This window comes from Mugil cephalus, chromosome 1, assembly GCF_022458985.1.
Source record: "Mugil cephalus isolate CIBA_MC_2020 chromosome 1, CIBA_Mcephalus_1.1, whole genome shotgun sequence".
Lineage (NCBI taxonomy): Eukaryota > Metazoa > Chordata > Actinopteri > Mugiliformes > Mugilidae > Mugil > Mugil cephalus.
Genome location: NC_061770.1, coordinates 43,456,473 through 43,696,953, shown reverse-complemented (window position 1 = coordinate 43,696,953; position 240,481 = coordinate 43,456,473). Strand labels below are relative to the sequence as shown.

General features: G+C 42.1%; 15 protein-coding genes and 3 long non-coding RNA genes across 27 annotated transcripts; 8 read left to right on the top strand and 10 right to left on the bottom strand.

Annotated features, from left to right (window-relative positions):
• Positions 1-4,657: 4,657 nt before the first annotated feature.
• Positions 4,658-6,253, bottom strand: LOC125007401. Its single transcript, XM_047584225.1, has 5 exons — positions 6,072-6,253; positions 5,570-5,772; positions 5,199-5,260; positions 4,959-5,107; positions 4,658-4,859 (listed from the first exon to the last, which is right to left on the bottom strand). Exons 1-5 carry the CDS (start codon positions 6,232-6,234, stop codon positions 4,774-4,776), a joined length of 663 nt encoding a protein of 220 aa, XP_047440181.1. The 5' UTR covers positions 6,235-6,253; the 3' UTR covers positions 4,658-4,773.
• Positions 6,254-21,681: 15,428 nt separating this feature from the next.
• Positions 21,682-28,182, bottom strand: LOC125007364 (mucin-5AC-like). The gene is made up of 19 exons (XM_047584164.1): positions 27,865-28,182; positions 27,697-27,761; positions 27,385-27,569; positions 26,957-27,288; positions 26,593-26,654; positions 26,353-26,501; positions 25,965-26,239; positions 25,816-25,880; positions 25,531-25,715; positions 25,029-25,231; positions 24,664-24,725; positions 24,424-24,572; positions 24,036-24,310; positions 23,887-23,951; positions 23,602-23,786; positions 23,100-23,302; positions 22,734-22,795; positions 22,494-22,642; positions 21,682-22,394 (listed from the first exon to the last, which is right to left on the bottom strand). The coding sequence occupies exons 1-19, from the start codon at positions 28,147-28,149 to the stop codon at positions 22,309-22,311; spliced, it is 3,042 nt and encodes a 1,013-aa protein (XP_047440120.1). The 5' UTR covers positions 28,150-28,182; the 3' UTR covers positions 21,682-22,308.
• Positions 28,183-29,143: 961 nt separating this feature from the next.
• LOC125007416 lies at positions 29,144-30,210 on the bottom strand. Its single transcript, XR_007112683.1, has 3 exons — positions 29,743-30,210; positions 29,332-29,396; positions 29,144-29,248 (listed from the first exon to the last, which is right to left on the bottom strand). It is a non-coding gene; the product is annotated as an uncharacterized LOC125007416 (long non-coding RNA).
• Positions 30,211-32,991: 2,781 nt separating this feature from the next.
• Positions 32,992-35,570, bottom strand: LOC125009438 (mucin-5AC-like; the record flags this gene model as incomplete). The annotated part of the gene is made up of 2 exons (XM_047587452.1): positions 32,992-34,625; positions 35,393-35,570. Coding segments are annotated over 2 exons (1,812 nt in total), but the record flags the coding sequence as incomplete, so codon positions are not given.
• Positions 35,571-36,182: 612 nt separating this feature from the next.
• Positions 36,183-38,509, bottom strand: LOC125022807. Its single transcript, XR_007114483.1, has 3 exons — positions 37,636-38,509; positions 36,422-36,476; positions 36,183-36,328 (listed from the first exon to the last, which is right to left on the bottom strand). It is a non-coding gene; the product is annotated as an uncharacterized LOC125022807 (long non-coding RNA).
• Positions 38,510-61,277: 22,768 nt separating this feature from the next.
• On the top strand, positions 61,278-69,040 carry LOC124998411 (E3 ubiquitin-protein ligase ZFP91-like). The gene is made up of 11 exons (XM_047572811.1): positions 61,278-61,912; positions 62,157-62,188; positions 62,280-62,396; positions 62,498-62,534; positions 62,649-62,735; positions 62,830-62,961; positions 63,679-63,723; positions 63,823-63,901; positions 64,931-65,045; positions 65,158-65,257; positions 67,161-69,040. The coding sequence occupies exons 1-11, from the start codon at positions 61,590-61,592 to the stop codon at positions 68,056-68,058; spliced, it is 1,965 nt and encodes a 654-aa protein (XP_047428767.1). The 5' UTR covers positions 61,278-61,589; the 3' UTR covers positions 68,059-69,040.
• A 986-nt stretch (positions 69,041-70,026) lies between these two features.
• On the top strand, positions 70,027-72,956 carry cntf (ciliary neurotrophic factor). Its single transcript, XM_047577211.1, has 3 exons — positions 70,027-70,410; positions 70,873-71,184; positions 71,826-72,956. The coding sequence occupies exons 1-3, from the start codon at positions 70,282-70,284 to the stop codon at positions 71,964-71,966; spliced, it is 582 nt and encodes a 193-aa protein (XP_047433167.1). The 5' UTR covers positions 70,027-70,281; the 3' UTR covers positions 71,967-72,956.
• A 799-nt stretch (positions 72,957-73,755) lies between these two features.
• LOC125000872 lies at positions 73,756-92,564 on the top strand. The gene is made up of 9 exons (XM_047576652.1): positions 73,756-74,027; positions 75,802-75,911; positions 78,315-78,399; positions 78,474-78,669; positions 78,924-80,029; positions 80,138-80,931; positions 81,693-81,899; positions 82,482-82,771; positions 91,784-92,564. Exons 1-8 carry the CDS (start codon positions 73,936-73,938, stop codon positions 82,724-82,726), a joined length of 2,835 nt encoding a protein of 944 aa, XP_047432608.1. The 5' UTR covers positions 73,756-73,935; the 3' UTR covers positions 82,727-82,771; positions 91,784-92,564.
• LOC125001165 (erythroid membrane-associated protein-like) lies at positions 83,625-86,166 on the bottom strand. The gene is made up of 2 exons (XM_047577101.1): positions 85,837-86,166; positions 83,625-85,746 (listed from the first exon to the last, which is right to left on the bottom strand). The coding sequence occupies exon 2, from the start codon at positions 85,706-85,708 to the stop codon at positions 85,040-85,042; it is 669 nt and encodes a 222-aa protein (XP_047433057.1). The 5' UTR covers positions 85,709-85,746; positions 85,837-86,166; the 3' UTR covers positions 83,625-85,039.
• On the bottom strand, positions 86,296-97,188 carry LOC125009370 (butyrophilin subfamily 2 member A2-like). The gene is made up of 14 exons (XM_047587321.1): positions 96,586-97,188; positions 95,977-96,342; positions 95,599-95,892; positions 95,417-95,494; positions 95,266-95,301; positions 94,916-94,942; positions 94,797-94,817; positions 94,005-94,706; positions 87,821-87,898; positions 87,646-87,705; positions 87,035-87,400; positions 86,657-86,950; positions 86,489-86,569; positions 86,296-86,373 (listed from the first exon to the last, which is right to left on the bottom strand). Exons 1-14 carry the CDS (start codon positions 96,668-96,670, stop codon positions 86,318-86,320), a joined length of 2,544 nt encoding a protein of 847 aa, XP_047443277.1. The 5' UTR covers positions 96,671-97,188; the 3' UTR covers positions 86,296-86,317.
• A 4,684-nt stretch (positions 97,189-101,872) lies between these two features.
• Positions 101,873-114,225, bottom strand: LOC125000951 (butyrophilin subfamily 3 member A3-like). 4 transcript variants are annotated; one of them, XM_047576978.1, is made up of 9 exons: positions 113,970-114,225; positions 113,795-113,854; positions 113,126-113,491; positions 112,747-113,040; positions 112,577-112,657; positions 112,426-112,461; positions 112,073-112,099; positions 111,921-111,965; positions 101,873-104,141 (listed from the first exon to the last, which is right to left on the bottom strand). In XM_047576978.1, the coding sequence occupies exons 1-9, from the start codon at positions 113,971-113,973 to the stop codon at positions 103,492-103,494; spliced, it is 1,563 nt and encodes a 520-aa protein (XP_047432934.1). In that variant the 5' UTR covers positions 113,974-114,225; the 3' UTR covers positions 101,873-103,491. The 4 variants fall into 4 exon arrangements, with proteins under 4 accessions (XP_047432934.1, XP_047432905.1, XP_047432831.1 ...); XM_047576875.1 differs by lacking the exon at positions 101,873-104,141 and adding an exon at positions 109,628-111,831 and having other exon boundaries at positions 112,073-112,096; positions 113,970-114,222; XM_047576777.1 differs by lacking the exon at positions 101,873-104,141 and adding an exon at positions 109,628-111,831 and having other exon boundaries at positions 113,970-114,221.
• A 1,170-nt stretch (positions 114,226-115,395) lies between these two features.
• Positions 115,396-119,518, top strand: mfsd8 (major facilitator superfamily domain containing 8). Its single transcript, XM_047573508.1, has 12 exons — positions 115,396-115,821; positions 116,195-116,277; positions 116,497-116,540; positions 116,745-116,985; positions 117,068-117,181; positions 117,293-117,437; positions 117,607-117,665; positions 117,854-117,962; positions 118,041-118,175; positions 118,256-118,359; positions 118,473-118,699; positions 118,782-119,518. Exons 1-12 carry the CDS (start codon positions 115,766-115,768, stop codon positions 118,986-118,988), a joined length of 1,524 nt encoding a protein of 507 aa, XP_047429464.1. The 5' UTR covers positions 115,396-115,765; the 3' UTR covers positions 118,989-119,518.
• A 642-nt stretch (positions 119,519-120,160) lies between these two features.
• LOC124996248 (tetratricopeptide repeat protein 31-like) lies at positions 120,161-127,844 on the top strand. Its single transcript, XM_047569068.1, has 17 exons — positions 120,161-120,340; positions 120,512-120,534; positions 121,971-122,037; positions 122,125-122,276; positions 122,365-122,445; positions 122,523-122,591; positions 122,677-122,862; positions 122,968-123,199; positions 123,282-123,372; positions 123,462-123,603; positions 123,953-124,057; positions 124,148-124,247; positions 124,343-124,595; positions 125,089-125,163; positions 125,252-125,354; positions 125,503-125,618; positions 126,866-127,844. Exons 1-17 carry the CDS (start codon positions 120,316-120,318, stop codon positions 126,957-126,959), a joined length of 1,914 nt encoding a protein of 637 aa, XP_047425024.1. The 5' UTR covers positions 120,161-120,315; the 3' UTR covers positions 126,960-127,844.
• Positions 127,845-132,182: 4,338 nt separating this feature from the next.
• On the bottom strand, positions 132,183-172,802 carry LOC125024465 (zeta-sarcoglycan-like). The gene is made up of 8 exons (XM_047612278.1): positions 172,430-172,802; positions 162,243-162,437; positions 156,005-156,106; positions 145,859-145,946; positions 144,655-144,777; positions 144,323-144,395; positions 134,871-134,994; positions 132,183-132,901 (listed from the first exon to the last, which is right to left on the bottom strand). The coding sequence occupies exons 1-8, from the start codon at positions 172,466-172,468 to the stop codon at positions 132,710-132,712; spliced, it is 936 nt and encodes a 311-aa protein (XP_047468234.1). The 5' UTR covers positions 172,469-172,802; the 3' UTR covers positions 132,183-132,709.
• LOC124995378 lies at positions 153,202-155,987 on the top strand. The gene is made up of 3 exons (XR_007110697.1): positions 153,202-153,431; positions 155,605-155,769; positions 155,853-155,987. It is a non-coding gene; the product is annotated as an uncharacterized LOC124995378 (long non-coding RNA).
• A 1,671-nt stretch (positions 172,803-174,473) lies between the features above and the next one.
• LOC125024472 (dynactin subunit 6-like) lies at positions 174,474-176,640 on the top strand. Its single transcript, XM_047612292.1, has 7 exons — positions 174,474-174,624; positions 174,854-174,918; positions 175,029-175,134; positions 175,225-175,313; positions 175,691-175,738; positions 175,988-176,130; positions 176,257-176,640. The coding sequence occupies exons 1-7, from the start codon at positions 174,590-174,592 to the stop codon at positions 176,353-176,355; spliced, it is 585 nt and encodes a 194-aa protein (XP_047468248.1). The 5' UTR covers positions 174,474-174,589; the 3' UTR covers positions 176,356-176,640.
• An 8,757-nt stretch (positions 176,641-185,397) lies between these two features.
• Positions 185,398-221,868, top strand: LOC125008163 (RNA-binding protein with multiple splicing-like). Of its 7 annotated transcripts, none has more exons than XR_007112848.1 (9): positions 185,405-185,856; positions 199,259-199,336; positions 200,043-200,081; positions 203,059-203,121; positions 206,157-206,307; positions 208,162-208,289; positions 210,199-210,262; positions 218,784-218,907; positions 219,520-221,868. XR_007112848.1 is itself a non-coding variant. In XM_047585277.1 (8 exons), exons 1-7 carry the CDS (start codon positions 185,794-185,796, stop codon positions 210,259-210,261), a joined length of 585 nt encoding a protein of 194 aa, XP_047441233.1. In that variant the 5' UTR covers positions 185,406-185,793; the 3' UTR covers positions 210,262-210,268; positions 218,784-218,913. The 7 variants fall into 7 exon arrangements, 1 of the variants encoding a protein (XP_047441233.1); XR_007112846.1 differs by having other exon boundaries at positions 185,407-185,856; positions 210,199-210,268; XR_007112852.1 differs by lacking the exon at positions 208,162-208,289 and having other exon boundaries at positions 185,398-185,856; positions 219,524-221,868.
• Positions 221,869-228,676: 6,808 nt separating this feature from the next.
• On the bottom strand, positions 228,677-230,676 carry LOC125013452 (fatty acid-binding protein, intestinal-like). The gene is made up of 4 exons (XM_047594153.1): positions 230,506-230,676; positions 230,059-230,231; positions 229,678-229,785; positions 228,677-229,561 (listed from the first exon to the last, which is right to left on the bottom strand). Exons 1-4 carry the CDS (start codon positions 230,570-230,572, stop codon positions 229,511-229,513), a joined length of 399 nt encoding a protein of 132 aa, XP_047450109.1. The 5' UTR covers positions 230,573-230,676; the 3' UTR covers positions 228,677-229,510.
• Positions 230,677-240,481: the final 9,805 nt, after the last annotated feature.

The window sequence follows — 240,481 nt, the reverse complement described above, 5'->3', positions numbered from 1 at the left end:
TTTTGAACCTTAATTACAACGGAACAGGACGTTTTATTCACCAGATATTCCTCAAGGAATGTGAAATACGATACACGATCGTGTATCGTATTTCACATTGGTTAATTATTTAGACTAGATTTGTAATGGTCTTATTTTGGTTTTTAATGTAACGTCAATTTTGCTGCAGGATTCGGCACTTTGACATTCGAAAAAAAAAGAATGGTTATCATATCGGTTTCTTTATACAGGATCGCTAGAAATTTTTGCATTTATTCAATGCCGTCAGATATTATTTTAATAGTGTTTTTATTATTATTATTATTATTATTATTATTATAATTATTATTATTATTATTGTTGTAGAAATGTCATTCCTTAGTCCATGACCCCAGACCTCTGATCCCACCCACCTTCCTCCCTCCCCAGATCCTCCCCAGTCTTTTCTGCCCTTTCTCCGCTGAGCCCTCTCCAAGACAGGTAGGATGTTTCTCTGTCCTGCTAGTGTTTTGAGAGCTAATACTTTACTTTGCTTACATGAAGCACATGGTTTACGTATTAAAGCAATGATTTTGAATGTTTTCAATGATTAAATGCAAGAATATGAAAACGATCTAATTTGTGAATTAAAACTAGCCATGTCTGGTAACTTTCGTGTAGCTAGCTTAAGCCACCTACGGGTAGTCTGTGCTGTGTGCATGATATGCGGTAACATAATGTCTCATTAGGCTGCTTTAAACAAAAAAACGTGATCTGTTTATGTGTTTTCAATCAAGCCTTTCTGCATAAAAAACAAACCCAGCTAGAACACTAAAGATTTGCCTCTGTTCTTCTTGTAGTTGCTGTCAAACCATCTCCTGACCTCTGACCCTGAATCACCTCACCAACCCAAAGGCATTTTTAAGAGCCACATCTCTAGGACCACACTGTGCCACTTTTGTGGCCTGTTTCACGTGTTTCACGTGTTTCATGTCTTTGTGCAATGTGCTCAGAGCATTGATAATCATTCTGATTATGTGTGTTGGTTTAAATGAAAATTAAGTGATCTAAATGCATTCCTTTTGTCTTTACTGTCCAGGCTCTCATTTCATTGTGCCTCATATTTGTTTATAATCTTATATCTACAACACCTCATTTGCTCTAATTTACCTAAAGCTGACAAATAACACCTATGATATTAACATAGTCGTTTATAATGTTGTGCATATGGAGTAAAGATGCCAGACTCAGGACTTAGTTCATTGCACCTAATAATTACTCATAGTAACTTATATTTGTTAATAACAGTGTCATATTCTTGTCACTTTACTTAGAGCTGACAAATAGCACTCATGATATTGCATAGCTGTTTATAAGTGTGTGCTGTAGGGAGATGTATACATTATTATAGCTTTATTACATATACTTATAGCTGCCGATATAAAGGAGTATAGTAGTCAAAACTCATTATGCATCACTATACACATTTAGCAAAGCACAGTAGTTATGATGCATCATAAAACTAACAAGTGACTAGGCAGATATTGACATATTTATAATGCACTATTCAGATTAAAATTATAATCATTCATAACCAGTTGTCATAATGCATCATGAAGTTGGTTATGACGACTTGTGAATATGTATAGATGGTAATAATGACCATTATAATGCTTTATAGACACCTTATAAAATATTATGAGTACATTCATAGGGCATTATAAATACAGCCTTCATAGAAAGTGTTACCAAAACGGGTTTATCGGATGCACATATAGAGACAAACAGACAGCCAGTACACAAACTGATTGACAGACAGACAGTCATATGAGAGTTTGAGAGTCATATGTGTTTGAGTTGCCTGTGTGGTACTCCCTCCTTGCCTGCAGGGGTTGCTGTTCTTCATCTGCTGTTTCATCTGCCTGTGATTGAGTGATTGGACGAGACCTGATGAAGTAGTGTTTGAAAAGGCCTCTGATTATATTGTAATATAAGATAAGATAAAATAATACTTTATTGATCCCCACTGGGGAAATTCTAATGTTACAACCGTACAAGTCAAGAAAACCAGTGACCAGAAAAGAAATTAAATAGGACACAGAGAGCTGGAAGCAAAACGATATTAAATAGGACAAACACAGCAGTCAATAAAAAATGCACTATACAAGAACAAAGTGCGTAAAATGACTAGGCAAATAGGCTACATATCGACTCAGTGAGGTCTGATGGCAGTGAGTACAAAGGAACATCTGAAGCGTTTAGTTCTGCACCGGGGTGGGATGATCCGCTGGCTGAAGGAGCTGCCCATCAGCCACAGCTCGTCGTGCAGAGGTCGAGAGGAATTGTCCAGTATTGAACAGATTTTGTCCTTCACCCTCCTCTCAGCCACTGTTTCCAAGCAGTCCAAGCTAAATCCCACCACCAAACGGGCTTTCCTCACCAGTTTATTGAGTCTATTGACTTCTCCAGTCTTGGCACCGCCCCACCAGCACACCACAGCAGAAAAGAGCTGACGGGTAGAAGGTCTTGAGGAGTCTACTAAGATTAAGATGCCAAACGACCTCAGTCTCCTCAGGAAGAACATCCTGCTCTGTGATTTTCTGTAGAGGGCATATGTATTATGTGACCATTCCAGTTGGTTGTTGATGTTGACCCCAAGGTAGTTGTACAAGTCCACAGTCTCCATCTCCTAAGTCTGGATGGTGACTGGGACAGGTCTCCTCCGATTCCTCCTGTAGTCTACCACCACCTCTTTAGTCTTGCTGATGTTGAGTTGTAGGTGGTTCCGGTTACTCCTCTGAACAAAGCTCTAGATCAGAATGGTTTGAGGACAGTTCCTTGGGGCAATCCTGTGGTGCTCGTCATGACCTCAGATGTGCAGTCATCCACCCTGACATACTGCGGCTGTCCTGTGAGGAAGTCCAAAATCCAGGCAGCAATGTCAGGGTGAAGTTGCAGGAGAACCAGCCTATCAAATGACTTCATGCAATGGGATGTTAATTACACTGGCCTGTAGTCATTGGGAGCACTGGGACATCCCTTCTTTGGTACTTTGAATTTTCATGAACACAGTCCTCCCAAGTAGCTGTGCCACTTCTGTTTTCTTGGCTTCTCCTGTTTTTGGTTAGGGAGCCAGAGAAGGACACCTGTAATTTATTTTGGATTTGTTTAGTACTTCTGTTTGGAATCATGTATTTTATTTGGTTTGTTTGTTGTTTTGGTTATGCTCAGAATGAAGATGTATTTGTGGCAAATAAAGATGGTTGGTGAACTGCAATTTTGTGGAGCACTGGTTCTTTTTGGGAGCAGGGAAAATGGGAAAGTCGACTCTTTTAGATTCAGAGATCTTTACATTTATTTATTCCAACAGAGTAGCTTTACCACATGCACCCCATACACTGTTTATCAATCAAACAAACAATCCAAGGAAACAATAAGTGCATCGGCACATAAAAATCGATCATGTGCTGTGTACTGTTTTCCCCTAGGTCGGTCATAGCAGGGACCTCCAGTTTCTGACTGTGTTGTTGTACTTGTAGTCTGTGGTGATGAATCCACAGTCACAATGCAGTTTAGTTGGTGATCTTGATACACCTGCTGCCTGTATCTTTTTTTCCTTGTGACACTATAAGTAGTAGGGGTTGTACCGATGAGTCGACTTTTTTGCCATGAGGCTTTAAACAAGATGTTGACTTGTCGCCAACAACGTGACTTGACAATAGCAGCGGTTCATCAAGTGCATCAAAAATACTTAACTAAAGATGAAGCCCATTTTACCATTTCATGTAGTCAGTCCTGTAGTCCTGCCATGCTAGTCACTCTTGAAATACAACAAATGTACTACTGCAATGCACACTCATCTGAAAAGGCATATTATTAAATGCTGTTCGACGATGCCGATTTATAGGCTATACAAAGCTACAGTACACGGTATTAATAAGCTCATGTGTTTGTTTTCAGTTCTGTTGTGGGCTATCATTTGATGATGTTGCTGTGGTTGTAGAGCATGTTTTTGTCCTTGATGTCAGTTAATGCACCATGTGAGAGCAGCATGTTATTAGTGTCAGGCTGATATCATTTACGTTGGTACTGTGCCATACTTTCATCAGTACCCCATGGTGTGGGATTCCCTTGCAGCCCCATGTGCACTCATGCTTCACTTACCTTGCAGAAAAGCTGTGTGACGCCATTAACTAGTCAACTTTGACTTGACTTTCACATTGCAGATGTCAGCAGTAATACAGTACATTTAAAAAATACATAAGACCAACATTTAAGTATTTGCGCCTTTAATTGAAGCATTAGTACTTTATGTCATTTAAGTTTTGCATCATGATCACCTTGAAGACAGCATTTACAAATGTCCCTACTGTGGGACAGGATCATCTTATCTCAACATCTTATCTTATACTATCGTTACAAAAATATATGAGTAAATTCACAAAATCCACATATAATATGAAATTGTTTAAATAGGAAAGTTGACCAGATAATCATTAAAGACATTGATCAGACATTGTATGAACTCTGTAGTATTCAGTGAGACTTATTTCAGGTTTCAAGAGGTATTTGTTCTCAGTGCAGTTGTTTTCTTCATTTATGTCATTTTAGGGAGATCAAACTGAATAAAAGAGAAAGGCGTAGCAAAGTGTGTGTACACTAAACTTGAATTGAATGTCTAGATGCTTCTTCTAAGCCATATTATATTTGCTATTCTTCAGAAGCTCTTCATGGATTTTGAAGATGAACGATGTCCCTCCTCATACCAGTAACTGCAGACATTTTCTAATGGGATTCCATGGACTTCAGCAGAGACTATTGCTGACATGACAGTAGCCATGACAGCAGCACCAGACAGGATGCAGTGATGAGACTGGTCTTGTGGCTCACTCCACTTGACGCTGTTGTAAATGTTGGAAAAAGGGAAACAAGGCATTGCGTTAACTAAAATCCCTATTATATTGTAACTTTATAATATGATAGCATTCAAAATGACTTGCCTGCACCATCCACAAAAATAAAGTTGGTGTCGATGTTAAAGGCTGTGATGTTGGAAGATGCATCGATCAAAACTGTGGCAATCTGAGTGTTGTTAGGTACAGATGTGGATCTAAACGTGAGGTCCATGTTGTTGATGATTGATCCGTTACTGCAAAAGGATTGACAGAAACATAGTTTTATTTCTATGGATTTATAATCAATATTCTTAGGATTCTACCAGTATAATGATTGAAAATTACCTGAATGAAATCACAGTCAAGAAGCGGAATGAAGAAAATGCTCTTTGGTAGAAAGGTTCCAGCTGCAGAAACACAAACAATCTTTAAATGCATGTGTTATTTTTAATGGATAATAATTTCTTCACTTTCTAATCTCACAGTGTAATTGTGCTATAACATTTTTTCAAATTTTAGTTCTCTCTATACCTTTGAATTTTAAACTGATGGGAAGTGTGCCGTGTTCAGATGTAGGTGAATATAACAAATTAATATGTTTGCAAAGAAGAGGAATTACATGTGGCACTTTGCAAAATTAATGTAACTTAATAATACACAAGGTGAAAAGGTTCCATGTTATAAGAATGCAAACATTTTCACTTAAAGATACTTACATTTGACTTGAGCAGATTAGCCCGATTGATAAATGCTTGAGATGAGGGATTCAGCAAATCATTTGTAAAGGTCTCTCCAGCTGATCTGAAAGTCAACCGTCTTATTGTAACTGCCTCAACAGTTGTGGTTGTAACTGGGGTTGTAGAGGACTGTGGCTGCGTGGGAGCTGCAGTTGTTGTGTCATTGGTAGTTGTATTTGTATCTGAAAGAAAACCAGACACAAAGTCAAATATGGGGGTGAAAGTGAAGAATTAGATATTGTTACTCAAACGGCATTCTTTGTACTATATGTTTATGAATGGCCAGTTAACTATAGCGACAGAAAAGTTTTCTTTTAAAATGGAAGTTTATTGTTTCTTCATTATTTTCTTAGATGGCAGGAAGATTTATTGATGGTCACTAAAGAATGATCATCTCAAAGTCATGACATAGACTGACATGAATCAACTACATATGGGTATATTTTATTGCTACTTAAGTGTGGCACTACTGTTTACTTACCAACTACTTGGATAGTGTTGGCTTGAATAGTGATGTTGAGCGTAATGTTGGGATTATTCACTGCATCTACTAAGGTTTGTACAACGTCAGAAGCTGGTGGGATTTCTGCAGGCGTGGTATTTCTGTTGAACTCGATCCCCACCTCTGCAACAGTGTTCTCCATTCGTGTTTGGGCCAAAGCTGGTCTGCATAAAAAAAGCATATATTTGAACCATTATTAATAACTAAAATCATGAAAATAAATACAAATGCTTACAACATTCTGTCACGAAATATGTCCTCTCACCTGAATAGTATGATGATTGTGCGGCGGAAAATTCTACCAAATCGAGCAGAGTAGATGTTGTCACACTGCGAAGTAAAAATGTAAAATTAAATTAATAACAATCACTAATTACACTTAATTAAGTGAAAGTATTGAGGCATTGGACTCACCAGTGTTACAACTCTTATCGCAAGGACCCTAAATTGTGGGCTGTTCCTGTCACTGAGTTCCTGGACAAACGGTACTACCAAGGTTGCTTGAATAACCACAACTGGGGGTGGTGCTTCAGTTGTAGTAGTTGTTGTAGTTGATGCAGTGGTGGTTGTTGTAGTAGTTGGTGCAGTGGTGGTTGTTGCGTTGGTGGATACATTTGCAATAGTTGTAGTAGTTGGTGCAGTGGTGGTTGTTGCGTTGGTGGTTCCATTTGCAATAGTTGTAGTAGTTGGTGCAGTGGTGGTTGTTGCGTTGGTGGTTCCATTTGCAATAGTTGTAGTAGTTGGTGCAGTGGTGGTTGTTGTAGTAGTTGGTGCAGTGGTGGTTGTTGCGTTGGTGGTTCCATTTGCAGTAGTTGTAGTTGTTGGTGCGGTGACATTTGTTGTAGTAGTTGGTGCAGTGCTGGTTGTTACTGTTGTTCCTGCAGGAGTTGTTGTAGTTGATGTAGCAGTTGTTGGGGAAACAAGATTCTGTGTTAACTAAAACCCCTATTATATTAAAACTTTATAATATGATAGCATTCAAAATGACTTGCCTGCACCATCCACAAAAATAAAGTTGGTGTCGATGTTAAAGGCTGTGATGTTGGAAGATGCATCCATCAAAACTGTGGCAATCTGAGTGTTGTTAGGAACAGATGTAGATCTAAACGTGAGGTTCATGTTGTTGATGATTGATCCGTTGCTGCAACAGGATTTACAGAAACATAGTTTTATTTCTATGGATTTATAATCAATTTTCTTAGGATTCTACCAGTATGATGATTGAAAATTACCTGAATGAAATCACAGTCAAGAAGCTGAATGAAGAAAATGCTCTTTGGTAGAAAGGTTCCAGCTGCAGAAACACAAACAATCTTTAAATACATGTGTTATGTTTCATGGATGATGATTTCCTCGCGTTCTAATCTCACAGTGTAATTTTAGCTTTAACATTTTTTTTTCAAATTTATTTAGTTCTCTCTATACATTTGAATTTTACACCGATGGGAAGAGTATCGTGTTCAGATTTAGTTAAATATAACAAATTAACATGCTTGCAAAGACGAAAAATGACGTGTGGCACTTACATAATGTAACTTAATAATACACAAGGTGAAAAGTTTCCATGTCATAAAGGTGCAAACATTTTCATTTTAAGATACTTACATTTGACATTAACAGATTAGCTCGATTGATAAATGCTTGAGACGAGGGATTCAGCAAATCATTTGTAAAGGTCTCTCCAGCTGATCTGAAAGTCAACCGCCTTGTTGTAACTGCCTCAACAGTTGTGGTTGTAACTGGGGTTGCAGAGGACTGTGGCTGCGTGGGAGCTGCAGTTGTTGTGTCATTGGTAGTTGTATTTGTATCTGAAAGAAAGGCAGACACAAAGTCATATATGGGGGTGAAAGTGAATAATTAGATATTGTTACTCAAAGGGCATTCTTTGTACTATATGTTTATGAATGGCCAGTTAACTATAGTAACAGAAAAGTTTTCTTTTAAAATGGAAGGTTATTGTTTCTTCAATATTTTCTTAGATGGCAGGAAGATTTATTGATGGTCACTAAAGAACGATCATCTCAAAGTCATGACATAGACTGACATGAATCAACTACATATGGGTATATTTTATTGCTACTTAAGTGTGGCACTACTGTTTACTTACCAACTACTTGGATAGTGTTGGCTTGAATAGTGATGTTGAGCGTAATGTTGGGATTATTCACTGCATCTACTAAGGTTTGTACAACGTCAGAAGCTGGTGGGATTTCTGCAGGCGTGGTATTTCTGTTGAACTCGATCCCCACCTCTGCAACAGTGTTCTCCATTCGTGTTTGGGCCAAAGCTGGTCTGCATAAAAAAAGCATATATTTGAACCATTATTAATAACTAAAATCATGAAAATAAATACAAATGCTTACAACATTCTGTCACGAAATATGTCCTCTCACCTGAATAGTATGATGATTGTGCGGCGGAAAATTCTACCAAATCGAGCAGAGTAGATGTTGTCACACTGCGAAGTAAAAATGTAAAATTAAATTAATAACAATCACTAATTACACTTAATTAAGTGAAAGTATTGAGGCATTGGACTCACCAGTGTTACAACTCTTATCGCAAGGACCCTAAATTGTGGGCTGTTCCTGTCACTGAGTTCCTGGACAAACGGTACTACCAAGGTTGCTTGAATAACCACAACTGGGGGTGGTGCTTCAGTTGTAGTAGTTGTTGTAGTTGGTGCAGTGGTGGTTGTTGTAGTAGTTGATGCAGTGGTGGTTGTTGCGTTGGTGGTTCCATTTGCAATAGTTGTAGTAGTTGGTGCAGTGGTGGTTGTTGCGTTGGTGGTTCCATTTGCAATAGTTGTAATAGTTGGTGCAGTGGTGGTTCCATTTGCAATAGTTGCAGTAGTTGGTGCAGTGGTGGTTGTTGCGTTGGTGGTTCCATTTGCAATAGTTGTAGTAGTTGGTGCAGTGGTGGTTGTTGTAGTAGTTGATGCAGTGGTGGTTGTTGCGTTGGTGGTTCCATTTGCAGTAGTTGTAGTTGTTGGTGCGGTGACGTTTGTTGTAGTAGTTGGTGCAGTGCTGGTTGTTACTGTTGTTCCTGCAGGAGTTGTTGTAGTTGATGTAGCAGTTGTTGGGGAAACAAGATTCTGTGTTAACTAAAACCCCTATTATATTAAAACTTTATAATATGATAGCATTCAAAATGACTTGCCTGCACCATCCACAAAAATAAAGTTGGTGTCGATGTTAAAGGCTGTGATGTTGGAAGATGCATCCATCAAAACTGTGGCAATCTGAGTGTTGTTAGGAACAGATGTAGATCTAAACGTGAGGTTCATGTTGTTGATGATTGATCCGTTGCTGCAACAGGATTTACAGAAACATAGTTTTATTTCTATGGATTTATAATCAATATTCTTAGGATTCTACCAGTATGATGATTGAAAATTACCTGAATGAAATCACAGTCAAGAAGCGAATGAAGAAAATGCTCTTTGGTAGAAAGGTTCCAGCTGCAGAAACACAAACAATCTTTAAATACATGTGTTATGTTTCATGGATGATGATTTCCTCGCGTTCTAATCTCACAGTGTAATTTTAGCTTTAACATTTTTTTTTCAAATTTATTTAGTTCTCTCTATACATTTGAATTTTACACCGATGGGAAGAGTATCGTATTCAGATGTAGTTAAATATAACAAATTAACATGCTTGCAAAGACGAAAAATGACCTGTGGCACTTACATAATGTAACTTAATAATACACAAGGTGAAAAGTTTCCATGTCATAAAGGTGCAAACATTTTCATTTTAAGATACTTACATTTGACATTAACAGATTAGCTCGATTGATAAATGCTTGAGACGAGGGATTCAGCAAATCATTTGTAAAGGTCTCTCCAGCTGATCTGAAAGTCAACCGCCTTGTTGTAACTGCCCCAACAGTTGTGGTTGTAACTGGGGTTGCAGAGGACTGTGGCTGCGTGGGAGCTGCAGTTGTTGTGTCATTGGTAGTTGTATTTGTATCTGAAAGAAAGGCAGACACAAAGTCATATATGGGGGTGAAAGTGAATAATTAGATATTGTTACTCAAAGGGCATTCTTTGTACTATATGTTAATGAATGGCCAGTTAACTATAGTAACAGAAAAGTTTTCTTTTAAAATGGAAGGTTATTGTTTCTTCAATATTTTCTTAGATGGCAGGAAGATTTATTGATGGTCACTAAAGAACGATCAACTCAAAGACATGACATAGACAGACATTAATCAACTGCATATGGGTATATTTCATTGCTACTTAAGTGTGACACCACTGTTTACTTACCAAGTACTTGGATAGTAGTTGGTGGGGTGGTCGTGGTTGGAGTTGGTTGGGTGGTTGTTGTTGTAGTTGGTGCTGTGGTTGTGGTTGTAGTTAGTGGGGTGGTTGTGGTTGGTGGAGTGGTTGTTGTTGGTGTGAGAATTGTTGTTGTTGCTGTAGAAGTTGTTGTTGTTGCTGCAACAGTTATGGTTGTTGCTCCAGCAGTTGTGGTAGTTGCTGCAGGAGTTGTTGTTGTTGCTGCAGTTGTTGTTGTAGTTACTGCAGGAGTTGTTGTGGTTGCTGCAAGTGTTGTTGTAGTTACTGTAGCAGTTGTGGTTGTTGCTGCTGCCGTTGTGGAAATTGCTGCAACAGTTGTTGTACTACCTGCCAGAGTTGTGGTAGTTGCTGCAGCAGTTGTTGTAGTTGCTGTAGGAGTTGTTGTTATTGCTGCAACAGTTGTCGTCGTGTCTCCAGGAGGTGGTGTAGTTTCTGCAGGAGTTGTTGTAGTTGCTGCAGGAGTGGTTGTTGTAGTTGGTCCAGCAGTTGTGGTACTTCCTGCAGGAGTTGTTGTAGTTGCTGCGGGAGTTGTTGTAGTTGCTCCAGCTATTGTTGTAGATCCTGCAGGAGTTGTTGTCGTGTCTCCAGGAGGGGTTGTAGTTTCTGCAGGCGTTGTTGTTGTTGCTGAAGGAGTTGTAGTAGTATCTCCAGGAGGTGGTGTAGTTGCTGCAGGAGTTGTTGTTGTTGCTACAGGAGTGGTTGTTGTAGTGTCTCCAGGAGGTGTTGTAGTTTCTGCAGGAGTGGTTGTTGTTGCTGCAGCAGTTGTTGTAGTGTCTCCAGGAGGTGTTGTAGTTGCTGCAGGAGTGGTTGTTGTTGCTGCAGCAGTTGTTGTAGTATCTCCAGGAGGTGCTGTAGTTGTTGCAGGAGTTGTTGTTGTTGCTACAGGAGTTTAGTGTCTCCAAGTGTTGTAGTTGCTGCAGGATGTTGTTGTTCGCGCAGTGTCGTCGTGTCTCCAGGAGGTGTTGTAGTTTCTGCAGAGTTGTTGGTCTGAAGGAGTGTTGTTGTTGCCACATGGTTTTTGTGCAGCAGTTGTGTCGGCTCCAGAGTGCTAGTTCGCAGGAGTTGTTGTTGTTGCTACAGGAGTGGTTGTTGTAGTGTCTCCAGGAGGTGTTGTAGTTTCTGCAGGAGTGGTTGTTGTTGCTGCAGCAGTTGTCGTCGTGTCTCCATTAGGTGTTGTAGTTTCTGCAGGAGTTGTTGTTGTTGCTACAGGAGTGGTTGTAGTAGTGTCTCCAGGAGGTGTTGTAGTTGCTGCAGGAGTGGTTGTTATTGCTGCAGCAGTTGTCGTTGTGTCTCCAGGAGGTGTTGTAGTTTCTGCAGGAGTTGTTGTAGTTCCTGAAGGAGTTGTTGTAGTATCTCCAGGAGGTGCTGTAGTTGCTGCAGGAGTTGTTGTTGTTGCTACGGAAGTGGTTGTTGTAGTGTCTCCAGGAGGTGTTGAGGTTGCTGCAGGACTGGTTGTTGTTGCTGCAGCAGTTGTTGAAGTGTCTCCAGGAGGTGTTGTAGTTTCTGCAGGCATTGTTGTTGTTGCTGAAGGAGTTGTTGTAGGATCTCCAGGAGGTGGTGTAGTTGCTGCAGGAGTTGTTGTTGTGTCTCCAGGAGGTGTTGTAGTTGCTGCAGGATTGGTTGTTGTTGTTGCTGCAGCAGTTGTTGTAGTGTCTCCAGGAGATGTTGTAGTTTCTGCACGCGTTGTTGTTGTTGCTACAGGAGTGGTTGTAGTTGCTACAGGAGTGGTTGTTGTAGTTGCTGTAGGAGTTGTTGTAGTTGCTGTAGGAGTTGTTGTTGTTAGTGCAGCAGTTGTCGTCGTGTCTCCAGGAGGTGGTGTAGTTTCTGCAGGAGTTGTTGTTGTTGCCGCAGGAGTGGTTGTTGTTGCTCCAGCTATTGTTGTAGTTGCTGCCCCAGTTGTTGTAGTTGCTGAAGGAGTTGTTGTAGTATCTCCAGGAGGTGGTGTAGTTGCTGCAGGAGTGGTTGTTGTTGCTCCAGCTGTTGTTGTAGTTGCTGCAGGAGTGGTTGTTGTTTCTGCAGCAGTTGTTGTAGTGTCTCCAGGAGGTGTTGTAGTTGCTGCAGGAGTTGTTGTTGTTGCTCCAGCTGTTGCTATAGTTTCTGTAGGAGTTGTTGTTGTTGCTGCAGCAGTTGTCGTCGTGTCTCCAGGAGGTGTTGTATTTTCTGCAAGAGTTGTTGCTGTTGCTACAGGAGTGGTTGTTGTAGTTGCTGCAGCAGTTGTTGTAGTTGCTGTAGGAGTTGTTGTTGTTAGTGCAGCAGTTGTCGTCGTGTCTCCAGGAGGTGGTGTAGTTTCTGCAGGAGTTGTTGTTGTTGCCGCAGGAGTGGTTGTTGTTGCTCCAGCTATTGTTGTAGTTGCTGCAGCAGTTGTTGTAGTTGCTGAAGGAGTCGTTGTAGTATCTCCAGGAGGTGCTGTAGTTGCTGCAGGAGTTGTTGTTGTTGCTACAGGAGTTGTTGTAGTAGTGTCTCCAGGAGGTGTTGTTGTTGCTGCAGGAGTTGTTGTTGTTGCTGCAGCCGTTGTCGTCGTGTCTCCAGGAGGTGTTGTAGTTTCTGCAGGAGTTGTTGTAGTTCCTGAAGGAGTTGTTGTAGTATCTCCAGGAGGTGTTGTAGTTGCTGCAGGAGTGGTTGTTGTTACTGCAGCAGTTGTTGTAGTGTCTCCATTAGGTGTTGTAGTTGCTGCAGGAGTGGTTGTTGTTGCTGCAGCAGTTGTTGTAGTATCTCCAGGAGGTGCTGTAGTTGTTGCAGGAGTTGTTGTTGTTGCTACAGGAGTGGTTGTTGTAGTTCCTGAAGGAATTGTTGTTGTTGCTACAGGAGTGGTTGTTGTTGCTGCAGCAGTTGTCGTCGTGTCTCCAGGAGGTGCTGTAGTTGCTGCAGGAGTGATTGTTGTTGCTGCAGCAGTTGTCGTCGTGTCTCCATTAGGTGTTGTAGTTTCTGCAGAAGTTGTTGTTGTTGCTACAGGAGTGGTGGTAGTAGTGTCTCCAGGAGGTGTTGTAGTTGCTGCAGGAGTGGTTGTTGTTGCTGCAGCAGTTGTCGTCGTGTCTCCATTAGGTGTTGTAGTTTCTGCAGGAGTTGTTGTTGTTGCTACAGGAGTGGTTGTAGTAGTGTCCCCAGGAGGTGTTGTAGTTGCTGCAGGAGTGGTTGTTATTGCTGCAGCATTGTTTGTTGTTAGTTTGTCTGCAGGAGTGTTGTTGTTAATTGTATGCCAGTGTTGTTCGTCAGTGTTCTGCGCAGAGGTTGTTGTAGTTTCTGCAGGAGTTTGTGTAGTTCCATGATCTGAAGTGTGAGCTGAGTAGTTGTTGTAGTATCTCCAGGAGGTGCTGTAGTTGCTGCAGGAGTTGTTGTTGTTGCTACAGGAGTGGTTGTTGTAGTGTCTCCAGGAGGTGTTGAGGTTGCTGCAGGAGTGGTTGTTGTTGCTGCAGCAGTTGTTGTAGTGTCTCCAGGAGGTGTTGTAGTTTCTGCAGGCGTTGTTGTTGTTGCTGAAGGAGTTGTTGTAGTATCTCCAGGAGGTGGTGTAGTTGCTGCAGGAGTTGTTGTTGTTGCTGCAGCAGTTGTCGTCGTGTCTCCAGGAGGTGTTGTAGTTGCTGCAGGAGTGGTTGTTGTTGTTGCTGCAGCAGTTGTTGTAGTGTCTCCAGGAGATGTTGTAGTTTCTGCACGCGTTGTTGTTGTTGCTACAGGAGTGGTTGTAGTTGCTACAGGAGTGGTTGTTGTTGTTGCTGCAGGAGTTGTTGTAGTTGCTGTAGGAGTTGTTGTTGTTAGTGCAGCAGTTGTCGTCGTGTCTCCAGGAGGTGGTGTAGTTTCTGCAGGAGTTGTTGTTGTTGCCGCAGGAGTGGTTGTTGTTGCTCCAGCTATTGTTGTAGTTGCTGCCCCAGTTGTTGTAGTTGCTGAAGGAGTTGTTGTAGTATCTCCAGGAGGTGGTGTAGTTGCTGCAGGAGTGGTTGTTGTTGCTCCAGCTGTTGTTGTAGTTGCTGCAGGAGTGGTTGTTGTAGTGTCTCCAGGAGGTGTTGTAGTTGCTGCAGGAGTGGTTGTTGTTGCTCCAGCTGTTGTTGTAGTTGCTGCAGGAGTGGTTGTTGTTTCTGCAGCAGTTGTTGTAGTGTCTCCAGGAGGTGTTGTAGTTTCTGCAGGCGTTGTTGTTGTTGCTACAGGAGTGGTTGTTGTAGTGTCTCCAGGAGGTGTTGTAGTTGCTGCAGGAGTTGTTGTTGTTGCTCCAGCTGTTGCTATAGTTTCTGTAGGAGTTGTTGTTGTTGCTGCAGCAGTTGTCGTCGTGTCTCCAGGAGGTGTTGTATTTTCTGCAAGAGTTGTTGTTGTTGCTACAGGAGTGGTTGTTGTAGTTGCTGCAGCAATTGTTGTAGTTGCTGTAGGAGTTGTTGTTGTTAGTGCAGCAGTTGTCGTCGTGTCTCCAGGAGGTGGTGTAGTTTCTGCAGGAGTTGTTGTTGTTGCCGCAGGAGTGGTTGTTGTTGCTCCAGCTATTGTTGTAGTTGCTGCAGCAGTTGTTGTACTTGCTGAAGGAGTTGTTGTAGTATCTCCAGGAGGTGCTGTAGTTGCTGCAGGAGTTGTTGTTGTTGCTACAGGAGTTGTTGTAGTAGTATCTCCAGGAGGTGCTGTAGTTGCTGCAGGAGTTGTTGTTGTTGCTACAGGAGTTGTTGTAGTAGTGTCTCCAGGAGGTGTTGTAGTTGCTGCAGGAGTTGTTGTTGTTGCTGCAGCCGTTGTCGTCGTGTCTCCAGGAGGTGTTGTAGTTTCTGCAGGAGTTGTTGTAGTTCCTGAAGGAGTTGTTGTAGTGTCTCCAGGAGGTGCTGTAGTTGCTGCAGCAGTTGTCGTCGTGTCTCCAGGAGGTGTTGTATTTTCTGCAAGAGTTGTTGTTGTTGCTACAGGAGTGGTTGTTGTAGTTGCTGCAGCAATTGTTGTAGTTGCTGTAGGAGTTGTTGTTGTTAGTGCAGCAGTTGTCGTCGTGTCTCCAGGAGGTGGTGTAGTTTCTGCAGGAGTTGTTGTTGTTGCCGCAGGAGTGGTTGTTGTTGCTGCAGCAGTTGTCGTCGTGTCTCCAGGAGGTGTTGTATTTTCTGCAAGAGTTGTTGTTGTTGCTACAGGAGTGGTTGTTGTAGTTGCTGCAGCAATTGTTGTAGTTGCTGTAGGAGTTGTTGTTGTTAGTGCAGCAGTTGTCGTCGTGTCTCCAGGAGGTGGTGTAGTTTCTGCAGGAGTTGTTGTTGTTGCCGCAGGAGTGGTTGTTGTTGCTCCAGCTATTGTTGTAGTTGCTGCAGCAGTTGTTGTAGTTGCTGAAGGAGTTGTTGTAGTATCTCCAGGAGGTGCTGTAGTTGCTGCAGGAGTTGTTGTTGTTGCTACAGGAGTTGTTGTAGTAGTGTCTCCAGGAGGTGTTGTAGTTGCTGCAGGAGTTGTTGTTGTTGCTGCGGCCGTTGTCGTCGTGTCTCCAGGAGGTGTTGTCGTTTCTGCAGGAGTTGTTGTAGTTCCTGAAGGAGTTGTTGTAGTATCTCCAGGAGGTGCTGTAGTTGTTGCAGGAGTTGTTGTTGTTGCTACAGGAGTGGTTGTTGTAGTGTTTCCAGGACGTGTTGTAGTTGCTGCAGGAGTGGTTGTTGTTGCTACAGGAGTGGTTGTTGTAGTGTCTCCAGGAGGTGTTGTAGTTTCTGCACGCGTTGTTGTTGTTGCTACAGGAGTGGTTGTTATAGTTGCTGCAGGAGTTGTTGTAGTTGCTGTAGGAGTTGTTGTTGTTAGTGCAGCAGTTGTCGTCGTGTCTCCAGGAGGTGGTGTAGTTGCTGCAGGAGTTGTTGTTGTTGCCGCAGGAGTGGTTGTTGTTGCTCCAGCTATTGTTGTAGTTGCTGCAGCAGTTGTTGTAGTTGCTGAAGGAGTTGTTGTATTATCTCCAGGAGGTGCTGTAGTTGCTGCAGGAGTTGTTGTTGTTGCTACAGGAGTGGTTGTAGTAGTGTCTCCAGGAGGTGTTGTTGTTGCTCCTGCTGTTGTTGTAGTTGCTGCAGGAGTTGTTGTTGTTGTTGCAGGAGTGGTCGTTGTAGTGTCTCCAAGAGGTGTTGTAGTTTCTGCAGGAGTTGTTGTTGTTGCTGCAAGAGTGGTTGTTGTAGTTGCTGCAAGAGTTGTTGTTGTTGCTGAAACAGTTGTTGTAGCTTCCCCAGGAGATGTTGTAGTTGCTGCAGGGCTTGTTGTATCTGCTGCAGCAGTTGTGGTACTTGCTGCAGTAGTTGTTGTCATTGCTGCAGCAGTTGTTGTAGTGTCTCCAGGAAGTGTTGTAGTTGCTGCAGGACTTGTTGTTGTTTCTGCAGGAGTGGTTGTTGTAGTGTCTCCGGGAGGTGTTGTAGTTGCTGCAGGAGTTGTTGTTGTTGCTGCAACGGTTGTTGTACCAGCTTGTCTTGAAGCCAGCTGAATTGCCACTGTTAAATTAATTAATTAATATACCAATTAGATTCATGAAGCCAGAACGTTATGATCCCTTTTACATTTTATTTTAGTCATTATTAACTCACCTGTCAGTATCAGCAAAACTTTTAGGATTTGTCCAGTGCCCATTTTGGCCTGCTCCTGAAGGTATGAATTTAAGAATTGATTTACAAAACCTGCTAAAATCCAACATTATATCATTAAAAATTTGACATTAATCATCAAAGAAACCGTCATTTAAAGAGATTGAATTTTTTCCAGTGGTAAAGAGCAGAAAATAATATAAACTTTTTATAGCGGTTTTGTGAAGTGTGACTCGACAAAGATCATTCTAACAGACCCAAAATAAGTCTGTTTGAATTTGGATTCTAATTCACTAGGCAATCTTAGGAACTGTGTAACTACTGATGTAGTTAAAGTCTACCAGTAACCCATAGGGACACATTATGTATGTCATGTGTACCAGAGCTGTGGAACTGGAAAAATTACTTGAAATCACACACGTATTAATGTTGGCAATTCAAAGAGCCAATTGCTCTGAAGTTCTGTAGCACATAGTTGCACATAATCTGTGCTTCACTGGGGATATTTTTTTAAATTAGTTTGATCTGTCATATGAAGCAAGCATCAAGAAAATACAAAATAAATCTGAACAAATAAAGAATGGCCAAGCAGATGAAACCATGTTAGTGTTTCAAACCCAAAACTGCTTGAAGGTTTGTCACTGCATTTCATCTCAGCTCTGATTTGACAAATGTTTTCTTGTATCAAAATAATACAATGACACAATTCTTGCATGATTACACAAGTCGTATTGTTAAATCTGCATAAAAATAAGTTAAAACTTTAATGGAATAAAGAAGTTGTTTGTCAAGGAACAATTTTTTCCTCATTCCTCCAGATTACAAACTGACCACTGAATTAAATTAAAATATTGAATGTTGAATGCAAGTAAATGCAGGTTACATTTACAGGTTACATCGCAGGGAGCAAAACATGACTAATTTTTGAGACTAATTAAAGCTTTAAGATGGATCAAGTAGAGACACCAGTATGGTCTCCCCAAATGCAAACATGTCATATATGATATGAAAACAAAATATTACAGTGAGACTAAAATTATTCTTCACTTTTTTATATACTATACATGCTATATACATACAAATGAAAGCTACTTACCAGGTAATAGTATAATACAGAAGTTTACTCTTCTCCCCTGCGCCCTAATCCCTTGTGATGCCTTGTGGTGTTTCTTTCAGTCTTATATATTCCTTACCAAAGATTGTGGTGATGTACTGTCGCACGTCAGTGAGACAAGGAAACAAAAAAATAAAAAATAAACAAAAAAAAGTTACCGTGGCAAATGTTATTAGTCATGGTTAATGCATTCCACTAAAGTAAACCAACTGGATCAGATGTACTACAAAACATCAGTCACAAGTTTGTTAAGAGGCATTAATAACCGTACGGTAATAAGACAGATGTCATTTAGTTTCAGGAAGAACATTTAGATAAGAACAGGTATGCTCCCAGTGAAACAATCCCTAATAACAATACACATCAGAGGCCAGGAATGAATTTTGATCTGTCTGTTGGTTGTCGATGGAAATGTTTTATGCATTTCCATTCCCAAAATGTAAAATGTAAAATAGCAGTTTTATCAATTCCAGGAGAGTGGGATTGGTGGCCGTAATTGTTTCTGCAACTTTGCTTTTCACTTGCTGTTTGGGAAAATTTGGAAAGAAAGGCAGAACAGAACATCTATTGTTGTTGCTCGTGGATTAACATTGGAATCAATTTAAAAAGGAAATAAAACAGAGTAGGGAGGGCATTGTGTGTGTGAAAGTGTGTAAGCGCACTGGACATGCTCTATTTGTACGAAAAAGAAGATGCCTATTATAATTTGTCTGTCATCACATGACACGCTGTGTTTGGTAGAGTTGTAAGAGCGGCTGGTTTAAAGAGAATAGTAAAAAGACACTACATCGGCATATCAGTCACTTCATACTACTTGTCAATAGTTGTGGCTGCTTCTGTTTGTTGTTTGCAGGAGTTTGTGTACATTTCATTTGTGTAATATTTGTGTAATATTTATGAGTTGTTAAAGTGCTACACAAAACATTAATCTAATATTTTGGGCAGTTTTGTGTCTGTTTTTGAGCTGGAAAGCATCAGTTGTTTTCGGACCCCCTATGCATTTGTGAAATATTGCATTAAGGATCACTCTTATTCTTCAAGTGCAACTTGTTTTGGTACAGTCACAGACAAAATACTAAACAAATCCTAGAACAACCATTAAAAACTTAAAATTGATTGGTTCCATCATATATTTTATAAGACTTCTGATCCAGTTGGTTTACTTCAGTGGAATGCATTAACCACAGTAGAGAAACTGAAAGCATTTGCCACAGTCATTGGGCCTCATTTACGAACCGTGGGTAAGCACGAATCTGTGCTTGAAGCGTGCTGACGCACAAATCTGGGATTCATCAGTTTCTTCTTACCTAAATTCTTTCCTACTCCGTCAACAAATTTAGAACTGAAAGAAATGTCCTTGGACCTGTTAACACACACCCTTTTAAATAAATACTTACTATATTAAAACTTAATTTAACGGCTTTTGTCATAACTATAATTGAATTTACTAATGTATGAGCCATGTAAATGCCTTGTCATTCTCATAAGTTATTATCAGAATTATCACAATTAAAATCGTCAATCTTTGCAATTCAGCTATAGTTTTTTCATTTTACAATAGAGTAGACCATATGAAAGTGTTCATATTGAAAAGTAACTCTAATGGCCTTTATTAAATAGTTTATTGGCCTAAAATTGATAGCTGAAAAAAAAATCGTAAGAGTGTACTTTTTCTGGCCTCCATCTCTGCCACAATAATCTAAGTTTCTGCTGATGTGAAATTTTTCTTCTTACTTTTTGTAAGTTCTCCGTAAGCTTCTCTGTTAACACCGGTCTCTTCATGCTGCCCTAAACGGATGTCCTTATATCGAGAAATAGAGGCATGTAGTATGCTGATTGCTGCTCGTGGACACGCGCCTGTCATATTAGAATGGTTCTGATTTAGGCACGGTGGTGAGAACAAATTGGCCGGTACGCAGAAGTCATGAATCCGACTGTGATTTTGCGCAAGTACTTTTTTTTTTTTTTTTTGTGGATAGTAGGAACACTTGTTACTTGTTCACATATTAGTAAATGAGTCCCATTGTTTTTTTGTTTTTTGTTTTTTTTGGTTTCCTTGTCTGACGTGTGACAGTCTATCACCACATTCTTTGGTAGGGACTGAAAGAAACATGTGGCATGACAAGGGATTACAGATGAACCAACAGCTTGGGCGTCCTTCAGCAAAAAATGGCCATATCATGATGGCGGCAGTATCGTGGTTTGGGTGGTGAGTGCTGCTGGTGTCGGCTTTCATAGTGTCTCGGAGGAGACCAGGGGAAGTATCAGGTGTTCTGTTGTGTATACCTCCCACATTCCAGCTGCAAACCTCCGTTGTAGGTCTTTCACTAGGCATTGTCTATTACAGAGACAAAAACAACCTGGTTCCAAGACAGCAGACAAGAGAAGGACTGGGGGGGGGGGGGTACAAGCTAACTTGCTAACGTCCGTATGGGGGCAGTGGACGATGCTGGGCCAGTAAAGCACTTGTCTCAAACCTTAAATTGGGAACACCAAAGAAGGTGCCTAATCATAAAGCAAGGAAAGAGAAAAATGCCGCTTGCATGATCCGGACTTTGTCTTGAAAGTTATGAAACTTTATGATGACAGCCTGGGGCCTCTGTTTCACCAACCCCCCTTTAAAGCTGACGTTAAGAAGCTCTGGGAACAGGTTTTACAGAAGAGCCTTCAGGGAGTCCGAGAACCTGAATATTACATCGCCGGCTCCTGTTCTCCATGTTGTCAATCTTGTCCACAGCTGCCGCAACTTCCGATAACTTTGCTCCGCAGGTATCTGTGGCTCCTCTTGTCTTGAAACGCAGCCCTCAGCTTCAGTAACACATGGGTCGAGCGTTGCGTTTTGGTTTGCACAGGCTTGAAGCCAGATCAACACAATCTTTATATCAAAGGAGGCTTCCACACCTTTGAGCACTTGGGCGGAAATGCTCTCCACCGAACTGTCCAGTTGACCCGGTAATGGTGGCATGTCGTCGGTCACATTAACAGGGCTAGTTTGGCTGAGTGCCAGGCATATTCACAGTTTACTATGGAATAACCACTTACTCAAACCACTTGAACTCTACAGATAAAGCTAGGAAAGATGCCGAGCTGCTGAAACACAGACAGAAAGCTGCTACTCCACGATTAGCATCACGTGACCACATGCTGACTTGTTATAAACTTGTATTGATTCGACACTCATGAGGGCTAAAAGGTCACATGAGCAAATACAGACAGTAAATGTAATTTTCCATATGACTGAAACACGCAGTATTGATAAGTTTGTGTATTTACGTTCAGTTCTATTGTAGAGTTTTTTGTCCCTGATGTAAGTTAATGCACCATATGAGATTTTGAGACTGAGAGTCACATATTAGAAATGACAGACTGGCAGTGTTTATGGTGTTGGTGTGGACTACTAATACTATTACGACTACTACCTTGCACTACATTAGTAGTATATCAGTAGTATATCAGAAGTAGATGATCGGAGATGTTCACTGGCCCTCTTAATAAAAACAAACTAGCATTATTAGTTTTGCCAGTTCATTGTCTATAAGGTGTTTTTGACAAAATGTCCATATGAACCTTTTTTGAACTTGGTTGATTGTTTAGCCTTCTGTATACTCTCTGTATCCTGCAGTTTTGAAAACCAAACTGAATCACGGGCTGTAATGTCAGCAGTGATAGTACATTTAAATAACACATAAGACCAACTTTTAAATATTTGCACCTTTAATTGAAGCATCTTTATGTACTTTGTGTTACATTTTCTGAATATAATTTACATTCTAACAGCAAGCCAAAAATGATTTTCTATTAGGCTAACAATATACAAGTGTTTTTTAAATCATTTTGCATCATTATCACCTTGAAAGCAGCATTTACAAATGTCCCTACTGTGGGACAGATCATCTTATCTCATTATCTTATCTTATACTACCGTTACAAAAACATACAAGTAAAGTGACAGAATCCACATATAATATGAAAATGTTTAAATAGGAAAGTTGACCAGATAATCATTAAAGACATTGATCAGACATTGTATGAACTCAGTAGTATTCAGTGAGACGTATTTCAGGTTTCAAGAGGTATTTGTTCTCAGTGCAGTTGTTTTCTTCATTTATGTCATTTTAGGGAGATCAAACTGAATAAAAGAGAAAGGTGTAGCAAAGTGTGTGTACACTAAACTTGAATTGAATGTCTAGATGCTTCTTCTAAGCCATATTATATTTGCTATTCATCAGAAGCTCTTCTTGGATTTTGAAGATGAACGATGTCCCTCCTCATACCAGTAACTGCAGACATTTTCTAATGGGATTCCATGGACTTCAGCAGAGACTATTGCTGACATGACAGTAGCCATGACAGCAGCACCAGACAGGATGCGGTGATGAGACTGGTCTTGTGGCTCACTCCACTTGACGCTGTTGTAAATGTTGAAAAAAGGGAAACAAGGCATTGCATTAACTAAAACCCCTATTATATTAAAACTTTATAATATGATAGCATTGAAGATGACTTGCCTGCACCATCCACAAAAATAAAGTTGGTGTCGATGTTAAAGGCTGTGATGTTGGAAGATGCATCGATCAAAACTGTGGCAATCTGAGTGTTGTTAGGAACAGATGTGGATCTGAACGTGAGGTCCATGTTGTTGATGATTGATCCGTTACTGCAAAAGGATTTACAGAAACATAGTTTTATTTCTATGGATTTATAATCAATATTCTTAGGATTCTACCAGAATAATGATTAAAAATTACCTGAATGAAATCACAGTCAAGAAGCGGAATGAAGAAAATGCTCTTTGGTAGAAAGGTTCCAGCTGCAGTAACACAAACAATCTTTAAATGCATGTGTTATGTTTAATGGATAATAATTTCTTCACTTTCTAATCTCACAGTGTAATTATGCTACAACATTTTTTCATTTTTTTAGTTCTCTCTATACCTTTGAATTTTAAACTGATGGGAAGTGTGCCGTGTTCAGATGTAGGTGAATATAACAAATGAATATGTTTGCAAAGAAGAGGAATTACATGTGTGCAAAAATAATGTAACTTAATAATACACAAGGTGAAATGTTTCCATGTTATAAGAATGTGAACATTTTCACTTAAAGATACTTACATTTGACTTGAGCAGATTAGCCCGATTGATAAATGCTTGAGATGAGGGATTCAGCAAATCATTTGTAAAGGTCTCTCCAGCTGATCTGAAAGTCAACCGCCTTGTTGTAACTGCCTCAACAGTTGTGGTTGTAACTGGGGTTGTAGAGGACTGTGGCTGCGTGGGAGCTGCAGTTGTTGTGGCATTGGTAGTTGCATTTGTATCTGAAAGAAAGGCAGACACAAAGACAAATATGGGGGTGAAAGTGAAAAATTAGATATTGTTACTCAAAGGGCATTCTTTGTACTATATGTTTATGAATGGCCAGTTAAGTATAGCAACAGAAAAGTTTTCTTTTAAAATGGAAGGTAATTGTTTCTTCATTATTTTCTTAGATGGCAGTAAGATTTATTGATGGTCACTAAAGAAAGATCAACTCAAAGTCATGACATAGACTGACATGAATCAACTGCATATGGGTATATTTCATTGCTACTCAAGTGTGTCACTACTGTTTACTTACCAACTAGTTGGATAGTGTTGGCTTGAATAGTGATGTTGAGCGTACTGTTGGGATTATTCACTGCATCTACTAAGGTTTGTACAACATCAGAAGCTGGTGGGATTTCTGCAGTTGTGGTATTTCTGTTGAACTCGATCCCCACCTCTGCAACAGTGTTCTCCATTCGTGTTAGGGCCAAAGCTGGTCTGTATAAAAAAGCAGATATTTGAACCATTATTAATAACTAAAATTATGAAAACAAATACAAATGCTTAGAACATTCTGTCACGAAATATGTCCTCTCACCTGAATACTATGATGAATGTGCGGCGGAAAATTCTACCAAATCGAGCCAAGTAGATAATGTCACACTGTGAAGTAAAAGTGTAAAATTAAATTAATAACAATCACTAATTACACTTAATTAAGTGAAAGTATTGAGGCACTGGACTCACCACTGTTACAACTCTTGTCTCAAGGGCCCTAAATTGTGGGCTGTTCCTGTCACTGAGTTCCTGGACAAACGGTACTACCAAGGTTGCTTGAATAGCCACAACTGGGGGTGGCGCTTCAGTTGTAGTAGTTGTTGTAGTTGATGCAGTGGTGGTTGTTGTAGTAGTTGGTGAAGTTGTGGTTGTTGCGTTGGTGGTTCCATTTGCAGTAGTTGTAGTAGTTGGTGCAGTGGTGGTTGTTGTAGTAGTTGGTGCAGTGGTGGTTGTTACTGTTGTTCCTGCAGGAGTTGTTGTAGTTGATGCAGCAGGTGTTGGGGAAACAAGGCTCCACGTTAACTAAACCCCTATTATATAAAAACTTTATAATATGATAGCATTGAAAATGACTTGCCTGCACCATCCACAAAAATAAAGTTGGTGTCGATGTTAAAGGCTGTGATGTTGGAAGATGCGTCGACCAAAACTGTGGCAATCTGAGTGTTGTTAGGAACAGATGTGGATCTAAACGTGAGGTTCATGTTGTTGATGATTGATCCGTTACTGCAAAAGGATTGACAGAAACATAGTTTTATTTCTATGGATTTATAATCAATATTCTTAGGATTCTACCAGAATAATGATTAAAAATTACCTGAATGAAATCACAGTCAAGAAGCGGAATGAAGAAAATGCTCTTTGGTAGAAAGGTTCCAGCTGCAGTAACACAAACAATCTTTAAATGCATGTGTTATGTTTAATGGATAATAATTTCTTCACTTTCTAATCTCACAGTGTAATTATGCTACAACATTTTTTCAAATTTTAGTTCTCTCTATACCTTTGAATTTTAAACTGATGGGAAGTGTGCCGTGTTCAGATGTAGGTGAATATAACAAATGAATATGTTTGCAAAGAAGAGGAATTACATGTGTGCAAAAATAATGTAACTTAATAATACACAAGGTGAAATGTTTCCATGTTATAAGAATGTGAACATTTTCACTTAAAGATACTTACATTTGACTTGAGCAGATTAGCCCGATTGATAAATGCTTGAGATGAGGGATTCAGCAAATCATTTGTAAAGGTCTCTCCAGCTGATCTGAAAGTCAACCGCCTTGTTGTAACTGCCTCAACAGTTGTGGTTGTAACTGGGGTTGTAGAGGACTGTGGCTGCGTGGGAGCTGCAGTTGTTGTGGCATTGGTAGTTGCATTTGTATCTGAAAGAAAGGCAGACACAAAGACAAATATGGGGGTGAAAGTGAAAAATTAGATATTGTTACTCAAAGGGTATTCTTTGTACTATATGTTTATGAATGGCCAGTTAAGTATAGCAACAGAAACGTTTTCTTTTAAAATGGAAGGTAGTTGTTTCTTCATTATTTTCTTAGATGGCAGTAAGATTTATTGATGGTCACTAAAGAAAGATCAACTCAAAGTCATGACATAGACTGACATGAATCAACTGCATATGGGTATATTTCATTGCTACTCAAGTGTGTCACTACTGTTTACTTACCAACTAGTTGGATAGTGTTGGCTTGAATAGTGATGTTGAGCGTACTGTTGGGATTATTCACTGCATCTACTAAGGTTTGTACAACATCAGAAGCTGGTGGGATTTCTGCAGTTGCGGTATTTCTGTTGAACTCGATCCCCACCTCTGCAACAGTGTTCTCCATTCGTGTTAGGGCCAAAGCTGGTCTGTATAAAAAAGCAGATATTTGAACCATTATTAATAACTAAAATTATGAAAACAAATACAAATGCTTAGAACATTCTGTCACGAAATATGTCCTCTCACCTGAATACTATGATGAATGTGCGGCGGAAAATTCTACCAAATCGAGCCAAGTAGATAATGTCACACTGTGAAGTAAAAGTGTAAAATTAAATTAATAACAATCACTAATTACACTTAATTAAGTGAAAGTATTGAGGCACTGGACTCACCACTGTTACAACTCTTGTCTCAAGGGCCCTAAATTGTGGGCTGTTCCTGTCACTGAGTTCCTGGACAAACGGTTCTACCAAGGTTGCTTGAATAGCCACAACTGGGGGTGGCGCTTCAGTTGTAGTAGTTGTTGTAGTTGATGCAGTGGTGGTTGTTGTAGTAGTTGGTGAAGTTGTGGTTGTTGCGTTGGTGGTTCCATTTGCAGTAGTTGTAGTAGTTGGTGCAGTGGTGGTTGTTGTAGTAGTTGGTGCAGTGGTGGTTGTTACTGTTGTTCCTGCAGGAGTTGTTGTAGTTGATGCAGCAGGTGTTGGGGAAACAAGGCTCCACGTTAACTAAACCCCTATTATATAAAAACTTTATAATATGATAGCATTGAAAATGACTTGCCTGCACCATCCACAAAAATAAAGTTGGTGTCGATGTTAAAGGCTGTGATGTTGGAAGATGCGTCGACCAAAACTGTGGCAATCTGAGTGTTGTTAGGAACAGATGTGGATCTAAACGTGAGGTTCATGTTGTTGATGATTGATCCGTTACTGCAAAAGGATTGACAGAAACATAGTTTTATTTCTATGGATTTACAATCAATATTCTTAGGATTCGACCAGTATAATGATTAAAAATTACCTGAATGAAATCACAGTCAAGGAGCGGAATGAAGAAAATGCTCTTTGGTAGAAAGGTTCCAGCTGCAGAAACACAAACAATCTTTAAATGCAAGTGTTATTTTTCATGGCTGAGTGGTAGGAAGCAACACAATTTTCTTAAAAATAAACAACAAGAAAAAAAAATCATGATTAAAAATGAGCTTGCAGAAAATGTCTTTAGTTCTCTCTGTGCAATTTTATATGGATGGGAAATATATAGTGTTGTGATTTAGATGAATATAACAAATGAATAGTTTTGCAAAGAAGAATGACGTGTGCCACTTCGCAAAACTAAATGTTTCCATGTTATAAGAATGTGAACATTTTCACTTAAAGACACTTACATTCGACTTGAGCAGACTAGCTCGATTGAAAAATGCTTGAGATGAGGGATTCAGCAAATCATTTGTAAAGGTCTCTCCAGCTGATCTGAAAGTCAACCGCCTTGTTGTAACTGCCTCAACAGTTGTGGTGGATGTTGTCGATGTAGTGACAATACTTGTAACTGGGGTTGTAGAGGACTGTGGCTGCGTGGGAGCTGCAGTTGTTGTGGCATTGGTAATTGCATTTGCAGCAGTGGTATTAGCTGCAGTAGTGGGGGCTGCAGTTGTTGTGGCATTGGTAGTTGCATTTGCAGCAGTGGTACTAGCTGTAGTAGTGGGGGCTGCAGTTGTTTCTGTAAAATAAATACATAAAACAATATGACAAATCTCAGAAAAATAATTATTTTGCCCTGAGCATATTGTGAAGTGAGGTACTACTGTTTACTCACGAACTGTCTGGACAGAGTCGGCTTGAATGGTGAGGTTGAGGGCACTGCTAGAATTGGTCACAGCCACTATTAAGGTTTGCACAACATCAGTAGCTGGTGGGATTGCTGCAGCCGGTGTAGTTCTGTTGAACTCAACACCCACTTCTGCATCAGTATTTTCCATTCGTGTACGGCCTCCAGCTGGCCTGCAAAAAAGAAAAGAAAAAATCATCTGTTATTTGTGTTTTTGGCCACAATGAATATTTAAAACTAATTAATATTAACAGAGTGTTTAACCAAACTCATTTGGAGTCTACAAATATAGAATCCTACCTGAACGCTATGACAAAAGTGCGGATGAAAAGTGACCCATATCGATTCCTGTAGATGACGTCATACTGTGTGAATTGGAAAAATATAAAAGATAGTAAAGTTGAATGAAAAACAAGTAGTTATTCAATTAAAATGAATTGCATAAACATATCATGACATTATACTCACCACTGCTACAACTGTTGCTTCCAGTGTCTTAAATTCTTGGCTATTTCTATCAGTAAGTTGTGGTACAAACGGTACTACCAAGACTGCTTGAATAGCAACAACTGGAGGGGGGGCTTCAGTTGTAGTAGTTGTTGTTGTCGTTGGTGCAGTGGTTGTTGTTGTAGTTGATGCTGTGGTTGTGGTTGTAGTTGATGATGTGGACGTGGTTGTAGTTGGTGCTGTGGTTGTGGTTGTAGTTAGTTCAGTCGTCATAGTTGTAGTTTGTGGGGTGGTTGTAGTTTTCATGGGTGGGGTTGTTGTTGTCGTTGGTGGTGGGGTGATTGTGGTTGTAGTTGTGGTTGTCGTAAGTGGGGCGGTCGTGGTTGTAGTTGGTGCCGTAGTTGTGGTTGTCGTTGGTGGGGTGGTCGTGGTTGTAGTTGGTGCTGTAGTTGTGGTTGTAGGTGGGGTGGTCGTGGTTGTAGTAGGTGGGGTGGTTGTTGTTGGTGGAGTGGTTGTTGTTGTCGTTGGTGGGGTGGTTGTTGTAATTGGTGCTGTAGTTGTGGTTGTCGTAGGGGGGGTGGTCGTGGTTGTAGTTGGTGCTGTAGTTGTGGTTGTCGTAGGTGAGGTGGTTGTGGTTGTAGTTGGTGCTGTAGTTGTTGTTGTCGTAGGTGGGGTGGTCGTGAGGTTGTAGGTTTGGGTGGGGGTTGGTTGTTGTTGTCAGTTGGTGTGGTGATGGTGTGGTTGTGTTGTGGGGTGGTTGTGTGGTGGTTGTGGGTTGTGTTGTCTGTGGTGGTTGTTGAGTGTTAGGCGTGGGGGTGGTCGTGGTTGTAGTTGGTGCTGTAGTTGGTTGTCGTGTAGTGGTGTGGTGTAGTTGGTGCTGTAGGTTGTGTGGTGGGGTGTCGTGTTGTAGTGGTGGTGGTTGGTGTGTGGGTGTATGTAGTGTGTTGTGTAGGTGGTGGTCGTGGTTGTATTGCTGTAGGTTGGTAGTGAGGTGGCGTTGGTTGTAAGGGGGCGAGGGTGGGTGTGTTGTTGCGTTGGTGGGTGGCGTTGTTGTAGTTGGTGTGTAGTTGCGTAGCTGGGTGGTATGTTGTAGTCGTGGGGTTGTGGTTGGTGGAGTGTTGTGGGTGGTGGTTGGTATTGTGTTGTATCGTAGGTGGTTTGTTGTTGGGTAGAGTATGGGTTGTAGCGGGAAACAGGCATTAGGTTAAGAAAAAGGTGAGAGTGTTTTAACATCTTGATTCAACTCTAAACAATACTTACATGTGTCGGCAACGTTGATGGAGCTGTCATGTTAAACTGTGTAACGGTCTGAGATGCATTGATCAAAACATTCTGAATGCCAGTGTTGTTAGGAACAGATGCTTGTGCAAATCTTACGTCCATGATATTGATGATTGATCCATTCCTGGTGAAATAACAATGTGTGAAATGTCTGATATAAATCAATGTTTTTGATGTAACAACGATAAGTCAGTATATTCAAATTACCTGAAAGACACAACATCCAAGGAGTTGAAAGAAGAAGAAAACTGATTTCGGAAAAAGGGTTCAAGCTGCAAAAACAACATACAAATATTCTTGAAACAATTATTTGTACTATGTCAACATCTCACTTGGAAAATGAGATGTTTTTTTTTCGTTTATTTTTTAGGTTTTTTAATTTCAGTTTTCTCAGACATTGATTTCATTCACACACTTAGGTCACAAATTGCATCACAAACTCAGGAAAGATAAAACTTTTGTGATGGTGTTCAAGATTTGTGCTACAGAACAATAGTGAATTCATGTTGTGTGATCAACCTTGGGGTTGATTATAATTAAACCTGAGTTTGAAGGTCTAGATCTACTGCCTAAAGATTAACGATGTACCAGAAATATGTTTCCAGTAAGAAGGCTTACCTGTTGCTTTATCAAAGATGCACGATTTCTAAAACCTTGTGATGATGAATTAGCCAAATCCACTGTAAATGTCTCACCAACTGATCTGAAAGTCACAACTCTCGTTGCAAGGGCAACATTCATAGTGGTTGTTGGAGGTGCATTGGTTGTGATTGTAGTTGGTGGTGTGGTTATAACTGGTGCAGTGGTCATTGTAATTGGTGCTGTGGTCGTTGATGTTGGTGCCGTGGTTGTTGTAGTTGGTGCTGTGGTCGTTGTTGTTGGTACTACGGTTGTTGTAGTTGGTGCTGTTGTTGTTGTTGTGGTTGGTGCCGTGGTTGTTGTGGTTGGTGCTGTGGTCGTTGTTGTAGTTGGTGCTGTGGTCGTTGTTGTAGTTGGTGGTGTGGTCGTTGTTGTACTTGGTGCTGTAGTTATTGTCGTTGGTGCTGTGGTCGTTGTAGTTGGTGGTGTGGTCGTTGTGGTTGTTGGTGTCGTGGTTGTTGTTGTTGGTGTCGTGGTCGTTGTAATTGGTGCTGTGGTCGTTGTTGTAGTTGGTGCAGTGGTTGTTGTAGTTGGTGCTGTTGTTGTTGTACTTGGTGCCGTGGTTGTTGTTGTTTGTCCAGTGGTTGTTGTAGTTGGTGCTGTCGTTGTTGTAGTTGGTGCCGTGGTTGTTGTTGTTGTTGCAGTGGTTGTTGTAGTTGGTGGCGTGGTTGTTGTAGTTGGTGGCGTGGTTGTTGTAGTTGGTGCTGTGGTCGTTGTTGTTGTTGGTGCTGTGGTCGTTGTTGTTGTTGGTGCCGTGGTCGTTGTTGTTGTTGGTGCTGTGGTCGTTGTTGTTGTTGGTGCCGTGATTGTTGTAGTTGGTGCCGTGGTTGTTGTAGTTGGTGCTGTGGTCGTTGTTGTTGTAGTTGCTGCAGCTGTTGTGGTACTTGCTTCAGCAGTCGTTGTAGTTGCTGCAGGACTTGTTGTAGTTACCCCAGCAGTTGTTGTTGTTGCTGCAGGAGTTGTAGTTGTTGCTCCCGCTGTTGTTGTAGTTGCTTCAGGAGTTGTTGTTGTTGCTCCAGCAGTTGTTGTAGTTGCTGCAGGAGTTGTTGTCGTTGCTGCAGCTGTTGTTGTAGTTGCTTCAGGAGTCGTTGTTGTTGCTCCAGCAGTTGTTGTAGTTGCTGCAGGAGTTGTTGTCGTTGCTGCAGCTGCTGTGGTACTTGCTTCAGCAGTCGTTGTAGTTGCTGCAGGACTTGTTGTAGTTACCCCAGCAGTTGTTGTTGTTGCTCCTGCTGTTGTTGTAGTTGCTTCAGGAGTTGTTGTTGTTGCTCCAGCAGTTGTTGTAGTTGCTGCAGGAGTTGTTGTTGTTGCAGCGGGAGTAGTGGTAGTTGCTGCAGGACTTGTTGTAGTTGCCCCAGTTGTTGTTGTTGCTCCAGCCGTTGTTGTTGTTGCTCCAGCAGTTGTGGTACTTGCTTCAGCAGTCGTTGTAGTTGCTGCAGGACTTGTTGTAGTTACCCCAGCAGTTGATGTTGTTGCTGCAGGAGTTGTTGTTGTTGCAGCAGTTGTTGTAGTTGCTGCAGCAGTTGTTGTAGTTGCTCCAGCAGTTGTTGTTGTTGCTGCAGGAGTTGTTGTCGTTGCTGCAGCTGTTGTTGTACTTGCTCCAGCTGTTGTTGTTGTTGCTTCAGCAGTTGTTGTTGTTGCTCCACTAGTTGTGGTACTTGCTGCAGCAGTAGTTGTAGTTGCTGCAGGAGTCGTTGTCGTTTCTCCAGCTGTTGTTGTTGCAGCAGTTGTTGTAGTTGCTGCAGCAGTTGTTGTAGTTGCTCCAGCTGTCGTTGTTGTTGCTGCAGGAGTTGTTGTCGTTGCTGCAGCTGTTGTGGTACTTGCTCCAGCAGTTGTTGTAGTTGCTGCAGGAGTTGTTGTCGTTGCTGCAGCTGTTGTTGTAGTTGCTTCAGGAGTCGTTGTTGTTGCTCCAGCAGTTGTTGTAGTTGCTGCAGGAGTTGTTGTCGTTGCTGCAGCTGTTGTGGTATTGCTTCAGCAGTGTTGTAGTTGCTGCAGGACTTGTTGTCGTTATCTCCAGTCTGTTGTTGTTGCAGCAGCTGTTGTAGTTGCTCAGGAGTTGTTGTAGTTGCTCCAGCATGTCGTTGTGTTGCTGCAGGAGTTGTTGTGTTTCTGCGGGAGTGGTGGTAGTTGCTGCAGGACTTGTTGTAGTTGCCCCAGGAGTTGTTGTTGTTGCTCCAGCCGTTGTTGTTGTTGCTCCAGCGTTGTGGTACTTCGCTTCAGCAGTCGTTGTAGTGGCTGCAGGACTTGTTGTAGTTACCCCAGCAGTTGTGTTGTTGCTGCAGGAGTTGTTGTTGTTGCTCCGCATGTTGTTGTAGTTGCTTCAGGCAGTTGTGTTGTAGTTGCTCCAGCAGTTGTTGTATGTTGCTGCAGGAGTTGTTGTCGTTGCTGCAGCTGTTGTTGTAGTTGCTTCAGGATCGTTGTTGTTGCTTCAGCAGTTTTGTTGTGTAGTGTACTTGCTGCAGAGTTAGTTGTAGTTGCTGCAGGTGTTGTGGTACTTTGTTTCAGCAGTCGTTGTAGTTGCTGCAGGATTGTTGTAGTTACCCAGCAGTTGTTGTTGTTGCTGCAGGAGTTTGTTGTGTTGCTGCAGCTGTTGTGGTACTTGCTTCAGCAGTTGTGTTGTGCGAGTTTGCTTGCAGGACTTTGTTGTAGTTCTCCAGCTATGTTGCTTGTTGTTGTTGCTGCAGGAGTTGTTGTTGCTCCAGCAGTTGTTGTAGTTGCTGCAGGAGTTGTTGTGTTGCAGCGGGATGTATGGTAGTTGCTTGCAGGACTTGTTGTTGTTGCCCAGAGTTGTTGTAGTTGCTTGCAGAGTTTGTTGTGTTGCTCCAGCGTGTGGTACTTGCTTCAGTAGTCGTTGTAGTTGCTGCAGGACTTGTGGTAGTTACCCCAGCAGTTGTGCTGTTGTAGTTGCTGCAGGAGTTGTGTTGTTGCTCCACGTTTGTTGTAGTTGCTTGCAGGAGTTGTTGTTGTTGCTGCCAGCAGTATGTGTAGTTGCTCAGGATTGTTGTGTTGCCCAGAGTTGTTGTTGTTGCTGCAGCGAGTTGTTTGTCGTTGCTGCAGCTGTTGTGGTACTTGCTTCAGCAGTCGTTGTAGTTGCTGCAGGACTTGTTGTAGTTACCACAGCAGTTGTTGTTGTTGCTCTTGTGTGTTGCGATTGTTGTAGTTGCTCACAGTGTTGTTTGCCGTTGTTGCTCAGCAGAGTTGTTGTAGTGTTGCTGCAGGTAGTTGTTGTTGTTAGCAGGTGTGCATAGTTGTGGTATTGCTGCAGGACGTGTTGTAGTTGCTCCAGGAGTCGTGTGTTGTTGTTGCTGCCAGCGTTGTTGTTGTTGCTCCAGCAGTTGTGGTATTGCTTCCAGCAGTCGTTGTGTGGCTGCAGGACGTTGTTGTAGTTACTGCTCCAGCAGTTGTTGTTGTTGCTGCAGGAGTTGTTGTTGTTGCTCCCGCTGTTGTAGTTGCTTCAGGAGTCGTTGTTGTTGCTCCAGCAGTTGTTGTAGTTGCTGCAGGAGTTGTTGTCGTTGCTGCAGCTGTTGTGGTATTTGCTTCAGCAGTAGTTGTAGTTGCTGCAGGAGTCGTTGTCGTTTCTCCAGCTGTTGTTGTTGCAGCAGCTGTTGTAGTTGCTGCAGGAGTTGTTGTAGTTGCTCCAGCTGTCGTTGTTGTTGCTGCAGGAGTTGTTGTCGTTTCTGCGGGAGTGGTGGTAGTTGCTGCAGGACTTGTTGTAGTTGCCCCAGGAGTTGTTGTTGTTGCTCCAGCCGTTGTTGTTGTTGCTCCCGCTGTTGTGGTACTTGCTTCAGCAGTCGTTGTAGTGGCTGCAGGACTTGTTGTAGTTACCCCAGCAGTTGTTGTTGTTGCTGCAGGAGTTGTTGTTGTTGCTCCCGCTGTTGTTGTAGTTGCTTCAGGAGTTGTTGTTGTTGCTCCAGCAGTTGTTGTAGTTGCTGCAGGAGTTGTTGTCGTTGCTGCAGCTGTTGTTGTAGTTGCTTCAGGAGTCGTTGTTGTTGCTCCAGCAGTTGTTGTAGTTGCTGCAGGAGTTGTTGTAGTTGCTGCAGCTGTTGTGGTACTTGCTTCAGCAGTCGTTGTAGTTGCTGCAGGACTTGTTGTAGTTACCCCAGCAGTTGTTGTTGTTGCTGCAGGAGTTGTTGTTGTTGCTCCCGCTGTTGTTGTAGTTGCTTCAGGAGTTGTTGTTGCTCCAGCAGTTGTTGTAGTTGCTGCAGGAGTTGTTGTTGTTGCTGCGGGAGTAGTGGTAGTTGCTGCAGGACTTGTTGTAGTTGCCCCAGGAGTTGTTGTTGTTGCTCCAGCCGTTGTTGTTGTTGCTCCAGCAGTTGTGGTACTTGCTTCAGCAGTCGTTGTAGTTGCTGCAGGACTTGTTGTAGTTACCCCAGCAGTTGCTGTTGTTGCTGCAGGAGTTGTAGTTGTTGCTCCCGCTGTTGTTGTAGTTGCTTCAGGAGTTGTTGTTGTTGCTCCAGCAGTTGTTGTAGTTGCTTCAGGAGTTGTTGTTGTTGCTGCGGGAGCAGTTGTTGTAGTTGCTTCAGGAGTTGTTGTTGTTGCTCCAGCAGTTGTTGTAGTTGCTGCAGGAGTTGTTGTTGTTGCAGCGGGAGTAGTGGTAGTTGCTGCAGGACTTGTTGTAGTTGCCCCAGGAGCTGTTGTTGTTGCTCCAGCCGTTGTTGTTGTTGCTCCAGCAGTTGTGGTACTTGCTTCAGCAGTCGTTGTAGTGGCTGCAGGACTTGTTGTAGTTACCCCAGCAGTTGTTGTTGTTGCTGCAGGAGTTGTTGTTGTTGCTCCAGCTGTTGTTGTAGTTGCTTCAGGAGTCGTTGTTGTTGCTCCAGCAGTTGTTGCAGTTGCTGCAGGAGTTGTTGTCGTTGCTGCAGCTGTTGTTGTTGTTGCTTCAGGAGTCGTTGTTGTTGCTCCAGCAGTTGTTGTAGTTGCTGCAGGAGTTGTTGTAGTTGTTGCAGCTGTTGTGGTACTTGCTTCAGCAGTCGTTGTAGTTGCTGCAGGACTTGTTGTAGTTACCCCAGCAGTTGTTGTTGTTGCTGCAGGAGTTGTTGTTGTTGTTCCCGCTGTTGTTGTAGTTGCTGCAGGAGTTGTTGTTGTTGCTCCAGCAGTTGTTGTAGTTGCTGCAGGAGTTGTTGTTGTTGCTGCGGGAGTAGTGGTAGTTGCTGCAGGACTTGTTGTAGTTACCCCAGCAGTTGTTGTTGTTGCTGCAGGAGTTGTTGTTGTTGCCCCGTGTGTTTAGTTGCTCAGGACTTGTTGTAGTACCCCAGCAGTTTTGTTGTTGTGCAGGAGTTGTTGTTGTGCTCCCGCTGTTGTTGTAGTTGCTTCAGGAGTTGTTGTTGTTGCTCCAGCAGTTGTTGTAGTTGCTGCAGGAGTTGTTGTGTTGCTGCAGCTGTGTTGTAGTTGCTTCAGGAGTCGTTGTTGTTGCTCAGCATTGTTGTAGTTGCTGCAGAGTTGTTGTAGTTGTGCAGCTGTTGGTACTTGCTTCAGCATCGTTGTAGTTGCTGCAGGACTTGTTGTAGTTACCAGCAGTGTTGTTGTTGCTGCAGGAGTTGTTGTTGCCGCAGTTGTTGTAGTTGCTGCAGAGTTGTTGTTGTGTGCGGTAGTAGTTGCTGCAGATTTGTATACCAGCAGTTTGTTGTGCTGAGATTTGTTGTTGCTCCCGCTGTTGTGGTACTTGCTTCAGCAGTCGTTGTAGTGGCTACAGGACTTGTTGTAGTTACCCCAGCAGTTGTTGTTGTTGCTGCAGGAGTTGTTGTTGTTGCTCCCGCTGTTGTTGTAGTTGCTTCAGCAGTTGTTGTTGTTGCTGCAGGAGTTGTTGTCGTTGCTCCCGCTGTTGTTGTAGTTGCTGCAGTAGTTGTTGTCGTTACTCCAGCTGTTGTTGTTGTTGCTTCAGGAGTTGTTGTTGTTGCTGCAACAGTTGTTGTAGTTGCTGCAGCAGTTGTTGTAGTTGCTCCAGCTGTCGTTGTTGTTGCTGCAGGAGTTGTTGTCGTTGCTGCAGCTGTTGTGGTACTTGCTGCAGCAGTTGTTGTAGTTGCCCCAGCTGTTGTTGTAGTTGCCCCAGCGGCTGTTGTTGTTGCAGGAGTTGTTGTTGTTGCTCCAGCCGTTGTTGTTGTTGCTTCAGCAGTTGTGGTACTTGCTACAGCTGTTGTTGTTGTTGGTCCAGGAGTTGTTGTTGTTGCCCCAGCAGTTGTTGTAGTTGCTGCAGTACTTGTTGTTGTCGTTTCCACAGCTGTTGTTGTTGTTGCTTCAGGAGTTGTTGTTGTTGCTCCAGCAGTTGTAGTCGCTGCAGGAGTAGTAGTAGTTGCTGCAGGACTTGTTGTAGTTTCCCCAGCAGTTGTTGTTGTTGCTGCAGCTGTTGTTGTTGTTGCTCCCGCTGTTGTTGTAGTTGCTGCAGTAGTTGTTGTCGTTGCTCCAGCTGTTATTGTTGTTGCTTCAGGAGTTGTTGTTGTTGCTCCAGCAGTTGTGGTACTTGCTGCAGCAGTTGTTGTAGTTGCTACTGGAGTTGTTGTAGTTGCTGCAGGAGTTGTTGTAGTTGCTGCAACGGTTGTTGTACTATCTTGTGTTGAATACGGCTGTATTGCCACTGTTAAATTAATTAGTAAATAGACCAATTAGATTCATGAAGTCAGAACATCATTACCTCTTTTATGTTACATTTCAATTATCATTAACTCACCTGTCAGTATCAGCAAAACCTTTAAGAATTGTTCATTGCCCATTTTGGCCTGCTCCTGAAGGTATGAGATGAGATGATCATTAATTTAAACAGTGTGGATGAGCAAGTTATTGCACATCACTCATATTGTTTAACTCACTGACAAAAATATCGCTCATGAGGCTTTAGGGTTAAAACAAAAAACAAAAAAACATTTAAGAAATGATTTACAAAATCTGCTACAATCCAACATCATTTCATTAAAGATTTGACATTAAACATTAAGGGAAACTGAATTTTTGGTCGTGGTGAAAAACAGAAAAAATATTAGTTAACTTTTTAGCAGTTTTTTGAAGTGGATATGTTTGTCCTTAAAGACCCAGTAGGGTAATACATCAAAATGATACCTGAGGGTTAAATAAAGATAGTTCACAAAAATGAATACAATTTTATAATGCACAATGCCTTTAATAAAATTTAACTTTTGTTTTGTATGGCAGGGTTGTCACTGATTTCACTGTGACTGGACAAAGATCACTCTAACAGACCTAAAATAAGCCCTTTTGAATATATTTCCTCCCTGTCCTAGGCGCTATGTAATTAATAATGTTATTGATAGCTCCATCAAAGTCAGCCAGTGACCCATAGGGACACATTATGTATGTCATGTGTACCTGGAACTGGAATAACTACATGAAATCCTGCATTAATGTTGACAATTCAAAAAGTCTCTCACTCTAAAATTCTGTCTCACACATAGTTCATAATTTGTGCATTTCTAGTGAAATTAGTTTGATCTGTCACATTAAGCAAGCATTGAGAAAATACAAAATATGTGTGTGATTTGACGTGATGTTTTCTTGCAGCAAAGCAATTCTTGCATGATTACATAAATCATACTGTCAAAGAATTTTTGTTCATTCCTCTGAATTACAAACTGACCACAAGATAAATAATGTGTAATAATATGTGTGCCTGGTTTATACTCAAAATCAGTGTCTGAATAGAACTTAATTTTACAGTGTAAAAGAATCCAGATTATTTTTTGAGAGTGACTAATCAGGCTAATCAAAGCTTTGAGATTAATAAAATATGAGCCAAGCAACAATATAGTCTCCCCAAAATGTAAAATATATTAGGTATCATATAAAAAAGTAAAATACTACAGTGATATTTAAATTATTAATAACTTATTTAGTGTACATGCTATACACATAAAAATGTAGGCTACTTACCCCAAGTAACAGTATAGGTCAGAAGTTCCTTATTTACTCTCCTGCTTCCTAATATCTGCCACTGATGCCACTTGTTTCTTTCAGTCTTATATATTCCCTACCAAAGAATGTGGTTAAAAAAACTATGACACGTCAGTGATGGAAAAAACAAAACAAAAACAAACAAAAAAAAAAGAGGCAAATCTCTCTATTGTCTTTAATACATTCCATTGAAGTAAACCAACTGGATTTCATTATCTTATCTCCAAAAAAGCAGAGCTGATACTTCCCAAGCTACTTTTCATTTTTTTTTCTTTCTCTTTCTTTTCTTTTTTTTCATACAACAGGATTATTTTACACAAAATGTATTATATGCATAATTTTCATCAAAAGAAAAATGAATGCATATTTAATTAGCTTATTTACAATACAAATGCTTCGCTCTTCCACACTGATGAAGTGTCACTCGGCCTTTGTGTTTTGAAACCATACAAAGACAAGCTACCAACGTCACAGCTTTCTTTAAGCAAGCATGGAATCCACATTTAGCATTCACACACCCTGTGCCCAGATTGACATTCACAGACGACAAGGGTGACAGCGGTGGGAGGAGATTCGTAAAATACACACACATTAAAGGATCCCGCGACGTCTGTGTCTGAACATGTCAACGTTTTGGGATCACAAGCATTTAAAAACATTTGAGTCACAAGTACTTTCAGGGGTATTTATAACCTTACAACAATAGGACAGTTGTTCTCTTCCTTTCCAGATGATTGTAAAAAGGAGATACAACCCCGAGGATATCTCACACAAATCTCTGCAGCTTTGACAGAGGCTTTGACGAAATGCAAGTATTAGACAGTGTTGCCAGATCAGGTGGTGAAAAGAGTTGGGAGGGCGAAAAATTTTTTTTTGATATCACTGGTTTTGGGATCATTTTGGCGTTTTTTATGAATGTGTGTGTGTGTGAACTCATTGCATATGCTCTGATTGTGCAAAAAAGACGATCAGGTCAAGTCAAGTCAACTTTATTGTAATTTCTGAAATGTGCAACACAATACAGTAAGATGCCTATTGTCATTAGTCACATAACAAGCTGTGTTTGTTTTATAAAGAGTAGAAAAGCACTCCATAAGCGTATCAGTGGCTTCATGTTAAAAGTTGTGGCTGCTTCTGTTTGTTATTGTAGGATTTCCATGCTTTGACTGCATCGTTTGTTTCTTGTTTGTTTTGTTTAATTTTTGGATTATGCAAGCATAAGCAATCTAGGTTGTTAAAGTACAACAAAAACTGTCTATCTAATATTTTGTGCCTGCTTTTGAGCTGGAAAGCATCAGCTGTATCTGGCAACACCATTTCTCCATGACAGGACAACATACAATTTAGATATATATATATATATATATATATAGGCAGAAATAAGTATAAAATTCACCTAATATTATCAGATAATTTAAGACAACATATCTAAGATACAAAGAAAACACACACACAGGCAAAAAAAACATAAATGAAAACTGTAAGCATAATATATTATAATTAAATTGGGAATGCAACTCTTAAATAATTAGAATATATATTTATGGTAGTTCTTTGTGACTTAAACTTAGCAAAAAATAATTGTCATTTTAAAAAAATAAACTTTCATCGTGTGTGTTGGCAGGATGTGTTTTGTCACTATTATGTTCAAATATTTTAGTGATGTCTTTTTTGTGCTAGCATACACAAAAACACAATGGGCCAACCACAAACAACACAATCCTTACTATATCCGTCCCACGGCATCGATAGCGGCATGACTGGTTTCTGGCTGCGCTTCTTTTTGTCAGTGACCATTTAAGGTACTTAACAGTTCACTGCAAATAATCAGTGAACAGACAGGATAAGATAAATGACATTCCGTTCAGCGGTGACGGTGACGTCCCAGAGATCAAATGTGCTTCGAGATGGAGACAAGCTGAGGGTGCAGCATGTTTGTTTAGTTTTTGGCAGTTAAATCGAAAGAATTTCCGGGCGAACCCTAGTTCACGACATATTTTCCTCTGCAGCATGTAGTGAATTAGGCTGCGTAGCTGCGCGCTGAACAAGGGCTTATCAGTCACCTGCCTCCGAGGTCTGACTCAGCTTTTACGTTGATCCTTTGGTCTTATCTATAAAGGAGGGAAAAAAAATATATTATGGAAAGTACATGTGTGTGATACAATCAAAAATATGTCAGTCTGGGATTTTGTAATGCCCTATAACTGCAGATGTATTAGACATAAACCCACATATGCAGTTAAAAGGAACACGACGCCTGTGACATCCTCCAAAATTCTTACATTTGCATAGTTTGCTGTCATCTACCTGCTGCAGCTCGCTCGCTCTCACCTGGACGGTGGGAAGGACACTGCGAGGATCATGTTCTTTGTGCTATTAACACCAACAGCCCTTTCTGGCGTGTGACAAGCTGTCGACGGTGGACGTCAGCTCTTCCACCGTCTCTTCAAGTGCTGATTACTTTTCTGACAGGCCCCAGTTTGTGTGGCTGGGGGGGCTCCCTGTCCAATACTATTGTCAGGGGACTGTCTACTCTTTACACCTACTCCTGAACGTGGACAAGACCAAAGAGCTGGTCATTGACTTCAGGAGGAAGAGCCCATCAACATCTAGGGGCTGGAGTTGGAAGTATGTGGGAGTCCACGTGAACAACAGACTGGACTGGAGGTACAACAGTGATGCTGTGTACAAGAAGGACCTGAGTAGACTCTACTTTCTCAGGAAGCTCCGGTTTTTCAGGTCTTAACAGTCAATTCAACGGAACTGACTGGTATGTACAGTACATTATGTACATTACCAGTCAGTTCCATCGAATGGGAAGATGTGTCCAGAATTCTACTGTGTAGTGTATATATGTATTCAAGATATGTAGCTTTGTTTAACAGTTGTTGGTCTGTTTTAAATGATGCTAATGTTGTCACTGATTTGGTTGTTGCAAATGATGCAGTTTCAGTTTTTGATTGTGTCATTGAATTTGGCGTTTCTGTTCCTGCATAAAAGTTTATGTAATAAATAAATAAAAACATCTTTGTTCATTCCTCTGAATTACAAACTGCAAGTGAATGCAGATTATTTTACTAATCAGTTGATTTGAGATGCATAAAATATGAGCCAACCAACAATATAGTCTCCCCAAAATGCAAATAAATGATACATATCATATAAACAAAAATAAAATACTACAGTGAGATTAAAATTATTAATTTATGTAGTGTACATGCTATACACATAAAATGAAAGCTCCGAGTCAGAAGTTCCCTATTTAATCTCATGCTCCCTAATCTCTGATTGCACTTGTTCCTCTCAGTTTTATATATTCCCTACCAAAGAAGGTGAAATACAGAAATACTATGACATGTCAGTGAGGGACAAGAAAACAAAACAAAAAAAAAATGACAAAAAAAAGAGGCAAATCTCTCTATTGTCTTAAATGCATTCCATGGAAGTAAACCAACTGGATTTCATTATCTTATCTCCAAAAAAGCAGAGCTGATATTTCCCAAGCTACTTTTCGTTTTTCTTTTCTTTTCTTTTCTTTTCTTTTCTTTTCTTTTCTTTTCTTTTCTTTTCTTTTTTGGACAACAGAGATGCTGTGTACAAGAAGTACCTGAGTGGGCTCTACTTTCTTTGGAAGCTCAGGCCTTTAAATGTGTACAGTTTTAGCGGAACTGCTAAATATCCGTCCTGTATTAGGCCTTCATAAACACATTCGTCCAAACTGTACAATGCAGTGGTAACAATCTCCATATTCAGAAAAGGGCATACGTGGATTTGCCAAAAATATTGAGCTACTCCTTGAACAGATGTGTTTTTACTTCTGTGTTTGTTGTCATTCTGGAGCATCTGAAGCTTGAAATGTGGCCCTGATCACAACTGGGTAATTAAAGACAAGGGGCTTCACAGCAGCAACCTTGGATTTGTGTTTGTAAAACACTGTACGGCCCAATGAGAAGGTGAAAGAATGATCGTGCTGCTGCTGGGCTGTGTTGGCCTGGGCAGGATCATCCCTTTTGCTTTCAGTCACATTTGTAGTTATCTCAGTCTGAGGTGATTTAGGCTGAACTGAGCGCGTCGTTTCTGTTAATTCTGATGCATTCAGTCCCAATCCGATGTCTGTTGGTGTTGTCCCATTTATTGTTTTTGTGTCTGAATGTTGTTTCACAGTTTTCGGTTGTCCTGTTGTCAGTGATGCTGATGTCATCACTGACTTGATTGTTGCAGGTTATGCAGTTTCATTTTCTGACTGTGTTGTTACAGTTATAATTTGTGTGTTTCCTGCCACAGTTGCTGTGGACAACGTTTCCATTGATCCAGTAGTTTGAGTTGTGACTCCTGTTGCCATAGAGACTGACCCGGTGTTTGTTGGTGTTGTCCAATGAATTGGTGTTGAGTCCGATGGTTGTTCAGCAGTTGTTGGATGTTCTGTTGTCAGTGATGCTGATGTTGTCAATGATTTTGTTGTTTCAGATGAGGCACCTCCACTTTCTGACTGTGTTGTTGTAGTTGTAATTAGTGTTGTTGAATCCTCAGCCAGTGTAGAATGTGTTGATGTTTTTGATGATTCCTTTCCTGTAGTTTGTGCAACTGTTGTAACAGGTGATGTTGTGTGCTCAGAAGTATTTTGTGATCCAACAGATCCAGTAGTTGTGACTCCTGTTGCCATAGATACTGACCCGGTGTTTGTTGGTGTTGTCTTATGAATTGTTGTTGTTTCTTTAACTGTTGTAGGTGTCATGGAAGTAAGAGATTGTGTCAGCGTTGCTGTGGACAACGTTTCCATAGATCCAGTAGTTTGAGTTGTGACTCCTGTTGCCATAGAGACTGACTCAGTGTTTGTTGGTGTTGTCCAATGAATTGGTGTTGAGTCCGATGGTTGTTTTGCAGTTGTCGGTTGTTCTGTTGTCAATGATGCTGATGTTGTCAGTGATTTGGTTGTTGCAGATGAGGCACCTCCACTTTCTGACTGTGTTGTTGTAGTTGCAGTTTGTGTTGTTGAATCCTCAGCCATGTATGTGTTGATGTTTTGATGATTCCTTCTGCATTTGTACAACTGTTGTTACAGGTGATGTTGTGTGCTCAGAGTATTTTGTGATCCGCAGATCCAGTAGTTGTGACTCCTGTTGCCATAGTACTGACCCTGATTTGCGGTTTTCCATGAATTGTTGTTATCAACTTGTTGTGTAGGTTCATGTGAATAAGTTGTTGTCATGATGTTGTTGTGTGACAACTTTCTGAATCCGAAGTTTAGTTTGTGACTCCTGTGCCATAGAACTGACTCAGTATTTGCTGGTGTTGTCTTATGAATGTTTCTTATTGTTGTAGGTGTCATGGAAGTAAGGATTGTGTCAGCGTTGCTGTGGCAAACGTTTCCATAGATCCAGTAGTCTTAGTTGTGACTCCTGTTGCCATAGAGACTGACTCAGTGTTGTGGTGTTTCCAATGAATTGGTGTTGAGTCGAGTTTGTTCAAGTTGTTTGTTCTGTTGTCAATGATGGTGATGTTGTCAATGATTTGTTGTTGTAGATGAGCACCTCCACTTTCTGACTGTGTTGTTGTAGTTGACATTAGTGTTGTTGATCCTCAGCCAGTGTAGTGTTGATGTTTTTTGATGATTCCTTGTTGCATTTGTAAACGTTGTTACAGTGATGTTGTTGCTCAGAAGTATTTTGTGATCCGCAGATCCAGTAGTTGTGACTCCTGTTGCCATAGAATGACCCGGTGTTTGTTGGTGTTGTCATGAATTGTTGTTGTCAATGGTTGTTAGGTGGTTCATGATGAAGTGCAAGATATTGTTTTCTGCGTGCCTTGACGTTTTGTAGTTGTAATTAGTGTTGTTGAATCGTCAGCCATGAGAATGTGTTGGTGTTTTGATGTTCTTTCCGATGTTTCAACGTGTGTGTTCAGGTATGATGTTGTTGCTCAAAGTATTTGGTTGTTGCTGAGTCCATCTGATGTTGTAGTTTGCATTTGTTGCTTGAATCTCAGCCGTGTGTTTGTGTGTGTTTCTGATGATTCTTGGCTGCAGTTTGTACAACTGTTGTTCAGGGTGATGTTGTGTGCTCAGAGTATTTGTGAATTCCACAGATCCATGTAGTTGTGACTCTGTTGCCATTGAGACTGACCCGGTGTGTTTAGGTTGGTTTTCCAATGAATTGGTGTTGAGTCAGAAGCTTTTGTTTCAGTTGTCAGTTGTTCTGTTGTCAATAATGCTGATGTTGTCAATGATTTGGTTGTTGTAGATGAGCCACCTCCACTTTCTGACTGTGTTGTTGTACCTGCAGTTTGTGTTGTTGACTCCTCAGCCAGTGTAGTTTGTGTTGATGTTTTTGATGATTCCTTGGCTGCAGTTTGTGCAACTGTTGTTACAGGTGATGTTGTGTGCTCAGAAGTATTTTGTGATCCAGCAGATCCAGTAGTTGTGACTCCTGTTGCCATAGAGACTGACCCGGTGTGTGTAGGTGTTTTCCAATGAATTGGTGTTGAGTCAGAAGCTTTTGTTTCAGTTGTCGGTTGTTCTGTTGTCAATAATGCTGATGTTGTCAATGATTTGTTGTTGTAGATGAGCCACCTCCACTTTCTGACTGTGTTGTTGTACTTGCAGTTTGTGTTGTTGACTCCTCAGCCTGTGTAGTTTGTGTTGCTGTTTTTGATGATTCCTTGGCTGCAGTTTGGGTAACTGTTGTTACATGTGATGTTGTCTGCTCAGAAGTATTTTGTGATCCAACAGATCCAGTAGTTGTGACTCCTGTTGCCATAGAGACTGACCCGGTGTTTGTTGGTGTTGTCCAATGAATTGGTGTTGAGTCCGATGGTTGTTCAGCAGTTGTTGGATGTTCTGTGTCAGTGATGTGAGTGTCATGATTTGTTGTTGCAGATGAGGCTCTCCACTTTTGACTGTGTTGTTGTTGTTGTAATTGTGTTGTTGAATCTCAGCACTGCAGAATGTGTTGATGTTTTGATGATTCTTTCTGTGTTGTGCATGTTGTAAAGGTAATGTTGTGTGCAGAGTATTTTGTGCTCCAGGATTAGTAGTTGTGATCTGTTGCATAGATTGACCAGTTATTTGCTGTGTTGTCTTATGAATTGTTTCTTTATTGTTGTAGGTGTCATGAAGTAAGAGATTGTGTCAGGTTGTGTGGACAACGTTTCATAGATCCGTAGTTTGAGTTGTGATCCTGTTGCATAGAGACTGACTCGTATTTGTGTGTTGTCTTATGAATTGTTGTTGTTTCTTTAACTGTTGTAGGTGTCATGGAAGTAAGAGATTGTGTCAGCATTGCTGTGGACAAGTTTCCATAGTCAGTAGTTTGAGTTGTGACTCCTGTTGCCATAGAGACTGACTCGTGTGTGTAGGTGTTGTCCAATGAATTGTTGTTGAGTCAGATGGTTGTTTTGCAGTTGTCGGTTGTTCTGTTGTCAATGATTCTGATGTTGTCAATGATTTGGTTGTTGCAGATAAGGCACCTCCACTTTCTGACTGTGTTGTTGTAGTTGTAATTAGTGTTGTTGAATCCTCAGCCAGTGTAGAATGTGATGATGTTTTTGATGATTCCTTTCCTGTACTTTGTCAACGTTTTACAGGTGATGTTGTGTGCTCAGAAGTATTTTGTGATCTGCAGATCCTGTAGTTGTGACTCTGTTGCCTAGAACTGACCGGGTGTGTGTTTGTGTTTTTCAATGTTGGTGTTGAGTAGAATTTTGTTTCAGTTGTCAGTTTGTTCTGTTGCAAATATGCTGTTGTTTGTCAATGATTGGTTGTTGTGATGAGCACCTCTCATTTTGGACTGTGTTTTGTTGTACCCTGAGTTTTGTGTTGTTGGTTTCTCAGCCAGTGTAGTTTGTGTTGATGTTTTTGATGATTCCTTGGCTGCAGTTTGTGTAACTGTTGGTTACAGGTGATGTTGTGTGCTCAGAAGTATTTTGTGATCCAGCAGATCCAGTAGTTGTGACTCCTGTTGCCATAGAGACTGACCCGGTGTGTGTAGGTGTTTTCCAATGAATTGGTGTTGAGTCAGAAGCTTTTGTTTCAGTTGTCGGTTGTTCTGTTGTCGATAATGCTGATGTTGTCAATGATTTGGTTGTTGCAGATGAGGCACCTCCACTTTCTGACTGTGTTGTTGTACTTGCAGTTTGTGTTGTTGAATCCTCAGCCAGTGTAGTTTGTGTTGATGTTTCTGATGATTCCTTGGCTGCAGTTTGTGCAACTGTTGTTACAGGTGATGTTGTGTGCTCAGAAGTATTTTGTGATCCAGCAGATCCAGTAGTTGTGACTCCTGTTGCCATAGAACTGACCGGTTGTTGTGTGTGTTGTTCCCATGAATTGTGTTAGTCAGATCCGTTTTGTTTTAGTTTGTTGTTGTTCTGGTTGTCGATATGCTGATGTTTGTCAATGATTTGGTTGTTGCAGATGAGGCACCTCCACTTTCTGATGTGTTGTTGTAGTTGCAGTTTGTGTTGTTGAATCCTCAGCCAATGTAGTTTGTGTTGATGTTTTGATGATTCCTTGGCCTGAGTTTGTGCAACTGTTGTTACAGGTGATGTTGTGTGCTCAGAAGTTTTTGTGTCCGCAGATCCAGTAGTTGTGACTCTGTTGCCATAGAACTGACCCGGTGTGTGTAGGTGTTTTCCAATGAATGTGGTTTGTAGTCAGAGCTTTGTTTCTGTTGTCGGTGTTTGTTGTCAATATGGTGATGTTGTCAATGATTTGGTTGTTGTAGATGAGCACCTCCACTTTCTGACTGTGTTGTTGTACTTGCAGTTTGTGTTGTTGATCCTCACAGTGTGTAGTTTGTGTTGCTGTTTTTGATGTTCCTTGGCTGCAGTTTGGGTAACTGTTGTTAATGTGATGTTGTCTGTCAGAAGTTTTTGTGATCCACAGATCCAGTAGTTGTGACTCCTGTTGCCATAGAGACTGACCGGTGTTGTGGTGTTGTCCAATGAATTGTGTTGAGTCATGGTTGTTGCAGTTGTTGGTGTTCTGTTGTCAGTGATGTGATGTTGTCATGATTTGTTGTTGCAGATGAGGCCTCCACTTTCTGACTGTGTTGTTGTAGTTGAATTAGTGTTGTTGAATCCTCAGCATGAGAATGTGTTGATGTTTTTGATGATTCCTTCTGTAGTTTGTGCAACTGTTGTTAAGGTGAAGTTTTTTGCTGCGTCAGTGTGTGACTTGTTGTAGTTACTGCTGTGTCAGATTTTTTAATTTGTAGTTCGATGGTGTGTCAGCGTTGCTGTGGACAACGTTTCCATAGATCAGTAGTTTGGTTGTGACTCCTGTTGCCATAGGACTGATCAGTTTGCTGTGTTGTCTTATGAATTGTTGTTGTTTCTTCAACTGTTGTAGGTGTCATGGAAGTAAGAGATTGTGTCAGCGTTGCTGTGGACAACGTTTCCATAGATCCAGTAGTTTGAGTTGTGACTGCTGTTGCCATTGAGACTGACCCGGTGTTTGTTGGTGTTGTCCAATGAATTGTTGTTGAGTCAGATGGTTGTTTTGCAGTTGTCGGTTGTTCTGTTGTCAATGATTCTGATGTTGTCAATGATTTGGTTGTTGCAGATAAGGCACCTCCACTTTCTGACTGTGTTGTTGTACTGGCAGTTTGTGTTGTTGAATCCTCAGCCAATGTAGAATGTGATGATGTTTTTGATGATTCCTTTCCTGTACTTTGTACAACCGTTTTTACAGGTGATGTTGTGTGCTCAGAAGTATTTTGTGATCCTGCAGATCCTGTAGTTGTGACTCCTGTTGCCATAGATACTGACCCGGTGTTTGTTGGTGTTGTCTTATGAATTGTTGTTGTCTCTTTAACTGTTGTAGGTGTCATGGAAGTAAGAGATTGTGTCAGCGTTTGTGAAGTTTCCTAGTCAGTAGTTTGGTTGGATCGTTGCATAGAGACGATCAGTGTTTGTTGGTGTTGTCAATAATTGTGTTGAGTCGTGTTGTTCAGCAGTTGTGGATGTTTGTTGTCTTGAGTGATTGTCAATGATTTTGTGTTCAATGAGGCACTCCACTTTCTGACTGTGTTGTTGTAGTTGAATTGTGTTGTGATCTCAGCCAGTGTAGAATGTGTTGATGTTTTTGATGATTCCTTGGCTGCAGTTTGTGTAACTGTTGTAACAGGTGATGTTGTGTGCTCAGAAGTATTTTGTGCTCCAGCATATCCAGTAGTTGTGACTCGTTTTGCCATAGATACTGACCTGGTGTTTGTTGGTGTTGTCTTATGTTTGTGTTCTTAACTTTGTGTGTATGGAAGTAGAGATTGTGTCAGCGTGTGTGGAAGTTTCCATGGTCAGTAGTTGAGTTGGACTCTGTTGCATGAGACTATCGTTGTAGTGTTGTCATGATGTTGTTGAGTCGTGGTGTTTCGTTTCGGTTGTTCTGTTGTTGATGTGTGTTGTCAATGATTTGTTGTTCAGATGAGGACCTCCACTTTCGGACTGTGTTGTTGTATTGCAGTTTGTGTTGTTGAATCCTCAGCCATGTAGTTTGTGTTGATGTTTTTGATGATTCCTTGGCTGCATTTGTGCAATGTTGTACAGGTGATGTTGTGTGCTCAGAAGTATTTTGTGATCCAGCAGATCCAGTAGTTGTGACTCCTGTTGCCATAGAACTGACCGGTTTTGTGTTTTAGGTGTTTCCATGATGGTGTTTGAGGTCAGAAGCTTTGTTTCGTTGCGGTTGTTTGTGTTGTCGATATGGCAGATTTTTGTTGTCAATGATTTGGTTGTTGCAGATGAGGCACCTCCACTTTCTGACTGTGTTGTTGTAGTTGCAGTTTGTGTTGTTGAATCCTCAGCCAGTGTAGTTTGTGTTGATGTTTCTGATGATTCCTTGGCTGCAGTTTGTACAACTGTTGTTACAGGTGATGTTGTGTGCTCAGAAGTATTTTGTGATCCAGCAGATCCAGTAGTTGTGACTCTGTTGCCATAGAGACTGACCGGTGTGTTAGGTGTTTTCCAATGAATTGGTGTTGAGTCAGAAGCTTTTGTTTCGTTGTCGGTTTTCTGTTGTCATAATGTGATGTTGTCAATGATTTGGTTGTTGTAGATGAGCCACCTCCACTTTCTACTGTTTGTTGACTTGCATTGTGTTGTTGATCTCAGCAGTGTAGTTTGTGTTGATGTTTTTGATGATTCTTGGCTGCGTTTGTGAACTGTTGTTACAGGTGATGTGTTGCTCAGAAGTATTTTGTGATCAGCAGATCCAGTAGTTGTGACTCCTGTTCATAGATACTGACCGGTGTTTGTTGGTGTTGTCTATGAATTGTGTGTTTCTTAATGTTTGTTCAGGAAGTGAGATTGTGTCAGCGTTGCTGTGAACGTTTCATGATCCGTGTTTGAGTTGTGATCGTGCCATTCTGACTGTGTTGTTGTGTTGTATGAATTGGTTGTTGATCCGATGGTTGTTGAGTTTTGGATGTTTTGTTGTCAGTGATGCTGTGTTGTCAATGATTTTTGTTTCGAGGAGCACTCCACTTTTGTTGTTGTTGTAGTTGCAGTTTGTGTGTTGTCTAGAATGTGTTTGTTATGTTTAGTTTTCTGCAAGTGAAGTTGTTCAGGTTGTGTGTGCAAGTTTTTTGATCCAGAGTCAGTGTTGTGACTCCTGTTGCCATAGTACTGACCGGTGTTTGTTGGTGTTGTCTTATGAATTGTTTTGTTTCTAATTGTTGTAGGTGTCATGGAAGTAAGAGATTGTGTCAGCGTTGCTGTGGACAACGTTTCCATAGATCCAGTAGTTTGAGTTGTGACTGCTGTTGCCATTGAGACTGACCCGGTGTTTGTTGGTGTTGTCCAATGAATTGTTGTTGAGTCCGATGGGTTTTCAGCAGTTGTCGGTTGTTCTGTTCTCAATGATGCTGATGTTGTCAGTGATTTGGTTGTTGCAGATGAGGCACCTCCACTTTCTGACTGTGTTGTTGTAGTTGCAGTTTGTGTTGTTGAATCCTCAGCCAGTGTAGTTTGTGTTGAGTTTCTGATGTTCCTTGGCTGCAGTTTGTGAAACTGTTGTTAAGGTGATGTTGTGTGTCAGAGTAAGATTTTGTGCTTCCAAGCAGATCCAGTAGTTGGTGTACTCCTGTTGCCCCCCCCCCCCCCCCCCCCCCCCCCCCCCCCCCCCCCCCCCCCCCCCCCCCCCCCCCCCCCCCCCCCCCCCCCCCCCCCCCCCCCCCCCCCCCCCCCCCCCCCCCCCCCCCCCCCCCCCCCCCCCCCCCCCCCCCCCCCCCCCCCCCCCCCCCCCCCCCCCCCCCCCCCCCCCCCCCCCCCCCCCCCCCCCCCCCCCCCCCCCCCCCCCCCCCCCCCCCCCCCCCCCCCCCCCCCCCCCCCCCCCCCCCCCCCCCCCCCCCCCCCCCCCCCCCCCCCCCCCCCCCCCCCCCCCCCCCCCCCCCCCCCCCCCCCCCCCCCCCCCCCCCCCCCCCCCCCCCCCCCCCCCCCCCCCCCCCCCCCCCCCCCCCCCCCCCCCCCCCCCCCCCCCCCCCCCCCCCCCCCCCCCCCCCCCCCCCCCCCCCCCCCCCCCCCCCCCCCCCCCCCCCCCCCCCCCCCCCCCCCCCCCCCCCCCCCCCCTTTTTTTTTTTTTTTTTTTTTTTTTTTTTTTTTTTTTTTTTTTTTTTTTTTTTTTTTTTTTTTTTTTTTTTTTTTTTTTTTTTTTTTTTTTTTTTTTTTTTTTTTTTTTTTTTTTTTTTTTTTTTTTTTTTTTTTTTTTTTTTTTTTTTTTTTTTTTTTTTTTTTTTTTTTTTTTTTTTTTTTTTTTTTTTTTTTTTTTTTTTTTTTTTTTTTTTTTTTTTTTTTTTTTTTTTTTTTTTTTTTTTTTTTTTTTTTTTTTTTTTTTTTTTTTTTTTTTTTTTTTTTTTTTTTTTTTTTTTTTTTTTTTTTTTTTTTTTTTTTTTTTTTTTTTTTTTTTTTTTTTTTTTTTTTTTTTTTTTTTTTTTTTTTTTTTTTTTTTTTTTTTTTTTTTTTTTTTTTTTTTTTTTTTTTTTTTTTTTTTTTTTTTTTTTTTTTTTTTTTTTTTTTTTTTTTTTTTTTTTTTTTTTTTTTTTTTTTTTTTTTTTTTTTTTTTTTTTTTTTTTTTTTTTTTTTTTTTTTTTTTTTTTTTTTTTTTTTTTTTTTTTTTTTTTTTTTTTTTTTTTTTTTTTTTTTTTTTTTTTTTTTTTTTTTTTTTTTTTTTTTTTTTTTTTTTTTTTTTTTTTTTTTTTTTTTTTTTTTTTTTTTTTTTTTTTTTTTTTTTTTTTTTTTTTTTTTTTTTTTTTTTTTTTTTTTTTTTTTTTTTTTTTTTTTTTTTTTTTTTTTTTTTTTTTTTTTTTTTTTTTTTTTTTTTTTTTTTTTTTTTTTTTTTTTTTTTTTTTTTTTTTTTTTTTTTTTTTTTTTTTTTTTTTTTTTTTTTTTTTTTTTTTTTTTTTTTTTTTTTTTTTTTTTTTTTTTTTTTTTTTTTTTTTTTTTTTTTTTTTTTTTTTTTTTTTTTTTTTTTTTTTTTTTTTTTTTTTTTTTTTTTTTTTTTTTTTTTTTTTTTTTTTTTTTTTTTTTTTTTTTTTTTTTTTTTTTTTTTTTTTTTTTTTTTTTTTTTTTTTTTTTTTTTTTTTTTTTTTTTTTTTTTTTTTTTTTTTTTTTTTTTTTTTTTTTTTTTTTTTTTTTTTTTTTTTTTTTTTTTTTTTTTTTTTTTTTTTTTTTTTTTTTTTTTTTTTTTTTTTTTTTTTTTTTTTTTTTTTTTTTTTTTTTTTTTTTTTTTTTTTTTTTTTTTTTTTTTTTTTTTTTTTTTTTTTTTTTTTTTTTTTTTTTTTTTTTTTTTTTTTTTTTTTTTTTTTTTTTTTTTTTTTTTTTTTTTTTTTTTTTTTTTTTTTTTTTTTTTTTTTTTTTTTTTTTTTTTTTTTTTTTTTTTTTTTTTTTTTTTTTTTTTTTTTTTTTTTTTTTTTTTTTTTTACAGGTGAAAAAAAAAAAAAAAAAAAAAAAAAAAAAAAAAAATGATTTGGTTGTTGTAGATGAGCCACCTCCACTTTCTGACTGTGTTGTTGTACCTGAAGTTTGTGTTGTTGACTTCTCAGCCAGTGTAGTTTGTGTTGATGTTTTTGATGATTCCTTGGCTGCAGTTTGTGTAACTGTTGTTACAGGTGATGTTGTGTGCTCAGAAGTATTTTGTGATCCAGCAGATCCAGTAGTTGTGACTCCTGTTGCCATAGAGACTGACCCGGTGTGTGTAGGTGTTTTCCAATGAATTGGTGTTGAGTCAGAAGCTTTTGTTTCAGTTGTCGGTTGTTCTGTTGTCAATAATGGTGATGTTGTCAATGATTTGGTTGTTGTAGATGAGCCACCTCCACTTTCTGACTGTGTTGTTGTACTTGCAGTTTGTGTTGTTGACTCCTCAGCCTGTGTAGTTTGTGTTGCTGTTTTTGATGATTCCTTGGCTGCAGTTTGGGTAACTGTTGTTACATGTGATGTTGTCTGCTCAGAAGTATTTTGTGATCCAACAGATCCAGTAGTTGTGACTCCTGTTGCCATAGAGACTGACCCGGTGTTTGTTGGTGTTGTCCAATGAATTGGTGTTGAGTCCGATGGTTGTTCAGCAGTTGTTGGATGTTCTGTTGTCAGTGATGCTGATGTTGTCAATGATTTTGTTGTTGCAGATGAGGCTCCTCCACTTTCTGACTGTGTTGTTGTAGTTGTAATTAGTGTTGTTGAATCCTCAGCCACTGCAGAATGTGTTGATGTTTTTGATGATTCCTTTCCTGTAGTTTGTGCAACTGTTGTAACAGGTAATGTTGTGTGCTCAGAAGTATTTTGTGCTCCAGCAGATCCAGTAGTTGTGACTCCTGTTGCCATAGATACTGACCCAGTATTTGCTGGTGTTGTCTTATGAATTGTTTCTTTAATTGTTGTAGGTGTCATGGAAGTAAGAGATTGTGTCAGCGTTGCTGTGGACAACGTTTCCATAGATCCAGTAGTTTGAGTTGTGACTCCTGTTGCCATAGAGACTGACTCAGTATTTGCTAGTGTTGTCTTATGAATTGTTGTTGTTTCTTTAACTGTTGTAGGTGTCATGGAAGTAAGAGATTGTGTCAGCATTGCTGTGGACAACGTTTCCATAGATCCAGTAGTTTGAGTTGTGACTCCTGTTGCCATAGAGACTGACTCAGTGTGTGTAGGTGTTGTCCAATGAATTGTTGTTGAGTCAGATGGTTGTTTTGCAGTTGTCGGTTGTTCTGTTGTCAATGATTCTGATGTTGTCAATGATTTGGTTGTTGCAGATAAGGCACCTCCACTTTCTGACTGTGTTGTTGTACTGGCAGTTTGTGTTGTTGAATCCTCAGCCAATGTAGAATGTGTAGATGTTTTTGATGATTCCTTGGCTGCAGTTTGTGTAACTGTTGTTACAGGTGATGTTGTGTGCTCAGAAGTATTTTGTGATCCAGCAGATCCAGTAGTTGTGACTCCTGTTGCCATAGATACTGACCCGGTGTTTGTTGGTGTTGTCTTATGAATTGTTGTTTCTTTAATTGTTGTAGGTGTCATGGAAGTAAGAGATTGTGTCAGCGTTGCTGTGGACAACTTTTCCATAGATCCAGCAGTTTGAGTTGTGACTCCTGATGCCATAGAGACTGACTCAGTGTGTGTAGGTGTTGTCCAATGAATTGTTGTTGAGTCAGATGGTTGTTTTGCAGTTGTCGGTTGTTCTGTTGTCAATGATGCTGATGTTGTCAATGATTTGGTTGTTGCAGATGAGGCACCTCCACTTTCTGACTGTGTTGTTGTAGTTGCAGTTTGTGTTGTTGAATCCTCAGCCAGTGTAGTTTGTGTTGATGTTTTTGATGATTCCTTGGCTGCAGTTTGTACAACTGTTGTTACAGGTGATGTTGTTTCTTTAACTGTTGTATGTGTCATGGAAGTAAGAGATTGTGTCAGCGCTGCTGTGGACAACGTTTCCATAGATGCAGTAGTTTGAGTTGTGACTCCTGTTGCCATAGAGACTGACCCATTGTGTGTATGTGTTGTCTCATCGATTGTTGTTGCGTTGGAACATTGTTCAGCAGTTGTTGGTTGTTCTCTTGTCAGTGATGCTGATGTTGTTGCTGATTTGGTTGTTGCAAGTGATGTTCTTTCACGTTTTGATTGTGCTGCGGAATTTGGCATTTGTGTTCCTGTCACTGTTGTTTGGTCAGCTTCAGATAGTGTTCTTATAGGTAGAGGAGACACTGTACTCCATGATGATGCCAAACTTGTCTTAGACCCTTGAAATCTAAGTGTAGTTGATTGTGTTGGGGTTGCATCAGAGTCCGTGCCACTGTGTGTAGACTGTGTTTTTTCGTTTTTCTTTGATACTACAGTGTCCGTTAGTGTTTGCTGTATTTCTGTTTTTGTTTCTGTTGTATTTGCTGGCAATTGAATTGTTGTCATTGCTGCTTCTGTCACTGCCAGACTTCTGGCTGGTAGAACTTTGGCTGTGTTTGGTTGAGTTTGCTGCTGCATTTGTGTAGTTTCTTTGGCCGAGGCTGCAGATGTCATATTCCTTTCATCTTCTGTGCTGGATTCTGTTACTATCGGTTCATTCGTCTCAGCTGGTCCTAGGGCTTGATTTGAAACTGTTACATGTCCTGTCGCTTCTTTCAAAATTTCTCTGGTGGATGCAGTCATGTGTGTCATTGCCACTGGTGACACTATTGTTTCAGGTGCAGGAATATGTGTTGTTGAAGTGACTGCGGGTTGCATGGGTGATGTTTGTGTTGTAGATTTGACAGTTGGAGGAGGTGTTGAGGCTGCTGTTGTTACTACAGATGGCAAACTTACAGCGGTAAGTTTGAGTGGGTCTGTGTTTTGTTGTTTTGTTGTTGCTTCTGGTGCTGCAGTTAATGGTGCAGATGTGGCTGTAGAGTTCCTGTTGGATGAAGATTCACTTATTTCTTGTGGTGATGATGATGTACTAGTTGTTCTTTCCACAGATGACTCTGTTTGCACTGTTGTTGCAATTGTCATACTTTGTGTTTCTTTTGACTCTTCGGTTTGTTTCAAGGTTTTGATGGATTCTGCTTCTACAAATGTTGTTTCCTGTTGTGTTACTGTGCTAGGCACAGTTTCTGTTACAGATGTAGTTGGTGCCTCTGTGGAAACATTTGTGGTAAAGGAAATGCTTTGATTTTGTCCTGACGCTGTATTAATTGGAATTATAGTGTTTGCTTTTTCTGAAAGCTGCAAATTGCTGACGTCAATTGGGTTGTAGCTAGATATGTGATGTTTTGAATAACTCTGCGTTGCTGTGGGCCCAGTGGTTCCAGCAGTGACTGATGAAAGTGCTTCATTTTGGAATTTGCCTCGAGTTGTACTTCGGAGGATGGGATGGGCATTTGATAAGAGTGGAATGCTGGTTGGCTCGTTCTGGTCTACGGTACCTGAAGTCTTGGGTGTGGCCCATGCGGCAGTCACATAAATCTTTGTGTCTGGGTCTTCAGGGATTTTAGGCATGGGAGTTTCATGTACGGATGTTTTCTTTACCAGTGTATCATCATCAGTCAACGTCAGTGACTCTGAGGCTGACTGGTTTATCGTCAGATTAGCTGATTGGCTGGTGTGGGTACATACTTGGGGAGTTGTGAGCGGTGTAGCATGGGTTCTTCTTTCGTCTTTAGTGGAAACATTTTGACTTTCCATTCTCCCAGTTGCAGTAGACGTATTTGCTTCTGGGATTAGGGTCGTTGCATTCGGCCATGTTTTTGGTGTACGGTCGACCGTCTGAGATGTTGAAAGCTCACCGACCTCTGACTCTGTAGCAATCAAAGCATGTGCTGATTTAGCTGAGCAGATGGCTGTGTGAGAGATGAAGACAGTAAGGTTTCACATCAAACATTAAGTGACAGTAGCTGTGTTTCCATTACACTTTTTCGCAAAGATGTCACATGACCCCCTGTGTCTTCTGTAGAGACACCAGTGACGGGGAATTGCAAAAAAAAAAAGTGTTACCATTGCACTTTTGCGCTAAATTGTTACGTCAGTACATCTGAGAAACCACCTCACGAGAGCCTTAAAATATTGAGGCGATATTTTGAGAGGTTTTTCGAAATGTATTTCCATTACCAGTTTCTCTATTGTGATATTTGGGCTTTGCGCATTTCTAGGGTTAATGGAAACGCAGCATTTTACGACATACACGTAAAACTTCACTAAATGTATTCATTTAAACGTGTGTAAATTATGAAAATGCCTACAAAATATCAGTTTTATGAGTAATTTAAAATAATAGTAATAATGAAAATAAAATAATGATATATGGTCAAAATCAACAGTTTTCATGTCCATTTAAGCACAAAAAGCACTCAAAATAGTTCATATCAATTCCTTTTCCTGATACAATTATGTCAAATTCTAACTAAAGTTTAATTTCTACCAGCTATCAATTCAAAGTAAGCATATGAATGTTTGTAGATGGATGTCAGTTCATTGTGTAAGAGAGAGTATCATCTGTACTTTCCAGAATCTGACGTCAGATGAGCCCTGGATGTAGTAGTCAAAACATAAAACAACTGATACTTTATTACTAGACTCACCTGTCAGCATACTTAAAAAGAATCCAGTCTTCATGGTGACGAGTGATGGTTATCCATGAGCAGCAGGCAAACCTGATAACAATGCAAAGACAAAGAGAAACATATTTAAATCATTTGCCTTCTGTTATTTATAGCCAAGTTCCGACAACAGCATGTTCTACATTTCTGGCAAGCTCATGCATTCATATTCAGTCTGTTTGGGGGCCGAAGAGACAGGAACTATCAAAATAATCCTCTACCATTCTTTAATCCAGTTTTATATACTTTACAGAGACAGCATATCTGGAGAAATCACTCCAATATTCTCGTTTTTATTAACAACTTGTGGAAAGTTGTTTCTTGAAAGAGAAATGTCTGTTTATTATACCTTATACTACACACACACACACACACACATATATGTGTATATATATATATATATATATACACACATACACATATATATTCATATACATATATATATATACACATATATGAAGTTATATATTTATAAAATAGATTTAACACACCATATATCAAAAGTATTAAACATTTATTGGCGCTTCAAGGGAGTTACATATTTATTCCAAAACCTAGAGTATCTTCCTCTACTTTATCAAAACCTGGCACCTACATTACCCACAATGCACTGTGTCCCCCAGCAACTCAGTTAAGAGGAAGTTTCTTGAGAAATATTACCAACAGCATCTACATGTCTGGCATGTAGAACATGTTGTATTTATCGCAAGGTGCTTCCTGCTCACAGATAGTTTGCACCCAGTGAACACATGACCTGTATTTTTGTATTTATTTTATTATAGACTTTTATTATAGACTGTGAACATTTTGACCTCTGAAAACCTAATATTTAATCTTAATCTTATTACCACACACACACACACACACACACACACACACACACTATATATATATATATATATATATATATACACACACACACAAATTTCTGTTGGCAGAAACTTCTTTTCTTTTGTGACACGGCAAGTCACCTCTTCAACAATTTGGTCATTGACTCTGACAGTTATCATTCTAAGAGCAAACCTGATAATGTGAGGATAACATTAGTCCTTCTTCTTTCATTTCTAGGCACAGAGCACAGTGCATCTATTGTTAGAAAACGGAGATGTGTTGGTGAATAGAGGGCCAATGTGCGGGACATGATTTGGTTATGCCTCTAATTCAGATGAACATCGTTTTATTTGCATTCCACATACATAACCTGCTTATGATGATTCTTATCTGAGCAAATAATCCTCTGGGATGCAAAACAGGCAGGCTATTTATACGATAGTTTCAGGACCTCTAAAAGATAAAAAATGGGAAATATACAGCAGTTTTCCAGTTGACACTCACTTAATAAAACTGTGCACACAGAATATCTTTGATTTTAAGTGGAATGTTTTTCATTTAATCAATGCAGGTGACTGCAGTCACCTCAACCTCAGGTCTTAGAACAGAGGACTGTATTATGGAGTCTCAAGCATGGGCTGGGAGTTCATCTACCTTCTCTGCAGCTGGCTTCAAGGGGAAAAGTGACAATTTATCAGGAAATTACAGAAAAATGCCTGTCAATTTAAAAATCCTAGGATTGAGCGACCGATCAAAACTCTGGAGTACCTTATTGATGACCTTTTTCATGTTATTATTATGGTGGTTTTTTTTTAATGCCAGATTTCACTTAAATACATAAGATGTCAGCATCACTTTATTTCTTGTCTCAATGTTACACACACGTTATTTCTGATTGTACAAATTCACCCAAACACATAATAGCGATCAGTTCATTTTCAGTCAGCCCTGTCATCTAACTTGTCGAAGTTCCCGAACTGACTGATGCAGGGGCAGAGGTGTTCACATGAGCTCAGGCGTGTGAAGACGGTGAGTCATAAAGTCTAAAAGTCACACTCACCTGTTCAAACCCGACCTGGATGAAATCTTCTGACAATCTTTACCGTTCCCTGACGTGTAAACAAAACAAATAGAGAGATATGTTCTGTCGTTTCTTCCAACCAGTTCTTCCTGATTTGATCACACACCTCTCCGTGCCACGCAAAGCAATGATGAGCCACATCAGGTTGACAGATTCAAATGCAGCGACAGCTATGGCTGCGGCAGGAAACTGAATTAGATTTTCCAGTAAGAATGACAATTTTGGAACGTTTAGGTGCACAACAAAACGCCATTCATCAGTAGTCCATTCTGTGTCAGGACAGAATTAATTAGGACACATAATAAAACAAATTTGAAATCTGGCACGACACACTTATGACACAAAGATGTCGCCAGCTCAGGTTGTTGAACACATTTCATATTGTTGGCTTGTGCTTAAGCTACTAAAAGTGCAGATTTTTTTTTTTTCTTCAAGTTTTTTATGTTCGTTTCATCTGCTATAATATGGGGCGTATTTTCCGGGGCTATGATTTAAGAGGAGCAAAGTTACAAAACAGACAAAGCACTTCGTTTTCCTGAAGCATGGCTTTTATTTTGATGTCGAACAAAGTTCTATAGTGTTTTTGACACCTAGCTGTTAAATATAAAAAGTTAAATGTAAATAGCGTTGGCGTTGAGCTGGTGAGAAAATGCATTACGTTCATAATCATTTTCTCTTTTCATTTGTTTGCCAACAAGCAGTTTCCCTGGAAACAAATGCTGCCTTTTCTAGAGATGGCCCCCTCAGGCACATTCACCTGTAAGCGGCCCGGTACAGCCAGGACAGAAACTTTTTGGCACTTGTGTAAATACGAGGCAGCATAAAAAAAATTTATTTAAAAAGAGCAAAAATGGGATCTTGTGACGTGAATTAAATATGAGCTTTATAAACAAAAAAGCATTTGTGGCAGCTTCAAAAAAATAAAAAGTCTGGAGTAGATTAACCTGCAGAATTTCAAACATGCATAGAGCTAAATCCTTTAATCAATGCTCTATTCAAAGGTTACTACAACTGCCCTGAGGACTATGTTGTTATGTAATACGTAACTACAGCTGGGTGAATGACTTAAACACTGAGCACAGGCTTGTGTTTATCCACTGCACGTTTGAGTACCACTGCTGCAGCATTAACAAGGTAGGGCTCCATCTTAAATCAGCGACAGGGGGAATGGGCAGAGACTCTGGTGTAAAATTAAATCTGCACATACTAAGTATAACAGGCATTAACATACATATATATGAAGGTATACTCCATTCTTTATTGGAAAATCAGAATTACTTTATTAATCCCAAGAGGAAATGACTTTTCGTTGCTGCAGCTCCTGCTCAAAGTGTGAATAAGCAGGCAATTAGAATAAGACCTGAGGCGGAGTGACCTCTCGTTTCAGGTCACTCGGCCTTCCTCATGAGTCACTGGTCTGATTGTCTTCCCTGACTGCAAAGTGATTTTTAGTTGTTTTTTTTTTTTGTTTGTTTGTTTGTTTTTGTTTTTTCTGAAAGAACGTGTTTCTGAGGCTGTTTTTTTCAGAGCTGGCTTTATTTTTCCTTGCCTTGAGTTTTTTGTTCCTGGACACGTCTTATTAAAGACTGTTTTCTTGAAACCATTTCTTGCATCTGTGTCCTGTGTCCTTGTCTGGCCTTAAGGATGGAAATTGTCTCTGTAAGATACAGCACACTGGACACATACATAATCACACAAAACTGAAAGGTTTAAAGTATTTGAGTGTATTACAGTTACGATAGGAGACCACTGCACCGCCCCACCACATGAAGTGGCGGGGTAGATCTCAATGGTACAACCGTTCACAAAGAAAGAGTTTGTCACACACGACTGGGAAAAGGTTTCCTTTTATGACGCCATACACCTATCTGCAGAAGGAGATAATAACCTGAACAGAAACTATCTTTATAAATAAAATAATAAAAATAAAATAAATAATATTTTTTTTATAATAATAATAAAATAATACAATAAGGAGGACTAATAGCAAACCATTTTTTGAATTAATGATCAACTAGTAACTTCACTTCCATAGAATACACACATGTAATATATATGTATATATATATATATATATATATATAATAACATTGAATATGGGGTATTGCACAATGGGAAATTATTAAATGTAGTGATTCCAGTAAAGTGTCTTGTGATCCTAATACCAGGTTTCCTGTTTTTTTTGAGCACCTAGGGAGAATATGCTAGAAGGGTTGATGAGTGCAAGAATAACCACTTGCAAGTCTGCATTCTGTCCGTGCAAATCACACATCGAAAACACGCCTGCCATGCAGTAACTGCGTGCCTAAAGTCAAGTTGTTAACACATTTATTGCATCAAGATTTTACGTTCTGCAAAAGGTTGACAAAAGATAGAAAGATTGACATGTCAGATGTGCAGAGAGACAAGTGGAGTACACATATGTTTGCAGCTCTCTCTCTGTTACAAAATCTAATAGAAATAAATGGCAGACATTGTAAGTATAATATAATATATACAGTATACTCGGCGGGTTTCAGATATCTCTAAACTAATGTTAAGCACTGATCTGAATTAATGGTACCTGATTAGGGAAATGCTGGCTAAAACAAGGAAGCTTCGAGATTTGACGCTCTCACTTACTTATCTACCATGATCCACAGCACGTTATTCCTGTCCCTGATAAGTTTGCCATAGTGATTACAACCAGACATTTATGAAATGCGGACTAGAAACCTGCATTACAACAACAGCAACAGCGACCCATGTGCAAGTGTCTCCGATTAAAAATACAAAGGGTAATTATGGTGTTTAACTGACAAGGAAGCTTTTCAGTTTCCCCGGTTCCATTTCACACAAGTATCAGTCAGGAAAATCATGTGGGTGGAGTGCATGACTCATTTAAAAAGGACCTTTGTGAGTGAACATGAGCTAAATTACAAAAGCTAAAAAAATATATTTTATTTATTATATTTATATTATTATATTATTTATCTATTATATTTATATTTATTATTCCAGGGAATATTTATTTTAAGTTATAAAGTAAGATAAATAAGTTGTCGCAAAATGTAGCGATTGTTGGTAGTGGCAATTAGAACGGGCTTAGCGATCAAATTATGACTACATTTCCCATAACTTCCCTTTCTAATTTGTATGGAAGCCCACGAGTCCCAGTTCGTATCATATCCGTCTCTGGATCGGCTCTTAAAGGAGAAGTGTCCCATTCAGGCCTAGTCTCGGTCAAATAATTATCAGGTATGCTATACCTTTAAGAAGGAAATAACGTCGCGTGTTTGTAAAAAATTATAATTCTCATGGAACATAAGTTTTTTTTTGTTAATTAGCTGGTTAATTAAATGATTCTATTATGGCCGAAAACCGAGCTTAGCCTAACTAGCGAAACTTGGTGCGGCCGAGGCCTCCTTCTGCGTTGGAGTTAAATCCTCTATATTCATATCACGCTAGCCCGAGCTAATACCTAAGTCTGCAAGGGTCACAGCGACATGGAGTTTGGGGGAGACGGGGTTTTAGGTGTCCGCCTTGCGACTGAGGGGAATGCAGACTCAACGGCGGCCGCGGAAACATCCCCGGACTCGACTGAACCGACCAGCGGGAGGAGAAGAAGCGAGAGGCGGGTAAAGGCTGCAGTGACCCCCGGGCGCCCAGGCGACTCTCGTGGTCCTAATGCCAGGGCTCCTGTGCGTGTTTTGAGAGCCAGGGGAGCGGATGCTGGCAGGGCTACCGAGTCCAAGATAACATCTGCAAGTCTGCATCCTGCACGCGGCAGACCTGCAAAACCGCGCGTTAAAATCGCACCTGTCATGCAGTAAGTGCGTGCATGTTGTTGACTTTTTATTGCGTCAAGATCTCAGCATCTCATGTGACGAAGGTTGACAAAAGCACTTTAACTGCAAAGAGGCTACATCTGTCGGATGTGTGCTGTATCACTGGGGTTTCTTAAAGCTATAGTTTTCCCTGTTTTTTTCCAAAACCAAACAGGTCGAGTGCACATATTTCCTCAGCTGTCACTTACTCCAGACTCTCACTCTTTCTCTCTCTGCCTCACACAGAAATGCCATAAATAAATCCACAGCAAATAAAGGTAAGACACAGACACAACGAGTAACATATACCTTCAGTTTTTGTAATTTAACAGATTTGTCACTAATCCATGGGCTCACTGACTTTCTCAGCATCCAAGCACACTCTCGGACCAAAGCTGTCCAAAGCTAGGAAGGGAAGGGGGAGACCTACAACCACAGACGCAACGACGTGTAAGCCTGAGACGGAGACCGAAGATTTGTCGTGTGGTAAGATTAAGACCAGTTGAAGTAAGAAGATGTTGAAATAAAACTTAAAAAATATCCCCTCGAACACAGTTAACAAACTCATCGCCTGTGTGTTTTCTCAGGAGAGGACACCGGTGCTGTGAAAGCAAACGCAGACAAGTGAGTGTTATTTTGTCTTACTGCATTTAGATTAAAGCGATGAATGTTGGATTTTCATTCAGTTTGCAAGTGGCCTTTTCAGTGTGGCCAGCATGGTGTTGATGTCCCTATTAGCGTTGCAGATCCAGACGTGGCCCCGGATGAGGACCTTCCATTAGAGGAAGACTCGAAGGACCTCGTCTCCAAGTCTGATGCAAAAAAGTATGTTGATTACGTGTAAAACGCACGCAGTTGTGGCTGTTACTTAAAATGTTTGTCTCAGTTGTACATTCAGATGAATCTCTTCATTTCCAAGGGAGAAACCAAAGCGCCGCGGAACACTTAGAAGAAAGGAGATCAAGAAGGAGGAGGACGAGAATGGCACGAAAAAGGAAGAACCAGCCCCGATTGATGGGCAGAATGAAGATGGTGCGGAGCCAAGTAGGAAGTAAGTTGAAAATGTAATGATTTGAGTTTTGGGCCACAATGTCCAGTGAAAGCCCTCTACAGATTTTGTTTATTTGTTTTTTTTGTTTGTTTTTGTTCGTCGTCTCAGAATTTAAAGAACAATGAACGTTAACACAAAGGAAGGAGATTATAAAAACAGCCTATTGTAGCATCTACAGTCTATAGGGCAGTTCCTGAAACCCAGACGGCAAACACCAAAGCTAAGCCTCCCTTTTAATAGGTAACAAGCTTGGGCAGTTCATTTGGGTAAATCCGTCTGCACGGAAACAAAGGCGAGATATGGATAATTGACTAAAAAGAATGAACAGAGCCTTGATCCGAAGTTCTTACATTCATGGTGCAAACAGTTTCTGTATCGGTGTCAAAACTGTGTCGGTGCCAATTAATGAGGCATTATAAATATGTCAGACAATTATGACTAATGTCCCAGGTAGTGATAACCGGCAGCACTGAATCATTATGCAGAGTCATGGGGCTGAAACATCCCTTCAGGTTAAAGCAGCACTTGTTGCTTATTTATGTTTAAAACTTACTGACCTGCTAACAATAGTTACCTCAGCCTGATTCATCACGTTAATTATATGATGAATTTTATACTTTCAATTTCATTAGCATCAGCATAAGTCATAATTTATATGCAATTTAATCATATCCGTCTGAATTTAATATAAATTTGTCCACCTTGTTTTCTTTTAAGACGAGGTAAACGAGGCGACAAAGGCCCCCGGCAGCCGAAACGAAGGTACAGGATTCAACTGTGCTGTGCTAATTATTTCTGATGATTAATGTTATTTAAATAGGCCGAGTTGATTGTATAGTATTCCCTTTGTTGTCTTTACAGGAAAAAGCCACCGGTGCAGTACGTCCGCTGTGAAATGGAAGGCTGCGACACTGTCTTAGCTCACCCACGGTATCTACAGGTCAGCTGTAACCATGATAAGGCGCTAGTGCAACTAAAATGGATAAATTATAGTGCTGTCAAACGATTAAAAGTTGTAATCAGATCAATCGCAGGGTTGCTGTGGATTAATTTCGATTAATCGCGATTTAATATCGTTAATCGCTTTACAATCATTTTATTTTGCATGAGCAAACAGACTGAAAGAAAAGAAAAGAAAAGAAAGGAATATATGTGCACTTAGCAAGTTTATTAAATGCCTTCAACAAACAAGGTTTTGTTTCTTTTTAAACAAACATTCCTCCACATTGACGTAGCTCTGTTCCTCCTCTTTCAGCAGCTACTAAGACCAACTAACTTGTTGACATTGTTTAAGAGGAGAACTGACTGCTTCTTATTTATAATAGTGACAATGACAACAGTCATTCCTATGGAACAGTAGTGACAGGAGTGGCCAGACATTTGCATACCAGTATTGTCAGCGCGTCTTTATCTTGGTTCGACTTGGTTTGTCTCAAGCTGGGCACCAAATTACCCGAAGTACTAGTAGATTCCCTGACTAACGTGTGCTGTTAATGTGCTATTTTAAGATGGAACTGCTTTGATGAATAGAAAAATCCTTCCTGCAGAGTGTACATAATACTTTATGTATTACTGTTCTGTCTTGTTTTATTTATTTATTTATTTAGTTTTTGTGCTCAAATTTCCACGGGGTGGGCCAACGTGCTGTTTAGCCTCTTCCATCTTTATCAGTCGGTTCTGCTTCCTGTCACTATCCGATCAACTGCACATTTTTGCATGCGCGACGATAACTCTACTTGGACCAACTGCCTAAAATACGCTGCCAGAGACGTTAAGAGGTGTTCTGCGCTGCAGATGCGTCAATTGCGTTAAATACTTTAATCAAATTAATCACGATTAATCCACATTAACCCATTCATTTTGACAACCCTAATATATAAATATTAATCAACCGTTGTTGGTCTGTGAATGAGTTGGAGAATAATTTCATGGCTACATAAAATGACTTTTTCTCATCTCTCAATTTCAGCATCACATAAAATACCAGCACTTGCTAAAAAAGAAGTATGTGTGCGACCACCCTTCATGTGGACGCCTGTTCCGTCTGCAGAAGCAGCTGTTGCGCCACGCAAAACACCACACAGGTGAAAAAAGGACACAGATGATATCAACGGACGGCATGTCCATGTTCAAAATGACCGGTGTTACATAAAAACTCACATAAAAACGCATGTGTTGTCGTCGTCTGCCTTTCAGATCAGAGGGACTACATCTGTGAGTACTGCGCTCGTGCCTTCAAGAGCTCACATAACCTGGCAGTGCACCGGATGATTCACACTGGAGAGAAGCCAATACAGTGAGTTGTCACAACATTTCACATAGATCTGTCACAAAAGACTGAAGAACGAGGAAGTGTTAAATAAATACGAGTCATAGGTATTTGGCCTGCATCCATTGTTACACGTAAGCCGTCGCATAATTTCTCTTCCAATGGAAAACTGAAACTAAAAATTAAGTAGCACAAATGCTTCCGCAGTGTAATAAATGGATAAATGGAGTTTATTACTGATGTAGCTCTTAGGCCACAAACTCTTCTCATCGATTCAGCCGTCAGTTCTGAAGCCCTGAGGGAAATTAGTCTTGACATCTCTGTTCCACTACGGTAGATTTATATGACTTGATACATGAAAATTACTAATGTTATTAGTAGAATACAGTACATGTATACCGATCAGGCATTACATTATGACCTCCTTCCCTTGTGCCTCTAAAACAGCTCTGGTCACATGATGATTTTTACTTCTCCTGTCAGTGGTTTTAATGTTGTGGCTGATTAGTATATAACATAATATTTCAAAAGGCTCACCCTGAACATAGTTCACTACAGTGCTTAAGTGCTCGTAATAATGTAGCAGTAGTGGTAATGATGCCGTGGAATAAATGTTGAGGAAATCGGGTCTGTTGACTGACTGACTGACTGAAACCTCCTTTAAATCCTTCCCATGAACATCATTTTATCAGAGGGTTTTTCCTAGTTTTACTTGAGTTTTATGTTGTTTGTTTGTGTGGTTTAAAGGTTGGTTTTATCATCTTTCTCGCATATGTTTCTAAAACTGTGGATGTCTTTAAGTACTTTCTAATGTTGGTTTGAGAAGTGCTGTAGACAAGGTACCTGCACAAGTATGGAATTTGATTTTATAAATTTCCAGGTCTGGAAAAGTATTGAAAATGAAAACTAGCGCATGGAAACTTTTCAAGACTGTTATCACTGTTTGTTATCACTGCTATCACTATTGTTATCACTACTGTTATCACAGAAAAAGATGAATATCTAAAAAAAAAAAAAAAATTTTAAGGCGCTTGGCAGCACAGCTAAAATGTTTGTGTGAGAGAACACAGTAGGCTCTGCATCCGAAATACTTTTGGGCAGATTGACAAGTTAGATGCCCAGCCCTGATGATTAATGCTCTTATCTTCCTCCTACGCATTTTAAGGACGGCCCAGGTGTCGTCCACTTTCACGGCTGCTTCGACAGATGAGGTGGTGACCACACACTGTAAATTCTCTCAACGACTGGCTCCCTCAAGTTAGAATTTGTTTAATCTTATGATTATTAATTTATTTTTGTATTTCACATAATGTAGTTACCTGGTGAAAAGTATTTGAATACTTAGTTAATGTTTAAAAATGCCAGTGAGGCCAAGTCTATTGTAATCAAAGTTCAGCTGTGAACATGAGCAACTTAAATTAATAAAAAAACATGTGCTGAATTTATCTTTAACTTATCTGTATGAGCTACATACCTACTTATAATCTTCTAGAATTTACTGGGTGATATAACCACATATATATTCAGAATAATGAAATCAAACTATGAATTTCGTGATTTATTTACATGATACACAACTATTTACTCAGATTTTGTTTAACAGACAATTCTAGAAGTTAAGGTGGAAAAAGTATGGAATTTTGAAATAGAAATAGAGGTTGTTATTATTGTTATCCTGATTTTTTTATTATATCGTATAATACATATTATTATATAGTGTGTGTATATATACATATACATATATATTTATTGCTGGTACATGCTTTCTCTTGGTGCCGCGGTAAATATAATGGTGTATATTTTTCTATTTCTGTCTAAGTATTTGAACACTGCTTTCCTGGAATTTGCATAAACTGCAGCAAGGAGGAAGCGTCATAGCGAGACTCGAGTTTCGAATCTTAACTTGCCCTTTGTCTCCATCTTGTGGCAGGTGTGAGATCTGTGGCTTCACCTGCCGACAGAAGGCCTCTTTGAACTGGCACATGAAGAAGCATGATGCGGAAGCCTCCTACCAGTTCTCTTGCTCGATTTGTGGCAAAAAGTTTGAGAAAAAGGACTCGGTTGTCGCCCACAAGGCCAAGAGCCACCCTGAGGTGCTCATAGCCGAAGCTTTAGCAGCTAATGGGGGCTCTGTGATAAGCAGTCCCATCCCGGTCCTCGAGACTGCCCCGGTGGTCAGCCAGCACGAGGAGCCCTCCGTCAGCCGGGAGAGCGTAGATAGTCGGGGGTGTCAGGAATCGGAGGGTGGTTTGCTCACTCCGCTGCAGCAGGTGGTGCTGCCGCTGGCTCCACAGACGCAGATGGATGCGTCTCAAAATCAGTTCCTGCAGCTTCCCACGTGTCACGTGGTGCAGGTGGCACAACAGCAGCAGCAGCAAGCCCCGACCTTGCTGCACCTCACCCCCGCTGCCCCCGTCCACCTCGCCGCCACCGGCCACCCTCAGCTCATCCAGCTCTCCGCCCTTCCTTCCAGCACGTCCGTGGTCTCTGCCGACTCCCTCCTCACGCTGAGCTCCGTCCCCGCGCTGGCGTCCGCAACGTGCCCGGCCCCCCAGCACGCCGCGCAGTGGGGGAGGGGGGTCGATGAGGATGCGCACATACCCGGGGAGGGTGAGCTCTGGGACAGGGTGGTGGTGGGCGAGCGACAGCAGCAGCAGCAGGATGTGGGGGGGATTATTTGGGACGGCAGCCGGGAGAGGAGGAAGGAAAGTGAGGGCATTGTTTGGGACGGGGAGGGACAGAGGCAAATTATGTTACAGTGCGCTGACGTTCATGAAGATAGTTTGATCAAGGTAGAAGGTAGAGCTGAAGGACAGCATTATGAGTAGCAATAAAAAAGGTTTTATACGAGAATACTGAAGGACTTAATAAGCTGATGTTATAAATATTTGAAATGATATAAGTTATCATGTGTTAGTCACATTCAACTAATAGCTACTTTATATCAGGGAGTATGATTTTAATAGAGCACAAACATTTCTTTTACCACTAAATATTTTATAACTTTTGGATTTTGTCATACGTTGATGCATTTTCATGCTTTAGAGACTTGATTGTACATAATATATGAGAAGATTCCCATAATGTCTCCGCTGTGTTTATATGCATCTTGTTGAAGGAGTATTACAGAAATTATTCGGTTAACTAGAAGTTTCAGAGCATTGTCAAAACGTCACGGGTGGAGTGGAAAAGTGAAAGTCACAGCTGAAGGAACGTCAACTACTAAACACTTCACAAACACACCATCCCCACTGTGGAGCATTGTGGTTGCAGCATCATGCTGTGGGGATGCTTCTCAGCAGCAGGCCCTGAACAACTTGTTGAAGTACAGGGTAAAATCGACACCGTAAAACTTATTGTAGTTTAAGTTGCTCATAGAATTGTTTTATAAGCAACGACAGCAACCACATTAAATTACATAATTTTAGTCTGGATCTCAAAACAAGAGTATTTATTTTTTGCCGTCACTAGGGGATTTTAGAAGGAAACGTCCCAGACATCGCTTCTCTTTTAGTTTCTTGTCTTATCAGTGGCAACAGGAAGGACATCAGGTGAAACTGAACTCATGTTACCTTTGTGCTTCTTCCTGCAGTGGCCTGTGTCGGCTTGTAAAGAAAAGATCTAAGTCTGTCCAGGAGTTAGCTTTTTCCTGTACCACTCGATTTCATTTGTTATCCTTGCATTTCTTCCCACGTTTTTAGATCAAATGTACCTCTATACATTCACTGCCACTACTACTGAGCGCATTATCTTAATTTATCAAAAAAAAAAGTGTTTGGAATAACTTTAATAAAAAAATTTTAAAAAAGAGGACTGTTCTCAAGTCTTTGCTGATTTTGTGCTCCCTACCATAAATGTTTTCCCCTTTCATTGGTTTTATGAATGAAATTGTGATCAATATATTTACAAATAACTACAAAAAAGACACACTTTACTGTCAGTTAGTTTAAAACGACCATCATTCCACCTATAAAAGCAATAAAAGACAGAAACAACAAAAGGAGTTCAGTACTTTGTTTTAATAGGTGCTGTACTTTGCTGGTCCCATATACTGTACGGTGAAACTCTTTTTATTAAAAATGATGATATCTGAAGAGAGACAATAAGCCCATGCAGGATATTGCACAAATAGAGTGAAATACTACAAACCAGATGTAACTTGTGACACATACACAAGACAACAAACCTTAATATACACTATTAACTAATGAATCAAGTATAATAATTATTGATACAACATTAAAGATTATTTTGTGGATAAGATTTTTTTCTATGTGTACAATTGTTTATTATTATTACGACATATCATCTGCACTGAAGGCCATATATCTGGTTAATATCAGCAGATATTAATATCAGCACTCCAATAAAATTACGTGAACTGATTCATTTATTTCATCTGAAAACAAAAAAGAAGACATGTTTGGGAAGGAATTTTATTTAGAAAATAAATAACAGCAACACTAAATACATTTTTAATTTTTAATCAATTTAGTTTTATTTAAATAATTTTCAAAAATGTCTCAAAGTAAATTTGCACTATTTTTACTTTTTTCTTTTCGTTTTATTTTAATTATTCTGTTGATAAAAATAAAAATAATAACAATGCATGCAGTTCAGTCAAAGTCAGTCAAATAATAATATTATTATCATTCGAGGGATGGGTGGGCCACATGGTGACGCTTTTTCATTTGCGATGAAGACATGGGAGGACGAGGGGAGAGTGTCCTCCTGTGCGTCCCCCCCCCCCCCAAAAAAACGCCCCCTGGCTTACGGAACCAATTAAATCCCCTCTTGTTGCGCACACGCCAACATGAACACCGACACAAACACGGTCCTCTGACGCTCGCTCCCTGGATCTCCGTGCAAACCGTGGAAGTATCCAAAACAAAAAAACAAAAAAAAAAATCAGTCCGCGCGTCAAATTAAAAAAGAAAAATATATTGTTTCGGTGCTAGCAAGCTGGAAGGGGAGAGGGGGGGACCCTTTCCTGTGCTCGGTCTTCATCCCGCTCCCTTGCTGCTAAGCCACCTTTATTAACATTGCTGCAAATGGCAGAGCAGGAGGAGCAGCGGATCTCCGTCCAGGACGCGCCGGAGCCTGGCAGCTCGCGGACGGGCAGAGCCGTGGGTCTGGCTCGGCTACTGCTCCAAGAATGTACTCATCTGCTCCAGCTATACGTGAGTTATCGGTTTTACTCGCAATGCTGCACTCGGGGAGTCGCTCTCCCGCCCCCTGTTATTATTATTTATAGCTTTAACGCCAGCATGTTTTTGTGCTCGATCGGTTAGCAGTGCCTGGCTCGTTTCAATTGACTTTTACTGTGTGCATTTAACCTTTAACAGTGTGCTCTTCAGTTTTCTTGAATGGGATGCAGTGGTGCAGACTGTAATCATACTAAAAGACTCCCCCCCATCCTCCCCCTCTCTGCCCCTGTGGAGTGCCTAATGGATAGAGTGTATTGGATTCTTTTCCTGCTGTCATGCTTCTGCGCTTCATCTCCCACCTATAAGGCCTTTTAATTGATCAATGCGGTCGGCACTTGGTGTTTCATTTATGACTGATGTGGAAAAGAGCGCCGGGAAGAGGCATGGTGGCACTTGAAGTGGATATATATGTGTTTTGTCGCTTACTTTTTTCAGAAAGAGAGGGAGACCTTCTTGTCGGGCCACACCCCGGGAAGCCAACGCATCGTGTCCCTGTCCCAGGACTCGGAGGAGCCCAGCGCCGAGGAGCAGGTGCAGCTCCTCCACTCGGCCCTGCGCCAGTGCCTGGGCCTGCTCCACTGTGTCATCCTGAAGGAGGAGGAGGAGTGGGGCGAGCTGGAGGGCGACTACGAGACCATGAAGAAGACCGTCAGAGCCCGGCTGGAGCACCTGCTCTCCATGACCAAAGATCTGGGGGAGACGGACGACGTGACACTAGAAGTTACCCCGGATCCCCAGTGTAACGAGGTAAAGTGTTTGGAAGTGGTTTTGGTGACGTTACAAGACCCCGCTATCAGTCATATAAAAAATCATTAAAAAACACCAGTTGCTGCACTTTTTGTATGCTTTCAAATGACACGACAGTGAAAATACTCTAATATGTTTCTCATTATTCCTGGCTTTCCTCAAGAAACTGGTTTAAAATTGAGAATGTTTTGAATGCAGCAGGCCACTCTTCATATATATAAATATATATATACAGCAACATTCAAACTGACAATCAGGACTCCTAATTACCCTACTTATATCAACAACATTCAGTTCTGACACAGACGCAATTAAGTCGTGTGCATTACGCGTGCGACGCAAAAACAACTCCTTTATTATGTCTGGATAACACAGTCATTGACTGATTACTGAAAGCGCCGACAAGAGCGCGACTACACCCTTCATCACATGAGTAATACTTTTACTTGAATGAGACTAATGTCCGGAACAAAGATTCAAATCATTAACCTAATCTCTTAGATAATCCATGAGTTGAATTACGGCGGCACTAAAGCAACACTTTCTCTGACTCTGAGCAGCAGCCGTTCGCTAAGTTGTTTGCCATTATTTCTTTGTGCTGCATGTGTTTTTTTTATGGTAACTTGCTCTCTCCCGTGCAGGAAGTCGACGGTGCCGGGGGCATTTTCGGCCTCAAAATGTGGACATACCGCGTGCTGCTGGAGTTAATCCACTGGGCTAACCACGCAGCGCTGACCCTCCATGTCCTACACACACAGAGAGAAGGGGCAGAGGAGATTTAAATTCCTATGTTTCACAGCCCAGTGAATGAACTTACTCAACACGAACAAAATTCGAATCCACGTATTCCGAAATTTAAACTATAAAGCGGTGCGCGGCGCAATACACTGTGAATGTGAGAGTTTTGAAATTAACTGCTTAACTCAAATCTATGCTCCTTAACAAAGCCAAGCAGACGGCTTTTCCCAGACATCGGTATTTCCACAGCAAGTGCTAAAGTGACCTTTAGTTTGCCCAAGTAGCTTTTTCCTTTGTGAAAAAAAAAAAAAAGTGAGTTCAGACTTGTGTGAAAGATGGTTTGCGTTGTGCAGTGGCAGTGTAAGACTGAAAATGTTATATTTTTTTGTACGTAGCGTGTAATTTATTTTATTTAAGTGGATTTGCCTTTGATGACTAATCCTCTGCTGTTTGTAACACTCCAAAATCTACTAACTGCTAGAATATAGCCAAAAATACACAATTTATTAACTGTGACTCACATGCTGCTGAATGTGTAGCCTTGTAGTATTTTAATAGGTCTATTAGCTTTTGATGTAGCACATTATTAACATATCTAACCTCAGTAATTCCAAATTCCACGTTAAGACTGAATGCTTGTTTGTAGTTTGGCACAACCTGTGATGATTAGGTGTCATGTCTCGCTGCTCTGGTCACCAAGTTTTCTCCTGAAACTATACTTGAATGTGCTGCTACACACTGTTAACCAGTCGGAACCATTAGACCCGGTGGCTCTCGAGCGTTTCCTGTCCCCTCAGAGAACTGTTTGAGAGTCCCTGGATTTGACTGAGATTTCGTACACTTAAGGCCTGTATCCAAAAGTATTAAACACTGCTCGACACCACCTTCACTACCGTTACCGACACTCCCTCAGTTAATGAGCTATGACTTCCATGTGTGTAGGTGTGGTGAGTTTTCCACGTTCCATGCTTTCACTTACCTTTGTGAAGAAGAACTGGATGTGAATTGAACATTAAAATCCCAAACTTAACCCACGTGCTCTGTTGACACTGGCCTTTCTTTCTCTTTTTGTGCAAGGATCTACAGTGGCATGCCTCTGAAAAACAGGAACTGCATAAAATCCGTGCCCTTTGTGAGTCTTTTATTTTAAAGGTTCCCAGTTTCCTAATGACGTCTTGGAAATAGATTAATAATTTAATACCTAAATACAAAACAGTGTTGAAAAGACTCCTATTAGTTACTGGGACAGGACAGAGAAGTGCAGTTTACTTTGCCTTACCTGTCTTATTAAAAGATTTATTTGGATACTAATGTATTGCTGTTGAAGGGGTATTTTCAACCTACACAGATGATTTAAGACCGTGATTTAAAAAGCATAGATTTTAAACGTCACTGTCACAGTGACTCATGGGGGAGCCTTCTGAAATGCTAATGCTGCCCTTTCAGTCTATGAATGAAATAAAAGTTGCTCTGTTGCATCTGACATGCTAATACATCGGTGTCAAACATGCAGCCCGCGGCCCACCAGAGGGTCCAATCTGGAGACTAACTGCGGAAGACTGCAATTTTTCATTGAAAATAACTTCTATCCCTAATTTGTCCACTGTTTAGTAATAGAGATCCAGGACTAAACAGTAGACAGCGCCTAAGTTGCACTTATTTTGCATAAGAACTTTTTTTTTTTTTTTTTTGAAGGATAGTTTATTAAATATAAAGATTTTCCTAATTTACTTGTTCTCCTTTGCCTTAAAACAAACGGGAAAAAATATCTCTTTGAGTTGTCATTATTGTTGTTATTATTCTATTATGTTTCTGGTCCCGCCCGCTTGAGATCAAAGTGGGTTGTATGTGGACCCCGAACCAAAATCAGTTTGACCCCCTGTGCTAATAGGTCTGTGTTTTCGTGGAGGTGGGTGAACCCCATTTTACCAATAGAACCCCAAAGGATGTTGTGCACATGCGCGTTGAGCTAGTATCTACCGGAGCGCGAGAGGTAGGGAAGGCAGAGTCCTAATGGCGGAGACTGTACGGTCGCCTTTTGACTACCGGGAGCCACCGACCCTCGACAGCGACGGGGATGGGAGCAAACCGCCGCCGCCGCGGGGGTGAGTGAGCGCGGCGAGCCTCCGGTTGTGTCGCCACGAGCGCTCGTTTTCATTTTGTGGGCAAAACGCGAGCGCCCCGGACGCACGCGCCGCGAGCGTGCACGCCTGTTGGTTAACGTTAGGAGCCTTTATTCGCGTGCATGATTTCAGGCTTAATTTTTTTTTTTTTTTTTTGCAGAAAACAAGAGGAAGTGATTTTTGTGTGGCGGCGGGCTGCAGCTGTCGTCCCCCAGCGAGGCTGCGTCCTCCCCCGTCCCACAGTCCTCGCGTTTAATCGCGAGCCCTTTTTATTTTTGATGTTTTGACGGGACAGAAGTGCAACGCTAGCCGCTGGAAGCTAACGGGGCTAGCCGTGCTTTAGCATTAATGTTAGCATGCACCCAGCAGGAATCATCTGCTATGTAATCCAGTCGGGTGGTTGTTGTCCCTCTCGTTGAGAGTCCACACCACATTGTCTTATTTCTTAGACTGTTGCTCCCTAAACACACATACGATCCACCAATGTCAATATTAGCGAGCTCTCGACACTTCTTCACCGCTCAGCTGGTGCAGATCAGGACTCGTGGCTCTTGTTTGGGGTTGAGTAAACAAAGTTGCTGACCACCACGACCAAAAAAGCAATCCGAAAACGGTGGACAGTCAACAGGACGCGGTGGTCAGGGCATGCATTGTTGTGCTAATCAGTCTTTTTCGTATATTCATCTACACAGTCTGACGTGATTGAATAAAGGGGTGGGGCCATTTCTAATATTTTGATCACAAAATGTGATGATGAGCTGCATTCAGAGCCTCCACATTATTAGATTTGTAAAGCCACTGATGCACGCGAGTCAGTGAATGCTGCTGTTCGAGCCAGAGCTCGTGCTCAGGCCACAATTAACATAAAGGCTGAAAATACATTGCGACTGAACGTGACAACGAGAAATGCTCAGCCTCTGAATGGTCATTCAGTTTATAGAAGAAGAGTTGGGACCTAGTATCACAGTAATATAACATTATAATCTTCAGCGTATGTTGAAACAGAGTCACAAAGGTTGTAAGTAGTTCAACTGTCTGATCATTTTGCAGGATGTTAGTTTGCGGTGCTGTGTAATCGAAAAATTATTAAACACCAAAGTGTTTCTATTATCTCGCCTAGCCCGCTGACTAAAAGGGGGATGTCGAGATAATAGAAACACGTGTCGGTACAACACAATACGACTGAATAGTACCACAAACCACAGCCTCCGAAATGAAAAGATAGTTGAATCAACGGCTCTCTGTTATTTGAAACGAATGCCGCAACCTTCATGAAGCCACGACTTAGACTGTTACATCAGAATGCTTTCATCTTCTCGAGTCTTTCAAGACACAAATTTTGTGTGAAGGTTCGAGTGTCTGACGGAAGACGAAATTAAAGTCGTAATGTTTTTAGGAAAATGTGACGTGCATTATTCTGTATTCTTTTGACATGTTATCCTATATTTATATATGTATATATGTATGTGCACTTGGTGCATATATATATATATAGTTGAACTGATCAGTACTTTTCAAATCGAATGTTTTATACAGCACATTACTTTGATAACTTAACGGGTTAAGTAGTTCGTACCCATGTTGATGAGTCAAGTCATAGAAAAGTTCTTTATTGCTTTGCCACGCGAAGCCTCGCTGGTGTCATTTCGCCTGCCTTCCCCATGTTAATATTTACCGAAAGGGATTAATATACAGCGGATGTAGAAGTTCTGCTTTGTCTCGAGTCCTAAACAAAGCCTTGATTTTGTTTTCACAGCCGCGTGTGTGGGAGAAAAAGGAAGGGGACACCGGTGAAGGTGTGCGACCGAGCGTATGTAACCGAAGATGAGGAGGAGGAGAGCATGTCGGAGCACAGCTACAGCCCTGGTATGTGTGGAAACGTGCACAGAGACACTTTGACGCCACGTGTAGGTGTATTTATCCACGGTGGTGTTTGTGGCAAACAGAAATGAAGCGATCTTATCAGACACATGATGAACAGAGCAGTGGCACTACTTTCCATGATAGTTTCCTAGATACCAAAAAGGTAACATTGGTCAGATACACTATATTTCACTAGTGGGCCTCTCAAAACCCACACCAAAAGTTTAAAAGTTTCACTGCTGTTGCGTCACATCTCACTGGCACATTGTTTTGTTTCGCATATCCCATTTGTCAAATTGTATATTCCGTGTAAGAGAAATGTAAATAAAATACAAAGAGCTGGTTCACTTGGCTACTAGAAAGGTCGGCATCCTCAACACCCTGTTCACAGACCTCCGCTCACCTTAAATGGCCTTAAGCAAGTCATTAAATGCCTATTAATATAAGAGTATGACTGGCTGACCCTGGTCTCTGAGCTCAGTATGAAAGAGATGTCCCAGACTATCAAAGGATCATCTTTTATAAATTATATATATAGAGCTATATATATAAATAAGGTATTCGGAAAGGCACAAATACTGTGTTCTGTACAAATAATTATTTCAAACAAATAGTTTTTACATTATTTGCATTTGGGAACAAGACAAGCATCCTGTCAAAAAGCTGCTTTGCATCATGTGACCCCGCTGAATATTTGTGCGTCTGCCCGGATTCAGTGACGTTCAGGGTAAAAAGACTCGACTCAGACAAACAGAGGAGGCTCTGATTGGACGAAACACGACTTAACTGCATCACTAGTTTCGTCAAATAGTTTGTTTGTTTTTCTGCAGAGGCAGAACATAACTTTTGGGAAGCGCAGTTTCCCTGGGAGATTATTCCGTTACGTTACATTAGTACTGAGACGTCTGCTGTCAGGTTCTCTGACGTTAGCATTCATCTGTTAGCATTGGTTAGCTGGTACTCAAAGTGCACATGTGGCACATTCTGGGGGTTGAACCTCTAACCTCTCTACCTACTGAGCCACAGTCACTCCTATTGTTTCCCACAAGCACCAACTCATCATCACAGTCATGTTCTGCCCCTTCAGGTCAGCCTGAATCACTGAATATTAGCTGAAATTATTATCATGTTATTTTTATCCTAAATTAGATCTATAACTAAAACAAAAAATGTATTTTCACATCTATTTTGAATTTTATACAAATACTTTTTTTCCCTCAACAAATACAAAAATTCTGGATGATTTGCTATATATTTACGTATGCTTTGCAAAGCTGAGGTATCACTTGAATGTCAGAAAAGCAAATAAAGGTTTAACATGATGAAACTGAAAGAGAAACCACCGAATTATGTTATTAATAATCTAATATAATACGTTGTGTAGATGACTGACAGTCGCTTTAAATATGTGAAAGAACAAAAAAATATAATCTCATATTGTCACATGCATGCACCCTGTATGAATATATATTCAGCCAACTCATCCCTGTCTTTACCTCATGTCATCTGTCAGATACTCGTTGCATTTCCTACTTCCTACTTTTCCTACTACTTTATTTACTAGTATTATTCAGGATATATTCATGATATTCAGGAATTTAACACCTCAACCCTCAATATACACTGTAAATATTTATTGTACCATTACATATTTACTTTTTTAACTATATATATATATATATAGTTTTCTCTTGTCTGCTTTGTGCTGTTTCTTTTATCTTTTGTATTTAACAACCAGCCTGTAAGATCTTATCTTAATCACAATTTTACTACCAAAATTGTTAAAAGAGGGAAATTTTATTTCCCCTTTTTAGCGAGTGTAGATGTTTGTTTTGTTTTTTTTGTTTTTTTTTGTTTTTTTTTTAATGTTTTTAGTTTAAGTCAGTTCTGTGTTACTGTTAAATCTTCCCCTCGCTGCGCCTTTAAAAGTTTGAATGGAGCAAATAGTAGTGACGTTACTCGGAGATGATTCTCAAAGAGGCTAGGCCACATTACAGAGGATCTAGTCTTATCAGCTGCCAGGTTCTTGGCTCACTGCCTTGGCTTGCTCCGGTCGTTTATCCTGTGGAACCAGTTGCTAGAGTGTGTGTATATATATGTATATATATATATATATATATATCGAGGAACAAAGAAGCGCAGAGAAATCCTGAGGTGACATGGAGCAGGATTGTGGAATGACCGGTTTAAAAACACTGAATCAATACTGTACATAATACTTTTATGAACCTTGTGAGTAGATCACGTGTAACAAAAGAGACGGAAAGAGAGAGTTCACTTCCTCATGTTTATCTGAATGACTGCAGATCCGTGACATTAATACGGCCTAATGTAAATCACTAGTGGAAACCGGAGTATTTGTGTTTTGCTTAAACCGGTCCAAACAACATATTCAATTCTTCCCAGGTGATGGCCAGTACCCGGAGGGTGCAGAAGACCGCCTCCCCCCACCTGGCAGTCCCTACTACCTTCCCGACCCCACTCAGCTCTGGTAAGAAGCTGAGTTGACGCCGTCTTTCTCCAGCTGGGAGAGCGGCGTCACTGACGTCTGTTTGTGTTTTCCAGCGTGCCAGAGATGGGGGAGGAGGGGGCCAGTGGCGTTCGAGGACCCGTGCTGTTCCACCCGCCGCCCAACTGCCGGATTCGAGAAGTCCACTGCGGCACCCAGGTGCGCTTGGTCGTCATAGCGATCCGAGACATCGCCAAGGGGGAGGAGATCACGGTGGACTACAGTCTGACGGACTGGGGCGAGAATGCAATGGTGAGCTGAGCGGGGAGGAAAGAAACTGGAGTTATTCTTTATTATTTCGTCGTCGCAAAACACTATTTCAAGACTTAAACCAAAGATGAATGAATCCAAATATTACTACTAAGTCAGAATCTCTTGTTTTTCTGCTCTTCTCTCGGTAAATCAGAAAATACTGACAGATTAAAATGTTGTTTGATTGTTTTACGCAAAGACTGAAGTCTGGAGCTTATGTGTTTCGTTTGGTTTCGTTTTGGAAATCTCACCAGGAGGAAGAGGCCGGCCCCCACCCTCTGTCCCTCTCCGTTTCTGATTACCTCACCCCGTCCTGGTCACTGTCACCCTCATCCTCCCCACTCACCCACTCTGAGCCCAGCGACTCGGACCGCGAGGAGGACGAGGAGGAGGAAGACGACGATGACGACGACGACGACGAAGAGGAGGAAATGGAGGAGATAAGGGGCCGAATGCTTCGGCGCCGCAAGAAGCGCAAGTTGCCCCCCGCGGTCAATGCCAAGAAGAAGGCCGGTCCCACGTCCTCCAGAGGACCTGGGCGCCCCTGCTCCTCCTTTTCCCGCCCAGAACCTGTCGCACCCCCACCCAGGTCCCAGCCCCAACCTCCGATCAGCTCCCTGACGTCTCCCACCACGAACATAAACAATAACATCAACATAAACATTGGCAGCTCCGGCGGCGCCGCGGTGACCCGGCGGCAGCACTGCCCCTACTGCGGCCGCCACTACCGGTCCCTGGCGCGCCACCTGGAGAAGCACCACGCCAACCAGCCGGAGGTCAGGACGGCCATGGAGCTGGCGCACCTCCACCAGCACAGCTCCTCAAACGGCAGCGCCTCGCAACCCCACCCGTCGTCATCCTCCGCCTCCTCCGCCCCTCACAATCACTCCTTCGCTGTCCCTCAGGCTTCCCCCTCCAACCCTGCTCCACCCTCGCTGTTCCCCAGGGACAGGGAGTCGCCCGCCACCCGCTCCAACGCGGGCGCCGTCTCCTTCTCCCTCTCGCTTTCGCCGCCTGCCTCGAGCCAGCCCGCGGCCGCCAAGAAGGGGCCGGGCCTGCCGCTGCCGGCCACGAAGCTGCCCACGCCTCCGATGGCGTCCAGAGTGAAGAGCCCCTCGCCGCCTCCCCCGTCCACCCCGAGGAGGGGGCGGAGGATGAAGAGAGAAAAGCACGAGGAGCAGCAGCAGCAGCAGCAGCAGCAGCAGCAGCAGCAAAAGGTGGAGGTGGAGAGCTCGAGGAATCAGGAGGATCTGGTCCCTCCTCCAACACCAGAGCCGGACGTGGATCCAGACGAAGACCTGGAGCTGAGCGGAGAAGGGGAAGAGGAGGCACCAGAGGAGAAGAACGGAGAGATTGTAAGGTGTGTTGGATGACTCTCTTTTTCTCTGCACTCTCATCTTTGACGCACATTTCCATGATGTTGTTTTTTATTGTTAATTTAATTTCCATCTTTCTTTCCCCTTTTCAGCACACAGAGACATCACATGTCTCCACTGCTCTCTTCCCTGTCCTGTCTGGTCCTCTACCTCCGCCGCCAGCAGCACTCCTCCTTCCTGTCTTTAACCCGCTCTCCTCACTCGGCCGAGGCCTGGCGCCTGCTCTGCCACTCCAGCCTCTCCCTGCTCATCCTCTACAACCGCCACCGGGAATGTGAAGTGGCCAAGCTCACCATACAGGACTACAGGAGCCGCACCACCCCGCCGAGCAGCTCCGGCCCCGCCTCCCCCTCCGGCATGGAAGGCCTCCTGTCTCCGTTCGAGCGCCAGGTCCTCCTCCACCTCCCCCGCGCCGGCGTCTTGGGCAAACGCGGCCGCGTCCAGCCACTCATCCTCCCGCCGCACTGTGAGTCCTGCCTGGACCTGCTGCTTCGAACCAGCCCGAACGTGGGCGTGGATCCCGAGAGCCCCTTCGTCTTCTCCCGGCCGTACCACTCCCCGGCCACCCCTCTCCGTGGCACAGACCTCCTGAGGAACCTGGCTCGAACCAGCGGGGCCAAGAACCCCGGAGCGCTGACGGCGGCGCGAGTGCGGCGGCAGGTCGCCATCTTCACCCAGCTGCTGCTGTTGGACGAAGGCGAGGGCGGGGCGATCAAGCGGCTGGAGGACTTCCTGGAGCGCGAGTACCACGTGACCCAGAACTGTTCCACAATCATACGGGATCCGGCGCTGATGGGTCGCGTGGGCCGCGTCGTTCTTTACGGAGAGAGGGAGGGCGTTCTTTTCAGAGGAATGAGCCTGCAGCACATCTGCCTGGAGTTGGACGGTAAGAATTTGCATCAAGTATGTTTTCATCTTGAACAGGAAATGACTTTTTGCCCGCGGGCCCGCAGGTGTTTCATGCACAGACCTTGTTGTGTTGTGAGGTTGTCGTCCTTTTTTCATGCTTTTGTTGAGAGTGAAGAAGAAACTAATTCTTACCTGTAGATTTATCTGGCAGTGCAGGTAATTTGTTTTATTTGCACAAGAGATTAATAATCAGTTTAATCAAAGAATTAAACACAATATATTGTCTCTTTCCAAGATGGAAGGTAAATTAATATATGCCCCTAGAGACGCCTATATGCCTCTATGTATTTACCTATATGGGACTAAAGGTACATGTACAGTAATAGTGAAAGTGTGAAGTACATCTACAGTTAACGAACAGTTTCATGTTCTGTACACATACAGAAACTGAACCCTGGCTAGATTCTTACTCTTATTTCTGTCTTTATGCAGAACTAAGTTAACTCACTCATAATAAATGTATTAAATCTTAAATGCCAAACTGAGTGAAGCATTTGTTCCATGCAGGTGGCCGTCATAACCCGTGTTTTTATCTTTATTGGTATTTCTCTTTAGTTAAACTACAACTCACTTATTACAGCAGCATCAAACATCCAGGAACTGTGTTGTTGCAGTTTCCTAGAGAGTTTTATTTTATTTTACAGCCACGTTTTGGCCAGTTTATTAACATTTTCCGGAGAAATGTTGAATGCTATTGAATCTGGATTAACGAGCCTTCGATGTATCGTTGCCGTGCAGTGATGTCTGGCAACTCCGCCGACTCCTTTTCTGAAGAATCTGAGGCCGAGGAGGAGAAGGAGGAAGTTAAGGAGAAGGCAGAGGTGATGGTGAAAAAGAAAGGACCGGGACGACCCCCGCGGAAGAAGAGAGCACCCGCTCCCTCGCCCCCCGTCAGCCCGTCCTTAGCCAACGCCCATAAGAGGAGATGCCTTCCTCAAAAATCAGGTGACACTCGTGTGACAAGCCTTCTTATTGGTTGGATCCCACATGTTGTGCCTCCACTAATTCACACTTAACAATAGGGGTGGATATTGGCAAGGACTTAACGATACTTGAGTCACGATACGATAAATTATCACGATGTTATAATATTGCGATATATTGCAATATTCTAAATAGTTCACTGAGAAATTTTTAAATGCAGCTTTTTAAATGCAGGTTTTTCTGTACATCACGTGAAATGTCGAAGAAACTTTATTAATTCAAATTAAATAAGATTCAAGTCCCAGTTTATTGCACATGTACAGAAAGTGGATCAAGTTTCTTGCCACTTCAGTGTAGTTTGAACAAAAATGTGTTTCACTGTTTGAACAGATGTGAAAATAAAATGCCTGTTCATACGTGCTGCCTAAATACTGTGTTATCTGGAGTAGTTTGTTTCGGATCAACAGGTTTCATAGGCTGCGCTAATACCTCTTGGTGTCAGTTTGGAAACTGCGTACTCTTTGTCCAACTTATTAGTCATTATCAGCATATTGATATTGTTTCCCACCCCTACTGAACAACACCTCCCCCCGTTTCCCACAGGGAAGCGCGGCGTGCTGAAGCGTCCCTGGTCAGAGGCGGAGCGCGTAGCCGTGGAAACTCACCTAAAGAGAAACCTCGTGGAGCTGCGCGTCCCGGCGAAAGCAGACTGCGAGCGCTGCCTCGAACTCTGCCCCCTGCTGGTGAGCAACCAGCGGGACTGGAGGGCCATCAAGTTCTACGTCCACAACCGCATCCAGCTGCTGAAGAAGCAGGGGAGGAGGGAAAGCGCTGCTGCAGTCTGCTAGAGGCGCGGATACCGTAATGTATAAACCACCAGCAATCACAGTGAGGAGAACCAACTCTTGGCCGTGGTGGGGTACAGTTTCTCTTTTCTTTGGTGGGTGCAGTACCTGGAGTTTACCTGGTCATAAGGGAGCAGTGTAATAAAAATAACTAAGCTAAGAAGACGGACGTGCTGCCGCAGTCAACTATCATGTCTACTCAGTGTTGCGGATGCCTAGTGTCTGTTTATGAGACGTGTTTTTCAGTGAACTAAATGTACTTTTAAGTGTGAGTTCAGACACAGTGAATGAAGACGTGTTTTATTTGTACTTCGTTAGACAGTAGACAGTGTGGGAGAGAGACGCTGACGAGCAGCGACGGCCCTCGGTCTCACATCTGCTTCGTCTGAAGGCTGACAACCAAACGTGAATGTGTAAAGCTTTGGAAGAAGAAACCAATGGTTAACAACCTGTATGAACTTGTATAGTTTGTGTTTGATACTGACTGACATCGTGCCCCTGAACCCTGGCACCCAACCAACGAGTGTATTAAAAAAAAAGTATTCCTCAAAGTCTCGGACCACGATGCACCTGTGAAGTGTTTCTTGCATACCTCTATACCATGATCATGTTCAGACTAGTATGTATCAAGGCACGCCTACTTGAATTTATTGCGTATCATTTTTTTTTTTTTTTAAAGCTGTATTTCAGAATCAACATATGGTCTTATTCACAATGTAAATACGTCCTAATCTATGAAAGTATGCAGTAGTGATTATAAAGTTAGTATTGTGTTATTGTGTACATACTGTAAATACTACCTGTACTTATTAAAGTGTATGACATTTTGCTGTGTTTTCTTAAAGTGGACTGTAAACTGAATTTTACATAGTGAAGGAAATAGAAATAATAAATACAGATCCAGTATTGACTGTTTATTCAGAAAAACGTGTCGGGTCACAAGGTAATACACTGAATAGTTTACACATGAGTATAACAAGTACACATTCCCAAGTGGTAGTGTTACAGCTTGGGCAGAGTTTAAGACATGCATTTTACAAACAGGCAACAATATTATAAAAGTGTCGTCGATAATATCTAGAAAAAAAAATTGAATCAACATTACATGAGAACTATTGCTCACGACAAAATAGAGAATAAATTCACTCAGAAGTGATTTTAGTCTGTGTTTTAGTTCATCTCGTTCACATTTTTCTCCTTTGAAGTAAAAGTAGAAACACCACAACCTTCCCACAGCCTCCAAGTCTCTACCTCCATTAGTGTCACAATCCACACTTTACTAGCTTCATTACAAACAAAAAAACAAACCTGAGACATCACTGTGCTACTTACACTTAAAACTAACCCGGTGACGTTCTCTTACCTCCAGAATCCGCTTCCCTTCACATGTCAAGTTATGAAAGGTGATGCACAAAGCTGACTTTCTGTGTCTGCCCTGTAGTCCCAAACCATTTAAATGAGTACCACTGTGTGTTTACAAAATTAAATCAACAGCTAAATCATCTAAATAACTACACTGCAAACAGTACCAACACTAACTAAATTCACAGCAACTACCTCTACTTCATAGAGGACAGACATCAAATCATCTTTGTTGTAGTGCACAGTAAATCTACTGGATAAAGTCAGGTGGTGCAAGTGCCCATTATTCAATTACAAATACTGCACAACTAAATATCACAGACCAAACACACACTGTGGTTTCCAGATTCCTGATTTGACACGTTTCCCTTCAGGTCTTAATGTTTATCCAAGAGATATTTAAAAAACACACACATTAAAAGAAGAAAAAAAAGATTATTTCAGGCAGATATCTGTACAATCAATATGAGCTGGTTAGCTTAGCTTATGGTTTTGACCAGAAACGTGGTCAAACATCTTGTTTTGGTCTAAAAACCACCACCTATTAGACTCTGTTCCTTAGTATTTACAGTACGTCTTGCTTGTTTATGTCAGTTCGGTTTTACTCTCCCTCTAATCTGTGCAAACAACACTAGTACATACTAACGTTGCTTGCTCAGATTGAAATGGATCCTAAGATGTATTTACAAAGCATATTTGTTTAAACCGTTCAATTATATTTACTTAAAATCCCTCACAATGCGACATTTAACCTGACAAATGGGACGGGAGTTAAAAAGATGTTCAAAATTTTCAGCTACTCTTTCTTCAGATTTTCTCATTTTTCATGAAAAATTACTTAAATGAATTAAAGTGTTTTTCCCTTCAGCCGGAGAAAGAAGAACAACACTGAAATATAAAAATGATTGTGTTTGTGGTAGTCGTACCTTCTTGTAGCATCTGTTACTGATGATATTAAGATGCTTCTGCTGTTTCACCTCCACAACCCACGTTCTCACTACACTGATTCTGTCCTGTCCCGTCTGATGTCTCCATGAGAGACCCAGCGTTGTTACTAGACTGATTCTGTCCTGTCCCGTCTGATGTCTTTTCAGGAGGCTCAGCGTTGTTACTAGACTGATTCGGTTCTTCCCTGAGTAGTATCTCCATGGGAGACGTGTCACCTCTACCAGAATTGAAAAGCGGAAAGACTTCACCTGTGAATGTAACTGCCAAAGATCCGATCAGACTTTTTTCTACCACGTTATAAAAGTAAATCTCTCCCTTGTCGTAATCCAAATACACACCAACTTTCGACGGTCTCTCAGAGAAAGCAAAACAAAACTTTGGCTCTGTGCTAACTTGAAAACTATCTGCTCTGTCGGGTGAAGACGACAGGAACCAGAAACCATTAGATGTGTTTGGAGTAAAATTATAATCATTAGGAATTTCTCTTGCAGCTGTAACTCCCAGCCACCAGGACTGTTTGACATCTACCCGATCTGACATTCTCAGGGAAACCTCCCAGTAGTGTTGTCCAGAAGTGAAACCAGGTGATCCTTTGACAGCTGTGCGACAGGTAACCCTTGATCCTTCTGGAACATTGTTATGTGGGTTATCTCTTAGTTTATTGTTTCTGATCATGATAAATGGAGTCTCTGTGTCCTCAAGTTTAACATTCACTGTTGAAAATGTTGAAAATCGTATTAGAAAAGATCACAAAAATAAACATCAGTGTTAATGTGTCAACTTCAACAGATTAAATTCATTACCATAGTTGTTGTTGGCCAGTGAGAAAGCTGTTGGCTCTACTGGTTCTGTAGGGAAGTAGAGAAAACATCAGTTGATATATTTGCTCGTAAATAGCGATCAGGGTTTAGCTTCAAGGATAAAATAAGTTTGAGTTACTTCTTACTTTTTGGTAGGAGGGGTTCACCTACTGCTGCAAAAAATGAATCAAACAAAGATGAGAAATCATTCACTGTTCAATATGTTTTTTTTTTTATGCAGGAACTTCACTGATTCATGAGCACGAGTACAACTGTTCATCATCTGTTGCAGGAAGGTTTCCAAAGAAAAATAACTGTGCTGATGAACTGGGCATGTGATAATCCTGTTGCATGATGGGAAATGTAAGAACTAGACTCAGTTCATCTCTTTGAAGTCTCAAGATTTGGAACACTGGATCACAGAGTCACTGTAGTGTGATAATAGGTTTTGCTGCTGTGTTGTGAGAGAGTGGAGAATAATGTGTTAAATGTAGACGATCTTACCGTCACGTTCGTCTCTGCTTTGCTTAGATTTCTCCACTGAAACACAAAAGAAGCAGGGATTTGGTTTAATCATCGTCATCTATCTGAGCATTGTGACTGTTTTTCATTAAATCCATATGTTACAAACCATTATCTAGTTTCAAACACGTACCTTTCTTCTTGTAGTACATCACTCCCAGTGCAGCTAAAGCTAATGCAGCTACGAGGACTATGGCGAAGGCCACCCATCCAGCTATTGGAAAACAAAATGTACAATTTTACCTCATTGTATTTTTTTATCCCCCTGAGCGAGTGGCAAGTGAGAAATAATTCTCTTTACCTGTTCCCACAGGTTGAGGGGGGAAATCCAGGAGCAATGTGGCTTCCTTTGTGTCTTTATTAGGCAGCACTACTGAGCAGGAAACTTTAGAGGAGCTGGGGACAAGGAGCCAGCTGTGGACTGAAACGAGACCTGAAGAGTCCTTGTTGAACAGCAGACTTTTAGGATTCAGTTCCTCGTACTGGTTGGACCAGCGCAGGACGGGCTGAGGATACCATCCTTCAGATTCACAGCTCACATTCACCATGTTGTCTTCTGTCCGCACTGCTGATAGAACAGATGAGCGTCCCGTTTCTAAGAAAGGGAAGGACTTGAAGGTGAGGAAAGTCTTTTTTTATTTTTATTTCATACATTGATTCCAACCTTTATGGCACTCACCTGTCACCTCAAGAGTCACAGGTGAACTGTCATAACCCTGTAAACTGGTGACGTAACATGTGTACTGCCCTGCATCCTGAATGGTGGTGTTTACCAGCTTAAGGCTGACATCACCTGTCTTCAGTCCACCGGATGTCGCATCCTTTAAGCCAAACGAGACTCGACCAGCATAGGAAGCGTCCTGCTGGGTGTCGTCAAACGCCTTTGCCTTGTAGAGCAGGACAGGGGTATCATAGTTATCACGATACCAGCGTACCTCCAGATCTTCTGCATTTTGAGGTGGATTGAGCCAGCATGGCAGTGTGGCCGAGAGGCCAGGGCGCACAAGTTCAGGAGGCTGAACAGAAACCACAAGAATGTCTGAAACTGTAAGATACATTTAACTGGTTAATCTCTTGGCAGTCTGACCTGTGATCTGATCTGTATTGTGATGTGAGCTCTACATATAACTTTCACAGTAAGAGCGATGTTACAAATTATGAGCAATTTAGGTTCTGGGTTTTAGCAGTAAAGGTAAATATTCACAAAATATATAAATACAAACGTAAAAAACCCAGTAAAAGCATTGCTAGTGAGAGTAAAAACCATGCTGAATGTGTGACTGTACGTACCGGGCGCTGTCTCACATTGTGTCCAGAGCAGAATGAGCCACACATATCTCAGTTGTTGATCTGTAACATAAGAGAAAGAATTCATCAACTCGCCTTACACACAGGTTTGACACGCTTAAACAGGTCTATCATCAGCATTTTTGCACATTTCAGAGTCGTAGTAGTCTCGGCCTACACATATTATCGTGTTCCTCCGAGGGCAGAACTCGACGTGTCTTTATAGCCGGTAAATATGACGCGATTGCCGTCCAGAATCACAGGTATGAAGTCAGAGCCGTCGATTTTTGAACAATTTCCTCACTGGAAAAAAACAAAACAAAACTTTTCCTCGGAAAGAAAAAAATGATCAGACCGGAGACTGAGGTGAATGTCTTTATTAACTGTTGTGAGTCATCACCACAGTTTTATTTTCACTTTCTGTACCGTGTGTTATGTGTGTGGGTTAAAGGGGAGAAAAGGATCCAGCATTTTTCTATCCAGCCGCTTAACTGTTATTTGCTGCACAACCTACATGTAGTATTAAAGGACATCTTAGACTTAGACTTAGACTTAGAGAGACTTTAATGATCCACGAGGGAAATTACATTGTCACCGTAGCTTTGTTGCACATAAAAGTAAACACAAGAAAGATTAAAAAAAAAAAAAATGAGATTAGATTAAAAAATAATAATAATAAAAAAAGTGTAATCAAAAAAATTACAGAATTAGCATTATGAAAAAATATACAGAAATAGTTAGCAAAAACAGTGTCCGATATGGTTGTTTGGTCCGTTGCATAGCAACAGCGGTATGGATCATGTCATCGCATGGTGACTCTCGTCAATGGTGTCTGAGAGGGAAGTCCTCTCAGACTTAAAACATCACGTTCAATGCTGCTGATCTTAAATATTTGAGTATGTGAGTGTGCGTTGTTGAGCGCTGTCAAGATTGGTTAAGATAGCTGCTGACGCCTGAAGTTACCCGGATGTTTAGGACACCGACTTCAAAATAAGTGCGAGCTTTGATGACGATCAGTAAAAGCCTGTAAATAGAGGGACTTCAGGCTGTCTTGTTTTGTTGGGGTCAAATTGTTCTTTAATGTATGTTCAACCTATGGAAATATATCAACGAAAATTGTAAAACTATTTATAATCGTATCTTTAATGAACTTATTTTGAAAGACGAAGCAGGAAGTTGTCGTTTTGCCACTGTTTGATTTGGTGTTCAGGTCCATCAGTCACTGGTCCACCACTGTCTCTGGTATCAACCCACTGTGCATTTGACGTCTATTAGACGTCTAGTCTAAGTTTAGACCGAAATTCACCCGTCTATAATCGGTCTATATTTTAACCAAACCTAGAGGATAGAATTTAATGCATTAGTCATTAAATATTAAATAAAAATACAACTGTAAATTATATAAATGATGGTCAAATGTTGGATTAAAACATTTTTAACAGTCTCTGATCAATGCACAGTGTAGTTTCGATTTAGACATCTAAATCAAGACCTCATTTATTTTTAGACCAAATCTAGACGATTGAATTAAATAATGAATACCGACCAAAAAAATAACTGTAAGTTGTATAAATGATGGCCAAATGTTGGACTAAAATAATTTGGATGGCCATTGATCAATATACATTAAAGTTTAGATTTAGCCTTGATTTAGACGTTTAATCAACGTCTAGATTTAGCCTTGATTTAGACATTTAATCAGCGTCTAGATTTATACCAGGCTTGAACTATTAAGTTATCTTTATTATTTATGTTGTTTATGTTATGTTAATATCTTATGCTTTATTTTTTAAACATACGATTATAACAAACATGTCTAGAAATATTTAGATATCACTATTAACCTATAGCTAAATATAGGCAGTTTGCAATAAAGTTTATTGAGCAATAATGCAAATAATTCCTTTGAGGAAAAAAAAATGATTGGTGAAGTGTACAATTAAATTGCAATTTGCACTAAAGGCGATTGGGGACGAGATATGTACTGTCAGTGGATCTCTCCCTTTATAACTCTATGATCCCTTCCCACTAGGCGGCAGCAACACGCTGAAAGTTGTCTTGTGGACCGGAAATAAGTTTCTGGCTCAAATCAATTTCTGGCACAACACTGGTCGATGTCGAGCAGAAACCGTTTGGAACACTTTTTAGAAGCATAAAAAAACCGAAGATGGGCTTTTTATAGGTGAGTGCTCAAATGTTGTTTTGTTCTGCAATGTTTGTTCATTTAATCGTTATCAGTCCGTTTGCAAGCTAGCTGTAGCTTGTCTGCTAGCTCGGTAGCAATGGCTTCCCTGCTACGACGGCGAGCGGACAGTTTTCTTCAAAACATTAATTAATTTCTGAACCGTTTTTGATAGAGACGAGCAGTAAAATGCACTTGAATTGCATGGATTTTCCAGGCGTCCTTTATTATTGTTGATATGAGATAAATGTTGACAAAATGTATTGTTTGCTGTTAGTTGCTGATGTTTAGTATATTCTGGGTGTATACTAGGCCTTTAGTAGTAAATTCCGCCTATATTGTCATGATTAATGAGCTGTAACCCACAGAAGAAGAAAAAGTGTATTTGCACAAGATTTCACATGTAGCTTCAAAACGCATTAGTAAATCTTTTCCAAATGAAAAAACAAAATTCCATGGTTGACTAGGGAGATATCCAACATAACACAATTTTTTTGTTTACAGGGCGATTTTTTTTATTGTATTTTATTTATTTATTTTTTTTGTGAAATATGGCATGCTCACCAAAAAGTAAGGTTTAAACGAGACTTTACATAGTAGCAGATACAGTGGCAGACTTTCCTGAATCATGTGATGCATAATATGTAATACCTGAAAATATAAGCTCAAAATTTATCAAAATATAGCACTATTTCCAGGTGTTTTTAGGTCCATGTAGGCTTTAAAGGGTTAAGTTGCCATTTAATGCTACATGGCATTAGTTGGTTTCTTTTTTTAATTATTTATTTTTTTTTTTTTAAGTTTATGATTCCATGAGTAGCCTACATTTCAAAAGCAATTGTTATTTTTTCTAATCATTTATGCTGTATGCATGTACTTAAACACGGTACCCATTTTTAAAAAAAAAAATGTATGTAATACCTTATGGCTTGTAAATCAGCTGTTTAAGCTACTACTATTTTTTGAGAAGTATTGTACATAATTTTATATTTCCTAATATACTAGTATAGCTGTCTCATGTTGGAGGGGAGGACATGAAGGCATGTGCTAATAAAATCATGGGTAGGTATGATTGCACATATCTATACAGTAGAACAGACAACATAATAGTGAGTGGTTACAGTGTGGTAGTGTCATACAAGTTCTATAACTTCTTTTTTTTATCTGTTGAAGACTCTTCACAAACATCATGAGAAATTCAACGTGCAAGGTGGTGGCCAAGAAAGCAAGTGGGCCTTCAAGGAGACCGTCTTCTACTCTGTAATCGCAGGTAAATAGAAAAACTGTGCTAGTTCTTTGGAAATTGCTTCATGTTAAAGATGTGTGACTGACATGACATACATTAACAAACAACAATTTGTCTGGACTGCACCAGTTAATCTCTGTAATACTGACAATTATGAAAGTTCATTGGTGGATTCTGTCCGGGTGTTTGACCCATCCATTTGATCACACAGGTGCTTGCTCAGGGCACCACAGCCATAGACAGGGCGAGTGGCGAACCTGTGACCCTTTGAACCCCGGTAGGCGGGACGAAGGAGTGCCTGCCCTGTGTTGCACCGTGCACAAAACTTGTAAAGTGCTCCTGGACGCACCCTGTTGGTGCTGCACCTGGTTTACGAAACTAGAGTCCCAAGTCTCAAATGGGTGGTGCCCAATGCCCACTGAGTCAAGTCCTTTGAAACGATGTACCCTTTGTTATTGGATAGTATCTCTGTTGCATCACATAAAACAATAGGCAACCACACTTGCAAATTTTCTTCATTTATTCTATTGCTTTGTTTGCAAAAGCTGCTCGTAAAACATTTCAAAGAGGTCAGAGATGACATCATCAGCACAGCAACGGCCTTACATTTTAAACAGACTCCAGCTCACAGTGGTGGAGGTCATGGAGCTGCAGCTCAACATGTACACCTGCCCAGCTTTACTGGCTGCAGCTTTTGGCCTCATCACAGTGAGGAGAACCAACTCTTGGCTGTGGTGGGGTACAGTTTCTCTTTTCTTTTGTGGGTGCAGTACCTGGAGTTTACCTGGTCATAAGGGAGCAGTGTAATAAAAATAACTAAGCTAAGAAGACGGACGTGCTGCCACAGTCAACTATCATGTCTACTCAGTGTTGCGGATGCCTAGTGTCTGTTTATGAGACGTGTTTTTCAGTGAACTAAATGTACTTTTAAGTGTGAGTTCAGACACAGTGAATGAGAGACGTGTTTTATTTGTACTTCGTTAGACAGTAGACAGTGTGGGAGAGAGACGCTGACGAGCAGCGACGGCCCTCGGTCTCACATTTGCTTCGTCTGAAGGCTGACAACCAAACGTGAATGTGTAAAGCTTTGGAAGAAGAAACCAATGGTTAACAGACCTGTATGAACTTGTATAGTTTGTGTTTGATACTGACTGACATCGTGCCCCCGAACCCTGGCACCCAACCAACGAGTGTATTAAAAAAAAAGTATTCCTCAAAGTCTCGGACCACGATGCACCTGTGAAGTGTTTCTTGCATACCTCTATACCATGATCATGTTCAGACTAGTATGTATCAAGGCACGCCTACTTGAATTTATTGCGTATCATTTTTTTTTTATTTTTAAGCTGTATTTCAGAATCAACATATGGTCTTATTCACAATGTAAATACGTCCTAATCTATGAAAGTATGCAGTAGTGATTATAAAGTTAGTATTGTGTTATTGTGTACATACTGTAAATACTACCTGTACTTATTAAAGTGTATGACATTTTGCTGTGTTTTCTTAAAGTGGACTGTAAACTTAATTTTACATAGTGAAGGAAATAGAAATAATAAATACAGATCAAGTATTGATTGTTTATTCAGAAAAAAATGTCGGGTCACAAGGTAATACACTGAATAGTTTACACATGAGTATAACGAGTACGCATTCCCAAGTGGTACTGTTACCAGAGTTTAAGACATGCATTTTACAAACGGGCAACAATATTATAAAAGTGTCGTCAATAATATCTAGACAAAAAGAGTTGAATCAACAATACATGAGAACTACTGCTCATGACAATATAGAGAATAAATTCATTCAGAAGTGATTTTAGTTCATCTCATTCACATTTTTCTCCTTTGAAGTAGAAGTAGAAACACCAAGTCTCTACCTCACAATCCACACTTTACTAGCTTTATCAAAAACAAAAAAACAAACGTGAGACGTCACTGTGCTACTTACACTTAAAACTAACCCGGTGATGTTCTCTTACCTCCAGAATCTGCTTCCTTTCACATGTCAAGTTATGAAAGGTGACGCACAAAGCTGGCTTTCTGCGTCTGCCCTGTAGTCCCAAACCATTTAAATGAGCACCACTGTGTGTTTACAAAATTAAATCAACAGCTAAATCATCTAAATAACTACACAGCAAACAGTACCAACACTAACTAAATTCACAGCAACTACCTCTACTTCATAGAGGACAGACATCAAATCGTCTTTGTTGTAGTGCACAGTAAATCTAGTGGATAAAGTCAGGTGGTGCGAGTGCCCATTATTCAATTACAAATACTGCACAACTAAATATCACAGACCAAACACACACTGTGGTTTCCAAATTCCTGATTTGACACGTTTCCCTTCAGGTCTTAATGTTTATCCAAGAGATATTTAAAAAATACACACATTAAAAGAAGAAAAAAAAAGATTATTTCAGGCACATATCTGTACAATCAATCTGAGCTGGTTAGCTTAGCTTATGATTTTGACCAGAAACATGGTCAAACGACTTGTTTTGGTCTAAAAACCACCACCTATCAGACTCTGTTCCTTAGTATTTACAGTACGTCTTGCTTGTTTATGTCAGTTCAGTTTTACTCTCCCTCTAATTTGTGCAAACAACACTAGTACATACTAACTTTGCTTGCTCAGATTGAAATGGATCCTAAGGTGTATTTACAAAGCATATTTGTTTAAACCGTTCAATTATATTTACTTAAAATCCCTCACGATGCGACATTAAACTTGACAAATGGCACAGGAGTTAATAAGATGTTCAAAATTTTCAGCTACACTCTTTCTTCAGATTTTCTAATTTTTCATGAAAAATTACTTAAATGAATTACTTAGTGTTTCTCCCTTCAGCACGAGTAAGAAGAAGAACACCGAAATATAAAAATGTGGAAGTCGTACTTTCTTGTAGCATCTGTTACTGATGATATTAAGATGCTTCTGCTGTTTCACCTCCACAACCCACGTTCTCACTACACTGATTCTGTCCTGTCCCGTCTGATGTCTTTTCAGGAGGCTCAGCGTTGTTACTAGACTGATTCTGTCCTGTCCCATCTGATGTCTTTTCAGGAGACCCAGCGTCGTTACTAGACTGATTCTGTTCTTCCCTGTGTAGTATCTCCATGGAAGAAATGTCATCTCTACCAGGATTGAAAAGCGGAAAGACTTCACCTGTGAATGTCGCTGCCAAAGATCCGATCAGACTTTCTTCTTCCACGTTATAAAAGGAAATCTCTCCCTTGTCATAATCCAAATACACACCAACTTTCGACGGTCTCTCAGTGAAAGCAAAAAAAACCTTTGGCTCTGTGCTAACTTGAAAACTATCTGCTCTGTCGGGTGAAGACGACAGGAACCAGAAACCATTAGATGTGTTTGGAGTAAAATTATAATCATTAGGAATTTCTCTTGCGGCTGTAACTCCCAGCCACCAGGACTGTTTGGCATGTATATCATTTCGCACCCTCAGGGAAACCTCCCAGTAGTGTTGTCCAGAAGTGAAGCCAGGTGATCCTTTGACAGCTGTGAGACAGGTAACTCTTGGTCCTTCTGGAACATTTTCATATGTGGTATCTCTTAGTTTATTGTTTCTGATCTTGAGAAATGGAGTGTCTGTGTCCTCAAGTTTAACATTCACTGTTGAAAATGTTGAAAATCAGATTAGAAAAGATCACAAAAATAAACATCAGTGTTAATGTGGCATCTTCAACAGATGAAATTCATTACCATAGTTGTTGTTGGCCAGTGCTGTAGGGAAGAAGAGAAAACATCAGTTGACATATTTGCTCGTAAATAGCGATCAGGGTTTAGCTTCAAGGATAAAATAAGTTTGAGTTACTTCTTACCTTTTGGTAGGAGGGGTTCACCTGCTGCTGCAAAAAATGAATCAAACAAAGATGAGAAATCATTCACTGTTTATTTTTTTTTTTGGAGGAACTTCATTAATTCATAAGCACGAGTACAACTATTCATCATCTGTTGCAGGAAGATTTCCAAAGACAAAAAAACTGCTGATGAACTGGGCATGTGACAATCCTGTTGCATGATGGGAAATGTAGGAACTAGACTCAGTTCATCTGTTTTAAGTCTCAAGATTTGGAACAGTGCATCACAGAGTCGCTGTTGTGTAATAATAGGTTTTGCTGCTGTGATGTGAGAGAGTGGAGAATAATGTGTTAAATGTAGACGATCTTACCGTCACGTTCGTCCCTGCTTGGCTTAAATGTCTTCACTGAAACACAAGAGAAGCATGGATTTGATTGAATCATTGTCATCTATCTGAGCATTGTGAATGTTTTTCATTAAATCCGTATATAACAAACCATTATTTAGTTTCAAACACGTACCTTTCTTCTTGTAGTACATCACCAGTGCAGCTAAAGCTAAAGCAGCTACGAGGACTATGGCGAAGGCCACCCATCCAGCTGTTGAAAAACAAAAGGTACAATTTCACCTCATTGTTTATTTTTTCATCATTTTTTTTTTCATTCTCCTGAGCAAATAGCAAGTGAGAAATAATTCTCTTTACCTGTTCCTGCAGGTTGAGGGGGAAAATCCAGGAGCAATGTGGCTTCTCTTGTGTCTTTATTAGGCAGCACTACTGAGCAGGAAACTTTAGAGGAGCTGGGGACAAGGAGCCAGCTGTGGACTGAAACGAGACCTGAAGAGTCCTTGTTGAACAGCAGACTTTTATGATTCAGTTCCTTGTGCTGGTCGGACCAGCGCAGGACGGGCTGAGGATACCATCCTTCAGATTCACAGCTCACATTCACCATGTTGTCTTCTGTCCGCACTGCTGATAGAACAGATGAGCGTCCCGTTTCTAAGAAAGGGAAGGATTTGAAGGTGAGGAAAGTCTTTTTTTATTTTTATTTCATACATTGATTCCAACCTTTATGGCACTCACCTGTCACCACAAGAGTCACAGGTGAACTGTCATAACCCTGTAAACTGGTGACGTAACATGTGTACTGCCCTGCATCCTGAATGGTGGTGTTTACCAGCTTAAGGCTGACATCACCTGTCTTCAGTCCACCAGATGTCGCATCCTTTAAGCCAAACAAGACTCGACCAGCATAGGAAGCGTCCTGCTGGGTGTCGTCAAACGCCTTTGCCTTGTAGAGCAGGACAGGGGTATCATAGTTATCACGATACCAGCGTACCTCCAGATCTTCTGCATTTTGAGGTGGATTGAGCCAGCATGGCAGTGTGGCCGAGAGGCCAGGGCGCACAAGGTCAGGAGGCTGAACAGAAACCACAAGAATGTCTGAAACTGTAAGATACATTTAACTGGTTAATCTCTTGGCAGTCTGACCTGTGATCTGATCTGTATTGTGATGTGAGCTCTACATATAACTTTCACAGTAAGAGCAAGGTTACAAATTATGACTAATCTGGGTTCTGGGTTTTAGCAGTAAATGTAAATACTCACAAAATATATAAATACAAACGTAAATAACCCAGTAAAAGCATTGCTAGTGAGAGTAAAAACCATGCTGAATGTGAAGGTACGTACCGGGCGCTGTCTCACATTGTGTCCAGAGCAGAATGAGCCACACATATCTCAGTTGTTGGTCTGTAAGATAAGAGAAAGAATTCATCAACTCGCCTTACACACAGGTTTAGACACCCTTACACACGTCTATCATCAGCATATTTGCATATTTCAGAGTCGTAGTAGTCTCGGCCTACACATATTATCGTGTTCCTCCGAGGGCAGAACTCGACGTGTCTTTATAGTCGGTAAATATGACGCGATTGCCGTCCAGAATCACAGGTATGAAGTCAGAGCCGTCGATTTTTCCTAACTGGAAAAAAAACAAAACAAAACTTTTCCTCGGAAAGAAAAGGCGCCGCGGGCAATGTTAAATGCGGGGTCACCAGTTGTGGAGATGTAAATAACAATGATCAGAGCGGAGACTGAGGTGAATGTCTTTACTAACTAATGTGGGTCATCGCCACAGTTTTATTTTCACTTTCTGTACCGTGTTATGTGTGTGGGTCAAAGGGCAGAAAATGATCCAGCATTTTTCTATCCAGCCGCTTAACTGTTAGATACCAAACAACCCACATGTAGTATTAAAGGACATCTTAGACTTACACATAGAGAGACTTTAATGATCCACGAGGGAAATTACATTGTCACCGTAGCTTTGTTGCACATAAAAGCAAACACAAGAAAGATTTATTAATAATAATAATAATAATAACAATAATAATAATAAGATTAAAGTAAAATAAAAAGTGTAATCAAATCATTTACAGAATTAGCATTATGAAAAAATATACAGAAATAGTTAACAAAAACAGTGTCCGATAATATGGTTGTTTGGTCCGTTGCATCGCAACAGCGGTATCGATCATGTCATCGCATGGTGTTTCTCGTCAATGGTGTCTGAGAGGGAAGTCCTCTCAGACTTAAAACATCACGTTCAATGCTGCTGATCTTAAATATTCGGGTATGTGAGTGTGCGTTGTTGAGCGCTGCCAAGATTGGTTAAGATAGCTGCTGACGCCTGAAGTTACCCGGATGTTTATGACACCGAATTCAAAATAAGTGCGAGCTTTGATGACGATAAGTAAAACCTGTAAATAGAGGGACTTCAGACTGTCTTGTTTCGTTGGGATCAAATTGTTCTTTAATGTATGTTCAACCTATGGAAATATATCAACGAAAATTGTAAAACTATTTATAATCGTATCTTTAATAAACTTATTTTGAAAGACGAAGCAGAAAGTTGGTATCATCCCACTGTGCATTAGTCTAAGATAGAGCGAAATTCACCCGTCTATAATCGGTCTACATTTTAACCCAAACCTAGACGATAAAATTGTATGCATTCGTCATTAAATATTAAATTTAAAACAAAAAAAATAAAAAAATGTAAATTATATAAATGATGGCCAAATGTTGGATTAAAACATTTTTAACAGTCATTGATCAATGTACAGTGTAGTTTAGATTTAGACTCAGTTTAGACGTGTAAATCAAGGCCTCATATCAACGTCTATTTTTAGACCAAATCTAGACAATTGAATTAAATGATGAATACCGACCAAAAAATAACTGTAAATTGTATAAATGATGGACAAATGTTGGACTAAAATAATCTTAATGGCCATTGATCAATATACAATAAAGTTTAGATTTAGCCTTGAGTCAGACGTTTAATCAACATCTAGATTTAGCCTTGATTTAGACGTTTAATCAGCGTCTAGATTTACACCAGGCTTAAACTATTAAGTTATCTTCATTTTGTATGTTGCTTATGTTATGTTAATATCTTGTTCTTTATATTTTAAGCATAACATTATGCCCGACTTGTATAGAAATATTTAGATATCACTATCAACTTTAGGTTCACACGGGGTCTGTTTAAAATGACCCCGTGTGGGCAGTAATGCAAATAATTCCTTTGAAAAAATCATTGGTGACTAGTACAATAAAATGGCCTTTTGCACTAAAGGCGATCGGGGATGAGATATGCACTGTCAGCGGATCCCTCCCCTTATAACTATATGATCCCTTCCCACTAGGCGGCAGCAACACGCTGAAAGTTGTCTTGTGGACCGGAAATAATCTTCTGGCTCAAATCAATTTCTGGCCCAACACTGGTCGATGTCGAGCAGAGCTGATTGGAACACTTTTTTTAGAAGCATCAGAGACACCAAGATGGCTTCTTATAGGTGAGTGCTCAAATGTTGTTTTGTTCTGCAATGTTTGTTCATTTAATCGTTATCAGTCTGTTTGCAAGCTAGCTATAGCTTGCCCGCTAGCTCGCTAGCAATAGCTTCCCTGCTACGACGGCGAGCGGACAGTTTTCTTCAAAACATTAATTAATTCCTGAACCGTTTGTGATAGAGACGAGCAGTAAACTGCATTTATATTGCATGGATTTCCAAGGGTCCTTTATTATTGTTGATATAAGATAAATGTTGGCAAAATGTAATGTTTGCTGTTAGTTGCTGATGTTTAGTATATTCTGGGTGTATACTAGGCCTTTAGTGGTAAATTCCGTCTATATTGTCATGATAAATGAGCTGTAACTCACATAAGAAGAAAAAGTGAAAAAAGAAAATTCCATGGTCGACTAGGGAGATATCCAACATAACGCAAGTTTTTTTTCTTACTGGCTGATTTTTTTTTATTGTATTTTATTTTTTATTTTTTTTGGTGAAATATGGCATGTTCACCAAAAAGTAAGGTTTAAATGAGACTTTACATAGTAGCAGATACAATGGTAGATTTTCCTGAATCATGTGATGCATAATATGTAATACCTGAAAATATAAGCTCAAAATTGATCAAAATGTAGCACTATTTCCAGGTGTTTTTAGGTCCATGTAGGCTTTAAAGGGTTAAGTTGCCTTAGTTGGTTTCTTTTTTTTTTAATGATTTGTTGTTGTTTGTTTTTAAAGTTTATGATTCCATGAGTTGCCTACATTTCAAAAGCAATCATTATTTTTTCTAATCATTTATGCTGTATGCATGTACTTAAACACGGTACCCCTTTTTTAAAAAGGGTAAAATGTATGTAATACATTATGGCTTGTAAATCAGCTTTTTAAGCTACTACCTTTTTTAGAAGTATTGTACATAATTTTATATTTCCTAATATACTAGTATAGCTGTCTCATGTTGGAGGGGAGGACGTGAAGGCATGTGCTAATAAAATCATGGGCAGGTATGATTGCACATAGAAGTTTAATATCTTTACAGTACAACAGACAACATAATAGTGAGTGGTTACAGTGTGGTAGTGTCATATAAGTTATATAAGTTTACTGTTGACAGTTGTCTTCATTTTTTATCTGTTGAAGACTCTTCACAAACAACATCATGAGAAAATTCAACGTGCAAGGTGGTGGCCAAGAAAGAAAGTGGGTCTTCAAGGAGACCGTTTTCTACTCTGTAATCAAAGGTAAATAGAAAAACTGTGCTAGTTCTTTGGAAATTGCTTCATGTTAAAAATGTGTGACTGACATGACATACATTAACAAACAACAATTTGTCTGGACTAGGTAGTCTCTGTAATACTGACAATTATGAAACTTCATTGGTGCATTTTGTCCTGCTGTTTGACCCATCCATTTGATCACACAGTAGTGTGCTGCAGCCTCAGGTAGCTGTGCCCGGGGAGCGAAATGGGGGTTATTATCGATTAATCATTATATTTTAAAATCAAAAATGCAATGAAAATACAAATACAATGTTTTTCCTCGATGAAATCTTTATTACAAGAACAGTCCAACTCTTATGGCAGTTAAACCCGACATTCAATGGTTAAACTTAAAGATATGCGGTGCTCTAAAGCAGCAGAGCCTGCAGCTGTGAGCCGGCGCTTTTAAACACAACTGGGTTTTGTCAAAATGTAACTTAATACCGAGTTGAGAAAGACGGAGAGAGTCCACCACCCGAAAACACCTGATCTGAGGGGACTGACGTTGCCGGGATGCACAGGTAGCTACCGCAGTAACTTGGCCAGCCTGGGGAACCTTATTCCATTCACTTTCGACTTATACACGGCTTCGCAGTGTTTGCAGTAAACTTGATTATTTTTAATTCAAAATGGTCCCCACAAAACCCACAATGTCGACGAAACGTTCTGCACCGACAAAGGCACCTGCGAACGCGCCCAAACGGCAGAAAAATTTAAACTTCTGGATGAACAGTCAGCGGAACTGCGAAATATGCGTGAGTCACAATGTGTCCAACCTCGTATTGATTATTAAAATTATTACTTTACAGTATTCTAAAAAACTATCATAGTTATTTGTAAGAAAACGTTTGTATTTTTATTACTCAAACAAATGCTTGGGCCTGAAAACAGGTTTTGATCTTTGGTTTCCTTCTATAGTACAGTATTGTATTGTATAATAATTGTCTACTTCACATATTTCGCCTATCGCGGGTTCTTTTTGGAACGTAACCCCCGCGATAAACGAGGGTTCACTGTACACCATTTTCTCAAATATCGCCCCCAGTTGGTAAAATGTTTCCACACAGTGAAATTAATTGCATCGTTTCAAGACTCGCACTATGCAGCACAGCCTTTATTTAAGACCAACGTTTGATCGATAAAAAATTCACTTGATCGACACAATTCTTAACGATCAATTATTGATCATCGATTAATTATGCCCATCCCTACTTCAAACCCCGGTAGGCGGGACTGAAGGAGTGCCTGCGCTGGGCTGCACCTTGCACCAAACTTGTAAAGTGCACCTGGACGCACCCTGTTGGTGCTGCGCTGGTTTACGAAACTAGAGTCCCAAGTCTCAAATGGGTGGTGCCCAATGCCCATTGAGTCCTTTGAAACCATGTTCCTTTTGTTATTGGATAGTATCTCTGTTACATCACATAAAACAATAGGCAACCACACTTGCAAATTTTCTTCATTTATTCTATTGCTTTGCTTGCAAAAGCTGCTCTTAAAACATTTCAAAGAGGCCAGAGATGACATCATCAGCAAAGCAACGGCCTTACATTTTAAACAGACTCCAGCTCGCAGTGGTGGAGGTCATGGAGCTGCAGCTCAACATGTACACCTGCCCAGCTTTACTGGCTGCAGCTTTCGTCCTCATCACAGTGAGGAGAACCAACTCTTGGACGTGGTGGGGTACAGTTTCTCTTTTCTTTGGTGGGTGCAGTACCTGGAGTTTATCTGGTCACAAGGGAGCAGTGTAATAAAAATAACTAAGCTAAGAAGACGCACGTGCTGCCGCAGTCAACTATCATGTCTACTCAGTGTTGCGGATGCCTAGTGTCTGTTTATGAGACGTGTTTTTCAGTGAACTAAATGTTTTTAAAGCTGTATTTCAGAATCAACATATGGTCTTATTCACAATGTAAATACGTCCTAATCTATGAAAGTATGCAGTAGTGATTATAAAGTTAGTATTGTGTTATTGTGTACATACTGTAAATACTACCTGTACTTATTAAAGTGTATGACATTTTGCTGTGTTTTCTTAAAGTGGACTGTAAACTGAATTTTACATAGTGAAGGAAATAGAAATAATAAATACAGATCCAGTATTGATTGTTTATTCAGAAAAACGTGTCGGACACATCAGTATAACGAGTACGCATTCCCAAGTGGTAGTGTTACAGCTTGGACAGAGTTTAAGACGCAGATGCATTTTACAAACAGGCAACAATATTATAAAAGTGTCGTCAATAATATCTAGAAAACAAAGAGTTGAATCAACAATACATGAGAACTGCTCATGACAATATAGAGAATAAATTCACTCAGAAGTGATTTTAGTCTGACTGTGTTTTAGTTCATCTCGTTCACATTTTTCTCCTTTGAAGTAGAAGTAGAAACACCACAACCTTCCCACAGTCTCCTCCAAGTCTCTACCTCCATTAGTGTCACAATCCACACTTTACTAGCTTTGTACAGACCACAAAACAAACGTGAGACATCGCTGTGGTACTTACACTTAAAACTAACCCGGTGACGTTCTCTTACCTCCACAATCTGCTTCCTTTCACATGTCAAGTTATGAAAGGTGACGCACAAAGCTGGCTTTCTGCGTCTGCCCTGTGGTCCCAAACCATTTAAATGAGCACCACTGTGTGTTTACAAAATTAAATCAACAGCTAAATCATCTAAATAACTACACTGCAAACACTAACTAAATTCACAGCAACTACCTCTACTTCATAGAGGATACACATGAAATCGTCTTTGTTGTAGTGCACAGTAAATCTACTGGATAAAGTCAGGTGGAACGAGTGCCCATTATTTAATCACAAATACTGCACAACTAAATATCACAGGCCAAACACACACTGTGATTTCCAGATTCCTGATTTGACACGTTTCCCTTCAGGTCTTAATGTTTATCCAAGAGATATTTAAAAAATACACACATTTAAAGAAAAAAAAAGATTATTTCAGGCAGATATCTGTACAATCAATCTGAGCTAGTTAGCTTAGCTTATGATTTTGACCAGAAACGTGGTCAAACAACTTGTTTTGGTCTAAAAACCACCACCTATCAGACTCTGTTCCTTAGTATTTACAGTACGTCTTGCTTGTTTATGTCAGTTCAGTTTTACTCTCCCTCTAATCTGTGCAAACAACACTAGTACATACTAACGTTGCTTGCTCAGATTGAAATGGATCCTAAGGTGTATTTACAGAGCATATTTGTTTAAACCGTTCAATTATATTTACTTAAAATCCCTCACAATGCGACATTAAACCTGACAAATGGCACGGGAGTTAATAAGATGTTCAAAATTTTCAGCTACACTCTTTCTTCTGATTTTCTCATTTTTCATGAAAAATTACTTAAATGAATTAAAGTGTTTTTCCTTTCAGCCGGAGAAAGAAGAACAACACTGAAATATAAAAATGATTGCGTTTGTGGTAGTCGTACCTTCTTGTAGCTTCTGTTACTGATGATATTAAGATGCTTCTGCTGTTTCACCTCCACAACCCACGTTCTCACTACACTGATTCTGTCCTGTCCCGTCTGATGTCTTTTCAGGAGGCCCAGCGTTGTTACTGGACTGATTCTGTTCTTCCCTGTGTAGTATCTCCATGGGAGACGTGTCACCTCTACCAGGATTGAAAAACGGAAAGACTTCACCTGTGAATGTCGCTGCCAAAGATCCGATCAGACTTTTTTCTACCACGTCATAAAAGTAAATCTCTCCCTTGTCGTAATCCAAATACACACCAACTTTTGACGGTCTCTCAGTGAAAGCAAAAAAAACCTTTGGCTCTGTGCTAAATTGAAAACTATCTGCTCTATCGGGTGAAGACGACAGGAACCAGAAACCATCAGATGTGTTTGGAGTAAAATTATAATCATTAGGAATTTCTCTTGCGGCTGTAACTCCCAGCCACCAGGACTGTTTGACATCTACCCGATCTGAATACCTCAGGGAAACCTCCCAGTAGTGTTGTCCAGAAGTGAAGCCAGGTGATCCTTTGACGGCTGTGCGACAGGTAACTCTTGGTCCTTCTGGAACATTGTTATATGTGGTATCTCTTAGTTTATTGTTCCTGATCTTGAGAAATGGAGTGTCTGTGTCCTCAAGTTTAACATTCACTGTTGAAAATGTTGAAAATCGTATTAGAAAAGATCACAAAAATAAACATCAGTGTTAATGTGTCAACTTCAAAAGATTAAATTTATTACCATAGTTCTTATTGGCCAGTGCTGTAGGGAAGTAGAGAAAACATCAGTTGACATATTTTCTCGTAAACAGCGATCAGGGTTTAGCTTCAAGGATAAAATAAGTCTGAGTTGCTTCTTACCTTTTGGTAGGAGGGGTTCACCTGCTGCTGCAATAAATGAATCAAACAAAGATGAGAAATCATTCACTGTACAATATGTTTTTTATGCAGGAACTTCACTGATTCGTAACCACGAGTACAACTATTTGTCGTCTGATGCAGGAAGGTTTCCAAAAAAAGATAACTGTGCTGACGAGCTGGAAATGTGACAGTCCTGTTGCATGATGGGAAATGTAGGAACTAGACTCAGTTCATCTCTTTTAAGTCTCGTGATTTGGAACAGTGCATCACAGAGTCGCTGTAGTGTAATAATAGGTTTTGCTGCTGTGTTGTGAGAGAGTGGATAATAATGTGTTAAATGTAGACGATCTTACCGTCACGTTTGTCTCTGCTTTGCTTAGATTTCTTCACTGAAACACAAAAGAAGCAGGGATTTGATTTAATCGTTGTCATCTATCTGAGAATTGTGAATGTTTTTCACTAAATCCAAATGTAACAAACTATTATCTAGTTTCAAACATGTACCTTTCTTTTTGTAGCACATCACTCCCAGTGCAGCTAATGCAGCTACAAGGAGTATGGCGAAGGCCACCCATCCAGCTGTTGAAAAACAAAAGGTACAATTTCATTGTATTTTTTTTATCCCCCTGAGCAAATGGCAAGTGTGAAATAATTCTCTTTACCTGTTCCCACAGGTTGAGGGGGGAAATCCAGGAGCAATGTGGCTTCTCTTGTGTCTTTATTAGGCAGCACCACTGAGCAGGAAACTTTAGAGGAGCTGGGGACAAGGAGCCAGCTGTGGACTGAAACGAGACCTGAAGAGTCCTTGTTGAACAGCAGACTTTTAGGTTTCAATTCCTTGTGCTGGACGGACCAGCGCAGGACAGGCTGAGGATACCATCCTTCAGATTCACAGCTCACATTCACCATGTTGTCTTCTGTCCGCACTGCTGATAGAACAGGTGAGCGTCCCGTTTCTAAGAAAGGGAAGGATTTGAAGGTGAGGAAAGTCTTTTTTTTTTATTTCATACATTGATTCCAACCTTTATGGCACTCACCTGTCACCTCAAGAGTCACAGGTGAACTGTCATAACCCTGTAAACTGGTGATGTAACATGTGTACTCCCCTGCATCCTGAATGGTGGTGTTTACCAGCTTAAGGCTGACATCACCTGTCTTCAGTCCACCGGATGTCGCATCCTTTAAGCCAAACGAGACTCGACCAGCATAGGAAGCGTCCTGCTGGGTGTCATCAAACGCCTTTGCCTTGTAGAGCAGGATAGGTGTATCATAGTTATCACGATACCAGCGTACCTCCAGATCTTCTGCATTTTGAGGTGGATTGAGCCAGCATGGCAGTGTGGCCGAGAGGCCAAGGCGCACGAGGTTGGGAGACTGAACAGAAACCACAAGGCTGTGTGAAACTGTAAGATACATTTAACTGGTTAATCTCTTGGCAGTCTGACCTGTGATCTGATCTGCATTGTGATGTGAGCTCTACATATAACTTTCACAGTAAGAGCAATGTTACAAATTATGAGCAATCTGGGTTCTGGGTTTTAGCAGTAAAGGTAAATATTCACAAAATATATAAATACAAACATAAATAACCCAGTAAAAGCATTGCTAGTGAGAGTAAAAACCATGCTGAATGTGTGACTGTACGTACCGGGCGCTGTCTCACATTGTGTCCAGAGCAGAATGAGCCACACATATCTCAGTTGTTGATCTGTAAGATAAGAGAAAGAATTCATCAACACAGGTTTAGACATCCTTAAACAGGTCTATCATCAGCATATTTGCACATTTCAGAGTCGTAGTAGTCTCGGCCTACCCATGCTATCGTGTTCCTCCGAGGGCAGAACTCGACGTGTCTTTATAGCCGGTAAATATGACGCGATTGCCGTCCAGAATCACAGATATGAAGTCAGAGTCATCGATTTTTGAGCAATTTCCTCACTGGAAAACAAAACAAAACAAAACTTTTCCTCGGAAAGAAAAAAATGATCAGACCGGAGACTGAGGTGAATGTCTTTACTAACTGTTGTGGGTCATCACCACAGTTTTATTTTCACTTTCTGTAGCGCGTGTTATGTGTGTGGGTCAAAGGGCAGAAAAGGATCCAGCATTTTTCTATCCAGCCGCTTAACTGTTAGATACCAAACAACCCACATGTTGAGAGACTTTAATGATCCACGAGGAAAATTACATCGTCACCGTAGCTTTGTTGCACATAAAAGTAAACACAAGAAAGATAAAAAAAAAAAGATTAAAGTAAAATAAAAAGTATAATCAAAAAATTTACAGAATTAGCATTATGAAAAAATATACAGAAATAGTTTGGTCCGTTGCATAGCAACAGCGGTATGGATCATGTGTGTCCGCCCGTAGAGTCTCAAGCGGGACACAGACAAACTGTGGTCGTATAAGCCAGGTCTCCAAAGCTCTTCTCATGAGACACTCCCTCTGGGTCCCATCAAGCTCACACAGTCCAACCAAACCGAACCTCCTTCTCCGCACCTCCACCTCTAACTCCAGTCTTAAAACATCGCTTTCAATGCTGTTGATCTTAAACAAAAAATGGTCTTATGGTAAGTTGTATAAATGATGGCCAAATGTTGGCCAATGTAATAATCCAAATGGCCATTGATAAATATACAATAAAGTTTAGATTTAGCCTTGATTTAGACGTTTAATCAGCGTCTAGATTTATACCAGGCTTAAACTATTAAGTTATCTTTATTTTTTATGTTGTTTGTTATGTTAATTTCTTATGCTTTACTTTTTAAGCATACGATTATGCCAACCATGTCTAGCATATTTAAATATCACTATTAACCTATATCTAAATATAAGCAGTTTGCAATAATGTTTATTGAGCAGTAATGCAAATAATTCCTTTGAAAAAATTATTGGTGAAGAGTAAAATAAAATGGCAGTGGATCTCTCCCTTTATAACTCTATGATCCCTTCCCACTAGGAGGCAGCAGCACGCAGAAAGTTGTCCTGTGGACCGGAAATAAGTTTCTGGCTCAAATCAATTTCTGGCACAACACTGGTCGATGTCGAGCAGAGCTGATTGGAACACTTTTTTAGAAGCATCAGAGACACCAAGATGGGCTTCTTATAGGTAAGTGCTCAATGGTTATTGAAATATTGCTTTGTTCTGCAATGTTTGTTCATTTAATCGTTATCAGTCCGTTTGCAAGCTAGCTATAGCTTGCCCGCTAGCTCGCTAGCAATAGCTTCCCTGCTACGACGGCGAGCGGACAGTTTTCTTCAAAACATTAATTAATTCCTGAACCGTTTGTGATAGAGACGAGCAGTAAACTGCATTTGAATTACATGGATTTTCCAGGGGTCCTTTATTATTGTTGATATGAGATAAATGTTGACAAAATGTATTGTTTGCTGTTAGTTGCTGATGTTTAGTATATTCTGGGTGTATACTAGGCCTTTAGTGGTGAATTCCGTCTATATTGTCATGATAAATGAGCTGTAACTCACAGAAGAAGAAAAAGTGTATTTGCACAAGACTTCACATGTAGCTTCAAAACACATTAGTAAAACTTAACCAAATGAAAGAAAGAAAAATCCATGGTTGACTAGGGAGGTATCTGTTGAAGACTCTTCACAAACAATATCATGAGAAATTCAACGTGCAAGGTGGTGGCCAAGAAAGCAAGTGGGTCTTCAAGGAGACCGTCTTCTACTCTGTAATCACAGGTAAATAGAAAAACTGTGCTAGTTCTTTGGAAATTGCTTCATGTTAAAAATGTGTGACTGACATGACATACATTAACAAACAACAATTTGTCTGGACTGCACTAGTTTATCTCTGTAATACTGACAATTATGAAAGTTCATTGGTGCATTCTGTCCTGCTGTTTGACCCATCCATTTGATCACACAGTAGTGTGCTGCAGCCTCAGGTGGCTGCTCCCGGGGAGCAAACTGGGGGTTAGGTGCTTGCTCAGGGCACCACAGCCATGGACAGGCCGAGTGGCGAACGTGTGAACTTTTGAACCCCGGTAGGCGGGACGAAGGAGTGCCTGCCCTGTGTTGCACCGTGCACAAAACTTGTAAAGTGCTCCTGGACGCACCCTGTTGGTGCTGCACCTGGTTTACAAAACTAGAGTCCCAAGTCTCAAATGGGTGGTGCCCAATGCCCATTGAGTCCTTTGAAACCATGTTCCTTTTGTTATTGGATAGTGTCTCTGTTGCATCACATAAAACAATAGGCAACCACACTTGCAAATTTTCTTCATTTATTCTATTACTTTGTTTGCAAAAGCTGTTCGTAAAACATTTCAAAGAGGCCAGAGATGACATCATCAGCAAAGCAACGGCCGTACATTTTAAACAGACCCCAGCTCTCAGTGGTGGAGGTCATGGAGCTGCAGCTCAACATGTACACCTGCCCGGCTTTACTGGCTGCAGCTTTCGTCCTCATCACAGTGAGGAGAGTCAACTCTTGGCCGTGGTGGGGTACAGTTTCTCTTTTCTTTGGTGGGCGCAGTACCTGGAGTTTACCTGGTCACAAGGGAGCAGTGTAATAAAAATAACTAAGCTAAGAAGACGGACGTGCTGCCGCAGTCAACTATCATGTCTACTCAGTGTTGCGGATGCCTAGTGTCTGTTTATGAGATGTGTTTTTCAGTGAACTAAATGTACTTTTAAGTGTGAGTTCAGACACAGTGAATGAAAGACGTGTTTTATTTGTACTTCGTTAGACAGTAGACAGTGTGGGAGAGAGACGCTGACGAGCAGCGACGGCCCTCGGTCTCACATTTGCTTCGTCTGAAGGCTGACAACCAAACGTGAATGTGTAAAGCTTTGGAAGAAGAAACCAATGGTTAACACACCTGTATGAACTTGTATAGTTTGTGTTTGATACTGACTGACATCGTGCCCCTGAACCCTTGCACCCAACCAACGAGTGTATTAAAAAAAAAGTCTCGGACCACGATGCACCTGTGAAGTGTTTCTTGCATACCTCTATACCATGATCATGTTCAGACTAGTATGTATCAAGGCACGCCTACTTTAATTTATTGCGTATCATTTTTTGTTTTTTTTTAAAGCTGTATTTCAGAATCAACATATGGTCTTATTCACAATGTAAATACGTCCTAATCTATGAAAGTATGCAGTAGTGATTATAAAGTGAGTATTGTGTTATTGTGTACATACTGTAAATACTACCTGTACTTATTAAAGTGTATGACATTTTGCTTTGTTTTCTTAAAGTGGACTGTAAACTGAATTTTACATAGTGAAGGAAATAGAAATAATAAATACAGATCAAATATTGATTGTTTATTCAGAAAAACATGTCGGGTCACAAGGTAATACACTGAATAGTTTACACATGAGTATAACGAGTACGCATTCCCAAGTGGTAGTGTTACAGCTTGGGCAGAGTTTAAGACATGCATTTTACAAACAGGCAACAATATTATAAAAGTGTCGTCTATATCTAGTAAAAAAAGAGTTGAATCAACAATACATGAAAACTACTGCTCACGACAATATAGAGAATAAATTCACTCAGAAGTGATTTTAGTTCATCTCGTTCACATTTTTCTCCTTTGAAGTAAAAGTAGAAACACCACAACCTTCCCACAGTCTCCTCCAAGTCTCTACCTCACAATCCACACTTTACTAGCTTTATCAAAAACAAAAAAACAAACCTGAGACATCGCTGTGCTACTTACACTTAAAACTAACCCGGTGACGTTCTCTTACCTCCAGAATCTGCTTCCTTTCACATGTCAAGTTATGAAGGGTGACACACAAAGCTGACTTTCTGCGTCTGCCCTGTAGTCCCAAACCATTTAAATGAACACAACTGTGTGTTTACAAAATTAAATCAACAGCTAAATCATCTAAATAACTACACTGCAAACAGTACCAACACTAACTAAATTCACAGCAACTACCTCTACTTCATAGAGGACAGACATCAAATTGTCTTTGTTGTAGTGCAGAGTAAATCTACTGGATAAAGTCAGGTGGTGCGAGTGTCCATTATTCAATCACAAATACTGCACAACTAAATATCACAGACCAAACACACACTGTGGTTTCCAGATTCCTGATTTGACACGTTTCTCTCAGGTCTTAATGTTTATCCAAGAGATATTTAAAAAACACACACACATTAAAAGAAAAAAAAAGATTATTTCAGGCAGATATCTGTACAATCAATCTGAGCTGGTTAGCTTAGCTTATGGTTTTGACCAGAAACGTGGTCAAACGACTTGTTTTGGTCTAAAAACCACCACCTATCAGACTCCGTTACTTAGTACTTACAGTACGTCTTGCTTGTTTATGTCAGTTCAGTTTTACTCTCCCTCTAATCTGTGCAAACAGCACTAGTACATAATACTAGTACATACTAACGTTGCTCGCTCAGATTGAAATGGATCCTAAGGTGTATTTACAAAGCATATTTGTTTAAACCGTTCAATTATATTTACTTAAAATCCCTCACGATGCGACATTAAACTTGACAAATGGCACAGGAGTTAATAAGATGATCAAAATTTTCAGCTACACTCTTTCTTCTGATTTTGTCGTTCTTCATGAAAAATTACTTAAATGAATTACTTAGTGTTTCTCCCTTCAGCACGAGTAAGAAGAACAACACTGAAATATAAAAATGATTGTGTTTGTGGTAGTCGTACTTTCTTGTAGCATCTGTTACTGATGATATTAAGATGCTTCTGCTGTTTCACCTCCACAACCCACGTTCTCACTACACTGATTCTGTTCTGTCCCATCTGATGTCTTTTCAGGAGGCTCAGCGTTGTTACTAGACTGATTCTGTCCTGTCCCGTCTGATGTCTTTTCAGGAGGCTCAGCGTTGTTACTACACTGATTCTGTCCTGTCCCGTCTGATGTCTTTTCAGGAGACCCAGTGTTGTTACTAGACTGATTCAGTTCTTCCCTGTGTAATATCACCATGGGAGACGTCTCACCTTTACCAGGATTGAAAAGTGGAAAGACTTCACCTGTGAATGTCGCTGCCAAAGATCCGATCAGACTTTTTTCTACCACGTTATAAAAGTAAATCTCTCCCTTGTCATAATCCAAATACACACCAACTTTCGACGGTCTCTCAGTGAAAGCAAAAAAAACCTTTGGCTCTGTACTGACTTGAAAACTATCTGCTCTGTCGGGTGAAGACGACAGGAACCAGAAACCATTAGATGTGTTTGGAGTAAAATTATAATCAGAAGTAATTTCTCTTGCAGCTGTAACTCCCAGCCACCAGGACTGTTTGGCATCTACCCGATCTGACATCCTCAGGGAAACCTCCCAGTAGTGTTGTCCAGAAGTGAAGCCAGGTGATCCTTTGACAGCTGTGAGACAGGTAACCCCTAATCCTTCTGGAATATTGAAATCTCTTAGTATAGTTCCTTTGTCTGTGCCTTTGTCTTTGTCTGTGCCTTTGCTCTTGATGAATTGATTCTGTGTGTCCTCAAGTTTAACATTTACTGTTGAAAATCAGATTAGAAAAGATCAGAAAAGTCAATATAAAGCAACACAAAAATAAATGTCAATTTCAACAGATTAAATTTATTACCATAGTTCTTGTTGGCCAGTGAGAAAGCTGTTGGCTCTACTGGTTCTGTAGGGAAGTAGAGAAAACATCAGTTAATATATTTACTCGTGAATAGCGAGCAAATATATCAGGGTTTAGCTTTAAGGATAAAATAAGTTTAAGTTACTTCTTACCTTTTGTTAGGAGGGGTTTACATTCTGCTGCAAAAAAAATGAATCAAACAAACATGAGAAATCATTCACTGTTCAGTATGTTTTTTATGCAGGAACTTCATTAATTCATAAGCACGAGTACAACTATTTGTCATCTGTTGCAGGAAGGTTTCCAAAGAAAAATAACTGCTGATGAGCTGGAAATGTGACAGTCCTATTGCATGATGGGAAATGTAGGAACTAGACTCAGTTCATCTCTTTTAGGTCTCAAGATTTGGAACAGTGCATCACAGAGTCGCTGTAGTGTAATAATAGGTTTTGCTGCTGTGTTGTGAGAGAGTGGAGAATAATGTGTTAAATGTAGACGATCTTACCGTCACATTCGTCCCTGTTTTGCTTAAATGTCTCCACTGAAACACAAAAAAAGCAGGGATTTGATTTAATCATTGTCATCTATCTGAGCATTGTGAATGTTTTTCATTAAATCCGTATATAACAAACTATTATCTGGTTTCAAACACGTACCTTTCTTCTTGTAGTACATCACTCCCAGTGCAGCTAAAGCTAATGCAGCTATGAGGACTATGGCGAAGGCCACCCATCCAGCTGTTGAAAAACAAAAGGTACAATTTTACCTCATTGTATTTTTTTTTATCCCCCTGAGCAAATGGCAAGTGAGAAATAATTCTCTTTACCTGTTCCCACAGGTTGAGGGGGGAAATCCAGGAGCAATGTGGCTTCCTTTGTGTCTTTATTAGGCAGCACTACTGAGCAGGAAACTTTAGAGGAGCTGGGGACAAGGAGCCAGCTGTGGACTGAAACGAGACCTGAAGAGTCCTTGTTGAACAGCAGACTTTTAGGTTTCAATTCCTTGTGCTGGTTGGACCAGCGCAGGTCGGGCTGAGGATACCATCCTTCAGATTCACAGCTCACATTCACCATGTTGTCTTCTGTCCGCACTGCTGATAGAACAGGTGAGCGTCCCGTTTCTAAGAAAGGGAAGGATTTGAAGGTGAGGAAAGTCTTTTTTTTTTTTAAATTTCATACATTGATTCCAACCTTTATGGCACTCACCTGTCACCTCAAGAGTCACAGGTGAACTGTCATAACCCTGTAAACTGGTGACGTAACATGTGTACTGCCCTGCATCCTGAATGGTGGTGTTTACCAGCTTAAGGCTGACATCACCTGTCTTCAGTCCACCGGATGTCGCATCCTTTAAGCCAAACGAGACTCGACCAGCATAGGAAGCGTCCTGCAAGGTGTCGTCAAACGCCTTTGCCTTGTAGAGCAGGACAGGGGTATCATAGTTATCACGATACCAGCGTACCTCCAGATCTTCTGCATTTTGAGGTGGATTGAGCCAGCATGGCAGTGTGGCCGAGAGGCCAAGGCGCACGAGGTTGGGAGACTGAACGGAAACCACAAGGCTGTGTGAAACTGTAAGATATAATTAACTGGTTAATCTCTTGGCAGTCTGACCTGTGATCTGATCTGCATTGTGATGTGAGCTCTACATATAACTTTCACAGTAAGAGCAAGGTTACAAATTATGAGCAATCTGGGTTCTGGGTTTTAGCAGAAAAAGTAAATATCCACAAAATATATAAATACAAACGTAAGAATTTGAGTTAATAAGAAAGTCATGAGTTAAATATGAGTTAAATGCTAAGTTAAGGAAAATAACCCAGTAAAAGCATTGCTAGTGAGAGTAAAAACCATGCTGAATGTGAAGGTACGTACCGGGCGCTGTCTCACATTGTGTCCAGAGCAGAATGAGCCACACATATCTCAGTTGTTGATCTAAAAGATGAGAGAAAGAATTCATCAATTCGCCTTACACACAAGTTTAGACACCCTTACACAGGTCTATCATCAGCATATTTGCATATTTCAGAACGTAGTAGTCCCGGCCTACCCATGCTATCGTGTTCCTCCGAGGGGGATATAATCGTCACAGAACTCGAGGTGTCTTTATAGCCGGTAAATATGACGCGATTGCCGTCCAGAATCACAGGTATGAAGTCAGAGTCGTCGATTTTTGAGCGATTTCCTCACTGAAAACGCTTTTTTTTCGCGAAATGAAAAAGCAGTGTGCGCAATTTTTTCCTGCAGTTTTACTTTCGTTTTCTGTAACGCGCGCACCCGCGCGTACGCCCACGTACCCGGAAATACCTGTCGTGACAAGATAGTTACCCCCGGTAGAATTTGTATCCCGTCGCTTCGGTTTATCAAAAATGTTTTTATTCTGCTATATGCTACTACGTGTTAACGTAAATTTATTCTATTCAGTGTTCTACATCTGACAGTGGTATTTAACCATTATAGTCTAGACGATTACTTAAACTGTGAATTCAAGATCACATTGACTCGAAATGTAGGCTACATTAAACCATAAATGCAATAAAAGGCTGGTCTTTTGTCTTTTATTTTGTGAATATTTCAGGTCACGACTAGTGAATATGGAGAAGTGTACTCTGTCCTAGCTCAAGTTACAGGGGGGATAATCATTATTTCAGGCTGGATGTCGTCCTGCCTGAAGTAATAAGTGCGTGTAGCTCCACACTCTGAGTGTATGCGCGCTCCCGCGGCCAGGGGATACAAATTCTATCGGGGGTAACTAACTTGGCACGACACCTGTCAGAAATCAAGGCGATGTATGTGGGTTGAAGGGGAGAAAAGAATCTAACATTTTTCCGTCCAGCCGCTTAACTGTTATGTTACTGCACAACCGACATGTAGTGCTAAAGGACATCTGATAAGGCAGTGATTTGCGGTCGGTTTTACGCGATTTCAAGTTAATAGTTTTCGTTTAATTTTAGTCAGTCTAAAAGTAAACTCTTAGAAATGTAACTTTTTACTATAAAACTTGATACTATGCTATTCAAAACTTAATGAATTATTGTTACTCGTATTTCTCTTATTATATTATTATTATTATTATTAATAATAATAATAATAATAATAACATTATCATAGATGTTGTTATTATCATTATTATATTACTGTAGACTTAAACATCACGTTCAATGCTGTTGATCTTATTTGTTTAAGTATGTGAGCTGCTGTTGTCCTCTCACGTGAGAGCGCTGTCAAGATTGGTCAAGATAGCTGCTGACGCCTGAAGTTTCCCGGATGTTTATGACACCGACTTCAAAATAAGAGCAAACGTTGATGACGATCAGTAAAACCCTGTAAAAAGAGGGACTTTAGGCGGTCCTGTTTTGTTGGGATCAAATTGTTCTTCATTCTATTTTCAACCTATGAAAATGTATCAACGGAAAACATGAAACGATTTATAATCGTATGCTTTAATGAGCTTATTTTGAAAGACGAAGCAGGAAGTTGTCGTTTTGCCACTGTTTGATTTGGTGTTCAGGTCCACCAGTGCCTCTGGTATCATAGTCCAGTTTTTGTAGGCTTTTGTGGCGCACCGTCATTTATGTACTTCTCCGTCGCTTTGAAACGACTCCGCTTACCGTGGCGGCTGGTAGTAGCTAGGCTAACTTACATGGCAGAATGTGAAAATGTTAGTTTGAGTTCCTAACGTCGACTGCTAGCAGGGCTGGTCTCACCGGAGCTGCTCGGTTAGCGTTAGCTGTGTAGTTCACTGACCCTCGGCTCCATGGCGACTTAAGCAGCACCGCGTCTGCAGAGTCTGCAGAGTGCGCGGGCAGCGTCACGCAATATCGCTGGGTTGCTGTTTTAGTTACAATGTCTCAAACTGACTATGACGATACCACCCCGCTGCTCAGGGACGATGCAAGCAGGTAAGAGTTCAGCGGCGAGGGAACAGACATTGAACAGGGCGATTTACTCATGTTTTGTTTACCCAAACAGGTTGAGCAAGACGATTACTAGTCAAGTCAAGCCACTTTATTTATACAGCACAGTTAAAACAGCGAAAGTTGACCTTAAACGCAATAGGAGAACAGTAATCAATCAGTTTAAATGTGTTTAAAATGGATCAGATAGAAGACCAGAGAAACTGAGTAACTGAGAAAGCCTTTAGATTTGAGATGGGAGTTGTTGTACTTGTACTGTGTTGAGCATTCATTATGTAAACCAGCTCGGACACTTGTCAGCTGTCATGTTCATCAGTGTTTCTCATCAACCTGCCCTGTCTTCTTGACCTGTGAGCAGTGATGGCTCTGAGGACGAGGACTGTAGGAGCCGGTGGAGGTCCATCCGAGTCATGTACTTCACCATGTTCCTCAGCAGCGTTGGTGAGGACACCCCCAACTGACGCCGACTTGCATTGACACGTGCATTAGACCTTAGTATGATTTCAACAGTCTGTGCGAGAGGGAAGAGGAGTCTTTTCCCATGTTGAGTTGGCAAAATGTGACTTAATAACGTCCGTTAACTGGAAGGTTCAGCGTTCATAAACATCACATCAGCCCTGAAACACTTGCAAGTTATCTGTGTTTTATTTCCCCTCTCAGGTTTCACTATTGTCATCACGTCGCTGTGGCCCTATTTACAGAAGGTATGTATTTCCGAGTTAAATGCACTTATGCAAATGAAGTGCTGTTTATGGCTTTAAAACGCAGCTGTGGCAGAGTAAACAAGAAGTGAAAGAAGGCTGAGAAAACATTTTGTCTGTGGGGTTTGCGTGTGAAGTGTGAGCGCTTTCATCAGTAATGTCAAGCGTCGTCTTTAAAACATCTTCTTCCGATTGTGTTTCTTACAGATCGATGAAAACGCTGACGCCAGCTTCCTGGGATGGGTGGTAGCAGCCTACAGCGTGGGGCAGATGGTGGCCTCGCCGATGTTCGGCCTGTGGTCGAACTACCGGCCCCGCAGGGAGCCGCTGGTGTGCTCCATCTTCATCAACCTGTCGGCCAACATCTACTACGCCTATGCATACCTGCCCAAGAACAATAACAAGTTCCACATCCTCATGTCCAGGGCCTTCGTGGGCTTTGGAGCAGGTGAGAACCTGAAAAGTGTTTTTGAAACACATAGATCCACGCTCATGTCACACTAACGCAAGATTTGGTGTATTCGTGACAGGTAATGTTGCAGTGGTGAGGTCCTATGTCGCTGGAGCGACGTCACTAAAGGAGAGGACCAGCGCCATGGCCAACATGAGCGCCTGTCAGGCCCTGGGCTTCATCCTCGGCCCAGGTAAACGCTCAGTAGATAGAACGAGGCTGCAGGTCTGGTCAGTTATGTGAAAAATCAACGCTGCGGGAAAGACTTTTGCGTTTCACTCAGAACATTCTTCATGTGTGTCAGCTCTGCAGGCCTGTCTGTCATTCATTGGTGAGCACGGCGTGACGGTGAAGGTCATACAGCTGCAGCTCAACATGTACACGTCCCCGGCTTTACTGGCCGCGGCTTTCGGCATCATCAACATCCTGCTTGTCGTGCTGGTGTTAAAGTAAGCGTACGCAATGAGCACCAAAACCAGTTGTAGATCACAGAACGCAGCTACGCATCTGTCATTGTCATCGTCGCAACTGTAGAGACAGAGGAATAATATTTACATACGTGCTCAGTTGGACATAAAAATTCAGTCTAAAATGAGTTTTTTTTATCTGTGACACCAGAGAACATCGTGTTGATGATCATGGAAGACACATTCGAGCCATCAACTACACATCAGAAGGTATGAATTGTCATTACTGTTTAGCTAATAGCCATATTATAACTGATAGAGACAGACTGAAGATAAATGACAAAAAACTTAAATTGTGTCCTACTAAGTGACATTAGTTCAACAGGAGAGACGCCTAAATTATTAACGCTGGTCAAAATAATAGATTCAAGTGTACGATTCTCTTCCCTTCCCTGTAGATCGAGTGTCCATTATCGAAGAAAACGAGGAACCCATCGACCAGATGGCCGTCCTGACCTCCAACGTCCTTTTCTTCATCGTCATGTTCATCTTTGCCGTCTTTGAGACGTAGGTATTCGTTAAAACGGCCACGGCAATCAAGTTAGGATCCGTCACAGAACATTTAAACTGTACGTTTTGGTCCAGGATCGCCACCCCCTTGACCATGGACATGTTCTCCTGGACGAGGAAACAGGCCGTGCTCTACAACGGCATCATTCTTTGCTGCATCGGCTTCGAATCGATCGTGGTGTTTCTGGTTGTGAAAGTGGCCGCTCAAAGGTAAGCCTCCCTTGTGCAAGTAAATCAAACAGTGTTTCTCTGAGCTAGTTTAATCAGCGGTGACGTTTATTTCCTTTCAGGTTTGGGGATCGTCCTATGTTGTTAGCAGGCTTGGCTATTATATTCTGCGGCTTCTTCATCCTGCTTCCGTGGGGAAATCAGTACCCTAAGATCCAGTGGGCAGGTATTGATCGATATAGTTAATTGCAAATATTAACCCGCTTCAAGTTGAACAAGTTAAACATGCGGCTGAGTGTTCAAGTATCTGTTCTGATCTTCTCTTTTAAAAAATGACAGACCTGAAAAACAACTCGTTGGTCAGTCAGATGTCTGCAGCCGTGATATCTTCCAACAGCTCTCTGGAGCCGACAGGATGCCCGTATGAACAGACGTGGTGTCAATATACTCCTGCTATAAACCTAGCCCAGTACATCTCGTCCGACTTCCTCATCGGGGTGGGATACCCAGCATGCAACGTGATGTCCTACACACTGTATTCTAAAATCCTCGGACCCAAACCTCAGGTAAGAAAACTGTAGAGTCTAATTAATTTATTTTGTGTTGCAAATAAGTATGAAAGTAGAATTAAAGCGGTGGTTTCTTCAGGGCGTGTACATGGGCTGGCTGACGGCCTCGGGGAGCGGGGCGCGGACACTGGGCCCCGTCTTCGTCTCCCAGGTCTACACCATCCTGGGACCTCGTTGGGCTTTCAGCCTCATCTGCGGCATGGTCATAGGAGCCATCGTCATCCTCAGCGCAACCTACAACAGACTCATTGCCTATTCTGTACGTCATGGAAGGACTGTAGAATAACGGCGAACCTTTTTTTTTTTTGGCCCCAATGCTGACTTCTTTAACGACAGCCTTTTGCTGCTGTTACTGACTTTAAAATGTAAGCGATAAACCGTTAAAAGTTTGCGACTCAGGATTTTTGACCTTTAAACTCTAAAGCGGAGAGATAAGGCTGGATTATTTCTCATGACTTGACCAAAGATGGCCACGTCGCGAGTTACAAGGGAGCTTACCACTGCAACTACACCTTTGCTCGCTTGTGGGAAAAAAAATCACTATTTCTGTGTCATGGCTCCTAGATGGTAAGAAATGTGCCTCGACAACAGACAGGAATGGTACAGATTTCCCCAAGTATTTTTCACAAGAGGAAAATATTGATCATATTTTTCCAATTACTGCGAATGGCCTGTAGTTGTTTAAAACTACTGAAATGATTTTGTGTTGTTGTTGTCTTGGTGTGTGTATGCTAACAATTAACTGAGTGATAAACCAGAGGTTTAATGTGATCTTATGTTCTGAATTTTTACTAATTAAAGTTGCATTATATTTTACAAATGTTTACATTCAATTTGAAGATGGTACAAACCACATTTTCATTTATCATGGGCAAAGATATGAAAGTAACATGATTTTATGGGTCCAAATTAAACATGGTACAGCAGTACAAGACAATGCCTTAAAGATAAAAGACAAAAATGCTGTATTAGCGAATAATTACCTTTTAAATATATATAATAATATTATACATGTATTATATTAATGTATTATACAAACTGTGTTGATGGAGAGTTTTAAGCGCAAACTAATATTTAAACCTTTCTGGTTTTAATAAAATAAATGAACAACAAAAAGACGATTCATTTGATAGTTAACACATCAGCATTTGTCAGAACACTACAGCATTTTATGGTATGAAATGAAAACCGAAGTCATGAGTTTCCAATGAGCATTTTACAGAACTGTTGTGCTACCATGTGTCCAGCAGGGGGCACGGTACGGGCTTTACAGTGGGGCCAGAGTGCGCATGCGTTCAGGGCTTCACAGTGGGGCCAGAGTACGCATGCGTTCAGGCTTCACAGTGGGGCCAGAGTACGCATGCGTTCAGGCTTCACAGTGGGGGCCACAGTACGCATGCGTTCGGGCTTGACAGTGGAGGCCACAGTACGCATGCGTACAAATACAAGGCACCCTACGTGTGTTCCTGTTCAGGCGATAACAACAGTAGTTGCGAGTGCGCGCGAACATGTAGACAGTAAACGTAGCCTCTGAGGGTATTTATGCAACTTATTTGTAAATTAAGTCCAGTTTAAGAGTGTGTAAAGGTGCAGACGGGTGCGTATTGCTAAAAATGGATCTATATAATGAAGAAACAGGTGAGGACATGTTTATTAGTCGCTTTTAAAAAAGTTGGTTGCTAATTTAGCTAATGTTAACAGGCGAGCTTGTTTGTGTCAGTCGGTGGCGTCTCCGGTTACGGATAAATCAGTGAAAAACACTTCAACAGGTGCATTTACACGGTCTGTTTGTCTTTTTTCCCCCCCCAGAGTTCCCAGATATCGACGTGATGGTAAGTATCATTGCTGCTACTTTTGTAAACAAAGCCTGAAGTATTATGTAAGCGCCCACATGTTGACCCCTCTGTGATGCGATAACATAGCTGACGTGGATATGAAACACATCGGTCAGTATAGACACTGACCTCCGTGTGGCTGTAGCTGTCCGCCAGCACGTACTTTAATCACCACTAATCAACTGACCCGACTTTTTTTCGACTTCCTGCTCACATCCGGCACTCAGTGAAGCACTCAGTGCTGCAGATGTTCAGCTTCTTCCCGCAGAAAAAAAACGAATTTGAAGGTTGTTGTAACGCCAAACACGGTGTTAGCTTTGGACACTGACATCCACATCCATTGAACACTATCAAAGTCTCAAACTGAGCCTCCTACCAGACTAATCTGAGCAGAAAGTCAAGTCTCTCCCCGTTTAATTCCTTGGTGCCTGTGAGTACGTGTAACGTTACACAACCTGTCAAAAGTTTGGACACACCTTATCATTCAGTAAGAAAGTGTGTGTCTAAAACTTTCGTGTGTAAGTTTGGACCCACGTCTTTGTTCTCATTGAACGAGACACACCTTCTCAATCAATGAGAAAGTGTGTCCAGTCACTTGACTGGCAGTGTGTTTAAGACTACATAGAGCGCAATGTTTACAAAAAAATATCTGTATTTAAAGGTTGATGAGAGTGAGAAATTAATGCGTTTCTGAACTGTCATTAAAATATATAATAAATCACCATATAAATTAAATGACCATCCGTTTTGTTCAGTGTGACGTTGTTTCCAGCGACAAGAACCATCCTTCCACTAACTTGTGCGTCGCAGCCTTTCTCGGTTGCCTCCCATGTGTAACAGCTGTGCGTGCGGTTTTCGCAGTCTGGTGACTGTGCGCGACAGGAAGAGCAAACAACTGAATGATTTCCACAGCACAATCAAACACGATACACAACCAGGACGTCATTTAACAAAGTTACACGATTGTGTCCTGTTATAAACAAAGGCATCATCTTTTACTGGACAGTCTGTGGGTTTTGCTCATCATCTAGTCGTGTTTTCCGTGTCTGTTTAATGTTACTGCTGATGACATTAATGGTTCATTAATGTGTAATAATACTAGTTTACGATATGGAAAACTCTGCGGTTGTTTCTTTTACGTGTATTTACTGCAAGGTAGGAAACTCATCAGGCATCAGTCGAGTGACTCAGAGTTTTCTGTCCACGGTGGAAAGTGAAACTTAATGCTCGCTGTCATGCTTGTCATGCAGAACCGGTATTGGCAGTGACACACAGCTGAGAGTAGGCGTAGGGGACGCAGCTGAATTTTTTTTCTCCACTCGTAGCTTGAATGTGGGGAATGTGTCAAGGCTGAAGACATCGAGCTAATCTGACGGTTGGAAGACTTTGTTCGGGGCTGCCGTTCACTTCATCTCTCTCTCTCTCCTGTTTAGCGAAGGGTCGTGGATATGTTTGACCGACGTCCTAATATTCAGAGGATAATACAATGTGGCCTTCTTGGTGAGGAGACATCACAGCACATCCACTGAGAAGTTCAGCTCGTGAGATTAGTCGTGCTAACGTGTAAAATCTCGTTCTTCTCAACAGGTATTGATTACTCTAATGAGGGCACGACGGCGGATGTTTATGACACCTGGGCACGTAATGGTGGCTCTCTTTATCAGCCTCCACTGCGCCACTACACCGCCGTTCACGATCCCTCTTGCCTAGGATCCATAAGATTTGTGCCACAAGGCAGCGTGAGTTCACGTTAATTGTTTCGTTTAAGTTTGACGACTCAGGTTTCGGTGAGAGGAGTTCAAGTTTCTGATTGGTCTGCTCCCACAGGATACTGACCGACAGGTAAAATTAATACAAGAGTCCGTAAGAAGCAAAGAAAAGTCTGAGAAGAAGCGGCTTAAGAAACAGGTACGTTCCTCTTCCTCTGATGTGAGCTGCTTCATGTGTGTGCGTGGAGGTTTATCGTGTGCGTCTTTGTCCAACAGAAACAGAAGCAGAGAAAAGAGCTGGAGAAGGTGAAGAAGGAAAAACAGAATCCCAAAAAATGTGAAGAGGTGATGATCACTTATGTAGCACCTTTAAAAAGAGACTGGGGGGGAAAAAAATGTCTTTTTAACAGGTTTTGTTTTTGTTTTTCAGGGGAAAGACGCTGCTAATCAGTCTGAAGCAGAGGAGAGTAAATTGGTTTCTGATAAAGACAAAGACGATAAGAATTCCAAAGTTAAAGCCTCGGCTTCAGCTAAAGACGCAGACACCAGTGACAGCAGCGGACACGAGTCCAGTGACGAAGAGGAAGACAACCAGAACGACTCGAACGACTCTGAGGTACCAGGGCGTTTATGTAACGTTAAATGTCACCATTCTGGGAACTAGACACTGATAAATGTCTCTCATCGCTGTTTTATTGCGTCTCCTGGGAATGTTTTGAAGGAACTGGACATGACGAGTACTTTCGTGAGCAAAGCTGCTCTTATAGCCAAACGTAAATTGGAGCAGAGGCCCAAAGCTGAGAAGAAGGAGAAAAAGAAGATCCCAAATAAAGAACAACGTAAAACCGTCCCAGAGAAACCGAATCAGGACCAGGAGGGTGAGAAAAAGGATTCTGCCGCTCGTAGCAGCCCGAGCTTTGAAGATAATGTAAAAACAAGTACTGAGCTTGCAAGTAAGTTTTGTCTTTAAACGAGCAGATTAATAATTGTTCGTGTATCACTGTTGAAATCTTAACTGATAATCTCTGTTTTTAGACATAGGCAATAAGTTTGCAAGTGCTGGAGACTATCATAAGGCTGTTAAGTATTTCACGGATGCAATTAAGTTCAACCCTACAGAATTTAAGTAAGAACACGTTTCTCGACTTCGTTTAAAGTGAATTCACACCATCGCTGGCTTTTGTGTTAAGCTTATTTTTTTTTTTCCTCTTCCAGATTATTTGGCAATCGTTCCTTCTGCTTTGAGAAGCTGCAAGAGTACGACAAGGCGCTGGCCGACGCGGAGTTGTCCATCGGCATATGTCCAGGCTGGGTTAAAGGCCTCTATAGGAAGGGCAGAGCTCTGGCTGGTCTTAAGGTGAGTGTGTTGTAGAAGTCAGAGGACAGAGTGATGTGAACAGAGTTCATGTGTGTTTTTTTTTGTGTGTTTTATATTTAAATGTTTACACAGCTCGGTTGAATTGGACCTATTAATGGCCTCAGTGTGACCAACCTGTCATCAGTGCTGCACATGTGAATAAGTCGCTGCACAGTCAAAGCCTCTTTTCATTAGTCCGGTTCGCTGTGACCTCACTCAGTCTGACTCTTAATCACTGAAATTCTCTCTGTGCGTCGCGTTACTCCGACGTGTTTTGACTTCCTGCTGCAGTAAACATGAATAACTGGGCTGTGAGTCTAAAGTCTAAACAACAGTGTTGTTCTCGCAGAGATACGACGAGGCTGTCCAGGCCTTCAGGGACGTCCTCAAACTGGACAGCTTATGCGCAGAGGCTGCGCAGGAGCTGATGCGGGTGCAAATAATACAACTGATGGTGCGTACTGTGAGAGCTGATAATGAGAATTGACGATGATCACGCGCTGAACGTTTGCGTTGACCTGAGGCTTTGTGTTTTGTCGTTCAGGGGTATGGTTTTACACGGGAGCAGAGTTCAAACGCTTTAATTATTCACGGGACTGTTCCAAAAGCTTTAGAGGTGTTGTCTAATTTAAACCCTCAACCGGGTGAGTGTCTCTCTGAAAACGATGCCATCAATTTAACTTTCCACCGATATTTTCCTGCATGATAACACCTGTATAACACTGGTCTTTGTCTCCAGGAGCTGTCCAAAGCAGCGCTGTCCCACCAGTCCAAGTAGCAAACGTCACCGGAGTGTCTCCCGTCCTCTCTGCAAATATAGTCCCAGCAGGCGCTACTGCTGCTCCTTCTCCTCCTCCTGCTGCCCCTGCGGCCAGGAAACCCCTCCTGAGCACCCCCATGCACCCGGTCCCCAACGCGCCCAATGGCCCGAGTCGTCCAAAGCCCCTTTATACTCAGCCCATGAAGAACAACAGTAACAACAGTCGACCACCGTGAGTATTTTCTCCACGACACTGAAAAGCGTTCTGAAAGAAAAAAGGCTGGATTTTGTCCAGTTTAGGAATCGTACACAGTTTCTCTGAAGTTAATGAGGCTGGACCAGATGGAGGAAGATAAATGAAGTGAACCTTACGTCTTCTGAAGTTTAGTCATTAAGCTCAAATCCTGCTCGTTCTGCTTCTGTCCTTTACGCCGTAGCTCCAAGTAAATACAGTAAATAAATAGAGAAAAACAAACACACAAACCTTTGAGATGTTGTGAACCAGGCCTCAGCTAAGTTTGAATCACTATAACTTGATGATATCTTTTTTTTTAATTAACCATCAGTCGTCAAGTCTCATAATGAAACGCTTCATTAAGTACTCAACACACTAGTGCTATTATTATTATTATTATTAGACAGCATTTTCCTCCAGAATAGGAATCATTAGGTATGATTGTGCTGTCCTCTGACTTCAGGATTCATTTTCATATTTGTTTTCACAGGGAGCTGTTTCCAGTGTGGGTGGGCAACCTGAACGCTCCAGTAACAGAGTCTGTGATCACCAACATGTTTAACAAGTAAGAGGCGGTGCTTTAGTGTCTGAGGTTAGTTCTCCGTGTCCTTTCATCCAGGTAATGAACTCCTCTCTTGTCTCTCGTCCTGCAGGGTCGGGGTCGTCTATAGCGTCAAACTTCTGATCGAAAAGCGCTGCGCCTTCGTAAACTTTACAAAACAAGAACATTGTGATGAAGCAATCCGACGCCTTAATGTAAGTCGGCCCTGAGCTTTGGGCCTTATTTTAGTCACTGGCCTCACTGATTATTATTTTGTGTTTTGCTGTATATCCAAATCAAACTGTTGCTCCTTTTTTCTTTTTTAAATCCTCCTTTAAAACTGTGCTTTGTTCACTTTTCCAGGGCTTTCAGCTGAATGACATGGAGATCGTGGTGAGGTACCCAGACAGGATTCCTCCAGGTATGGGCATTTCAAAGTCTGCCCACCGAGCTGATGGTCCCCAGGATGAGAATGTGAGGTTAGTGCTTTAAAGTTTTCCATTAAATTACTTTATTTATTTATTTATTTTAATTTTTTTTATCTGTAATCATTGTAATAACTATTAACTCGTAGCTAGAATGTTTTTAGCTGAGTTTAGCATAAAGACTTGGAGTAGGAGGGAAAAGCTGGGAACTAACTACTAATCAGTGGTTCTCAACCTTTCTGGGGTCATATTTGTGATCTACCAATTCTTTGTGTAGCTGTGCTTGTCATCTTCTTCTTCTTTGTTTGTAACATTAGCTTAATTCCATGTGCTAACCTGAGCAAGTTAATGAGTTTCCTGCAGCTGTTTCACAATAAGAGCATTGTTAAGATATGAATAGTGTACACTCACTGAAACACTATGCAGATGCAGATTATTTTAAGTCATTAACAGCATCATGGAGAAACTTTGAACAATGCAACCGGGAGCAAGATTTCTTAACAAAATACAGTAAATTACACCTGTGAAACAGATGTAAATAGAGGTTGTTACCCTCTGTAGTTTAGGCAGATAAAGGCCTCGGCCACATTTGAGTAAAATTATCCTGTTTGTATAAATATCAAATGAGCTTTTTCACAGGATATTTTATTGTCATGGACCATCTTGCAATTACGTTATGGACCACTAGGGCTCCAGTTGCACTAATAGACTCCTACAAAATATTATTTACAATAAAACCAAAGATTAGTGTTTTTACATTTAGTTTCTGCTCATGTCGGCTGTTTCCCTCTGTCTCCTGTATTTATTAATTTATAATTAATCTGTAAATATATCAAGCACAAGGACTAGAGAGTCCACTGAGTGCAGAAGTGTTCAATAACAACGGCTTGGAGGACGGAGTTATCACTACAAACTTACAAATGAACCAGACATTAATGAAATTTGTTTTCAGTTTCAAATTACTAAAACTAACCATGGCATTGTCATCGTCACCATGGCAACATGTCACACACAGAGGCTCCCTGGCTAGTTAGAAAAGCAAGTAGCATGCGCAGCCGTGTTGAGCTAATCTGATCCGTTCACCGTGTTTTACAGCAACAGTTGTACGTTGCTAACTAGTGAGATCTGGTAGCACAATATGAAAAAGATTTCCTCAGAATTTAAATTGATTTAGTTGCTGAGTTTTTTTTTCTGTTCGTTACACAGCTGTAACAGTGAGGTTCTAGCATCTTCCCCAGAGACTGATTTGTGATGCTGTTAAATTGCAGTATTAATTTTACACGTAATCTTACTGATTACAGACAAAACGAGCACGTTGACAGGAGGTACCCCGCTGGAGTCCGGAGGTTTGTGCCCCCTTACAAATCTGCCCCCGGACATAGAGGCAACTACTGAGAGGAGCCAGGATGCCTCGCTGTGACCGTTGTCATCAATAAAACTCAAAATTTATATTCAGTACTGAATAATCAGTGTTACCTACAAACCCCTGAGGATTTGTGCCCTGAAGAAATGTGTATAATGTAGCTGGATCACAGAAACCGATTTGGTTATTTTTAAGGAATGTATTAGTCACTGAAGGCGACTCAGGAGGATTTAAAATTATTTTATAACAGAAGTTATTATAAGCTGATGATCCCAGGTGCCACATGCTTTCAGGAAGGAAGAACAGGTTTACAACTATATTATTTTAAAAGAATCCCTGTTCATATATACATTTTTTCCTTTAAAAGAGAGCGTAACGTGTGTTTACATCACTACCAAGTAGCCTTACAGCTGACATCCTGTCTGTAAAACACAGGAAATGTTACATTGCCTGTTGTATTATGTTTGTTCAGTTAAGGTCTTGTGGTAAAAGCAGTGGTCACCAAACTCAAGTGCTTTAAAAAAAAAACTGCAGTCTTTATTATATATATATATATATACACATATATATATATATATTATAATAATTTTTTTGGTCTGTTTTAGTAATGTGGACCTAAGCGTAAGTGCCTCAAACATATGGCCCATTTTATATTATCTATATATTCATTTATTCAGATCATTTTAATACATTTAAACCCTGCCTTGCTATAATCACTTCTTATAACCCGACAACAAGTATGTGCATCATTACTGTTCATCTGCCGGTTGCTCATTTTCATCCACAATACAGCTTAACTACTTCTTTTTTTTTTTTCCATCTGTGGTTTATCATGAGGTGGGACATTTATGTTTATTCAGATGCACTTTTCAATTATGGCGTTCATTTAAAATTAAAGACTCATACCTGGAACACGGTCTGGTGATTCGGTGTAAATCAGTCTGTCTCCTCATCTATTTTTTTATCACAACCTCTTAACAACATTTAGACTTAAGTCAAAGTTCATCTCTAAATACAACCTACCTGGGATAATCGCTCTCTTCATAACCTTTAACCAGCATTGAGTTATTTCCTGAAAGCCAGTAGGTGGCAGCACAAGCACAGTGTTGGTTCTGCAGTGAGAAGTCGATCACGATTCATCTCTAGATGGTCGACGCTTCCCGTCAGCATAAATTTCCAATGCATTAGATTTTATCCACATACCATTATGATGGATGGAGATAAAGTCCTGAACCGCGAGCTTCTTGTGCAGCACCTGGAACAACGGCACAAGCAATTTCAATGTTATTCACTACAAGCTACACGCGGTCGGCTCAGCTTAAGGGGAGACTATTAAAACAAACAGCAGCTCTGACAAATACGGGGCAAGTTTTCACACTTTGAATGCGATTGACATTTCCGCGCGGCTTCGCTTTTTAAGTTCACTTTGGTACGTGGGCGACTGAACATGCAGCAGCCTGTTCTTGTTCTTAGCAGTGAGCTTTTAACGTGGTGGATAATACCGAACGCTCACCAACATAAGCTGCATCCAATACATTTGTACCCTGGGCATCTTAAAGATTAGCCGCTTGTGCGGAGCGTGATGACTCAACATCATCAGCCATGAGGCGACGTGTGAACTGAGGCTGATTCTGAAGCACAAAACGCAAACACCTGATCGCCTCGTCTCACAGACGTGGTTCGGTTTTGACTCCGAATGAGGCGCCTGAAGGTTTGGTCTCGTTTTATTCACATGACTCACTTTAGGAACGAGATCTAAACCTGGAAATTGTGAGAAAGATTCTCGCCGAAGATAAAAACGGCACATTTTCTGGATGGCGTCCAATGGAGCCGTTCATCCTCTGCGTACGATCTGAGCTTCAGAGCGTCGTGTCAAACTCGTAGGAAGCTGTGTTCTTCAAACGCTTCCTGTGCTTATTCCAGCTCCAGCCCGAGCTTTATTTTCAAGGAATCGGGAGCAAATATTGCGTCGTCCGCATTCAGCTTTTGGACTGATGTGCACATGAAGGCGTGAATTCAAAGGAACTCTTAAGGTCTTAAGCATGTGGCGCCCACTGGAACCCAAATGAATGTTTCAGTGTGATCAGAAATGCAAAATGGAGTCTTTAGCCAGCAGCGATAAAACCCGGCTCCCTAATGTGAGCTGATTATCGAATCTCTGCAAGTCGTTTCACCTGACATCCTTCTCTCCTAACCCGAGGGGTTGTGTGTTATTACTAGTGAAATATTAGTTCAGAGATTTACTGCCCAACCCTGCAAGCCATGCAAATATGTGTTTATTGTGTCCTTTGACGATTCAAAGGAGTCGCTGCTGTCTCACAAGGTGCCCAAAATACCTGCTGCTGCCGAGCGACTCTTTTTGAAAAGCGCAGCAGCAGCAGAGGTCCTCGCTGCACCGATCTGTTTTCGCAACGGCAACTTTGGGCTTAATTAGAGGCAGAAAACGTGTAACGCGCACCAACCGTGACCGTGCGGCAGCAGGGCTACGACGGTGTCGCTTCTTAACTCTCGCCGCTTTAAACACTCTCCTCCGGTCCTCTCTGCCAGGTGAGCGTCTGTGTAAAATGCACATGAACGTCGCAGAGAAAGAGGGGATAATAACCAGGTGACACAGCTGTAGAAAGCAGCTTTCCTTCTTTTTTTCTTTTCTTTTTTTTTATTCCCCAGGCTGTAATGTTTACGCGTCCTAATTTTACTCTCAGTTTAGAAGAATAAATCTCAGACCGGAGTCCTTATAGGCACGATCGATTCATAAAGCTTTCTGAGTAGTGAAAACTCATCTCGCGTTGAATTTATAATCACTTTCAACAGCTTTATTGGAATAGTTTTTTCAGTAAAGCTTCGTCTCTTTTGTTGCGCCTGCCCTGCGTACAGTGATGGTTTAGCTTTGATATAAAGCACCAACGCTTCAACAGCCAGATGAACTGGCGCCTGTTATGGTAATCGCTTTGTGGCTCCAGAGTCTCCTATGTCAATATTAGATGGGCTCCAGCATCTCCTATTATAATAACTAAATATTGCTGGAGGTTTCAAATGTTGGTCAAACAGAACATGTTGTTTAAATATTGGCTGCGGGGACAGTTAATGTTAAGAATACCAACATGTGTAGCTACTGTGTCGATGTAAAAAAAGATTTCCCCCTTTTATTGCCCTTATAAATAGAGTCATGGTCAGTGTAATTCACCTGATTTGACAAGAATCTGTAAGAGATGCTGTAAAAGTTTCACCTCCTTTAATGTGACTGACGTAATTCGGTGCATGGACACACGTGTGTCTGAAACGATGGGTCACTGGATAAACTGGTATTCGTGGCTCAAATTTCACCATGAAGACAGAACATGTTCCAAGGATCTCGAAGCAAAGGTCATTTAAAATGTTTAGCCATCATTAAGAAACGGGAGACACGTGGGACATGTGCAAACCGCCTCAGATCAGGCCGTCCTCACACCCCGAGTGAGTGTGCCCGGAGGAGACATCCGCGACTACTCTGAAGGAGCTAAAAGCTTCATCGGCTCCCTTTCACATGGAACGGTAGGTTATTGTCAAAAACTTGAATCTTTCTGACTCATTCCATGTATAAAAGCAATGAAAATTCCCAACATGTGCGAATAATGACGCAACAACATACGCAGACGGTCAAACGCTGCAAGAAAACTTGACTAAAAGATTACATCCTGCTGAGTGGGAAGATAGTTTGGGTCTGCAATACACTCCAGATCCTAGAGATAATATTCGGTGGAGTTGGAGCGCTGGCATTCTCAGCGGTGGCTGAATCTAAAATGTTCATTTTTATACATTAGCCATCACTTGTGCCTCTAAAACCTGCTGTGGCCCATCAGAGAATGGACATGTGGTAACAGGATGTCGTTAGTTGGCGTCTTTGGGGCCTCTAAGGTGGATCATCCCGCAGATACTTGATCTAGTGAATTTTGAGGCCAGGTCAACACCTTGTGCTGTTCTTCATGTTTTTGTGAGATGTTCCTAAGCCATATTTGTGTGTGCCTGTGTCATTGTCATGGAGTGGGGGCGCCTGGTCTGGTCTAGCTGGGTGGTACATGTCTAAGTAACGTCCACACGAATGCCAGATTCAAAGGTTTCCTAGCAAATACGGTCAATGTTATTTACTTCTCCTGTCAGTGGTCATAATGTTATGCCTGATCAGTGTGCATTACCAACACACTGTCTTGTTGACTGACTTTTTGGCCACTCGGGAGTGTGGGGCTTGTGTCGTATGAGAAATTGCAAACATTAAACAAATATCAAGCGATATCTTAGCGGCCATATTTTCCACCCTCAAATACAGTCTGTGCATAAAAATCATCCCAGCGCCACTTAAGTTAAACTGAGCGAGAGGGTGTCCCGCAGGGCCGCTGGAGCGCCATCATGCCTCTTACCGGAGCAGCTGCTCTCTGCCGGAGGCCGATGATGGTTGATGATGGGGAGGCGGAGCAGAGCGGAGCTTCGGGCTCCTCGCTCCAGCGGGGCCCCGCCGACACGTGGCCGCCTGCCTCGCTCTGCGCCGCAGTGCCAAGGTCAGCCAGCCTCTCATGTCAAGCCCGCCTCGGAGAGCGCACGCTGAGCGGAGGTTGACGCGCGAGAGTTACTGGCGAGGCAATTAAACGAGAACTTTTAGTGCGCAGGGAGTGTTGAAACGTAAACAGACACAAGATCAAGGATCTACCGAAATCGTTTCCCTGTGAGATTATTCTCTAATGAGACACTCCATGTACTCTTGAACTTAAAAATACTGAAAGGTCCGTCAAGTAGCTGTTCGGTTCATAAGTTTAATGGAAAGAAGTGTTTGAGACTAAAGGGTGAATAAAGGTGAGTCAGGGCTCCTTGACATTGGTGGCCAGAGAAGAGAAAACTGGAGGTGTAGGGGGTTCTGTGTTGGGTAAGGGGAGGCAGAGAAGACTACGACCCCAGATGATTCATGAGAAGCGGAGGAATGAGAGGATGTTGGTTGGGTAATGAAAGAGGATGGATGGAGTGCTGGAAGGAAAGGAATGCTTAAGAGAATGAAAACAAACTGGAGTTAACTGAGTATGCTTGACGGGAATAGGGGAGTGGGTGAGACGCTCCGGAAACCTCAGTTAACTAATATGTAGAACAGCTCCTGAATGGACACTCTGAGCACTAAAACCTCATTGTGTCGCACCAGCATCACGAAGATTAAAAGGAATAGTTGCCTTAAGGGAGGCTTCATCCGAAACCTTCAATCAGTGTGTTACAACACAAACTCAAAGTGCGCTGTGTGCCACATAAAAACAGGTTTAATCTTAACTCCAACATAAAAAAAAACAACATATCTATGAATGTTACTCAAAGAAAACAATCTGGATTTTTTGTGGGGTAAAAACAATTGTGCTTCCTTCACTTTCTGCCATCACCAACGGTTTTAACACGACGCCATTTAAAGCTGAAGGCACCTCCCGTCGACACATGTCAACCGCTTGTCTACAATAAACCCTGGAGTAGAAAAATAAAAGTTGTGTCCTCTGACTCTAATAAGGTAGTGGAAATTCTCCTGTACACGTGCTATTCCTGATTTCAGACAGCTTCCCCTGTGACTTCCCTTCCTCAGACGCTGTCAGTGGAAGAGTCCTGACCTCCATTAATCCACTGCAGGCGGCAGCTTGCTTCTGAACGCAGAGAGTGAAGCGTCTAAGTACCAGCTCCCGGCGCATTTCCACTTCCTGTCATATAAAGAGTCCCTTCCGAGACGCTCCAGCTCCAGAGCAGGTGTCGCAAAATGTCCTCGCTGGCAGACGCCGCTCCCAGGTCAGCTCCAGAGGCAGATGTTGCTCATGGCCTGGCAGGTGGAGCTGGTCTCTGCAGGAGAGAGGTAGATCTTGCCGCTGGGGCAAACGCACACCTCGTACACCGCCTGTTCCTGGGAGGCCTCGACGGGAGACGCTGCGTATGTGCCAAGTGGGAGGTTTCCAAGATGAACGCTGTTGGCGTCTAAGAGTATCTGGGGGGAAAAACATCAGAGACATGCTGGAAGTGGTTCAAATAATCAGAGGTGCCCTGAAGTGATGCATCACCAACTGGAACTGATAAATGACTTTGATGCCATCTGATAATACGGTGTGACAAGTGAGGTCAAATACAGCAGCACGGATGTGGCGAGGTGTTTTCGCTTCAAACAAAGACATTTTTAGCCACACTACGAACTCAGCCACTGTATATAAAGAACCCTGACATCATTCAGGTTTCCTGAAAAGCTGTTTGAAAGCTAAGTTGGCTGGACATCGCCATCTTGGCAGAGCCTAAATCCACCCAGCTCCTGGCTAATTTGATAACGGTCAAAGAAGTAGAACGTGAAGCTCGCCAGGGCTGCCACGCCTGACGTCCGACAAGAAAAATGGTGGAGCGGTGTGCCCATGACATATGTAAGTTGGACGCTAGGTACCCCAAGAGTTTGGCTGGGGGGTGTCGTGCCAAAAACACAACAGGAACGGTGCCTTTAGTGGATCAGACAGTGTTGAAGGCCCCACTCCCAGCTGAATCGCAAGCATACATACAACTGCTTCAAGGTAAGGCTAGAATGGGCTAAAACCATAGTGGTAGCTAGCTAGTTAGCTTGCTAGAGCTAGCAAGACTTTATGGTTAAGGCACTCACATATACAAAACTATGTATCAAAGTTATGGTTGCTATTGGTGAATATTAGTTCATATTAGTGCCTAACTAAGGTTGGCTAAATTAATGTTAGCTAACTTAATGTTAGCTAACCTTAGCTGTTGCGTTGGGTCTCAATGGGAGCTCTGTCAAACGTTACGTTTTGTCACTTTACATCAAAGTACAACATAGCGTCCCAATGGGCAAATTCATTTTATTAAACATATTTATATTTAAATTTCATGTAGCATTTTGTGAATGGCCAACCTACTCCAGAGGCTGTGCTCGTTGTATTTGTGGTAGCGGTCATGGGGTTTCTCAGACTGACCGGTAATTGTATTTCACCGCGAAAATTGTATTTTCCCCTTTGTTGTATATTTTAACATTTTGGATATATCCCTCCACTGCATACTGTAAACCCTTTTGCCTCGATCTGGAGGATATTGCTGCAAAAAAGAATCACTGACACGCACTGCTATACTTCTCCCCCTGCCATAACACTGCGTTGAGACTCTGTCAGCGTCAAGAACCTTGACAGCCTAGCAACAGTGACAAAGGGGGCCAGGCCTTTGCATAAGGTCAATTTAATTTCATATTTGAGGAACTGCAGCCGTTTTAACACGTTTAGCTTCGTCACTAGTGGCAGATTCAAAATTTGTCCAATACTTTGTTTTTGTTTTTTTATGACCAAAATATAGATCGGCCTCAGCTGCACGTTCTGTTGAGTGAGTGGGAACAAGCAAAATGCGCAACAAAAACATGACACGCATGACTACAGCTGCCAAACGTGGAGGATTTCAAATTAATTTCAAAACCATAATTCATGAGAAGAGGAATGCAGCCAGCTTATTTGTTAGACCACACTGGTGCGCACACCATATGTTTTGTAAGAAACTGTGAATTTAAATGTTCCATAAGGACGGAGGCTGCTGAGAAATGCCAAGAACAAATGTCCCATGTCGCACACCACCTCCATAGACTTGAATTACTGCCTCGCAGTGCTTTTTTTCTTTGCGGGGAGTCAAGTTGCAGTTTCATCCACGTCTGTCCAGACTCGTATAGTAATATATTGTGTGTAGATGAGATTTTAAAAGAATTTGATAAAAAGTGGCTTTGCAGATGGCGAGATTTTCTGATCTTTGTTTTCATCTTGTCCCACCCTGCTTCATCCTCCCACAATTAGTGTATGAATACCTTAGTTATGGCCAATAACATGAGTCTAAGTAAGAGCATTCTTCCTCTGATAATAATCCGTCGCCAGCACAGCGGCTTAAACACACAGCAACAAAGAAACCAATAAATAAGGCATTTCCATCCTCACCTCTCCCTCTGTGGACTCCAGCTGTAGGTCCTTGCGACCGTTGACCCTGAGCGTCCCCTTGGCAGCGTTCACCTCCACCCCTCTGGGAGCCTCCATGGTCAGCGTTCGTGTCGGAGACTCCAGTCTGACAGGAAAATAAAAACCTCGGAGATTCAGCAGATGAACTCATTGATTTATTCTGCTTACACTGTCAGGACGCTTACATTATTAAAACGTTGCCGTTCAGTTTAATTTAATAGCCGAGGATTCACTCAAGGTTAAATTGATTGTTATTCAGTGCACAGTTTACGATCCTTGTGTAATTACTTGTTTAGGGCTGGTTGATGGAATTCAGTCATAATATTTGTTTCATAACAAACCCAAGGCAGCGATGCAATTAAAAATGCATTCAGAATACCTAATATTTAAACAAAACCAACCAGCTTATTGATATTTGACATTAGCCCGCACACATAGGTGTGTTATTGCAGTTAGCTGCAGCGATGACTCCTCCACTTGTGGAATATTAAAGCTGCCGCTCAAGTTTAAGGCGCTCTTCTTATTATTCTGCAGCAGCATGGCCATCTTAAACTGCCCATTATTGTATCAGCTGATTTTGACCTTCAGCAACACTGAGGCTAATGCAATTTGCATCTTCCCCCCGTCAACTATTTGTTTACACAGGGAAAGATAAGTGTGGCAGCCAATCAATGTGGAATTTGTTTTCATAACTCATAAACCGTTTCAAATGGATTTTCTCCCCCGCACCCCCATCTTCCCCAAATCTGTTTCCAATGAATTTAAATGGAAGACTTTAAGGCGCCGCCTTTAAATCGCTTAAATCTCCATAGCCTGAAAGTGACACACATTTCGGATTACGCGTAACTGGAATAAGAGGGAGGGGAAAAAAAGAAAACCAAATGAATTTCATCTGCATTTGAAAATCCTTTTGAGGAGAATCTGTGAAATGTGCCTTTGACCTGTTTGTGCTCTAGACCTGCTCCACCAGTGATCACATTATGCCCGGGATCAACGCACGCTGTGCGTTTCTTATGTATTCTGCTTATTTTATTTCCACACTTTATTCTGCTTCAAGGAGGCATTCAATGATTCATTGTGGAAAAGTGAAAATAAATTAGACTTATAATTATGTTAAAAAAAAAAAAAGACAGAAAATCATCTCCCGTAGCAACGCCACATGCACATTCCTTCTCCTGGGCCGCGGCGTTTCATTACAAGAATCTTCATCCGAGTGCTTCACATGTTTTAATAATTATTTCCCGAGAATCCGCTGATTATCCGCGGCTTGGACAGCGCAGTCATTAAAAGGCCCATTTAAAACTCTCAGCTCTGAGCTGTGTAGTGGGAACTCAGTAATATATGATGCATGTGTGTGTGATATTTGCACTCCATTCAAAGCCGTTCTATCATCACCGCTGCACACACACACACACACACACACACACACACACAATCTGGGGAATTCTGCCAGAAGACAAAGTGCCCAATTTCCATGAGTGCTTGTTTGAGACACAGTCCAGAATAAAGCATTAAATGAATTAAATTAAATTAAAAATGCCTCTTGGGTTTTGTAACCATTTCAGACCGCTTCCATTTTCATGTATGCTTGCGGTCAACAGAGGAATGAAGTCACATTTTACTTAACTAGCTACCATTAATGAATGAAATATCATTTAAACTGCTGCGGTGGCTAGCCGGGACTATGTTACACATGTTAAATTACACAATTTTAACCCAGCTATAAACGATTACTAAATATGATATTCTGATTCTTATTAAAATATTTCCTTCCTATTAAATGCTAACGACAGTGCCGTATAGGCTATACATCTCTGCAGCGCACAGTATTGATAAGCATGTTTTGTCCTTGATGTCAGTGAATGCAGCAGCAAGAAACGGAAGTTCTTGTAGAGCTCAGTTCGCTGGGCGGGAGCCACATTTTACAAGTGTCAAACTGGTGGTGTTCATGGAGCTGTCGTGGGCAACAGTCGACAGTAGCCCGTGTTTAAGCTTCAGTAAATTTGCAAAAAAGTCTCCATAGTTTCCTCTTTGTGAGACACCACGATATCTATTCAGGTCAGTAATATAGATTTCATTGTTGTGTTGTGTTTTTGTTAGGAACTAGTCGACTTTGACTTGGATTTCGGCACCTAATAGACAACTTAAAAATGGTTTTCATGACTTTTTTGTCTTTATGGAAAGGTCCTTAAGGGAGTAAGCTGTTACAAATTTAAGGAAACTTGAGACTAATCTGAGCTTTGTTTCGATAACTGTACGTTAGCCCGTAGACGAATGTTAGAAGTTGTGTGTGTTCTGTAGATTTGCCGTCTGTTGATTACACAGTTAGCATGCCTTTTTTGGGGTATACATACTTAACTCGCTACATTCCGAACGTGACACTTATTTTCACCAATTCACCAAAGTTTATGCAAGTTTACATCTTACAGTCTTGAGAATACTACAAAACAGCAGGTGGCTTTAATGTGTCTATGCATAAGAGGAGGAAATCATTAGACAAGTAAAATGAGTTTTGCTTTGTTTTAAAATGTCACAATGCCTTACAACTTTCAGATCATTAGGTGGACTGATGAGGCCATCAGTTAGAATGCTTCATCCTCCTCCGTATCAGAGAGCTCGCTGTATCCAGGATATTTCAGTTCTCCCCGGTTCCATCTACACAAGACTAATGGAAAGCCCCTAACAGGAGATAACTTATGGGGTATTTGCAGTCATAAAGGCTGTTTATGACAGACTCTCCCATTTACTGAGAGAACCTGACCAGCCTTTTTTTACTGCATTCGAGCTGACCTTTACATCCACAGAAAGGTCACCGTATTGCAGAGCTATAGAGGAAAAAACCACACTGGACCTAATGTGCTGATGACCGCAGATGATGCCGGAGTGGAAGAGCACCGTTTGAACACTGCACATCTGCTCTGTTTGCTGAGTGGATTCCAAAGGTGAAAGTCAAGTATATTTTTATAGGTCAATATCATATACAGTGTTCCTGGACTTTACTGACTGACAACAGCACTGGTTTTACGATGCGATACACTACGATATCGATACGATACGATGCGATATGAGACAAGACAATGAGACGCGATGTGTTGCGATGTTGTGCAATCTAATAAATAGGCCTTTTCAGATAAACTTATAGACCGATGCATCGTACCAAATTTAAAAACTCAAGCTATTAATTTCATCAGTGTAACTGCTCTGGTCAACTGCTATAATTAACAACCATGCATCTCACATTGTTTCTTTACATTCAGGTTATCAATGAGAATCTAAACCAAAATACTCCAGCGAGCAATCATCCATTGTGCATCATGGCCTCACCAGACAGAGAGCTACTCATTATCACCTCCAGCCAGATTTCTCTCATACATTTATATCCTCCTTTTGTCACGGGTTTGAGCTTTTCTTTTTGAATGTGTGTTGTCATTTCCCGTTTTATTTTGAAACCTGCCATTGCCACGCTTATTCTTGCTTCCTGCCTGTTCACCACCACCTGTGTCGAATCAGCCGATTACTTACACCAGTACATATACTGAACTGCTCCGACTGTCTTTTGTGCTCCGTTCCTTGGGTTGTTTTAGCAGACCGCAATTCCTGACACACAGGTAAGGTATGATGAGTTACTGGTTTTGTTTTTAAGGTACAAAAACATGGAGTCAACTCAACTGATCCAGATGGAAAATTCTCCTTCTATAATCTGAGTGAGTGGTTATCACCACCACCTTAAGTCGTCTGTCAAAGATACATTATCGACAATACGCATTTAGCAATCTGATGGCATGAGAAAGAAGGACTCCTAACATGTGCATTATCATCAAGGGTCTTACTGGCTAATCTGATGGGTTCTCAACCTAAATTTAAACCAATTATTTCCACTGTATGTGGCTGTGATGTTTTCATCAGACAAACACGAGCATCACAATGAAAAAGGGAAGCAATATCTCTCTGCTGCCACCAAAACGAGGGAAAATGCGCTCCTGACCAGAGCTAAGTGGGACCAGGAAGAGTTGTTTTGCTCTGCCTTTATCTTCGTAATGAACCTGTCACTCTTTGTGGACACAGCTGCTGCAGAGACTCAACTGGGATCAACTGGGAGGACAAACATACTCTAAACCCCCCCGGAGCCCAAGTAGCAGAAAGTTACATAGAAAATAAAATGAAAAGCTTTTTCCCCTGCTCTCCTCTCTGGGCCTGGATATGCACCATGTGATGTCTGCACTGTGAGCAACCAGAGCACCTTCAAATCCTGTCTGCCTCTGCTGCTTACTGTCAGACTTGTCTCACTACAGATTCCTTTGTGGCTCTAAGCAGCAGTTTACAATCTCCAAATGCTGGGAAAGTTTTTTTTTTTCTGCTTGCCACCACTGAGGCCCAGAGACTTTCTTGTCTAACTTTTATTTGTCCTCCATAGATGTCAGAAGAACAGACAGTCTCCCAGAGTATATAAAACTAGTAGATGGAAGTATCAAACTAAAATCTGCTTTACTAGCAGACCTTTTCCAATAGATTTGGTACGTATGCATTAGGAATTCGATTTCTTTTTCTTTTTTTTGTTTTTTTCCCAGAATGAATTACAATATTATGTAACTGACATAAATATTATCATATTCAGGCCTCTCATTTCTGGTTGTAAGCTGCTGCCTGTGCTCGTCGGATTAAGTAGGTAGGCTGCTGAGGAGTCAAAGGACAGATGCTCTGAGCCAAATTTTCTGCAATTATCCATCTTGATTCTTCTTCACACTTGGCACCAGACGGTATTTTGAGAAAGGAACTGAACTGAACTGAACCTCAAAGGTGACGGTGAGGTGAAGGAGCTGAACAGAGCTTTACAAAGAGCTATGACAAAAGGTAATGAAGCTGTGAGCCGAGAGCAAGACATGACAAGCTGACACGTCTCTCCAGCAGGACACTCTCCACTTTATAACTGCACTTGAGAGACTTCAGCGTCATGAGTTCTCTTCTTGATAATAGACTGTGTAGAAAAGATGGAAGTAGCTACGGTGACTCAATGGTTAGTGGGCTATTGTTCTGAAGCTTCCACTTTGGCTTATGGCTGCCAATTATTCTTTTTCGGGAGCCAGAAGTGACAAGACCATCCATGTGTCAAATGAATTATAAGAAACACCTAATACCCAAATAGGCTGGTTGTGTAGTTGGTCAACATAGGATTAATAAGCAATTATTATGACAGTAAAATTATGGAGCTCAATATATAATTGAAGGACTTTTGAAGTCCATGGGATATATCTTGCATATATTAATGTGTGTGTGTGTGTGTGTGTGTGTGTGTGTGTGTGTGTGTGTGTGTGTGTGTCAAATGTCAACTAAACAACTATCGAACAACCACCTTCTTATTGGCTAAACAATAATAAAATTAGCTTGTTCAAAATTTTTGATTTTTGTTAAGTTGAGATAAGCATGACAAATATTTATTTTTTGGCAATATATCAAATTTTACATGGAAAATAACAAATTGTACATGTGTCCAAGATATCACTTTCGGCTAAGTTACCCATTACGAACACATAACACCTCTCAAGTAAGTGTGGTAAATCCAAATCACATGACCTGCTCCAAGGTAAGGTCTTTCTCCTCTTTCTCAGTTATTTAATATAAAGTAGGCTTAATACTCAAAGTCCCACAATAACATAATGACTGGGGGTTGTACAGATAAATCTATCAGTTGACTTTACTGCTGTGTCGCAACTAGTTGCTCATCATGTGACAGTAACAACAACTGTGTTAGTTAAATGCTGTACAACAAATGTGCTATTTGTGTTGGGAGGATTAGTGTCTCATGCTGATGCGGGCGCTAGATTGGGTGTGACCTTGAGCAAGTGACCATCATGTCCTGTGTGGCAAGCCAATGAGGAGATATAAGTCACGGTCAGGAGAGACGACAGGAACAGAGAATCCATTCAGATCTGGAGACACAAATGCAGTTTTGAGACCTACCCTGGAGACGTCTTCCCCACCCATCACCTCTTCACCATTCTGATTCTGGGTCTACTATCGGCCGCTGTCAACAGGTAGGGTCAGTCATGCTCCTGTCCTTCTACTGCCTCCTGTCATCATATTGGGTAATTTCTTACGTCCTCTTCTAATTAAGTTGATAACTACACATTCTAGTTCTAACAGTGCTATTGCGATGCACACACAACTGTCTAAATCCTCTCAACAGCAGTCAGTCAACAACTTCAACTGCCTTGACAGAGAGAAGGAGGCTGCAAAACAACAATTTGTTGGTGAATTTCATCATCTAAAGTTATTCGACTTGTTACCTCTGTACAGGGAAAAGGTTTCGGAAAATACAGCTTATTTTTTCTTCTTTTTCTTTTTTTAACCAGGTTGCATTATTTTTTCTTACAATACACTATACATCTGCATCAAATGCTAACAACGGTGCCAAGTATTGATAAGCATGTTTTTGTCCTTGACGTCAGTGAATGCATCATGCAAGAGATGGAAATTCTGGTAAAGCCCAATCAGATTGAGCGGGATCCACATTTGAAAAGCGTTGGACGGTAAGTATGTATTCAGCAGGTCAGTAAAATAGATTTTACTGTTGCACAGCATTACTTTCTATTGTGTTTCTGTTAGTGACATCATCGGCAACTAATGACTTGAATTTTGCCACATGATGAAAAAAAGCCATTCAACTCCTATTACATCAAACTGTTTCTTTTAAAAGTGCATTAACTTAATGTCATGCTGCTAACACCACATCAGTCCTATTAAGGTAAGTTTTTAGGTTTGCATGGCTTTTTTTTGGTCTTTTAGTTTATATAGGTGTCGATATAGTGCCTCTTATTTTTGTTCTGGGTAAAGTTAATTTTCCTGCATGGCATCAGGAACATTAAGCTTTCCTTGTAAATATAGTGCCTTTGTTTTTCCTGAAGTTAGAGCGAGCAAGTCTTACAATTACTTACACAATACTGCCTTAAAAATGTATGAATATTGAGCACTATGCAGGTGTCTGCAAGAAGAAAACAAGATGATATACTGTCTAGAATCATAATCTATGTAGTGGTCAGTTCATCTTCTGGGAATAACAACATTTTTGGTTCCTCAATTTTTGAATGCCACAGCAAGAACAAGAGATGATCGAGGCAAACATGAATAAAACCCTGTAAACACTAAAACATTTATAAGTCACAAATAACATGGAGTTATTGTACTCATTACATTGAATTATTTAGAAGCGGTATGACAATGAGAAACAGCGAAAGACTTGAGCGCCTGTGTACACTGAGAGGAGAGCAGGTGCTTCAAAGAGGCAGAAGATCTCAGGTGGGTTTCTTTGATTTTGTATCCGCTCTGTTCATCTCCCAGATTACTGTTGGCTTGCAGAGAAATAAAAAACACTCCATGAAGAGAGTGAAATTTCTATAGAAGGGCGACCTGGACGCAAGCCAAGCCACGTCATATTCGTCCAGAAAGTCTTGCTGATAGGTGGCGCACAATTTGCAAGTGGGGTTGAACTTGTCATGGAGAGAAATCCATTACTGTACTATTGATGGAAAGGATGAGAGCTGCATCCTGAAACAATGTTACTTTAACATAATAAGAGAAACACAATCAGATTTGTGAATCTGCTCCATCCACTGGATGTAATATTGGAAAAGTAATGTGTACATCTTCGTTTGAATTTTTATTTCATTGATAGTCATTCTTTTCTGATGCTGTCTCCCTAGTTATACAGTATGATGTCATTATACTAGATGGGAAATTGGATGTAGTACACGTGTAATCAATCAGGAGGCCGGTTCATAATTTATGGTGAGGGGGTGTTAATGTCAAATCAAATTAAATCGAGGTACAGACTAAGAACTATGCATCTATGTCAATGTCACCACTACCGAGCTGGCATGGTCTGAGGGCCGGGTTATTCTAGGAAGCAATAGCTGGTCCAAATTAATGCAGTTCCATTGACTGTGAAAGCATGAATTCATCATTCATAACTGGAAAACAGCACGTCCAATGGATGACAGAAACTTTTCGGAAAATAGTATGACGTCACTTCTTTTGAAAAAAATAAAAAGAAAAAGAAATTGGACTTGCTTGCCAAAACATTAGGTACAGTAGTGAGAACCAAAACAGTCCCGCACTAAATCCTCCTTCAATACTGTTATAATGTGCAGTTTATGTTGAAGCTGCATTAGAAATCATCTACAAATTACAGCCTGCCAAATGAATCAGTAGTTTTAGACAAATGCAGAAGATTTAGTGCAAGCCTGTCCATTGCAATGCATCCAATGCATTTGTTTTCACTAGTGTACCTAATAAACTGGCAAGTGAGTGTATATAATGTTTGTACAGCTTTACTAGCAATATGTCAGCACAGAAATGCTATTTACGTTGCTAGCAAAGATTTATAATGAAATAAATACAGTATGTTGAATGGATCTACATTAATAATGGCCCACGTGGTTCAGTTTTCTCTGTTTTTACAATGGCACTGTATGACTTGGTACAAAAAAATAAAATAAAAATCATATGTTTGTTTGGAAAGAAAATTGTGTTTAGAAAAAATGAGTATTTATTTAGTCCTGCTGGTACAGTTTGTACATCTGTTTGTTTGGAAATATCTCAGTGCTTTATCCACGAAGAGACGAAGCCAAGTCATTCTGACACAATCCGAAGACACAAACAAAACTCGGATAAATTCTTTTTTCCATTAAGCAGGCTTTTAAAATAAAATGGAAATCTGTTCAAGTAAACGTCATGCTGCTGTTTTTGTTGTTCTGTTTTCTCTGGCTAAGGTTTTGACCACATTGCAGATGGTCACCCCCGAGCTGAGCCTGTGCGTGCGAGCACCTACTCTGCGAGTGTGTGCGCTTTTAAAGTGAAACTCATCAGTATTCATCTCACTGTGGAGGAATTAGCTGCCAGAACACCGCTTTTTCTGCCAACTTTGATCCCAGCTCTCCTTTCAGGACCAGTAAGGTGGACAACAAACCGCACTCGTTATAGCTCGCTAATGGAGCGACGCAGGGCTCAGAGCCTCGGGCAGAGTGCAGCGGGGATCACACGCACCAAGGAGCGCAAGAGTCTAAGACGTGGCTCCGTCTAACCCTCTTTCTCCGTGCTTTCTCGGTGCTTTCATCAATTCCTGACTGCTTTAGAGAATAACAAATTAGATCACCCCTGGGCTGTGAAATTAATATAATGGTCAAATCAAGTTTTAAATTTCTGTGATAACACAGCGTCAAGTAGATGCTTGACTCGACAAGAGGGAGCTTAGGATAATGACACTAGTGAATAATAGTTCCTGTCGCATTTTTTTTTTTTTAAAGCACAGCTATCGACTTTGAAATGACAGGGTACATTTATCATTGTTATTTAAAGACCTTAATTTTAATTTAACAGGATATGAACATATGACATTAAGCTTTAATGAATTTCTGTAAAGTCACTGGATATGAACTTACTTCAGGTCTTCAGAAGCCCTCGCCCGGATCAGGGGAGTTTCTACTGAGTGGCCGAACATGGCGCCTTCCGAGCCTGCCGATAAAGCTCAGTTTTATAATACAGCCAAAAATGTTACATTAACATAAATTCAACATTTTAGTAAAGGGATGATGGATAGCTTAATATTAAATGCAAAATGATAATTATGTACTGTATATTTACAAACAACACAAGGCTGAGTTTAATATGGAGGTTCTGGTTCTGGTCCAGTTCATGTTCACTCTGGCCAACTGGCAAATGTCAGAAGTCGATTCCCATCCAAAGTGAAACGAAGGTATTTGCAAGACTTCACCTGTGACTGTGAACTTTTCTGTTGTCATGATAACCTCCTCCTCATCTGCAGTGAACAGGAGTCTGCTGCCGTCTCTGCTTCGCACCTCCAGCCTCTGACACTGAGCCTCCACAGCATCAGGTCCTGCAAAAAAGAGATGTAAACGTTGGACCTGCAGCAAGGTAATGCTGGAAATGAATCTGCGAGGCAGCAATTTTCACTCGTTTAGACTTGCTGTGTTGTTCAATATTTTACTAAGTCTGTGTTTGTGTTTGACAACTGAAAGGTATGAGCAAATAAATTACAAGCTAAGAGTCATTTTAGTGTGCGGTGCTAACGCTTTTTGAAAATAGCGCTGTTAAATAACGGTTGCTCTGTTTGTTTCTGGGCTTGTTGGGTAGCTCTGTTTGGGAAGGTACGACTACGGGCAATCTGAAATACTTAGTGAAGTGCTTGCTCTGCAAATGAAAGGCACGAAACAAAGCTGGATCAGCCATGCTTTTACAATGAATGAAGATAAATCAGTAATCTGTTCCGCTGCTGAGGAATATTAATTCCTGTTCTCCAGACTTTGGTGTTTTTCCAGATGTGCAGGCACAAATTTCCAACGCCTCCCTTTCTCGCACTCCCTTTCATTAATCCACGGGGCTGCGACGGCTGGGGAATTTAATTATGCTCGCCAAGTTTTCGTCTCATTTGAGGCAAAATGCGCTTTCTACAAAAGCAGGGACCAATTTTCGGTGGAAGGTCAAGCGTGACCAAAAAGTGTCATATCACCAGTCTTGTCAAATCAGCATCAGCTCTCAACTTATGTTGCCTAAGATCAATAGCTATTAATGTTAATAAGCAGGTCATTTGCTTTCCAGTGGTCATTAATCATGTAAATGACTTGGTAATTTGGACTGACTGATGGTTGAACCTGATGATAGTAATAAGAATCCATTGCCCTTTCAATAAGTGCACCAAAGGTTAGTGTCTGGAAGAAACTGCAAAGAGTGGAGCGCCAAGACAATTAAGGAGTATTTAAAGATGAACTGATGTGCTAATCTTGATTAAAGTCATTAATCTGGTAATTTTGACAGCCAGGGTCAAATTAATCTAAGATCAGCTTTTTAATAAGATGCGATAGAGAAATAAACTCTGTACCGCTCGGCTACACCTCACACTGCAGGTTATTCCTATCAGCTGTAAGAGGAAAGTGGAAATGTAAGCACTGGAAACTCACCCACAGTCAGCTGACCGGTTAGCTGGCCTTGGCTGTTTCTGGCATTCAGCGTTACGTTCTTCTCTGACCGCAAGACCAACAAGCTGTCCTAGGGGAAGCAGGAATGGAGGAGGAAAGAGACATAAAGAGAAGGGGAAAAGAAATGTTGTTTGAAACGGTTTAAATCAAATGGGATAAAGTCTTGTGTCAGTGCTGAAGTTGTTGGGAAGGAGGGAAAGAAGAATGGAAGAAGATAAATAACAAATCCATATACACAGCAGCCCTGGGATAAAGTCACTGCCTTGTCTTGCCAAGATCGCTTTAAAGTAGATTATACTCTACAATAATAATTAATATCTTTCCTGGATATTACCACTGAATTAAAGAAAATGAAGGCTAGAGTGGAACAAATTTAAACTTAATTATCCAAATATGAGTACTGAAGTGAAGTCAGAGTGGTTAGCAGGGTGGCTCAACATGTGGCCTTATTGTCGGTGACAGATGTACGGAAGGTGTGTCCCATTCTCCACTGCAGACATTTTATCTGTAGAAATGGCACTTTTGCATTTTGTTTATGAATGCTTGACATTTGAATGTTACGTGTGTCGCTGTGTGCATGCTAAAAAGGCTCTGACTCCATGACGTGAATCCATTCTTACTTCAGTTGTCTAAAATTTCCTTTAGCGTTGAGAAAAAGAATACATTTAGTATGTTATCAGTTATTGGTTTCTTTTTGACATACCTAAATATCATATTGTAGATGACTTGGCTTTCCTGGTGCTTCGCCAAAACACTGCACTGTGCTACGGTTTTGTTGTTGATCATGTGAGTTGAAAAGTCATTTGTAACCTCACGAGAGGCATGTTTTAAGGACATGGACACACTGGATGCTTTCATCTGGTGCTTTAAAATAAACGGCCCCACCAGAGGGCGCTGCTGTGCAGATGAGGATTATAAGCTTTTATATTATTTTTCATGTGTAAAAAATGTTGTTGCACATAAGTTAATAAACCATAAACTGCATAAAATGCAACATTTCATTGAGGACAACCTCAATGAAATGTTGCATTTGATGAACGCAATTTCCTCTGTAGACACTTTTTGTAGTGTAGTTGTATGTGAATAGTTCGTTGTGCCTGATGCTGCGTCTCTGTTTCCACTCAGTGGGGCACAGCTGAGTTCAGTTTGGGTAATGGGGTCTGAAGTTCAGGGCCCCAAAGGATTCTCACTGGCTGATGTGAAACAGGGGGCGGGGATCGCGCGGTCTCGCTTGCTCGGCTAAGTAGTATCATAACATACCTGGAGCTAATTAATTCACACTTCATTCATTAATTGCACATGATGAGTCAAGTTGTCTACGTGGCCAGTGTGCGATTCAGGACTTTACCACTTGGAAAAAGTTGGAGAACAAATGTTTGGGACCACATCGACCTGAGGGTTTAATCATTTCTCAAGAGGGAAAAGACCAAACTAGGTCATTCAACCAGGAGCGGTGTGTAAGTCACTTGGTGAGTCTAATTTATTTTTAATCTAAATTGAATTGATATTGTAGTTTAAATATTATTTTAATTGTAATGGAATTTGTAAAGGAGCTCTCATTTAATAGTGTCTTTGGATTTTTTTCCTGTGTTAAGTTATTAGTCGTTAAGTTAAATTAGCAACTGATAGACTTGGTGTCTTGGAGATGGTTAGTTGCCTAGCAGCAGCTTCAGCATGAGACAATTAGTGTCCTACGCTGTAAACCCATGTATGTCGAAGCTGCTTTAATTGACATTTTGACATTTGCAGGCAGCTTAACAAGTTGTAAAACCACTGACTTGCCATACCTTAAACCATTCAGAGCAAACTGCTAGCGATAAGTAGTCATTGGGTTTATGAATAGGTAGATTAATTTGGTTCATTTGGAGCTGTTTCATACAAATGTATTACTCCCCTTTTATCTCTGTTTTGGTCTACTTCACCTCCTGAGAAACTCTTGAGGTGATTAATGCTCTGTTGTGTTCGCAAGCTAATCACATGTTGCTTGTGTTTAGCAGCTGTGTATTGTTTCTAATGAAATCCGCAGCTTGCTTGAGCTGGAAAACAACACTGATGAGAGCAGTGATGTAAATCAATACAATTATCAGCTGTAGGCCTAAAATACTGAGATGAAAACTGTGTAGTGCTGAGGAACACACGTAACACCTGGTCATCTGACTACTGTTATATAAAAATAGAAAATATGTGTCTTGGTTGTTTCCTTATGTAGTTATGTCTTGTATAATTTTGAAAGTACAACTGACCTCTACCATTTGTTCCTCCTTTCATTGTGTACTGTCTCCATTCGTTTCACTCGTGTCTTGTTGTCCCACCAGACATTGTCACAACTGAGTTTCTCCTTCTTTCTTTCGACAGTCCATCTATGAACTCCTCCATGTTCCTCCACAGCATGTTTTATCTGTGTTCTAAGTGCAGTTTTCTCCATTGTTTGTGCCTTGAAGAGCTGCAACGACGCATCATAGCAACATTTTGTACGACGAGCGTCGAATGTCAACACGTTGCACTATTTATGTTTATCCCTAGTAATGTCTATGCTGCAAAACCACCAAAAAGAATGAACACAATCTACCAAAATGCAGCAATTCTTTTCAGGAAGTCTGACATGGATTTTGATTTGAACTACAGGTTCTATTTTACACTTCCTGCCCTAAAAAAAAGTTGCTTCCAAACAAAATGTCTAATATTTTGTTGGACTGTCTTTACCTTTGAACACAGCAGCATTCACTGTGGTATTGTTTCTACAGTGTGTGCAATGTCACAAGAATTATTTGCACTAGTGTAATTTTTCACCACAAGCTTGTATTGATGGTGGGAGAGTCTAACCACTGAGCAAAGCTTTCTCCAGCACATCCCAGAGATTCTCAATGGGGTAAAGGTCTGGACTCTGTGGTGGCTAATCCATGTGATGATGGAAATGACGTCCATCATCCAATGATGTCCAAAACATCCATTGATGGAATAACCTGGTCAGTTGGCCTCATTCTTTGGCCATAATGTTGCTGAACCTAAACCTGAGCAATTACAGCAACCCCAGATCATAGCACTGCCCCCACAGGCTGCTACAGTAGACACTAGTCATGATGGGTCATGATTAGTCATGATTACCCTGATGCCCCATCACTGTGGAACAGGGCAAATCTGGACTCATCAGACCATATGACCTTCTTCCATTGCTCCATTGGTCTTTTTGCTCCCTAGAAAATTGAAGCCTTTTTATTCCCAGTTAGCCTCACTGATTAGTGGTTTCTTAAGGCTACACAGCTGGTTAGTCCCAATCCACTGAGTTCCCTCTGCGTTGTACATGTGGAAATGCTCTTACTTCCACTATTAATCATAGCCTTGCGTTCTGCTGTTGTTTCTCTTCGATTTGATTTCATCAAACGTTTTGGGATCGCCGATCACAATCAATCAGGATGTTTTTCTGACCACATTTCATCCTGGAATACGATGGTTCCCCACTCCTTCCAGTGTTTAATAATGTAACAATGTTGGTAGTTTCTTCTTCAATCTCCTTAGATTTTCCGTGCTTGATTCATGCCAATGATTTGACCCTTCTCAAACAGACTAACATCTTTTCCACAACCACGGGATGTGTCTTTACACATGGTTGTTTATGAAATGAGAAGCTACTCATTGCATCAGTTGGGGTTAAATAACTTGTTTCCAGATAATCACCCATGCAGTAATTATCCAATGGGACAAATGTTATCTGAAACAGGCTCGTTCCTATTTGCTTAGTTAAATCCAGGTGGCAACTTTTTTTTTTTGGGAAGTGTATCTCACAATCTGCATGTTAATGTTCTTACAATTGTCTTTCTGTAAATACAAGTGACATTTACAAGCATTTAGTTTCACGTCTTAGGGAATAATTAGTCTGTGATACAGTCTAATAGGTTTCTCTAAACAGGTGTGAATTATTCTACCAAGGTAGCACAGTGTGTGTGTGTGTGACTTTGCGGAGGTCACTTGGTTTATTTTCATTCCCTGCTTTGCTCATTTCCAACATTAATGCTCATCATGAACAGAAGTTTACTGGCATCACGAAGAAATTTAAGCTCTTGATGTGAAGTATCCCTTTAAAGAGTTGATAGGCCTTAAACTGCTTCCTGCGGGGCCACCACTGAGACGCTGTTGCTCGCCTCAACACTTCCCTGGGATCACATAAAAGCCCTTTCAGCCGGCACGCCCGTTGTAGAAGGTCGAGTGCAGATCAGAGTGAATGCACGTAAATGGAGACTGTTGTTGTAGGTGCACTGGGCCCCATCAGACTGAGAAATTACCATGGCTGCTGTAAGGCAAAAGATGCTTCCCTGCATGCAATGAAGAACATCACAGCCACGAGCGAGGGCACGGCGCACTGCTTCGGTAAAATAGTGGAAAACAAAGCAGCCAAATAAGATGCTGCTATTTCTCCGTGAGCGAGTGAAATAAAATTCAGACGTTTAAAGCCGAGATAAAGAGGGTTTAACTCTAATCCTAAACAAATATTTGAATAAATATGTTTAAATTTTAATTATATTTGATTGCTGTGCTGGCAGCTAATTTGCAAAGCGAGCTGAAAATATAATGAATGAAGAAAAAAAGAGAACGGCAGGCATTAAGAAGGAATGCTCATTACGTTTTAATTTCCTCAAATATCAAATCGTGCAGCGGGGGAGGCCCAACCTGTTTCAGAACATGTTTGCAGGCGTATTTTAATATTTTTTTTTACGATTAAAAAGTTCCCTGCATTAACCAAATCAGCTCCGACGAAGGCTCTCCGCAGTTTAAAATGTCAGCGTTTGGACGGCTTAAGCCGTCTTTTGCAGACTTTAATTCAGATAGAGTGCTGACAATTATCACTCTCATGCTTATCAAATGCAAGTAGGTGAGGGAGAGGGAAGTTTCACTCCAATAAAGATACACCTGCATCTGCTGCTATTTATAGATCAGTCATGCTCCCCAGAGACGATAACGAGAGCCAACAGTCTGAAAAGCAGAGATTTGATTAAGTGTATGCGGGCACTGTGTTGCCTGATATCACGCTGCTTTTTGAGATAGCAGTTCAGCTTTTAAATGTAAAGCAAAGACACACTTTGGGATTTTTCACTTTCCGCACATTTTAATTTTTTGATGTCTTTACGGTTCAGTGTTGACACCTCTCACTCCCCTCACAAATTTAAACTTTGTTTTTATTGCAGACTTTACTGTCATTTGATCGTATTGATTTCGGAAAATGGTGGTTAAATAAAGCAGCAGATTTTGAGTGCTCCCACGTCCAGAGACAGAGCAGCAGTCGCATTCGATCTCTGTTGTTCCTGTCAGGGAGAAAGTCTGCAACGCTAAGAGAAGCCTATTATGCATTTCATTTTTAAGAAAAGGAGACTTAGATTTGCAGAAAGCATATCAACTGTATATCTAGCTTTCTTTGTTCCAGACAACAGTGAAATCGCAGTTCCCAACATAAATAAAAATACTCATGTCTCAATCATCTTAATAGCCCAAAAAAAGTGTAATTAGACTGGACTGACCACTGCGAATAAGACATCACCGTCCCTTAACAAATCTAATTTGACTTGAGTTTGCCCTAAAGCTGCAGGAGACATTATTAGCCTAATGCATGTGGAAAACAGAAGCATTTCCAAGATAAATCACCAAAGCCAAGACTTCTCTTCTTTGTGTATTCCTTTCAGATGCTGGAAGCAAATTAATTTATTACTTTAACAAGATGAAATATGATTTTTTTTTCCCAAAAAAGAATCTGAATCGTTTAACTCTTAACCAAAACAGAAGCACAGACCTGGATGCTAGGGCCGGGCGTGTCGATCTAAATATCGATAGTATCGATACGAAGGCTAGTATCGGTATTAAATCGATAATGGCGTGATGAAATCGAGATCCTTTTTTATTTGTTTGTTTGTTTGTTCACATTTTCTTGTTTATACGTCCAACAAATTGATTCTCATAGAGTTCATGAGAGCGCAGCTTCTCTCCAAGTCTGTGTAAAGGAGAAAAAAATATTTTTTATAAAAATTTAATTGTTCTGTACTGAAGTTAGTTAAGAAATTAACATTTAGTCGCCTAAATATTGTTCTGTGTTGCATCATAATGATAATCAACTAACCACAGGGAAAATTAGGAAGTTATTCAATGATCATGACGTTTAGGTATCGGCCAATGTATCGGCCCTGTATTTACTTGGTATCGGATCGATACCAAAATTCCCAGTATTGCCCGCCCCTTATGGATGCAAAAAAACCTACCAATCAAAACCTACCAATCAACTAAGTAACATAATATTGTGCATATGTCTCCAACAGCCACAATGAATCCACACAAACAAGATGTTTGGGTTCCAACTTTTAGTAGATGGAAGTTTATGAGGAAAGTAAAGGGTCAGAAATATCTCCTCAAACGTTTGGTTTCACAAACACTTTAAATTATGTTAAATTAGGTTCCTCCAGCAGGTAAAATTTTAAGTGTGACACAGACTTCAAAAAAGCCTGAAATTACAGCCGCTTTGTCTCTTTGAAACGGCTAAAAAAAAATTCTGATTTCTCATGCCTGAAATTACAGCGACACTGTGGCTTGCAGAGATGTAACTGGGGCTGTTGTGTGTCAGTCGTCTGCTTGAAATTTCAAGTGCAACTCTCGCTGTCCTACGTTTGCTATAACAGTTCAATTTGGCACGTGTTGTGTCATCTGTAACCGCTGACAGGCAGGTGATTGGATGAACAGATTGACTGGACGGACAGACACGCATTGAGGAAGCCCTCGGGGCAAGAAAAAATAATACAGAGAATATTCCATCCATCCATCTGCTTGTCAGCTTTGACAGACGGCTCAACCGAAAGCTACAGCAGCAACAGGCCAGTGTTACACTCCCACATTAGAACAATCATAACAGCGAGTGTCAGCAGTCTAATTTGCACTTACAGTATGCAACACAATGCCCCTAATTTTGGAAGTGAAAAGCAACAATGGACTCTAATTTTCGAGAGTTAGAAATCAACTCTGCGTCAGACAGTTTCCTTGCCAGAGACACACTGTTCCCAAATAAGAAGTGTGGCATGATCACACACCGCTGTGCACAGCAGGTGGGAAATGTGAAGCATCAGTAATGAGCCACTGAACCCTACACTTTGCCACAACACTGCAGCAGATATGGGATATGGATTACATATAGAACAGTACATGTTTACTACTTACAGAATGTGGGGAAAGCTGAGTCACTATTAGCTGATTTGCTTCAAGTGAAATATTTGATTTTAAGTTATGTCGTTACTGTTGAGGTTGTCATATTTTATTTTGAAAGTTATTTCACGTGTCATGTTCTACTTCCTGTCTCTGCCTCTGTGATTGTCTGATTATTTCCACCTGTTCCCTCCTCCTTAGCCATTTGTTTCCCCAGTTTTCAGTTCATCTCCATTTTATGTTTTTTCCCATACCATGTTTTTTTTTATCGTTTCTTTTCTGCTTGAGATTTTTTGTCAAATTTTTCCTTGTTTCTGTTTTTGGCTGACCTTTTGAACATCTGCCTCCATGGACCTGGCAGCCACTGTTTGTTATAGTTCCAGTAAGTTTATTTAAAGCCTGAATGCATCGCCGGCGAATACGATGTATTTGAATTACCGTAACTCACAATGACTATTGGCACTATTGACAATATTCAAAGTGCGGCTGATCACTGGGAAGTTGTGCTTTTGTCTGGAAGACCTTCATGACATCTCAAGGGTATAACTAACTTAATTTTAACCAACAAATTCCTCCAAATAACTCTCTCTTCCTGGGTCTCCCCGTTCTTGTGTCACATCTCAACCTGGAGCCGACAGCAACGGTGCGTCATTATTACTGTAATGGCAGCTTTTTTTTTCTCTTCTTCTTCTTTCCCCAGAAAGCGCAACTTCCCAGTATTCAGCCACACATTGTATTTTGGTTATACATCGCTTTCAGTGTCTGGTTTACTGACAGAGTCAATGGCTTTATGAACATGGACACTAGTTTTCCACTTAAAATTAAAGTAAGTCCCCATTGAAAAAGGTGCATTCCTATTGGACATCTTTAAAACACTGAACAGCTGGCAGAACAACTTTGCGAATCTACTCTGATTCACTGTGTCCAGATTTGAGTCTGGGTGAAAGAGGAGCCTTCAGTGGGGATACACAGCGAAACACAACTCTAATTTGATGCGTACTGGTTTGAAGCTCTAGTAAAACAATTTTGAAATTGTTTGACAAACTTTTAGGTCTCAAATAGAGGACGTGTCCATGAAAAAGAAGACGTCTGGTCACCCTGTCTGATTTGTTTTGGGACATGTAAATTGATCTATGTTATCAGGTCATTTTATTAAGTTGGAATTACATTAATTTTTTGGTTTCAGATTAGTTTAAATTAGTTAAATGTTCCAGCTCTCAACAATGATCAAATTGATGCGTGAAACAACGATATTCAGTTAATATAGTAGATTACTATGGAAGGGGCAGATTACTTGAATGTGCAAATAATACATTTTCAGAATCTCCTACTACTTACTGTGCAACTTAATTATGATGAGATTTACCATACCATTTAAGCATTTTCTACCATCTACCGTTTACTGTGAGTATTTAATTGCTGACCTGGAAGACCGGTGGCAGCGTTTTTAACCGAATGTGACGCAACGTGCCAAAGCATCTGTCGACAAACGCATTTTTGTCGCATGCGGTTAAACCAAATGCGCAAAGTTAAAAGCTCTAATTTCACAACGCGCCGCTTTGATTTGCTGCCAGCTGTCCGAACCAAAAGCGGCGCGGGAGCATTTTCCACGTGGCGCTCACAGATTATGGCTCCGGCCATTGACTGAAATTCAAAGCGCTGACTGATCCGTGAAAAACAAAACCCAAGCCGCAAGCCAGTTTAGCGGCTGCCACTTTAAAACAATCATACTACATTTTGAGATACTTGTGGGGCACTACAGAGTCCACTGCTGCTTTCTGGTAATGGCTTATTGATCAGTGGTGGTTATCTGACTGATGAACGGCGCGGTGCACTGTTGTGTAAACTCCATAACCATAATCCCTGCCCTCTCAGAGCTTGACATATTTCCTCAGGTGAGAAATATTGAGTGACCCGTCGAGATTTTTTTTTTTTTTTGTCCTGCAAATATCTCTGGCGCCGGTAGATAAGAGGGCCACAACACCGCTCTGTCTGTAAAACAAGACAGTAAAAATGTCTGCAGGTGGTATTGCAAGCGGGGAGTGAAATATCGCCTTTGTCCAACGCTCGGCTCGGGCTTCTGCTGTGGCCTTAAGGGGTTTTTTCGATTGCTAAGCGTGCAATTGTTACATTTAAATCAACGTTTAGATCCAACTGGGACATCAAAAAAGGCAAAGAGTGGGCAATTCCGAGTTGATTCTCAATCTGGCGTGTCAAATTGGACCCACTGTCGAGCCGCTTCCTCCGTGGATGTCCCTCAAAAATCGAATTTACATGGAACCCCAGCTTCCAGCGCTTGAAATTGCTTTCTGCACCGTGCCTAATCGTTGAAAAGGGGATGATCCAACCGAGTGTCTGTGATTCGTGTGGGAGAAGGAAATTTGGATCAACTTTGAGCTGGAGCTGTGTTGGTTAATCTACTAAACATCAAAGCAGAGAGAAGGGAGGGAGAAAGTGCGACGGGGAGGGGGGGGGGGGATTTATCGTGTGGGCTTGATTGGAAATCCAGCAGGGAGACTCTGGTCCCCCCTGTAATCGTCTGTAATCTCCTGTAGGTTGCAAGAGGCCTGAGAGGAGCCGAGAGGCAGCCTATTACCCATCTACTGCCGATGGGAGGCCCTGATAGTGCACTGTTGGAGGGCGACAGGAAATGAGGAAGTGGAGGAGGAGGAGGAGGAAAGGAGTGACGCACAGAAAGAGGGGAGCAAACTCATATCCAGGTACAAATATAATGTAACAAAGTATTGTTGAGGCTGAGGAAAGTTGCCCTTTGTTGTTGATTAATTGATCATAACTTCCTCAGCGATCAATATCCGCATGCGAGCTGCGGAGAGGTATCCCTCCCCAGAAGCTTTTCACACGTGTTTCATTCGATGGCGCTTATTCATAGTTCGTGATTGTATCGATCACCGAGGCGTCTTGAAGTTGGTGAGAAAATTAAAGGGAGCAACTTACCCTCCTGGACTGGATCTCGTTCACATACAGAGGCAGCAGAAACTCGCTGATTCCCTCCAGGCGTATCCCGTCCTGGTTCAGCTGGAGGTTTCCCATCCCAACCTGAAACACAATCATGATCACGAGCCAGTTTTGTGAACGGGACGCGCCAATTTTCCTGATTTGGCTGAAGGGGACTCCCAAATGTATGGGGTAGAAAAATGAAATCCCTGCTGCGGCTGAACTGAATTAGAGACAGCGGGAGCTGCTGCGCGGCAGACAAGCCGGCGGACAGGCAGCGGGGCTGAGTGACAGGGAAGAAGTAGGACATGACACCGAGGTGACAATGCCACAGACACTCAGCGGTGTTCGGGGTGACAGGCGGGATGCAGTGGGTGGAAAACCGACGAGGACCAGGCTAATGTGGCAGCTGTGGATGTGAATGTTGAGGAGATTCTTGGAAATGACGGGGGAATTAATCAGATTTGCATGAGCTGGCTTAGGACTGATGTGAACATTATCATATTGATTATTGTTACTGGCAGTGATGATGGTACGAGTTGTAGTAGCATTTTTAACAGGCAGATAAAACAGCATGAGAGGGAGGGAAAAAAAGCAGCATGATGGCGACGGCGCTATAAAGGCAGGGAGAAGACTTCCCATGTTGGGTACATTAGTACAGCCTCATGCAATACAATAGGAGAAAGAGGTTAAGGCTAACGGGGAAAGTAGATGGCGGCATTGTACTGGAATGTCAAATGTGTTGCTGTGTTAGCATTTAAAGGCATTTATATACAATTCTCATAGAAAAATGTCGAAAATCGGCACACTAAGATATAGATAATGATACCGTCGACATGGGTGGAGGAAACATCCACACATTTTAACCGAAAAAAATACACAATGTAGGCAACAGTGATTTTAGTACGACGTGGCCGATGTGACTGTCACAGGGCAGAACTGCTCACATACCTTTGGGTAAGTGGCGAAACAATGTTTGAATATGTTACGTACGAACTCTTATAGGCTGCAATCGTCCACGCAGCCACATCCAGGCAGTATTTTTCAACATGTATTACTGGTTTGGGGAAAGGAATAAAAACCTCTCCAGGGCTGTGTTCTAGAAACTGTGAGTGGTTATTACACTCGTATTTAACAATACTGTATCCAGTTAATCACTGGTCTAACTGGAAGTATGTTAGCGAGGGCGACCATTGGTAGGTTCCCTTTGGTCGGTGGCTCAGCAACCAATAAAAGGACAACGAGGGGCAGTTTCACAACTCAAGCAAATGTAGACCTTCGTTTTTTAATCACTTGGCAAGTCTTAGCAGGAAATGCGATTGACTGCATTGAGAGTCTGGCGATTGTATAATGTTGGCTCCCCCCCCATTGCTCATGGGACGCTTGATGGAACCAGGCCATCATTAATTTGTTTCACTTGTGCTTTTCCTGCTAAGAGAAGTCAAACACTCTACTTACAGATGACGTTAAATGGGCGCACTTTCTAGAAGAGGTACGAATTTAGACGAGACCTCATGCAGCTGTTGTGTGTTCCTATAATCCAACGGAGAGCAGGGATGGGACAGAACAGAGTATAAAAAAAATCAGGAGTGGGGGATTTGGCACTTTTGTTTGTCAGGAGACGGACTTTAAAGTGCTGTGTTGATATAGTGGGTGTGAAGAGCTCACTACAGGCTGCAACCAGCCAGAGTGGGTTGTAGCAGTTGTAACGTGATGAAGTCCTAGGATAAGATAGTGAAAGAATAAAACGTTATGTTCCCCAGGTGGCAGATTTTAGTTTGTCAGCGAACAAAACAACACCCGAGCTTACCCTGTTTTCATAAGAAGCAAGAAGGGGTTTAGGGGTTGTTTTGTGAGAGCCTTGTCATGTGTAACTTCACAGCGCTGCAGAGTGTTACGTTATGAGCCAGTGCTCAGGATGAGGTGTCAAAGATCGAGCAGATACGGATCGGCTTTAATGCTTCATCTAGACAAAAATGAACAAAATGAAAAATGACCCACATGCTTTGCAGACCAAAGTCAAAAAGGGCCGACCTAACTTTTTGCTTGGGAAAGTATGTGTTCCAAGTACATTAGTACGAATTTCTAACAACTTAGCCAACAATATCTTCTAAGCTATGCACATTGAGATGGATTTGCACATATAAAGGTAATTTTAGAGGTTAATATGAACCAAACAGGACTTCATCTCTTAAAACCTTTAAACTTAATCTGGGTATCTTCCAGGCGAGGATGGATATTGATGGGATGCTATTAGATAAACTATGGGAGGACACAAGTCAGCCTTTTTGGAATTTAACTTATACTAAGAAATGTTCACTCACTGGACACCTTGCCAGATTTTTATTGAGCTAACTGTTCATCTGCTTGACTGCAACTCAAATATCTGACCAGTCAGTCACATGGCAGAAACTCATGCCTTTAGACATACAGACGACCAGATGGAGTTCAAAATGGGCAATAGGCCTCGCAGGCTAGTCTGGAGTACTTTGGAAACTGCTGACCTATTGGGTTTTCGTGTACGATAATGCACTTTACAGAGAGTGATCTGGGGGAAAAAGAGAAAATATCCAGTGTTCAGTAGACGGAAACGCCTTGGGGATGCCATAGGTCAGGGTTAGGGCTCACCAAAATTGAACAATAGAAGATTGGAAAAATGTTGCCTGGTCTGCTGCGACATTTAGGCGGCAGAGTAAGAATTTTTTGGTGGTGTGTGTGGGGATGTCTTGGCACACTTTGGGCCAAAGCCTACCTGAGTATTGTTTCTGAACCGTCCCTTCATGACCACTGTGTACCTACCTACCACAGGATAACGTGGTCATGTCACAAAGCTTTTGGATGCGGTGGAACAGCAGAATTGACATCATGCATGTGTTGCTCACAAATCTGTAGCGAATGCACAATGCTGTTTTGTCGATATGCAGCAGGTTCTCTAAGAAACGTTACAGAACCTTGTTGAATCTGTGCCATGTAGAATTGAAGCAGCTCTAAAAAGCTGGTACCAGCAAGGTGGATGCTGATACAGGGGCCAGTGAGTGCAAGTGAACTTGGCTTAACTTTCTGTCCTATGTTAGCCTACTGTATTCACAGAAATAATTGTCGCTTTAAGAGAAACATCTTACAATCGATGCTTGGTGAGGTGTGCGTCATCAGATTTTTTTTTGTGCCTGTCTTTAAAGAAATGGTGAGATGGTGACTTTTGTTGGGACAGGAAAGTGTGTGATAGCTGGCAATCTTTTTTTTTTATCCTGCAGACATTAAAAGTAATAATAAGATAAGAGCTCACAACCATTTAAAATGTTTTTTGGAGCGGCGCTAAACCAGAGAGTCATTCTCCAATGGCCCTTTCATATCAGTAAATGTTTATCATTGACGAGCTATAGCTGAAAACCTATTATTATACCAATAAAGTGGGGTGTAGCTCTTATATAGAGTGAGTCCGGAGGGATTGGGAGCCGCGAGGGGCATTTTCTGAAGCAACAGCAACAGCACTGATAAGGTCTTTTAGTCATGACACAGACTGATGGGAGGCAAAAGAGAGGAGGAGTGATAGCAGTAGTCAGGAGACTTGTCCGTCACACAGAGAGAGGGGTAGTGGGGGATGCTGCCGTCGGGAGTTTGTTTGGCAAATGGCAAATTGTGTGTATTGTCCCTGAAAATGTCGTGAAAATGAGCCCATGTGAGTCTGTGTCGGCCAGTATCCTGACGCAAAGTCTTTTCTGACTGGAGATGATTCCTGTAACGCATTTCAAAAGGCTTTATGTGAATACATAATTTTAGCTGGCCTTTGTATTAAGGTGAAAGAAAGAAACCTACCTTTCATTGACCGACATTGTAAACGTTAGTAGACAACCTTGGTGGAAGTCTGACATCAGTATTGGGAGTTGCAATCAATTCCTTTTGTTGTAGGTTGTTTTTTGTTTTCATTTTCGTCATTCTCTATATATTAGAAAATGCTTTGTACAGGGAAGACGTGTTTTTCTTTTTCTGGCATCATTTCTTTAATATTTCATACACAAATAATAAATGAACTGAAATAAATATTAGGCGGCAAAGTGGTAATACAAAGAAATAATTTTGTCTAACCCTATTAGCATTCAGTAGAGCTTCCTACGCATAATACTTGTTACCAAAAGTGGAAACATTTTCAACAGAATGGAAAAAGCTTGATTTTTACTCAACTGAAAATAAAGGGTAGCTACTCGGACATATTTTGTGAATATGTTGCAAATTAACTCATTTGTAATCTTAAATTAAAGCCACACAACCCCAGAGAACAATGCAGCCACAAGGTAGAGGAAGTTAACCCTTTTGGAATCGCTTGTTTTTCTGGATGAATTGGTCATAAAGTGCGACCAGATATTCCCTAATCACGATGTCCTTATGGCAGCAAGACACAAGCGACTGCAATCTTGTGTTTATTGAACGCACCTATTAAATATTGACCGGGCTTAATAAGCAGTCGAACCTCCTTTGGCAGCAATAACCTCAAACAAGCACTTCTTGTAGCTTAAAATTAGAGCAGCGCACCTTTTAATGAGGAATTTTTGGACGACTGTTTCAGCTCAGCCTTATTCTCAGGATGTCTAGTGTCAGTGGTTCTCTTGATGTTATTCCTCACCATCTCCATCTGGTGCAGATACAGAACGGGTTTAATATTTCTCTGACCAGGACACTTCAAAAGGTGTTTTTTTTTTGTTTGAAGTCTTTCTGTGGAAGATTTTTGTTGATGTCCAGGGTCAGCGCCCTGCTGCATCTCTAAATTATAGCGAGCTTCAGCTGGCAGACAGCCACTCTGACATCTATCCTGTAGGATGACGGGTCAATGTGGGGATTCATTTTCCCCCGGATGATGGCAACTCGCTCCGAACCCAGAGGCAAAGAAGCCCGAAATCATGAGGCCGTGATGTTCCCTCTAGCGGCATGTAGTGTCCCGTTTCCTAACAGTTCATAAAACATTTTGCCGTTATTGTTGTGGCAAAGCGTCGAACTCCTGGGCTGAAAAATGAAGCCAATGCGGAAGTGGCCGCTTGAGGTTGGCTCCAGAAGTGAGTCATGCCCAACATTTCCCACATACAGACAACTGCATGTGTGTGAATTTCATATCCTGATTTATTTAAACTTTACAGGCCTTGAAGTTTTGCTTAATTAAGGGTTTGTAGGTGCCAGATTGGCTCAGGGGCTATCTGGTGCTTCCAGATGACGTCCTCTGTGAAGGTCCTCAGTCATCCAGGCCATGGTAATCCAAAAGGCGTTTGAAGAAAGGCAACTGGACTTGTAGAACTTTTTTGAAGACGTTTCGCCACTCATCCAAGTGGCTTCTTCAGTTCTGAGAGGAAAACTCCCACAGTTACACACTATTTAAACCTACTTAAACCTCAGTTTCAGAACTGAAGAAGCTACTCGAATGGGTGGCGAAACGTCTTCAAAAAAGTTCTACAAGTCCAGTTGCCTTTCTTCAAACGCCTTTTGGATCCAGATGACGTCACGATGATGATGTTGCGGTGGGGAGAAGCAGAAGATAGGTTAGCAGCTTTAGCGATTAGCGGTTGCTATCGAAGCAGAGCAACTAAGTGGTTTTGTTTAGTCCTTTTATTCTTTGGATAATTAAAAAAAAATCATGGAGCTACTATCTCTTCCAAACATATTGTGATTAATAAATAAATTAAACTCATGTTGTTGAACCACGAGCTGATCTCACAGCCCGAGCTGAATGTAGCCGAACGTAGCCGTACATATAGTTGACGTCACCTAGAAGCGCCACATACTCCCTGAGCCAACCTGGTACCTACACCCTCGCACCAATCTTTGTCCATTTTTGAATCTGAGTCCAGCACAGTGAGGGCCTGTCAAGGTGATGACTGCAGGAGTCAGGACACTGAGCTTCAAAAACATTCTTAAGTAAACAAACTGAAATATAAGCAGTACATTATTGTAGCATGTCGACCTCCGGAATATACCTCAGATGTTGACTTTTTACAACACGGTAACACATAAAGAACACAAGTTCATGTCCGATTACCCTACGTGTAGAGTATGTTTAGGGTTAGGTTCGGATTAACGATTGAAATCCGCTCCATCGCAGTCCATTAAGTTTACTGAAATTTAATTCTTTTCACTTCAGAAATCAGCAAATGCTGTCATTTGCACAGGAGCGTAGGAACGTTTGCGCGGAACTCTAACCTTTCCAGCTGTATTATAATGGCTCTAGTTTGGAGAATGTTGGTGCTGTACTCACCACTGAGAAATTCATGACCTTTATGATCCAGACAGTGAGGGCCAGGTTAACTATCATGGTGACCAGGAGCAGCAGCAGGAAGAAATAGAGGCATCTTTTCCTCCAGCCATAAAGACCCACTGGGTACACAGCCTCACAGCCCGGGCGCTGGAGGTGCAGGGACTGGGATGCAAGGATAAACTGCTCCTGGGTAATCTGGAAAACAAATACACAGAGCGACCTTTATGTTAGCTGGCTGTCGGGGATATATTCCATCCACACACAGGCAATCACATACTGTAAGTGGATATGATCTCGCAAACTCAAATGACTCGAGGCTGCGGCACGGCTGCGTTTCCTTGCAGTCTTTTTGAGAAGTGGTACTACAACATACAGAATGAAGAGTGAAAGCATGGCTTAAATGTCAGCCGGGGCGCTGCTACCGCCTGGAACGTCCATGCTCGGTAAATACATGGAGTGAGAAGGCGGTAGTTTGAGCTGTAACGCACAATTCTGTTTTACTTTCGCGATGTATACCTGGAAAACTGGCAATTTAGAAATTGAACCAGCAGCAGAGTAATCAATCAGGTTCTGAGCCTAAAAGACAAGGTCATTTGGGTGACTTTATTTTATTAAAAGAAAAAGCAAATAAGAGTGCCCATTCATAAGATTGGGAGGGGGGGCTTTCATTTGGCTGCAGGAGAGGGGGGGGGGGGTCATCCGTCAAGATTCATCGATTACAAGTTAACAATCGGCTGAAGGAATGACGTGGCCAGAAGAGGAAAAAGCTCCTAAATAGCACACATTTCTTTAAGTCAATGAACATAAATCTACAGCTAAATCTAGATCCTAATGAGCTAATCATAGTGATTAATAGAAGGTACAGGGGCGGGGGGAGGAGGTCCTTGACATTTCTGCTTGTGTTTGTGCTCCTTACAATGAGAAGTCATCTGTTTGATTCTAATAACATGTCACGGCTTTGTTTGGGATGCTAATTACATGTTGACTTTTTGTCCTCCCTGTGCTTAAAAAAAAGAAAGAAAAAGAAAGAAAGGCGCCATGAGTGACGGCTCCTCGCGGCTGCGTTGTTTACCGCTCCCCTCAGGTTGAGGTCTTTCAAATGCTGCTGCCAATCAACCCTTTCTCAGGAAAATGTCTTACATGTAGCGTGTTGATTTTAATGGAGCTGCATCCAGTAGACACTCAGTGCGTTTACAAGCACGTGAAAAAACAGAAGTATTGCCTTAATCGGACTATAACAGGAGAAGTGCATGTAAACACGTTATTCCGATTAAAATCGGATTCTCATTGTCCGATTGAGACACCCAGATCATGCGATTGGAATCAGAGTTTTCATCGGATAATGCGTGTGCGCATGCTCCACCACCGCTGCGCTGGCGTGTGACCCCGGAACAAAGACGTCCAAGAAAGCCGATCGTAGAAGAAGAAGAAGAAGAAGAAGAGAAACGGAGCCGTCTGGGGGATATCGCGGATCTTACCTGCACCAGAAGTAGCGCGAACATTACGTACGAGATTTAAAAAAATGTACTATTATCGTTATAGTTGTTTGAAATGCCGGTCTGCCGCATGAACGACTGTTGTTTATTATATCACGGAACAGGCCAGCCGGAAATCGGGCCGTATTAATGTGGTATTATCCTGCTGAAAAGACACGTATCGCCACCTAGTGTGGAGGAGGAGAACAGTTATTCGATTTTCTTGCGCTGCATGTAAACTGGGACAAGGACTGTAGTGAGAAAGTCGAATTTTGAGCATAGCTCGATTAAGCTCTGCATGTAAACGCACTGAATGTGAACATGACTGAGACGGTTGCCCCTGGATGTGTTTTTGTTTTTTGTTTTTTGCCCCCACTCAACAATAATTGGTAGAGGACCAAACTGGAAACAAAGGGTCAATTTAGCGTTAAATGTTCTCCACTCCGGCTGAGTAAATAAGTGTCTGCCAGGCACAGAGAAGCTCCTGAGAAGCGGGAGGTCTGATCTCAGATCAGAGGTGATGTCTGTCAAGTGCGGTTGTCCAGACGAGGCCGAGCGGTTGCCCGTTTCCCTGCAGATCGTGTCCGCGGCCTGACGGCGTGAAACTCCTCATCACAAGCTGCAAGACTCGGCTGAGCTCTAAACTGTTCCGCTCAGCTGTAGTTGGAATGATTTCATACCGAGCTGGCCAACCCATCACTCTCTCGCAGGGGAGAGGAAAAAAAAAAAAAAAGAAGCACCTGCTCACACGAAAAATGGCGAGATAAAATGTCCAGCAGCGACGCCGTGTTTAAAGTCCAATTATGTGGAGAAGTTTTTAAAGATCCTCCCACTTCCACTGGTTCCATTCATCATGCCAGCGTAAACACTTTAATCGCATGACACACACGCACACACACATCCATGATTGACACACCTGTGCAGCAGTTTCCCCCCCAGAGGAAGCCTGGACGTGTGACGCATGAATAACTCAAGTCATGCCACACATGCTTTATTCACACTCAGCACGGTGATGGCAGGCATCATTAAACTGTGTGCTTTTTTTGTTTTGTTTTTTTTTATTTTCTGACAGCCTCCTTTTAATTATGCAAGAAAAGACTCAGCGAGCTGAAGAATTTTTCCAGGAATAACTAAACCAATTAACCGAGGTTAAGGTGTAGCAAGGGCAGAAACCGTCTCAGTCTACGTGTCGTTGTAGTTAACCGGCTAAAAGAATGAGCAGCACTACACAACGTCTGTTTTAACAGTCACAACACAAAGACGCAGCCTGTGAAGGCATTGTGGTGCTGCAGCAAATCAATATCTCTTACAAGGGTGAGTGGTTGATGAATTTCAGTCATTATGAAACCACAGACACTCGGGTTGTTTTTGTAAAACTGTGTAGTAGTGTGTGTGATTTGATGGTAAAAAGGCCGGTCCAAGAAATAGACGTTCAAGCCTCCAGGCTGCCCGCGGATTCATAGGCGCACCTGCATGTTCAGCCATTTATCAAACGCAAACTCCTTCACTTTGGGGATGATTATTTAGTAGAAGGATGCGGTGTAATAAAGCCCTCGGAGACATGAACTAATTTGAATGCTGCCTCTTGCTGTGGGGGAAATGGCTAATTTTCACATTAGCATTTTGGAAACCAAACAATCATTAATTAGAGAAAATCACTGTCGGATTAATAAATAATGAAAACAATAATTGGCGTGAGCCCTGCATCCTTCCGTTGAACGCTGACAGTCGAAATGTGACAACCAGTCCAAGAAACTCAGCCAAGAAACTCTTACAAATCTACAAATTTCACAAAACGTAACATTTCACCTGCCTTGGTTACCGTACGTTTCCCATCACTGACATCGGCTGAGTTAACATGGACACTGTGGAACAGAATAAAAAGGTTCACCTGGAAGTAATCAACAATCAGAGTGAGAGGGAAAATATTACTGCACCTAATAATCCTGTGTGCTGTTGGAATCAGTACATTTATTCCTGCTCTGCACCTCACGTGGGTTAATCAGGTGATGTTAAATGTTTCCAGAAAGCTCAGAAACAGGGTGGCAGCACAACAAACGTGTGAGCAGAGCTGTTGAAAATGTGCCACCATCTAGGTCACCTTCATCTATTGAATGAATCCGGTGTTGTCAATAAATATGTGGAGAAACTTCTCATTGGGTTCTATTTAAAACACAACAGAAGCTCCTTAGCTCCTCACCTCTACCCTGATTGATGTTTTTGGGTTATCAGTTCCTGTTATTTAGCGTAAACCGCTGAATGATTTCTGTGATTATACTGATGATTGGACAGTCTTTCTGCAAGAGGTGTAATAACACAGAATGCCACGCTGCAAGTACTGTCTAATAAACCCCGAAGCTCACCTCTGCTGAACAACTTAATCCACTCTTTAAGTGTTTGCTTCCCTGGATGAACAGTTTAGGTCGCAACTGCCAGCGGTGGCAGATGCCTCACAAATAGATGTTGCGACTTTGCAGCAAATACAAATGACCCATATCGCTGGCCTAGAAATGTCAGCGATTCCAATTTAACCAGCGATACAGCTGAGGGACGAGCCCGCGATGAGAGGCGCCGGCACACGCTGAATACAAACTCTGTGCTGTGTCACGCAACTTTCCACAATGTTGGAAGATGCCTTTCAACTTGCAGCGAGACCATAAACTAAGCTACTACTCAAGAGTGTCATCAGTCTCTGACATCTTTACAATAAGCTGGTATCTAGGAAACTGTATAAACATAGATAACAAAAGAAAAACAGTCTGGAACAAATCTTTTAGCCTACAGCAACAGCCCTGCTTGACGGATTCAGTCTATTTTCTGTCCACTGTTGCTAGGGGAAACTTCAGCACTTGTAATTTCTATGGCAACCTAGTGTTCCCAACGCTTGCGGATCCTGTGATTTCTTTGCAAGAGTTTTAATGCATATATTACCCGGGCTTCCTAAAGCCTGGGTATTCATAGGGCGAATGGAGGAGTGCATGGCGGCCGGTGTCTCGTTAATCTGTCGTTTCAGCATGCTGGTCACAGCTGACTCCCACAAACACACTGGACCGGACTCGCGGAGGGGTCCAACTGCAGCAGGCGTGAGAAACTACTGACTTTAACCAAACAAAATACTGATTATGCTAAACCATGTCTGTCTACATTAGTTGTAGATGGTCTGCCATGTAATTATTTGTAGTATTTTAAAGCATAGGTCTCCAACAGGGGGTCTGCGACACCTAGGGGGTACACGGTGGTACTGCGAGGGGGAGGGGTCCCAGAATCGTTGGTTGATTAGACATTTTTGTATATATTTTTTTTACCCCACAAATTTAAATTTTTTTGAAAACACACTAACAAAGTTTAGTAAAAGGATAAGGGATAGCTTCATATCAAATGCAAAATGATAATAATAATGATATACATTTATAAATCGCCCTACGTCGTGATTAACATAGAACACATATCTCCAACAGTTTGGGGGTCCTCGGCCTGAAAAACATTAAAGACCTCTGTTATAATGCAAAGCACTATACAATTTGCACTTTACTGCAGCAAGTAAGGAGACAATCCTAAGAATAAGAAATGAAGCAGCTGTCAGTTAAAGGTCACCGCGGGGACAGATGGACTTTTAAAGTTTCCAACTATGACACAATTATGGGCCAATAAACTGAAGGATAAATCTCTGACAGACCTTAATTTACTCCCATCTCAAATTTGAATAAATGATCAGAACTGTCCATATAGCCCACGGAGCCATCTGGAGACAATGTGGAGAATGGTGTTAAAAAGTGATAATCACTTACTCATTCAGTCTATTCCACTTCAGTGGCTGGAAACAATTAATTAGGCGTTAATGATGCCTGACAACAACCGTGTGAATGGGTTAGAGGTCTCAGGCTAAAGGTAAACCGACAAACACAAGAGGATTTAGCCAAGAGGACGAAAATGTCTATAAAAAAAAAATATGCACCCATCAGCCACAACATTAAAACCACCATTCAGTGAAGTAAACAACTGATATTACCTATATTGCCTGGCCTTCATGTGGATGTTAGTTTGATACATACCAGCATCTGAACATGTTTACAGACCAAGTTCACAACCTTGTAAAGAAGTGAGGACTGGCCACAATGTCCTCACTTTGAACAAATGTCAAACTGGTGTACAAGTCCTCAGGAAGATGGTTGGACAAGTACACACACAGAAAACGTGATCTATTTGACTGGACCACCTTACTGCTGTCGCTGTGGTCATTCTTACGGCAGTGGAACGGGATCAGCAAGGTCACCCCGACTGGTCCGCAGATATACAGACACATCCAGTACCTAAGGCTGTGATGCGCTGTGTGTTCTGACGCCGTCCCTTCAGAATTAGCTTTCACCGTTTTAGCAATTTCAGCCACAGTGGCTCGTCTGCCGGATAAGAACCACACAGGACAACCTTCCCTCTGCCCTGGCTCCCCACGAGCCTGTCACCGGTTCACCGCTTTTGATACGTTCTGACAACCCCAGACCAGGAAGACCCCACCAGAGCTGCAGTCCTGGAGATGCTCTGACCCAGTGGGTTTGGCCCTTTGCCAAAGTTGCTCGAATCCTTCCAGCTTCTAACACATCAACTCTGAGGAGAAAATGTTCGCTTGCTGCCTAATGTATCCGACCATCTGACAGGTGTAATTATACCGGGATAAAAGGTGTTATTAACTTGTCTCTTGTGGTCATGTTATGGCCGGATGGTGCATCTTCACTACATATAGTTTAGGTCGTGTTGTCCTGGCTGCTTGGTTATAATGGCTGGCTTAGACCTCCCCATTCAGTATGTGTAACGGCATAAATAGATCAGCTGCTGAGTTTTTTTTTAATTTATTTATTTATTTATTCATCATTTTATGAATTAAATGCTCTGCCTCTTTGACACCGTCGATGTTCTTGTTGCACTGGTTTTTGTCTCATCATTAAACCAGCCAGTGACTTAATGACAGGCTGCTGTTGGTTCTGAAAACGACATTCACTCATTAATCAATCAAATTTTAGACCAGGATCCGTATGTGGGGTTGAGCTAACTGATCATTTAGTAGCGTATGTTGTCTGCACCTGCTTGTTCGTTTAGAGGCTTCAAGTATCAAACCCTGTTCATAAGGTGATTTATGATATTAAATGAAAGAATTGTGGCCTATAGACTGTGATGTTTCTGTATAACTAGATTTTTATTGTAATTAAGAGGCGAATGCAGAATTAATCAGACTGAATAAATAAATCACAAGGCAACTATTGATTGTAACGTCGGTTGTTTCTTAAAGAGCTACGAATAATAAGACGTTGTTGGTCTGACAGTGGCCAGTAGGACATGTCACACACTAAAGGACTGAGAATTTTAGTCTACTCTGAGCGAGGAAAGGGGGAGGAAAAAAAAACAAAAAGGTCTCATCTCTTGCCAGACAGAAAGAAATGTCATCTGGAGCGCCGAATGAAGCCAAGAGTTGGTGAGTCATTTATCACCCTGTATCTTGTATCTGGAATACCGGCTGTCAAATGCAAATGCTCCATTATCATCTTCAACACACAGGAGAAGGAAAAAAATAAAAAAGAAAAGGAGGTATTCGGCAGCATCGGGAGGAGTCAAACAGCATAAGCTCGTCAGGAAGTTCTGAGTCTGTGAAGCACATTTCCACACTTTGTTGCTTTCCATCTAAAACGCTCCTACATCCTGTTACATGCTGTGCAGCTCAGAACCTTTTTTTAAGATGAATGGCGCCGCTTCAAAGCAAAGGGCAAATCTGCCTGTGAGTCAAATATGCTCAAGTGTTTTAATGACTCGTGGTTAACACTTATTTGCATTTGCACTGTTTTCTCCTTTTGAACTGAGCGCTAATAACAGGTGTTAATGCTAATCATCAACAAGAGTCATTTCGATGGGTATTACAAGTGTCGCACTGGATATTTCAAGTGTCAGCTTGCGGAGGGGAGGTTTTCTCTTCACTCTGAACAGTTGCTGGACTGTAAAACCTCCTCTCGTCTACAATCTGGTTCCTAAAAGGTTTGTAAAAGTTGTTAAACAGATCTCTCCGTGTAAAAAAAATGAAAAGCACTCAAGACAAATGTCAACCGATTATCACAAACACACGGGTCTGAAATCTACTCAGCCGGTTTTTACCATCTCCAGGCCTTGTTACATGCTGCTTCTATTCATAGAAACCAGACACCTACACAGTAACTTGCCTTTCTAAGGTGCAATAAGCCATAACAACTGCTGTCTCTGTGTATCACGCGCTGCAAAGATCCTGGCGGATTTGTTGCGCTACCATATTTATCTTTGTCTATGATACTTCATCAATCCTGTTTAAGTTTCTGCTGAGTTCTGGCTCTGTCACTTTGCTTCGGGGGAAGGGGTGGTGGTGGGGGATCATCCTCCGAGCTTTGACTACAGTCCCTACATCTGGATCCAGCCAAGGCCAGCAATTACCCAGCAGTCCCTTCCTACTGCCAGCACGCCTCATCTTCGCCAATTAGCGTAGGGGGGGCTGATATTCTACATGCTGCTTTGATCGAGCGGCGACACGCCGCAGAGGCAGCGAAACGCAGCCGAGGAGCCCCTAATGAAAGAAAATGAGACGTTATTAATGCCTGATCAAGTTAATCAGCAAATCGCCGCGCGCTCTCCCTTGCTCGGCGGCGCCACCGGAGTCCCACAGGGCCCGCCTCAGCTGGAGGTAGGAAAACATTTGAGATGCGCTAATGACTGCGGAGCCCGCGCTCATCCATCCTGCGTATGAGCGCCGCGCAATCGCTGAGGCAGCAGGGAGGGGGGAAAAATGGATGGACACAATCACGCTCCGAGCCTGACACGCGGTATTAAAGCGCCTATTTATTTGGGGTCTGTGGGCTTTCTCTTCTGACAGAAAGTCCAATCACAGAGACGGAGGACGCAACGCAGCCGTAACTGGTGGGGGGGAAGCCAATTACGCTGCTCAATGTGCAACTCAGCGCATTGACGTTATCATTTCGCGTTTTGTTGATGTGACAATCAAGCCGGTGGGGCTGACGGCGCCGCTGTCAATAGTCATTCCACTTACACGTGAAATCCATTTTTTTTTTTTTTTTTTTTTTTTTTTTTTTTGCGGCTCCTTCATCTCACAATAGCAGCGGGGTTTGTCAATGGCTTCATCTTCTGCAGTCAGGTCACCCTTTCTGGGTGGATGGATGGATGGATGGATGGGCCGCGCGCTCCCATCCAGTCAGAGCAACAAGATACTGTAAGCAGGAGAGAGGCGGGGATCAAAGATCTCCAATAAGTCAGGCGCAACAAAAGGTCGCAGCTGTTCAATCAGAGCACGCAGCCAACAAGACTGAACATCACAGGCTGTTTGAAGAAGGTTTTCCACAGAGAATCTCCTTTTTTTTTTTTTTTTTTTTTTTTTTTTACCCCACTACTCCCCGCTGCCGCATGCAGCTTTGCTTTTGATAACACTTTCATGAAGTAGCATTTGGCTGCACAAAAAGTGCACAACAAACCTCGCTGGCATATTTTTTTATTTTTTTATTTTTTGCTTTGCACCTCTGACCTTTGCATCTTTTATTAAAGTCGAAGGCTGCTCTGAAGTCTCCAACTCTCGCAGCTCAGCTCAGGTTCCGTGCAAACGCCCGGTGATGCTCACGGCTCCGGCAGACAGAGGGTGGGGGGAGGACGACCGACAAACTGCTGATGTAAACAGACAGACGCCTCTCCTCGGTAAACTAGCTTTCCTTGCTAATCCCCGGCAAATCCTTAGAGAGCCAACGGGGCCATTTTTTTTTTTTTTTTTTTTTTTTTGGACAGCGCCCCACAGGCGTTAATTTGCATTCATCAGTCGAGTGCGCAGAGGAAGTGTCAGAGTGAACAAACAAAAAACATAATGTCACAAAGCCTCCTGTTTTAATTAGATAAGACTCAATCACCGTCCAAGAATTACACAAATGGAAACTCGAGGCGAGAAGTGGCGGGTCGGCGCGGGGCCAGTGAGAGCACGAGTGGTTTCTTGACCACTAAGCTGCGCGTAAAGGGCCGACAACTTGAGTACACACAATAGCCCTGCTGTGTGGCTTTTGCAACACCTGCTTCTTCTTCTTCTTCTTTTATTCTATTTTATTTTTTTACTCTTTCCACTGCAGCACAGGAGAGGAGATGCACATACTGTACCCAGAGGTTACGGCTCGACTCCAAGACAGGAATGATAATGAGAAAGCATGCAGGCGGAATATTCATAGGCTGTCACATTACTGTGATTCTTGAAGAGGAGAACGCATACAATATGAGGGCCAGCGTGTAAGGAGGAGGGAGGGGAGGAGGGGGGGATGTGTGAGGGACTCCGGGCAGCTCTTCATGAAGTGTTGGTCAGTTCTTATTAATCTTATTCCTGCCCGGAGAGAGAGAGGCAGACAGTTTCCATTCATCTTTAATTAGATGGATTTTTCTAATGGGATGCTGAAGGGGGGGTGCACCTGTTGCGGACAGCACTCACGAGTTAGTCAGGGATAAATAAAACAAACTATCTGGATGAATACGTGGCAAATATTTACACACATTCTCCTGTCAGGAAGCTCATTCCCTCTTCTGACGTGAGTGATGTCAGTCTATCAATCTATTATCGATCCCATCTGTCAGTTTCAATTAAATTTGCATTAAATAGACAGATAAAAAATAAATAGATAAAATAGACTTTTTTAATATATATATGATTTTTTTTTAGCTTACCTTGAGGGTCTCTATGTCCAGAGTAGCAGACTGCTCCATGTTACAGTCTCATTTCTCTCAGTTACATATTTCCACAAAGTTGACACAAGCTAATAAAAAGCTCTTCTAGCTGTAGTCTACTTCTCCACTCTCAATCACAAGAAGAAGAAGAAAAAAGAAAGCTGAGATCCACTCTTTAAAGGAAAGTTCTATATTTATTTTTACCTAACTAAGTACCAGCACTTGTTTTTACATTTAAGCTGTAATATGTGCAGCGGGACGAGGTCTGGTGAGGGTCTGCGGGATCAGAGGCTCCGTCCGTTGGCTCCCCTTCAAAACTCAACCTCCGTCAAGGTCGACGCGACGACTACAGCTAGTTCCGGTGTCGGATTTCAAAGTAAGAGTCAGAGCTTAAGCGAACACGATTCTTAATCTTTATCGTGGATTTCACTGTGTATTCACGGTGTACAGAAAAATCGAAAAACGCTTCTTCACACAGTATACAGAGTAAAAATCTAAATGAAAAATATGCAAAAGAAAAAAAGACAAGTTAAAAAAAAATATATAGTAAAAAATAAATAAGATCAGCCTATATACAGCATTGTAATGGATGGTTGTCACTTTTCTATTATAATTATCGTTATTATATTATTTGAAGTAGTATTATTCATATTATTATTTTTTACCTATCTTACTGTCTTCTGATTTAGAAGAAACAAGTCTTTGTCTGTGTGCACTATTTATTTATTTAAAACCTCTGAAAACAAAGGTCCCCTTTTGAGTGTTGCAGATAAAGTGTCCGATAAAATGACCGTGGCAGAGTAGACTCATAGCTGTTAACTGCCCAATCATTTTATTACAGTATGATTTGGCTGCGGTTGACATTTCATCTGATTTGTACTGGGTAGTTAAATCTAAAGCAGGGTGTCATAAACTGATCCCATTCGTGAGTGTAAAATCATAATTAGTTCCTTTTAGATACAAACTAATGTGTCAAAATTCCTAACACAAAAAGAATATGGCAAATGGTCTTTATACCAAACCGGTGCAATCAAATTACTAGAATCTCAGAACAAATGGCAGCTTAAATTTTAATTTGAGATGTTTTTTGATTGTTTTTTGGGGTTTTTTGTTTTCCAAAATTTTTGCAAAATGGACTCATTATTCAGAAAAGACGAGGCTATTCAATTTCCGGTTAATTCGCAGTGAACTGTGGCTCACTTCACAGAAGTCAAATCTCACTTTAAAGGCAAGAATTCGTGTTACTCAAGACGAGCTTCGTGCTTGGAAAACTGACGAACAGATCATGCAGCAGCAAACAAAATCCTACTTGTCTAATAACGTCAGTACCCAACATCGGCATCAAACGCCGAAAAACAAAAAACAAAACCAATAACAAACAGTGGTTTTATCTGTAAGGATATATGAGGATTTTTTTGGTCGTAAATTAGCACGCAACTCGATAGGGAATCCTCACAATCCTGGAGTTTTCTCCCAACCACCGACAGCGTCGTACATTTAACCATTTACCTCCCCAGATTTATGGGTTCCCATTCGCTGGGAATTGATGCGCCCTGCAGGAGGCACAGTGACGATGCAGCAGGACTGAGACGTGGGCTACATTACAGTCATTAGCGGGACCGTTCATTTGTGAAAACACCAAGTCAGCAGACTTATAAAGGCCATTAAACCGGTCTACAAACTTACATACTTGCAAACAAATATATGCAATAATGTCAGGGTTAAGCTTTGTTTTGCTCAGTTTGCCTTTTCCGGTTCAGTCTGATCCATCAGTTGCTGAAACGAATCATTTGTTTTTCTGTTTATTCATTCATTTATCTTTTTATACATTTTATATAATTTGCTTAACGTTAGAACGAGGTAATACGTCTAAATAATAAACGTCCATCATTATTGTTTTTTGTATATATTCTTGTTAAATATCGCGCTACTGTGACAAGGAAATTTCTCATACGTGAGATAGATGAACAATGTCTTAAAATAACTATTTCCATCTTCTTTGTTTATGATTATTAACAAGCTGTTGTGTTGCTGCAGTGTCGTTGAAGAGCCAGTAGAGGGCAGTAGGGAAGTTTCAGCCAGACAAATACAATCGAGCTCGAGCGCCCGCCCTGAAGGATTAATAGTCAATTATCGATCAGTTGATTCGTCGTCGTAAGGATGTCAGACGCGAAGCAAATAATGGCGCAGAAAAGGTACCAATCTTATTTATGTTATTTATCGGTAAGCGTTTATGTAATGGGCTTATTATGGAGCAATAATTTCTGCAAATGATCAAAATGGCGTTTTTGTTTCCTTATTATAAATGGCCTTTGGCGGCGCCTGTATTTATAGCTGTTTCTTATTAACAGTATATTCTTGCTTCTGTGGCTTCAGTATTGCTTTAATTTGAATCATTCACTGCTATACATGTGTGCATTGCAGCGCCAAAATAGCAGCAGGAGCCGTTGTTTGTGTTGAAAGCGAAATAAGAGGAGATGTGACCATTGGTGAGTCATTAATTTTTTAAATCACAAACACACAAACGTATTTGAGCGGTTTTATTCTCCTGATTTGTGAGAATAATAATAACAATAATGATAATCTTCTGTTTCCACAGGTGCTCGGACAGTTGTCCACCCCAAAGCACGGATCATCGCAGAGGCAGGTCCTATAATTATAGGAGAGGGTAATCTAATAGAGGAGCAGACACTTATTATTAATAGGTAGGTGTCCTGCGTGTTCAACACCGTTCTTTTAACCGCTTTACCAGCCCCAGCTTCATTATTATCTTGTCTTATGCGTGTTGTCTGTAGTTATCCAGAGAACATAATGCCAGACTCGGAGGGGGTTGAGGCGAAAACCATGATAGTTGGGACTAACAATGTGTTTGAAGTGGGATGTGGTATCCTTTTCAGTTGCAGCAACAATAGCAGATTTTAGCTGACGTCAGATGTATCATATATGTAGCCTAGCAATATATTTTGTCTAGAAAAAAAAATCCAAACACACTGAACACACAAAAGACGGCAATATAGAGTTTGTCCAGCAGATGGCACAAACGCGTTTGTTTGTACCTCTCAGTGATCTTTGTTACATTTTTTATTTATTTATTTATTTATAAATTAAGTAAGGCTACAACAAAATAATTAATATTAGCCGGTATATAGCATATATGGACTTGGCTGTCGTTTTTTGGTGACTTTTAATTGTTTGTTTGTTTGTTTGTTAGTTAATCTGCTGTCTCATATAAGGTTGAAATCCTTAACAATTCTGCCACAGTGTCTCAAGCTTTGAAAATTGGAGACAACAATGTGATTGAGTCGAAGGGTAAGTACAGCATTGTTGTCAGAGGTGAGAAACATGAGTAAAGCCATATACCATATGTAGCCACATAAAGCGTTACCGTATACATCAAGGAAGAGCAGATTCTTTGGAAAGTCCATTGAGAAACTTTATTGATCAAATACTAAACAGATTTCGCCCATGGCAAATAAACACAACATCCAGTCTTGTGTTGTAAGCCAGATGTCACGCAGCCACGATAAAGACTTATTTTTCTCTAATATTAAATCCCAGCCGATCTGGGAAGAAACGTGATCCTAACAAGCGGCTGCATCATCGGCGCGTGCTGCCAGATCAACACGTGCGAGGTCGTGCCGGAGAACACGGTTGTGTACGGTTCCAACTGCATCAGGCGTGTGCAGAGCGAAAAGCCACAGGTCAGTTCCTCACCGGCGCTCACGTGTGTCTGTGAGATTTATTGGCTCGTGTACAAATTGCTTAACCGGGGATGGATTTTTTTTTTTATTCTTTCTTTTTCTTTTTTTTTTTTATTCTTCCTCTAGCCTCAAACTCTGCAACTGGACTTCCTCATGAAGATTCTGCCCAACTACCACCACCTGAAGAAGACGGTGAAAGGCAACAGCACACCTGTGAGGAACTAACATGGATCTGGATAGAGAAGAATAAAAACCACAGCAATCCACAGCACCTGAAGGTCTCACATTTCCCCCAGCATACAGTTGTCTTACACTACAGTGCTCATAGTGTCTACTGGAATACCTCTCCCACTGAAAACGACTACTTTTGCACTTTTTTCTTTGCTTTTGCATCACTTCTGACATGTGTTTTGCACCTTCAACAGTTAATGCTGCCAAACTATTTTAATGTGTTGCAATCATTTATATTTATAAATGTTCCAATAATAAAAAAAAAAGATATGAAAAAGATTGCATTTGTTTGTTTTTACATTTTTTTGGCCATCAGGAGGAGCTATTGAGCAACTTTGTTCCCTCTGTTCACTCTAAGGGCTTTTTTTCATTAACTGATAAAAAAAAAAAAGCATCGAATTAAAATACTATTTATTAGTAATACAGCTAAAAATAACTCTATCATGTTTGGGGGTTTAAAAATACTCCCACAAATAAAACAACTCCGTGCCGAAATACTCCCACCAAAGTACAGTTTGTGTATGTTTAAGCTGATTTATCACTTCAAAATGGTTAGTGATTAATATCTAAGATAGCTATGGGCGCGGCCATCTCCCTCTTGGATTCGCTGGGTTGCCAGTTCTGTGCCCTCCCTTCAGGGTTTGGCAAATTGGTGCTGTGGGTACAGTGGGAATTCCAAACAGAGCATGGTTCATTGTAATTGGCATGGGTGTGGTTTCAACTTGCATTTCTACATCAGGATGGGCCTGGATATTGTCTGGGCCCCCCCTCACTCCATCTCATATCTTAAGTCCCCCCCACCCCACCCCGTGCTCTGATCTGCGGGCTCACAGATTTGGATGAGTGTGCATTTGTGTGTGGTCGAGGGTAAAGAGTCATTACAGCACAACTGCCCGAAACACCTGACATGAAAAGTTCAGATGTCGCAGTTTACAGTTGCTTCCTTTAAGCTCTTGTAGCTGTAAAACAAAGCCAAGGCCGCCGCAGCTCCTGCTCCTCAGAGTTTAAAGGCTTTTTGTCTCGCTCAGTGGGCAGGGCGCCACACGGCACGGCAGCTCCCCGTAGGAGGCCCGCAGCTGGTGTCGCGCACTGCCAATACTCATTTGAACATGTCACGGCGGAGTCCCACGAGGAGTCCACATCAACCAGGGGCTAATTATTTCAGCGGCGGAGTACAGCCGGGGTCACGTCTAGGCTCCTTTCTGTTCTCACTTCTTCAGTTTTGTTTTGTTTTTTTTCCCCCACCGCCATCATTTTTATTTTGGGGTGTTGCCAAAGCGTCAGATTACTTTAATGTGACAAGGAAGACAGATGCTGCGCACAGTTGCACGGATGTGCAGAGTGACAAGGACCTCATGGGGCGCTAGTGTGGCCTCTTAATCTGCGGAGGGCTTTTTAGACGGGGGAAATGGCTATGATGATAGCAGCTCATGGCAGGAATTTGAGAGGAAGTTCAAATGCTGTTCTATATTTGGAAGCAGTTATTTATACGTCTCCCTAACTGTACAGAAACTAAATTATCTGGCTCCCAGTCGTTTGTTAAAACAGCCTTTCGGCATCGCAGTGGTATTTGCTTTTCTTTTCATATGATTACCTCAAGTCAATATCAGGACTTAGCTACAATATGCAGCATTCTCCAAAGAGTCAATAATACCCTTTCATAAACAGAGACAGAGGCGTGAGATTTTTGTTTGGAGTGCAACACTGGATACAGAGGAGTTTGCTACAGAATGAGTCAATGATACTCTTTAGTGTGCACATATAGCTGTAGTCTTGGTGTGGTACTCTGCAGTCAGTCATGTTCAAACAGGCCACCAGTTGCTTTGGAAGGATAAAGGCTTTCTGACAGCTGACCTTTGCATCCAGGTCCACTCCACCTTTGAAAACTGAAATGTGACCTATAGGCCGCAGTGATTTCCAGTGCAATCCCACAGAAATAATTAATTTCATCACGACGGGGACTCTGAGCCACCGGACGTCGTGCCTTTTCAGCCATGTTAGCAGCGTGGCTCTGTAGATGTCAGCCGGTTGGTCCACCATTTTGGTCCACGGTGAAATATTTCAGTAGCTATGAGATGGATAGAATTGAAAATGGGCACAGACATCTATGATATCCCTGATGTTTCTGACAAACATCCCTGATATTTGTGGTTTTGGAGTATAAATGTCTTTTAATTTTATAGCAGTTGCTATAGAAGTTGCACTTCATGGTTGGCGCTAATTAGCAGATGTTAGCATGCTAATATGCTAAAGTAACACAAACAACAAACATGTTAGCACATTGATGTCATTTACAGCATTTTATTTTATATGTGGCAGTGAAATTATATTAATTCCTTACAGACAGAAATAAAGAACGTGTAAAATGATGAAGTAAACTAGCTTTATATGTTCACTGGAGCTGGGACAGTTTATGACAACAGACAGCCTTAGTCGCCCTTTATGGTTGGTAATAATTAGCATATTGTTGATAATGGTACGCTAATATTCTAAACCAGCACAGAGTGCCTTTAGCTGTTGTCTGTTGTCATCACAAACATATTAGCATGATGATAATTTCACTTTATATTAATATCTGGCAGTGAAAATACTACCAGTTTAATAACATTAAAACAGACTTTAGGTAACCCATCTGGAAGCTGAGCTTAGCTTCACTTTATGGTTGGCGTTAATTGGCTAACCTTAAGATGCTAACATGCTAAACTAGCAAAAACAGCTGTTGGCCATAAAATCTGTGGTGTTGGGATCTTAGCATTGTCGCCGCTAGCAAGATGATGTTAGCATTTACATGCATTATAAGTGAATTAAGTACTAGTGCCAGCTATTAATTAAATTAATAAATTATAACTTTAATAGTTTTTTAACATGCAAAATTACAGACTATGTAACTTAGTTACATTAAGTATCCATATGTATATGGAAGCCAAGGTAGTTTATGTCTCAGCTGCACTTAGTTGTTGGTGCTAATTAGTAGGTATGCTAACGTGATGAACTGACACAAACAAACTGGTGCTGCAAACATGTGGTAGCATGTGGATGTATTTACTTGCTGTTCACACCACGGTGGTGGTGATATCATGTAGTGATATTATGTAGAGTTTAATTACTTTGTAAGAGAATGAAAATGAGAGGAGAAGATTTATATTCCCTGTAAGTAAAGGTCAGTACAGAGAGTATGGACATAGTAGTTCAGCAGCTTGAAGCAGGAAGCCAGTGAACTGTTTATTTACATGCACATTGTTCACTGAAGATTAAAGGCAGTGGGAAAGACAAAGACTTCGGGTTTTAGTTTAACCTTTTATTGGCTTCAGTGCGCAACAAAAGACTATGTATAACTTCATGTACTTCCCTTTGACCTGCTTAAAGTTGTTTTAGGGCCACTCAGCAGCAGTCAAAGCGAACATTACAGCACATTACGTAGACCTGTGTCAACATTTGGGAATTTGAGAGAGAGAGAGAGAGAGACGTACTGAACATGCCCTCTGCGCTACACTCAACTCTTCCACTGCCCACTGAACCATGAACGCTAATGACACAGACTTTGCGGTCAACTGCAGGTCTGTCCATGCAGGAAACAGAGAGACAGGTGGTTGGATGAGGTTTTGGACTTTATAGCCTTCTCAACTTTGAATTAACTTTTCCAGACTCCCAAAACAAAAGGACAGGTTCAGACTGTGGGTGGACATGTGATGCTCTTGAAGGATTGTTTCTTCGAAGCTTGTATTGACAGAAAGCAGAGCGTAACTTTGCGTGTGCACCTGAGTCACGCCGATTAAAACAAGTTAAGGCTTTGATGCACACGTCTTCCCAGCGTAGCGGCTACAGCCTAAAGGTTCTCTCTAAAAATGGCTGGCGTGGCCATTAAGGCAAGCGGCGACACGGCTGCACACACAAGTTAAAATGACGAAACGACAAACAACTTACTGATTGATTTTAAGTTGCACAGAGTAAACAGAGCTTTGGCTGTAAAAGAAGCCACCGGAATAGACCGAGCAAACTGAAACAAAGCACCAGAGCTCTCGTGGCTAATTAGAACAGGTCAGTCTGACCACAAATTGCTCATTAGTGATCTTAGAGGAAGATCAAAGGGCACTAAGCATAAGGGAGGAATACTGTGTATCAGTAAGTCAAAGGAATGGAATGGCCTGGCTGTAAGCCCGCTGAGAGCCACTTACCCCACATCACTCAAAAGGGTGAAGTTATGTTGCTCTGACAAACACCGAGCTGCTGTCAAATTGGTGGATAGGCTTCCTTGTTTTTACAGAGGACCTCTGGACGGATTGCAACATTGTTTTCCCTTAGTTTCTTTTTTTAATTTTTTTTTGGAAAAGCAGTCATTAGGAGTTTGCTTTGCTTCTGAGTCATAGGAATGCAAAAAAAAAGAAAAAAGAAAAGAAAAAAAGAGGAAGACATCATCTGATGCGTACTGGGCTGATCGTAAGAGCTGCAGGAGTCCTTCCTCAGGGATCCACTGCTGCTCAATACATCGACGATGTGTCATGATAGATTCTTGTTTTGGTCTTCATGTCAAGCTGGCCTTTTAGCTATGAGTCAGTGATCCACAAGATGGTGTTGGATAATCTGATTCATGTCTCAATTTTCAGTCCTCCCATTGTTGGTGAGCTGCCTGCTGGCAAGACATGCGGCTCTTAAAGCATTTTAGGAAATAACGTTAGGATAAATGCGGAGCAGGTTAGCTTAGCTTAGCAATTAAGGCCAGGAACGGAGGAAACGGCCGGCGGGGGTTTGTGGAAAGGAAACAAAATCCACGTTAAGTGAAAAAACAAAGTGTTATGTGTGGGCTACGGCTTGGCTGATATTTCACAGCATAGCAGTGCATCTAAAAAGCTTTCAAAAAAAAAAAAAGGCATGAATCTGATGCACAAACGTGAAACCAGGAATTAGGAAACAACAATCAAACTAGCTTTATTTGCCGTGTACACTTGCAGTGGACAGCCACGCAAACAACCACATATTTTCTTTGCATAAATATATTGTTCCAATATATAATTTAAGTACAATACAGTTTTCCAGCAAGACTAATTTGAAAGTGTCTTCCCATCGCAGCTGCTGGAAAAAGTGCTCATCTACATACAACATTATATTACTCCAACATGTAATATAACCTGCAAATAAGTGAGCTTTATAGGTGCTGATTATTTCAGCTCCGACCACAGCCAGGCCGGCTAATCTTTATGCCAAACCAACCTGCTGACTGTAGCTTCACATTTAGCACACAGATATGAGAGCGGCGTCGATCTCTAATGCGTGGTTCACCTTCTCTTTCCGTTAACTCGGAGATAGCGACGCTTCTCCAGGCGGAATAGCCGACATTGTTGCGTTGGGTTAAAATAGCGGCCCCTCGGATAACGCAGAGATATCTTCATGTGAGCCTGGACCACGTCAAAGCTCGCTGACATGTTGCCCAGGACACCGTGACCAGACCGTCTCCTGGCTGCTGCTCTTCCTCCATCACCCCATCTGTGTGTCTGTGTGTGTGTGTGTGTGTTTGCGGGGGGGTTGGGAAGGGGCACCCTCCCACTCAAAACATCAGACCACACAGCTCAGCTCTGAGACCTGTCAAACACAGCTGGGACATCTCCCCCTTCTCTCCCCCCTCCCCGACTCCACTCCACTCCCCCTTCCTACCTCTCCTTCCCCTTCTTGCTCCCCAGACTCCAGCAGGAAGCTTTGATACAAGGGTGTTGAGCAGCGAAGGGAGCATTTCCATTTTTATCTGCTTCGAAGGCTCAGAGCCCCCCCCCCTCCCTCTCTCATCATCCCGAACCCGGTTCTCATCAGCATAAAAGACTCTGCAACGTCCCCTCTTCGCCCGTGCACGCCTCGGATGCGGTGTAATTGATACAGACATGATCAGGGAGAGGAAAGGGCCGGAATCCGAGCAGACCGATACGTGACGACTTTGCTTTTTCTTCTTCTGTTTGTTTTTTATTTTTGCTTTTGAGGTGCAGGTTCAGCAAAAACGACCGGCCCTGTTTTCTGCACCGGCTGTCACACAAAGCGAGCGTCTGTCCTGTGCAATAAGTGTCACCCGACATATAGTCAAAGTCTCCACTGCCGAGCTACTGTCAGCTTTGAACTTTTCAACGTGGAACTCAAAGTGAGGCGGTTGCTCAAAATAAATGTTTTGAAAATTGGGGGTGGGGGTGGGGGGGCATTCGAGGCCGCCTCGTCACCTGATCGCTGCTTTTAAGGCCGATTTGCACCCTTCACTGTAGACAGTAGCAGGCGTGCCAGTGAAGTTTCTAGCGTTTTCTCGCCTCCACTGTTGTTGACACGTCTCTTCCATAGCCCAGGGGTCTGGTCGTTTCCTCACACGAGGGTCATAAATCAAACAGTCTTGGGAGAGATCACAGTGGATTAGTGCAACTTATCATATCTCAGTCTTGAGCAATGTACAGGTGGTGCTTTCAGCACGTCTTGACATATGCAACCTGCACGGCTTAGTGTAAATCATGGCGGAAACAAGCTATCTCCGTGACGTCGCAGAAGAACTATTCGTCTTGAAACCACAAAATACTCCCTTGGAATGACAAACTAAGAGCCACGTGAAATGTATTAAAGAGTCAGGTTGATAATTGTCTGTGTCTCTTGCTTGGTGTCCTCTTTACAGATGATGAATTATGCTGAGTGCTGCATTTTAAGGTGTTGAGGCAAGGGAAATACTCCTGAGTGTGCACGCCTTAATGAGTGACAAGTCATCTTGTGATCCCGTATTTATGACAGAAACTTATGGTATGTACTGCAGCTTAGTTAACCCTTTGACTTCCACAACAAGAAATATGATTAATCGCGACTAAATATCATTTATTTTTAATCTATATTAATAGCGTGCACTGCAAACTGAGTAATTTGACATATCATTATTAAAACGTTCACACATACGATATAAATACTGAAGCTGTATAATATATATTTTCAAGCTATGGTCATCTGTTTAAAAATATAAAAGCCACAGTATAGATATTTGAATATATGATGTGTTCACGCATGGGCAAATTTGTGTATCTTACAAACTGACTAGCAATGGTTAGAAAATGGGAACAAAAAGGAGAAACTGAGCATTTTATTGTCTACTGCTACAAAAAAGACCAACCATGTGGTTACAATGCCAGTCAAAGGTTAAACAGTCCAACATACAATAAGTATGAAAAACAAACCAGCATGTCTCCTCTAAAGTCGTACTCTAACCTCTAACCTACCCCTAGGTGTGATTTTGAGTGTCTGTAGGTGTCGGGCCTGTGATTGACTGGAACCTGTCGTCGAGTGTCAGCTGCAATAAGTGAGTATGAGTGTGGAGAATCATAGAGAAACAAAAGGGCCCGGGCAGAAGATAAAAGATTATTTGTTAACACACAGTTCTTGTTATTTTAGTTTTCACGGATAGTTTGGAGACCCGAGGGCAGGTGGAGTCGGGTCGACAACTTAGGAAACAAATACATACCCACCCATCAACAGGCTGATTCCAGTACCTTACATGTATTTAATGTCAAAGTTAAGGTGGTCGTTTGATGCATATCTGGTGGATAAGTGAAAAATGTGAAACAATGGAGACCTAATACGTTTGAAGGAATAGTTTCTGGTTTCCACTTATTTCCAAGTTTCATAGTAGGCCAGGCTAATTAGCTGCTGGCTTCAAATTAGCATTTGACACGTTCAGACTAAACAGTTGGCATTTGGTTTTGTGCAACAGAAAATAAACACAGCGACCCCAGACTTCACCTTCTAATGTTTTACCAAAGTTTACAACTTGTTTTGAGGTGCTTACTGCAGGTGTTGCATTCATGCGTCCAATCAATCAACATACACTTTCACCTGTACCAGCCACTGTACACTGAAGTTTTTAATCTAACCTTTAAAAGTAAGAACTGAGATGGTTCTCATTTCTAACAGTGGAGGCACACAAAAAAGGGTCCAGTCGGGTTCGAGTACACAAGTTGTTTTCTTTACAATTTTTAAACGAGTCTGAGGAAATGGTTTTGTCATGGCTATAAGTTACCCAGCTGTTAGCTTGTTAAACTGTTAGCATCAGAAACAGTCGACTCACAACAGGGTTCTCTTTACCTACAAGCTGATGTTACAAGTACAGTTCCATTTTAAGGTATCAAATGAAAAGGCTCCTGTGGTCTCGACATGCCCATAAACATTATTTTACAGAACGCTTTTTGACTCGTCATGATAATAAAACTGGTGGTTACTACTTATTATGCAAAGCAATTGGTGTACACGGCTTTCCGTGTTCTAACCAAGAACTCACAGTTCCACCTGCGGGTATAAAAAAGTTCCTGTGGTCTGGACAGGCTTTAATTTACGGCAGAAAATTTTGACTTGTCATGATAGTAAAACAGCAGGTGAGGCAAAGTTCATTGGCTCAGTCCCATAAAGTATCCTGGAAGTAGGTAAACCTAGACAAGAAGATGCAGTACTTGCCGAAAAGTGGATTTCAGTCATCGCTAATATAAGTTTTCATGAGGTCATTACGAGTTTTGAAAGAAAATTCTGACTTATCATTAACTCACGTCGTTAATTAAAACGCCATCAAATGCGTCACATCTCGCAAACTTTTAAAATTTAAAGTCACGAGGTTGTGAAAACCACCAGAGGGGGCAGTATGGAGTTTATTCGTGAGCAAAGTTATTTATTTGTTTGTTTTTCCTGCTATGAAAAAGACTTTTTTTTTTTTTTTAAATTGGATTTAATTCTGAACTTAAACTTAAAAATAATAAAAATACAGGGCGTCTTTATTTATTTTTTTGCACATAATGTAGATCATATTAAAGCTGTAATTAACAAGGCAGTTGCTAAGAATAACTATATAAGCCACCGCATGGGAAGAATATTGCAGGAATGTTGCCGGGACTAAAATAACGTTCAGCTGGCCCATAAGGTGAGTGGTACTGATTTTCCACCGTGCCTCTCTTGCTGCACTTGATAAATCGTGATAAAGCCGAGCAGACGGTGCATTCATGCATCCCACCCTCTAGTACCCCACCCTAAACCCCTCCCTCCTCCCTCCCTCCTCCCTCCTCCTCCTCCCTCAGATGGGGAGATGGGGAGAGAAGTTTGCCGGCGGCGCGGTCCACTCAACATTTACTGTATTTCATTTGGGGAACAGCAACAAGAGCCTCGCGGAGAAGCTTTCCAGGGAATGCTGAGGAATATCTGACGAACATCTGCAACGCCGCCGACACCTTCCTGTTTTCTGTCAAGAGAAAAAGAAAACAAAACCCCCTCATCATCATTGATGTCGCTGAAGTAGTGGGAAGCTCGGGTCAGTGGGACAGCGGCCGCACGCGGACTCTCGGTCTGCTTTTAATTTGTGGGACCCGGAGAAGAAGAACGGGGACGAAGGCGAAGAGGAAGGAGGAGAAGAACAGTCTAGGTGAAAGTGAGAAAAGAGTCCGGCTCAGGATGAATAGCAACAAAATCGAGAAAGAGAACGAGCAGAGTGAATTCACCAACCACGAAGAGGAGGTATGTATGTATGTATATATATACCTGCTGCGTTTTCACATCCCGATAAACCGAGTCTTTTTTTTATTTTTTATTTTTTTACGTCGTCACGTCATTAGCGACTTTTTTTAGCAACCGAAACCTAGAATAAATTCATTTAGATTTTAAATCTCTTAAAAGTTTTTGCGCATATATCGTTGTGGTTCACGCGCGAAGCTCGTGGCGTTTTTCCTCTCCGTAAATCTACTTTAGACACGCGCAGATATCTCACTTGCCAAAACATTAGGCACACTTGCGAAAACTAAAAACGTCTTAACATCAGCAGCCTCGCACGCAGTTTTCCACAATGCGCAAGGGACGTGACAATTCGTCTTCGAGTTAATTCTGGAGGCTGTGTTTTCACGGTGCTGTGAAACTTGGGTCAAATTAAACATTAAAGTGCTTCTGTTGTTCAGCCTGCTGACAAAAACACGTTCAAAGTAAATACGGATGAAAAAACCTCTATGAAGCTAAGACTTCGTGCAGGACTGTTACATTAAAAGGGAATTTGCGCGTTCACTCTCGTACCTAATGAATTGGCAAGTGAGTGTGTGTGTCTCGTGAAGCCATTTCAAAGTGAAGCATTTCCTTCTCCTCAAACACTTCCCTGAAAGTACGAACAAAAGCAGGAGCACTGATGAGTCACTAACAAGCAGTTCAATGAGTAACTTTGAAGCTATGTGTGTTAATGCGTCGCTGGTTATGTCCTACTGTAAAATAAAGCAAGGGCACTGTAGTAAAGGGAATTCTGAGCCAGGGCGAATTAGTTTTCACCGAAGCTGTGGGAGCAATTGAAGTTCAAACTACTGCTGCTGCAACATGTAGGCAATAACTCTTTGCAGCGCAGACTCACTGCAGCACTGCAAAAAAAACGAGAAGGCCGCGAGTTAATTCCGCCTAAACATGCCTTGATCCACTGGAAACGTGTTCCCTCTCGGTCCAGCCCAGTTCCTTCATCTGTCAATATGTTTCTCTTTGAGTTAATTTCTCTGGCGCTGATGCATCTGTCGATTCAAAACGACAGAGCTGCACACACACACGCACGCACATCCGCAGCCCAGTGATGTAAGAAAGGTATATCAGATTATATCAGTTATTTCTCTTGGAGCGCTCGTCGCTTTGTAACTGAATAGTCAAACGTGCCCGGCCTGATGTGATACCATATTTGGTCCACTGTTGAAGGTTTGCTGTGGATGCAGGCAGGGAGTTTCTGTAGCACCGAAAGAGATGAGGGCAGAGAAGGGATTCACTTTAAAGCCCTGCTCGTCTCATGACCCCCCCCCCCCCCCCGTACTCGCAGCACAGCAGCGGAGCCGGGGTGATCAATACTAACGCATTATTGTCATGATTGAATGATTGATTCGCCTGTTTTCTCAGCGAACGGAAGTTTAGCCTCTGCAAGGAGAAGTTCTCCGAGCGCAAATGCAAATGCATCGAATTGGAAGTGGTGTAAAACGCAGGAAAAAGGAGACGTGCGTGTGTTAATCGTGTATTTTCTGCGCATGTTTGTCTCAGCGGGAAGAGCAAATGCTCCTGTGATCCTAACCAAAACGAAAAAAATAGTTAATTTCCACTTTTCAGATGGTGCGTTACTCATCGTAGCATCTTCAGCGTTTGTTTTATTTATTTTTTTATTATTTGGCAACACAGCTGTAGTTAAATTCAATCCAGCTCAACGGCACCGCAAACCACGTCCTCCAAAAGTGATCACGCCGTTAAACCACCGCCCGTCCGGCGCTCTCTCCGAAGACGCCGGGGTCTCTCGGTGCCGTCGGACACGTCCGCGGCGAAAATGGCGCTCGTCTGGAGTGGGCCGTAACATGTTTGATATTCCACGATGCCCGCGAGCCGAGGCACTAGATGAGATTGTGTCTGTGTGTGTGAAAGGCAGACACGGAGGCACGGAGAGTAATGGCCAGATGAATCTAATGGTTGTGGAAATCTTTGGAAGCCGTCCAGGCTGGCGGGGACTTAAATGTACTCGGGTGAATTAATCCAAGGTTAGACGGAGCCACTTTATCTTTCGTGTAATGGTGTGGGTTGTAACGGCGGTACGGTTTTTGGGGGGAGACTGTGGCGGGTGCGGACGCTTGCGACTTCTGTGCGTGGCCGTTTGAGCGAGAGGACAATACAAACTTAAGCGTTTTACCGTTTGAGTCTCCCGTCTTGAAACATTCCCAAAGTTCATCAAACAGTAAAAAGGGGCCTTATGCTTAACGACACCAAAGCAACCATAAACTATAACCTTATAAGAGCCAAAGTTTAACAGCCTCACTGGTATGACTCTCACATGCTGACCCCCCACCCCCCCACACCCCCCCATCCCCTCCTCCCTTCCCTCCTCTCTTGCACAGCGTAGTAAGCAACTCAATGGATCACTGATTCGCACCAGTAAAGCACCGCAGCGAGCTTGGCTTCTCATGCCTGCTCCATTGCTCAACCTCACACGCCATCGTCAGTGTACACCAAACGCTTAATGTTTATCTCCCGCGCACCGGCGCTCACCAAACATGGGCCTGCCGCAGACGAGGTATGCAGGTTTCTCAGCCCCGGCAGCGTCTAATCTCCCGGGGCTGGTTTGATAAGCTTCACTATCAGGTGTTCTGGATGCTTTCACATGCCGTCGAGGCGACGCGCCGCCGTTTTTTCTTCACGTGGCGAGCGTCAAAGATAGCGGTCGCGGACCCGGGGTCCCGGTTTCCGGGCCTTGTATGGGCAGCGGACACCTGAGAGCGGACGTCACCTGAAGATGCTTCGGATGTTTCGCCCCGGGACGTGGCCGCGGCCGTCGGTGACGTGAGGCGGGACTGGGACGAGTCGAACGCATAAAAAAAGCGTTTTCCGTTATTTAACCTAGCCCACCCCGACCACAATAACAGAAACACACGTCAGCGCGACGCAGTGCATTTCAACAGCACCGCGGAGCACGGCCTCCGACGTGAAAACACAGCTCTTCCAGTTATTTTAAACAAACGTCTAATACCATAACCTTCGCGAAGCGAAGATTTAAAACGAGACTGTTTATAGCGAAACGCATTTATAGGCATTAGCGTAGTTAATGAGCTGCCAAGTGAGTTGCACTGCCTATTCCCAGATGTGTTTGTGTTATCAGTAAGGTAATCATGACGAGGTGCGCGCTCGGAAGAAGTTCACCAAAAGTTAAACGTGTCAATGTTTCACGCACTTGTCGACGAACCGATCGGCCGGCCGACAGAAATCCGACCCGTTTAAAAGCTACGGTTAAGAGTCCGTTAACTTTTAAAAGCAAAAAAGTGTAAGAGTTTGGTGTTTTGAAGTTACAAATACTTGGACCACTTTTGTTAATGCATTGGTGGTAAGACACAGGCAGACTCTTTGAAGACTCTGTATAAATTCCTGCCTCTGTTGTGGGTCAGTCAGCTTGTTTTGGCTGCGTTGTATCACTGCGAATTGCACATATTTGATTTGAAAAGCAGACGGACGTTGTTTCTCTGTATTTAGCTGAGATTTGAGAGGCAGAGGATCGTACAGAGCGAGGAGAAGAGAGAGGGCAAAGATCTGCGAGGCAGGTTGGGAGTGTGTGGTATGCAGCGCCGCTAACAAAGTCACCCATGCTATGCTTGACCCTTCACCTGTTTGCCGTCTACCCCCCCCCCTCCAGCCAACTAGTGTTTACTTAAACCTGCCCAAACCTCTCCAGCGCTGGAGGTCCGCACTTAATTTTTGACAAACGACCAAACACGCAGAGCCGCTGCGCTTTCGCCGCTTTCTCCACAGGATGAACTTGAAATCGCAGTTTACAGTGAAACTAAACTGTCTTCCCCCGGTCGTTAACGGTCTCCGCACGGCAGGGGAACTCGCCGGTCACGTGTTGATCCGTGTTCCTGGCCGACCGTGAACACGTAAGTGGATCTTTACCCGGCGGCCCCCCGAAGAGAAACAGAATATCGCTCGAGTCGAGGGTTCAGCAAAATGCGGCGCATCTCCCCGGGGTGTAATTGTGATTGTGGACTCGGCCTGCTCCGGCCTGTATCCACCAGGTCCTTTTCAAATAGCGGGTCGCGCGGCCGGCCTGACCTTTTCCCGTGAGGAGGCGAAGGCGGGGAGCTGCGCCGCTGGAGAGGCTGAGGCGGAAGCGGAGGGAGGCCGGTGCCACTCTGTTGGCGCGGCGGCGTGGGCATGTGTGTGGTCCGAACGCGCGCATGTATCCACGAAAAGGGCACGGAGATACATTAACAGCCTGTGACATGAAACGTTAGCGGAGGGGGGGAGCGCGCGGGGTGAAGTGGCCATCGCGGGGCGAAAGGGAGGGCGCGCAAGCAACCTTATAGAAGACATTTACTGCAGATTAAAATAGCATAAAATAAAATAAAATATTTAGGAATACGCTTTAACACACACAATAAAAAAAAACGCCACTGCACAGACTCGCACGAGCGGCGAAAACTCTGCTCCATCTCTCCATCTGATAGGTTGGAGTTTATTTATAAAAGCACCAGGGGAATTGTCATCTTATCTTAGCCATTTGTCAGCTGTGCGACAAGAGGTATTTGAAAAGACAACAACAAGGCTCAGCGTCAGGAACGTCTGGCAGAGGAGTCCGCTGAGCTGATGCGAGAAGAAAAGGGGGGGAAAAAAGTGAAGGGATAAATAACGGCGCTGCGTATTTATACGCGGCTTTTAAAGCTTGACCTGTTGTCGGGAGAAATGCGGCGCTCCGTTCCCTCAGAAGACCTCAGCCGTCAACGTGACGCTTTCTTTGTAACGAATGTGACAACGGAAGGATGTGTGAGCTTCTTCTTCTTCTTCTTCTTTTTTTTTTTTCCTCCCCTTCTCTACGCGGCGTCAGCCATTTTGTCGTGCTTTGTCACACACACACCGTCCACGCACTTATTTTGTCACCTCCGCTCAATGTTGCTTACTCACACGCTATAATTATCCACCTTACAGTGTACAGGATCCCTGCCTCGTCTTTGCACCTGCCCTCGCACTCTTTTCATGCCCCGCGCGGGTTTTCCAACCAATAACTCGTCTAATTTCTTAAATAACGCGCCGCCCGTTCGTCCTCCTTCCTCCCCTCTCCTCTTTTTATCTCCCTTCCCCTCCGTTTCCTTCCCTCCTTTCTTTCCTACGTGCCACCCGGTTATCTCGTTCTCTCGCCGTTTCCTCCCACTTTCCCCCCTCCCTCCTCTCTGCCCTGGTACTGTTTCGAGCGTGCCGCCCTCCCTCCTCCCCCCCCCCTCTTCCCCATCCCTCCCCTCCTTTTCCTGTTCCATCTCTCTCGCACCCAATTTAGCAGACGGGCTCCTCATCCCTTATCGGCCCCATAGGTTGAAAGCGTGACCCCGCGGATCTCTGAGCAACAAGGGCCGTTTATGGTCACGGGAAGAGCCTCAAAGACGGGAGGTAGCCGGGCGGAACGGCAAACAGGGCCGAACTCGTCCGACCATCCAGCTGTGCGCCTGTTGGCCGGGCCAGCGAAAAAAGTTAGCCATCCAAGGTCAGCGCCTCTCAAGGTTGGGCTCGGAAAAAAACCTCCAAACGGCCTCAGACGGGCCCCGGGTTCATTAACCGTTTGGTTGTAATCGTCACGTTATCCATCGCGGGCTGTAATAATATATCACTCGTGGAAAAAGAAGCTCGCTATGAATTCAGGATTTTCTCCTTCTCATTACTGCTTCGGAGTGGCTATAAATAATTTATTAGTTGGGGCAGAAATTTAATCTGCGCCCGCACTGATAGTTAATCTGGTAATTTTGCGTTTTAGGTTCCAGCTTCTAAAAATGTGAGCATTAATTTGCCGTTTTCTCGCATATACTGGTAAAAACTAAATATGTTTGTGATCACGGGACAAAGTTATGATTATTTAGACATTTTGCAGATGATGATTTAAATAACATGTTAATAGATAACGGGGGGATGCAAAGGTTGATGCTGATGATACTGGTGTTTAAAATGAGCTGGTACCAGATGCGTTCATTTGTATAATAAAAAGAACGGCGTGAAAGTTTTTCAGATATTCACCGAACTCACCCTTATTGATGACAAATCCAATTTCACAAATATATATGTATATATATGTATGTAACAAACTTAAATTGAACCTGATTTTGGTACAATAACAGTTTCAAAAACTGATATTATAGTTTCACAGCTCAGCTAGGGCCACTTTTGTGAAACTTAAAGTAAAAATGACTGTAAATAATGAAAGAAAATAATAATTGTGGTCCAAGTCCGGGTGCACACAATGAACACAATTTTTAGGCAGCTTTAAAGTTGATGTGAGATTGGGCAGGTTCATCGTTGAATGCCATTTATTTGCTGATGGGAGCAGATGGCAAATATCAAATGTAATATTGCCCATTGATTTGTAGCATCCGTAGCAATTGGATTATCTTCAGAGGGCTACCTCCGCTATGCTAATCCTGCTACCAAGGCCCGTACTTTCCCTCAGATACATTCAAGTACAGGACGAGACCGTGTGCCTTAAGTTCTTGGCCATTCCTTCGCTAAGACGGTGACACTATTAATAGAGGATGAACCGCTGCAAACACCTCCATTAACTCCAGATGGAAATGTGGGAACTTTTAAGCGGCGTCACTGACAAACCAACAGCTGCGTCAGATAAAAAGAAACAACACGTTGGCAGCAAAGGTTCCTTCGCGGTGACGCCAGCCCCGACTCTTTTAACCCTCCGGCCCGTCCGACCGCAGCACCTAAGGTTTAAGGTGTCCACTTGGGCGAGCGGCAACAAAGGCGGAACAGGAAAAAGGGCCGAGGGGGGAGATTAAATCTCATTAATGAGCGCTTTGGAATTTTAAGTCCGTTCACGGAGGCTCATCCGATAACGGAAAGGAGGGAAGCCGGCGCGAGCGCCCGTGACGAGCCCGGAGCCGACAGCCGCCGAGTCGAGCTGACGTGCGTGCGTGTGTGACAGTCTGCGAATGAGCCGCCCTTCTCTTTCACACGTCGCCCGGACGACACCTCGAGGTCAAAAAAATGGCCGACGAGAACGAGAGACGTGTGATTGGGAGGAGCGGACTATCCTGTTCCGAGTAAAAAGAGCGGAGGGAAAGAGAGGCGGCGAGGCCGGGCCCTGCTTGCTTTCCCTCGGTCATTTGTTTTAAATGTCTTTTAAAGGTTAACCTGTTGGAACATTTACAGACCCTCACTGAGCTGCGATTGTTAGGCGAGGCCCTCGTGGGACGAGGAGGAAAAACAAAGAGAGCCTCCGCTGAGGAGTTCGGTCGTGACGTTTCGGAGTGTGCTCAACCTCACGGTTTGACCCCCCCCCGACCTTTTAATAAAACCCTTTCCTAACCTGTGACCTCTGACCCCGACCGTGAAACTTGACCCGTTCGAACCCTGACGATTAGCAGACAGACGGAGACATCCATTTATGGTGGCGTGACACCTCTCAGGCCTGCAGTCCGTCACGCGAGGCCGGCGAAGAGCGACGTCAACGCGGAGCAGAGCAAACTCAGGGACTGTTTTTAATAACTGACGCAAGAAAACCTCAACTCGCCCCGAGCTCGCACGGGTTTATGCGTAGGCTTTGATTTTCAGCCGGGGCGCAGAGAGCGAGGAATGGAAGATTCCTGCTGAGCCTTTTCGGGTTTCACGCGCAGGTTGCTACTGTAGCAGCATCTCTCGTCAAGGTTAGAGCGGCGTCCTTCCACATCTGGCTCGAAGGACCTCGGATCCTGGCGGCGGGACACGCAGGCGCACACGCTCCGGGAGGGAGGAAGAAACACTGTAATCTTCTCACATCGCCCCAAGGTCGCGTCCCTCATTCCAGCCCGGAATGAGCGGGTCAAAAAAAGCTCTCAATTAAAGACGGAGCAAATATGCAGGGGAGCCGAGGCTTTTCAGGTAATGGGTGTAACGGATTTAGCAAACACAAGCTGAATAGAGATGACACATGAATACAATAGTGGGGTCGTTTAATTAGACGAATCTGGCCCGGCTGACAAAAAAAAAAAAAGTCTCTGCCACGGGAAAATTAGAAATTTGAAAGTTTTGAATGGTCCTCCGCCTAGACGTGGTTCTGTCAATTAAATCTAATTGTAATTAAATCTTCTTTTTATTTTGTGTAAAGGCTGTTTGGTGGGAAGCGTTAAGCCGCCGTTTGTAATTCGACATCTTTGTCTTTTAAAGGGCTCGAACGAACTTTTGCATTCGGCTTCGCTTCCAATTAAGTCTGTTCGAGTGAGCTGTGGTTATTTGCGCTCTCTTTTGTTGTCTGAATGAAAACTTTTAGTGGAGTCCAGGAGGGAAGGAAAGACACATGTAAAAAACTCACTGATAGAGAGAGATTTTGAAGATTAATTAACCCAGTAGTTTATGTTTCCAACAACGTCGTGAGTCATTCTTAAGCACTTCCTGTTTTCCTTCGTCGTTTAGGAGATATCTTCATGTGCAGCAGAGTGCAAAGGCCTGATGCACTAAAACTGAAGTGCCTTCAAAAATGACATTTCACGGGTGCTCTTGAAGACGAGTTTTGATTTTAGTGGATTTAGTCATGGTTGGTTAAATCTGCTGCTTCCTGTGATGGTAAATTGACTCTGAGATGTTGAGATTATTTCTCTGTTGTGGCTGCGTTACCTGTTACTGTGTTACTCTGGGATATGAAAGACTGATCCAGTGTCTCATTCTTCTGGACAGCACTGCATGTACATAGACGTACGTATATATCTTTCGGGTTTAGCCTGTCAGATAAAATAAGGAACTTGAAGATATCGTTATGGACGTTGAGAGCGATCTCTCAAACAGGAATAGTCAATCTTAAGATAAAGATGTTGAAAGTAAATATTGGCTCCCAGATCTCAGCTATCGCTGAATATTGAATTTACGTCCAAGCTTACAAAAATGAGCTCCAAGTAAAATACGTTCTGAGCAGCGAGCGGGGCGCTCGCCGTGCCCTCCTCCTCCTCCTCCTCCTCCTCCTCCTCCTCCTCCGGCCATGAGCTGGCACCAGGAAACCTGCACGGTGCAACGATAGAGTATCAATAGGGTTATGACCTACACCGGTGCTCGTGGAGTCAAGGATCTGTGATTAGAGGTGCCCGGTTCCTCTGGGACCTGCTGCACAAGTGGCCTTAATAGGATCTGATGTTTTTTGGCCGGGGGCTCTGTGGTCCTCTGTGCTCGGCCGAGGCGTTGCCAGGGAACCGCGCTGGTACGCCGGCTGCGAAGTGCTCGGCTGGCTTGCGGTAGGTAGGGACTGCTGTTTTTGATCGAAGCCTGCTGCCCCGCGATGTTAGTGTGTGTGAGCGCGCCATAAATGGTCAATGATTCAAAGGCTCGAACCAGGCAAAGTCAGCACTATGGAAATGTAGGCACCCGACTCACGAGGAACCAATAAAACGAACCCAATAAAACGGCGGCACGAGGTTCGTCTTTACCTTGCTCAACCCGCGGGTTGACCTTCGCTTAGGTTTAACGCGTCGTGAAACTTTGACGCCTCACTCCGCCCGCGGGCGGCTCCTTTGCGACTCCTCGGCTTCTCGAGCTGGTCCGATAGCGACGTAAATACAGAGCGATATTATAATCAGCAGCAGATGTCTGCAGGAGAGAGCTGTTGACACGTTTGCCTGTGAATCATCCGGTAATTCCAGCGCATGCAGCCCCGATCCGCGCCGGACACAGAAAACGATCGTATATCACAACAGCTGACGTCAGGAGGTCTCAGGAATGAGTTCTGAGACGGCCAAGAATGTCCTGTTGTTATGAGTGTTTAGAGGACTCATTGTTGTGTGCCTTCTCGTAACTTGCGCCTCACATCCAGCCCCCCCCTCCCCCCCAGGTGTCCGAATAGCGTTACCACCGAACACAGGAGTTAAATCAAGGGTGAGACCTCGGGAAAGTTTGGCAAAGGGAAGGTTGGGTTGCTGCGATTTCCTCACCAGTAATATTCTTCAAGGTTCAGCTCTGGCTTTTCGTCACGTACGATAAAACCGCAAGTCTTGAGAGTGACATAAATCGCGCAACGGCGCTGCGTGAGCGCGGCGTCTTAACGTCAGACCCTTTGCCTCGGATGATTTTGGCATCTCCGTGCGGTCATGTGCACCTTCAGCAAGAATTACGTCCTCGTCGAGGCCGCGCTGACAGCGGAAAACAAAACCAGTCCCCCCCGATGCATATTTCAAACCGAGCTCCGGTGTCTTTTCTCCCGCCTGTCTGCCTCTTAGATGTTTTAGTCTATTTTTACGGCGCTTTTTATGCCTCATTATTAGCTTTATTAGCCCCAGCAGCTGTCGGCGGCTGCCCTCTGCTCGCGTCTGATTGATACCATCCCGTTCTGACTTTTGTTCCCGTTTAGCTCCATATAAGGAGACCCTCAACAGAGTTTATTTAAACAGATCTGCCGGAGACAGAGCGCACCGACGGCCCTGCAGGGTCCTTCTCGGATAAGATAAGATAAGATAAGATTGAAGGTGAGAAAGTCGCGGGGGGGGGTGTTGGCTGGATGGAGGCTTTGGTACTTGCCAGCTATTGCTCCCACAGTTGCTAAGCTCCTTTGTTTGTGTGTTGCTCTGCCTTTGGCTTCAGCGGTGCGCATCAGGTTACATGTGGGAATGAGGTGTAGTGTTAGTTCAGCAGTTCCTTTGTCCCCGGAGTTGTGAATCCGCCGCCTAATACATGCAGGAGCTTTCGAATCTACTCCGTGTAATCGCATACCTAAGATTTTTATCCTAAACTCAGCCTCAAATAGAGTCAGATCATTGAATAAATGATTGAATTACACTCGCGCAGTATGAATGATGTTCAGCTGGATGGAAGTGGAGTTGGATGCCGTTGTTTGATTTTCGTGTCTCCGGTGAACTGGAGCAGTTTTGTTTTCCTGTAGGAAGCCAACGTTAATTAGGTGGAAATTTCTAGGTTGATGGGTTATGAGTGATAAATATAAATGTTCCAAAAATTATATTAAAGCAGGTAAATGTTTCCTTACGGAAAAAAGTGATCTTGTTTGTTGCTTTTGCCAAATTTTATTTGGTGTTTATTTACCAAATTATTAATTTTACCATTTATTTTTTTTATTATTTATTAGTTTTGTCCTTTTCAACATTTATTTGTATATATTTATCACTATATTTATTTTTCGCTTTGTATTTTCCCCAAATGTATTCATTTTCTGTCTATTTTATATATTACCCCTCATTTATTTATTTGTCACGTTTCTTTTTATGTTCTTTTATGTATGTCTAAGTTCATGGGGTCAGCTTTTGGCCTGCCGGTTAATCGATATCAGAACCAGGACGGAGATGGTTACAGGCAGTCAGGACTTCACTCCACAATTATGTGTCCAAAGTAAATAAATACCAAAGAACTGAAAAAAATAAAAAAGCAACAACACAGAAACAAATTGAAACAAGTATCAATTCACATCACACATACCTTCATTTATTTTAATATATTACTATTGATGCTTTTAATGGCATATACATTAATTTATTGCTTTATTATTGACAGTTTTGGTCCTTAGTGGCTCCATAGATAAACTGGAAACTTAACATTTTAAGTGTATTTCATCCTGAATATCTGACCTAGTCTTTTTATTTTGGCTTTGGTTGTTTTATAAATGAGGGATTAAAGTAAAATAAATAAAATAAACATGTGTTAATGGAAGACACATGTTGTAATCAGTGAATTTTATAGTGTGAACTGACCCCTCATTAACCCTTTATAGGCCACTCATTGAAATACTAAATGTCAACCCTAGAGTGTTATCGTAGGATATCACAAGAACATTTTCATTTATTTGTTTTTAATTTTCATGGAGAAAATCAAGATTAATGAATCTACCATATATGGTTCCTCGTCCTTAAGTGATGAACAAATGTTAATATGTATTTAGAGCATAAGTGCTGATTCAGGCACTTCAACATTATCACATTAGGCCACTTCTTCTTCGTGGCACCTAATGAAGTAGTTTTGCTCGACCGCATGCTTCTAAACCTCGCCCCACATTCTTGTTTCACCACCTCCGAAATGTAAATAGACCTGCATTCACGGGCTTTGACAGGACGACTAATCAGCACCTGCGCCTGTTTGCAGTGCGTCTGCGTCTGTGTTTACTTGAATGCTGGCGCGGTGCTAAAGGATCCGCAGACGTTGAGAGAAGTGCTGCTGTTCACGCGGGTCCGCTCCTAGACAGACGGGTCGCTAACAGCGCGAGTCAAAGAGTGACACTGTTATTGCTAAAAAATGAAGAGAGGTGACGGCTCACGTCGACGGCTAAGGCCGACGTATTTCTTTTCTTTTTTTCTTTTTTTTGCGCAACAAATGCGCCACCACCGACACCACCGATACCAGCCTCATATCTCTGCGGACACAAAGCTGGAGCCAGCAGCTTGTTAGCATAACATCACAGTGCATACATAAAGTTCTCTCCTCGTAACACCCTCGTTTTTCTAGCAATATGCCAGATATAGTCTATTAATCAGAGAGTCTCAGGTTTATAGATGGATCCTAAGAAAAAGCCGCCTTAGCTGTTTCCAGTCCTAATGCTATGCTAACCATCTGCGCATATCAAAGTGGCATAAATCTTCCTGTAGAAATGAACCCTACAAGTGTAAATCAAAGTGTAGCACGTGCAGTTCACCAGGTGATAACCAGACCCACCCACTCTCAGCTGGTATCTTTCACTCTAATCGTATCTGTCTGTTTTTCATCAGCTTATTTTTTCCATGTTTTAGAATCGGGGGGGAATTTCTGCAGTTTGTGTTATAAAAGTAGAGGTAAACAGAGATTTCACATTAAAAGCCTTAAACTGCTATGTAAATGTTCTTTTCTTTTAAAAAAAAAAAACAAAACAATAACAGTGCGACCACGTTGCATTCATCATCTCGTCATCAGCGCAGTAAATACCGCAGCAGCTCCCTGGGAAAGCTCTCACGCGGTCATTTGCGCGTTTTCTCCTTGTGTGGCTGTTTTAGCGCCTTCTCCGCCTCAGCGTGGACCGCAACGATTACAGTTTCCCTTCGGTCCCGACGCGGCCCGAACGTATGCATCAGAATTCCCCCTCCGGTCGGTGCCGGCTCGAGTCGCGAGTTGAAAAGTTCAGATGTGAAACGTAGGGGGGGCTGGAGCTGCGAGGGAGGTTTGCAGTAAAACACGTCGCGCTGTAGATTACGCAGGAGAACACAATACAGTAACTGCACAAAGGAGTAGTGTGTATATATGTGTGTGTGTGTGTGCGCGTGTTTGCTGAGCTGACAGACGTCCATATCTGTGTTTGAAAAGTCTGTGTTTAAGAGTAAAGCCCAAGCTGAGCAACTGTTTAACTCGTGTTCATTGTCCTGCTCCTCATAACCTCATCTGTTCATGTCAGAAAGGCGCTGCGGCTATTTATATCTGCTGGAGGTTAATGAAAAATACATGATCTCTTTCTTGTCGTCCTCAGGTCCGAACGCTATTCGTCAGTGGCCTACCGCTGGATATCAAACCGCGGGAGCTGTATCTCCTCTTCAGACCATTTAAGGTATGTTTGTATGTTTTAAACGGATGGGCCGCAGCTATTCTTAGCAGCTTTCTTTCCAGCAGTCAATGGGACCTCCATTAATGGTGATGAAATAAACGGCAATGGAAACTCTCCCGCGAGGTTCAAGTGTCTGTGTTCCCAAAGCCCGAGCTTCAATCACATCTTGATCCACGTGAAGCTTCTGTGTCTGCGTGTGTGTGTGTGTGAGAGCGCGTCTTATGGAAAAATGGCTCGACGCCTGCGATAGAAAAACAAAGCTATTTGCTTCACTTCAGATGCCCCACTTTGTTGCGAGCACGCCGAGTCCCGGAGTCCATCTTGTTGTGAGACGGCGCGAGCTTTTTTGGCCCGTCGCCACGGAATAATGCACCTTAATGGGGCGGGCGGCCGCGGCGTTTAAGTGAATAACGAGACGTTCGCTGCGCGTTTAATCCCTCACTTAGACAACGCTCGTGGTATGCGCTCTGAGTAAATGGTTTATATTATGAGCGTTGAAAGCGGTAAATCTAGATTAATCAGGTAAGACGAAGCGATCCACTCCATATGGTCTTGATGAGGGCTTCACGGCCCGTGACGCGGCCCCCAGCTTAGTCGGTTGTGACCCCGTAAGTGGCTGCGCGGCGTTTTTCACAACAGAACACACCTTTTCACATGTGGTTGTTCCTTTGTAGACTTGTTAAAGCCCTTGTTTTTTTTTTTCTTTCAGGGCTACGAAGGCTCCTTGATAAAGCTCACTTCCAAACAGGTATGCTGCACAACAAAGAAACTCCTGAATGATACCACTCATTCTTTCATCCTGCTGTTACTACTTAGCATTACGCAATCCTTGCTCATCAACGCCTTTCAGTTTTCTTTTTCTTTTTTATCTTCCTTCCACTATTTCTTCCCTCACTTACCGGCTTGTTGACTATGAAGGATTAGCAACCCCACCGGCAGTAAAATACCTCTTTGTAATAATAAAATTTAGCGTTGGGGGGCGGTTGGAGGGAAGGGGGTGAAAAAAAAAGTGTTGCACCAACTTGCCTTTGGCAGTCAGGTACGGCGCTTGTAGTCACAGACAGGCAACTCTGTTGGGATATTCTGGGATGGGGGGGGTGGGGGGAGAATCCTGAGGTGTCGAAGCGAGCGTTTTGACAAGAGCGGCGCTGATGGTTGAGTTTCGCCTCCAGGGGTGCGGGACTGAAAATGAGCTCAGCTGGCAGGTGTCCACATCCAGAGTTAAGCAATTTAGCTGTATGTCAGTGTACTTATTACCACATTACGCCGTTTCCCATAAAAGACATGACACGCTCATTAGAAGGGTTTAGGGCGATTCAGATCGGATGTGCCGAGTGTAATACCTTTTAAAACCGAGAACAAAGGAAAGCTGCCTTTTTTTGTTTTTCCCTTTTTTTTTGTTTTTTTGTAATGGTGAAATGTCTCAAAGAGCAAGTGAAGTCCCACTTAAAGGTCTGGGATGTCTCCTTGTTTCATTGAGGTTGCATGCAGTTGGAAGTCTTTAAATCAGGGCTCTTCAATGTTTTTCAAACCAAGGGAAGATTAAGCCCTAACTACTATATGTGTTCTATATTAAACTCGGCCTAGTGCTATTTATACATATACATCATTATCATCATTAAACTATGCCTCATCCCTTTACTAAAATATGTTGGATTCATGCTAATGTGTATTCAAATTTAAATTTGTGGGGGAAAATTTGGAAAAAAAAAATATATAAAAATGTCTGATCAACCAAAGATTTTGCAACCTCCCCCTGCAGTACCTCTGCAGACCCCCTAGGGGTCACGGACCCCTCGTTGAAGAACTGTGCTTTAAAACAGATTCAGGTTGGGTTGAGGCAGCAGCAGCTTTCAGACAAAACATTTCCAGGGACTCACTGCGGAACTCCCCCTGAAACGACAGACCTTTAAGAGGTGTTTTGCAGATTTTTCTGCTTTCGCTCCACCGGCCGGAACGTTGACAGAGCTGTCCGAGGGTTGGTATAGCAATGTTGCAAAGACGGGATGAACCTGAACTTTTTCTGTTCGTCCACGTCTCACACTGAAAAACTGGAAGAAAACTCTCGTCCAGTTTTTCAAGTTTTTTTTTTTTTTATGGTGGTAGCCAATGCTGCTTAATCAAAGACCTGCACTGATTCTAAAAAAAAAAAAGTCCTATAAAAATAATTGTGCAGACAGACCAAAAAAAAAAAAAAAAAGCGGAGTTCCTCCTCCAGCAGTTGCAGGAATTATGCGCCTAATATTTTCAGCATGACTTCTGCACCGATATTATTGTTCGTTGGCTCTTTTCCACTGCAACCCTCATGGTGTCGAGCTGTTTTTTAGTTAAGTCATTTTCTTAATCGCTTCAATGCCTCGTCCATTAAATGTCAGAGCTCGGCGCGGATGTCTTAGTCCGACCGACGGCGGATCGACCACCAGACGTCCCGGGGCAGCTACAAACACAATATATGGCTGCTGTTGTGTTTGGGATACGCTGAACTTTACTTAACCCGCCCGCATCACTGTGAGCTTCGTAATGTAGAAAATGTGGCCCGTGCAGGTTTTTTGTTTTTATCAGTTTGCTTTGCCTGTGTAATGAAAAGGTGAGACGCTCTGTAACTCTTTGTGCGCTCTGTCAGCCCCCCCCCGCCCCCTCCCCCTCCCTAATAATTGCCATCTACAACGTGAGAAACACCGTCTGCAGTGAGGTTTCGCAAAGTGCAGTCCAGGGCTTTGTTTTGAGCGACTAATAGCGGCGACGGCGGCGGTGGCAACATAAATCAATCGATCTCCGCCTCTCCTCCAGTCCGAGAACTCACAACCATCTCCTTATATAGCAACAGCCAGATCTCAGACCCTTTCTATTTATATTCCTGTTACGCTTCCTTCTCCTGACGTCTTCGCTTAGTCCTTCTTTCTTCCCCCCCCTACCTCCTCCTCCTCCTCCTCCTTTCAGTTCACTTTTTCAAAATTCCCATAACCCTGCGCTGCTTTTCCAGATCACACGCAGCAGTGTGACCCCATGGGAGCGCCATGTTTAGAGATTTTTGTTTTCTGCTCGCTCCCACCTTTTCCCAGCATCCCCATCCGCACATACATAGTCAGTTAGAAATCTGACAGACCTCTTTTTTTTTTCTTTTTTTTCCCCCCCTCACTTTCACTTTTCTTGTACTGGCTCTAAAGTCATGTCACCGGAATATAAACAAGCAGGGGTGAATCAGATGCGAACGAACGGGAAAGCGTCGCACCGACCGTTTGCGCAAACTGTTCCTACCTCTCGCCTCGCTTTCTTTCATTCTCACCTTTAACCTCTTAAATTCCCTCCTGTTTGTCTTCTTCTTTTTTTTTTTTCCTCCTTTCGTTTCAGGCTCCTCTCCCCCCCCCTCTCTGCCTCTCTCACACTAACTCTTACATGCACTTTCTGGCTCTCACATTGCCCGTATTTGGGCAAAGGGGGAGCTGAAGGATGAACTCTCTGTGTACAATGTAAGCGTCCAGCCTTCACCCCCCCCCCCCCCCCCCCCTCCCCTCTGTCGCAACGGTTTTATAAACACAGCAGTAGAAAGAGAAAGAGACAGAGAAGGAGGGGGTTGGAAAAGAAATTAAAAAAAAAAAAAGTATATATATATATATATAAATAAAAAAGAACAACATGTCTTTGTCACTCAGACAGAAATGCCGACTCAGTTTTCTGCCCTAAACCATGTTTCTTTCTTTTGTTCTGTCTTCTTGTCTCCCCAGCCAGTGGGGTTTGTCAGCTTTGACAGTCGATCAGAGGCGGAGGCTGCTAAGAATGCCTTGAACGTAAGTGTCATGCCCTCCCCGTGCTCCTCTCAAGCTCCGGCTCAGCGCCGGCACATCTTCTGATAACTCACAAAATCGCATCTTTCTGCCTTCGGTGCGAGCGCATTTGATAGCGGGGGGGGGTTTTTTCTATCGCATGTAAAAGAGGCGGCGAAGGCGAACGCCCCAAATGCCGTGAATGTTTCCGTTTGAGTAAATAAACCCCTCTTCTTTAAGCTTTTCCAGAGATCCTGCAAGGTCGGGAGAAAATTAGCGCCTTTTCCACATATAAATAGAAAATATTGATCTAGGGTTTAATTATAATCTCGCTTATTTCAGACCGTAGCTCAGTAGAAAGCCTTGATGAGGCAAATATAAAACAGAGCCTCACTGGGTTTTTATTCAGCTCTCTTAAAACAAAGTACACGTACACAGCTCTCGCACACCTTTATATTTTCCCAGTGTTCGCTCATTCCGCACATACACCGTGTTCTGTTGCTTCTTAAGTTTTCGCCGATGCCTTTGTCGCGGGGATAGATCGCGGTTACCGCCCTCCTGAAGTGGGACCGTGACAACGCGAGCAGACTCTTGTCAACTTTCAGATGTGGAGATACTGGTGCGCATCAAAGCCAGAGCAGAGAGCTGAAGAAAGGAGGAAAAATTATCATCTTATTATGAGCCGACAACAGCGAAACCGTTTCCTTAGAACCAGTCGGTGGGCCTGAGAATTGAACAGTGCTCTTGTTTTTCGGGGGAAAAGCTTGCGTCCCGGGGGTCATATGGAGATAAGCCAGATTTTGCAAACATCTATCTGCATATTGAAATATGGGAAAGGCAGAGGAAAACTTGGGGGAATGAGGATTTGCTTCACACCGCCTGAAATGCTTCCTCTAAAGCACGTGCACATACAGCCTGTTAAAGAACACCTGCATCTCTCAGCGACAACGGTAACAGTTGCCCCAACACGTGCAGAAGAAGCTAAAAAAAAAAAAAATCATTTTAAGGTAGATATTCGAAAGAGTTCACACAGAGGTGTGCTCAGGCCTCATTATACCCATGTACCTTATTATACCTCTGCAGCCTCTACTGGCAGAAGCTACGAGTGCACTGAGCCGAGGCAATCCCAGTTAATTCCCTCCTCTTCATGAGAAGAGCCATCCCTCGCTTGTTCGGCTCAGCTTTGCCCGAGCCTGCAGGGACGAGGCCGAGAAGCCCGTCCTCACAGCTCTCGACTCTTTTTTGCTGCAGAGAACTACGCTCCTGAACTCGACTGCGCTGATCTGGCCTTTGCCCTGACCTTACTGTATTTTCAGCGAGGTCAATTAGAGGGTTTTTATAGGCGCTGGTAAAAAAAAAAAAAAAAAGTCTTCCTGGCCTTGTTGCTTCCTGTTCAAGTAAATAACTAACAGCTTTGCTTTAGGACAAAGAAGTCTTTACTTTTATGCCACATTCCTTATTTTTTATCAAGAGGAAAAACGACTGCTGAACACTCAGTTATTTGGTGTAGATCTGAGAGAAAATAATAAGAAACCTTACTATTTGACTAGTCATGAGCGTAAGCGTGTCGGAGCGCTTTTAGAGGCGGCATCTCAAGCATTTGGCTCACTTTGAGTTGTTGACGCTCGCCGTGTGTGATTGTGAACGGAGGATTTGATGTCAGGATATTAAATTACAGGTACAGAGTTCAGTGGGGAAGCACAGCGCGGGCCTTGAGGCTTCTCTGCCCGGGTTTTTTTTTTAACAGACATCATACACTAGCCAGGTTTATGTCATCAGTTTCTGATTTTCAATTGCACGTGTTGCCTGTCACGGCGTGCGGCGGACCAGAATAACACTGTAATTCACAGTGAGCTGTTTACAGCGCGCTTCAAAGTCCAAGCAAATGAACATGTCGTCTGATCGCCAAGATTTCAGCCGTAAATTCTGTTATGAAATTCTGAAAGATGAAAAAGTATACAGAGTGACAATTCCAGATATCAGCTCGGTCCCTTTGGACATCTAAGCGATTCACAACAAGGCTGCAAGTGCAGCAGTGGAAGATGTACAAGATATCAAACTATGCTGTGGTCTAAATTAGTCCGCTTCATCACCACTTCAAGGCCCAAGACACCAAGTCTGTCAGTCGCCCTCTCTATTATTTATAACAACTCCACTCTTCAATGGTGAGCAAAATTATTTGTTTTGTCAGCCTGCGTCGGGCACGGTTGCCAAAGCAAAGCATTACTGGTCTAATTTTTAACATCATTAAGAGTCATCATGTGGTGAACCATAATCTCGCTCAACAAAGACACCTCCCAGAGTGCTGGCTCGGAGCAACCCGCCTGGAAAACAAACTACATCTAGGAACTCTATAAACAGCTTGTCTGCACTTATCATATTTTCACGAGTGAGAAAAACATGTGCAGCGTCGAAATTAATTAGCAAATCACACTAAACCAAAATGCCAGGTTTCAAACGCGAATCGATGCCGTGAGCACCTTCTAGTTTCTTTCTGGGGCTTTTAAAAAAAGTCTGGTGATGACAGTTCCTGCAGAGAAGTGTGGCTTTTTGAGTGCTTCCAAGGCCATTAATGAAAATATGTAGGTGTTATAGAAAAATTACAAGACTGTGTACATTTGAAAACTTACTTACAACAGAGTTCAGCTACAAAATCTTGCGAAACATTCATCGAGAATTGTAAAACTGAGCTACCAGTTTTTAGGGAAAGAGACTCTTTGAGACTCCTCTGTTTCAAGAACATTAAATACATCATTAAAAAAAACACAACAACAAAAAACAATGCCACGTTAAAGTGCTCAGAAATACTTAAAATACTATAATACTTATAAAAACAGTATTCAGACTTTAACTGTTTGCTGATGACACACACGTTTACAGCTAAGAATTTGATTCCATGTCACAAATTAAATACCTGATATTTACCTTCTTTTTTTTGTAAAGCTTCATCCAGTTACTTAATCTCTACCATTGCACACTAGTTTTTGAAAGCATGGACAAAATCTTTCTAGGAAATTGCATTTGCTAACGGATCTTTTTTCTTTTGCGGTCGATCCCAGGGTGTCCGTTTTGATCCGGAGATCCCCCAAACTCTGCGGCTGGAGTTCGCCAAAGCCAACACCAAGATGGCCAAAAACAAGCTGGTTGGCACTCCCAACCCTCCTCCCTCCCAGCAGAGCCCCGGGCCACAGTTCATCAGCAGGGACCCATGTGAGTACTCCCAACGTTCGCCCGCCCGTCCCTAAGCTCGTCTCACCGCGCTTTTACTTTTTGTTTTTTCCCTCTGCGTTGCTGCTTTCTTTGGCTTCACTGGACTGGAAACTGTGTTTTGTTCTAGGATTATTTGTCATTTTTATAACTATAAATGGGGATCGGTGCGCCTGTTAAAACTGGCAGTAGCTTTTTTTTTATATATATATATCCGCAGTGTTTGGTTTGTTCTTCTGTGAAACGTTTTCATTCTGTTTCTCTTTGAGGCGTATTAACAAACGTGACTCCTGTCCAAACATTCATGCAAATACTCTGTTAACTTGTTTATAGATCTCCTCCCAAAAAGACACATGGCCCCTGCCAGATTAATGATTCATTAACAGTGCATGTTCTTTGTTCGTGTCCGTTGCTCCAATAATTCTGACTGGAGGCCTTTAAGTACCAGGCGTGTATGGACTTTGCTAATGCACCTCTGTACCTTTTTTTCCATTTAGTTAAATATTTTGCTAGGAGTTAAGGATTTTGCAAGAATCAGCCATTGATAGTTAAACATAGGCCAGCTGTGGTAGTACATTCTTCCTGAATGACCAAACCGCTCTTATCTTGGATTTTTTTTTCTTTTTTTTTTTTGCCAGAGAAAGGGTGTGTACTTGAGGCCCCAGAGGAAAATGGAAGGAAACGATTAATGAAACCGTGACGTAATCACCAGGAGAGAAATTGCTGTCGTTTCCTGATAAGAGATGTTTAAATCAGCCATTTTTCTGATCATGCTTTGATAAACAATTACCAAGAGCACAGGGAAATACCCCTTAAACTCGTACGGTTATAGGATGGTGCTCCAATGAGTTATTTGTTTTTTTTGTTCACTCTGTACTAGTCGCCACTGTCTCTTCACTCGTGCACCATGCTCTTTTATTCACGTTGCACCTGACCTAGAGAGTAAATCGTTAAGTCTGAGATGGTTTCCTCGAGCGTTCTCCTGAAATTCAAGAGTGTGTTGCGATGCCTGTGAAGCTTTCCATTCTCACATGGTACAAATGCTGTTTTTCAATGGCAAAGGTGCCATATTTAACATTAAATTCTCAGTCATTTGTAAAGCAGCTGTTCAGTGTAGTTAGTGGTAGACAAAAGCAAGAAATGCTGCAGCCATACATAAGTGTTCAGGCTTATGTCTTACACACACACATATATATATATATATATATACCAGATGTTACATAATAGCCAGAAGACATTGTGTTTAACACCGAGGTCTGTGGGATTAAAACTTGGAGAAATAACATCATTTATTCAACATAACTAATATGTTTGGCGGATTTGAGGATGTGATATTTGTTGTTGCTGGCTTGTGTAGCTGGTTGGAGTATAAATGTCATTTGTAACCCGGTAAACTGAAATTCAGTTCACAGTTTCTTCTTTTCCTTTTGAATTAATACGTTTATTAATGTAGGTATTAAGATAGGAGACAGACAAATTCGTCCTGAGCTGATAAACTCACAGTTTTCTGCTCGTTGCATCTTTGGCTGCCATGTTTTTGGTGTTTTTGGAAGAGCTGCGAGGACAAAAACATCCCTCTCAATGCATCATTCGGTTCAAACCTTCAACATGTGGAAAAATTCAAAGCTTTACAGGCTGTAACTGAACGTAGTTTGTGTAAATAGTTTGGTTTTATTGAGCGGCGAGAAACAAACCGCGAGGAAACGACTTCAGACGGTTCCGTCTCCCCCACCGTCGCGCACCTCCACAGTCACCACCGTCACCGTTCACCTCCACCTCCCTGTCTCTCTAGCCACCCACCCACCCCATCCACTTGCCACTCTCCTCACTCCACTCCTCCTCTTCTTCTTTCCACAGATGAGCTCACAGTGCCTGCTCTATATCCCAGCAGCCCAGACGTGTGGGCGTCATACCCACTGTACCCGGCGGAGCTGTCGCCGGCCCTTCCACCCGCTTTCACCTACCCCTCCTCGCTCCACGCTCAGGTAACCTGCAGACCCCACGTTCCCGCGCGCCCCCCCACCCACCAACCCCACCCACCACCACCATCATCACCACCACCCCCTCACCTACTCCTGAGCCCGTCGCACCAGCGTCTGCTGCTGTCGGCCCCGAAATCACTCTCTGCTCCATCCCACTGACGCACCTCAGAGCACACACCACCCAGTCACCCTGTCATTTTGCAGATTCACAGAAGTGCAGATTCACTGCGAAGCGTAAGCACAGTCACGAGGGATCAAATATCTACTAGCTAAACTTCTTTTGAAGGCACATAGGCGAACCCGTTTTCTTACAGCAGGCAGTTTTTAAATTCATTCACACTGCTCGGTCATGTTCATCCGCTTTGACTGACAAGAACAGGAATCAGACATAGTTTTTTTTTTTTTTTTTTTACATTGATAGTGAAATTAGGGCGTTTATTAATATTTAATTTAAAGTCCATTTTTGCAGACGTGTAATGTTTGTTTTACCCTCCTCCTGAGAGGAGCTGCTGCCTGATTCCACGAGCTTCCAGGAAACGAATCAAACTGATCTGAACTGTTCACCGTGCCATTAAACTTAATGTCTCCTTTCAGCAGAAACTGAATTGCAAACAAAATAATAACTGTTTAGGAAACATGAGTAAATCCGGATCAAGAGAAGGTAGAGAAGTGGAAAAATTTAGGTAACATGCAAACGTTTCTGGGCACTTCAGACGTCTGTACAGCTGCAAACTCCCGTTTAAAAACAGGATTGCATCATCGTTTTACGCCTATACACCTCGTTAATTAAATCTCTCCTTCTCAACCAACCGTGATCCGGTTTATCGAGGTCTTCTAATCTGCACGGCTCCACTGAGAGTTCACATGAGGGTTCATTATCGATCTCTTTAAATTCTTCTCAGGAAGCCGGTTTGGTGCAGGCTGACCCTCGTACAGTCTCAGCATTAAATGCGCTATTTCTCGATTCCCCCGATTCCGCATTCATGTGGTATCTCGCATCTCTGCTGGAGAATATATTTCCACATATAATGCAGTAACTAAGGTTATTTAAGTGGAAAGACCCCCCCTAGCAAAGACACTACCCAAACCTCAGATGATGTCAGAATTTGAAATGAGTGCAGGTCGAATCCGCATAGCTGGCATTTTTTTTTTTTTTTCTCCATACGCTTCCGATGTGTGTGCTCACACTGACACACCCGGGGAGAATCTGGCTTTGTGGATTCAGTCGGGGGTTTGTGTGTAGCGGAAGCTGTTTGACAGCGTCTCTTGACCTTGAGGAGATACTCATGTGAGGCATACAGATGCTGCATATAAAAGGGTCTCAGAGCACTCACGTGAAAATAAATGATCAAATCAACATCTAAATGAGATGTATCTGAGATGAGGTCACCACTCTGGTTAAAGGGCTGCTGTCGACTCGGAGTGAACATACAACAATGGTTTTGGATTCGCTAGTCAAAACAAACTATAAAATGATAAGCAGAGCGGAGTACTGTTTGTTTCTGCTTATTTAGGTGTTTCTCGTGTTGAATAGTGTTTAGTGTTTAGCTCCGATTGTTTGAAAAGGCGCCGCCCGAAGCTTTTCATTGGATGCAGAAATTAGTGTACTCCCCCTTTTGTGCAGAGCGAGTCATCAGCATTTTAAAACAGGTTTCCAGGACGTTAAAAAAATGGCCGACAGACTTTGTTAGCTTTGGACGCAGCCAAGCTAGCTGCAGCATCAGCCTTTGAATCATTGCTAACAAAGTAAATACATATTTGTAAGTATTTCTTCAAATATAAAACCACATGTAAAGCTTTTAGTCTTAGAAACTGCCACAAACAAAGAAATCCCATCATTCACTCTGGCCTAATTATCCTTTAAGCTGAATTCATATTAAAGTAATGTTATGTTAATATCATGTATGTTTAGATCCGCTGGCTCCCACCTGCAGATGGAACTCCTCAGGGATGGAAGTCCAGGCAGTTCTGCTGAAGTATGTGTGAGTAACGACAACACACACACACACACACACACACACACACACACACACACACACTTTTCCTGCTATGTCCAGAAAGTGTACAGCGGTTTGAATATCCTGCAGTAAATGTTATGACACTTTGTATAAACGGGACCAGATACATTCCTAAACATGTTTCGGGGATATCACAGCTCCATACGCATCCCCCTGCGCCTCAACTTATTACCCTCTTTTTGCCCTCAAACCTCACATGAAAAAACCTCCATCCAGCTAACTGTCAAAACGAAACCGCTAATTAGTCGCGCTCCTTCTCGTTCCCCTCAAACCCGTACGCGCTAACGCAGAACGTTAGCCCGTTATTAGAAGGAACTGTGGGAGCGTGAAGCCCGGACCAGTCGATGGGACCACGTCCACTCCCCACACAACAGGCACAAGACATGAAAGGTGCGATCTAAAAGGGAACTCCATTATTTTCCCAGCTCAGGTTACAGGGTACAGAGGGTCGACTTTTCCCATTGATGTTGTGTGGTTGATCTCTGGCATCAAACGCGAGCGAGTCAAACAGAATATGCAATGAGAGCCAATGCCGACGTTTTAATAAAGCAGACTGACAAGCCCTCTGCAAATATGATTAAAATGCTAATGCCGGCTGCTTTGATAGGTAGCTTTAATACGGCTAACGGTGAAAGTCACTCTGTACTTGAGGACGGACACTTTACTTGAGTATCACACATTTGTGCTGCTTTTCTTTCGGCACAGTAGAGGATTAAATAGTGGACGTTTTACTTTTTGACAGCTGTTTGTAGTCTTTAATTGTGTTGCATGTACGTCTTTTACGTTGCAAGAATCAATCTGTCCTGCCAGGCTTCAAGGTGATGATGGTCACACCAACATAGCTAACTGACTTCTTGCTAACTTTCAAAGCTCTTCAGACTGTGGCTTGCTGTGTTCCCTCTTTGGCTCTGTCCTACTGCATCATATAGTTGGTCAGAGTCGTAACTTATTCTGTTGTAGAGTTTTGGTAGCCACATGTTTTTGTGAAAACACTTGCTTTTACCAAATGGTTTCCATGGATAACTTCCCAAATCGTTCTTTCCCAGACTCCTGGTCTATCTCTTGTATATTTCCCACCCCAAATGTTCCTGGTATATTCCTGTCACACACATGCTGTCACCACTGTCCATTTGAAAAGACTATATCATCTGTCCTTCCACCTGTGTTCACCTGACAGTCGTAATGTCACGGAGGTTGTTTCTTTACTCTAAATGTTTCTGGAACTCTGTGTTTGCATCATGTGTCAATCAAATTACTTCAGCTTAGTGCCTTTCTGTGTCACTAATGGCTTCATTGCTTATTATTGCGACCCCTAAAATTCCACGGCCTCTTGTTGCCATATCCCTGCAAGTCTCTTCCTGTGTGTACTCCCCTTAAATATCTGACATTTAACGCTTCTTTACATCTTATCCAGGTCATGGCCTGCCTGGCCCACTTAACCGAACTTGATTAAGTTTCACTTGTCATCCAAAAGGCATCTTAATCTCTACACAGACTTATAGGAGTCCTAGAAAGTTTAATCTCTTATGGGGTTGTTGTGGCATGGCGCAGTTGCGCCATTGGGATTTCTTTATGGGGCATGTTTCAACCGATACAGTGAGGAAAAAAAATACCTGTCCAAGCAATTGGATGGTCCCACAACAAATCGGAGCAACTTTGTTATGAACAAATTCAGCCCCACGTGCCCAGAAAGCATGGACGACTTTAATGCCGCAGGTGATTTCATTGATCCTCTACAGACTAGTGATTGGTCCCCCTAACATTCATGATCTTTGTGACTCGAAACGTTCCACCACAAAATTTTGTGGTTGTGGGAAGTTGGTTTCCGGGCTAATGGGCAGTTTAGATGATATGTTGGAGCACCTCCCTGGAAATGTACCTACGCATAACGGCAATGCAGAACACAAGAGCTGTAAGACGTAACACAAAGATTAACTGTTAACTGAGGAGGTTCGGAGATACAAACATTTGTTTGACTCGTCCTCTGTGAAATTACGGTGAAATTTCGTCATCGCTTTGAGTCGCCATCGTTGAAGTGAAGCAGCAAGTAGAAACAAAACTTGACCCAGTTGTTGAAAAAGACCCATCTTCGACTTGTGTTTGGGTGGTGTTTTTACAGAATGAACCAGCGGCGCAGGCTATGTGCGTAGGTTACAGCGTTTATGTCCCGCGGTACTATAAAAGTCCCCCTGGCAATCTCTAACATTATCAACGCTGATACGATGTTGTGACCTGATGTGTTAGCGAAGACTATTCCTGTTCAATATTCACTCCCTTTTGAAGAGCCGTTTGAGTCTATCTCCTGAATTATATATATTGCCCTGCTGCTAATGGCTAATTACTAACTTTGTCAACAGGGATTCTTCTTCTGGGAGTTTGGAACAAAATCCCCATTTCACATTGAAATGTTTGTTTATTAAGATTACACAAGCCGAGCTTTATTGAGGATCTGAGGAAACGATTGGCTCCACAGATCTGCCCCATGGAAGGACGTCTGATATTTATTGTACTCGTATGCGAGGGGAAGTTTGTTATTTCAGCTCACGCTCAAGCATTGCCATAATAAACACCGAATATTGTTCTATAATATTGTTGGAACCATACAGCAGATATTAGGACTTGTTTGTCATTTTGTCAAAGCCTGGCAGGATGAAATACATGTTTTAATTTAAAAAACTCCCCTTTTTTGGGCATTTCGGCGGCATGACGAAGCACACGGCGGGGAATTGTAAAAAAGAAAGAGGGATGGGGGCCGAGAGAGAGGTAGAGGATCCGAAAGGTCGTAAATGTGGAGTATGCGCCATGAACAGCTGAGGTACCTGGGTACTGCCGGAAGGGCCATTTTTATGAATCTTTATTAAAAAAAAAAAAAAAAAAAGATTAACATAGGGCTTTATTTAAAAGAAATTACAGATGAATTAACTTTTAGTGGAGCTGCAGACGGCGCACGGAGCAGTCGGCTTCTAATAAGTGCCCCGATAAGTACATGAGTCAGCTGTAACCACGCATGAGCTACGCAGCATGTGCGCTTCACTCTCCGGGTTGAGACAAACCGAACGCTGTTGTGCTTGCAGAAAAACAAAACCACAAAGCACAACAAATCCCTTGCTAGTGTGTGTGTCTGTCCTGGCTGACTGTGTGTGTGTCTGTCCTGGCTGACTGTGTGTGTGTGTGTGTGCACGTGGCGCCAGTCACACTGCCACCGCTACCCTCCCTCCAGTGTCTCGGGACAGGAAGAAACATGTTCTCCCAGCCCCTTGGGGATTCACTGTGGAGTGGGTGGGTGGCGGTAGCAAGTAGGCTAACATTCATCAAGCTGTTGATTGGCGCTAATCCTCCGAAGCAACCCTTCTAATCTTCCCCATAACTTGTTTGTCTATTTCTAGATAATTTTCGTCCATAGACGTTTCGGGGATCTTGTTTCTGTCGGGGGGTTAAAGGAGGAAGGGAGTGGAGGTGGGAGGGGCCTTGGAGGAAATAATTACTCCTCTATCAAACCAGAAGGAAGTCATTTGGTCGGTCAGGCTGCCCCAGTGGATATTAGCCCCTCAGCCAAACAACAACAGCCCCACATCCGGCTAGCGGTGGAGGACGGAGTCAGAATGCTGTTATGATTACACACGCCTGCTTCAGAGATACACACATATAACACAAATTATGCACCGTACGGCGTTGGTACATGCCCAGACACCAAGACCTCACACAAGACAAAATGTTTAACTTGTCTAAATTAAAAACGAATATATATTTTCTCACCTCTAACGTGCTGATTTATTATTAGCCTACGTGTGTCTGTAGTTTCTGCTTCCATCTCAGAACAACTGAGGAGAAACATACTTTGTTAACGCCACTTGACAAATTGACAAATTACACCTCAGTTGGCAGCGCCACATCGTTCCAGAAACCGTGCCCCTTTGCTCTGAGGAACCACAGCCGTCTCTGCTGGGTGGCGTCTGTACAAACAAATCCGGAGCTATTTATTAGTTCGATTTTTGTTTGGATGACAACTCTCACGTGTAATATTGCTTTTCCAAACCACACTCGAAAACCATGTGACAGCGAACATGTCTCTGTAAAACCACAGAACACGCCAGTAACTTCCCTCAAACAAGATACTGAAATGTAAACGTGAGGCACAGTAGTGCATTCTGATGTCACAGACTTAGCTTCATGTTTTTACAATTGAATTACAACTAAATTGTACATCATGATAGTGATGATTGGGGTTGTACTACAGAACTGTTGTTTTCATAATGCAGTTATAATGAACTGGTAAGTGAGTGTTTATACTGTAAGTACCAGAGTCTAATGCAGAATTTATCCCTAATTAAAAGAGATTATTTTCCAATTGGACGTTTCCGCCCCAGCGTCCACAAACACAACAAAATTAATGCAGATTTCTTTACGTGAAGGCTAATGTTTCGCGTTGCTATAATAAAACTGAGCGACACACTATCTGCTCCGGAGCCCCACCAGCAAGCTCATTGTTGAGTTAACCTTCCCGCTTGGTTTATCCTCGACGTTTTGCAGCTTTGCAAACAAACATTTCATCTCTACCAGGCCTTGTGACTCTGGCCCCTTCTTGTCTGTTGAATGGATACAGTCAGATCAACAAGCCGCAGTTACTCGATGCCTCGGAGCAAACTGTGACGACACTTATTTGTGCAATCGGCTGCGCCGAGCACTTGTGAAACGCGGGGAAACATTTTTAAACACAACAAGAACAAACTTGAGCCGGGGCTACGGAGAGACGTTGCACCACTGTTGTACAATCCGTCTGAAACCGACGGCTCGAAAAGCGGCGGTCATTAATGCCGGAGGCGGCTGGCGACGGTTAACTGCCGCAGCGAGGGCCGTCCACGGAGAGGGACGCGGGGGCTTGTGGTCGGTCAGCGGTTGCCTTGGCATCCGATGAACGCGGACCGCTCACGGTCAGAGTATGCGGATCGGATTAGGAAGTATAACCGCAGAAGACTTGAATGTGTATGTGTGAACAGCTGCCAGTGAGGTAGTGTTTAGCCGTGACTCGTAATGAGTCGTCCTGTCACCTGGCAGCCTACCTCTCCAGGGAAGAACCGCTCTGCGTCTCCTCTCATAACAGGAAGCTGCACGCTATTTTTTTAAAAAGACAAATTTTTTTGTTCGTGTAATATCCCAGGAAGCCCAGACATTCAACGATTGTTTGTCGGGGCTGAATTTATGTCGGCGTCCCCGCTCTGACACAGGACTACATCCAAAGACAACCTAATAGTGGGCACTAATGCTTAGTGAACCGGAGGGAAAGGTAATCCGGATTTTCCATCTGACAAGACACGGCGGGGGAGTGTGGTGGGTGTGAACCCCTATCATGTGTGCTTGTGTGTGACCCTGACAGAGACGAACATGCCTGTTCGTGTGTGTGTGTGTGTGTGTGTGTGTGTGTGTGTGTGTGTGTGTGTGTGTGTGTGTGTGTGTGTGTGTGTGTGTGTGTGTGTGTGTGTGTGTGTGTGTGTGTGCAGTCTGGCCGTCTGCCCCGAGGAGCTTTTTTGGCCAATAGCCTGACAAAACCAATGGTTCCTGTGCGGCGTTGGACTTACTCCCACTGGAGGAGAGCTGAGGGCCAGCTGGGGCCCTTTGTAATAAGGAAGGGGGGACTTTATTCCTTCACCCCCTCCCCTGCTGACACACACACAGAGACACACACACACACACACACGAACAGCGAAGCCGCACTGTAGCTCCGGATCTCAGGAGCTAGATACATGTCAGCAGCTGCATTCATCACCACCCAGCTCCAGCAGCTATTGCTGGTATGTGAGAATCACAGCCGGGGCCTAAAGGCTTTCTCCTGGATTACAGGGGCTTGAGACAGGGGTCTTTTTCACGGCACAGGTAGACGTCTTACAGGGCAGCTTTGGGTGCTGTGGCTCCTTAACCATATATTCTCTACACATTGTTGTGGAACATTTTGTGTTTTCATCCTTCATTTCCAGGCTAACGTTGGTTTCCTTTCCTTTTTTTCCACTTTCTTGACTGGTGGTGTATAACATGGAAATCAGTTGTGTTGTGTAATCATTACCACGAATATCACGCCTGTGCACTTTGCAAAATCCTAAAATCCTTCGTGTCTTTCATAAGGTCGTCCCACAAATTACTTATTTATTTACTTTACCCTACTTAACCCTAACCCTACTCCAATGTCGCAGGAATGTACGATGAGTTAATGGGTGAACCTATTTTGATTTGACTGGACTTCTGCTGACAACCAGCCACTGGGCTCCAACATTTAATCAAGTCCTAACCCCCTATGTGACGTTAGACAACATGGAAAACCTGTAGTAGGGCAGTCAGACGTCTTCTCTTCTTGATAAAACATAAATCAATAAGTGGAGGAAGTAAGTACGTACAAAAACTGAAAACTGGTGAAAGGACTAGTAACTTTTTCAATGTCTCCATGTTCCCTCTATCAGACTCCCCCTACACGGCAACTGTTAACAAATGGTTGTTTATTTTGTCACAAAACTCAAAAGAATCAAATGTTCTTACCAAGAATTTATTTAAATTTTAGAGCCTGGAACCAGTTGATTAATGTGTTTTTTTTTTTTAAAGGTCTGTAGGTCCTGTTCGTTTACAGAACAAGGTTAATGATCACACCCACAGGAACGTTCGCTACTTGGAACCCGGTTGGAAATAAATAAAAAAAGGAAATAATAAAAAAAAATCGAACAGCCCACACATTCATGAGAAAGCGAGTCACCTCCCACATTCTCAAACACGGCTTGTTTGCGTATCTCACGTTATGCGCCCGGGCCGAGTTACTGGATGTAACACATTAAGCCGGCGAATCACTAAACCTTTTCCTAATCCGCGCGGACGTGTTCAATGATCAACCCAATCTTTAGCCTCGGCGCCTCAGCCAGAACAAACGGGGTGATCTGGAAGTATGCGTCGCATCAGTTTAGCCGAGCGGCTGTGCGGCGCATCGATTCCCTCATCCCTGATTGAACGCGCAATGGGGCATTAGCCAGGCCAGCCGTGGCCCTTCAGAAAACCCACCGCTCTCTGAACGGTTAGCGGTCCCCGCTCTCCTCTCCGTCTGCACCAGTCCGTCTGTCCGTCTCCTTTCTTTCTTTCTTTCTTTCTTTCTTTCTTTCTTTCTGTCTCTGAAGGTCATGTTTGCTTTACTAATTGTTTATTGTTCCAAAGAGTTTCTTCCTCCCCCATGAACCCGAGTTACCACGGTCTCCAAGAGCTATCTATTTTTGGTGGCACATCTGGAGTTGTGTGTGGGGGTGGGGGGCATTGGTTGGAGGGGTTGACCTTTCCTTTTCGTCTGCTGCTGGTGTGGTATGTGTGCGTAGTGGTGCGTTCGTGGGAGATACGTTTTTTTTTTAGACAGAAGCGCAGCGTCGAGACGTCCTGTGTCACCGATGAACTCCGGGTTTGGCGATATCGTCGTCAGATACTCTTTGTCGAAACGAGTCCGAGGGAGAGACGGCAGCGGAACGGTGACTTCCGCGGGTCTGGAAGAAGCTTCGAGGAGAAGATTGCTTTTGAGTAATGCGAGCTCGGGCTTGGAGCGAACACGCGGTATTTTAACAGAGAGCCGGCCTCACAAACAAAGATGAGAGGGGAGCATCTAACGGAACACTATCGTGTTCACTTTTCTACGAGCGTAGCTTCCAGTGTTTATGGAAGTCGTTGTATATTAGGGGATAAAAGTCAAGATATCTGAGTGATGTCATGGAAAGACATTAGTGCATTCCTGGAGTATCTCCTCCATATTAAACTTGGCTGACATGTTGTCCCGGTGGAAGAGCTTTAAATCCCCGTCTGGTTTCAGCGCAGTTAGGAAAAGCCTAAAATGCCCCCCCAAAATAAAGCATTTTTCCTTCGCGCGCGTGTGTGTGTGTGTGTCACGTTTTAATAGATATTTGCTTTAGTCTACGTGAACTCAAGATACAACATACAAGAAGTGTAACAAAAAGCAGCACTTATGAGAGGGTGGCTCTGTGGTTCATAATTGTGATCAGTTGTTTTCAGCATTTTTACAAACCCGGTGCTGTGTGAGTATCATGCCCCTCCAGCATTAAATGCCAAAGCTTCACGTCGTATGGGTTGACTCTGCAAAAAAAAAAGAGTCGGCTACAGTTTGCTGCGGTTTTAAAGCTGCTAGAGAATCTCGTGCAGACGCATTTCTCCCAGTCCACTGCATTCCTTCTAGTCACTCCTCTCAGGTGATGCCACGGGTTCGTCACGCCGCCTTGTTTGGTTTGAATTTACTTTTTTTTTTACCATTTCCATATCGCAGGAGGAACCTAGCAACCTTCAGTTTTTATTTTGCTGTCCTCAGCTCAGCCCTGCACGCGGCATCCTAAAAAAAAGTCGACCAGAGCCACAGTTTACATGTGCATAAACTCGAACTGAAACCTCAGTACAACAGCTTCGACAGTGTCGGTGATGAGTGTGCGCCCGGTAAAAGTCTGCTCCGCGTCCCCAGGTTCCTGATGTGTGATGGTGGCCGTGGCCGGCTGTGACGGGGCGTTGCTGATTGACCTCTCGTGTCCTATTAGAAACCAGGAGGACTGACCTGACCCCCGGCCCCTCGGAGCAGCGCACCGTCGGTGAGTTCGCGGCTCGGGAAATTCACGACCATTGATCCCAACAGGCGAGGGCGGAAAGATGTAGATCGCGCCTCGCCGACAGAGCCGGCGCCCCCCCTTCCCCCGCGGGGGCGCGGCGTCGGGCTCGAGAGTGTAGATTTGCGGGAGGAGGTGTGAAAGCCCGAGAGAGGCGGGGAGAGGGCGCATCACACCGCCAGAGACATCTGCTGGAGTGAACATAACGGCACCGAGCCGTATTGACACCATGTCAGCTTTCATCTGTGCATGCTTGAGCTTTTTTTTTTTTTTTTGCCCAACAGGAAGTGTTTCGAAAACAAACCCAGAATGGCGGTATTACATATTTGTGGCGTGTGTGTGTGTGTGTGTGTGTGTGTGGGGTCTCGGCCTCAGGATGACGAGCGCGAGTGATTGAGGAGAAACCACGGAATGTGTTTTTTTTTTTTTTTGCGCGTCCAGGTTCTGTTTCTCCGGGAGAAACGTGTCGTGCGAACGTTCCGCGCGGTTCCCCCCCCTGTGTTTTCATTAGTGTACAAGGTTCATGATGCGCAGTGACCATGGCAACCTCACCCACCCACCCCCCCCCTGTTCTTCTCTTCTGTCTCTGTCTCCCAGGCAGCAGCAGCCTCATGGGCCTCAGGACATACTAGACCCCAGCCTCCATCACACATCGAGCCCCCTCACCCTCCCCAAAGTCCCTCCAACTCTTTTTATTTTATTATTATTTTTTTTTTTTTATATATATATATATATATATACTGTTACATATTTGAGCTTTACAGGCAGCGCTTTGGCTACACCTCCTCTGACACCTCCGTGAAAGGTACCCGGCGTGCAAGGCGAAAAGGTGCACACCGACCGACCGCCTCTTTGCATTCTGCGTATGCAAGCGCGGAGGCGGACCACCGAGGGAGCGCAAACACGTTTTTATGCAGCCACTTTGCAAGGCCAGACGTACGGAAGTGTGGCTAAAGCGCTACTTGCTAATGTTGTTATATGACTATAATTATTACTTTTTTCTGTATATCATTCATATTAATGTTATTATGATTATTAAATACATGTCAAAGCATGACTTTGCAAAAAAAAAAAAAAATTAAAAATAAAGGAAAAAAAAAACAATGCTGTACATTTTTAGATATTTTAAAGAAATACAAAAGGGTATTTTTGTAATCAAGACAATGTTTGAGACGTTTTGATTGGTTTATGTCAAGTGTGTGAGGAATTTCTTTTTTTTTTTTTTATGCTTTTGGTTTTGTTTTTGTTTTTTGTGCCATTATAGGATGATAAGTCGCCCTGCTAAACCAAAGCGGCCCCCGTCTTTTCTACGTGCTGCGTGGATTTTTCGGTTTGCTCTTGTTTCTTTTGTGTGGTGTCAAACACAGAAGTCCTTTGTGTAGTCAACTGCGCTGTGACAAAACACACCTGATCCAGCTCATTATTTTTGCGGTCGGAGGTAATCAGATGTGTTAAAAAAAAAAAAAAAAAAAAAAAAGAAAAAAAAAATAGAAGAGGCATTGACAGGAACAAGCCATCGCCGGTGAAGGTAGAGTGACCCCAGAGACGGCAATACATGGCGAACTGAGCCCTGCTATTATTAGGATTTCACTCCTTCTTTGTGTAGCGGGAGGACAGCGGCGCAGTATAGAGAAACAAAAAAGACCAAAGGCATTTTTATTTTACACTGGAGAGCTATTTAGGCTAGTGGAATTATTCCGTTTTTGACTGCTTTGTAGTCCTCAGTCTGATTTCTTATGAAGTACGACAATATTTTTTTGCTGCATGTCCCCTTTTTGGTGTCACTCCAAAGAGCCAATCTGCATCTGAAAGCATATTCGCTAAGCAATTTGCCTCTTTTGTCTATTTTTAGGGAGCCAAAGTGATTCAACCTGCTTTTCTTAAGTCGGAATTTACATACAAATAATTGGAGTGTTTTAAAAAAGAAAAAGTCTTTTGTAATCTCCTGTCTCTCTGGGACTGCAATAATGTCTTTGCTGTATGACATATCATCCACTGATCATATTTCTGTGACGCGTTGACGCCAAAACTCTTAAAAACAGCGACTCGTCTGCTGTTCTGATAAGGTTAGGTCACATTTCACACGGATGTGACAATCAGAAACTGTAAGGAAAAAAAAAGAAAAGAAAACGACGCTCCCTGTGATGTTTAGCCCAGGTGTGTACAATCATATTGGACTGGTTAATACAGTAGTCAGTGTTTGTAATGAATAATAATAATATGCATCATATATATCTGATTTTCTGAAGCGGTTTTTGCTTTGAAAGACATTTTTTAAGCCGAGCGTGGCACCAAATTTATTAGAACAAGTATTTATAAAAATGTGTGTGCGTGTGTGTTTTTTTATGGGTATAGTCTTTTTAAAGTTCATAGAAGATGCCCATTATATAATTCATTGTAAGTATTATTGTAAGTTTAATTGTATATTCATTTGGTAATTTTTCTAGAGCATTGTTCGTTTTTTTTTTTTTTTTGTATGTGTCCGTTTGGAGCATACTGTATGTGATATGTGAATACGGTTTTACCTACATAATTCACTGTGAAATCCAGAGGAGAAAAAAAAAATAAGAAGAAAAAGAACAAACGGATCTTTTTGTGTTTTGCCAGCGGTACGGTACAGAAGTTCCTGGAAATGAATATGATGATCCCTCCTTTCTGTCAATGAAAAAATATTCCTTTGCTTGTTTCAGTATACCGTGTGCGTAGCTGTGTGTTCTGTGCATGTTCACGGCATGTGTGTTCTTTTCTTTTTCTCGATGCATACAGTACTGTTGATATTTATGTACTTTAGCCGCTGTGAGGAGAAAAAACTGTATTTCGGTGAATTGCAGAGGTTTCTTTGAAACATTAAAAAAAAAAAAAAGGGTGATCAAAATGAGTTTTTATGAAAATGTTGAATGAAGACATTTCAGGCCATCAGCCATTAAAGATTGACATTATCCCCGCTGTCATGACTGCATTATTTACACTTTGCAAACACAATATTTGAAATGTGGAGTCCTGACTGAGTCTGTGAAAATGCTCTAAATGAGTCAAAATATAACAAAACCAGCAATTATGTTATTAAGTTAAGTGTCATTCTCTAAGAGTAACATTTAAATTTTGTTAGCCTGACAGCATAATTGCTTAATTCATATTTGAACATTTTTGGAAAAAAAGGAAAAACATAATTCTTAGCAAGCGCATTGATGTTTTTATTGATATTGTAACAGTAATTCAAAAATGACTTCCTAATTATGTTGTTATGCTAACGCTATGTTAACATACAAAATCTTACAGAATGCAGTATTTTTTATATATTTTGGAAAGAGTGTGCAAAAATAAATTCCTCTGGTAATCCCTATAAACAGATAAAAATGAAAGCAGAATGCTAAGTCATCAGGAAACTAGATTGTTATGAGATTGTTGCCATGCTGTACTGTTGCAGTGCAAGCAGAACTTTTATTATGAAGTCATCACAGGAAATGCATCGAGTTGTCTTACTGAATTTAGCATTTACTGCCGAAAATCTCCAAATCAGGACAGAGGCCATGTTTTTTTTTTTTTTTTTCTCTTTTTGGATGGGGTGAGTTTGAAATGTTGCAGGGAGGAAAGGAAGATGGAGGAGCACCTAAAATGAGCTGTTACGTGAAGAGCTGCAGGCGAAGGGCTACTCATCTCCAGCTTCACAGTCGGGTAACAAGCTCCTTCCACTGTGCCCCGTAGCGTTCAGACTCAAGCCATGTGCAGGATTAAACCAGATCACAGTCTCTAAAAGAATGACGGAAAACTGCCAACTTTACAAAAACGCCAAGTTTATTTTACTGCCTCTGGGATTCTGTGAGCTGTGTCATTTAAAACGCATTAGTTGTTGTCTCAGTGTTGTGTTATCTCCGCATCTCTTACAGTGCGACCCCTAGTGAACATATTAAGAACAGCAGTTACTTTTATTAATAAGAGTGCGGTTAATGTCTATGTAATTTTTGCTTTTGCAAATTTCTCCCGCGGCCTAGTTTGTACCCTCTGGCGGGCCGGTTTTTTGCCCGCGGCCTGTATGTTTGACACCCGTGTGTTACAACAAAACACCAGGTAAACCAGGGCAGAAATACTCAAGAGAGCCTTGCCTATCGAATAAATGGGAGGTAAGATTAATTAAGAAGCTTTATACCTTCGCTTTACCTTTAGTGACTTAAGTATGTGTGCGACAGAGGTGTTACCGTAGCAACTTGGCTACCTTCTTAATATCCTGCAGTAGCTAAATACCTTTAGCCTGCAAGCTAACAACCAGAAGGCTAGTACACGTCTTAAGAAGTGTAAATAAACGTAAAAGATAACATAAAATTCACGAAATGTCCATTGAGGTTCGGGGTTCGTTCTGTCTGACGTTAATGGATTATAATACTACAATGGTGAGGAATAATTTTAAGTGGTGCTTAGCTAACTTCATTAGCATTAGCTTGACAGCTAAATCGTGTCAGCTAAGTTACTTTATTATTGTGTTACCAATTAGAAAAAAAGGAGGAAAAATGTGGTTTATCCTTCAGAACAGTCACAGTTTTCGGCACAATCTCTTAAAAAATGTACTAATAGTGAAAACTACACTGTGTTTGTGAGCTAAAAGCGAAATTATTTCTTTGTTACTAAGGCTAAGTCGACTTTTTTCTCGACATTATATTTTGACTTTGTTCTCGATATTGTGTTTTCACTTTATTCTTGACAATTTGACTTTTTTTCTGATATTGTATTTCAATTTTTTCTTGACATTTTGTCATTTTTCTCAACATTGTATTTTAACCTTTTTGTCAAAGTGCATGATTGAAAAAAAAATGACCTCCTCTCATAGGGCTGGACAGTAAACTGGCTCATACCAAATACCGTTTTTTATGATATAATAATATTTTTTTAATATACAGTGTATTTGATTACACAATGTTCACAACGCTGCGAGACACTGTTTCAGACCAGATTGAAAGTAGCGCTTTTAAACATACATGATGCCACTGTGTCACTTCAGGCTGGTGAAGATGGAAATATCTGAAAAATGAAGCGGCAGAACTAGTGGACTTGTGCGAAAAAAAGGTACCCTGTAGTTTTATTGTTGTTGTTGTTTTTTTAAGAGTGACCAGACAGTCTCCGTTTTGGATGACCTGTCCTCGACTACACCTGTCCCCAAAATTGTCCCTAATTTTAGTTTTTTATGAACGAGAACAAAAATGTTGAGCGCAGACTACAAGTATTACGGTAGCTGGTTAGCTGCTATTGACATTACAGACAGCGGTTTAAATATGAATAAATATGTCTAAAATAAATGTAACCACAATTGCCCCATTTCTTCTAAATAAATAATGAAACAACCTTTATTTATTTAAAATAAATAGCATTTATTTATTCATTCATTCATTTATTTATTTATTTTATCTAAGGGCTGTAAATGACCCCCAGATTTCCACATCAGCAGGCAGTGCTAACACAGGCCCATGCTAACCTGTTTTACTACTATTGTGGGATTATTCTACAATATTTACTCATCATCAGAGTAAAATAGTCCATCCTTAGTCAGTCTACTACATTAATTCCTCTCTCAGCCAATAGAAAATGTTGTGAACCAGCCCTATCCTCTCATTTTTTTTTTTTTTTTTCTCATGGGTGGTCCTAATACTCTTCTGTATTAATACAGATGTTACAGCTAGGCAGTAAATGCTTTTGTGCACTGAGTGGCGTAATTTCATGACTCCTGTGGTAGCCAGCCGCCTGACTCCGTTAGCAGTTTATAATAAGACTAGATTTGACTTAAGAGTTACCTTTTTTTTCCCTTTAATCCACACTGAAATCCACCTGCACGCAGCCACGTCTCCTCTTCCTCTCTCACACTTGTCATTGGGTAACACCTCCCCCACAATCGCGCTGTCAAAACACGATGTGGGATCCTATAAAGTGGTTTGTGCACCAGGGGAGCTGGAGACCTCTCCCTGCCCTCTATAAGAATAGCCTGCCGGACCCAGGGGCTGGTCACTCCTGGGACAGAGGCCACAGCCAATTTAGTTTCCTTCCTCTGCCTCCGCTCTCTTCTGTCTGCTCCGTCACACCAGGTGGCACGCAGCAGCTTCTCACATGACACGCGCTCGTCCGTGCCCGGTGGGTGTTCGTGCAGGGTGTCAGAGTGGAGTAAAGAGGGGGATAAAAGTGCTCGTGTGTGCAAGGGTGCATATTCATCCGAGTGCATGCATGCATACACCCGACCGGCAACACTCTGTAATGGTGTTATTCCCTCTGACAAGTCCATTAAAGAGGTGTTTCAGACCTCTTTCACTCATCCTGCTCATCCAGCTGCAGAAAGTCAGAGAAATGTCCTTCCTGAAGAGGGTTTGTGTTTTCCATGCACCGAGCAGTCAAAGCCAGAGTTAAATTTATAATCTCCCACATCTTGTGCTTGGATCTGTCCGTTACACGGACGTCCAGCACCTGCATTTTATTATGTTTTCTGTATCAGCGATATCACTTGGCTCGCTGAAGTGAAACCTCGACAAAGCACAACACGGGGAATCAGTAGTTCCACAGCACATTAAAGGTTCATCTAATGCATCAGTTCCCAAATGTTCTCGCTCACTAACTAAGCTAGAGAATAGTCACGAGGCGAAATAGCTGCAGCTAAGCATCAGAAACTCTGTAGAGCTGTTGAAGGTTGAGGTCAGCTCGCTAACACGCCAAACCGACATAAAAGACGAAACTGGGCCAAGCGGGGTGCCGCCTGTCTTTGGAGCAAAACGTTGCACTTGAACACACCACCCAGATTATGCCCTAGCTAGTTATACAACTCCATAAAAGGAAATGTCAGTCTGTACCTGCAATTCATAAGGTGGAACCGTAAAAGCAAGGTTAACTGGTAGGCTAGGAAGCAAGGAGCTACAAACTCTCCCATGAGTCCCTGCCTTCTTGATTTTCTTTAGTTACCTTTGCCGCAAGCTAATCAGTCAGTAGCGATATTTCGATTAAGTGTGCTTTGTACGTGTTCCCATTGAAAGGTGTTTAACGAATTGAGCTGAAACTCTCGTGAAGTCTCGTCTTGCGATATCCCACGATTCTTTTAAATTCTTGTCACGCCAGACTTCACTTTGAGGAAGGTGGACTTCAAATGAGCTGGTCACATGACCCCCTGAGTCACCCCCGGTGACGCCGATGACGGGGAAATGAGTCAGTACGTCTGAAAATCCGCCTCACGAGAGCGTAAAAATGCTTTGGCGATATTTGAGAGGTTGAGAGAGAGCTAGCTTGCTCTTGTGCCGTTGCTGCGGTAGCAAGGTCGCTGGTTAAAATTGCAGTTTTGTTTTGCGATGGTGATATTTTCTATGTTTGCTGTGTAAACCATTGATGAGTTTCCAGTACCGACAGTTAATGCGGCAGAAGCCTGTAGTTACAGCTTGTGGCCACAGTGGCCGCTGTTGCAGTTGCTCATCAAGAATTTAATAGTGTTGCTTCAAAGACTTGTTGTTACCCAGCATGACTAGAAGGCATACAAGAATCATTTTGTACGAGAGCAGAGCATTTTAAATAAAGCAGCAGTGTAAATTCAGGCACCCCCCCTGTATTTGACTCTTTCATATAAAAAGCACTAAACGGAGAAAGTTTTTCATTCTGAGTTGTTCCTCTTATCCTTATGACCTCTTAGATCAGGATGACACCATATTGCTTTCCACATATTCACACGTTCAGACGCACACCATCCGAACGCACCGTGACCTGAATCCTAAATAATACAGCATTCAAGCACTGACTAACTACTGAGTCATCTTTCAGTGCCTGGCTTATGTCTGCAAAGGCCTGCACAGTCATTGTCTGAGCGGCGGCTGGCCAGAATGGGACGGCATCTTCTTAGAAACGTTGCCCAACAAAACACTGATAATAATAATAATAAAGAAAAAAAGCCAGTCTCTGACAAACTCCGTCGTTCTGTTGGTGTCTTTCACTCTTTCAGTGAAGCTGGCGACATGTTCAGGGTGACTCAGTGAATTTGATTTCACAGCAGGAGGGGGTGGAGGTGGGGGGAGGGAAGCGGCGTCTTCCTGCACTGTCCTTCCCGTGCCCACCTTGTCTTTTCTCTGTCCAGCTCTCGTTATTCTCCTCCTCCTCCTCCTCCACCCCCCCCCCCCCCCCCCTTGGGTGGGCCCCCGCGCCCTCGGCCTCGCAGCAATCCAAACACCGAGGGCTAACTCTCCCACGACTTTCCCGATTCCCCCTCATGTCGTGCTGCTACGAATGACGCTCCTAGATTCCAGATAAGTACAGGCACATATTATTTTAATAATTTGAGATGGGATCTAATAAACGTGTAGGTGTGTGTGTGTGTGTGTGTCTGTGTAACTAGGGTGTGTGTCATATGATAACTTGACTGAGGATGACATCATGCACAAAAGAGCAGAGCTCCACAGCGCTACCCTCTGGTCATGTGAAGACATTGCAGCATTCATCTACAGTACATGACACTATTCCCTTAATAAGTGGAGGGAGATTTTTACAGTAGCAATACTGCAAAGTAAAATATATTTCTTTCTAAATCATTAAAGTGATATTTAACAATATATATACAACTACTTTATGTTTAAAATCTAAATATAGTTAGTCTGTTATATTTATAAATCAGATTGCGACCCATCTGTGACACACATAAGTACAATAGCGTCGCTAATTTTAAGAAAAGAGAGCATGAAAATCATTTTGCGCATCTAAACGCAAAGAGAGGAGGGCCCACCAGCCCACTTTATCCTTCCTCTAAAATCTGCTCAGCCCTCCGGCGTCTGAAAGATCCCAGGGGACTTCCCTCCCCGTGGTGAGTTCAGGGGAAAACCGGTGTTCAAAGCGGCCCCTGCCTCTGCCAGATTAGCCTGGTGCGCGGCAGGCTTTTACCTCCGTGAAAGAGGGTGCCACTCGGGCCTCGGCGGGGAGCTGAGATCGATCGGCGCCAGGCCTCGTCTCCGGCAGTCCGTCCCAATCTGGGAGTCTGCAGAGATGATAACATCTTTACTGTTTATTAGATGTGGTTTGTAGTTGCCCCCACAGCTGATCTAGGGAGAGTTAAGAAACATGATATAAGACTTTATAAAATGAAGGAGGTCTCATTTCGTCCCCTTTGACACTTTATCATAAAAGATGTAAAGATCGTCCCTGGTGAAACGTAGAAGGTGGCTTGGACGTCACTTCAGGGTTAATTTAACACACCAGTCACGTCAGTCTTTGAATAAAATGAGATTTTAACTAGGCAGCAGAGCCTCTAAACCAGGAAGCAGCTTTGTGTAGTTGTTGTGTTACTGCTGCTGGACCAAAAGACTTTGAATCTACTGTCGGATGCACATAGTGCAGCTGCGAAATAAAAGTGAGCGCATGTCGTCCTCTTGTGGTTAAAGTGGCTCATTGCACCTATTCTTTCCCATTTATGCCTGAAAGGAAACATGGCATTTCCCCACTCAATGAGCTGCATTGTTGTCTGTGTTTCCACCAACCCATCATGTGATAAGCGTTCCTTTCCCTAGGGCAGGTAGGCCAACACATGACGGCAGGAGACCGTCTCCATGAGATCACATTAGAGTCTTTAGTTTGTAAGCGTTCTCATTGAGAAACGCCATTATGAACTTATGATGCCCATAAAATAGCGTGATGTGATCTTTGTGCTTGATTGTGACGACAGCCATAACACGCTTTTATGGACTTTAATCCAATCATGTTGACTTTAGTGATTCTATTTGTCAGCTTTCATTCATTTAATAACAACATTAGACACAAGTGAAACATTGGAAGTTGCTTTAATGGAAAAGATAATACAATACACAAGAACCTTTTAGTGCAAATTGACGTATTTCCAAACGGTGTGAAGCTGGTTCATGTTGTGGGGAATAGTCACTGAGATGCTTTAGTGAGCGGCTGCTGTGGTTTTGAGGCCGGTGTGGAAAGTCTGCGAATGAGACGGCGCTGAAAACTACAAAAATTTCAAGAGGAGCACGTTTTTCTGGAAACTATGGACCTGTTGAGCTACCTCGTATGAGTGAGGATGTCTTATTATGACTCCCAACTATTTATAGGCTCTATATATGATGTATATAATTAGCTAGAGAGAGTTCCCAGCTGTCTAATAACACCCAACTGTGTGTAGTTTAAAGAGTAAGAATGAGATTTACCCAACTGTCAAATTTATAGACTATATATAGTTAATAGTTGAAAAGAATGAGAGAGTTTCTATTTATTTATTATATAGTCGGGTTGAACTGATCTGTTTTGCCCTGATTTTATTCACCTGTCTGCTCAGCTTGATGTAATTAGCTTTTAGTTCGCTTGAGTGTGGTTTGGTCGGCTTGTTCCCTTGCTTTGAATTTAAAGAGGAACATCTTCAGCTGTCCCATCTGACTGGTCCACTCACTCTGACTTGTCGTCAACACCTGTCTGCCCTTCCTTAAAATATTAGCAGCCCAGCACAGTGGCGATGCATCCGCTCTAAACTATGTAAAATGCCAACGTTTTGAGGTATATGCCGTAAAATCTCAGTCAACCGAGCCTATTTTTTTTTTTAAAAAAAACATGGCGTTGCCTATAGAAAAATAAAATATGAACTTCAGAATCCAGATTATTGCTTCTTGAAAATCCTCTTAGCATCCACTCCTTCGTAGTTGTAACTCTGCAGGGAAGAAAAGACAAAGGCGTCGTTAGCATGTGGAGACATTAATCAAATAAAAGCACATCATGTTGGAAGCGAGGTGGGGGTTGATGGGACGTATATCTGGGTCCACTGACCTGCACCAGCTCGCCGCCCACCAGGGCCCTGGTGGTGGTCAGGATCTTGCCGTTATCTTTCCTGGTGAATTTGCCTTTCAGCGCGTCGCCCTCCATCACCCACGTGCCCTGGTTCAAAATATAAAGAGTTTAATCGTCTTTGTGTGCGATTTGACATTTCGTATACACTACATTCGCCGCGTTCATTATTCACTGGAGCCGCTCCATCGCTTTCAGCTGCAGCTTTAGTTGGCTCAGTTTCCACTGTTCTCATTAGCGGCGAACCCATCAATCTTAAAGCTTAAATTTTCCTAAAGCAAATCGTCAGCGGTTGGATTGCAATTATGAAACGGCACCTGGACCAAGCGCCGGTCCTTTTAATAATATCTTTAGGCCACTCACTTTGAGTTCTGTGCCGTCGGCCATGGTGTACTCGAACTCCACGCCCAGGGTGAAGTCGATGTCCTTGGTGCGGAAAGTGCTGGACTCCTTGATGTGGAACTTGTCCCCGGTCTGCTCGATGACGAGCTTCAGGTTGTCGTGCTCCCCCAGCTTGCGCTTCATGACGTTAATGCCTATTAAAACGCAACAACAGATGGAATATGTATAACAATCGGTGAAGCGAAAATCATTTTTCTCAAAAGAAAAACCACAAAAGTTGTCGAAGATTTCTCCGTTTTTTTTTAATGCTCTGCAAATATTGCACGTTGATCATGATAAATGACCGTGCCAGAGTCTGGAAACCCATGACGCAACAGTGAAGTACATAGATCATAAGTCCAGATGTTGCAGAGTTGCCGCACGGCTTGAGTCACCCACTGACACACCTGCTCTCACTCACTCACTCACCCATTTGCTCCATGAACTTGTCGTAATTTTCGTTGCGGTCGACCTTCCAGGTTCCGTTTAGCGCCATGGCTGCAGGGTTCGTCGTGGGTTTGAAGGCGGCTGGTGATGCGGAGCTAGCAGACCGTGGGATTGCGAATGCCCACCGGCCTCCATTTATACCCCCGTCCCCTCCCCTTGCCGCCGTCAACCCCCACCCCCATCCATCCCTCCCTCCCCCAGTTGGCATGGAAGATGCTCTCCTTTATCTCGCTGATTATCTGTCTGCTGATGTGGCCGTTTAGAGACCGTGTCAAATGTAGGGCGATTGCCGTACGACCTCGAGGATACGCTGATAAATAAAGTGTGGGCAACTCCCATCGGCGGATCTGGCACGGTTGAACACTGTGGTATTGTTCTGGACGAGGGGAAAAAAAAAAAAAAAAGAGGGAGCTGTTTGTGCGGTTGCCCATGGCAGTCGCTCAACTGAGCCCCTCTATGTTGCTCGGTCTTTTCTTTGTCGCTCTTGTTTGTGCCTGGCATGGAAATGACTGTCTGTTGCACACAGTGACAACCTAAGCATTCGTGGCGTAGTAGCACGGCCAACCAGAAACTTTCTAGGGTTTGCGTGCGACCTTTTCACACGATCTGTTTAGTTTGGTTTTTGATGCGTTTAAGTTGCAGCTCCAGGCTATAATGGGACACCTGACAAATATCTCTTTGGGTATCTTGCCAGCGTTATTGTTTTTTGTTATGTTTTCTTCTGTGGAGGTCTTCATAAGTGGTTAGATGTTTGGGATTCTGGAGCTGAAGATGCTCTAACCCTTTTTTTTTATTTAGGGCTTCTTACATCAGGTCTTTGATCGTCTGGGATATAAATACGCTGATGCTTTCTTGCAGAGATATGCACATGTGGAAGCTGCAGCCAGACCATGGTTAACCTAGATTGGCGTTAAGGCTGAGAACAGGCTGGGAAAGCATTCGGCCTGGCTCTTTCTGACTATCAGCTAAGCTAAGCTAAGCTAAGCCAACTGGTTGGATGGCGTTACATTGATATTTGCAGGTAAAGTGGTGTCAATCTTTCCATCTAATGCTGCCTTCAAGTGGCATCTTGTTTGCCGTGACCATGACCTGTTATATGTGTACGAAGTGGGAATTATCACAGAGATCAGATTTCACAATGTTGGTTAACTTGAATGTTAAGTCCCAATATACTGGTATAGCCTTCGTTTGAGGAACCTGTTCATTATGACTTTTCCAAGTCTGTCAGTGACGTCCTCATGCTTGAAACGCTTGGTTTTTAAGTGGAACTGCAAAAGAAGGAACTTTCCTACCCACTTTTATTAATTGAAATAAAAGCGTTTTCGTATCAGAATGCACGCCGTGCAGCTCGCACCCTCGGACATCGGGGCACTACAGCTGCATTCCTGAGAGGAGAAGCCGTGCACTCAGAGCCGGGCTGTTAGATTATCAACGCCGCAGGAATACTGAACAGATTGTTCCCCACTTAAGAAGCCCTCTCTCTCACCTTGACGTGCTGCTACCGTTTAACAACGAGACGGCTAAATCTAATATGCGAGCGCAGCAGAGAGGCGCCCGTAGGCGACGACGATAACAATACGGATGGCGTTTTCACCCGGGCTCCGCCGGCCTCGACGTTTCCGTCCTCGTCGCGTGCTGCTCGGGACGAGTTCGGGATCGAAGCTGCAGGATTCGCAGAAGAGTGAGAGTAGTTTGTCGAACGCGGCATGACGAATGTTGTTGTTAATGAAAGATGGTCGGGGGATAAATCTACGGGGGGAAATCGCATCTCTGGCTTCAACTGGTGTGATTAATGGGCCTTCTGTGTTCGGTAACATCGCCTGCCACCGAAGAGAGAACTGGTGATGCTGTCAGTGGGACTGCAACACAGATGAGTGAACGGTGAAATAGTCGAGGAAGCTGGTCCTCGAGTGTGTTTAAATAGAGCTGTGAAAGCAACTGACTGAATGCAAAACATATTTGTTAATATTGACTTTATAAACCCTTAAAGTCATCGTGGATACAAATTCATCTTTAAACTCCCTCTTATAAAAGTCCAAGTCGACAATATTACACGTGTAAAAGCGTGTACGCCTTTAAATTTGATCTCTAACATCTCAAATTTTGTAATGTGGAGAATATAAATCCCCTCTGAACCTCCCGAGTCACTCGCACAGACATCGAGGCCCCCTCTGTAAATGCCAAACAACTTTTATATTTAACATGTAACATACGAATGATTAGATCTTTCACAAACCGATGAGAGAAACGAGGAAACCGTACGGCCTTTTAGGCGAGCTGGAGATACTGTAGATGCTAAAACTGGCAGTTAAAAACTCATTTTATCTCACAGCAAAGTATGACAGTTACAGCAAGTTGTTTACATGATTGCACCGTGAGATCACATGAGGAAGTGCATTCATTGTTTCCTGATCTGTAACGATAAGCTGTCCTGCAGTGTGCATTGTCCTATAAATGTAGAATCTGGTAAAAGACGTGCAGGTTTGTGGCTACACAAAAGAATGCCTGTGGAGTTTTATTTAAAAACCAGGAAGTGTCAGAAAGATGCTTTGGGAAAGGGTCACATATTGTGATTGTGATTAGTTGCTTCGCGTCGCCACGGATACCCAGTTACCAATATTGCAAATGCACGACTTCGACTTAATTTTATTAGCAGGTCATATCCTCAGTCACTGTTTTGCTGCCGTATCTGGAATTTATCAAAATGAAAATCTTCCACTTTGCCACTTTAATTGCACATTACAACACACGTTCTTCAGTTTAGCAGTTTTGTTGTGTTTGGCGAGAACAAGCCGAGCCGTTATTACTTATTGCGGCGAAGCTAACTGCTCGTTGTGCAACTCCGCATCCATAAACCAAGGAACTTTTTGATTCATCTCGGTAAGTATCGGTGCCATTAAACGGTAATTATAGCATTGTAAATCTATATCTGATTATAGCTCTGGCTCCTCTCGTCTAATCATTTTTACTGCCGTCAATAAAAAGACAGTTCGCACTTTGACTTTTGGTTGAGCTGATACAATTTGACCAGTGGATTTGTGTTATGATGCCGGTCCAAAGTGGCAAATAACAAAATTATGAAACACGCAATAATAACGCACACCTTCCCCTAAGACTTTCACCGTTACTTTATGATGTGCGTGTTGTCAAATAGAGGTGACTCACTCTGTCTCAAGGGTTGATGTCTCATTAATGACTATATACTGTGCAGTTTAATTGATCGTTAAACCGGCCTGACACACAGCAACCGCAAGCAACTGTATTTTATTCATTTGTGTTTGAATACTATACTAATCAGTGACTAATGTGATAGTAAAATCCGTCATTTAAAACCTCTGAAAATAGAGCGTATGTAATTATCTCTAACAAAATATTTATGAGCAGAGAAGCACTCTCAAGATCCCTGTGATGTGCTGCTTCAGGAGGCTGTTAGGAAGTAAAGCGGTGGAAAAACGTTTTCGGACGCCCTTAAGATTTTACACACTCTCAGATGTTATCATGACATATTAGTGGCTGTATTAGACAGACACAAATAAATACAAATGATATTTATTTTGTTAATTGTTTACAAGAAAAACTGACAAAATTAAATTCTTGACAGCTTCAGTAAGTTAGTTCTCAACATTGTCAGCATCAAAGTCAACAAATAACAGAAAATGAACAAAAAAAAAATTAATTAATTAATATTTAGTACTCCTGCCTTTAGCAGCAGTAGAGCTCTGATCCTGGCTGCCATGTTCTCCACATGTTCTTCACACTATTAAGGGGTAATCTTGTCCCATTCGTCTTGAATTACTACTTTTAATTCTTCTAAATTCTTTGGTTCACGCTTACAAACTGACCTTTTGATAATCCACCACAGATTTTCAGTGGGGCTCACAGAGCTGGCCACTCTAAGACCTGGATACTGTGATTCTGCTGCAGCCACGTTCTACTGGTCCTGGATGTGTGGCAAGAGGCATTATCTTGTTGAAACATCCAGTTTGGACCTCGATGGTCAGTGCACGTGCAGAAGGGAGCTTGTGGGTTTGGAGAATGTACCGTCACAGACAGTGAGATGACCAACACCAGCCGCATTCACCACCCGAACCATGATACTGCCTCCACCATGTTTGACAGTAGGAACTGTACATGATGGAGATAATGCTTCATCTGTCCTTCTGCATACCCTCACATTAGCAGGAGGAAGGGAAAGCTGGAAACTGGACTCATCTGACCACAGAATCTTCTTCCAGTTCCTGACTGTCCAGTTCTTGTGTGCTTGATGCTGGGCTAAACTCTGTCTCTCATTGATCAGGGACTTCTTGACAGCCTTGTAGGACCTTAAGCCATGATTTAAAAGTCAACCACATACACTGGAAACCAGTTTGGTGTGACCACTGCTGTTGAAGCTCCTGTGATGTCATTCGAAGGTTTTCCCTGCACATGTGGATCAGGATGTGGTCATTTCTTGCTGAAGAAACGCTTGGACGCCCAGATGGTTTGTCTTCTAAGCTGTTGGTTCGTCAGTATTTCTGGATCCAACTGCTAAAGGACTGTGTCTGCATTTTCTCTGTATCTGTATCTTCAGGTGTGTTTCCTGCATTAGGTTCCTTGTTTTTGTCTCTGAAGAACTTTCAAATGTACCGGCTTTATATAGACACGAAGCACAGCAACTTAAAAGCCTTTTAATTAAAAACACGGCCTTCAGTAGTGGCTCACTGGTACCAAAATGGCTGTTTTACGATTTGTTTAGAATTTTGTCTCTGACTGTACTAAAAAAAACTGCACTTGAAGACCTAAGAGTGATTCTTAATCCTATGCATTTCACAAATGCATAGGGTGTTTCTGAAAACTTTTCTCCACCACTGTATATGTATGGTGATTCAAATATGATGAAACTCTAACTGGTGCTTGACTGCGTCATCTTTTCCATATCATTACAAATAGTTTATGAACTGCTCTGAATGAACTTTTTTGTGAAACTATTTTATTCATTTACATGAAATTGGAGCATACTTTTATTTTGTGTGTGTGTGTGTGTGTGTGTGTGTGTGTGTGTGTGTGTGTGTGTGTTTGTGTGTTTAAGACAAGTATTTCCAGTGTCATTAGATGTTGCATTTGTCTCTAACTCCTGTTGCTGCTTTGACCAGTAACCTCAGTGATTTAGTGCTCCATCTAGTGGACCCCTAATGCAGTTGCTGTTTTCACATCACTTCCTGGTTTGGAAACTCACAGATATGATATACCCAGGTTCACTGATACTGCGAAAACTGCACAACAAATTTTAGATTTAACCTCTAAAGAAAGTGCACATTTTGGGATTAATCCCTTTTGGCTGAATTATTTGCATTACTTAATGCTAAATGTCCTAGACTCCAAATTCTTAAAGGTAAATCTTGGTTGGTATTTCATGTATAATTTCTACGCTGCATTCGATCCAAAAACTCACCATTCCTTGCAGATGCAAAACAGAATTCCTCGATACATACACACTGTAAGGACAAAAAAAAAACAATCGTGGCCTAAATATATCCCAGAGCCTCTGGAGAGTAAGTGAAAGTCAATATTATTGAGGCTCGGCAATGAGGCAATATTTGAATTTCAAATGAGCGTCAGACAGAGGAGAAAGCAGGCATTCAGTCACCCAGACAGCAGCGTACACGGCGAAGCGGGCGTGTGACGCGGCGCTGACAAATAGCCAGGACATTATGCTGAAAGAGAAACGCTGTTTCTCAGAGGGGAAATGGGATAATTGATCCAAATTAGGAAAGAGTGACCCAAAGCACTTCGCGAGTGCCAGTGTTGGACAGAATGTGAGCAGTGTTAATACATCTTCTCGGCCTCGCCGTCCTCCGTGCGGAGGTGTAATGATTTTTGCAGCCAAATGAAGGCATTTATGCGGCCAGAGTGAAATACTTTCAATTGAGGAGCCGATACTTTGAAAGTTTGAATCATTTCGCTGTAATCCTTTCCCAATGCTTAATGAAAAACCCAGCGCTCTGTATATATACGTACACATCTACTGTATATAAACTGTAATCTTAATTGCTGGCTCTCCTCTTGCTAATAGCTTTTCCCCTATCTCCCCTATTCAGGGCTTCACCCTTCCATATTTATTTTCCTGCGTTGACGGTGCGTTCCCCACTCTGAGTGGGGGATTACACGCCTGGCTTGGCCTACATCCTACGGCCTCTGCCGAGACTGGCGCTGCCACCCACCGCAGCAGGTCCCGGGCTGCTCCGGGGGGCTACCAGCATGACTTTGGCCGTGGGTTCGCAAATGATCCAGGACCAGGCGCCACGCAGTGCCTCCGCTTGAGCGGACACCCCAAACACCTCTGGTAGGTCCTGCACCCAGCACACGCAGAGCAGGATAACAGAACAAAAAAAAAATAATAAGAAGAACGAATAAAACAAAACAATAAAATTAGCTGCAATGTGCTCTTTAATTTGCTATAACACGCTGCTGCTGTTAAAGTGACTGGAAAGTAAATAGACAATAAAACCAGACTGCAGAACCAGCATGCTACCGTGCAGCAGACAGATCAACGGGTTCATCCTTTTGAGAATATAAATCCTCTCTCCATTTAACAATAAAAAAAAAAAAAATAAAAAAGATCAGGTTGCATGTTTAATTGTCCACGAGAGAGATTTTCCACCTCTAGGTGGTGCTAAAGAGAATGTCAGTGGGTTCCCAATAACATTTAACCTTCTCAGACCCAGTGTCCTCATATGGAGACATAAAGTTTTAGGTTTTATTGCATCTCGCTTATTCTGCCTCATTTAAACCCATTGTCCTCATTAGTGGACAGTCTGCTATCTAGTGGAAGTGGTCTTGCTCTTATATAGCGCTTTTCTACCTACTCAAAGGTACTCAAAGCGCTTTGACAGTCAGAGACACATCCACCCATTCACCACACAAGCACACACACATTCACACACCAATGCCAGTTGCACTGGGAGCAACTGGGGGTTCAGTATCTTGCTCAGGGACACTTCGGCATATGGCACACTCAGGGGATTGAACCGCTAACCCTTCGGTTCATGGACAACCCACTCTACCTACTGAGCCATAGCCGCCCAAGTAAAGATTAAAGCTTATTTATTTATGTTTATTAATGTTTCTAGTGTGATATGACGCACACATTTAACAAATTAGCATTTTTTGCTAATTAGCAAGTACTCCTTTGAGGATGTTTGGCCTCATTGTTCTGTCTTTGCTCAGCCATATTCAGGTATAAATAAACTGTTTTATATTTTGTCACACATTGGTGACTTTCTTTATAATATAAATAACAAAATAATCCCAGTGTCCACATATGAGGACATTATTTCTTTTCAGAAACTACTACTTCCTGTTGAAAGATTAGTTTATTATTAGTTTAGTTTTTATACATCTTGGGTCCTATTGATCCCAAATACCTTGGAGGAATTAAAAATGCACACCAAATAAAACATTCACAAACTCATTCCCTCAGGGCACAGCCACGTTTAGTCGGCTAAAACCTGCCTGCACTCACTCTCATAAGGATTCTCTAAACTAATTTTAGGCCGGGTTCATTGCGGAGCAGCATTAATGAGATATAGCATAAATATGTTCATAAATACAGTAAATAGTTGCGGTTACGTTGCGTATCTCGGTAGGGGAGGACCGGCTGACCTTATCGCATGAGATGCAGTGGTGAGTTTTGTAATTATCTCCAGTAACGAAGCTGTAAAATTCTACAGAGGCACGTCTATAAACGACATCTCCGTGAGATCTAAAGGAGGGAGCCGCCGCTCTGCACAAGCGTGTTGCTTTATGTATGGGGTTTGTATGTTAGCAGTTGAAATTATTTGTAATTTAAATTAAAGATAGTCTCACGCTGTGAGCTCTGACAAGCGTGTCCTAATTAAAAAAGTTGGCGCAAACCGGCAAAGCTTCTGTTTCTCTACATCAGGGGTCCTTCAAAATGGCACGAGTCACGTTGTACTACCTAAAAAAAAAAAAAAAAAATAAAAAATAATAAATAAAAAAAGGTCCCCGAGTTCAGCAATAAAATGTAAAACGTGACGCCATAATTCCCACACTCCTGCTTGATTGAAGAGACGTTAATTACAATCATCTCGTCTCCTTTAGTTGATTTTAATTAGCACTCGGTGCATTTGACCCAATTTCGTTTTAATGAAGTTGGCATTTTCTGCAAAGTTCAGATGCCTGAAATGTTTCGGCGCCGACAACTTTCCGCTTCTGCGTCTCGAGGCCGGCGCATCGGATTTTTTGCACCGTTCGTCACGTCGCCGCGTTTTTTAATTGTCGGAACATCGTAAATGTCATCCCCGCTTTTTGTTGTTCCTCGTGCGAGCGCGCGCCTCCTCTTCCTCAGCAGATGTGCGCGTATTAATTACCGGCATATGGGCAAACAAACAGGGGCTTGTTCGTAATGTGTGTGACCCTGGTTCAAACCTCCAGCCCATGTTGTTTAAGTGCTTAATTGTCATCAATAGCCACTTGTTAGCAAATCCTCCACAATTACTCTTCCGCAGGGTATAAGGTGACTGTCCTCCAGCATTGTGTAAGTAATATTCTGTGACTAACATCTTCATTCTCACAAGTTTTTCTAATGCTCTCGTTGTACCTCCCACCTAATCTTGACGTTTCCTCTCCTCTCCTCCGCCGCTGAAGGTTTTTGTGCCAAGAGGACGAACCCTAAGCTCTTAATTGCAGGTGGTGTGTGTGTGTGTACTCTTTTTTCCCAATCCCGGTTCCTTTTGTTCGCAGAGCAGTGGGAGTAACAAAGGGTTCCTTTTTTTTTTCTTCTTCTTCTTTTTTTTTTTAAACTCCCTGCCTTGACTCTCAGAAGCAGCGCGGGGATGAAGAAAGGATTAAGTCAACATTTCTCATGACCTCTGAGGCCTCTGAGGGTTGGAGGGTGAAGCCGCCGCGGCGCTGACGACGGGCGGAGGCGTGGACGTGTCGGCGCGATTTCATCGTGCGCGAAAAAGCGGCCGAAAGATTAAACAGAAATCGAAACAGTTTCGCTGGTGCCCCCCTCTATTATCATTCATCTTTTGCGAACCTAATGGTGCACTTAATGTTCAGACATTTCCTCAAAACCCCAATCAAGTGGTAATATAATTCTGAACGGTGCTGCTCTGAAAATCTCTCCCACTGAGACCGAATGACTCATGCCGCATGGTCGCGGGCTGCTACAGTTAACTGTTGTTGTTCATTTGTTTCCCATTACAGAAGCTCCATTTTGGCTAATTAGTCTTGACAGTAACTTTTCCCCGCGGTGTTGATTAGATCTAATTAATGACTGCAGGCAAGATGGAGGACTCGTGCCCTTAAGGAGCCATTTTCATACGTCGATGGGTAATTGACGCTATTCTTCTTTTTCCTTCCTCCTTTTTCTTGGACGCAAAGACAAAAGTCAAACTTTTAATCTATATTCTCCCAATGCATTCGCGGCAGAGCTTCAATTTGAGCTTTTTTTTATGATGTCAGCGATGGTCTATTGATTTTATGCAATGTTGTGCCACTGTAGTCGAGTTTAAACAAAGGGCTGATTCCCCCGGCTTCACTCAAACGCATGAAGCAGGGAGAAAAAAAAAGAAAACAGCAAACACAAGCAAACTTCCTTACGATTAATCAGATGTAAATGGGAATAGGAAATGGATGGCCGTGGGGTTGCAGCGTTGTGAAATGACTTTGCGAGAAAACTGAACTTTTAGCTTGTGCCGGTAAAGATTTCTTGCATCACACAATCTCTCCGATGTAACTCATCCGCGGCTGCCTGCCACCTCCCATCAGTCCAGTGAGCACGGAGTGGAGAGCTTAAGGGGATTAGATCTGAGGCGAATGTCTCATAGGAAAACAACCATGCCCAACTATGCATGTTGCAGGGGAGCAGATCGGCTGCATGATCTGATTAACAGTGTGAAAATGTTCCTTATCTGTGATTACTTGAAACCTCCGTACAAATGCAGGAGAAAGA

Coding starts and splice junctions, on each gene's coding strand:
- LOC125007401 (XM_047584225.1), bottom strand. CDS start 6,234: ATGGAGAACACTGTTGCAGAGGTGGGGATCGAGTTCAACAGAAATACC. Junction 5,261..5,569: donor CTAATCTGCTCAAGTCAAAT/GTAAGTATCTTT, acceptor GTGTTTCTGCAG/CTGGAACCTTTCTACCAAAG. Junction 4,860..4,958: donor TATTTTTGTGGATGGTGCAG/GCAAGTCATTTT, acceptor CATTTACAACAG/CGTCAAGTGGAGTGAGCCAC.
- LOC125007364 (XM_047584164.1), bottom strand. CDS start 28,149: ATGAAAACTACAACCACCCCACAAACTACAACTATGACGACTGAACTA. Junction 27,570..27,696: donor ACTTTTGTCATAGCGTTCAG/GTAGGATTCTAT, acceptor TCTTTTTTGCAG/GCCAGCTGGAGGCCGTACAC. Junction 23,952..24,035: donor AGACAAGAGTTGTAACAGTG/GTGAGTCCAGTG, acceptor TTTACTTCACAG/TGTGACATTATCTACTTGGC.
- LOC124998411 (XM_047572811.1), top strand. CDS start 61,590: ATGGAGTTTGGGGGAGACGGGGTTTTAGGTGTCCGCCTTGCGACTGAG. Junction 63,902..64,930: donor CTCACCCACGGTATCTACAG/GTCAGCTGTAAC, acceptor TCTCAATTTCAG/CATCACATAAAATACCAGCA. Junction 65,046..65,157: donor CCACGCAAAACACCACACAG/GTGAAAAAAGGA, acceptor TCTGCCTTTCAG/ATCAGAGGGACTACATCTGT.
- cntf (XM_047577211.1), top strand. CDS start 70,282: ATGGCAGAGCAGGAGGAGCAGCGGATCTCCGTCCAGGACGCGCCGGAG. Junction 70,411..70,872: donor CTCATCTGCTCCAGCTATAC/GTGAGTTATCGG, acceptor TACTTTTTTCAG/AAAGAGAGGGAGACCTTCTT. Junction 71,185..71,825: donor CGGATCCCCAGTGTAACGAG/GTAAAGTGTTTG, acceptor TCTCCCGTGCAG/GAAGTCGACGGTGCCGGGGG.
- LOC125000872 (XM_047576652.1), top strand. CDS start 73,936: ATGGCGGAGACTGTACGGTCGCCTTTTGACTACCGGGAGCCACCGACC. Junction 75,912..78,314: donor GGAGCACAGCTACAGCCCTG/GTATGTGTGGAA, acceptor AATTCTTCCCAG/GTGATGGCCAGTACCCGGAG. Junction 78,670..78,923: donor ACTGGGGCGAGAATGCAATG/GTGAGCTGAGCG, acceptor AAATCTCACCAG/GAGGAAGAGGCCGGCCCCCA.
- LOC125001165 (XM_047577101.1), bottom strand. CDS start 85,708: ATGATCAGAAACAATAAACTAAGAGATAACCCACATAACAATGTTCCA.
- LOC125009370 (XM_047587321.1), bottom strand. CDS start 96,670: ATGAATTCTTTCTCTTATCTTACAGACCAACAACTGAGATATGTGTGG. Junction 87,706..87,820: donor GGAGGAACACGATAATATGT/GTAGGCCGAGAC, acceptor CTTATGTTACAG/ATCAACAACTGAGATATGTG. Junction 86,374..86,488: donor GATGTACTACAAGAAGAAAG/GTACGTGTTTGA, acceptor TTTGTGTTTCAG/TGGAGAAATCTAAGCAAAGC.
- LOC125000951 (XM_047576777.1), bottom strand. Junction 113,492..113,794: donor ACAATGTGAGACAGCGCCCG/GTACGTACCTTC, acceptor TATATCTTACAG/TTTCACACAGCCTTGTGGTT. Junction 112,658..112,746: donor CCCTCAACCTGTGGGAACAG/GTAAAGAGAATT, acceptor GTTTTTCAACAG/CTGGATGGGTGGCCTTCGCC.
- mfsd8 (XM_047573508.1), top strand. CDS start 115,766: ATGTCTCAAACTGACTATGACGATACCACCCCGCTGCTCAGGGACGAT. Junction 117,438..117,606: donor CTTGTCGTGCTGGTGTTAAA/GTAAGCGTACGC, acceptor CTGTGACACCAG/AGAACATCGTGTTGATGATC. Junction 117,963..118,040: donor ATCTTTGCCGTCTTTGAGAC/GTAGGTATTCGT, acceptor GTTTTGGTCCAG/GATCGCCACCCCCTTGACCA.
- LOC124996248 (XM_047569068.1), top strand. CDS start 120,316: ATGGATCTATATAATGAAGAAACAG. Junction 123,200..123,281: donor AACAAGTACTGAGCTTGCAA/GTAAGTTTTGTC, acceptor CTCTGTTTTTAG/ACATAGGCAATAAGTTTGCA. Junction 124,058..124,147: donor TGCAAATAATACAACTGATG/GTGCGTACTGTG, acceptor TTTGTCGTTCAG/GGGTATGGTTTTACACGGGA.
- LOC125024465 (XM_047612278.1), bottom strand. CDS start 172,468: ATGGAGCAGTCTGCTACTCTGGACATAGAGACCCTCAAG. Junction 145,947..156,004: donor ACGAGATCCAGTCCAGGAGG/GTAAGTTGCTCC, acceptor TGCTTCCCCTAG/GACAGCTTGTTGGTCTTGCG. Junction 132,902..134,870: donor TGGAGTCCACAGAGGGAGAG/GTGAGGATGGAA, acceptor TTTTCCCCCCAG/ATACTCTTAGACGCCAACAG.
- LOC125024472 (XM_047612292.1), top strand. CDS start 174,590: ATGTCAGACGCGAAGCAAATAATGGCGCAGAAAAG. Junction 174,625..174,853: donor CAAATAATGGCGCAGAAAAG/GTACCAATCTTA, acceptor TGTGCATTGCAG/CGCCAAAATAGCAGCAGGAG. Junction 176,131..176,256: donor TGCAGAGCGAAAAGCCACAG/GTCAGTTCCTCA, acceptor TTCTTCCTCTAG/CCTCAAACTCTGCAACTGGA.
- LOC125008163 (XM_047585277.1), top strand. CDS start 185,794: ATGAATAGCAACAAAATCGAGAAAGAGAACGAGCAGAGTGAATTCACC. Junction 200,082..203,058: donor TAAAGCTCACTTCCAAACAG/GTATGCTGCACA, acceptor TTGTCTCCCCAG/CCAGTGGGGTTTGTCAGCTT. Junction 203,122..206,156: donor CTGCTAAGAATGCCTTGAAC/GTAAGTGTCATG, acceptor GGTCGATCCCAG/GGTGTCCGTTTTGATCCGGA.
- LOC125013452 (XM_047594153.1), bottom strand. CDS start 230,572: ATGGCGCTAAACGGAACCTGGAAGGTCGACCGCAACGAAAATTACGAC. Junction 229,786..230,058: donor CCGACGGCACAGAACTCAAA/GTGAGTGGCCTA, acceptor ATTTTGAACCAG/GGCACGTGGGTGATGGAGGG. Junction 229,562..229,677: donor TGGGCGGCGAGCTGGTGCAG/GTCAGTGGACCC, acceptor TCTTCCCTGCAG/AGTTACAACTACGAAGGAGT.